The sequence below is a fragment of the Echeneis naucrates genome, chromosome 23 (genome assembly GCF_900963305.1).
Source record: "Echeneis naucrates chromosome 23, fEcheNa1.1, whole genome shotgun sequence".
Taxonomy (NCBI): Eukaryota; Metazoa; Chordata; class Actinopteri; order Carangiformes; family Echeneidae; genus Echeneis; species Echeneis naucrates.
Window position 1 is genome coordinate 5,687,055 of NC_042533.1, and position 288,358 is coordinate 5,975,412.

The 288,358-nt window shown below is 40.6% G+C and overlaps 8 protein-coding genes across 10 annotated transcripts; 4 read left to right on the forward strand and 4 right to left on the reverse strand.

Annotated features, from left to right (window-relative positions):
• Nucleotides 1-470: 470 nt before the first annotated feature.
• Nucleotides 471-48,626, forward strand: tmtc2a (transmembrane O-mannosyltransferase targeting cadherins 2a). Of its 2 annotated transcripts, XM_029495588.1 has the most exons (13): nucleotides 471-890; nucleotides 23,156-23,556; nucleotides 23,599-23,771; nucleotides 32,938-33,772; nucleotides 34,197-34,311; nucleotides 35,052-35,137; nucleotides 35,559-35,743; nucleotides 35,994-36,072; nucleotides 37,119-37,240; nucleotides 39,214-39,295; nucleotides 41,096-41,210; nucleotides 43,333-43,396; nucleotides 46,598-48,626. In XM_029495588.1, the coding sequence occupies exons 1-13, from the start codon at nucleotides 808-810 to the stop codon at nucleotides 46,799-46,801; spliced, it is 2,544 nt and encodes an 847-aa protein (XP_029351448.1). In that variant the 5' UTR covers nucleotides 471-807; the 3' UTR covers nucleotides 46,802-48,626. The 2 variants fall into 2 exon arrangements, with proteins under 2 accessions (XP_029351448.1, XP_029351447.1); XM_029495587.1 differs by having other exon boundaries at nucleotides 23,156-23,771.
• Nucleotides 48,627-50,397: 1,771 nt separating this feature from the next.
• On the forward strand, nucleotides 50,398-70,648 carry LOC115036571 (sodium- and chloride-dependent GABA transporter 2-like). 2 transcript variants are annotated; one of them, XM_029494783.1, is made up of 19 exons: nucleotides 50,398-50,500; nucleotides 51,494-51,544; nucleotides 53,401-53,475; nucleotides 58,655-58,843; nucleotides 59,024-59,215; nucleotides 59,397-59,531; nucleotides 60,118-60,258; nucleotides 60,397-60,514; nucleotides 61,382-61,435; nucleotides 62,056-62,185; nucleotides 62,561-62,695; nucleotides 64,527-64,630; nucleotides 64,727-64,851; nucleotides 65,389-65,501; nucleotides 65,582-65,719; nucleotides 66,245-66,347; nucleotides 68,434-68,534; nucleotides 69,187-69,333; nucleotides 69,803-70,648. In XM_029494783.1, the coding sequence occupies exons 5-19, from the start codon at nucleotides 59,032-59,034 to the stop codon at nucleotides 69,935-69,937; spliced, it is 1,863 nt and encodes a 620-aa protein (XP_029350643.1). In that variant the 5' UTR covers nucleotides 50,398-50,500; nucleotides 51,494-51,544; nucleotides 53,401-53,475; nucleotides 58,655-58,843; nucleotides 59,024-59,031; the 3' UTR covers nucleotides 69,938-70,648. The 2 variants fall into 2 exon arrangements, with proteins under 2 accessions (XP_029350643.1, XP_029350644.1); XM_029494784.1 differs by lacking the exons at nucleotides 50,398-50,500; nucleotides 51,494-51,544; nucleotides 53,401-53,475 and adding an exon at nucleotides 57,835-58,023.
• On the reverse strand, nucleotides 51,926-53,961 carry parp11 (poly(ADP-ribose) polymerase family member 11). Its single transcript, XM_029494786.1, has 7 exons — nucleotides 53,741-53,961; nucleotides 53,535-53,649; nucleotides 53,383-53,452; nucleotides 53,160-53,223; nucleotides 52,754-52,887; nucleotides 52,509-52,660; nucleotides 51,926-52,390 (listed from the first exon to the last, which is right to left on the reverse strand). Exons 1-7 carry the CDS (start codon nucleotides 53,834-53,836, stop codon nucleotides 52,095-52,097), a joined length of 927 nt encoding a protein of 308 aa, XP_029350646.1. The 5' UTR covers nucleotides 53,837-53,961; the 3' UTR covers nucleotides 51,926-52,094.
• Nucleotides 54,096-58,449, reverse strand: LOC115036576 (protein mono-ADP-ribosyltransferase PARP11-like). The gene is made up of 8 exons (XM_029494788.1): nucleotides 58,139-58,449; nucleotides 57,886-58,010; nucleotides 57,203-57,323; nucleotides 56,963-57,038; nucleotides 56,573-56,645; nucleotides 56,221-56,348; nucleotides 55,656-55,807; nucleotides 54,096-55,561 (listed from the first exon to the last, which is right to left on the reverse strand). Exons 1-8 carry the CDS (start codon nucleotides 58,179-58,181, stop codon nucleotides 55,245-55,247), a joined length of 1,035 nt encoding a protein of 344 aa, XP_029350648.1. The 5' UTR covers nucleotides 58,182-58,449; the 3' UTR covers nucleotides 54,096-55,244.
• A 7,228-nt stretch (nucleotides 70,649-77,876) lies between the features above and the next one.
• LOC115036573 (sodium- and chloride-dependent GABA transporter 1-like) lies at nucleotides 77,877-85,882 on the forward strand. The gene is made up of 14 exons (XM_029494785.1): nucleotides 77,877-78,114; nucleotides 78,746-78,877; nucleotides 79,749-79,849; nucleotides 80,898-81,007; nucleotides 81,108-81,240; nucleotides 82,735-82,869; nucleotides 82,963-83,066; nucleotides 83,142-83,266; nucleotides 83,658-83,770; nucleotides 83,989-84,120; nucleotides 84,245-84,347; nucleotides 84,657-84,757; nucleotides 85,477-85,644; nucleotides 85,787-85,882. The coding sequence occupies exons 1-14, from the start codon at nucleotides 77,877-77,879 to the stop codon at nucleotides 85,880-85,882; spliced, it is 1,791 nt and encodes a 596-aa protein (XP_029350645.1).
• Nucleotides 85,883-90,386: 4,504 nt separating this feature from the next.
• iqsec3a (IQ motif and Sec7 domain ArfGEF 3a) lies at nucleotides 90,387-123,143 on the reverse strand. Its single transcript, XM_029494787.1, has 11 exons — nucleotides 121,867-123,143; nucleotides 113,257-113,418; nucleotides 109,529-109,651; nucleotides 106,034-106,200; nucleotides 103,091-103,230; nucleotides 100,012-100,137; nucleotides 98,482-98,581; nucleotides 98,153-98,311; nucleotides 96,283-96,375; nucleotides 95,799-95,842; nucleotides 90,387-90,514 (listed from the first exon to the last, which is right to left on the reverse strand). Exons 1-11 carry the CDS (start codon nucleotides 123,135-123,137, stop codon nucleotides 90,455-90,457), a joined length of 2,445 nt encoding a protein of 814 aa, XP_029350647.1. The 5' UTR covers nucleotides 123,138-123,143; the 3' UTR covers nucleotides 90,387-90,454.
• A 58,650-nt stretch (nucleotides 123,144-181,793) lies between these two features.
• Nucleotides 181,794-185,084, reverse strand: LOC115036665 (troponin I, slow skeletal muscle-like). The gene is made up of 8 exons (XM_029494938.1): nucleotides 185,001-185,084; nucleotides 184,426-184,429; nucleotides 184,204-184,244; nucleotides 183,772-183,813; nucleotides 182,959-183,090; nucleotides 182,754-182,843; nucleotides 182,324-182,506; nucleotides 181,794-182,161 (listed from the first exon to the last, which is right to left on the reverse strand). The coding sequence occupies exons 3-8, from the start codon at nucleotides 184,222-184,224 to the stop codon at nucleotides 182,060-182,062; spliced, it is 570 nt and encodes a 189-aa protein (XP_029350798.1). The 5' UTR covers nucleotides 184,225-184,244; nucleotides 184,426-184,429; nucleotides 185,001-185,084; the 3' UTR covers nucleotides 181,794-182,059.
• Nucleotides 185,085-191,691: 6,607 nt separating this feature from the next.
• st8sia1 (ST8 alpha-N-acetyl-neuraminide alpha-2,8-sialyltransferase 1) lies at nucleotides 191,692-199,045 on the forward strand. The gene is made up of 5 exons (XM_029495398.1): nucleotides 191,692-191,894; nucleotides 192,719-192,863; nucleotides 195,972-196,081; nucleotides 197,834-197,926; nucleotides 198,265-199,045. Exons 1-5 carry the CDS (start codon nucleotides 191,716-191,718, stop codon nucleotides 198,743-198,745), a joined length of 1,008 nt encoding a protein of 335 aa, XP_029351258.1. The 5' UTR covers nucleotides 191,692-191,715; the 3' UTR covers nucleotides 198,746-199,045.
• Nucleotides 199,046-288,358: the final 89,313 nt, after the last annotated feature.

Genomic DNA, 288,358 nt, shown 5'->3' on the forward strand with positions numbered 1-288,358 from the left:
GTGATGTAGCTCTCTGTAAATGTCAGAGAAAAGCTTCTATACAGAGAATGATGTCTTTCAGTTGGTGTTAACATATAAACACAAACTCTTCAATGTTACAGAACAGTTTCTTAGAATTTGTTGCATTTAAACGTAAAAAATTTAAACGTAAAACGTAAAGACTAAGACTTGAAATCTAAAATAGAAATTTGATACACACATATATATTTTAATCACAAAAGAAAAATCACCGCTGTGCACAGATAGTGTTTTTTGTTTGTTTGTTTGTTTATTTATTTCTCATTAGGCAAACCAATTCTGCGGCGTTTTTCTACAAAATGATAAGAGCGTTGCCATGGTTACGGTTATAATACTACAGCTCTGGCTCCATTAATAAGCCTGACAGCAGGAGCCCAGATTACTTCTCTCCATCCCTCCCCACCTTGCGCTCAGGCGCGGAGCCCAGTGCGCATGCTCCGCCTCCCTGAAAAACCACACGCGTCTCCCCGCTCCGCTCTCTCCGGCGTTCAGGCAGAGAGATGCCCACGCCGAGGACACCGCAGTCCGCCAATGCCCACAGCTCCGAGCCAGAGCCGGCCATAGCTCCGCGTCCCGACGGCCAGCGGCGCCATGGGTTAGAGGGAACATGGCAAACTTTGACGCACTTTGCGTGAGACGGGAGATGCGTGGCGTTGCGCTGCCGAGCGGCTGAACCGAGCGCACCATAACACAAGAGACTTGTCAGAGAGAGAGAGAGAGAGAGAGAGAGGAAGGCAGCTGATTCCAGTCATTTCTATCCCGCTCCTTCTCCCACTTTGCTTTGGAGAGATGATCACGGAGCTGCTGTGCACCGCCGCGGCTGTGGGTCTCTATCTCAACACACTGGACGCAGATTTCTGCTACGATGACAGGTAGGCTTCCCCCACAGAGCTGCTGCTGCTGCCAACACCACCCGCTCCTCCACTTGTCATCTCCTTGTTACCTCCACACGGAAGTGGGGAGAGAAAAGGCAGGAGGGGGGCGTTGAGCCTGCCCGCTTGTTTGCATGTGCTTTTGTCCGGAGCCTGTAATAAATCACTGCTTATTTGTAGGCTGCATTCAAAGGCACAAAGACAAGAGAGGGGGAAGAGAAGGCCACTGAAAGCTGGAGGGTGAAAGTGTGGTGAAATGACCCAAATATGCCAACTGTCTAACTTCCTCATCTGCAGCACCTACTTAATACAATATCTGAGATTTTAAGTCTTCTTCTTCTTTATTTTTTTGTAACGGCACAGTTAAAGCATGTCCACACCAACATGTGGCTCATTTCCACGGTCACTGGCAGCAAAAAGAGGTGAAGTTGAACATGTTGTGGGCTGAGAGCAGCCTGGTTCCCTTCACCGCCTGCTGCGCACATCATGCGTCTCAGATGCTCTTTGTGTTGATCAAGCACGCCTGCCTGGTCTAACAGCGCCCTGGCCTGAGCGGAATCCAGCAAATTAAAATAGGGAGTTTGATTTTACAAACTGCTGAATAAACATGTGAACACACCATTGTGCTGTGGAGGGGTATTTAGAGAAAAATCCTCTCCTGCCCTGAAGCACAGTGATGTACTGTAGGAAACACTCATTGTCACAAGAGAGTAGAAAGAAAAAAAACACAGCAAAAATCTCCTTCAGATTTTTATTAATCGTTTCTTTTCAAAGATGTAGTTGAATGGCTAACAGTGGAGCGTCTGACAACCAATTTGAGGCAATCACAAAATGGTAAGATAAGAATGTCCAATCAAAATACTTTTTGGCTTCCATTTCTCTATCTGATGATATTTATCGCCTAATAAAAAACAAACAAACAAACAAACAAACTTAATCTGATGCCAGAAAACAAAACAAAACAAACAAAAAAAGAAAAATCCACTCTGGTCTCTACAAACGTGTTCCTTAGAAATGATTCCTTAGAGAGAAGCAGAAAATCCTCGCATTTGAGAATATATATTAATGCAATTTCATTAGAAGTCTTTCCACACTCTTGGAGATTGGACTGTTTTACTGTGCTGTGAATCACAGGTTTAGGAAAATAGGCTATGCCCCACAGCGGTTCCCCTTTTGAAAAGAGGAACTACTCAGGTAGTTCTTTATTGGCTCTATAGTGCTGTATATTGGCATACGGGGCTTCTTCTCTGTCAAAACTGATATTCATTGGTCTTCTGTTACCAAGTATTGATTCAGAACGTGAAAACTACTGATATGCGAGGTATGTGGTAAGTTTTTCTGTGGATTCATAAAAAAAAAAATCAACAGAGTGAGCAGGCGGTCTCCCTTTTGTCCACCCCTCAGTCTGGTAAGCATCTCCAGACACTTATAGGTCAAGGAGCAGCCCCCCCCCCCCCTTCCCCACCCTTTTTACTTTTCAGCACGGTCAGTGATCCCCCCTGTTGTGCGTGAGCAAGACAGAGTGTGTGTCGGGGTGAAGGAGGAGGAGAAACATGGAGTGGTTGGAGAAATGAGCTTCGCATGCTGTCTCCAGTTACATCACACCTCACCACGTATCCCCCATAAAGCATCCAGCACTTATTCAACCATCCGCCCCATCCGGACATGTGACCGTGACACTGCCAGGCTGTGATGGATTACCTGCTGGATAGCCGTGCCCGCTCCAGCCCATGCTCGCACTTCATCCCCTCAGTGAAAGTTCAGTATCTGCCAACGCCATGTATCTGTCAACGTCACGCCGATAATTTACACTGTGGGGGGACAGAAACTGGGGTTTTGGTTCAGCGCTCTCAGATGGAGGAGGTTGAATACCAATCAGAGGTCTGACCTTTCATGGTCGTTCATCAAATGGTGTCCTCGCTGGGGGTCAAGAATTGTGTGCTCTCGGTCTCTTCCTGTGGGGATTAGAGGAGAGTTATGAGCGAAAGGTTAACGCAGGAGAAAGATTTGCACCGGAGAGCTCTGGTGTTGCCTTAAAAAACCATCACAGCTTTAGACAGATTTGTTTTTCGACATGTATTCAGTCCTGTGAACTGAGAGTTTCTTGACCTTTAACCCTGTAATCAAATTCTTGTTATGCGTCACATGCAGTTCTTAACATGCTACACATGATAGTAAAGCTGATAATATCCTCTATATCTGTGCACTCCGTCTTGTGGAGATGTTCTGGCTGCTCTCTGCTTTTTCAATCATGTCAAGTGTTTTTTCTGGGCACTGCTCAGGGCCTGGCTAAGCACTGTCTTGGCCAGTGGTAATCCCAATGAAAAGCCGATGACTAAGTTTTACGGGAGCTGGGAAAGAAATTGAGCCAGGGCAGTTTTTTAATTATTTTTTTTTTGATGGGGTGTGGGGATCAAACTGTGATCTCTTGGTTTTTCTGAAGTCAGTCCCTTCCTGGGTTTAGTCAAATGTAAAGGCTCTTTTTTTTTTTTTTTTCCCCTTTTCTGGTTCTTATGATTGATTAGTCTGGCAGTGTGGTTATATTTCGGAAAATATATTCATCGTTAACCTCTGAACTTGCCTTTGATTGCACATCATTGAGGCTTCTGGCAGGTTAACAAATGACACTTTACATGATGCAGACATTTGAGCATATTGGTTTTTAACGCCAAGTTTTGACAAATGGACTCGATAATGGATGTCTTTACGAGGAAGACTAGGGCATTATTCAAAAGACACCAAAAGTCAAACCAGGAGAAGCAATTTTTATATATATATATATATATATATATATATGCAGCATTGTGAAATGAAATGCATCCTAAGTGGTTTTCAGCATTTGGAGTCATGTATTCTGAGACATCTGTGACACCAATCACGTCACAGTCACTCTGCACAACTCAGAGATGCATTATGGTCCCTCAGGGGATTGAAGCGAAAACATCTTCCCTCTTTGTTTCAGAAGAGCAAACCCATTTAATCACTGTGCGAAGGTCTGGGCGCAGAAGACTCTAGAGCTTCATTTGTTCTGGCTGGCACTTTCCCCTTTATAAGCACCATGAAATTTCTACTCACTCTGCATCTGAAATATCCTCATTGTCAAAACTGAAAAATCCAAACTTGGGTTTAAACAATTAAATGTGCCACAAAGTAGCGACTGAGGAGAAGTGCCCCAATGAAGCAGAAGATCACAGAATCTCTTGGTGGAAACATCTGTTCCTTCTCTGGCTCGATTTCTGAGGTTAACCGATAAATGCATCAATATGGGATTGTCTTAAATAAGTGCCCTTTCATCGTAGTTCAAACCCCAGCGCCTTGAATTTAAGTGCTAATCAACTGCCTCTGTGAATGTTAACAGGGCACACATTGTTTAAACCTTTGGAAAACATACATGCCAACATATACCAATAACTAGAAGCAATATCTCAATGAAACCCCTCTGAGAGTGTAAAAATCCTGTTCTCATGAATGCAACCTCCATTTGTCCCACAGGTAGATGTGTGTGTGACATGTATGGACTTGCGCTCTATTAATCAGGAGCATTGTTGTGTTGTGAATGATTGGATCAAAGAAAGAAGCGGTAACCTTTAGGACTGGAACTTTACTGTTCTGGTTTATTTTCACTGCTTCCATCTGTGTTTTCACATAAAAGGTCCGATAAAACCACTGGAGGCTACCCAGCATCCAACTGTTCTAATCTATGTGGAAAAATTAGGTTCAACAAATGAGGAATAAAAATGATAAATACTACTGTCGCTCTGTTTCTGCTGAATTCGGAAACAAAAGTGATTTGAGGTGTTAATCAACCATCAACAGCTGGTTTAAATGCATCCACTTCCATCACAATTATTAGCGCAACCGTAAATTTAAATTCCACTACTGCTCAGCACTTACTTTGACATCCAATGGGACATTTTTATTGAACAGTATAATATTAAAATCAGTTATATATCATTTCTAAAATCCCCTACTTTTGCTATGAGGTTTTCATTACTGGACAGAATAATTTGAAAAAAAAAAAACAAACGGCGATTTAAGCGATGCTGATCCAGTGTTGCTGGATTTGTGATCATCACTTACTACATTCGATGCTCGTGTTTGTTCACGTCCCACCAAAAGCACCTTTTGTAATGTCTGAAGCATCTCTGTTGTTGACTTCAGCTCATGTTATCATTAACGGGCTCCAAAGTTCACGGTGATGCACTTTGCGATTTTGGCCCGCTCCTGTAAATATTTCCAATTCAATTTTTATTTTCATCAATCATAACATACACTGTCTGAAAGCACCTTACAGAGGGAGGTCAGGACCTCCTGATCCAGCACTTGGGGACAATGGAACAGGAGTCATGGTGGACGGCCATCTGCCTCCACCGTTTGGTTTGAGAGAGCTGGAGATTTTTCTGCTCCTCCTGTGAAATAATTATCTAAAACATGTGCCCTAGTTATGCTGAGGCTGTTTAAATTTCACTATGTGCTTGGAGCAGATAAATATTGGGGGGGGAAGTAGGCGAATGAAATGGGTGAGCAAAATGTCTTTGACTGAGTTGAGTGTGCAGTTGAGGTGAAAAAGGCTTTTGCCTGTCAGGAGGAATTTTCGCTGTGAGTGTAAATGGGTAACATTGCCTGAAGAAAATCATACGTTAAAATGAACAAAGAGGCGAAGATAACTGATGAATAGTGTTTGTGAATAGTAATTTGCAATGGTTTTGTGGCACCAGGCTTTTAATAAGATTTGCGTATATAAATGATTCTGTTTTTAAGAGGAGGAATGGTCAAACTTTAGGAAAAATATGGTTAAAAGCATACATATAACACATGTTTTTATTCAGCAGCCATTAAATGAATGTTACTATTGATGTCTTGTTTTTTTTTTTTTTTTTAAATCTGTAGCCTCCTCCGATTTGGGGCTGGAAGGCTTGGACTGTCATTTAGACAAGAAGAAGGCAGAAGGAAAGAGTCTTGTCTTGATTACTAGCAGATCCAATTCATGTAAGCTCTTAGTGGTCAATTCTGCAAATGTGGCTTTGAACTGCTATGAAAGCCACAAACGAAGTCTCGAGGAACCAGTATGCTGAATAGGGTGAATTAGAAGCTCCTTTTTGGTTTATAATGGTGTCCAGTTCAATGCTTGAGGAAAGGAATGGAAGTCGAGCTGAAGAGAGGATGAAAATTTAAAGGCTATCTTCTTGCGCTGGGATGTGCTCCAGCTTCTGCAGACCTTAAAGGGGCAGGAAAAACAGTCCTCTGGCAGAGAGCCGCCTTCTTGCTCTCAGTAATGAAAGGGCGACGAGGCGTGCACGAGGCCGTTTTCTTTATCAGAAACATTCTATGAAAGGTTTTGTCATCATGAGTTGAATCTCTTTCATTCGTAAGATGAATCCCGTTCATGGACATTTCAAAGTTTTGCCACTTTGAACTTTTGACTTAAGGACATGCTGAAGATTTGGGGTTTCCTCCCACTCAGTATTCCTGCTTTAGCAATGTAGCCTGATGGGGCTAGGGACTGATTTAGAGGCATCTTTTTCTCTTCTTTTTAGTTTTTTCCTTGCCGGCAACAGCTACTTTTAGGGAGGTTTGAATGTTTTGTCAGATTATCTGAAAAGCTTCCAGGCAAGGGTTATAGTCATAAGGTTACTCTGAACAAAAACAAAGCTCACTTAAACCCCTGACCGTGTGTGCCTTCCATATCTGTATATATGTCCAAACGAATGGAAACATAATGTTGATTTTTAGTGGTTATTCAGCACTATTATGCTGGTGTGTGAAAGGCAGAATGTTAAAAGAAAGACTTACACAGATATTAAAAAAAATGTGGTAATTTAAGATTGTTAGAAATTAATACGCACAGTGATAGTTTTAACGTTTTGATGAATTCCTCATCCTCCAACAGACATAATAAATGTAATACTTCATGAAACTTTGGCTCGGGGCTCTCTTTACAAGCATGGAGGAAAGATGGGATTGTTTATTTTTAGATTGTCCCTCCTTGTCCCACATGGTCCCAGTCGTGCACGAGGCTGTTGTAACCTTTGGCTGGCCCTTGCGCCGTGCAGGCCACAGTCGAGCCGCCCGTCTGCCAAGACATGACCGCCAAACCTCAGTCCCACGACCCTCCCTGTGCACACACCATATGTAGATCCCCAAACACTGGTATCCACATATAGCTGTGCCAGCATCCTGCACGGTACGGTAGGCCAAAGCCCTACATTTGTCATGTGACACCCATGCTGGATTTGGGAGCATGAAATCCTCATGACCACATATAAAGTGGTGAAAACATACTCTTGCAGGGATCTTATCTGGACCGACCGCATGTGTGTTGATCATGTTCCTCTCTAAAGGAGACCCTTCATAACTGTGTTCAGCAGCAAGGGCTTGAATTTCTACCACAGCGCACTAAACTTACTCTGTAAGCAAAGCCTCCTTTTTGTGGTGTTAGATTACACTTAGAAGTTGGCATCCACTTTCCCTCTTCAAACTACAAGGATGACTAAAACAACTCAGAGCAGTTGGGGCGTAAAATAAAACCAAGTCCAAACTGGTGATCACACGAATCTCAGGCAGTTACTCTTTCTGCCTTTTTGTAATCAATATCCACTGAGAGTCACCTTTCAGTGCCTATGAAGGTTTTTTTTTTTTTTCTGTCTGTAGCCAAGAACAGCTGTCAGACTCGAGTTTTTAATTTTTTTTTTTTTTTTTTTTAAATTTTGCTCATATTTCAAGACACCTGGCATCAGTTGTAACCGAAAAGCGTAGTGAGTGCTTGTGTTCATCAGCCACTCAGGATCTGAATCTGGACTGTCTGTATGTAGGAGGTTTGTGAGCGGGATCAGGCTGATGAAGCGACTCGCCTCTTGTGTCTGTGGTTTGTATGATCTGTGACCTTTGGTGCTGTGTTGTATGTGGTGAAGCTGAGAGTGTTTGAGGTGGTTTAGGCAACAATAAGGCGACCGCTCATTATCACCTGAAACAGTTTTTTTTTTTTTTTTTAATTTTGGGGCAGCACAGGGGCATAGTGGTTGGCAATGTTGCCCCTCATGGGTTCAGTTCCCAGCCTGGGGCCTTTCTGTGCAGAGTTTGCATGTTCTCCCTGTGCTCACATTGGTTTCCTCCCACCGTCAAAAGACGACATGTTTAGGTTAACTGGTGACTCTAAATTGTCTGTAGGTGTGTGTGTGAGTGGTTGTTTGTCTCTAAATAAATAAATAAATGAATGAATGAAGCGGAACAATTGTTTTTGCTCTATGGTTATATACGACAAAGTGAAAACCATTTTGCTGTGTTAGCTGTAATGAAACTCCCATTCATCTCAGCATGGGTTAGTGAGACTGTGCTGTGCCTTAATTATAATTGTAAGAGGCAGGTGCTTTACAAAACCAATACAGATTCATTAGCTCAGCAGCCCTGGCATGGAGCACCTGAGCTGAACTAAGCTGAGCACTACACATACTGCTTCCTTCGTCATGCGTGGCTACTCATGCTAACTCTTGTAAAATATACTAATATGCATAAAGCTTTCTGGGTCAGAACTGGGCGAACTATAGAGGGCTGCATGTGTGTGGGGGAAATTCAGTTTGTGCTTCTCACCTCATAAAAACCTGAGAGGGGGAGATTGTGAGAGTTGGTGTGAGGACTTTAGGGATTTAAGGTTCAGTTGGGATCAGATGACAGCCCTGTAAGCTTTACTCAAGTTTACTGTTATAGTATTTGCTATTGTGATGTAGGAAGAGTGAAGTGATTATACTGGAAGCTTTGTGGTTTGAGTGTGCTACAGTTGGTATTTGTTTGCCTTCAGTGTCTTTGTAGCCTATTAGATAGTATCTTTTAAAGGCGTTTGCTGAAACTGAATTTGCAGCTCAATTGACATCAGTCAAAATCTTAATTTGTAAATCTGTAAAAGATTCAAAAACATATTTACATTTTTTTTATCTGTTTCACTGATTCTGCATTTATACTGTGTTCATATTTCGTTCCCATGAAACATGAACCCAGTTGATTTGCTCTGCGCAGAGAGATAGCCTTTCTCTCTTTACTGTTTCCTCCTGATAAGGGTCTAAAAAAATGAACCAGATAGAGAAAGTATGAACGTCTCAGTACAGCTGTGTTGTTATGCCTTCGCGCCAGCAAGAGCCGCACCCATGATGTGTTTGGGTTGTCCATTTGTGTGTCCCATTCTCCATAAAGAAATATGTCAGTTACACTGTGAGGGAACTGAACACATTTATTTGGACACAAGGGGGAAATTATTAAATTGTCATGATCGGGGGTCAAGTTGATATCACAAAGTTAGTTGGATGGTTTGTATTCCGATTAGTCAATTTATTTACTAATGGCGAAACGGATAGAAAAGCAGCCAATTAGAATAAAGCTACAAAGTGACCAATCAGAAAATAACTACAAAACCAACCAGTCAGAGCACGGCTACTAATCAATCAATAAGAGTTGGCCACAAATCAACCGTACAGAATAAAGTCTCAAATCCGTCTGCCCAGCCAACCATCAAATGCTCATCAGCAAGATAGTTCAGTAAACTCTTGAGGCAATTTCTTGAAATTTGGCAGAAATTAAAAAAAAAACTAAACCCCTCAACTCTGGCTCAGTGCAAACTGTTTGGCGTTTGGTGGTTTAAGGTCAAAGTCACCTCAGTGGCCTTGATAAAGAAAGGACTCTCGCACCTTCCATGGGAATCATCTGAAATTTTGTACAAACAATTGTGTCAGAGTCACCTGGCAAATGAAACACATGCCAATAGGGACTAATCTTTGTGTAGGAGGCTGATAACTCCATGGCAATAATTCTGGGTAGCTTTGTTCAGTGAGAGGGAATCTGCATGACTTGATTCTAATGTGTATTGAGTTGGAAATTGGATTATAATTTCCTGTTTAACCGTATAGCCGCAGCTTTTTGTTTTTTGCGGTGTATAATTTCCTGCCCAATCAACACATCGTTTCATTTTCATTTTGGCTCAGTTCGACAGTCATTATTCTGCCTTTAGAACCATAAAGCACACCATCCTTCAAGTTAACTATCCTACTTGATTATCTAGGCAGGATCAGGAAACGTTTGAGTCTTTTCTCCCATTTTGATGCACTACCCTTCCAAGCAATGCTCAATAGTGCAAACTGTTCTTTTCTGCTCGGCTCGGCTCACCTTTGATTTGAGGGTCCGGTGTTGTAGGTGCCTCGAGTTGAAACACACTTTAAGTAAAGCAAAGCTGGCTTTATAAATGAGAGAAATCTGCATTTGATAATAGCCCTTCTCCCACCTCCATCTTATTTATCTCTCTCCAGAATGTAATTTGTTTCTCGCCATCATATTGAAACTCATGGATCAATGGCCATGGAAATAGGATGGTTACACTGTTTTTATGAAGCACTGTGACATCACCGTCATTTATTTTTGATGCAATTTTCTCTGGAAACTGCCATGGACTTTTATCTTCTTCAGAGTTTGCCCTTTCTCTTTATCGTTTTCATCTTGCTGCTAGCATGCACTTGAAGGTCACTGAATTATATATCCTCTGCTTTTGATAAGAACATGACTAGTTTGTGTTAGCTCTGTGGTGAATTTTCACTTTCATTTTGATGAGAAACATACAGCAGGCGGCTCTGACTGTTGATACTTTGATTTGTTGCCCTCTGCTGAAAAGACATTCAGTAGTCGAGGAAATAAATCATTCCTTTTCATGTGAAACTGAACTAAGGAAACATCCAAAGGCTCTGCCCTGTTGTAGATTTGTATCTATGCTTTGTAGACGGGGGCTAGCACGAAGATTAGAGGTCACCGCTGAGTGTCACGTTGCCAGCTCATCCACCACGCTGGCTTCATCTCATCAAAAAATCCACACAGACAGACATTTTCCCTCAAGGCTGGCCCATTACTGTGATACCACAGCCAGTTCATCCATTACTGAGCAGACTGAGAACGATGACAATTTAATCTACGCCCTCTGTTTTTGTTTTTTTTTTCCCCACTGCTATAACCAGCAGCGTCTTCTTCGTGATAGTGTTATCAGCGGGACAAGCATATACTGTGTGACATCCCTGTTGCAGACAGGAAGAGATGTTTGTCTGGGAAATTAAGACTCATCCTCTCTTGTCACGCACAGATGTGAGGATGCATGCTATTAATTGTATGGCCTCCTAGAGCGGTTGCTACTATTTATTTTACAGCTGTGGGGAAGTAAAAGAAAAATGCTGATGCTTACTTTCTTGCAGGGAAGCAGATGAGGAGATTGATGCCAATCTCATGTCTGTGTCATAAATATGAAGCCGACACCATCTTGTAAGCAAAACCTCATGTCCATCCCTTTTAATTGTGGAAGTGTTCAGTTTCTTTCCATCGGTGCCTTCAGCGACCGTGATTCATATGTATGCATTGAAAAACAAGAACAAGTTGGCCACAAACACTTGTAACCCGGTCCTACATGCAAATGTCATGATGTTGTAGCATGACATCATGTCTGCTTGTCCCTCCAGTCCACCTCAGATGGGAATAGCGTACTTTTATGATGTTATACGATGCGTTTTATGGTTTCATAATGGAGTTTCCTGCTGCATTTTAAACAGAGCCATATATTTTGGAACCCAGGCCGATAGTTTGACAAACTTGGATTATATTAAATCTCCTGTGGGGAAGTGTATTTCACATATTTCGTTATTGTACCGGGTTCTGTTTGTCTCATAAATCATAGGTAATAATTATTCATGTCTGCCTTTTGTTCTGTCAGTACAGCTTGCATTGCTGCGCTGTTTTAAAAGTTGCATGAAGTTAAACTACCTTTGAGTCACTTAAGCTTTGTCCTAATATAAAGGTCAAATTGATGGGGTTTGAACTTTTGGGATGACTTCATTCGTTCCAATGTGGAAGTTGAGTTGAGGCAATTAGTTTCGTTGTACCAGCCGTGTTCAACAGATCACAGAAAAGATCTTAGATAATTAGCACAGATCACTGAAAAGAAGACAGATTTGGTCTGGGTTGGCCCCGTGGTACCACTCTATAGCTGCAGTTTCTCTCTGGCTAATGCTGGAATGCGACGACTGGTCACGGCAGAAGAAAGGAAGGCCTATTCTAGATTGGATACAGTCCTGTTCGCTCTGTTAGTGTGGCGTACTGGGCCATAAGAAATGCAGTGTGTGAATCTGGCCACTGAAGACTTCCTAAGCAGAAAGAAGCCCAACTTCTCCAGAGAGTGACATTGCAAGGTGATGTGCTTCATGTACCACTTGCAGACAGTTTTCACGTACAGCGTAAAGGCACAAATCTTTTACATTCTCAAAAAAGCTGCACTTTTTAATTTGTGATCGGATTTCAGATCAATTCTGGTGGAGCATTAAAGTGATTTTTTTTTTTTTTTTTTTTTAAATCGGAGACAGAAGGCTTTTGAGCAGAAACAGAATGCTGCTTTGTTTCTCCAGCTGCTCCCTTGGCAGCATTGCGCAACTCTGATCCTCCACTGGCTCCGTGATTTGTCATTAGCAATTAAAGTTGTGCTCATTATATACTCCAACGCAGATCAAAAATGATCCAGCTTCTCGAAGGAGCTTCGAAGTTCAAGCAGTTGTTCACTCTCCACAGAGAAGACCTGTACCCCATCCAGATTTGTTTGATCTTCAGCAAGAGCATTTTTTTACTTTTTTTTTATTCCTGCGTGTAAGAAGAGCATCAAGAGTTTTAAGTGCAAGTTTGATTTGTTGTCAGACTTTGGGTTAAGACCACAAAAGGGGACAACCAGTCCGGCTGGATGTGGTCAGCGTCCTCAGTGGTGATGATTCCCGTTGCCCTCTGGAGTGGGTACTGGGGGGTATTGTTGATCCTTTGTCTCCACACCAAACATGTGCTCATGCAAATCTTATTCCTGGACTGTGGTGAAAAGGGGAGCAGAGAACATTGGCAATCCTCTCTGAGCCGTGACTCTTCACGACCCAGTGACATTCAGCTATTCCCAGTAGAGAAAAATCAATGTTCAGCACCGAGCTTGCACCCAACGTTGGAGTCCCCTCATTTTAATTCAGCTAAGGAAAGAGCAGGTTTCCATAATCACCACTTCAAGCGTGCTTTTTTTTATAGGTCAGTGTGCCAACACCTGCAGCTTTTCTGGATCTAGGCCAGCTGAATTGATTGTAGGGGCAGAAGGTAGACTGAACTAAAGAAGAGACGGAGAGGGAATTGTACCTGATGATATGGAGAGACACGATCACCAGCTTAAAATTCTGCCAGATGACTAACTGCGTGTGACACTTTTTCCAAAAATTAGGTTTGAAACAATTTAAAGCAGCAGAATTAATTCAGATTCAGTTCATGCGACCCACATGGCCTAAACTAAACAGCTCTGTCCAAAACGACTCCCTCTTTACTGCACATAAATTTATCTGAGCGTCTTTTATTTCAAGATGCACCCATACACAGTAGATAAATCTATTGTACTGATTAGCTAGCCAAATAGACAATTATAGATTGAATATTTTTAACTGTCTTCAGATAATAATTTGAATTTCAAATTAGTTCTGTTTGCACATTATGAATAAATAATGAAACAGGGAAGCAGCAGATTCAGAGAACACTTAAATAGAATAATTCTAGATAAATTCCAGCATAAGCATCAATGTTTTATCTGCAGAGAGCTGAGACGCAGCAGCACCTACCCGGCTTGTAACAGCTGTGGGTCTTGTATTGTTTGGCTCAGTCATAGAGCAGCACTCAGTCCGCTTTTAATCAAGAATCACATTTATCACTGTGGATGCAGACGACTCGGAGAGGCCACCCTAATTATCCGTCCGTAGTCACAGACTGTAATTAACTCCTGAGACCATACTAGATGCAGCATTTGGACCGACTGACTGGCTGCTCATTTGTTTTCCTGTAACGTGCCAGAGGTGGTTTTCTGGCTGCATTCCGCTGCTGGGATTCATGGATGGATGACTGGGTGTGAAAGTTGGCTGCCGTTTCACTGATAACAGCTGGATGTGTGAAAGCCACACAGATTTAGGGAACCTTATGAAACTCAGCATCCAGTGCTCCTGGTTATTGGCTCATGTCAATACGTTTCGCACCATGAATCCGGTCGGACGGACCATATTGTAGGCACAAGGCATATTTACTGGGTGAGATGCTTTTAAAATATCTATATCCCCCTGCACAGCATTTCCTGGTGGTCTTTGGGGTATTCACGGAGGTGTGAAACTGTAATTTTCAGTTGAATCAAACTTTCTCCAAACCCCAGTTTCTAATGTTTTGTTGTTGTTGTTTTGTTTTTTTTTTTATTTGCCTGCATTCACAGATTTATTTTTTGCTACTCTGCTCTTATATATTAAAGTTGCATGTTCAATAATAGGCTTAGAATTAACTCCAAGACATTTTTATTATAGATTTTTTCACTTCATTCCCTTAATTTTTTGGCTTAGTTTTTCCTACACTTTTATATTGGCGCCCTGGGGTAGCATAAAGCATTAGTTTTATTAGCCATTGATTTCCGCCCCAGTGCAGCTCTGATTCATCATAGCCTTTTTATTGACACCATCGGTCGGGGAATGCTTTGGAGGGCTCGGTCATCTTTTTAGCTGAGGTGGCAGTGGCCAGTCGTCAGATCAGTGCAAACAGCTAATTGGAAGTGATCAATCAATCACTTAGATGGAGATAAAGACTCAGCGATCAATATGCTGAAAAATAGATGAAGGAGTTGCACTCTCAATGATTGGGCTCATAATATTTTAACCGCTAGAATTGCAGAGTACTGAAACTGTCTTTGAAACAAAATATTCCAGCTAAACAGGCAAACGTCAGAGCGGTGTGAATCTCATTAATCTGATTTTCATAAAGTTTATTGCCAAAATAGATAGATACATCCTCGACATATTGATGCATAGATAAATAAGCATGTTTTGAAGAGTGATGTTAGCTTTGGTGCATGATGTCATCAGCGGGATAAGACCATCCTTCTCTTGTAGAAACCAAAGTGTATCTGTTATTAAACATGCTAACAGAATAGAAATGGAAATATGGCCATTTTTAAGAAACCAGTTTAACTGAGTCGGGTCTAATTTTTGAGACCTCCTGATATTTGGAAGTCTATATGTGAGTCAGGGGCCATTAAAAATTCTCAATGCACTGTACTGCACATCTTTTAAACTACTCTACATTCATCGATTGTTCCTGCTTCCAGCTGCTAAACTCCAGGCTCTCAGTCAATGTTTCAGGCTAATGAAAGTGAGACCATTTTTGATTCTCTCTTCAAGGACATAAAATGGGCATAAATTTATTTTTCTGGCTGCATTTTTGGACTCTCTGGCCACTATGGAGTAAGCTGTCTGGCTAATCAGGAAACCTGCTTCACGGGGGACATGAAAGCAAGTCTGGCCTGACAAAAGAGAGACAGCCAACTTCCTGACACTTAGCTCAGACTGTTTCAGCTTCTTTGAAGGCCAGAGCCCATGGAATAAATCTGTTTGTTCCGATTCCGACTGATGGTGTAGAGGAGACTTTATCTTAATCAGCTTGGAGTTGTTAGTTCCATCAACGATGACGCTGAAGCAGCTGGATTTCAGTGATGAGGAGGAACTATCCCGAAGTGTGCCCCTTTGATCAGAGCAATTCAATGGATGGATACCTTCAGTACTTAGTTGGACTTGGGCCAAGTAATGCTGTGTGTGGAGTATAAAAATGTTTGTAATTGTAACTGATGCGTGTGCGTTGCTGCTGCCTGCAGGCGCCTCCCCACACACTCTGGGACTCTGTTGTTTCTCATGTGTGAGCGATGGGGTTTTGTGCAAAAGAAAAAAGATTCTGGACTCCGGGGTTCTAGATTGTGGACGGGACGCTGGCCGGCCTTTTATTAGCCGAAAATAAAACTCATCTGGTGCTGCTGTGACTCCAAAACGTTATGGGGCAGTAAAATAGACACCACATCCCATTGCTAAAGGAAATAAAATGAAACTGAAAATAACAGGCACACTTAAAAGAAAGATTACTGTGATCTATGTGACATGAGTTGTTATCTGAACAGCAGTGACCAAATGGACAAATACAAACTAATACTTCACCGCTATTTCCACTGTACAAATGCTTGACGAGCACACAGCTAACTAGCCAACACAACACTTCAAACACAGTGCAACACAGCAGATAAACAGATAAGCTGGACTCGCACCTCTGTGCACGTTTTGTATATTCACAACAATAGGAAAGTCAGCCACATTCATATAGTAAATATTCCCATAGTAAAACACTTGATCAACAAGCATTTCCTCAGAGGAAGCATACATCCATTGTATAGATTTCTGAGCGACAAAACGTACAATCTTTGCTGTATTAGCTGCAGCTGTTTAGCAGAAAATAAACAGTTTAAAATAGATATTTTTGTGCGTGTCATTTGCCGTGCTGCACTCTAATCTCTGCATGAGGATTGAAAGTAAGTCATTTAACTGGTCTATTCATTTGCACATGAATCTTGCTGGTTATTCTGGACCTTTGGGAGAACTGCTGGGAGCTGCAGGATGAGCTATTTTTAATCAATGAAAAGATGGATCCAGTGAACTGAGTAGGAGAAGAAAAAAAAATGTAGGTTGGTGCTATGAATACAAAGCAACTTTCCTCCTTTGTGTCACAGGTTTATTTTTATTAATATATATTAGATAAAAATCTTTCCCTTTTTTCCCCTGTTTGCACATCATTAGTGCCCAACTATGTTGAACACCATACAGCAGTAGTTTATCACTCCGCACGCATGAAATGATGTGGAAAGAAACAAATATCTGTCATTGAGCTGGGCACCAAATCTGCCAAATTAATGTCAAATTTGATCTTACACTCCAGGAAAGGGAAAAGCACAGCTAAGCACAATTCTTTCACAACTGGACCACTGGCAGCAAGACAGGGTTTTATGAATGCTATCTGGACATTTATGTATTTTTCCTCTCCTCCCATTTCGTGCCAGTTTAGCGTGGGACGGGGTGTGGGAAAGCCGCAGTGCCACTTCGGGTATTGTTCTGCCTGCGGTACTGTTGATGTATGACGTTTGAATACACCCTTAATGCTCACTTCCTGACCTTTCAGCTTACAGATATACAAACTCAACAGCTACAAGGAAATTATAAAAAAAAAAGTAAATAAATAAATAAATATGTAATTAGTTTCTTTATGGGTCATCTGTGTCTGTGTGTAATATCACAACTGAGGACGAAGACATAAAATTGTAAAACTAGAGCTCTGGTTCTTTTCAACATCTCACTCTTTCATCATCTCTATCTCCTCATTGCTTGCCATTGTGCTGCGGCCACATACTGGCAGGATTATCGAAGCTGATAATGAGCCAGTGAATGAATCACTAAGGCCCAGCCAGCAAGTGTAATGGCTTTACGCCTGACTATTCAACCGTGCACTGTGATGGATGGGTAGGTACCTCGAAGATTGGGGTAAAAAGGACCAGATCTCCACGTGCTCACTTGCCTCATGTGGTGCAGTACAATCTGCTCTCAGCTAAAGTGAACACCGGGGTGAAATTTATTCCGTTTTTTTTTTTTTTTTTTTTTTTTTATCCTCAACCAGCTGTGGAGTGCTCTGGGCACACAGCCCCGAACAGTGTTTTCCTGCCAACTGCAACAACACGTGGAATTAGGACGTGGCATCGTATAGATTACATACTGTATCATTCCACATGTGCAGTGTGAGTGTGGAGGCCTGAGCGCGCACACATACGCACACGCACTTCACCCCAAACGTTAAATCTGATTACTCTTTGACCCCCTGACCTCCATGCATGTCTCAGAAACTCCATGCACTCTATGATCACTTTCTAATCCTGTTAGCGTTGGATTAACACAGAGGTGATCGGGACGTTGACACCCACCCACCCACTCATACACTCCCTCTCTCACTGCCCTTTGTCTCGCTGTTAGTGCTCGTGAGACTGAATCTTAGAGAAGGTGAAATCAATAATTGGTGACAGGCCTCCCTCCACATGGAGATCAGTTAGAGAAAACATTTTCTGTTTTGTGATCTGTAGTTGGGTTGTGGGGGCTCTCTCCAGATTCTGGGGCATCATATCAGCTTGATGTCTCCTCCAGTGGAAGCTGCCCAGAAGGCCCATGAAATTACAGATCCACCTGAACTGGTCCCTTTTGAAACAAAGGAGCAGCGGCTCTTCTCCCAGCTCTGGATGTATCAGCAACTTAGCTGTCTGGTTGAGCCCAGCCAGCCTCGGGAGGAAACACATTTTGGCTTGTATGCATGATCTCCTGCCAGAGCACACAACCATAGGTGAGTGTCCCTCCTCACCGTTTCTGCTGATGCTCCTGCAGTCTGAGATACTTCTTTCTACCTCAGATCAAGCTGGAGTGCAAGCATGGAAAATTCATGCGGATCTGATTTATTTCTTGAAAAAAAAAAAAAAAAAAGAAGGTGGCAGCTTTGTTGATCTTTATTGCCTCCACCTCAACATATTTTCCTCTATGCTGCTGTTATGGATTTGTTTTGTCCTTGCAGTACAGATTATTTTTTTCCTCTTGGAGCCTTATTCATCTTCGTTCCAGCCGCATCAGTGGTGTGTTTACTTCAGTTGTGCGCCAACCCAAGATTAGCACTGTGTGACTATGCTTGTCTGCCACAGCTCTGTACTATGCTAATTAAGCACTCAGATGGCTGAGTAAGGAGATAGAAATGTAATAGGTCTTGGCAGTATGAGGTGAATAGCTTGGTGCTGGAGCAGATGTGGCTAGTACGGGATATAATAAAGACCAAAGATGAAATGGGAACAGAAGAGTAGTAGAAATGTGAGAGGAGATGAGAAAGCATTAAGAAAAAATTGAACGGAATGAGGCGGGAAAGTAGGTGACTAGCACCTGAACAGGCGAGAACAAAAAAAGCAAATTGAACAAAACACTGAAGAAATCCAGGAAACAGGGTCCAGGCCAGTTTTCCTTAATAGTGATGTCTTTATGATGTTTGGCTAATCCATCTCATTACAGCTGTCAAGGAGCAGGAAGAAGCACAAGAAAGGGTTAGCAATTCAGCCAGTCCTGATTATGTGAAGTGAGGCAGTTTATCCTGCAGATGTTTACGAGAGCAGTCGATGCACATGCTGCAGAAAGACCGGCTAGTCCAAAACCCAGATATTTAAAACAGACCAAGTAAGCTCAAAAACATTTAAACTAGAGGTCGATTAACTCAGCAGACCACAGGGAGTGGGAGAGTGTAATGTGGTGCCCTGTTTGTCATCTGAAAACTGTAAACTGAACTTTATGAGGATGCAATTCAGGAAACAGTTCTTTTTATAGCATGTAGTTTTCGACTCTGGCAATTGAAGCTGTTAGCTGAGATAGAGTTAAGATGTCTCCCTGGCTTCGGTGCCTCATGAGAGTTGATTAGAGGAATAATCAGCGGAGTCTGAGTAATTGAAACTTCAGCTGGGGTATTGCATAAACAACCTAATGCATTTGATTAAGAGGCCAGATTTCATAAAGAGTACAATAATATATTGCACTAATGTCCTTAGACTAACATGTACATTTAAATATGGAAACATACAAAGCAACTTCATCTAATGCAAGATTTAGATTTATGAGAAAAATAAAATCATCGTGTTATTTTGTGTATAAGTTTAGGGAAAAAATACAAAATTTGCAAAATGTTGATCCCTGAAAGTCTGAAATAACAACAAATTATCGACTTGAATATTTCTTGAAATATGTAAATGGAGGGTTGTTGTTCGGTTTTTATATATAAAACATAGTTTCATTCATTTATTCTAAGTCCCAAACAATCAAAAGTTCACATTTTGAAAAACAAACACGTCCTTGGTTGTTATTTCTTAACTTTTTTTTAACAAGCCAGTGTTGTGCGTCAGGACTGTGTGGGTTTGGTTTGATCAGATGTGACTCATAGTGGCCTGGCAACGTAAACAAACAACCACACAGCCATCCTCGGCGTTGGATTCAGATGATGCTAAAACCTGATTGGTGGCATCAGCCTTTTCTGACTGAGCCCAGCCCCCTGCCAGTCAGTGGAGAAGCAGAGAAAATGGTGTTGTTATGCAGGACCCCAACACTCAAAGTAAAACTGATGGGTGAGTTAGGATGTGGCCTTATGGGAGTTTTAGTCAGGCAGCTCTTTGACTATTTTTTCCCGAGATGACAACCTAACTTAGAGACACCCTCTGATAATGAACAAATTTGCATAACTTGGATGTTGGAAATGTTTAATTGTGCATTAACTAGAAGGAATTCTCTTCTACTCAAGATTGAAATGTAGAAATTACAATCTGCATCTGTTGAGAACAAAATACTCATTGAAAAAAATTCTAATGAAATGAATGAATGATTGAATACAGTGATTGATAAGTTTAGAGAAAATGCCAACCTGTTCCTTACATCATGTTCTGTGCACGAATATTGGCCCACTGCCCCTTAAAGAGGCCCAGTCAGCTTCTGTAGGAAGCCACAGCACAGGATAAAAACAAACCACTGGGGGTGAGATCACTGCTGCTGAGGATGGTGGTGGAGTGCTGCATTTGCATATTGTAAAGACACATACCCAAACACTGAAAGCAGTGGACAGGTGAAAGAAGACCTCACCCTTCTTACAAATGGATTTCAAAAAGAGGAAAGAAATCTCTGAGCTAATGTCTCTTTTCAGCCTTTAGTGGAAATCCCTCCGGTTTTACCCCCTCTACCCCACCCCCCCAAAAAAAAAAAAAAAAAAAAATTGAAAAGCCCAAACCAATCCTGTACTTTGAGGATAGTGAATGGAGTGCCCCACAGCCTGCCTGCCCGCCTGCCCCATATACGATGGCTGAATACAAAAGACCCCCTTCTGTAAGCGCGATCACTCCGGGAGACCGCTCTATCTGCACTGCTGCAGCGACGGGCCTCAATGGAGCCATCAGTGCGGCCTGTGCTGTCACACACTCTTGCACATGTGCCTGCTTTTGCAAACACAAAGACGGGACACCTTACATGTAACAATTTATTCGCACACATGCACGAAGCCCAGTATTTTCAATCCATTCCCACACACCCTCATGGCTAATGAATTCTTTTTATCCTCCGTTTGCCGGGCAGGAACGGGCAGGAAGATGCCTGGCTGGCATTGGATTTGAATATTTAAATTATTAATCACAAGAGCATGCCGAGAACCAACACATGCCACGGGAGACATGGGAGCAGGTTTATCAAGGCGTGTTTTAGATCTGACAATGTTATCTATCATTGACAGCGGTGGCAGGGGAGGGGGACACTGCAAATTTTGATGGACATAAGATTTACCGCTTTTACTAAAGGGTCAAAAACTTTATGTGAATTCTGAGGCTGATTAAACAGCCTGTGTAGTAAAGTGAAGCTGGCCTAGATTATATGCGCTCTAGACATTACACTTAATACAGCATTAATAAAACCTTTAGTGTTGGTAATCATTAGATTTCAGTTTGTGTTTATTGCTCCCATATTCCAAGTCCTCCCACTCTCATATCATACTCATTTGCTGTGTTGGGACTTTAAACCATTTTATAAATAACAGCTCACTGTGGAACCACAGTTAAAAAAAAAAAAAAAAAGGTTTGTAAAGGGATGATGTAATGCTTCGTGTCCTTAGAAATATCAGACAAGGGAGAGTTCTACTGTGGCTTCAGGGCTTGAGAAACACACTTGCCTTTCTCCAACGGAGAACAATCCTGGGAAATGGAGGAATTTACTATCGCTCATGCAACGACAGTGCTGCAGGCTTGAAGGGGAAAACATTTAAATTAAATTAGGAGTAATTCATTGAGCAATTATCACCGTGACAGGGGATTTGCACCTGCAGGCTCGCTGGCTGTGCCATTTTCTCTGCTTTCTCATTTGGGTCTTTTTTACTTTAACCTTGCCAGTGCCATTCTGTGCAGGCTGTGGCTCCGTCTTCCTCTCTCTCTCTCTCCCTCTTAGCTTGAGTTGCAATCTCTAAACAAAGGAAGTCCTCAGCTGGCTCCCATGTTGCTGTGCTTTTCCTTCTCTGGTGTGACTTGCACGATGTTAATCACTCCGCTTGTTTAATAAACCACTTCTACAGTCACTATAATGTGATTTAAAATATGGCTGCGGGTGAAAGTTTTATTCAGAATTCTTTTATTGAATTTCTTATGATTCCTGTTGTTCAAATGAGTTGAATTAATCTGTTGATTGGAGCGTTTAAAATGAACTCAGTGGTTCTTTGAAAAAGCTGAAATACATTGTGACCAGATTTTTTTTAATTAAGAAATTAAAAGAATAATATTTACATGGACTTTAGAACTCATGTCAAATAATTTGATTTCAGTGCTGAAGCCGGGCATCCATTCTTCTAGCCGGGTGTATTTTTTTAGATGCCTGAGGCTGTTTTCCATCCTCGACAGCTCAGAGACATGCTGCTCTTTTTCAGGCATTTAAATCTCTCAGGCTCATCAAATTCATCATCACTTTATGACTCAAAGTGTCAAACAGTCCCCACCCAGTTTTTTTTTTCCCAAATGAGTTTGAATAAAGAAAAAACATATGGTTTATTAATCAGAATGTTAAAAAATTACCTCGACATATGAATGATGTATGAAAAACACTTCCCTTCTGCTTTTTTTTTCTTTCTCGCTGTCAACACCTTGAACAGGCAACCAAGAGTCAGAAAGAATTCATTTACAAAGATGTTTTGTACTGTAATGTCTGCCAGTTTAATGGCTGTCAGTTTTATCACTAATCAAATCCCAGATAGCTTTTTATTTTTTTTTATTTTGTGTGTGTGTGTGTGTGTGTGTGTGTGTGTGTGTGCGTGTTGTGGGGGTTTCTCCTCTCTCTCAGCTATTGTAGCCGCCATCCCATTCATCACTCTCGATCCCTGTGGTGAACTCTTTTTTTTTTTCCTCAGTGTTTGAGTATACACGAATGCAGCCTGTGTCCCCGGTAATGATTGGCTAATTATGAGAATCCACAGCAGCCTCAGGGCTGTGAAACCTCCTGCCCATTAGTGTGTGCACAGGTACCGCTGACATATGTGCATGCTGTGCGAGTGTGCATGAGTGAGAGCACGTTTGTGGATTCATTCGAATACTGCGCCCTGTTTATTACATTTGGCGTGCTCATCACATTTCTCTATTGAACTCTTGATTCTGCGTTGGGGGATGGCAGTCACTGTTCTATAGGAGGCCTTAATATACATCCAGCATGTTTGAAGCAAGCGGATGAATCTTTTTTCTTTTTCTTTTTTTCCCAAGTAGATTTGTTCATATTCAGATTATAAAACAGTCACTAAATATAATATTGCTTCTCTTCCAGTCGAGCCATCAAGACCAACCAGGACCTTCTTCCTGAGACTCCATGGACCAACATCCTGTACGATGACTTCTGGGGCACCCTGCTCACTCACAGCGGCAGCCATAAGTCCTTTCGTCCACTCTGCACCCTCTCCTTCCGCCTCAACTACACCCTGCACGGCCTGCATCCCTGGGGCTACCACCTGCTGAACGTGGTGCTGCACGGCCTGGTCACCGCCCTCTTCACGGCCTTTAGTCGCTCGCTGCTGGGCGGAGGATTGTGGAGCCTGCTGGCCGGCCTTCTCTTTGCTTCTCACCCTGTTCACACCGAAGCGGTGGCCGGCGTGGTGGGGAGGGCAGACGTCGGTGCAGCTCTGTTTTTCTTGCTGTCTCTGCTCTGCTACGTGAGACACTGTGGACTTCGTAGAGACCTGCGTGGGGCCTTTGAGATGAGGACATGTGGAGGCAGATCAGTCGCCCGGTGCTGGGGCTGGATGCTGGGAAGCCTGTGGTGTGCAGCAGCCAGCATGCTGTGGAAGGAGCAGGGGGTGACGGTGCTGGCTGTGTCGGCTGTTTACGATCTCTTCGTGTTCCAGAGACTCCGATTTCGCCAGGCACTTCTCCTCCTGCTGGGAAAGGTAAATTAATGCATGCTGCCGGGGCTGATGTGTGTTCATTGACTTTTGTCTTGGCGTCGCTTCATAACCAGTTTCCTTTTCCTTTCCTCAGAGGCAAACCACATTCAGCCACCTTTTAATGGTTCCTGTGTGGGGGTTTTTTGTGTGTGTGTGTGTGCGCGCCCATATGGTTTTGTTTATTTGGAAATGGCTTGTGTTTGCTTTTCATTAGGAGTGTAATTAGAAAAGCTGTTTGCCCATGCAAAACCACACAGTCCGTGCATGAAAAGTAAGCCGTCTCCTTTGTCATCTGCAAGCAAGGAGAAGCGATATGCAGAGGGGGAAACTTTTCCACTTCGTCACAACACGGCCACCAACTCCAGTTTGCTGGAGTAAACAGATGCACATGAATGCAATGAAATCTAGATGAGGATCTCAGCCTCATTATGTGCATTCATACTGACAGAGGCTGAGCAGGAAAAGCTATTTTCAGGGTGACTTGTTTTCTGGTGACAAAAAGGTATGCACGGAAAAGCACTAACACAGGCTAGTCTGGTAAATGACTTGGTGTATGTAAGCTGTCAAAACATGCACAAATGTACACTCACACATGCACAGACATTATGCTTCCTCTGCAGGAGGACTCTGCAGGACTCCATTTTCTCCTCCAAGCTAAAGTTATTTGAGGAGGACAACCTTGGCGCAGTGACTCATCTGATTATGGGAATCAGTATTTGACTGGAAGTCCTCCTCGCACAGACACTGTGCATTTGATTAGAGAAACAGCTCCTTAGCCAACGTGATGGCCCTTGTAAAATGCATATCTAGTGTAATAAAAAGTCTCCTTGTAGTTACGGTCCAAGGACAGTCGGGCTCAATGTCTGTCTGCGTGAAAGGATCTTTTTATAGTGGTTTGTGGAAACATCTATAAATACCTCTGCTTGCAGTATAACCTCATATCCTACATCACCAATTTCCTATAGATGTTTGTGGTGTATACAAATTCCAGTCCATTTCAAAGCTGTGTGTATGACGGCCGTGCTCACGCTGCCACCATCCAAATAAAAACGCGCTCTCTCTTCAAATGTTCAAGGCTTTACCGTACCTGTGGGGCAGCTTCTCCAGTAGTTGTTTCTGGCAGAATGATAACCCACTGCAGATATTAAAGGGCTTGCAGTGAACTGCCCAGAGAGATCAGAGAGAGGAGAAAGGTGGAGTTATGTTTTCTCCTCTCAGCGCTTGGCAAGAATGGCTCACACGTGTGCTTTCACAACTGCTAGACCTTAGCAGATGCAAAACAACACCTGTCTTTCAAATAGTACTCAGTTGTCTAGTAAAGCTGCTAAATCATTCCTAGAGCAGCTACGCAGCAGGAGAGAGGATTGTAACTCATTTGATGATGGGGAGGCAGACAGATATATAATACATGTAAACCACAGATATTAGAGTTATAACTATGAAAAATCATTACAAACTAGGACAGGTGGCCGCCACTGACCTTATATATATACCTCTATTGGCTTAAAGGTAGTATATTTATAATGACTTCAGATGCAGTTGCCTTATTTTGTTGAGGCACTGCCATTATAAAAAGCAAACAAGAGGAGCACCAACTTGTTAAAAAAAGAATTAAAAAGAATCAAATTAACATTTGATGTCGGCAATGACAATTATTGTTATTCATCTCCACATCCAAAAACATAATGATTTTCTTGCACTACTTGATGAAAAAACATTGACTTTCTAAAATCTCTGCACAGGAGTCAGTAATATATGAAACATATTATTTATCAAATGTAACACTTGAACTAGAAGTAAAGCTTTGGTTGAGATTTCTCTTCATATTTTCAACAAAGAAAAAAAAATCTCAAAAACTAAATTCTAGCCTTCTCAAACAAAAGTATTTGTTGCTTGTCCCTGTGATTTTTGTCACCATAAGTGGAGACAAAGCCTTGAAAGAGCTCCACATGCCCTGTTTGTTGCATCGTGGTCTGAAAGATTTCATCACCTTCACTGCTTGTTTGAATAAAAAAAAACCCTCACATTTCCCTTTGTATTTATTCTGCAGTACAGTGAGGATGTCATCGACAACCTCCCTGCTCAGATACAATAGTCCCTGGCCAGAATCCCTTTGCCAGCCCAGTGCCAACACCTCCAGCCACCACCAGCACATCTGGCTCATGTATCACTCGGGCAATGTCCTCCTTTGTTTCCCCAGTCATGGTTATCTTGGCAGGGAGCTCGTTATGTGCCGGGGCCAGCCATAAGGGCAATCATCCCCTCGATTATGAGCCAGACATCTCGGGACGCATGGGAACACAAAAAGGGAGAGTGATATCGAAAGGGAATGAGCGAGAGAGAGGGAAAGTATTCTCTCACTTCCTCTCTTTTATCTTCCCATTTTCTTTCTCACCCACTATTTTTTTTTTTCCCTTTTTCAGTCACAAATGTTTCTTTTCATTACCATACCAAACAAAAGAATAAATAAATTCTCCACTTCACATGACCTGTCCACTGCCGCGCAGCCAATCGCAAACAAGGAAATGCAGCAAGCTCCAGTGTAGCAGAGGGACAGCTGCGCCGCGACCAGCAATCCATTTCTCATCCTATTAAGGCCGTAATCAGACCAAAATGAGATTTCAAATGAGAATAGGTAAGAGAGTTAGCAACTGATAGATGAAGACAAAGGCAGGTGTGGTGTGTGTGTGTTGCAGTATATTGAGAAAACATAATGCGCCTTTTATCCCAGGATTATGAGAGTAATGTCTTTGTTCTTCCCGCTTTTAGTCAGCAGCAAAAATAAACGGCAAGGCTCCATGCTTTTGACAGGGTCCAGGGAGATCGCTTGCTTTTGTCAGTATGAGGAAAAATCAAAGAGCTCTCTCCTGAGGTGAAACCTTGGCAGGAGCGATTGGTTTTCATTAGAGGGCCTTTGTTTAAATGTAGAGCTGGGATTTTAAGTATTTATATGATCGAAAACAAAGATGTCAGTGATTTCCACTGTAAGTCCGACATGAAAGCTCAAAAACAAAGGTGAGGAATTAAATCTAGACTGAATTAAATTGCTCTTCCTAATCCTTCACAGTCTACACCTTTTGATCCTTGTCACTTCATTAGCAGACCTGCAGCCCAATGAAGTTTTACCAGGGGCACACAGACAATGGACGGATTTGATGGTGTCCTATCCAGTTTGCAATTAAAGTGTTACAGACTGCTCGTCCTCGTTTATCTCAATGAGTGCTGCAGGCACAGAGATTAAGTTCAGGGTAACCAGCTGACAGCTTGATGAATGTTGTGCCAATTATCCTGGAGCAGAAGCATTTGGATGTGAAATGATGCGCTCTGTCGCTGAAAGTTCTGCAGGATGTGCTTTAGTTAGCTTGTATTCGTGTGCACGTTGGTGAGTCCAAGACACAGAGCGCATCTTCATGTTTTACTGGCACACCGAAACATGCCAAAACATCTTTTTGCATTTTTACCTCAAAACTTTTCTGTGTGAGAGATGGTTGAATGTTCCAAGTCATCGTTAATGTTTGTGAGATTTGGGCTTAGGTGTAGTCCGCTCTCGAATAATTAATATGTGGCAAAAATATGACAATATAGTCCCACACGTTCTATCACTCAGTCAAATTCTGAGATTCAATCAAACAGGAAAAACGTCTTACCCAATAAAAGCTGATGAATGTAATAAGGTCTCATGTATGTTGGACAGACCAGAAAGATACTGACCGACAAAAAGTGGGAAACTTTGGACGATCATTGAAGTCTTACTGCTCACATAGTTGTTGAAAGATGTAAATGCATCAGCTTTCTCCAAGATTAATAATAAGAAAAGAGGCACAGAGCTGATTAATGAATAATCTAAATGAGAACACACACAAAAAAAAAAAAAAATCTTCTTGGAGTCGACATTGGAGCTGTTCATACTTAAATATGAGCAATAAATTGATGCAATCTTCACAGTAAGCAAAAACTGGGCCAGCTAAGCTAAATCAGAAGCATCACATCCCACCAAGATCATCAGGGTTGTTGTATTTTTGTGCCTCTGTAAAACACTTTGAACCGCTGTGTATATTCATGCTATGCAAATAAATTTATCTTGCATAAGCCCCCTCCCCTCCCCACATTACTCAAACAGGATGCTCTTTAAATGTCAAGTAAACGCCAGACCTGTAACCCGTCTCATTACAAACGCCCGGGCTGCAGAGCTTCCATGGACAGAAGAATGGGGTAATTAGGTCAGTCTATCAAAGTTAGTGCCGGCCATGCTGCTGTTTGACGGCCTGGGTGAAGTTTCGCTAAGTCAGCAAGAATCCAGAGCACATTAGAAAGCTGGGGAAAAAAAAGAACTGCCTGAATGCCTCATTGTAACTTTCATCACAGTTTAGCATGCTGCTGGTAATGCATCAAATGTGAGCATTGCTGGATGTGTGTTGTGCAAACACACCGTATCCAAGATGCTGAACTGCAACTGAGAGAATCTTTTAGGGATAGACATAATCAGTTATCATCAGGTTTTGGAGGATAAAAAGATTTAAATAAAAATTTCTCAAACAAGCAGTCAGAAAAATGCCTCGCATTATTGGATGCGTACGTCGGAAAGAGTTATGACCACTTTAAATTGGACAAGACTTTAACAAGAGAGGCCCGGAAGACTGTTCCCTTGCTGTCTTGCATCAGTCTACAACAGCTTTAAACAGTGCACACAAGAAGTCAGCCGTGCCTTCAGACCTGCTTTAAACACTTCACAAGCTAGTGTCAACAGGCAGACCACACACTTCTGGGATTAATAAAATACGAGCTAATGATGAATAGCACGGTTAAAAGACGGAGGTTTCGGAGCTCAGGGCTGTGTGTTTAAGTGTGGAAAGAGACGGGGAGAATATGGGAAGGGGTTAAATTCAAAAATTAAAGTGGATAATAAACTAAAGAGAGAAAAAGCAGTTGTTGAGGGAAAGCCACAGAAATTGATGCTGAATTTCCAAATGAGGATCCAAAGTGGAGGATATGTGGAAGAGAGTTCAAAGGCTTGGAGCAAACGGGATGTTGCATTGGACAGCTGGCTGGAGATTATGCCAGCCATCCTCCATGGATACACTGTGATTTCATGAAGGTCAATCAATCAGAGCTGGCTCAAGTTCCCAGAAATTTAAGTCAGACATCAGTAAAGCTTAAAATGGTGAAATCTTCCCTGTCTCCCCCAATTTCATTTTTTAATGGTGCGTTCTTAATTTTCCCACTGGTGACAAGGAAAAACTTGGACATAAATGCGATACAATCCAAGACTCTCCAAACTAGGATTGCACATATTGTGTCATTTTATATTAGCATAGTTTAAGTATATTTTTCACAGCATACTCTAAAGAATTACTACGAGTTTGGCTTTTGAGTCAGTCTAACTTCCTTTGCATAGTCAAACCATTTAACCAACAAAAATGATGTTACTCCTTTGGCACAGAGACCATTTTGTCCAAAGTGAGTCAGTGATTTCACTGACAGCAGACTGAGTCTTACAAAAGTTTCCAGATAAAGTTAAATGACTTCAAACACCTCTCTTTGAGCCCAACTGGAAGTAAAACAAAATTCTCAGCTCCTTGAATTAGCCGTTGTTACTAATGACATAAGGATTGAGTTTGAATTAGGCCAAATGTGGCCTGAAGGGTCTGAAGTCTGAAAGGGTGTAAAGGGCCAAAAAATAGGAAGCTTTTCCGCAGTTGAAGCTCTGTGGTGAAAGCAAAGAATTAGGAAAATAGTTTTTATTTCTCTTTACTCACATGAAGAAACAAAAACACGTACCTCAAAACCTTAATTAGGTTAGTCCTGATGCTTTGACTGCTAGCTTGGTGTTTAGTTCAGTTCCTCGAGCAGATTCATGAATATCTGAGGCTTTTATGGGGAAGGATATTTTTCTAAGTCACTTTACTGTATCAAAGCATGACCAGTTGGAAAATGGTACAGTTTAAACTCACCAGAAAAGAATGAAACCGCTAATGTTCTGCAGCGTATTGGTCACTATCTCGCCCTGCCAATATTCCCTTTACAGTAGAATTACAATGGAATTGGAATTGGCTGGAAATTCAATAAATCAACAGCTAAGTAAAGAAGTTGATGGACTTTTTTTTAGAGAAATTAGACGCTGCAGTTAAGTCAGGAACATGAAGGTAATGCTGGATCATTGAACACGTATTTTCACAGACCACAGAAGACTCGAGCATATACAAAAGAAAGGACACGACATCAGACGTCAGCAGAGCTGGTTTCCACTACAGAAATCTTTCCATTTCATGTCGGCTACAAGCAACCAACCTCAAACCTGCGGCCTCCAAAAACAAACTTATAAACTTTATGTCATGCTGGCTGGAAAACTTGCCCGTGATTTACTGCTGAGCTCGTGAATTTGTGGATGTACATCATCAAAAAGCTGGGCAAGCCTTTGCACTGCACTTTGAATTGTTTGGGTGCGTGTTTGTGCGTTTTGCGTGTGATTGATTGGGAAGTCAATTAAGGAACGATTTAGAAATAGACAAGGCAGTGAGGGGTAAAATGAAGCTCATTCACCTAAATACCACAAATGGCTGTTTTGTTGGAATTGGCTTATCTTCTGATACCAAGCAAAATTGGATTTCTCAGACAGTTTCCACCCATGACTATATGGACTCATCCATCAAGGAGCACATCCCCCTCTTTCTGTAAAAGACACTCTCTTATCCTTTGTTTTCCACCTTTAAGCTTTCAAATCAATATCCATTTTTTCCCCCACTCACTGCTCCTCACTGGTTCTCAGGGTGGTCCTTGAACTGGTCTTTTTCCATCTTATCACCAACATGTTGTGTTCTGCAACTAGCACACCCCCCATCCTCCCATAACCTGGTCAAGGAACGTGCTGTTTCATGTCAGAACTGGAGAAATCAGTAACTTAATTGGAGCCAGGGGGTCAGGCGAGTCGATGCTAAACCTCTTACTGTAATCCTAACATGGCTTTGTTATGGATAACTTGTGTTTTCCTGAAAGTGCACACATGAGCTTATTCATGCATTATAAAAGAGAGAATATTCCAGTCAGGGGTTTATTAATGAGACAAACAAAAGTGTGTTCTTTGTGCTCTTAAGAGATTTTATCTGCCTGTTGTGTAATTCATTTAAAGTGAATTATAAAGAGTCTAAATTATAACCATAGTAGAATAAACACACTTGAGCGATAAAAGCTCTGATGGTACTTATCAGCTACATCAAACCCAAAACTGGTAACACAACTACTAGACCACCAATATAAACTTCTCTTGTTCCGCACAATGATACTACGATATAAACAGCACTCTCAGTACACACACATGTACACATAGCTGTAATTCCCCCAGGACAGGTTCAAATAGAGTTCATATTACACTGGCGGTTGGAAAGAATAAATGAGCCCAAACAATAGGAAGCGAACAGCATCTCTGTGATCATCTCTCATGATGTTGGGCTGTATTTACTCCACTGCTAACCTCTGTGAGGAACATACTGAACAGACACTTTTTTTTGGACAGCCTGTCTCCGTCCACGTCTTATGTGGGCATTCCTAGCTGATCCACGTTAAATGAAAGAAATTAAATCAAATGTATTAAATATGGGCTAAAAGCACATCACTCAATCCAATTTAAGGTGTATTTGATTTCAGAAAGTATCATATCAGAATGTGGTATTGATGAAGTCTGACATCGAAGCGCTTGACAAACAGGAAACCACACTCAAAGATACATCGATCCCTTGCCAGGGAGATGCCCCTCCATACCTCCCCCTGCTGACACTGACAAATGCAATGTAACAAGTAAGGGTTAACAGGTGTAAGATGTCTTCTGAAAACCTTGTCATGTCCGTAAAAACAACTTGCAGACATCTACACAGCTCACGGCAAAGCGTCTGAACTGAATAATGCTTTTGGCCCTTCACATAATTCCTGAATTTCATTTTTACATTCAAGGAGGTTTTCTCCATTTTTCAACAGTCACTAACCAAACGTTCAAATTTGCTTCCAAGTATTCACCTATACAGCCATTAGGAGTTCAACATAATCCTCAACTTGAGCACCTTAGCCTTGTGAGTTTATAAAGAGACCATTCAGTTTCGGTTGAAGCGAGGTCCCAATTGGCTTGTTACAGTTTGGTGAAAGATGTTGCGTGACAAAGGACCTAATGGTGATGGTGCTGCAGAATTAATGCTCTTATGAGGTGTAAACAGCATCTACATACCAACACAATGAGGCCTAAGCTGATTACAGGTCACACTCCCTGTAACCCTGACAGGCAACGAGAAAAGACTTAGGAGGAAAGCCTCTCACGCTTCAAATTCACCTCAAAGTTGACCCCAGCGAGGTCAGAAGTGGAGGGAGAGGATCACTTATATATGGAAAATCAAAGAAATAATCTGAACTTCACATTCATATGGAAATGTGTTGATCTTGCTCTGTTATTATCTTTCATTTTAGACTCAAGGATTTTCCCTTGTTATCCTCTATAAAATGTCTTTGACGTCCAAAGCTTTGCTGGCAAACCAAAAGTCAAATTCAAAATATTGCATCTTTCAACACTTTAAATATGACATTTTCCATTAAAAATAATTAGCTCTAGATGTAAACAGTCGTATTGTTGCTGACATCCCTTACAGTACACAGCTGTCCAAATCCCAATGTGTCTCTCACCAATCTGAACATGTCACATTTTACTATTTTCACGTAAACAGAGCTGTGTTTTCTTTGGCTGAGGTGCATTTTCATTTTGCGAACTATGCCAGTGTTTCGGAGAACTGTATAATTGTACATGAGTGTGGTTTAAGCCCCAGACAGCTTTTAAAAACATTCCAGAGATTTCTAGTTTCCTTTTCTACATATTGTAGTGGTGAAATGATAGATCAGGGAGTGCAATATTTATTTTTTTATTTTTTTATTTTTTATTCTTTTGCAGAGATGGAATATAAATCAGACCCAAAATGCTCATACTGCTGCACGTTATCACAAAGAAAGGAATGTGTGAGTTAATATCATGCAGCCTACAGAGATTTAAAAAAAAAAACATTAATCACCGTTGCTCTAACTTGACAGAAATTAGAAATAAAACGAAAAAACATCAGGTGCTTTGGATCAAGGGCAACGATTACATTATCTCATGAAAATATTGTGTAAGTTTTCCTCTTTCTCTTGCCACTTCCAGAAAAAGAACACCAGTGTTTTGCTGAGTCTTGCCGTGCTGGCCTCCTGGGGAGCGATTCTGCTGTCGGCTCGTCTCTACTGGATGGGCAACAAGCCTCCCAACTTCTCCAACTCTGACAACCCAGCCGCTGACTCGCCACACTTCCTTACCCGAACGCTGACGTTCCTTCACTTGCCCGCTGCCAACACCTGGCTCATGCTCTGCCCCGACAAGCTCAGTTTCGATTGGTCCATGGACGCTGTGCCCTTGATCAAATCCTTGGCTGACTGGAGGAACCTTCACACCGTTGCCTTCTATGGTGGATTTTTCCTTCTGGTCTTGTTTGGCCTCCGTGGTCACAGCTCCAAAGCCAAGGAGACCAATGGGAAAGCCCATGTTGCCAATGGAAAGTCAGTCACCAATGGGAATGGTTTCCATGCTCCTGACACAAACCATAACACATATCATGGGCCACCAAAGACGACCCTGAATGGGTCGACTGGACTTCACCACTGTCCTCCATGGACATCACTGCCCCCTACAGAAAACTTAGTACTATTTTCACTGAGCACCCTGTCATTGCCTTTCATCCCAGCCACCAACCTATTATTTTACGTAGGTTTTGTGATAGCCGAGAGGGTACTATACATTCCCAGTATAGGTTTTTGTTTACTTGTTGCTGCTGGTGCAAGAAGCTTATATGTCAGACTGAGGACTAGAGGCTGCAAGGCCTCACTGTTCTGTCTCTGTATGGGACTAGTGCTGCTGAATGGACTCCGAACTGTTCAAAGAAACAGGGACTGGAGCAACGAGGAGAATCTCTACAAGTCTGGAATCAGTGCAAATCCTGCTAAGGGTAAGAGAAGTGCGGCCACAAATTCAGCTTTATTATTATTTTACTGGCTCATAATTATTATTCTATAATGTTTGCTTCAAATTTTGAAGAACATTCAGTCCAACTCATTACATAAGGGAATGTGGTCTCAGACTTTTTGATCCCACTGAATATATGTTTGAGGTGTCTGTTGAGACTTAATATAGCTACGCGTGTTGAAAAACAGGAACCGCCATCTCTGCTTGGAGAACTGTAACATAGTAAAACCCACAGCAATATTATACTCTCATTCAGTCATGTAAGACTGACTTTGAAATGGTTATTTGAATACAGGAATAAATAAGAATATATTGAAACGTAGTATGACCATGTTCACAAGAAGACATTATTTTTTATTTAGTTTTTCCCCTGAAAGTGTAACTTTTGTCTGATGTGTCTCCTGTAGCCTGGGGAAACTTGGGGAATGTGCTGAAGAACCAAGGCAAGATAGCGGAGGCAGAAAAGGCGTACAGAAATGCTCTGCACTACCGGGGGAACATGGCTGACATGCTGTATAACCTGTAAGTGCTGAAGACGTCGTTCCTCCTCCTGCGCCTGTTTGCCAAGTCTTGACACGAGCCAGTTCTGATTCCACCCATCCGCTGCTTGGGATGGCAGCGGCAGAACAAGAAAGGCAGAGAGAAAGAAGCGAGAGAGGAGAGTGACAGAAGGCAAAAACAAAAATAGATCTGACAGAGGATGAGAGGTGCAAGTCAGGAACAGAGCAAGGCACGATGCAAGAGTATGTCAAAGAGGAAATAACTTTGTCTGTCCCAGGTGGCTCTTCTTCTACCTTCTGCTACTGATTCTATTAGTTGTGGTTTGTAGGAGAAAGCAAAGCCTTTCCCAGTGCTACAACACAAGGTGTCAAAAAGTGCTAAAACCTCACGGCAGACCCCTTGTCCTTTGGTCTCATGCTGACGCTGTTTTTCTCCAGAGCGCTCAGTCTCAAGTTACAAGCACCAGGAAGCTGGCGGAAACAGGATTCTTTAAAACGGAGACTCCATTTGAACATGATGGATGTTTGGGTATATTGGGGTAATGCATTGGTTGTTTTTGGTAAGGATACAGAACCTGCTGTTTTTTTTATTACTCAGCATTGACGCAAACTCCCCTCATCAATTTTGACGTGCTGTAATTTGGGTAAAATTACTTCTTGCCTTCAAAAATGCAAAACAAGTCATCCACTCTGCAGCCGCTTGTGTTTTAAAATGTCTCAGCATTTATTTATTTGTTTATTTTGTGTGTCTGTGTGGACCAGAGGTTTGCTGCTGCAGGAGAACGAGCGTCCTGCTGAAGCGCTGCATTATTACAAATTGGCCATTGGGAGTCGGCCAACGCTGGCATGTAAGTAAACTGTTGCTGACGCATGAAGTGGTGGGGAAGAGTCAGCAGCAGTTGCATGTTCTCCCATGTTACTCTGGTTTGGCAGTGTTTGTTTGGGTTAATTGGATATGATCTTTCACAGGATCAGCACCATGCTGCAGTTTTAATGCTGAATTACATGATCTTTTCACGCCATGCGGACATTTGGGTGGATGTATTCAGGCTGTTTCATTTTGAAGGGGAAATGAAGGGATTCAGTGTAACGATTGATTGCTGGCATGTGTGAGGACAATTTTCTGAGAGAGGTCAAGCTTCTACTCCTCTTGATAATCTTTCTTTACTCTTAGCTTCCCAAGCTTAATTTCTTTTTGGCCTAATTTATTTGTACTTGTCCTTCTTCTTCTTCTTTAACGCCACTTTTTCCCTCGTGTCCGTTCCACAGCCGCCTACCTGAACACAGGAATCATCCTGATGAACCAGGGCAACCTGGAAGAGGCCAAACGCACCTTCCTTACTTGCGCAGAGATTCCTGATGAGAACTTGAAGGACCCCCACGCCCACCAGAGCTCCGTCACCAGCTGCCTCTACAACCTGGGGAAACTACTCCACGAACAGGGTCAGCAGGAGGTTAGTGTTTTCAGTTTGTGCTAAATAGACCAGCATCGGACAACCTGGATCAAAGACTTGATGATTTAACTGTCAATCCCTAACGGTGAACCGAAAGCTCAGCTGTGGAACTGTGTACACAGTACATGTTTTACACAAAATAGTAGTCCCTTTTGTATTACAATGCCTGCATCATGCTGACGCCAAAAAAAAAAAAAGAAAAGAAAAAACTGGCCATGCCACGCTCACTGTTTTCTTTTCTCAACTGCAGGAGGCCCTTTCGGTTTATAAGGAAGCGGTGCAGAAAATGCCCAGACAGTTTGCACCACACAGCCTTTTCAACATGATGGGTAAGTCTGTTGGAGCCTGTTTGACCCTGTGTCTTTCTTCAAACACCCCCCAACTGTGATAACAACATTAAAAATTCACCACTTTTGTTGATACCTGCTTTGAAATGTAAATTTGGTGTATTTCGATGAGGTAACAAAACCATATGGTGCATGTAATTTAATTAGCATCGGCTGTTAGTGCTCCGCTTTTATGAAGTGAGTAAGAACAGCGTGGTCTGGGGTCAAGCTTGGCTTGAGCTCTGGTGACAAATGTTACATTTTAGTTTCCAGTTAAAAGTTGCTCTTGCACTTTATCTTAGCTTTGTATTGAGTTAAATTGACACGAACTGGCTGCCAAAAAAAATCTCCACAGGACTTGAACCACCTGTTGGATTTCAGCTCCATGGCTCATAAATGTGTGGACAGATTTTGTGTCCTCTTGAAGAGAAATTAAGATAATCCATGTAATAAATCACATCCTTCTCTTTGTTATTATAAAGCTAATTACATTTTTAGAACTACATCCTTGCAGAATATTTGGGATTACTGGGAGACGTCTGTATGGACCCTTTAAACGGACAAGCAGAATGAGAATAGGAAGTGTGTTTTGTCAGATGGAGGGAGGGCCGTGTTTTATTAGTGCGATGTCCAGGGGATACTTTGCTAAAGCTCGTGTCGTTTTACCCCGACAACCAACAGCGTGTCTTTAGATCAAATAAAATCTCACAGGGCTTCAAGCACAACAATTGTTCCTTTAGAGAAAACTGTGTTTTCACATGGATCTGTGTTGGTTACATTAGGGTCAGCATGTAACGATTTCAGAGATCACGGCTCTTTGTTCAGCACACACTGTTAATATCAGCTCTTTATCCATGTAACAAGGAAGATTCAAACTATAAAAATCTACAATTTTAGGATAACATTTTTTTTACTGACTGAATTGAATTGTTAGTGATCAGCCATAGTTAACATTTTTAAAGAAAATTAAATCATGTCCTCGGCATGCATTATGTACAGTACTGTCTTTTTCAATCATTATTATGTAAAAGCGGTGTGTTCTGTTTCAGGAGAGGCTTACATGAGGCTGAACAGGCTGGAGGAAGCGGGCCACTGGTACAGAGAATCCCTCAGGGCCAAGCCAGACCACATTCCTGCTCACCTCACTTATGGCAAACTCCTGTCCATCATTGTAAGTCTAATTTTACACACACCGAGAAAGGCCCATCAAGCAAGATAAAGCATTGTCTTAATAACGACTGCAGTGGTTAACTGCCTGGCAGAGTTTAATTAAATGGAGCCTGAAGTGGCAGAGTGGCATGATGAATAATGCATATTGAGTAACTTATGGGACGCTGCAGCAAGGCGAAGCCATCCCATCGATTTCTCTGCAGAGCCTGAAGAACTGTGATAATTGTTAAGAGGCATGAGCTCCTGACTCTGAGAGGTGCATGCTAAACAAACACCTTTCCTCTGGTCAGGCGTCAAGCAGGAATCGTGCTTCATTCGTGAATTGGGTGTTTGACCTCGATGACTTCTCGCTGAGTAGATGAAAAAATGATCACTTTGATAGAGAAAATCTGAGGTGTTGCATAAAACACTTTTTGGGTGACTTCAGATTGACCCCAATCCAGGACAGATGCCAAACTGCGATGAAAGAACTTCATATATTCATGCGTGAGATTGAAGGTCACGGTTATGGGGAGTTTGTCTGATGTAGATGAAAGCGATCTATCTGCAGCTGGATGAGTTCCAGATCATCTGTGCGTTATATGTGTGTGTGAGTGAGTGTCAGAGGACATCAAGGGCACACAAGTTTGTCTGACTTCTCCCAAATGTTGCCTTACACTTCTAATGTTTTTTTACCGCTGCAAAACTCACACTTCCTGTCCACCCACCTCCTTTCCCACTCCATAAAAACAAAAAACACATTCATGTGACAGCAGATGTGTTCACAGCTGAGTCAAGTTTAGATTTGGGAGCTGAACTGTGTGCCCCTTTTGCAACCTCTCCAGAGATGTTTGACCTCTTCGCTTCCAGAGCCTCAGGTACCGAGTGAAGACACGACCGTCCTGCTGTGCCTTTATGTGACAGACTCACAGCTGCAACCCTCACAGGCTTTAAACCTCAGTTCTGATTATTTCCTCTTTGTTGAAAGATTTGAAGATATACATACACACACGCACGTGCCTCAAGCCCAGGTTCAGCTTCGAGTCACCCAGCTTGGTTGGACATCTGCTGTGCTCCCTGAGGCTCAGGGGGCTCTAGATCCACTCAGGACCCTGACTCACAGAGACCCCCTACACCACTACAGGGCTTAAGGAACAGGAGATTGGATGGACCCTGGACAATGGGCTGGTGGACAGGCTTATAATGCAATTACTCTGCTTCCTTATTGAATCACTCCATCAGCTTCATATTTGGGCTGTCCTGCTGAGGTCAATCAACAGCACAGGCACGAGGAGGAAAGGTCAAACTCTGGTTCACCCCCATGTGTGCTGAAGCGCTGTTTGGTCAGTCAACAATAAACTGATTTATGCATTCAATCTCCGCTCTGTATGTAGATACACTCAGCACTAATGCTCACCCCTTCCTCTCATCGTGGAGCAGTACTTACTAAAGTGAAAACAGAAGACTACAAATGCCATCCAGGCCCAATACTCCCTCAGTCATTTAGAGCTATTGTTAGAATGGGGAAAAAAGATAATCAAGCAAACATAATAAAGGCTTACCATTCTTCAGCTAATGCATGTCAGTGCACAATTCATAACCGACTGAACTGAAATATCAGGACTTTTTGAAGCCAAATGTGTCGTATTATTATTTTAAAATCGCACTATTTTCTACAATTAATAATAAATTAGGTAATGTGGAAAATAACCAAGCATTCTAACTTTTAGGCTTTTAGGTTCTGAGACCTAAGAAGCTCTTAAATGATTGAGAATGATTATTATTATTCTTATTATTATTATGGAGCGTTGGCTGCAAAATGATTCACTGTGAATCCACAGCCTTTCTCGTCTAAGGTCGCACTGCCTGCTGCAAGAAGAGATGTGTTTAACTCTCTTCAGTGATGGCCTTTCCCTCCTTGTCATCCCACCACCTTTGGTTGGTTCTGAGCTGAATATTGAGTGTAAACACTGATTTCCATCCTTTTTCTTTCAGGGGCAGAAGACAGAAGCAGAGAAGTACTTTCAGAGAGCCATTCAACTAGACCCGACAAAAGGAACCTGCTACATGCACTATGGTGAGCAGAAATTGCAGACATTGTGAGACCCCTTTGCAGAAAGCTCATTTAAAAAATTGATGCTTGAGTCAGAAAAATATGCATGTCTTAATCCATGAAATTATCTCCTGTGGTTGACAGAGCCATGAAAATATCATTTAAAATTCACCAGGTTGGCTTATAATTCATGTAAACCGCCCTGGATCGGAGCTCGGAGCTAATGTAACATGAATCAAAGTGTTGCTAATCTTTCGGAAGTGTCATATCTGTTTTTATCATGTTTCCTTGCGACTTGCTTTGTCATTTTCGTTCACAGTTAGTATCAGTGCTTGGAGTGCCGGAGCTGTGTTTGAGGCTTTGCAGATGGTGCATGCAAACAGGGGTGTGCTATGTTTATCCGAATGAGGAGTCAGGATCATAATACTGTTTACCATTCGTAACACATGATACCATGTTTCTGCTGCACTGTTGTTAATGCTGCGTTTCATTTCGCTGAGGAGGAACAGGCTTCTTGCTGCTTAATGTCTCTGTCTGCAGGATATTCATAGGAAATGAAGTCCGTCCTGTTTCGCTGAAAGCACCATTGTGTGTTGTCCCTTTCTCTTCTTTCTTATCTCTCTCCATTCCTCCTGGTGCTTTCTCTGTGGTGGATATCTCGGGGTTTCAGTTTAGTTTTCTCCCCGGTGAGGGATGTGTTGCTGTTTTTGGAACAAGCTGTTTCCCCTTCTTACAGTCCTTCCCTCTTGCTTCCTATCAAGCTTTTTTTTGTGTGTGTTATCTTGTAAGTTCTTGCTATAGGTGATGTTTATTTGGTCTGGTCTCCTCCTTTTATCGCAAATCTTGCTGCTTTCACTACACTGGGTTCACTGGATGAGCTCCAGGTGCAAGTGTGTAAAGAGTGATGATATCTGTCCATATTATGACACAGCGGATGCACAAACAAAACGTGCAAGTAAGTGAGGACACTGAGGGTGAGAGCTGAGACGAGGCCCTCCCTTCCCTTCCATTGTTCACGGCAGCACATTTTAATGTAAACTGTTCCTCATAGGACCCGATTCGACTCACTCTGCTTCGGCTTGTTTTTAAAGCTGCTCTCAGTCAAATGCTTTCAGTAAAGCCAGTGGACACACACCTCAGTGGAGCCCCCCGCCATACTCCCCTCATCCTACATTCAGCAACATCTGTGGCCCAGCTCGGCTCTTAATTTATAGCCACTGCAGCAGGCACTTGTGGGTGCTGCACCAGGTGGCCAGACTCCCAGAGGAAAACGCACGAAAAATGCCTCCGTCCCAGCGGCGTTCTCAGCCACCGTCGAGCAAAACAACAATCCTTCACTCTCTTGTCCTCCCTCACTTTCTCTGCCTCCTTGTTTCGTTTCACGAGGCATTCGTCCCTTTCACCACCTCTATTCATCTTCCTTTGCCTCCCCATCAGTCTCCATTTTTGCTTGTGGTTGCTTTTGTTTCCCGTCCCCTCAGTACCCCTTCTACAAGCCTGCTCCAGCAGTCCTGAAGTCCAGAATAATGCCGATGTAACCTATAATTTTCTTAGCAAGCAAATAAAATTACATGAGCTGGGAGTTTATGGGATATGTTTTTTTGCTTTGAACTAAACCCTAATATACCCACAGTGACAATGATGACTTTCACAAGGCTTGTACCATTTTCACCATCTCAGTTAAGTGCATGCCTGTATGTTGCGAATGCTAATTTCGGCCCAACAAAACAATAGAGCAGCAGGCCAGCATTGCCGTCCCTGGGACTGTGAAACTAAAATTACTCCAGTAATAAACACACCTCCTCTGCCTTCCTCTCTTTCCAGGTCAGTTTCTGCTGGAGCAGTCTCGTCTCAGCGAGGCTGCCAAGATGGCAGAGAGAGCCGCGGAGTTGGACAGCTCGGAATTTGACGTGGTCTTCAGCGCTGCTCACATGCTAAGGTTGGCAAAGCATCTGATGCACGACAACATGGCTTAAAAATGGAGTTCGCGTACTTACAGAAGCACGCACTGCAGAATGATAGCTGAGCTTTTTGAAATCTAAAGTTTGCTGCTGTGCCGCGTTGCAGTTTGTGGGTTTACTCTGTCCCACTGCCATTTCACAAACCCTTTGAAATATAAATGATACCAGCATTGTAGAATACAGCATATGTCATTTCTTTGAAAATAGCTGCCATAAAAGCTATTATGTCTTGCATTTATAAACAGGATTACCATTCAAGTCCATCACGAAGATGTTTCAATGTGGGGATTGTAGAGAAATCTTGGGAGAATTTCCCCTCAAAGTTTGGCAAACATGTGCACATGCAGCTTGTAAGTCTTAAAAGGTGTCAAAAGAGACTGGAAACGTCCTCTACTCCTCGCAACTAAGGGGAATATTGGAGCAATGTGCCTTAATTCCTTCTTGCTCTACATATCTGGAAAAGTCATTACTGCTCTCAAGCATCCACCATAAAAGCAACACCACAGAGGATTTGTAAAAAGTTGAAAGTCACAGGGTTTGGCTCAGGATTTCGGATTGGAAATGTAATAGTAAATCGAAATGACAGATCATTCCTCTGTGTTTTGGTCTGACTGCTCAGACTCTGTGTGACATGAATCCAAACAGATTAGGGTTAGGATTTAATAATTGCGACACACACCTGTCATTAGCAGGATTTAGAGCTAGAACAGCTGTACTAATAGTAAAGCAGGCTGCATCTCTTGGCTACTTTGAGGGAGATTTTGTACACTGACTGAGCTGAAACAGGATGGTAATATACTGGGCCTTCATGTGGGTCATGCAGATGCAGTGAGGGTGATGTATAAATCTGTTTACTTCTTTATTACATGTTGGAGATTAATCCTGGTTTATTTTTCGTTCTGCTCTCCATGGTTAATGATGTTTTCCGCTAAATCTGACATCCTGAATCTTTGTCAGTCTGGTTGTTTTATAAGCTGTGAACTTCAGTGAACCCTGTCTATCGAAGACATATTCGAGGTTCATTTCAATCTCATAAATATTAATTGCAGTGTCAGCAAAGACTGATTTCTTTGACTCTATCGACTTGGAACAGCAGAATCTGTTTCATACATTCTGTGGAGGAAATCGTATGCACAGAGAAGATTAACTGTTGCCTACTGTGGTGACATGATGCCCCAAAATAACCTGTAAGCTTTATCATTACTTCACAGCTTCTTGCCAAGGAAATGAATCACTTGATGCTGTTTCCAAATGGCGCTGTTAGAAAATAAAATTTTTAACAAGCTCATATCAAAATATTGCTGCAGGAAAAGAATGTGCAGTTCCACCTACTGGCTACCACATGCCAGTGTGTACTCATTAGTGTATTCTGAGTCTGTGCTCGGTGAAATAAGTCCATGTCTTTATCTTGGCAAGAGAAAAGAGAGTAAGATACCACTGTCCTGAAATGTTGTTATTCAATATAGAATCAGCCAATAATTGTCCAAAAGGATATGAAATCTCAGTGCAGAGTGAAATGGTTTCGTATGGAAAAATGATATGTATATTAAAATAATAAAATGTAATCATGCATTATTTAATTGTAATGCTTTATATGTATATGAATTAACATTTACGTGTACATTTTTTTTATCTATCATAGTCAATTATTAAAAGTCAGTCCAATTGAAACTGGAATTTATTTATTTATTTATTTTCAAGCAAAATTTGAACTACAATATGCAATTTACAAGCACAATGCAGATGTTTAAGATTGAAGACAATGTGGCAGTGTGAAGACGTTTTTTTTTTTTTTTTTCCTCAAGAGCTTACTGGATTGATAATGAAAAGTACAACTCTCCCACCTTAACAGAGACTTTAAAGGGGCTTCAATTGAAAACAGTATGCTTTATATAACTTTGCTGAACAATCTGTAAAGTAACAACATTAATTACCATAATCAGTGAATGGCAAAGTCTAATCATCCAGGTGATAAGTTGTTCTGTGCAAAATGAGTGAGTGTAATTACTCATTTCTATTTGTCTGCTATTAACATATCAAATGAGTTATTGTGTACACATTTTTTACTTTCTCTGCCCCTGCTCTGTTCTTTCTCCTCAGACAAGCCAGTCTAAATGAGGCAGCAGAGAAGCAGTATGAGAGAGCAGCCAGTCTCAGACCAGATGTAAGTAACTGGATTGGCGAGCCTGTTAACACTTATCATGGAAATGTACAAACACACACCCACCCACCCGCGCCTGCACTGTAAATTCCATTTACAACATACTATGTGCTACTCATCATCCTGCTGTTAGGTTATGGGGCTGTTGCTCCTGGCAAACAGTGATAGAGCTGGATATTAAATGGAAACAGTGAATAGCTGTACGGTTGTGAAGTGGGGCCTCGATGTCCTTATGCAAACCACAACATCCTCGAGAGAAATGCTCCTATCACAGGATCAGCTTCAGAGCACATACTTGATCATCGCAGTGCAGTTAAACAGACAGAGCTTTTTGCAACATCATGCCAAAACATGTGGTTGAGGAAGTTGTCAGCTAATATGTCCTGTGTCTGGCTGTGTGAATCTGTCGCCTGAAAGGAGACGGGTATGTGCACCGGTGGGGGGTGCTAATTTAGAGTCAGAGACACCCCGGTGTTTTAAGACAGGCCTGAGCAGGAGCTTCCTGCACTCGTTTATCATGTTAGGCTCCTTAGTTGCAGTCTGCTCTCTGATTTATGTTGCCATTTCAGTTCAGGAGGGCGAATTGGACTTTCATCTTCTTGCCCTCCTCTGGGTTAACTAGCCTTATATTGCCAGACACTATACATCAGCATTTCCAAACTTTTTTTTTTGTTGTTGTGAAACCCACCAGCCTTGTCAGATGAAGTGAAGCACCTCTTCATGCTACTCAATGTATTCTTTTACATTACAGTACATTACATTTTGAACTGGATATTATTTAACATGATTGCACTAATGAATGTATGAGGAAATAATGCTTTCATAATGTTTACGTTGGTCTTAGCCATTTATATTTACCTCATTTTTTGGGTATAATTCTTGTAACTATCTATTTCCTTCATTTTTCACATTTACTTTGCTTTAACTGTTTCGCCTTCATTGTCTACTTCAAATTACCTTTCAAAAACTTTCAGTGACTACGTATAGTGGTCTGGCGTTTTCCCAGAATTAGCAGGGCTACTCTACAATTTGTCCACATACGCCGAACTGCACTACAGGGATGACCCTGGGGATAAATGCTGAGATCACTGCTTTATAACATAGGGCTCATTTTAGATAAGGTCTCTGTTCGTCTGTTTATATTCCATTAAAACTTTAAAAACAGAATAAAGCACAGATGGGAAGAATACTGGTCGTCCAGTTTAATTTGAAAAACCTTGTCTTCATATTAAAAAAGGTCAAAGTCACAATCATTATAATTCAGTCTAGAAGGCTTCAAGTGCACATTCAGACACCCTGACAGCATTAGTCACAAGCAAAGCGCCTCTTGTCTTTGGCATTTTCCCTGCACACATGTGCTTAGTGAATGACAGTCTCTCAAATATCAACTTCATCCAGCAGCTCTCAGGTTCATGAAAGATTCAGCATCGGCTCTACGTGCTGAGAAAGTTAAAATCATGCTTCTCCAGAGAAAGGTGGCAACTTTTCATTTCACATGCGCAGATTGAAACACCTCATTGCCAGAGGTTCACTGATTGACGAACATTAGTCCTGATGAGATCACATAGCAATAGCATCTCTTTTGTGTGTGTGTGTGTGTGTGGAAAAAACTGTTTAATTTTAAATTTTACCTGTGGTTGCCATGGTAACACAAGGTGCGGTTGAATACATCAACAAAACAACAGAAGACCAACAGGTATCTATTTACGGAGCAGACAGACAGACTCACTTTGCCTTAATAAAGAGGTCAGTCAACAATTATAGCAACTGCGATCTGATGTCATGCAGCACATGATGAGATTTTCTGCACACAAACAGGGTGCCGAGAAGTTGCTGCCCGCAGTGACTGTCTCCTGAAGCTCTGTCGACTCTTTCCATTAGCTCCAATAATTAAAACTGATCCGCTGTCAAAAGTGTTTAAATGACAGCCAGTTGGATGCTTTTAATTTGAATCAATGGCACCAATTTAGTAGTATTAACTAGAGTTAATTTGTAACATGGGGAGGTAATTGCAGTTTAGAAATCTAGGTTATGGGCATTGATGAAAAAATTCTGGAAATAATTATTTTCAATATTTTTACTCTACCTTGAGACAATAATTATGGCTGACAGTAACTTGTAGGCAGGGTTTCTTGCAAAAGCTGAAGATCAGAGGCAGATGTTATAAGAAAAAAAAAAACATAAAATAACATACAATGATACTGTCTATTCAACATGCTGAAGGTCAAGAGCTTACATGTGTTTCATCCCTCTGATGAAGACCAACCCAACATCAGAAGTCGTTCCAGTCAAAAGAGAGACAAAGACAAGGAATCACTGACTTATTTCTGGCAGCCTTCTCATATACACAGAGCACATGTAAACACAGCCCCATTTCCAAAGTCCCCTGATCCCTTCTGGTGTTATTTAGCCCAGATTGTATATTACGTCTCGCCCAGTTGTTTAGAATGACAGAGGGACCCTCATTTATCTGGCTTAGTATGTCTCTACTATTTACAAAAGCTCTGCAGTGGTTAAAAAAAATCAGAGCAAGTTATCAAAGCACCTTCATTCATTTAGTGAAAAATAAAAAGGAGGGAGAGTACTATGGCTTCTGTTAAAACTGTATTAATTCATGAATTTGCAGGCCACCGCTGGAAATCATCCAGCTATATAATCATTCTGAAGTTACAGAAGTAAACAACCTCCCACTCCCATGGCTTGTCTTTTATCACTGCTTAAGAAGTGGAATGTGCACAAGTCAAATACCAGACTTAAGAAGAGATGAACAGTTGTGAAGAAAAATCTGTGAGCTCTCTGCCAATTTGTGAAGCATATGTCATGCAGTGAGGATGGAGGCCTGGGAAAAGGGCCAGCTCTGGGAGATGAGGTGCAGATGACTTTAAGGATGACTTTTGGGTGTGTTTGTTAGTTATGTCGTGCTGAGAGTCATGTCTATGACCTGGATTTGATGGCTGGTAAAATATTCAGGGCCAGAAGGTGTTTTATTGAATAGACCTCAAATTGGTTCATTCATTCATATACACAACCTGTAGCCACCTCTTTCCGCTTTACCTGTCTTTGGCCATGCCTGTATGTTTAAAAAAACTGATGAATTCAAGGTCGGCACGGTTGCCACAGATGCAGTCATCCTGCAACTCACCACCTGTACGCCTCACAGCTCTATAATTATAATTACGAACCGCTCTGTCTCGATTCTCCTAGTACCCGGCTGCTCTGATGAACCTTGGTGCCATCCTCCACTTGAATGGGAAACTTCCAGAAGCGGAGGCCAACTACCTGCGTGCACTCCAGCTCAAACCTGATGATGCCATTACCCAGTCCAACCTGCGCAAGCTGTGGAACATCATGGAGAGGCAAGGGCTCAGGACTAAGCATGGGCAAGGGATGCACAAGAGTGACCTTTGAACAGAGCGACTTGCTGCACTGTTCCCTCGCTGATGATGCAGCACCCTGCAGAGAATGAAGCAGGAAAGAGCTGGAAGCTAAAAGCTCGGACAGACCGTCCCTTTAGAGTTGTGGCCTGTGATGCTTGTTGGGGACACTTTGATGTTCGGCATGTTTCCGATTCAAGGGGCTGGTTCTGCGAAATGAATGCATCACCATCGGTACTGTATGGTGGCTCAGATTACCAGAAGACTGGTGTCATCTTTTGTATAGCATTTAATAATGCAATGTTCAGTTGATAAAAGATGGTGTGAAGTCAAAGGCAAATAACTGCAATGTCCAAAAAATACTTTGATACTGAACACCTGAAATATCAGCTGTAATTTAAAATCTGGGTTACAGCATTTCATACTAATGAGGATGTAGCAAAAGTATTTCAATTATATCTGCTGAATGGATTTTGAAGTTGTCAACACTGACAGGTGAATAACCATCATTTGCTGGTTTGTCTTAGAGGGGAACTCCTTCCATTTTACACACAAAAGGGAGGTTACAGCCGCATATGTGGAAAAACACTGCGCAGTTATCTCACCTGGATCATCAGTCGGGTCTATAGATGGCACAAAAGGTTCGAAAGAGCTTACCAGACCTCTGTCATCCATTCCTCATCTTTTCAAGGAAAGAAAAGAAACTTCTTTTTCTAAAATGATTGGGACAGACAATTACAGGAATGCAAAAAATTGGTTGAATACTATTTTTAAAAAATCACAATCTATTCACTGATTTATTTGTTTCAGGGCAATCTAGCCTTGAACCTTTACTCTTAACACAGTAAGTACATAGCATTAAAAGTATCCTGGTGCTGAGACATCTTTAAGTACTACCCTTAAACACAGCGCCCTGTACTACATTGCACCCACCAAGTAAAAGGGTTAGTGAAAAACATTTTGCTTAGCCTGTCACATTCTGTTGTAGTCAATGAAGACGGTCTGCATCAGGTGCATTTAAAAGCTTGTGACAGTAAAAACAAAAACGGAAAGAAGAAAACTCCTCAGCGGTGCCAAAGCTTGTACTGAGTCTTCACACCTCTTGTGCCAAGCAAGAACTGTTGTCACTTATGTGTTGTGTTCCTCGTGTCAAATGAAGATGTTTCATTTCATGTGATCAAATGATCGAATTTAATTTATTAACATTTTTTTTAAGTGTTATTTTATGCGAAAAAGCCAACACTGTGCCGTTTCACTGTCACATTAGCCCAAACACTCTCATCCCTCGAAATAGATAGGCTTTCATAAGCAACGTGAAAATGACAAAAAAAAATTATTATTATTTCACATGCTTTTTCTCTCTGCTCAGGGACATCACATTGTTTCCTGTCACAGAATGGGTTTGTGACACAGAGAGAGCTTTGTAAAATTACATTAGATGTTTTTGATGATTGTGTTGTTTCATTAAATTATAGAAAATGTGTAGCTGATGTTTTGTTGTTTGTTTTTTGTAAAGAAAAGAAAAAAAAAAACTTTTCCAAAATAAAAATGCAATATTTGCTCTCAGCAATGCAGAATGACATGAGTGTACATCATATATATATATATATATATATGACACACACATATGTGTGATGAAGGAAACAAAGACTGTGTTCAAGACTAATAGTTTACAGTTAAAAGCGAACAAAGAACTTGAACCCAAAAATGGAATTTACAATATCAATGTGAGTGGTGAGTTTGCCAGTGAACTGAGAGCTGGTTTTCAGGAGCTTTAATGTGCTTGATATCCCAAACTGTCCACAACAGAATTGTGCAGATGTGATATGACAAATAATAAACTGTTGGATGGAACAGTGCAATGTCCAAGTACCATTTATAATAGTTAGCTAGCAATGTGGCATGAAAAACACCATAGAGACAAGAGCAGTGAGAAGTTAAATTTAGCATGAAAAGAATTAAAAGAAAAATGGAAAATGCTCCAGAGCAGGCAGAGGATTGATGACAGCTAAAAAAAACCTGCCTTGCTTTGGATGTGTACGATGATGGAGTGAGAAGCGCTTCAGTGTAGTAATTTGCGGCGCCATTTCAAAATACATTTTTCAGAGTTTGAAATCTTAGAATTTGAAGTAAGGACCTAATGTCACCTAGTCCTGGTTTCATTTGAGGGAAACATTCAGGTAACAGCGTAGCATATCTTTTTCTCCCACTCGATGTAATACACACTCGTACAGCCTTCTGAAAAGATCTACTCACTTCACAAACTCAACATCAACTGATCAAGCAGACATGAAAGAGTTTTTTTAATCATGTGCCAGACTTTGAGCACACCAAGATGGGAATATTTCATATTTTAAATTTTGACTCTCTTATTGACTTGCAAAAAGTTGAAGTCCCAGTTTCATTTCAATCATTCCAGAGTTTGCATGTCAGCAAAGACATCATTTGTTATATAACAGTTAAAAGCCTGAGTCAATAAAATGTTTGTCGGCCTTGATGTGACAGCATCAAGTGTACATGCATGTTTATCCAATTTCTTGAGTTTTATACTTATTTCCTTTTATCTGATTTTTTATTTACTTTGAAGTTTTTTTCTGTGTACCATCCTACCTGGGTTGCTGTGATTTGAATTGTTTTTAAAGCAACAACCCCACCTAGGGACTGCAAGAGAATAGGACTCTCAAAAGGCGTCAAGTTCTCCAAAAGCAGGGTGAGCAGAGTTACAATAGAATTTATTACCATCATAAGGGGTGGCAAAAAAGACGACTACTTAATTGCTGTAACAATAAAAATATTATCAGGCCTGAATAATAAATAAAGATTTTTAATTAGAAACTCAATATATACAAAAAAAAAAAAAAATGGAAACAAACAAACAAATCCAGTGCTGAAGCCATTCCCCACCTCACCCATGCTAACCTGTGGGGCGCTCTGAGGCCAAAGGAAGGTCTCCCTAGGCCACAGCTGTCTGTCTGCCAACCCAGGCCCCGAAAACAGGGCTTCTGCTGCTCATCTTCTCACTACAACTCTGGAGAGCCAGACTGCTTCATCCAGCTCCATCCACCATCCTCCTTATTCCAGTTAAATGGACCTCCCTATTAAACTGTTCACAGAAAATTAAAAGTTATTGTAAACCGGAATCATTTCTAACTGCCAAATACTAAGTGTGAAATGCTTGACTCGTTTTTTGAACATAACATACAAGGATGATTAATTCTTTTTTTTTTTGTCAAAGCAAACTCTAAAATAGATTATTAAGAGTAAAATAAAATATTAGGTGAATTTTACTTCAATTCTAATACAATTAGTAAATGTATGTGGAATTTTTTTTAATATGGGTTCATATCGTATAAACTAGTTCAGGCCTCTGGGGCACTTTTTATTCGATTGATTATTATCGATTTTTTCTGATTTATTATAATCCTGATTTTGAATGTTATTGTTATTATTATTATTATTATGAAGAGCAGTAGTAATGTTCTGCCGTCGTGTTTGTAACACTTAACACATTTATAACTGAGGTTATCTGCACCATAACTGCGGATTAAAATGCAGAAACGGAAAAAAAAAAAAAGCGTTGTGTTTTCCGCCCGGACCGCTTTAAGACTCGGCACCGTCCGTCTCCGTTAGTCTTCCGTCTCCAAATGGCGGAGTATTTGAACATGGCTCGAAGGGCTTCGGGGCAGTTAGGAGGCCACGGCGGAGCCCGAAGGTTTCTCCTGCAGTTAATCCGGTCAGTTCAATATAATATGTCTGTTTGATTTGTGCCAAACCATTAAAAAAAAAAAAAAGTCTAAATGAAAAATTAGACACGAAAAGAGCGAGAGCTAACTTAGCATGTTGATGCTAATCCATCTTGATCTCTATCAGGTTTATTTATTTTATTTTCATTTAAAGCTGTAAACATTTACTATGTTTGAACACCTTCGTTGGTTTATCGTCGTGGTACCGTTTCACCAAACTGCGTTGAAAAATCCTCACATTTAAAGTTTATGGTGATTTTTGCAGAGCGGTGCCTATTGAATGTAGACCTGTAGTTTGTTATATCAAAAATAAACTCTGTAAATAATAATAATAAAAATCGTTTGAACTTGCTGTCTAGTATTTATATATATTTCTACAGTTTTGTATTTAAAATATGTAATGGTTATTGTCTGTGACATCAGAAGTAGGTGCCCTACTCCACAAGTGGTTAATATATATACGATGTAAATTATGGTTTTCCCAAAAAGTCATCTCTAAGGTAACACATGTGGTTGAATTTTAGGGACTACAATATTTCCATTTTGCAAACGACATTTTTCTGATTTCAGACTGACTGAAGGAGAAGTAATCTCCTTCTTCCCATACGATTGAATCACTCTTGCTTTATTAAAGAAACAAAAATTCAAGTAAAAATCTGTATAGGAAACACTGAACGGGGTAAAATTAAAGTTCTTACCTGATAACAGACACACAATCACCATTTAGAATCAGAACTACTTAATTCATTTTCAGGTTAAATTTGGTAGCAGAAATGAAATCGTCTTTTGGTGTTTGCTTCCCACGGGTGCTGGTTCTCCACTGACACCTGCTGGATAATCATGGAAGCAGAAACCTGCAGCGCCACATTTCCAATAGTGAATCAAATTAAAAGGAGACAGAGGCTTCTGCAAACTAGAAGAACAAAGAATTTAACAGAATTTAACGTCTAAAATGCATCTTTGAAAATCTTTTCTGTTTTCAGGTGATCTGAAGAACTTTCCAGAGGACTCAGAGGATTATAAAGACACACAAGGTGAGACCAAAAACTCTTGTTAGTGACCTGGAGAACGATTTGTGCTGATAAAACTCACATAGCACAAACCTACTATCTCTGCCTCGGCTCTCCCTGCAGCTGCACTCAGTATAGTGAAGGAAGTGGTCAAACACGCAAATGATATTATGAAACAAGGGGTGAGACCACATCCGTTTCAAACCTGAGGTCTTCGTTAATTGTAATGATTAGCCCTTTTACTCAAACTCCCCTTCCATCATTGCACATTATGTGCTCTTGTAATTTTAGGCCCTTTTGCCTCCGTACAATAACAAAAAAGAAATAAATAAGAAAATGAGCAGACATAAACACGTGTAGACTGCAGTTTGCTTAGTTTTAAAAGATTTATTGAGCTATTCTATTTCAAGATAAAAAAATATATAAATCATTGAAATGTGGTTGCAAAGGTTAACTTACTGTAAAAAAATATGATGAAAAGCCCCATATTTGCTGGCCATAAAGGATTCCAGGGTAGCCAACTGGAAGCATTCGTTTGGAGATGTAATGTCCTCCATACAGACCTATCCTGTCTTCATCTGTATTGAATCAAATATTCTGGGTATATTTGGTTTGAATCAAAAACAACAAAACATTTTGGTGTCTTGATATCATCCACACAGCTCTCGTGATTGTTTTCCAAGCTGCCATGATCAGGTTTTTTGAAAATCCTTTGTCCAAGGGTTGATCTCCCAATCATTACCCGAGCCAAAAATATCACTCTCGTGCTTCCATGGGCACTTTGTGTTCCTCCGCCATAAAATGGCAATGGGTCCGTGCTGTCTTTGCTGTAGTTGTCTGCATATGTTGCATGTCTTGCAAAATATACTCCTAAACAACGACAACAAAGAAAGAAGTCAGAGCAAATCTTCAGGCATATTCATAATTATTTGTGATGTATATATTCTGAAAATTGTTGCAGAGGCAGTTATTGAGTAATGCAATTTACCTTTGCCGTATACACTGCCATGCTTTCCAGCTAACCGCACATCAAAGTTATACTTGCAAATGCTGTCGACATTTTTGGGATCAGTCCCGTGAAAGAGCCTTCTCTCTGCAATTCCTTTAACACCCTGAATCCTCATTAACTGTTTCTTTTTGCTGGGAAACACATGAATAAAACAGACCATTTCAGTAACACAGAAGTGGAAAGATGATGAGAATAGAAACAGCAAAAGTTAAAACCCTTCTTACCAACAATACATTTCCCAAAGGTCCAGATTCTGTATCCTGCTGATTGATAGAATGTGCTTATCCAGCAGCCCGTCTTTCTTTACGTAGCCTGCCACAGTGTTATACTCTGGGGTGAGTTCACTCAGAGGGATTAACTGTGAGATACATTAAAAACAGACATTAAACCCTTTTAATTTAAATAGAACTGCTGTTGTTTAAAGTTTTATTAATATAAACTGGCTTAGCTGACTTAACTATAATGCCACTACAGAGAGGTCCAATCTGGGGCTAATAAGAATTTAGAAATGGAAAAAGCTTACACCTTTCAACAATTACAAATATGAAACCTGACCTCTCTTCTCAGAGAATGAAACTTGTAATTCACTGGTCATGACTTATCCTGTTAAACAGTTTCTATCATTGTCACCTGATACGGAATTGTAGGATCCTCCTTCTCCCAGAAAACCGGAGGAGCAGTGTAACAGGAACAGCTGTAGCGAAAGAGAGTTTCTGTTGTGCTGACAGTTTCACTTTCGTTTTTCAAGAATGAATACTCAAGGCTGACGGCGCCCTTACTCAGTATTGTAAATAAGTCAAAAGAAAGTATAAATGAAACAGATTATGCTTATGGGCTTCAAGACTCATTTTACCTTCTCGCAATGTTGTAGCTCCTTAGGATTCGTCTTTGCTGTCCTGTGGTAACGTCTGTCATTAACATCGCTACACAGGATAAATCAAATCAGGTGAGTTGTTTATAGTTTAAACAAGGACTTAACATGAAATAGAAAATTTACCCAAATACCTGAGAAATCGAGCTTGCTGCTGCAGGCAGATGAAAATCTATTTAAAACTCCTTTTGAATTTTTTAGGTAGAAGTTTTCAATAGCCTCACTCTGAATGGGGTCTGTGGGCTCATCCTGCAGGATAGACAGACCATCCTCAGACATTCATACACATTTTGTAAAGTGACATCAATGTGATATAGAGAAGAGTACAAAAACCATTTACCTCAAATTTGTGCCATCTTCCACAGTCTGCCAGGTAATACCAGGACCATGGGGTGTCTGATGTGTCCATGTATTCCACGTCCTCATTGTGCCACATAATCTTGAGAGACAGAAATAAAAAAATGATTATATCACAGTATAATGATATCTAAAAAAGGTAAAACTGACCTCACTCTCTCTGACTTGAACAGCTGGCTACTCAAATCCACACCGATGTGTGTTGCTCATCTGAGTTGTGCTTTTTATAGCCACATCCTCTGATGTAGGTGGGGTTTCATGAATGGAGGAGACTGATGTTACCTACACACCTTTACTCCACAATCAAGAGAAAAAAATGCTTGTGTTTAAAATTTTATTAGTTCAAATATGTGCAAATTACAGACACACATTTAGCCTCATACACCCGTCGTCACACATTCTCACCCACACACACTCACAGCCACAGCTAAGGTGTAATGACTGAAGACATCAGGTTGTTTCTTCATTTGTCTGCATTTAACAAGGAGGAAAGGCTTGAGTTGCTCAAAATCCACTCTTGCACCGTTACAACACCTTGTATTAGACTCAATTATGCAACAAAACACACAAAAACACAATCATACAATGAATTCAACAACTGCACACAGTAAAGCAGTATTACATTATGTTTCAATTTCAATACAGTACTATACATGTGCTGGCTACATTTATTTTTTTTTTTATATACATTTACAGAAGGTGCAAACATTTCCTGCTTTTTCTTTATAGAAAGATGTTAGCAGGTGAAAGTGCTGTCACACTCAGATGATTTAAACTACATGTGATGCTGAAACTTATGTCATTGTGACACAATCACAAAACCTTTCATGGAAAGGGGGGAAAAGTGCACTGATGCATGGTTTAAAAAAAAAAAAAAAAAATCAGAGGTAGAAGTGTTTTTATGCATAAAAAAAAAAAATAAATCCATGCCTACATAATACATTGTACTAGGTATACATAGATGCTGATGTCACTAAAAGACCACAGTGTTAAATGAGTGAGTAGGAACGCGTGGTTTTCGTTTTGTTATTTGGAATTATGTCTACATGACTTGTAAATAAGCTCATGCGTGGCACTGTGGATGTAAAGGAGGGGCTGTGGCAAATGGCTGGACATCACCTATAACCTACAGGCTGCAAGTGCTGCTCTTAGTTTAAACAACAGATATTGGACAAGCAAGCACAGACTCTGCATTTAATACAAAATTGCCACACAGACTAATCTTCGGTCAGTGTTGTCATACTTGTTACTTCACAGAATGATTCCAACAACAATGTCCTGTCTCAGAATAGTGTGTACAGTATACAAACTGCACACAGTCTTATTGTCTTCTCGATTATCCAATATTCCCAAAGGCACTTTAGATGACCCATGCTCCATTTACGTCTTTTTCAATTTGATCCTGGCATTTGATTCTGTAGCCTAAATATTTCCATGTTTTAGTTCCAGCCCCTATGAAAAAAAATTACATATCTTCTAATTAGGCATCAGTAGAACTCAATCAAATACTCTGGGTAAATCTGATTACTGTCGAAAATTACATAAATCTTTGGATTGGCCATATCGTCCACACAACTGTCGTAAAAGTTGGTGAAGCTGGTATCCTTGGAGGGTGGTCTGCAGTACATAGGATGACCAACTGTGTATTCTCCAACAAGCACTCTGGCCAGGAACATGGTCTTATATGGCGGCTCACTTGCAAATATTGGTGGGGCGAGTCCATGTCTTTGCAGGGTGGTGTTGTGCTTCCCTGTGGTGTGGCAGAACTTACTGGAGTATTTGGCGTCACGAGCAAAATAGCTCCCTGTCAGAGAAAAGAGTGAGGAGAACATTAGATTTGGACAAAAGGAAGTATGGTGAATTGTTTCATGATGTTACATTACAACAAAGCGGTCTACCTTTGCCATAGACATCGCCATGGCTTCCTGTCAGCCGCCAGTCAAAGTTAAATGTACATATAGCTTGTATGTTGCTGTGTCCTGTGCCATGAAACAGCATTCGCTCCTCAATATCCAATGTGCGCTTGACTTTTCGCAACTGTGTTTTCTTCCTTAGGGGAGAACCAAATAATGACAACACAACACAGAGCACTGATCAACACTTGGTGTGTTTTCAAGCGACAAAGAGCTGGAGGGATGTGCTCAAATCGACGGCAAACTGACAACCTTGTGATTTGAGTTGCTGTTGCAAAATAAATTAAATCCACAGACAGGAATGTCCGAACTTATTGTTTCATTCTTTGTTTATTTATCTGTTCATTTATAAGAAGAGAAAAAATCTTTCTCGGTGGAGCTGCTGGAAAAATTCAGAATTTTATTTCCACCAGGAAGTGTCAGTGGAATGACAGTGACGCAAACTGGAATCAAACCAGGTTGCCACTACCATGTCTATAAAACCAGAATCCCGATAGCGAAAAAAGCTCTGTGGACACTGAGCAGTTCACTCACAACAGTACGACAGTACCTGCAGAAGAATTCCCATAGGTCAAGGTTCTGAATCCTCTGGATGGATTTGATTGGATGGTCCATAGTCCTTTCATACAGTCTGGCTACTTCTTTAAACTCATATGTGTCTCTGCCAAGCTGAATGAGCTGCAAAACCACAAGTACACCTAACTAGAACAGTTACACTGAAAATATCAAGTTAATTTAGATCACCTAACAGACTGGATGGCTTTACATGTGTAGATACACATTTTATTAATCAAATTTCAATCACACTCTAAATGAATTGCACAATTAATGAAATCTGTGTAAATATGTTATATGTGCAAAATCATGCCCAAAAGCTACAACCAACAAGTTGACGTACTCACCTGATAGGGCTCATCTGTATTGATTCTCTCCCAATGACAAGGAACAGGCAAGGCAAGATTATCACAAATAAATCTGACCGAAAAAAAACAGACATTGTTACAACATTATAACAAAAATTACGTTTCTGATATCCAATTTAGGAGAAGCATAAAAAAAAAAAAAAAAAAAAAAACATTGTTCTATATGTGTTTCTGATGGACAGTCAAGTCAGCAGAAATTTAGGGCTTGCATGAAAGATTTCTGAGGTTGGCAAGATTTTCAATCCAAAACTTTCATTTAAGGCATGGGGGCTCTTTACTTCCAATCTGAACCTGCTGTGTAACTTTATCTCCTACATTTATTTTTCAATATATGAATGAAGTGAAAACTTCTGAAAACTCAAATCTTACCTGAAGCCAGTTGCAGAGTGGAGGGAGCGTTTGATCGGCCGCTGCTTCCCTGTTGTGACATTGATCTGTCGCATAACTGGCAAGGAATTTAATGAAGATAAGGCCTACACAAACTTAAATTCATGTACAACTTCAAGATGCATTCAAAATAGAATTACAGTACAGACTGTCCTAACTAGAATTTCACTACTTCCCTTTAGGACAATAGTCATGCAAAATGTTTCTCTTTTGCCATCATACCTGAGAAGTCCAGTCTGTATGTATACTTGGCTGTGTAGAACTCCATTACGCCACGTTGGTTTCTGTTGTAGCACTGCTCAATCTGAGCACTGGTCACAGAGCAGGCTGCACTGGGATCAATCTGATGAGAAAAATTGGGAAAATTAAGAGACCATAAGAAATCAGAAACGATTATTCAATTCACCAGTTAGTGAATGGACATTTTGTGGGACCTATTTGAACACAGTTTCTTTGTTTTATTGATACTAAAACTTACTTTTCACTTTGGGTCAATTAATTGATATCATCAATCAGAAGTCAGGAAACTTTATTTTTCCCAAAATGAGCAATTTAGTTTGACAGTTACCAATTAGAAAAAAGTGGTGTGTAACTAAAGCTTATTTTGAATCTGCCAAATTTCTTTTATTTATTCACTGCGTCCATAAAATGTTCGAAAACGTCTTCACAACATCCTCAGGCAGATGGTGGCATCGCCAAGAGTTTTGTTCGACCGGCAATTCAAAAATACACGTGAAGGTAAAACAATCTGGCAAACCATGATAAGTTTGACTTTTTTCCTCCACTGATGTTAACCCTTCGACAGTTAATTGGTTAATTGGAAGACAGGAGACTCACAATGGATGAAGTGTTACTGAGGGGCGGGGCAATACACATGATAAAGACCGGTATGTCCGGTGAACTACCTCAAACATATGCCACACTCCACACTCGGCCAAGTAGAACCAGCACCAGTTAGGCTCTGAGGTGTCCATCTCCTCAATCTCAGCGGACTCCTCCTCCGACGATCTGATGGCTAACATTGCTAAATCTGCAAGCGATAAGTGAGAAGACGCCGACACACTTAGGCAAATCGAAACAAATAATGAAAACATATGCATAAAGACATGGAGGTGCGTGCGTTGAGGGCAAGATTTGTGTTTTATTCGTCAGACAAACCTAACGTCAAGGAGATGTTTTTAAGCCGTGGTCTTGAGTGCATTTCATCCTGTAAACAAATTCAAATAACACAGAAACTTGCCATGTCGAGCTAGCTACCATTAGCGGCTGCCGCACCCGATTCCTCTAAACTCCACGGGTGTCTTACCAGTTTTCAGCCTGTCTCTACCTGCCTCCCTGTCCTCAATGGGAAATAAATCATTCGTGCATAACTAATAAAGCGCCAGGGAAAGCATCGCAAAGTCGGAGCCAGATTAGATGACTGACGCTGCATAACATTTTTCGTCTTCCTGTGGGTTGTTTACTTTTGTTTCCTGGTTCCTCGCGCACCGTGCGTCCGTACGTCAGTGTGACGTCACGCCTTTATAATCCTGAGAAATCAGAGACAGATTATATCGGATTAGTTTGAGTCATTCTGCAGATTCAGACTTGCTGTAATATCATGTCCAGACAGAAAAATCAAGTTCCTTTTTTTTTTACCTGTCTTTCTTTTCTTTTTTCCTGTTGATACTGAAGGTGGATGACAAAAAGGGTTTAGTGAGAAAGGTCATTGAAACAGATATTCCTGTAAATGGGAGGATGGGTGTTTGTGGGAGTCAATGTTTAAGACACGCCCCTCTCCTCTCCTCCTCCTCCTCCACTCCACTCACTTCATCCTCCACTCAGTCTCCTCACTTCATTGTCTGCTCCCACTGAAGCTCTTGGGTGAGTAACATGCACACGCAAACACAATAATTTGAATTGATGTTATAATGAATATGAGAGCTATGAATGAAATTGCACATCCTCCTGTTCCATTCATACAGAAGTGGAAGAGAGCTGTGGAGAACACACGAGACATGGTTTGCTTTCCACTTAACTGTTTATTGTGTGTGCATACCCCAGACTAGACCATGAGTGGGGACACAGCGGAGGGAGATCCTGTCAGAAATGCGGGGCCAAAAAAAGGGGAAGAAGGTATTCAGCCAAGGCAGCGATGGGCCAACAACAGAGAGTTCATACTCGCCCTGGTTGGAGAAGTCTTTTCTCTAGAAGCGGTTTGGCGTTTTCCCTATCTGTGCTCCATAAATGGAGGAGGTGAGGGAAAAGGTTTTTCTGGCTGAGACATTAAACATGTGGCTTCTGAGAGTGAATAGTTATTTAGACAGCCTGAAAATAAGGGTGTCGTTTCATATGTAATTATTCAGGATGTGAGATTCACATGCACAAAAAATGGCCAAATCTAAAATTAAACTTTCTCTGATGTGTCTCTTTCCAGTTGTTTTTTTCATCCCTTATTTTATCTTACTCTTCTGCTTCGGCATCCCTGTGTTCTTCCTGGAGACGGCATTGGGCCAGTACACCAGTGAGGGTGGGATCACCGCGTGGAGGAAGATATGCCCCATGTTGGAAGGTACAAAAACAAAAAACAAAGATCTCAGACAGGTTTTTGTGGAAGTACGAGGGAATTAGTCAGCTGCTCTCGTTTCTCTTTTTTCCCTTCACAGTTATTGGAAACAGATATAGCTGTTTGCAGCCTGGACACTCTTAATCTGTAGGATAGGATAGGACACGTCAACATTTTTTTTCCGCAAACCAGCAATATGGTGATCACAGTAACATTTCAAGTATCATAAACAAGTAAAGATACTTCTGAGGGAGTTTTTAAATTTGATGCAGGGGTTCACGTTTACACTACAAAGTGGTTGACCCTGCCTTGTCAGGCTTGTCGTTTGTTGTGATCTAAAAAGAGGCCAAAGGGAAAAAAGTTGTAATAAATAAAAGGGGATATTTTGTTCATTGTGGGCAGTTCAGTTGGTTGACTGCACGTGAAATGCTTGAAATGTTAAACCAATGTGATCTACGAGAAGTTGAGCTTTTAGAATGCAAAACACATGTGTGCATACAGTGTTGGAGAATGGAAACATGCAAGCATAACACAGAAGAATGCAGCAGCAAGAAACGTGCAACGATGATGTGAAAACCATTACTTCCTGCAGGGCTGGGCATCGCATCCCAAGTGCTTGTCACCTTTCATAACATCTACTACATTGTGATGTTGGCCTGGGCTATTCTCTACCTGATTTTCTCCTTTCAAACTCCTCTGCCGTGGTCCACATGTGACAACGTGTGGAACACTGGTAAGATACATCTGCATTTCATTAGCAGTATGGAGTACAAGAGATGTACCCGAAACACAAGGCAAATTCTCTTACACAATATGGCATTTTGAAATGTATCTAATCTCATTTTTTTCTTTTTTTTCCTCCACCTGGCAGTACTTTGCTACAATCACATTAGTGCCTTTGCCAACCCTCATATGTTTCGCCCCGGCTCTAACTGGTCATTCCTTAACAACGTCACCACAATTGACTTCACGGCCAGCGTTGGTTATGAGTAAGCTGCATTTTATTTTTTAGCTGTAGCTGGTGAATTAAATTTGTAAATGAATTGAATTTACATTCCAAATGCATAGCAGGGATTCATTGTGTGGAGAGGAGCCTTCTACTAAATCTGTTTCTGTAATGGGAAACCTTACAGTATTAATTGCTCCTGTGGGACAGTTTAGGGGTGAGAAGTGTGGCCAATAAATCTAGAAACACAAGTGGGCTGTGAAATTGTGGAAAATGTCATGTTTAAATATGAAGCTATAACCAACAGCTTAGTTTAACATAAAGACAAGAAACTAGCAACTCTAAAGCTTATTAATTAACATGTATGATCAGTTAATTCAAATAAATTACAATTAATCAACAAAATAATTTATGGTTGATTAATTAAATAAAGATGACTTAACAGATATAATTTTTTTTTTTTTTTTTTTTGGATCCACATATATAGAAACCAGAAGAAGATTTTTGTATTGGGATCCCACCAATCAAGATGTCTCTAACATGTTGACATTACTGCTTTCTTAACTCAAGAAAGTGATTTCAACTGGAGTAAATATAAATTATAATTGGTTTTTCTGAATTGAACAGTGGATTGACTGTAGTGACAGAGATAGTAAAACCACCCAGAACCATTAAAGTTTAAAACACAGTAGGTTTATCTCATAAGACCCTGTTGAGGTTTTTCTGAATGCCAGAAGGGGGTGACAAAAATGTTGGACTACAAGTTGAACAGAATTGTTTGTATTATCTATTTGATACTATTCAGAAAACTGCATTGAGTACTTTAATGATAATAGTTCACTGTTTGTTGTCGATATTATTTAAATTTACGATGATGCCAACTGACTTTACTTGTATTTAATTTTTCCAGAAATTCAACGGCCCTATTTTCAATGGAGAAATCATCAGAGATGGAGTTTTGGTTGTAAGACACACAGCCTCTTATCGTCTTTAAATATGCAAAGTAAAAAAAAAAAAAAAGGTGTGATGCTTCCAACGACATCTCTTTGGATGCTTGATCTGTGTGAATAAATAAAAGGTGACCTGGAGCAACACGAACAGCAGGGAAAACAAGCGAGTCACATTCCTCAGAAGCCAAAAAGCACCACGCACCAGCCCTTAATTCAACTTCCAACTTTCAATACAAAGAATTTTGTCTTCACTGGTCATTTTTTATCGTGAATGTTTCTTTTCACATGATAATCCCCCTGATTTGGTGTGAGAGCAGATGCTGAGGAATTTGTATTGCATCATGAGAAGAGTATGTACAACAGCTCAACAGCTTTCACAATGTTAACTGAACCCATCCACATTTTAACATCTGTGTTTAAGATGCAGCTCTTCCGTAATTTTTTGCTGTATAGGCTTTGCCTGTCACATTGCACAAGAATGTGGATTTTTAAACATTCATGTTAGGAGGATTTTTTTTTATTTTTTCCAAATGTAGTTCCAAGCATTTCATTCTGTATGTCCATCATTCTACTTGTTATTTGCAGACCACGCGTTGGCATATGTGAGCTTAAGTGTCCCATCTCTTCCTCACAGTAACCGTGTGTTAAGAATTTCTGATGACATGACCCTATATCATGTGAGCTGGGAACTGGCTTCGTCTCTCCTGCTTGCCTGGGTTTTATGCTATTTCTGCATCTGGAAGGGGATTAAATGGATGGGAAAGGTGAGTGACCTTCAACATACATGCTTTTAGGTTGCACTGATATCTATATGCTGTATCTGAATACACTTCAGTGCATTATTATTATTGCCTCTCTGCAAAGGATTTTACTGCCACAGGTGGTGTTCAACAGGGATTCCCATATTAAAGATTCAAAGGAAATGATGATCAATTTAATGTGGCAAAAAGGAAAGAGTCTGGAATCATATGCAACTGTTTGCTAACATGTTAGCTACATAAACAAACTGTGTTAACAGTGTTAACACATATCAGTTTAAAGAAATAGAACAGTAGAGTTTATATATGGTGTGTATATCATCAAGACATATGTGATTTAAATACTTTTGACACCAAACCCATGCATTTCTGTGTTTATAGATTGTGTACTTCACAGCTACGTTCCCTTACCTGATACTGATCATCCTTTTCATCAGCGGAGTGACACTTCCAGGAGCTGCAGAGGGCATTAAATTTTACCTCTACCCTGAATTTCGAAAACTGGTTTACCCCACTGTGAGAACTTCATTTCATAATTAACAGTTCATGTAACAATGTTTGCTTTGTTTAGCATTCACAATGCACAGTGCAGCCACTGTCCGGCTCTCTAAAAGTCTGTATGTGAGTCTCTAATCAATGGAGAAAGCTCTTTCACCGCTGGTTTGGGGCATTGGCCTCACAATCAACAAAAACATCCTGTCTATTTCTCAACGTCCTGTTAAACCCCATCTCCCTGCCTCATGCTCCCAACTCACATTTGTCTTAGCCTGCACTCTTATTTCTGATCCCAGGACAGAGACTCCAAAAGAAAAACAAACTAGGATCAGCGAGAAGTGTTTTCATTTATTTTTTTTAAAGGTCAGTAACATCATCCAAGAGGAGAAAAAACAGTCATCTCCACTGGTAATTGATAAAACATTTTGAGTGTACACTGACCTTTTAAAAAAAAAAAAAAAAGAATATAACTGAAACCCAATAAACTTTTAGCTAAATTCAAAGTCACGCATTTCAAGGCATTCTTACACTAAATCTGCCATTCATTCAGCATAATGATGTCATTTCTAGACTGAATATGAAGTTGAAAAAAACAAAAAACAGGGGGATCTACACAACTTGAAAAAGAGTCTTTCTCCAACAGGGTGGCCCACTGACCACATCCCCAGATCACTGGAAGACTCTTAGCTTCAGGGGTCAATCTCTGGAAGGTTCAGCCTCAATGATTGCCTTTTTACCACGTGGAGTCACTTCCTCTTACAGTGGTAATGTGTGTGCACATCTGCTTGTCAAGAATTTCCTGCAATAAGTCTCAAGGACTTGCTGTTTTGCAAAGCTCCTACGAGCCTGCTGGATATTCATTGCCATTATTTTTGTGTGTGCTTCTCCAGTCTTTTTTAATCTATCTGGATTCCTGTTACTTTCTGATCTAGATCCCCCATGCCCCTTGTTTTTAGAATTTGATTATTAGAACACAAACCGTGGTTGATTTTATCAGACACAGATGTGTTGTTTTCTTTGTAAAACAACTATGCAGCACGTTTTAGGGAGGTAAAAAAAAAACTGGGAATAGTTTTTGTATTAATGTTGCAACAAGGTGAAAGTACATATGGGTCAGGGAGCAAGCAGACTTATGCAATTCCAGATGCTCTTAAAAGTAGATGTTCTCACTGAGTCTTGCTTCAGCATTTCAAATGCTGCTTCTGATCCAAAGTCGGAGGAAATTGATGTGTAATTCTGGCTTCCATCTGTAGCCTGTTTAATGTGTCACTGTACCGGCTTTTGACTGTCTCAGTTTGTGTGTGTGTGTGCATTCATATTCAGAGCAACAGGACAAGACCGTTTCCTCTTTGTCCAGTCCCAGATATAAAGTCCCTGAACCCGAGGCTTCCATTCCTCCCTGAGTCAGACCTATCATAGGGCCTAAGTGGGGGGCTTTATATTGCTTTGGACACTTGCCAGCTGTATTTTCTGGTGGGCCAGCACTCAGAGCATTGCGGTGCCTCTAATGTTAAACAGATGCTTTCAGGATGAGGGCCTGCAGACACACAATCATGTGAACAAACCCGCCCACACCTTCCCATGGCTGAAGCTGCCTGAACTCAAACACACATGGTGATATAACGACCCAAAACAAACAACCAATTAAACAAAGGTATCAAAAACACATGCAGGCGTAGTATGTCGGACACTGCAGTGTAATTATGTTGACGTAACAAATGACTTTTCTGTTCCTAAGGCATATTCTCAAGCTTATCTCAACAATGTGACTCTTCAAGGTATTATTATTGTCATATGTAGCTTTTTTTTTTTTTTTTTACTATTTTAAAAGTCTATGTCTTCCCCTCTCTAGGTCTGGTTTCATGCTGCATCTCAGGTGTTAATATCCTGTGTACTGTGTAAGGGAGTACTGACTACTCTGGGAAGCTACAACAAATACAACAGCAACTGCTACAGGTCAGCGTCATCACTCACTGATGTGTCAGTCACATGTAAAGTCTTCCATTTGTGTATTCTTTGACAGTACAGGCTCATCTTCTTGTGATGTTGCAGGGATTGCTGGCTACTATGTGCTGTCAACAGTGCCACCACTATCTTCACTGCTTTTGTTGTGTTCTCGGTGCTGGGATTCATGGCTCATGAGCTTGGTGAAGCAGAAACAAATCTTATTGCCAGTGGTGAGTTATTTTTACCCCCCTTGCATTGTTTTTCTGCTTTCACCGTGAAGCTTGTTTAATAAATTTAGGTATGACAATGTCTTCAACGTGTTGCTGTATTTGATTTTATGAATTTTGACGTCACTTGAAAACAACCACCAATGCCCACAAGATGGCATCTTGTGTTTAGGCAACAGTTGACTCCCTACAACTCAGTTTTGTTTAGTTTTTTTAATCATTACTTTGCAGAACATCTTTGTGTAAAAGTGACGTACTGTTATTAGCTGTAAAATATGGCATTCATTTATTGTCAAAAGAAAAATCTGCTGGGTCGGCAACCCCCAAGTAGAAGAGGAGCATTTCTATCATTTTTGCCTTTGTCTTCTGAAATTCAAGATTAATTTGCCTTTTTTCTGTCTCTCCTTCAAATTAAAGAATCAGATCAGGAAATACAGTGTAGCGCCACCCCAGAGCCTATAAATTTGAAAAGTTAAGAGTAGACAATCAGTGTAATATAAATAAAGGATGTTAAAGGATGCTTTCACTTGCCTTCTACAGGTCCAAATCTGGTCTTCATAATCTTTGTTGGTGCCGTGTCATTGTTGCCCGTCCCAAAGTTTTGGGCTGTATTGGTCTTCCTCTTGTTCCTTTTTGTGAGCCTGGACAATCAGGTACTGCATGATACAGCACACAGTACGTCATCGTAATGCTCTACTTACATGAAAAATAATTTCCAAGTCTGTGTCCACAGTTTGTGTGTGTGGACAGCCTGGCTACAACTATCACAGACTTATTCCCACATCACCTGAGGAGGCGTGGACACAGAGAGATACTTGTCCTGGTCATTGCTGTCATTTGCTTCCTCCTTGGGCTGCCATTCCTCACTGAGGTAGGGTGCAGGAATATCGAGGACGTGCTGGACAGAATAAAGCTAACAGCGTCTATGAAAGTAGATACTATGAAAGCAAGTTATGTAATGATAAAAAGTGTTGTTTCAGCAGTGAGGTCATACTTAACTGTTAGAAAATAAACATGGGACCTAATTTTAAATTTAAAAAATGGACTGCATTCTGGGTCTTTCAGTCAGTCCACTAGTGGTTTTCGATAAAATGTTTTAGTGACATTCATGGCTCCCAGAGGAGTCACACTCATTTACGTGATCATTGACCTTTTCCTTAAAATTGCTAATTCTCTGCATTGGGTTGAGACCAAATGGAAACTGATTTTAAAGGTCAAATGGTCTGTGATGTGTCCCAATGATATTTGATTGTATCTTTCAAAGTGAATTTGATAAACTGAAAATTATTGTGTTGTTATTGTATGTTCTCTAAAAAAAAAAAAGAATTGTGACGTTGGCACCTCGCCCATTACCTAATGTATTCTGTTTTGTTTTTCTTATCTGCTCATGTGTCAGGGCGGGCTGCTACTTTTCCATGTGATTGACACCTTTGCTCTCAGTGAAATCAGCTTCTTCACAATTGCCCTTCTGGAGACTATTGCCATTGGCTGGGTGTACGGTAAATAATATCATTGGCTAGTGCATTACATGACCCACATCCAAGTGATTCACAGACATCATTTCTAAATGGTTTGTGAAATTTAGTTCCTATTACATTTCAAAGGTTTACACAATGATTACACTACTTCAGCTTTTTGTGCATGTGTTTTTTGTTATCCTCACAATCTTAACACCATCACTGGTGCTCTAAATTCACAGCAGCTGCTGGAATGAGATTCGTTATATTTCATTATTCTGAGTCTTCGTTTCATCAGATTGATGAACTGATCTCTGTTTGTGTAATCTGTAGAAAAGATTTAGATTAAAAAAAAAAAAAAGTTTTTGGAATAATTTTGTTTTTTCTTGTGTAAAACTAAAACAGCTGCGTCTACTTTTTAAATTCTGTGATCTTCTAAAGCTCAGTTATAAACTAACTCTTCAGTGGATATGATATATTGTGCAACCTTTTTTCAATATTGATTTCGATATTTGTTACAAACCCTTTAAATTCAGAAGAGATCATGAAATCAGCTCATGAAATTCAGCGAACAAGAAATGATCAGTATGTAACATCATGATCCATTCTGCGCTTCAGATGAGGGATTTTCTTTTGACTGAAAGTAGTTGTTTAATAGAGTTTATCGCAAAGCAGAAGCATTGCTCCACCTATTGGCACAAAACCGGCACCTACAGCTGTAGGCCAGACATCTGGAGCCCCATTAAAGCACAAACCTTGTTCATGCCATTTTCTCTCTCTCTCTGTATAGAGAATGCAATATAATTTTCATTGGACATTTCTTCTTCATCGGTGTCACACTATTTATCCATCACCTAACCCACAAACAACAATGTGTCACATCGCAGATCAGTCTTCGTCTGACATCCAACAGGATACATTTTGTTGGCTTCCTACACCTTCATTAGGAGCTGCATTACTGTGTGTACTGTATGTGGGTGGAGAGTTTCTCTATTCTTATATCAGCCTTCATATCTGCACTCTCAGCTCTCAGAGGATTTCTAGTATATTGATATTTTTGTCCATACAAGTCATTTTCTTCAATGGAAGTGACAGTGAAATGTAAATTCCTTAGACACGCTCTCACAAACATCCTGGCCATTTGCATATATTCATTTCCTGTGACTTTGTGAAGTCCTTTCACAATCCCAGTGCAATGATCAAACTACATGTTCTCTTCACAGCAAAGTTATGCAGAAAGAGGCATTATTCAGTTCCAGCAGCTGCTTCCTGCACCCAATTTGAGTTGCTCAGACATTCACTTGACCTTTCTGCCTCTTCAAACTGAGTCTGTGTTCGGTGTGAAGTACCAAATTTACGCGAGGCTGCTCACTTACTTCCCCCTGCAAACATGCAGGTCATTCTCAGAGTAAATTTCTGTATCCTTTATGGAGCTACGTCTGCTTTTCTACCTACTTGAACTGTGGAAGTTGTTTTGTCAGACATTTTTGCCAGTTTCACGTCAGTTTCTTTCTGTACAGTAGTTCTTCTCTTCTTCTGCTCCTCTTTGGCAGCTGAAGATGAGCAGCTTTCTCATCTTCATCCCCTATTTCCACTTTTTCTCCACATTTGAACCACATGATCCTTTCTGGGATTAAATTAAAATTTTATTTCCCTCTATGTCTATGATTTATTCTCATTTGCAACTTGTTCTTCTTCCTTTCTCTCCCCTGCTCCTCATTAACTCCAACTGCTGAGGTATTCTGCATTGTGGATTAAAACATAGCAAAGAGGCTTTTCCCCACAATAAATCAGTTTACAGTGGTGTGGATCATTAGAGTCACTAAACAGAATTTACCAAATGATGCATGCACACAAAACAAATGTAAATAAGTGCCATCAGGCCAAAATAGCCGTCTCTAGGCATTTAGAAAAACGGAACGGAAGTAAAACCAAATTACTCAAAATTTTATCTGTATGTACGTTGTGTAAATAATGTTTAAATGTTGGTTGCACAGTACTGGTAGTTTTGTATATAGTATATAGTATGTATATACTTGGGCAGAATAAATGTTGTGCCAAAAAGCATCAAGTTCTAAAAGTGAAAACTGAAGTGGAAATGAACGCCAGCTGTTCTGACTCCGTTCAGGTGCAGACAGATTCTACGACAACATAGAGGACATGATCGGGTACCGACCGTTCCCTGTGCTGAAGTACTGCTGGATGTTCATCACGCCGCTCATCTGCGGGGTGAGTCCTCACACTCAGGTCACATCTCCCTCACTTCAGTCGTCCGCTGTGTGTGTCTGTCTTTCTTTCCTTCTGGCTCTCTGCGTTAATGCCTATGTCATATTTTCATTATTTTCTTTATATTACCTCTGAGCACAGATCTTTTGCTGCCCTTCATTTCCCCTTATCTTTACTTTACCCCGTTCCATCTCTCAGGCTTTTCATCTTTGCTGAGTGTTTAACATATTTCATTTTGCCATATCAGTAATTATTTCTCAGCTCACACATTAGAATATAGAGGAGCGAGAAACTGCCTTCACCTGAAAATGTGGACACACATCTTTTAATGTCACTTCACTGCAGACCTGATCAGTAAAAGAACTGAAAGTGCAGTTTGTCCAGGGTGACTCGAAGTCAGCTTTTTTTTTTTTTTTTTTTGGGGGGGGGTTCAGGCTTATTGATTGTGCCATCAGAATCCTTTTGAGCTCTCTCTATTGACTGTTGGTTTTAAATTTTGTTTTCACATCTCACAACACATAATTTTCTCCAGATTTGTTTGTGCAATATACAAAATCATTTGTATTTGTAAATTAGTTAGTTTGCAGTTTTGCAGTTGAGCAATGAGAAATGGTGGTTCTTTTTTTTTCTAACTGGAACATTTCCTGTCCCTTAGTTGAAATTACTGGAGAACATAACAGAAATGGAAACTATTTACCTGAATGGTTACGTCCCCGGCTACTGGTGCAAACTGCTTTCCACTCTCCTCATGGCAGCTCCCCTGTTATGCATCCCAATATCCGTTTTGGTCGCAGTGGTCAGGGTGAGTAGATTGAAGCCGATTTTTTATATATATATATATATATATATATATATATATGCACGCACGCAACCCCAGTCCAAAAAAAGTTGGGACACTGTGTGAAATGTAAATAAAAATGATTTCCCATAAACTCATATTTTATTTCCATTAGAACATAAACAACATATCAGATGTTGAAACTGAGACATTTTACCATCTCATGAAAAATATTAGCTCATTTTGAATTTAATGGCAGCAACACATCTCACATTGCTTTGAGTTTACCATTGTGTTACATTGTGTGCAAATCAATGTATCCTATTTTTATTTACATTTTACACAGTGTCCCAACTTTTTTTGGAATTGGGGTCAATATAATTTATATCATTTAACAAGAAAAAGCTAAATTCCAACTTTTTTTTACCTCAATTCACGCTTTTAGTCTGTGATGTGTGTGTAATTATGTTTACATTTCCCTTCAACCAATCAGGATTCTCAGGACATGGCCTTGCCGTCGAAGGAACTGCGTCAGGCTCGCCCCCACAAGCCACGGCTCACACTGTGCAAACGAGTTATCATCAGGGCACAGGGGTCAGTTAGCAGCAACAACACTTATGCACTGTAGCAATGAGATAAAACAGAGATGGCATCAATGAATTTTTCACAAAGATGTACAGAGTTTAAATTGTTTTACAGACTTGAAGGAGTTTTTCTGATTGTTTGTATGCTATTCTTTACCTTACTTATTTTTATAAAAAAAAAAAAAAAATCATTTACTTATGGTATATACTCATGTAAGCCCATAACCCTACATAAGTACTTTAAAGGGGTTTGGCACGGCTGTAACATTGTTGAATGGTTTCATGGTCAAACTTATGAACCAGAACTAAAAGTATTGCCTTCATTACTCCACATTTCTTTTTACTTGTCAAAGCAGAGTGTCTTTAGTACCCATAATGCAACTCCACTGCCAACGGTTTGGTCAGAGATTTGGCTAGCCAAGCCTAATGTAGCCTTCAGCTGCTAGGCTCAAAAAGAGATGAGGAAGGGAAAATCTAAAGTGTGTTCACAGTTTGTTATCAAATGGAAACAGCCAAAATTACAATGTAAACCTCAGCTAGTGCAACATATCAATACGGGTTGTTGAATTATGTTATTTCGCAGGGCTGTTCCAAAAAGTTGTGCAGTGTGTACACTGCACAGCTTGCTTGTGTGCTTCCTAATAATAATCGTTGTATATCTGTATGTTTTTGTTCGATCTGACCAATAATTTCAACTAAGTATATGCCTATGCTGCATGCAGATGGTGCCAAACCTTAAAAATCAATATGCTAAATATCCGGATGCAATGTGCCTTTTTTGATTTTTGTCCAGAGAAGATCAACATTCAATAAAAGTCCATCTAAAAAAATTCATGCATAAACAAACACACAGAAAGATGTCACAGGATGGATGTGGCTGGTGAACATGGACTTACACCATTTTAATGCCAAATTCAGTCATCTGTGTAATCCAAACCGGCATTCAATTAACAGGCAATTCCGCCCAGTAGCCTGCCGCCTCCCTTCACCCCCCCAACTCCCCCTTTAGCTCCCCCCACTGTGCCCTCAGTTACACACAATGACCCTCAGCTCTGAAAGAATGTGGTCTAAAAGCTGGAAATCCCGCCGGTGGGTCAAAGGGCAATAGAATTAACACTGTTGTATGTTTTACCATGATGGAAAAAATTACAAAACAACACTAAGAAGCTGTTGGCAGTTTAATGCTCCTCCACTTGCTGGAGAACAGCAGGAGGAATAGTAAGGCCATGCCCCCCATTTTGTATATTGATGTTTCTGTGCTTACACGAGAAGCTGCAGGTTTCCCGACCTATAGGTTTATAAGTGGTGCAACATTTCTATTGTTTATAATTAGACTGATCTATCCATCAGCTTTTACATAACCAGGCACATCAAGAGTTACTGGAATGGAAAGCCCTGGCAGTTGGCCTGTGTGCAAACAACAGGGCGGCTCAATGTGTCAATTAAATATAGAACAGGATGAAGGAAATAGGGGCAGTGGCACATTAATAATTGTTGAGGAAATGGCAATCAGAGGAGACTGTGAAATATTGTGGGTTTTTAAATGTTAAAAAAGGGCGGGTTAAAAATAACACAAAAGAACTATACATGTAAACAGCCTTAAAGTTACGGGGCTCGCACATCACTGGGTAACAGAGAAATCGTGATTTGTCGTCCCCACAACTAAAGCATTCATTTCCCTTAGACCCACTTGTTGGTATGAAAATATGGCAGAACATTATCAAGTTTAATGAAAGACCAGATTTATCAGGTGAACGTATTTAGAGCTGGTCCGCCAGCTAAGCTTGGGGATATGAAACCACTCGGCATATCAGAGCATGCTGGGATATTACACTTAGTTCACTTCACTAATGAACTTGGATCCCCCTGAATGCTACTTTGCCTCTGTATAATATGCATTACTACCCTAATTCTGTCTCGTAAAAATGAAAAGTTAAAGGAGTGGGAGCGATCCAAACACAACTGGAGACTGTATGAACGTTTGAAAAATGGGCCTGAATAAGAACTGAAAGGATATCTTCAGCGTGAAACAACATTTCGGTGATCGTAAATGTGAGAGGAAGACGACTGAGAGTGAATTTAAATTTAAAATATGTTTTCTAGACAAATTTCAGTTCAGGGTTGTAGCTTCGTGGTGTTTCCGGGAACATATTGTTTTACAGGTTTGCATGTTGTAATCTGTAATTTAAGTCGCACTAACTCTCTTAACAAGGCTGATGTACTGTATTCCATTTCATTCGTGTGGCTGAGCTCAGATGGACTCACTGCTTCAATCTTTGTTTCAGCTGGGCAGGCGACATTATCACCGCTCATTATCGTGACCGGCTGATTAATCTTTATCTGCCCATTTTAAATGTGTATACAGAAGGCAGTCTGATATCAGGGAACTAAATGTTGATATGCCCGTGCGTTAAAACGTTCAGGAAACAAGTAGAGACAATCCCACAGGGTAAGAGTTAAGAAAGAAAAGTGTCTGCCCTTATCGTTGCAGCTGACCATTTGATTAAAATCACTCGGATGAAGCCGCTGAACACATCACAGGAACAGATTGCAGAAAGTTGCACATTAAACATTTAGTATTTCTGCCTGATTGCCTCTTTAGTGCATTTATGGTGACAATGACTTGGCATCATTTATTTTGGGACACATAAAGAGCCGTGGCTTTGCTTATGAGAAGGTCACGAGCATTTGTGGTGATAAAACGTGGCTCAGTGGTAACAGAAGGGGAGACTGAGACTGTGACGAACTCTGCAGTGGTGTCAGTGGATTTCGTATCAGCCAAATTATCCTCTTGAACTTGTGTGATCTGGTGATATTTGCTCTCTCATCTACCCAGGCACAACTCTGATTTATCAACATTTCCCATTTATTTTTATCTGACATTAAACATTACCTATGCCCACCCTTTTTCATTAACACAACCATACTCTGACCACTTGCCCTCAACCTGTGAAAATGTATGCAGCATGCTTTGTCCTTCTGCATTACTAATTGAAAACGTTGGTGGCATTATCCTCCTATCTATGCGTTCCTCTCGCCTGTGGGTGTTATTTGCTTTAAAATAACTACTGCATCGACTCACAGGTGTGCTAGGAATTTAAGAAAGCGTACAAGGAGATCTCAAAGGCAACTAATTTATGATTTATTTGTTTTAAACACTGTTGTTCTCTTCCTGTCTATTACGGATCTTATTGATGAGGCGAGCAGTTTCATAGCTGCTGTAGTATATTTGGGAACCAGTTTTCTGATATAAATGCTGATGTCACGGTGCCAGTGTGACATTGCACGAAATGGAAAGATGTTCATGACCATTTTTCATGCTTCTAGAAAAAAGGAAAAAAAAAATTGATTAGCCATAAAAGGCTTAATGGTTACTGCATAACTTATTTGTTCGCTGGTTAACTGAAGATTGAAGTTTAATGTTGAAAATGTTCTCTGTTAAGGCTGACTGTGAGGAAGAGGGGAGAGGTGGTGGCTGATTATTCATAAATGGCATGAAAAAGATTACCAATCCAACCCTAACCCTAACCCTAACCCAACATTTGATGATTAGCACAGAACATAAAGTCAAGCTGAGGCTGACAAAAATGAAACACGTGTTGTACTGATTGTTCATAATCCAAAATACCGGACAAAGTACCATTTTAACCAACTCCAGCCACTGGAGCAAATGTCAGAATTACTATCCTGCCACAACAGATTTCTGTACCAATCCATCCAGCCCATGCTGAGATATTTCATCGTTGATGCTTTATGAAATGTCAGAGGTCAAGATTCATCATTCTAGGAAACATGAAAGTCCGCACAAAGTTTCACAGCGATCTATCTGAAAATTATAACGCAATAAAGGGAGTAAAACTCCTTCCAGGCTTTAATTTAAAAACGCTACAGCATATATTCCGTATGCCACGTTTGAGCTATTACTCAGCTTGCATGCTATGGCCTTTAGTTTATCTGCACCAAATCATTCATATCGTAATTATTAATATCATAACATAGTTAAACTCCTGAAATAATGTAATCCATCAAATACAGCTTTCCTCAGTGGAACCGGCTTGTCCACAGTGCATCATGACGACAAACACTGACAAACAGACTCACCCCAAAAAATTTAACACAAACTGGACATTAGTCCAAAGATATATTGATAATTCACAAAACGTAACATTTTCAAAACTGTATTGATGATTGATTTACTTTAAATATGAGTCATGACTGTGCTTTTGGGGAAATAATTTTGTCGTCGCCATTACGTGGTGACGGGACCAGACCTCATGCATACAAATGACTGTGCTGCTTAAGTTAATCTCTGAGCATGCCAACTCAGCGTATTTCAGAAGTATCCGTACTGAGTAAAGATTAAAGCAAAGTACAGCGTAAAGCAAACACGGATCTCACAGTGGATTTAAGGCATATACAGCTTAATTATGATTAAAAAAAGCATAACAATCTGCATTTGTGAAGAAATCTGAGGGAGATGATATTCATTTCAACCATTAATTTCGGACAGACACCTTCCATTTCTGTTGGATAATTCTCTTTATTCATTATATTTCATGATTTTAATATATTTTCCATCACTAGGACCAACCAGCCAAATTCTCACTTGACCTTCATATCTTTGGCAAAGTTAACTTTTGCTTCTGTTACATTCTACCTTTGTCATTCTGCCGCTGTCGTCTACATTATTGCTTCCCATTATTCCTGGCTGTGGATGCTGTGGAATCATAATTAGGCACTGATTGGTGGAGACGTTCTGAGCAGATTGATGAAAACTAGCTTTGACAACTCCAATCCAGGCACATATAAACTACTGGGCCCACATGGACAATAAACCTCAGAGGAGATTATACCCAATCTGCTCTTGATATGAAGGACTCACTGCGAGTGTAATTAGACTCCTAATATGATTTAATCTCTCACTTTCCCTCGTATCTACCAAGTGTCCGGCCTATCAGAAAACCAAACTGAGGATGATGCTGGCAGGCCATTGTGGGAATCTTCACTGGTCTCTTAACTGGCTGATGATACATTATCTAGGCTAGATATTAATGTCATTTCAAAGGTTCTATCCCATAAATCCAAGTCAAAACGTAATGATGAATCTTATGTGTGATTTTATAATGTTGGAGAAATAAATTTTGAAGGCAGAAATGTGAGTAGAGCTTAAAATAAATAACAAACAACAACAAAAAAAACGTAAAATGTTTGAGTATTTAAGAAATCGCTTGATATACTGTTTGGTTTAATTTAGCACAAAGACAGCAAAAGGCTCTCCCATTTACATGTTGTAGTTTTATTACTACATCTGTGTGAAAGTAAGTGTAACAGCAACAACAAGTTGTGGTTTTGTAACAGACAATTTCTTGCCCAGAGATACAATTTGAAGAAAATAAATGAAGGGAAATTTAAAGGCAATAAGCCACCAGCTGGGAAAGCTTGGCAGTTTTCTGCTTAAAGACAAAGCTCAGATTAACTGAAATTTAAACGGTGTTTCAGGAGAAAGATAGATAGCAAAGATATGGTGTGTGTGTGTTTGTTTGTGTGTATAAATACAGATACTACAGCATCAGACAGAAAATTTTGGTACAGATCAAATCACTTCAATGGGGAGATAGAGGATGCACAATAGATCATTCGATGTGTTGATTTTCTCAGTCTGATCCTGGAACAATCCCATTTGTGGGCCAACATTTCCAGAGTCTTCGCCAGCAGCAGTCACTGCTGGTTTTTATTTTCCAAAACTCCACGAGCCTTTTCAGCAATCAGGCTCCTCTCTGCTGAGAAATACCATGGGAACGGCGTTGGCAAGTGCTGGCTTAAGTTTTCGCAACAAACACGTACTGTATGCACAACGCACAAACACACACACTGCTGCCAAGTTCCCCGCCAGAAGTTGATGATTGACATACATGTACTGTGCCCCTCATGGCCTTAGGGCCTCAGTAGTCAGAAGTGAGCAGTAATCGAAGCAGACACACAGGTCGAACTTTATTATCAGCCATTCGATAGCAGCTACAGGCCCCCAAGATTCAGTGTACAGGAAAGAGCTGCAAAATCAAAAACAGCTTTTCAAACAGCAGGACCTCTGTGGCTTCCTGCGGGCCTGGGGAGGCAGGCTTTACGCTTTTCGCACTTCAGACAGGAGGATTTTTTTGTTTCAGTTTGTTTTTATTCAAAGACTTTTTTTTTTTTTTTTTTTAATGCTGAGGTGGTGAATTGCAGCTGATGAAGTTTGTCAGGTAGGATCCCTCCTCTTTCCTTTGCTTTCAACAATTAAAAATTTAAAAGTTATATTTCATGATCTGACTTGAAAATTGGTCCAAGAGAAAACTTTTCCAAAAAGTCTGTATTGGTAAAAACACCATGATTTACTTTGAATCTTGTTAGATGACATGTTCAAAGAGAATCTTGGATATGGTTCAGATTCTCAGTTTACTACCGATGCATGTCGTCACCTAGCTAGCAGTTTGTGTGTATTCTTGATAATTTCACAGTATTCTTCCCAATTTTAAAATGATTGCTTTTTTTACACAAGGTGAAACATAATTTGTTTTAAAACAGAAGAAATTTTGTTTGATCGGCATGATTGTAGTAAATATCACACCCCCCCCCCCCCCCCTTTTTTTTACACGATCAGTCTGCCTCCTGTAACTTGTTAAAAACACGCCCCTTTGGAGGGTTAGGGTTATGCATAAATGATGCATCTATTTTCATTGTGAGAATCTGCAATTAAATATTAATATACACTTAAATAAGTAAAAAAAAAAAAACAGTGTGCAACAAATCACACAGTTGACTGTTAAGGATGCAGTGGGAAACGTGTGCGTCTGCTCTTTCAAACCACATTTGTGTGAAAAAGCAAACAGGGATTCCTCCTTCTGAGTGGTTTGAGCTGTCCTCTTGGGAACTGTATCTGTAGAAATCTCTTCTTGACCCCAGGCAATGTGCATGAAGTGATTTCCAGGTCAATCAATGCAAACACGGACAACGTCCTGTTGCTCGGACCTCCTCCCTGTGATGCCACTCAGGCATAAAATATGAGCTCATCCAACAGACACTCGTGCAAATATGCATTTTCTTCATCATAAATAACCATTCTGTTTCCTATTTCTCATGCTCTTTCGGTGAGTCACAGTGAACTCGACTGTGGAGGACTGCAGAGGAAGATGCAGTTGGAGGTGTGTCAGTAGTGATTAGGGCGTCGTGCTCTGAAGGCTGACCTGGATTGCACCACCTGCCTGCTCACATCAGGAGCAGGCAGGTGGTGCCAGCGGGACGTGCTCTGTGCTTTTTGACCGCTTTAAATCACAGAACCATCACTGGATATCATTCTTGTCTGCTTTATTTTACACGCGCGGACTCTGCACATCAAAAATATGCTCTAAAGTTTCTCCCATTGCATTTAAAGAAAACATGCAATCAGTCCAAATCTGTATCTGAATCAGCAGAGGAAGTTTGTCAGTCATTTTTCAGATGACTGATTAATAATCAAGCAAACACTTTCTCTGGTTCCAGCTTCTTAACAGCAAAGATGTGCTTTTTTGAGTTTTATAGCTGAGCTGAATATATTTGCAGTTTGCTGCCTGGGTTAAGGTACAGAAAATGTTTTTTCCTTTGGGAAAACTGGTTTCTTCCTTGCTAATGTCAGCCTGCGCAGAAACTCTTGATACTGATATTTTCTCACTGATGTACGAGCCAGTTGTTAACTTTAGTTTTGGGAGTAGATACCTGAGTCTATAAAGGGGCTGTAAAAAACTATAAAAATGTCTCAACAGCAATAAATTGCAGTGTGAATAGTGTTTTGCTACAAAATACTGTCAAACAAACACAAGACTTTGAACATCATCCATATATAACAACCGTGTGCTGTTTTCCTCCACAGCTTATCACCCTGAGTCACTGCGACTGAGATCCAAAGCCAGGGGGAGAGACTCATCTGGACTAGAAGGACGATCAATCACAGACAGTAGCGTTCCCACCATGGGTAAGACTGGGCAGAGTACAGTGGAGTTAAACTCCCCATCAGAGGTCAAACAGGCCATTCCCTTTGAGGAACTGGATGCTGTAGCGCCCCCTGCAGACGAGAGGAAAAGCGAGGAGCCCCCTGACAGGGGCAGCTGGAAGGGCAAGTTTGATTTCCTGCTGTCATGTGTGGGATACGCCATCGGCTTAGGAAATGTCTGGAGGTTCCCGTATCTGTGTGGCAAGAATGGAGGAGGTAAGTGTATCAGTGAAAGAACCAAAAGTTCTTATTGTCTGCACAAAATAGTTCAGTAAGACAGGATGTAGATAAACAACAGAAAATAAAAGGTCCACCCGGAAACCTCCAAATGAACAATACAGCTGAGAATCTCTTTTCCTTTTACTTGTAGCAGTGGCAGTGATTTGTTTGGTAGCTTATTTGACTGAAATTGCCCTTTAAGAATACATTCTGTATAAATGAAGTATTTGTGGAAGGTTTTGAAATCAGTGTGTGTCCCCTGCATGTCAAGTGTACAATATATGTAATCAGACTGTCCTTTAGAGTTTTTCATGAAGTGCTAATAATAAAGTGGATTTTCAGATTTAAGGAGGGACTTGGAGAAAAGGATATGTCATTCTTACAAAAAAATATTATGGCTGTTTCCATAGCTTTATTCTCTTTTCAGTCGAAATTGAAGAAAAGGAAACATCGTTTCTCAAATCAAACATTAGATTTCATCAAGTTGGGAAATGGAAATTCAGTGAAATGATATTCTGAGCTGTCAGCTGTCGCAGGAATAATGATTGAAAGTCATTCTTTGAAATGAAATGTGCATATACATCATTCTAACATCGTTTGTGTTATCTGCTGTGTGCTGGGGAATCAGGAGCCTTTCTGATCCCGTACTTTATGACCCTGGTGTTTGCGGGGATACCACTCTTTTTCCTGGAGACATCTCTGGGACAGTTCACCTCGGTGGGAGGACTCGGGGTGTGGAGACTCATTCCCATGATGAAAGGTAGAATATGCATGTTAGTTTTGTTTTGTTTTTGATTTTGAAACACATTTTCTTTTTTTTTTCTTTTGAGTAGAGATGTAATTTCTTTTTCCTTTCGCTTTAACCACTAATGTGTTGGATCTGATACACGCACAGCAAAACATCTACTTTTATATTGCCTTGATACTCAAAGACTGAATTCAGCTATGTAGCACAGGCCCAATGGTCCAAAAAAAAAAAACAACCCTTAGGTTCTGCATTTGTGTGTCAGAAACATAACGAAACACACACAAAACAACTACAAAGAGACACATGATGACTCAAGAGACGCAATCAACCACAAATATGCATAAATCAATCAGAAAGGAAAACGAAATGACTTCTAAGAGATGAAAAATAATTACAAAGCAACATAAACTGACTAAAAACAAACCAGACAAAGAAACATAAACGATGAGTCATTCTGGAACTATTACAACTTAAACGTCGATATTTTGAGTTTTTGATAAAGAAGTAAGAGAGAAAAATTGTTTTGCTGACAGCTTTTCCATTCAAGGATCTTTTCCTCCTGGTGGTACTAATTGTGCAACTCGATAGCGAAGTGCATTTCCTCTGCTGCCGGCACAGACAGCCGTTGTGATGGTAACAATGATAGTAAATGTGCTTCTGACTCTCAAGGACACGCAAACGTGGATGATGGATGATGAGGATGATGAAGATTACGGCAGACATGCTGAGTAACAGCATGTTGTTGTTCGTTCTTAAATCAGCTCTGTGTCACCTCTTAGCTGCCGCATTTGTTCTCTGACCTTTACATGTCGTATCACATTTCAGTGAGCACGTTATCTGACCTGCGAGACGCTGAGTTGTAAATTGTTTGTGTCTCCATCAGGCGTTGGTCTGGCTGCGGTGGTGCTGTCCTTCTGGCTCAATATCTACTACATTATCATCATTGCTTGGGCGCTCTACTACTTATTCAACTCCTTTGGCTCAGTACGTTGCATCATCAATAATTAGAATCTGCATGAAACGTGTTCGACATCTTTGTACAGTTCTAGTCAGTGTGTGTTGTGTAACTTTTGTCCCTTTTAAAGGAAATGTAAACGCTTCAGCAAACGCACACAGTTATTTTTATTATTATAAAATTGATTGAATTGATTTTATTTTATATAGAATTTTATTCCTGTCTGCATTCAGAGCTTTACTTTAGCTAAATAAATTGCTAATAACTGCTTTTTTTGCTGGGTTCTTTCTCCAGTAGTTTCGGAAAACGCACCTGGCAGAGAATCTAATTGCTCACACGCTTTCTTTTTACTGCTGCTTTGTGTAAGTCACCGAAAAATCTGGCAAAGTTTGCACATTTCGACACGACCATTACAACTGCTGAGAAAGAAGTATTCACATCTTGTTTTTTCACAGTTCCTGGTGATTATGTATCAGTAATAGAGAAAACATGCAGTCCCCATTTACAATCCTTTTCTTTGTGCATCTCAGCCTTTTCACACGCTGCCTTTGTATTAAGCTACTCTGTGTGACCAGTCGCCTGGTGACGAAAATGTAAAGGCTTTTGCAGAGATTGTGCAAGAGGCTCTTGTGGGTGGGAAATTGAGGATTGAGAAGCTGCCATCAAAAGACTTGAAAAAAGGGTCTAGTGTTCATTGTTGTTCGATGTTTTTCTCTCAGTGCCAAAAACATTTAATGTCATTTTCACTGCTGGATGGGCTGCCTCTGTATCTTTTCTTCTGAAGTGTGTTTGTGGCCTTTGAAGCTGCTGTGTCACATGAAACAGTCGACTGAGGAGAGTCAAGACAACACACAATTTTTTTTTTTTTTTTTTTTGGTGCATGTGTAGCTACAAAAGGACATTTTCTTCCTTGTTAATGTTGTTGGTGTCTTTTTAAGAAAACGGTGATAGATCTGAAATACATTTCAGAATGTAATTGTGCTAAAAGGAATGAAGGAAGATTTCATCATGTTTTTTCTGCAGCCAGTTTTTTTATTCAGTGTGTGTGTGTGTGCGTGTGTGTGCGTGTGCGTGCAGGAGCTGCCTTGGCAAAGCTGTGACAACCCCTGGAACACAGAGAAATGTTTCTCCAACTACAGTTTGACAGATACCACCAATTTGACCAGCGCTGTCACTGAGTTCTGGGAGTAAGTCAGCAATACATAACAATGTTTTAAAAGATGTGGAAACGATTTCTGGACGTTATTTGTGACCTTATCTGAATTCACTCCACATGTTTTCCTGCAGACGTAACATGCACCAGTTGTCCGGCGGTCTGGAGGAGCCAGGACAGCTACGGTGGCCCTTAGTGGGCACCCTGGCGCTGGCTTGGGTCCTCGTCTATTTCTCAATCTGGAAGGGAGTCGAGTGGACGGGGAAGGTCAGACTGTGCTCAAGTTTTCCTGAATTTAACAGTTAAATTTAGCCTTACTGGCCTCAGACTGCATAATTACACAGTCTGATTCATATCAGCCTCCATCTCAACTTCCTGCATGTCAACTTTTTAATCAAGCGAACATTACGAGAGAAACAAAGCTGGCGAGCAGAGGACTGATGTTTGAGACAAACGGAGACCGTAGTAAACTTTGAGCTTGTTGCCGTACGAGAATTGGGACTAAGCTCAAAGCATCTAGAGTTTCAATCACAAGTAGTTGCCAGGGATCTATCTGTCAGGTCCATCATCAACCCATTAGTCCATTCGGCCCAAACGTTGACAAGAATAATGAGTTTCCACTGGGTGTCTTTTGTCAAGAAGCCTCTCTTCAGGCAAAAAAAGGGAAACAGCATGATAACACATATGTATTCACTAACTAATACATTTAAACTCTTTTCTTTCACATTTTTTGATTGGAAAGATATTTATGGATCACTTAGGCCTCTAAGAATCCTCCTCTTAACTTGGTGGAAGGGTTTGTTTGTCTCCGAGACCTTTTGAATGGTGATCAAAATAGACAGTTGAACCCCAAAATGGGTTTCCTCTCTTGTGTGGCTGGACTCCCAAATGTGGAGGAGCTGAGACAAAAGGAAGCAGTTGTGGTGGTTTGGGCATCTGATCACGATGCTTCCTGGCTGCGTGCCCTCTCTTGGAGACTTAACCAGCACAGCCAATTGTTAGCAGGCCTCAGGATAGTCCCAGAAAATACTGAAGACACTGAGAGTGTCTCAGGAAGAGAGTGGATGCAGAGAGAGAGGGATGTCTGGACTACCTCGCTCAACCCGGATAAATGGATGGAAAGGGTTAGGTTGGATTACTAATCTTATTATTTGGTCATTTTTAATAGATATCTCCTAATGAAGCATAGTTCTATCTTTTGTAATTGGCAGTGAGTGAAATTATTGAATGGCTCCAAACCATTCCCAAAATTTGACAATTTTTTGTTGTTGTTGTTGTTTGTTTGTTTGAGACATGTTTTTCGTATTGATTTATTTTTCATATCATGACTTTGTTCTTATCTGTTTTCATTTTCCAACCCACACTCAATTTCACTCTCGACATTTCATTTAGGAGGAGAAATAGTCAGAAGTCTTATTTTCATCCCAAACTGGCATTGTGTACTGCCAGGGATTTTTAAATTACTGCAAGGCTACGCGATTTATGTGAGCAGCAGCACATTCACTGTCTGGGATAATTGGATTTTAATGTGTAGTATTTTAGTGCAGTGGTAAAAATGAATATCCCCAAGGCCCCGGTCTTGATGGATGTTACCAGCATAATCCTCATGTTACAGAACTTTTAAAAAAGTCTCTGATAAAGAGAGGTGATAGAAATAAAGTAGCAGCTGAGGAGTTTTTTTTTTCCATGTAGTATATGTTGATTTTCTTGATTTGTTTAACAAAACAATTTGTAATTCTGTCCTTTTTGCCTTTCACGCAGGTGGTGTACTTCTCTGCCACCTATCCCTATTTCATGCTGTTCATCCTCTTCTTTCGAGGCGTCACTCTGCCTGGAGCTATCGACGGCATCCTCTTCTACATCACTCCGGACTTCAACAAACTCATGCGATCTGAGGTAGACAGTTTGGAAACACGCAATCACCCGAGCATGTTCGCACACTGAGGAACAGACACAAACACGGCAACACGCCTATCTGTCGTCTCACAGGTGTGGCTGGATGCGGCGACTCAGATTTTCTTTTCCTACGGCCTGGGCCTCGGCTCCCTCATCGCACTGGGGAGCTACAACACTTACAACAACGACGTCTACAAGTAGGGACGCAAAATCCCAGCCTTGTTTTGTCTTTAGGATCTTTTTTAAATAACTCCATGTTCCTTTCCCTTTAGGGATTCCATCATAGTGTGCTGCATCAACTCCTGCACAAGCATGTTTGCTGGCTTTGTCATCTTTTCCATCGTAGGGTTCATGTCCTACATCACTAAGAAACCTGTGCAGGAATTAGCAGCGTCAGGTATGAGCCTGTTTGTTTAATGGGAAAGTGAGAATTGTGTGCCAGAATTGTGTGTGCAGTCAGATATAAGGCTTCAGTGAGCACGGACGTAAGACGCAAAGTTTCAAATTCATTTCTGAGTTTATAATTTGGATGGTTTATTTATCATTTTTTGCTGGAGACACACTGCTGTGAGTAAATTTCTTTTGTTCTTGGCCAAGTTGTGCATTTGACCTTTACATTTCCAATTAACCTTCTTTCAGTCCTTCACTGCTCATTTAAGTGAATTTATCTGGCAGCAACGGGAAAGATTTCAAATAGGAGGCTTAAAAATTCATTTCAGCTCAGCTGAATTTCAGCAAGTGAAATTATTCTAAATTCATTTGAAATGTGTGTTGTTTGTGATGTTTAGGTCCAGGTCTGGCCTTCTTGGCCTACCCTCAGGCCGTCACCCAGCTGCCGCTGTCCTCACTCTGGGCCATCCTCTTCTTCTCCATGCTTATGATGCTGGGCCTGGACAGCCAGGTAAGAACACACAGTTGCTGGGCAGATGGCATTATTGATTTTATTTCTTGTCCTCACATTGTTTTTAATAGATGATGCAGACAGTGATTACACATTTTAGTGTTCAACTGATGCAAAAACTGATTTTGATCCTGTTTTTAGTGTTGTAGGTCAATAATTTATTTCCCAGGAGAACCAGATGAACTCCTATGATTGAACCTCGGCTCTCTTTGTATTAGTTCTGCACAGTAGAGGGCTTCATCACAGCTCTGATGGATGAATACCCCCTGGTGCTGAGGAAGAGGAAGAAGCTCTTCATCCTCATCGTCTGCTTCATCTCCTTCATCATCGGCTTCTCCAATATCACACAGGTGCGGCACACACCTCGATGCCCTTAGACCTGATTGATCATCACAATGCAGAGAATATTTAGACTGTTTTCATAAAAAAAGCAGGTAAAGCAGGTGTGTGTGTGTGTGTGTGTGTGTCTCCTAGGGTGGTCTGTACGTGTTCAAGCTCTTTGATTACTACTCCGCCAGCGGGATGTGTCTTCTCTTCCTTGTCTTCTTTGAAACTGTTTCCATATCTTGGTTTTATGGTAGGAAATCTTTTTTTTTTTTTTCCCCCTCTTTCTTTACTGTCAACGCTGGTTGAATGAAGCCAAGTGGTACAGACTGAAGTGAAACAAAAGCTGAAATCTAGATCTGGATGCAGAAGAAACTATTCTCTATTGTGCTGAATCAGTAATAGAATCGTGCAGGTGGATTTCTTATATACCTGTTCAGCAGGAAATTACATCTATGGGCTCTCTGTGATAACGCTCTGTCCCATTGACTTTCCCTCCCTTACAGCTTTCTTCTTGCAGTTTTAATCTCAGCCTTTTTGTCCTCCTCTCTTTATCCCACAGGAGCCGAAAGGTTTTACAAGAACATTGAAGACATGATTGGCTATCGGCCGTGTGCCTGGTGGAAGCTCTGCTGGATGTTTTTCACGCCGCTGATCTGCCTGGTAGGCAATGAATGAATATCGATTTGACCTCCACGTGAGTCATGTGCTTCCCTCTCCCTCAGAGATCTATTAACCCATCAGGCTGCAGCAGGTGCCAATAGGTAGAGGACTGATGGCACCACTAAAATGGTTTCCTCTGCCACATAGTAATTTGTACCTAATCTCATGGACTGTCAGGTCCTTTGGGAAATCATGGTGATGTCTGTATTCCCCACAAATGTGGCGATGAAAGAGATGAAACTATGTAAATGGAAAATTAAAGTATTCTGCCTAAAGGATAGTTCACACCGTTGAAGCACTGATTACATCCACTTCAAAAGGTGCGTCTGTGGTGAATATTTTTAGTCTTTAGTCAGTCTGTCCACTGTTTTAATCCAGATTAAACTGAATTTCTGCATGCGTGACATTTAAATTTTGGATTTTAACGGCTCCGAGAGGATTAATCCAAGCAACTGTTGAGATCGGACTTTTTAACTCGCAAATCCATGACGTTAACATTCGCGGTTTGAAGTTAAATGTCACAATGCCGGAAGATTTGATAAAATTCATCAGGTCCAGTAAGGATTAAAAGCAAATACCTGAAAAATCAAAGGCCTTCAGTGCAGATGAAAAATATGTGTGCTACACCAAGATGTGAACATGACAAAATAACTTAAGCTGCGACGTTTCTGTGTTCTTCAGATCGAATGCACTCTTCATGACGTGATTTTGTGTTGTAGGGAGTGTTTACCTTCAGTGCCATCGAGATGACCCCGCTGACCTTGGGGAAGTACATCTACCCAATGTGGGGGCAAGTGATTGGCTGGTTCATGGCTTTGTCATCTATGGTGCTAATCCCAGGCTATGTCATCTTCATGTTCTGCACCACCAAGGGCAGCATCAAAGAGGTACCCTTTTAATCTGTAGCCATCCAACGTAAAAATCTACCAAAGATCTTTGTACTGTCCCGTTCCAGACTCTTTCCTTCAAATATAACAAATGTTAAATACGTAAGACAAATCTGACACGTGACTCTCCTTACTTGACCAGCGTTGGCGGAGGATGACAACTGCCCAGGAGGTTGAAAAGCCATCAGGGCATGAAGAATTTACTCACACAGGGAACGAGGGTGAGGCTCTGGTCTAGCCAGGATCGTTCAGGTTGAAATAACCTGACTGCCATTTCTGTCTGTCTGCCAGGATTTACTGTGGACAACACAGAGATATGATAATTGAGCAAAGGGAGTTGTACTGTGACATTTTCCCTCCATCTTAAATTCTGCCAAAAGAATCTGGCAAATAAAGAAGGAAACGGCAGGAGGAGGCACTTTTGATAAATTTTGATCCAATAATTTTAATCTCTCTAACTACAAATTTTATGTTATACATCAACCTTTGTCCATCTATCATAACTGCAATATACCATTATGAATGTAACTCTTCCACCTACTTTTAAATTCTCTTTAGGATCAACAAAATGTGATGAAAATTGTACAGGCTATTTACATTGTTTCTTAACTAACACGGCTTTGAAAACTTTAGAATTTATGTGAAATAATCTTAAGTAGTCTTCATGGTGGCATGTTGAAATTTGTAAATATAAAATGCGTTTTATTTCAGTATATTATATCTTTTTTAAAAATTAAATTAAATGCAAGTTTTTCAAATAGTGGATGCTAAGATGTAAAAGTTGGTTTGGGGAATAAGTAAAAATATGTGGATGTAAGATTTTCCAGTTTTCCTCAGATCAATAAACACAAATGTAATATATACCCTGTTTGATGAAACTTTTTTTCTTGTCCACTTGGGGCATAAGAAACTATTTTACTTTTTTTTTTTTTGGCGCCATCACATTGAAAACGGTTGTCTACCTGATGCAACTGAACCAAACTGGTCTGACCTTTTTTATATGAATCCATGACGCAAAACACCTTTACTGCTAACAGGTGTCACAACTCATGTTGGTGATCCTAAAAAAAAAAGAAAAAAAGAAAAATTGTATCATGTAAAATGCAATGTTGTTCAAACTTCACATATAAAATCTTGATCACATTTTCTATTACAAAATCAAAATGTTGACCGATGTGATTCAGGGCTAATGCTGTAATGAATAAACAGCCAGGACTATGTCATTTAAAATTTAACATAATTTTCACTGAACTAAAAATGTCAACTGCTGGCAGCTTTGAGCCTCACAGAACAAATTAAATCCAAAGCAAGTTGCGGTGAATAGACTGAAATCATCTTTAATAGCATGTTGATATACTGCAAAGACAGGTAGAGAGGGATTCAAAGTCAACTGAGGAAGTGATGGATCATATCGGTTACACTCAGTTTCCACTTGTCCATCCCTAAATATGTCACTGTTTATTTTTTAAACTAGTATGAGCAAACACAGTGTTGAAGCCAGAGAAGATCCACGTCATTCATGAAGCAGTGCACTGGTATGGCAGAGCCCTTTTGTCAGTTTCTTTGTGAAAGTTAGCCACCACGCTTCCATCATACGCTGCACTCCAGAAATGCTACATTGGTTTCCTTTTAAGCACAAACCTGCACAAACCTTGTGTGCCTCGCACGTTCGTTCACTGCACACACACGTCTAGCTACCAAAAACACACAGGAAAACTGTGCAATCATCCAAAGGGCGATGAAAGACAGGCGAGGAACAATGGCCACATTTCGGCAAAAAAACAGCTGAATTTTCCACGATGAGGCACAGACATATCCACTTCCTGTTCCTGAAGGGGCGGGGCTGTTTGCTATTAGAAATTAATATATATGTTTAATTCTTTTGAATCATTCTTTATCACTTCATCATCTCTGACTAATGTGCTCAAAACAAAATCAGTCATGCACAAACAAATTCAAGACTTTTGGCAGTCAGAGTTCAATCAGCCTGTGAGCTGACGTCATGCATGAGGAGAACAACTTCTTAATTGAAAGTCAATTCAAAGAATAAATAAGCAATCGCACAATCATCATCCATCACTGTAGAATCCACAATTGCCATGATGATGTTGTGCACTAAAACTGATCGTTAAAACTTCTAAAGCTTGCTCGTCACCAGGACAAATATGAAAAATAATACTAGCAGCTTCATTCAGTTTGAAAGCACTAATTCTTCTTCTCGTGTTATGTAAAACTAAGGGAAGCCGGGGTTAAGAAGAAGAGAGGGATTTGCAAAGAAAATTAAGATGGTACAGGCCACACACCCGCACACACACACATCATCTCTGCCTTTCAAGAACAATTGATGATTTTTTTTTTTTTTTTTTCGTGCCACCACTCTCTGCCCATTGGGTGAAATCAGGAGTGGAAAAGGACAGAGCGATGAGATAGAGACCTCCCAACAGCGACTCTGATTATAAATCAACAAATCAGACAGATGGGGGTCAGATGGGAGCAGAGTTAACAGGACATCCATTCCACAGTGCGCGTTGGGGCTCATGTTTAAAAGATGGACGCATTCATGGCGGGGGCAGTCGCTGACCTATTACAGAATGAAGGACGCATGATGTGGCAATAGCATTTTGAAGGGGCTAAAGGTAGCTTGCTTGTCCTTTCCGACATTGCTTGAATGTGATATTTACAATCTAGGCTTGGCTGAAAGAGAAAGATCAGATAATGAATTCTTTTTTGCCTCGTTCTTATTCCAAAGCAGGCCAGCCAACAGCACAAACAATACCATTTATGCCAGCGTACACAACACAAGCCGCTCTGTGTGTCCTCTGTAGTTTTTTACCTTTCTGAAAATGTCAAACTGAAAGGTTAGGAGTGAAGCAACGGCCGTGCAACAGAACCTGGGAGTTGTAGTGACATATAGAGACAGCGTCTGCGGGTCCTGTTGGTTGACTCAGTCCTGCATTTATCCACTGATGACAAACACGTGAAGGTGAAATATGCTTCACACAAATGAAAGCAAACACAGATCTCGACTTTAAACGTTTAAAGCAGGAGCATCATTGCGGAAATTCATGATTTCCTGGAAAAATGAAGAAGCGTTTCATAAACAACAGATGAACACACGCGGTGCGCTGCACACATACTACAGCTAAACGTTGATATGTGGTGGTTTTAGAAAAGTCCGACAGCAGTTTCAGCAGCTCAGAACATGGACAACTTTCCCTCCATCAGCAGATTAATGAAGCAAGAATTCCCAGGAAGTGTTAACAATATTAAATATGAAGAGTAAAAGGCAAACAACAATAAACAGAAGCATCCAGGGTGGATTTTCTTTTGGTCTGGCAGCAATCTGTGTGATTGGTTGCCTTTGTTTCCTGTCATCCTTCACTGTAACGTGATCTATGGAGTGTGACAACGGAGTGAGAATGTTTTCTGATGATAGAGAGCCACAACACAACAGAAGGGCAGATGACAAAAACAGCTTATCAGAGGATGTTGTTTTTTTCTCCATTATCCAGGGGTGCAGAGAAGAAGAGAGATGGCTCTTCATCACTTAAACCAGCGACAGCACAAATGTGGAGTTTTTTTTTTTTTTTTTCTTTCTTTTTAAATGAATTATCAGTTTTGTTAATTTTTTTGTGCTGGGGGGGGGCATGAAATTACTATTTTCTCAATGGAAAGGAGTAGTTTGTTTTTTCTTGCTCTCTATTTTCTTCTAGCCCTAGCATTTATTCAAGTGCAAAGAAGTCAGTGTGTGAAGGAGGCGTATGTATTTTGGCACTTTTTTTTTTTCTCCCCCCCCTCAGTAAGTGTCAGCTATGCACACACGCTCACACACAGCACAGTAGGCAGGAGCTTTGGGATGATAAAAGCGAACACAAGCGGAAAGTCCTTGGATCATGTCCATCCATAACTGGACGAAAAAACAAAAAAGGAAAAGGTTTTCAGGATTCACGTATTTCTGATGTTGTTGTAGTTGGTCAATATTGGAACTACAAGGAATCCATCCAGAAACTGAACATCTGTGATTTTCCTCTAGCAAGAGTTAAAACTGACAAAAAGTTATAGAAATTTGTTAAAACTACATAATATTTCAAAATACATGTGGAATCAAGTAAAACCTTATATATGCATTTGATTTTTCCTTTCTCTTTTAAAATCTTTTGTTTAGTTTTTTTCTTTAAATATATGCATATAAGTGTGATTTTTTTTTTCCTTATAGCTCTTTTTCAGTATGTATATATGTACATTATGTACTGTTAAATAGGTAGAGAAGGACTGGGCTTTGATTTGGGTCGGCGTTTTTTTTTAGGGAAATAATACTAATTTATCTATTTACACCATGCTCCGAGAGCCACTTGGGGTCCGGTGTAGACTGAGGCGTGGGTCTGGGGGTATATACTGATGCGGGTGGTTATACGGTGGAGGTGGGGGAGGCAGCGGGGGCTGGTGGCCGTCACCGCCATGGGAGCTGTCTGGGGAGCGAACCGGAGTGGACATGGCCGACTGGCTGAGCTGGTGGTGGCTGTGGTGGTGATGCTGGTAGTGGTGGTGCGTGGGCGTTTGGCTGAGGAAGGCCTCCATGCGTCCGTGGCCGCTGTTGTCGAGCATGATGACCTTTACGATCTGTTGACACTGGATGAGTGTCTCGGGCCGCAGATCGGCCATGCTGACGGCGGGCTGGTGGTGCTGCTGGAGGTGGAGGTGGTGGGCGGGGGTGCTCGCCGCTGACTGCAGCTGCGGATGCTGAGGTGGAGGTGCCGGTCCCTGGATTAGCCCCTGGGGCCCCTGCTGGAAAAGCAGCTCCCCCCGGTGGTTAAGAAGGGCCACGCTCTCGGGACTCCGAGCCGAGCTGCTGAGCTGGTACGTCTGAAGCCTGTTGTGAATTGACACCTAGTTTAGAAAACAGCCAAGAGAACAGCATCAAATGTTATAAAACTGGTTCCTCCTCTACAATCCGTCAAGCCCTCTTTTTCTTTTTTTGGGGGGAGGGGGTGGTGGTGAACACACAGCACACACACACACATACACACACGCGCACACACACACACAGGGCATGCGTGGGGGCTTAGGAGTCAGTGGGGTCAGTGGAGGTACAAAATCATTGTGACTACTCTACACTCCCCTCCCTCCACCCCCACAGGAAGTGGGAACAGTGCAGATTGGATGCTGGGAACACTTGTGTTAGACCGGGGTCAGGAGGACAGTGGTGGGGAAAGGGGATCAGAGATTTGGTGCGACGCTACAGAAGGGGCCCGGTGGTTCCAAAGGGGACACTGAGGGCCCCTGTGTCTCCCTTCCAAACCACTGTGTGGCGCTATGGTGACAGCAGACACGAGGAGGCTCGGGAGTCGGGATAACCAGAACATAGACGGTCATACGAAGAAGAGGGAGAAGTGGAAGAAGAGGAGGAGTGGAGGTGAGCAGACCGACAACCACAGACGTCCACAAGCAACACTCATCAGAATGCAAACCTCCAGATGTCCCAATTGTTTCATCTCTTTTCTTTTTTCCTTCTCTTCCTTTATTTTATCCTTCCTTGACATCTTTTTAAGCCTACTCTGCCTTACCTTCCACTGTGTTTCTCAGCATATGTCTAAACAAATATATCGAGAGTAAATCACGTGATGTGTATGTGTGCCGCTGAAAAATTGTAAAAGTTTAGAGAAACACACCACATGCAGGTATAGTACATATAATGAATGTTGACAGCTAGCTATGGTTAGCATTTCTGTCATTTTAAACAAGGTAAATTTGGGTTAAGTTGCTGATAAAAAGTACTAAATAGAGTTAAATTTAAATTTATACAGCACACTCTAATTGCTGTAGATTATTACCAGCCAAGGGAAACATTTATCTGCCATTTTGCACCCAACAGCTGCTTCCATTTTAACACCAGATTGTACAAACATTTTTTCTCCTGATAGGAAACATTAAAGTGCTTTTTTGTTACACTCAATGCAAGATGTTTTGTATCTGCATTTGGACACATTGTGAGCTTACGTTTTCCATTAACATTCACACGGCAGCCATGTCTAATAATCTGATTGTCAAAAGAACTGAAACAAATTAAGTTTATTAAAAGTAATTTTCTTGTGATTTTAATGCTGTGTTGAGAAACATTTAGGGAATAGCAAACTGGCACATTACGATGCAAGCGAGCTACAGTAAGCTTGTTATCTGCTGGAAAGTTGGGAGTAGACATTTTAGTTTTAAAATCAACTTAATCTGATGCATGTTAAATTTCAGTAAGAATATATCTTCCCATCAAAATCTGTAAGAATCGGGTCAATGCTAATACTCTTGCTATATAATCGACCTCTAATGTAAAGTATCAGCGGTACAAAGGGACTGACAGCAGTGTTGTCTTATTTTCCTCCAGCAGCTGATGAGAATCTTGAGTCAAAGGTCTCCATTAACATAGTTTCTCCTTGAAAATTTAGCACCAAAACTGATTAAAAGTATTGCAAAGTTCACATAGAGGATGAAGGACTTTTTAGTGTCTTTCAAAAGTTTGATTGCGAAATAGAAAAACTAAGTTTGTTCCAGAGATGACCAAAAGAATTTCACTTCTGGTAACAACGTACCCTTCAAAGGAAAACGGTTGCCAGACTTCATTACTTGGTTACGTAAATTCATCCAAAACACAAAAGCTATTTAATCCATTCTGAATAAAGCCATTTCTTGGATACCTATAAGCTGACTGTCAGAGAAAACCATACTATACCAATGGCATTACTTAGGGAGCCTGAAAATTACCCTTTTGGATAACCACGATTATGAAACCAACAGAATATTAAGACTACATCAGCACAAGTAGGCCTTATAAAGGGGCTGCAGCTAACCCTCATTTTCCTTACTGATTAATCTGTTATTCTCAATAAATGACTTTGTAAATAAAATATCAGGTCAAATATATTTCATCAGTCTGAAGGTGACATGTCCAAGTATCTTGTCTTTTGTGAGCCAACAGTTGCAGTTTCTCAAAATGTGACGCTGTTCTTTGATTATTGATCAAATAAAGATGACCAGCATCATCTTGTGCACTGGAAATGTTTTATTTAAATTTTTGTCATGTCATTTTTCACTTCTTCATTATGGTTTTATTGTCATTTAGTGTGTGTGATTTGTACTGGGATGGCAGCTGACATTAGTTTGCTCTGATGAGAGCCCCCCCCCCCTTTGTGGACAGACTGGACGGATCATTAGCTTGACGTCTCACACCTGCAGAGAAACTGTCAGAGCGTTAAAGGACTGCAGCTCACAGAAGCCTCTGTTTGCCTGCTTTCTTTTTCCTGTGGAGCTTTTGTCATGTTTGTGTTAAGCTTTTTTTTTTCCCTCTCCCCTTTTCCAAAACCAACAGATAATCGCACACGTCACTCTGTCCCACCGCCAAGTCTATTTCCAACGCCTGTTCTTGTCAAGTCAGAGATGGATATGATCTATTTAGAGGTTCTTCAGCCTAAATTGTTCATACTAATCTCCTTAAATATCACGTCACTTAGTTATTGTTGATAGACACTTCATGATAGATAAAAACCACATGCTCTTATCCTAATTAATTAATTGTTGCTGGCTTCTTGGAGATGACTAAATGTTTTTATTTGTACTTTTTTTTCAGTCTTTGGCACAGAATAGTTATTTCCAACCTCAATTAAAGGCTGCTGGCACTACTTTGGGAGATAAAATGTAAGGCAAACAAAGCCTCCAAATCACTGCTGTCCATGAATCTTAATTTCTGTGAACTCAGACGGCTCAGATGAATCACAAGTGAAATGCTAAACGAATTATGAATAAAAATAGAGCTGCGAGCATCAAATTGCATGTTTGATCCTGGTTGTGCTGAACAGAGGGGAAATATAATGAATAAGGAAAATCAACTTCATTTCTGTTTATTAATATTTTCCACCAAAAAGCATTAGCCAAAGTAAACACTTTGACTGGCATCAATGACTGGCTTATGGGAAAAGAACAAGGGGAATGTAATGGAAAGCGCCTTTATGATCCCCATTTTAGTTACAAGGGAGTTGAATGGCACGTTTGATTTAGTATTTTCAGAGGTGAATTTAAGCAAAAGCATTTTGGTGCTTATGTTCAGCACACAGTGCCAGAACGTCCCCACTGATTGCTCAGGCGGCTTTAGTTCTAGCCAAGTTCCTGCTAAAATATTGGCGCCAAATTTTCAGACATGTGGCCACCGAGTTGTCGGCTTTTTTTTTTATGTTTATATACATGGCACCACTATCATGCTTTTTGTATGTCAATGGAAGTTATGGTGCCAGGTTTCACGTCTCTAGCTCACTCCAGCGTACTGGGCACTCCAGATTGTGAAGATACTTGTCCCCAGACTAAACCTGCTGATTTTCTGCTCACCAGGATTTGAGGTCCACATTTTTTAGGTCTGGCTGAATATGCTTGGTTTGACCTGTTCCCACACACAACCTAAAAACTAACAAATCATTGGTGGGCTATTTCCCTGCATGCCCTGCCCTTGGTGATGTTATTTTCTTTGTTGTTTTTGAACCAATCATTTACAAAAGAACTGTGTTAGAACCACCACTAAACCATTTTCTGAAAAGTGAAAAGCTGAGAGGGGGCCATGTAAATGACACCTCTGACTGTTTTTAATCTTTTTCAATAATTGCAGTGATCCAACAAATCTGAAACTTCAGCACAGACTATCAATTTATTAATTTTACTGTTCTGAGCCAGAATCTAGCATCAGCTACTTTCTTATGAACTCTTCTAGGACTGAATACATTGCTGTGATTCAAATATCCCAATAATCAAGCCTCTACTATGAGTAGGCATTTGTTGTGTGACCCTCCTGTTTTTTAAGACATGTAAGTTGTGACAGCTAATGGCTCCCCACCAACCACTGACATTTACTCTTGGCCACATGCTGAAGGTAACTCAGACAACCTTGAAGTCTGACCTGAGGTGCCAACATGAGTTAAAAAATAGAGGGAGTGCCCCCAAGTCATTCCCATGTAAGTGAAATGTCCCCATTTGATTTGGGAAGTCATTACACTGCAGCCAAATATATAGTTTTTGTTTCATTCCTTAGCATTTTTTCCTCTCACTGGTGTAGAGAGTGACTTTTATATGAAGAAGTGATACTGAGATATCACAAAACATCTGTTCTCGTTGTGCAGTATAAGAGACGATCAAGCTCCTTCAAACAAAAGTTGATCGTAGCTCCTCATAGCTCAGAAAGAGAGAGCTCCCGTGAGCATAAAACAAGCAAAATATTCCACTGCATGATAAAGACCCCTTTTACTTTTATGTCTTTAAATGTCACTTGGCTTGTTTGCCCTGTTGTAATTGTCGTTCTGTTAGCATTTACGGCTATGAAGATGAAATTGCTGAGAAACATTTCAGTTTTAAGTATATGTAGTTACTTCTGCTCTAAGCAGCAATAAAGATTTACAGCCTAACATATTAAGAGTGAGCTGTGTGAAATTTAAAAGCCATTTAATGTCAAATTGACCCTCTGTATTTGGCTTTTCACTCGAGCCCCCAACTCCTCTGCCACAGAAAAGACTAGGAAAGGTCATTTGGTGCCTCTGGGTAACTACAAAGCCCCATGGGTACTGTAGTTCAACCTGCTCTCTTGCTTGCACAAAATGTTTGCACAAGAAGTCCCCGCCCTCCCAGAGGTCTGGCAATTGGTGGGGAGGTGACGACTCCGAGTCAAAGGAGCGTTAAATTTATCTGCCTGCATGTCACTGTGTTAATTAAGATTTCAATGCTGAATGTGGGCACACGTACACACACTTCTTGTTAGACTCACAGATTTTAATTAAGCCTCGAGTCTGCTACGTTTTCAGTTGTTGAATATGTTCAGATTATGATTTTATTAATTTCCCCAAACCAGCATCTTTCTTTTTTTGTGCAACAAAGGAGCCACTTTATCTAAAATTTAGTTTGGTCGGGTTATGTTACATGCCCACAAGCATTTTAACCGGCAGCACTCGTTCTCTCATACACTCTTCACCCATTCCTGCTTGACGCCTCTAGTGCTAGATATACAGTATGACACTAGTCCTGGGTAGTCCTGCTGTATCTCATCCCACCTGGATAACCATGGCTGCTGCACTGACTCTGAAGGCTCTGACTTACCTGTGGTTTGGGACATGGCCCTATCAATAAGCACTTACCTCTACTGCATTGTGTCCACTTCTGTCATCTACCTCCTGGTTTCCTGAAGACGGGAAAAACAAACGAAAAGGGGGTAAAAAGTGGCAGCAAAATGTCCATGTTAAACAGTAATTTCCTCCTGTTTAGTGCAAGTTAAAATGTAATGAATAAATACTTTCGTCATCATTCTCTAGAGTCTGTCTTCATTTTTAAAATCCCCTTCTACTTGGTTCTCATTTGGTGATTAAATGGGCCAGGTTTGGCAAATAGTGGATTTACAATATTTACACAGGTCTTCAGTAATCTGGTATTTCTGTTAAAAAGGTAGAGGTCTCCCCCTCCATTAAAAATAGAACATGTCCTCTTGTTTTTATTGATTGATTCATAAAAGACAGCAGAAGTGGAAATGTTTTCAACAGCAGGAGCGTTAATACAGCTGTGGACATGGTCTCTGCAGTCGGTGTTGAAATTAATAACCAAACGCGCACACAGACTCACACATACCTGATGGGGAGCCCTGTTTGCCACGCAGCTCTAGCTGTGTGCTGTTGTTCTTCACTGAGTGCGTCTTGGCCCCCTGCTGCTTTTCCAGCTCCCCTGCAGAGAGGAGAAGACAGAAATGATGCATCATAAACACGGTGACAGGGAGCAAAGGAAGTAGTTAGATAGATGTGGATGGCAAGAGTGAACAAATTAACCAGTGTAGTTCTTGGTGCTCCTCCCCATCCACTCTCTTCTCTAGACTGACTAATTAAACTCCACTCCTGATGGTAATTGCATGTCATTTCCAGTGCTGATGACTAAACGTTTTTTTGTCATCATGATGGCTAAATTACAGTATACTGTGGTCTAATTTTGGTAGTTCATTAATTCATTCAACCTCTACCACTTATCCTTCTGGGTCACAGGGTGCTGGAGCCGATCCCAGCTCACAGTGGGTGAGGACAGGGTACACCCTGGACAGATCGAGTTTTCAGTCAGCACACAACTCAGCTGAACATAATAAAAAGTAATGAAGAATAAAGTTTCCAAACACTTTGGTGGAAAGATTCACTTTGAACATCTCAAACTCTTCATATCCAAAACTCTATTATAAACAAATTCTTTGCAGTTGAGGACATAGAAACGAGGTGTTTGAAGATGTACTGCTTGCTGCTTGTGGTAAAGAGTTGAATTTGAATTAAAATGATTAATTCCATCATGACGTTTTCTCACCATGAACAGAAAGATGAAGGGGAGGGGGGGCAACAAACTGTAATTTCTCCTCCTAACCTCTACAGAGGGGAAGCCCAAACATAAGAGATTGCTGTAGGCATGTTTACTACAGTAACAACGAAAGGGCCACAGAGGAAAAGGAAAGATGTGCTGTTTGTCTGAGACCGTGTCAGGACTCATTCTCGTTCCCAATTTTGTTCCTGTATTGTGTCTTGAGAACAAGTATGAGCTGTGTTGGTTCCTGTGTGTGTTTTTTGTGCATTGTTGCTGTCTGCTGTCAAGAGAAAGGAATAACTTCCCTCTCTCAACTCCTCCCTGTCTCCATATGTTGTTGGCTGCCCTCGCCGAGCTGCTGGCCCTCTCCCTCTCTTTCTCTGTGAAGGGGAGTGCAGTTGCATCAAATCCCAGCAGGGAAGCTCTCTTTGATGCCCACTGGCAGGAGCCTGAAGCCTGGATACTCACGGTTTTCCATGTGTGTCTGAGTATGCGCATGTCTTATTGTCTGGAGGACTTCATATGTGCATGGACCAGAAATAACACGTTTCAACCTCAAATCCACTGCCCTCCTGCAGTCTGTCTGAGCTGCACTGCACCAAAGCAAAACTCAAAAGCAGGTCTGCGCCGGCAGAAAGGCGATACTGACTGCAAGTTAGCAAATTATACAAAGGATAAGTCCAAACTCGTGTAGTATCTGAGTGATCTATTGATTCTCACAACTGTCTGTAAGAGTCCGACGTAGTCTCCTACTTCCCAAGAAATGAGATTATTGATTTTCTGAAAAACGCAAAAGAATGTTGACCCAACTTCTGTCACAGGAGGGTGCAAATATTTCACTTGGTTGAGACAACAATACATGTAAAAAGACACGCATTCACACAGGAAACATACAGCTTGATGTTGAGTTAATAATTAAACCCGAGGATTAACAGAAAATATTAAAAATCATTAGCAAAGCCAAGTTTGGATCAGATACACGAATGACCGACAACTGAGAATAGTATCATCTGGTTGATTTCAGCCTACTTTGGGTCACCGAATCGAATTGTGTGTGTGCGTTTTATTTTTTCTCATTTATTTTTTATACAAAGACTATATGGAAGGTCCTAGGGGACATGAGCAAAGAGTTTATTTTTGTCTAGCCTCAAGAGCCAATACTTACATTCAATGCGTATCTGCTCCATCTCTGACACTTCTGCGATTGATTCCTTCAGGTCTTCTACAAATTTCAGCAGCTCCTCTGCACTTTGGGCACAGAAGTTAAGTACCTGCTTCTTGTCTGAGCCAAAAGGCGAGAGGATGGTGATGCCATGAGGGTAGTCTGAGAGGCACAGGGGACAGTGAGTTATTGAGACAAACGTTAGAGAGATATTTCAGATATTCCTGAAAGTTTTTCAGCTTGATCCTTTATTCAGTCCACAGTATGGGGTGTTAACTTGGTGTATTATCCTTTCCATGCCAGCTGTCTGCAGTTAAGACATTGTGACTTACATTCATTTTCAAACAGGTGGAACTGCATGCCAAGCAGGCCCATAGCTTTGCAGAAAGTGTAGGCTGCAGAGCTCTTCTTCTTTGGACAAAGCTTCAAGATCTACAAACAATGTGAGAGCAATTAGAATTACACTAACAACTCTGAATGACAGCAAGCTCATTAAATTATTTTGGTCGACGTCCTTGAGACTTTTCTTTCTGGTTGTCACTCACTGATTTCCATTTCACAGAAGAACCTCAAAGGAAGCTTTAAGAGGGCAACTCCTTGAATTTAAAATTCATTCAAAAAGCCAATGGAGTCAACACTGATGTACGCTACACTCTTCAAAGTGTTTTGGGTTGTGCGTAGTGCTATAATTTGTATGAAAAACACCAGCTAGGTAGTATATCAGGGTGGATTAGAAATGTTCTGGAGCTGTTTTTATTGAATGACCTTCCAGATGGAGAACAATGAGGCAAGTCTCCAGCACTACCGTGGGGTATAATTTACCAGGCAAGGCATATTAAACCAGCACATCACGTGGCCACTTTAAACACCCGTTGACACGTTTGAGCTGCTCGAACAGGGCAGCTCAAATTCAAAGAAAAGTCTCACTTTAATTCCATAGTGAAATTTTTCAAAGACAATTTCTGCCCCACTTTCAAAGCTGTCAGGAGAGAACGTATCGCACCGCTGACTTTAAGAGCCCAACGAACAGAATTCTGCTGTGATGTTGGAAGATATCTTCTATTGCCTCCTCCTTCAAAATCAGCCTTTTTACCTCCTTTTCCTGCAGCTACCAATTACTTTTACACTTCCGCACAAAAGGGAGGGGGGCGATGGCCGCGTTGCTTTGCTGTGTTTCGCTGGCATGAGACCAACATTTGACATAATTATGACTTCATAAATAATTTGGATCGATGACCCCTAAGCGGCTCCTAATGAGCACATTTATTATGTCCAACGTTAAACCTTTGATAATTCCCCAAACTACAAGACTTCAGGCCAAGTGAACAACTTATCTGTGCTGCGGCCCAAGTGAAAACACACACTTTATCACTGTCCCTTCAAGTTGCCCTGTAGAGGACAGATCTTGCTTATGACTGCACTGCAACACCCTGTTTGCTAGTATCTATTATTAAAAGAAATGGCTGGATAGGTCTGAGTTATGAAACGACATAAAAAAGGAGAGGGAGCCTTGAGAAGTGGCTCACAGTTGAAGTATGTGATGGCGCATTGCAGCTGTCACAACAACATAAGCAGCTTTAAAAGCTCCAACGAGTGCAGTGGAAGTAGCACTTAAAGGGCACTTTAACCTTTTAATGTCCTCACTAAGAAAAAAGCAATGAAAATCAATGTTTTTTTTAATTTTTAAAATGGAGGCCTCTACCAAATGGTTGAGACGCTTCATGGTAAATGTATCAAAATACATACAAATACCAAAATGTGCTCGACCAAACAGTTTAGCAGGACATTAAAAGCTGTAAAAAGTACAAATTATTACATTGACTCTCTTGTGAAGATTCTTAAGTGACATTTCGCTAACTCACCACAATGAGATCATTGAAGAGGAAGACTTCTCTCTGGTGTGCTGCCTGTTTTTGGGCCTTGTTGACATCTGTCACCTCAAAAAGTCGACTGCAGCACACCAATCTTCTGTGAGGGACGGAGAGAACCTGACAGAAACACACGTGTGAAAGGTAAGAGAAGAACTTGAGTCGTTCCTGCTGAATGACTGGATGGCTTCAAAATCATTCAAGACCTGATATAGACACAAAGTGCCTTTTTTTTCTCCTGGAAAAACAACAGGGAACGGTAAGGAAGCAAATAAGAATACACATTATTCTTGATTGACAGTAAAGGCCTGGAGGTGCTCATTAGATTCAGTGGGCTGAGAAAAAGAGAGACATGAATTGTGATCTAAGGGATCACAGCAGGTCTTAAAATTTTGATCACATGATTCTGCTTTTGGGTTTCTCAGCACATAAATTGTACTTTCTCATCTTGTATTCTTTTGACAAGGTCATCCCAAATAAGTAAAATTGTCGGTCACAAATTATTATTCAAATGAAAGTATATGTCTTACATCATGACTCAAGGGACGCCATTGTTAATAGGCCTGTTCACATCTATAATAAAGACGAGGACGACCAAGCATGGATAAAATATAATGATGATTTAAAGGAGAGGCATGGTCTTTCTCCTTTAGGACTTAAGTGCTTTTCCAAGTTTAAGCAGATTACACTGCAGAAACTGTCTCATGCCTCCAGAGAGTGATCTAATCATGTCCTCGCCCCTTCACACTCATGTCCCTCTGCCTCATATCATTGAGTTTTTCCGTGTTCAATTGCTGCAGAAATCCAAGCCGCAGCTCAAGAGTGTCATTAGATGTGGTTCTGAATCCATAAACACATGATATAATGCAAATATATACACAGCGTGTTTTTGGTTATAACTAAGATTTAGTTTTATTCTTTCTGCTCCCTGTGGTCAATTTACAAAGCAGTGAGTATACACGTAAATGTCTCTTTTTTCTCTCTTTCGTTCTGTCGCTCATCACTGCAGGGCACGTAGGCTCCCGCCCAGTTTGCCAGAGCCAGCCTGCCTCCTCATTACACTAATGTCAGAAACATGTAAAGACATCATTAGCCTGAAATGCCTTCTGCTCTTTCCACAGAAAAAAGAAGCAACAGTCCTTTCCTAACAGGCCTGTTAAGGAATAGTTTGACAGGAGGGACTTTGCCAACATATTCATTAACAAATTAACTGCAGAAATAAGGAAAAACTGATTCTACAAATGCAATCAATATCAAACATTTAAGAGACTTTGAAAAGGGGGAAACATTTGTATATAAATCTACTTCATCCCATGTAGCAAAGAGTGTTATTTAGCTTTCATCAAATCATCAAATATTTACACCAATCAAAGCCCTGTTTTGGAGAAGCCCACTACAGAAAAATCATTCTCATGCACACAACCTCCTCCTCCATAATAGATAAGATGGATAAGAAGAACGGATAAGAATTTTTATAATCCACAATATAGTGACTTCTGCCACGGCACCTGTTCCTGCTATGATAGATAAAAGTTCTTCCTGAGAAATACTAAGTCTTTATTTTTACGAAGGAGAGCTCCCATGGGCTGTATAGTCACTTCCTGTCACAACAATCCATCATTGTTTTGGCTATGACAACGCTCCTTCTGTCATCCTATGACAACTCATCCATCTCTGAGAGACCCTTAAAGGCACAGAACAAAAAAATCATCATAAAAAGAAAGACATGGGCAGCATTTTCAATGTCATTCATTCAAGATTACATTTAAGAAGTGCATTTATATTGAAATTCAATCAAAGGGTCTTTCTTATTGAGGTTGGACAGCTACCAGCATGGGAAATTTCATAAAGTAGACAAGTAGACGGTTTCAGTGGAACGTAACTAACTAAAAATTCACTCAGTAGCTCTTGTGTTTTGTTATTATGCCTCTAAATCAGCCCTGAATCAGTATCAAGAAAACAGATAATCCGGACATTTGAGAAATGCAAATATCTCAAATGATTATTGAGAACAAATAAAATACAAATTGTGAGCTAAATCACTTGGAAGGGGGGATTTCACAACAATGAGATCCATTGGGTGTCAAAAAATCTATAGGCTTTGTTCAAATTCAAGGGTCACAGAAATGAGCAGGATTCATATTCTGGGGACCAAAACTCTCTGCACAAAACGGGTGAACTGCCAATTTGACCAGCATATTGATAACACTGTGCCGATAGCAAAACTGCAAGCGTGATTAAACATCTGAAAGCACCATTGATGCTAACTGTACAATTCAGTTTCAAGAAATCTTCCCAGACCTAAGCACTAAGGGATGTAATATGTTTTAGTGTTGCGTATCGAGTCTATGGGAAGAAACGCTGCAACCTTGATCCATATTTTATAAATAAAGGATTGCAGGGATGTGGTGCACTGAGAAGATTCAAGAAGAATTCCCCCAACTGTTTAAAATATTTTAAAAAGCCTTCTAGTGCTGTGAGTGGGCACAGGCGGCGCATTCCCACATGAATCAGTGTAATCAGTCAATTACAATGCGAAAGACTGTGTGTCTGACAGACTGAAAGACTGAACTACATAAAACTTTGGACAGAGATATTACATATATATATACACACACAAGTTTATTTCTCACGTTGAGTTCAACCATTTACATTACACTACACTCATATGCATTAAGTCTCTTAAGCTGTAAAAGTAAAAAAAAAAAACAACCCAAAAACCCAGGGTGTAATGATTGCAGTGGTTAATGACGTATCGAGCCAGAGTAATGACCTGATGTAATGATTGAGCTGCCGATGAGACATTTAATGGCTAATAAATGTCTTCTGATTACACTGCTAAGGCTAGGTGATAGTGATGAGGCCTTGAAAAATGAGCGAAGGACTTGGTAAGGTATTAGCAAAAACGAGCTATGGGTGCGTGAGTGTAATCATGATCCTGTTTTTGTGTGACAAATTCTTAGTGTCTACAAAGCCGATCAAATACATTATGCGATACTGCTGGAAACCTACTTGTCTCTCGTCATGTGTGTCTACGATCTAGAATAAGTGTCCCCCACAGGTGTGTGCTTACCGTTTTCATGCCTACAATGGACTGCTCAACCTTGGAGACGTAGGTGACGTGGTCTTCATTGGAGCGTAACTCCCTCTGTTGTATTCTTTCATAGATTCCCACCACCATGTCTCTCGGGATATCCGCTCCGTCATCCACACCTAAGATGAGAAAAGGCTTGTTATGCAGAACACACATGTCACAGGGTGGTTGATTTTAATTTTACCAGACAGTTCTGTCCATCTGGAAGAATATGGAGCCACTGCTGTTATAACATGTGGCATAGCAGGCAAAGTGCATCTACTCTGACTTTATTACAGCAGGAGATGGGTCACTAACACGGGAGACACACAAATGCGCATTCTCAAAATATTCAAATGCCTCCTACTGTGCGCAGGCCTGTGCTACACACACTTGTTTTGGATTATTTGGCATGCAAAGAGTGGGGGGGGGAGGGCAAACAAACAAACAAAAAAATCAAATAGTCAGAGCAAATGAGAGATCTTTCTTTCAGCCTCCTCCTCTTCAGCCTGAGACTTTGTCTTTCATGGTTGCTATTAAGTATTGACAGAACAATATGAAGGGAGATTAATTGGGAAGCGAAAGGTTAACGCCCCGCCTCGCTTTCAGAAGATTCCTCGTCTGCAGCGCGGTGCTGTTCAAGGCCGTGGCATTTCGACACAGGTAGAGCTGCATGTCATAAGGCGGAAAGGTTGCCCTAGAGATGCTCCCCATTATGTCTGCACAGCTGTACTGGGTGGCGTTGGTACATTGAGTTTTCAATGGGGCACGGTTAGTTTGGAGAAAATGAAGCTGTCACAAGTGATGGCGGAGACAGTGAGGCACCCAGGGACACTGCTGAGACATCGTTACACATTAAGTAGTTACAGGGTGTAAAAGTGAGTTACATAACACTGAAATTATCCTTACATAAATGTTCTTTTCCTATGATCTGTCCATGACTAGGCAGTAAGATACCACCAAGGAAGTACTGTGTAACATAACGTATCCATGAGTTATTATTTTTTTTATCCATGAATCTGAATGAATACATTTTTCTTTATTATGAGCTAGTAAGCTCTGTTCTTCTTTTTGATTTTGTATTTATATTTCCATGTATGTCCAAGTACTATGGCTCCCCTTATATGCATGAGGCTAAGGACGATGGTCATGTCTGTCATGGGTTACTATTAGGACATGAATTGCTTTGTTCCATGAAATGGTACAGATAGAATATCACAGTTGTTCATCAGATTAATAAATTCCCTGCTTGCAGCATGACAATGTAATTTGGTTGGGCCACCACTTTAATTCAGACTGAAATATTTCAACAACTCTGAGATGGATTGCTGTGACATTTTGTGCAGACATTAATGTTCCCATGAAATTATGTTTTTATGTCACGCCTTTATCAAGTCAAAATTACATTGTATTTACATTTTTATTACATTTATTAACTAAAATAGTGAACACGGTGAATGTTGCGCCCGCATGACATCAATGTGCTTACATGTTATTGTCAGTATGCTGATGTTTTGGCATTTAGCTCAAAACGTGGCCTAGAAGCAGCTTTGCACAGACATGGATGTTGTATATTCCTGTCTACAGTTTTGTTTTACCCTGTAGGTTGAGTCACTTTCTGTCCCCTTTCATTTTCATCATCTCTGAGTGTAAAGTTGGCTCGTCGCACATCCTATTGATGAATGTCCACCCACAAAGACGCCTTAAAAAAGGACAGGGAACTCGCTGTGCAACTCTGACATCATCCTCTCTAAACACAAATAAGGGATCCAGCAGCGAAGGCTGACGATTTTTCAGCAAGCCAGCATCCTTGATGATTTTATGGCAGAAGCTGGTTTATACTATGTTGGCACATTGTGAAATAGCTCAGACTCAGCCAGTCTGTTTAAATTGTAATAATGAATGCTGTATACTTCTTCATTACCATTGGTTTCTGGTGCATAATTGCATTTCACCTCAGCCAATTAGTGGAGTGAACTATCATTCTGTCAGTGTGAGAGAGAGACAAGAGTGAGAAGAAAAGAGGAGAGAGAAACAGAGAGAACAGAAACAAGGACAGGCTGATGAATTAACATATTCTGATTGAGACAAAGCATAAGAAAATGGATATGGAGACTGGGGAAACACAGTAAATTGAGCACAAGACAAACACAAAGGCCAAGAGAGAGTGGCACATTTTAATTTATGTAGGGGCCAAAATTGATTTTCCTACTTAATCTAATTGTGGGTGAACAGTCTGGATGAATCTATTAAAGTTGTTCTGCATCGACCTCATTGTTCCCTGAACAATTCCTCAGAGGGAGAGCAAAAACTACAGCTCTCCTGTCTCTCCCCCGGTGCTCAGCAAATGAGCATCTGTTTGACAGTGGGAGACAAGAGTTACAGCAGCTTTCTGTTGGTGCCGCTATGAGCCGTGAATGTGTAAAAGCACGACGGCCCGGAATGAAAGCAAGATAGAAATGCAACCTCATCTTTATCACCTGAATTTATGCAGGGTGGGTTTGACTTGAATACACATTGAAACGCTGTTCAACACTGACTCACTTCAACTGATTCATGTGAGTATGTGCTGGCAAAACAGCAGATATTCACGAGGGAGCGGAGGCTCTCATTGTGCATTTCTTCATCACATAAAGTAAAAAGTACTGGAAAATATGAACAACCCTTCTCACTAGCAGTCATTTGAATATTAGTCTTGAGTGAGCAAAGGGGAAATTATAACTGTTGGATGTTTCTTGTGCTTCTGGATTTTCTTCTTCTTAGTGGCGCTTTATTTGATTTTTGCTATTACTTACTTTGATTTAGTATAAATAAATAAATCCCTCAGAGGCCTCTCAGGGGATTCATGTACTTATGCACCAAAAAGAAACTAAAGTACCTGCTTGAGTTGATCATATCAAGTCATTAATGTCACACAGGAAAGCAGAGCGGCATGTCCCTTACCTCGCAGATTGCGTATGAAGTCCTCCAACAACATCTTGCGGTCAGGCTTGATGTTTGGACTGTACATGTCGGTGTTGAGCAGAATGATGGCGAAGGCCAGGATGAAGATGGTGTCTGGGTTGTGAAACTGCTGCACCACGTCGGGGTTACACATGCAGTAGCGCTGGCTGTCAGTTTAAAGGAGGCGAAGAAAGAAGATCAGGAGGAAAAAATTCCAGTAGAGTGGAGTAAAGGTGGAGGGTAAAGAAGGGAATATATTCAAGTAGTAATAGATGTAGGTCGCAACACATGACACAAACAAGGAGGAACAACAAAAGGGGAGGAAAAGGAAAGATTGCAGATACAGGGAAAAAGATTTAAAGGACAAGAAGAGGAGGAAAGACGGGAAGGGAAAACAGATTGGAAAAAAAGACAGGTAATATGTTATCCTCAGCCAATCAAGGCACCCTTCAATACACAACATGCTTGTAAATGCCTCGATACAAGCCGAGCATGGGAGTGTGACGTCAAAACAAGAGTTATGGCTTTAATTTTGCCCACAGCTTCATCAGAAGCAGTTGGCTGCCCCTCAGCAACGCTGAACCTCACAGCAGGTGCTGCACTGAAACACTGTCTCTCTGTATGGACACATTTGTCCACATTTGAATTACACAGGAAATGAAGGCAGCGTTGGTGGGAGAAGCAAAACCCTTCTGTGTTTTCTGTCTTCTGCGGTTTGCCATCATTTTCTAATTGTTTTGTTTATGAAATAATCTATCAAGTCCAACCTCCTCGGCTGCTTATTTACAGACGCAACAGCCTACTGGGTCTTTAGCCATAATCAAATATTCTGCAACATTTATGGGCCTGCTTTCTGGATTTATGGAGTTGTTATCACACCAGTGAGCAGAAATATTAACTTAGAAATCGGAAATCTCTTACTTAGGCACGTTTTGTGTAAAAGAACGTAATAGAGGCCAGACTCACGTTAATCAGTCATCTCCAGATCAGGGCTGTAGCATCATTGACTCACTGAGCTGCATGATTGGCACCTAATGTCCTTGGGGGCACGAGAAAAGCTACCTTCTCACAAACAGGCACATTCTTTTATGCGATTTCACTAAGCTGTGTCCTTCTGCTGCCACCACCACAAATATCCCGTTGGCTGACACAAACTGTAGTAAGTCATTTGCAGACCCTATTTATTTTACCTCTAATGGACCTGAAAAACCTCACTATTATCTTGGTGGATGCTGTTTGGTCTGTACGCAGCCACCGCGTCAATATTATCATTTAAGTTAAAGCGTCTGAACTTCTTCTCAGTCAAGGTAATTATTAGTCCATAATAATGTGGAAAATGATGTGGCTTTATGTATGCTAACACTGTTACGATGAGCTTGATAACCGATTCAAAATACTTTATTACTTCTTACATTATCTATGATCAAAAGAGAAAAGTATTTATTTTGTGTTTGTAACATCTTCACATACTGTTTGGTTTTTGCATGATAATCACAGGACTCCATGCGGATGCTGATTCGCATTTTAATGTATAAAAACCAGCAACCAGTAATTATACCCTTGTCTGTGAATCCTAATGCAGCACCATGCAGTGAAAAACCTTAATTTAAGCTGCTCTTACTCTGCACAGAAAGACATGGAAAAAATTACTAACCACAAAAATAGAAGGTAAAAATGGCACATTTTGCTTCTCACTGAATGAATTTGGCTGTCTTAAAATTTCGCATTTGCTGCTTTCTTCCAAACCCATTTAGCATTTCTGTTACAGATTGCCAAAGATGGTGTAATCCATCAGTAATTAAGCACTCTTGGAGGATTTAGGTGCAAGGAACAAATGTCACGATCTTTATCTGTAATAACTAATATATAGGGCAAATTCTGAGAAACCATCAATTGTCTGTGCCTGCGTGATGAGTAAATAAGGATATATCTGGTTGCTAAAGTGTAGTGAGGAAACGAAAACATGAACTGAGCGTATCTGCTGCGTTGGGAGTTGGATCATTTTCGCATATTCTCTGGCTCATTCATTAGTACACTGACGCAGCAGATACTGAGGCTTCTGGCTGCTTTTCACTTTTTCCCCCTCGCTCTTTCTCACCGCTGCTTCAAATCCCCTTCACTTACTTTGGAGATTTCTCTCTCTCTCCCCGCTTGTGTGTGTGTATGTTTGGAGCCATATCAAAGCCCAAGAGCAGAGGAGGCAGGCACATAGAGGCAGTGGCAGTTATGCAACACTGGTTATTTATAAACCTGCCTCCCTCTTTCCTTTTTCTCCTTTTCTATCCTTCCCTCTTTCCTACCCAGTTCCTGCCTCCTCACCCCCCCACTCCTCCCTTCTCTTGCTCCTGATAACACGCAGAGTCAGCCTGATGTCCAAACATTAGCGGCGCCAACCTTTCTGCCCACGGACTATGACAATGTTACTGTTTTTCTGCTCATTGGGTACCTCAATTGCTGTGACAGGTGGTTGTTACTTCACAGGGGCTACAGCAAACATTTTGCATTAACAGACTTTGCCACAGCTGCACCGCAAATTGCCTTCCTGTCACAAATTGTGGACTGAAATTACATGCTGCTTGGCTATTCACATGAGGGGCTTCATTGTCAACATTTTACTGTAGCCAAGCAGAGAGGAAAGAGGGAAGTGTTTGGTGAGGTGAGGCAGAATGATTCAGCTGCCGATACACAGAAGTACAAGAACGCTCATGCAGCCATCCTTATCTATGTTTATATTTAACATTTAGTTCATATAGTTTTCCATTACTTCTCTGATTGCTTGTTTTAATGTTCAAACCTGGGGCAAAAAAAAACCAAAAAAAAAAAAAAACCCAGAGGACTGCTCTCCCAACTCATGAAAAAATATCAGAGATCACATCTGTATCTCTCAGCACGCCTTCAAAAGCTGACGTTGGTATATTTAATGATCAAAAAGGTCTGTGAATCTCAAAGCAATGCGAGACAAGTTTGGCCCCAAGCTGATGTGGCAGTATTTCATTTCTTCTTCTTTTCTTTTTTTCAACACCCACTCAAATATCAACACAACCAGATTACATTACTGTAGAAAATAAACAGCGACAGAAAGACAAATGTGGATTATTCCACATAACCAACAACATGACAAAAGGTCCTTTCTATTGTATTCTTTCATTGAACATATGTACTTTTGTGTAATAATACCAGCGCTTGCTGAGACTTATGCCTGTGTGTAATATGATAATGATTATGAACGCTTCATGTTCCTGTTAAAAGGAACCACCAATAAAATAAGATACTGGTGTTCTTGTTGCAATGTAGTGTAGAGCTATTTGGTCCTAAATTTCACATTCAGGACAAATCAAGAAGATCAAACTGTTATTATTCAGCATAACCCATTTTAGCTGCTGAGGTCACAACAAGCAACAAGAGAAGTTTTTGGAAATCTGTAGAAACTTCAGTTAAAGTGCTCCCTAAGTGAGAATACTGCAAGATAAACGCAGACTCTTCTTTTCTAATTACCTGAAGGCCTCGATAAGACGTTCCACCTTCTGGGCTTCTCCCTGGACACGAATGTGGGCCTGAAACTTTCTCAGCGCTTCGTCCAGCTCCATTCCGGAGAAGTCCATCTCATCCACCACACAGCTGTGGTTCACAGAGGAGAGAGAGAGCGATGAGATATGGGAAGAGCAGGAGCAGTGGAAAAGGAGGAGACAAGAAGAAAAAGTGAAAATCTATAGCAATATGTTCACTGCAATATATCAAGATGATTGTAGCGGCTGCCCCTTCAGTGGTGGGACAGGTGGACCTGTGGACGGACACCCAAAGAGAAAAGATGAAGCTGGCTCATTTGCTTCCCAGTCACAGCACCACTGCGCTCACTGCAGGTATTAGCCACGAACAGACACAGGGATAAGACTGGGCCAGCTATCTCCTCTCTGCCACAGCTGCCAAGACGTACACACACACACACACACACACACACGCTGCTGCAATCCCTCCGAGCAGAAAATCCCTCTATTACCTGACACCCTCAGCTTAATCACTTTAATTAAAAAAGCAAAATATCCCGTCCGGTGAGTTCATGGGCGATAAATACAACACTGGCAATTTAGAGGTGAAATTAGGTTTTGAAGTGAAAGGTGACTTTGGAAACAAGGTGGGAGGTTTTAAAGTTCCCTTCACTTTCATTTGAGGCACTGTGTGGAGGTACAAAGCAGAATGATAATCAAACTATAAAGACTCTTGAAGATGGATGTAATCTTTCATCTGTTACTGAGTCTATTGCTTATCACTGGTTATGGGAGGCTTGTAAAATGTGTTTGATATGTGGAGTATGTCATATTGTTCACATATCGCCTTTTGTAATAGTGTGTTGTACGGAAAACCCAAGTATAAACGCGCGCGCACACACTCACACACACACTTACTACATTAAGATGGATTACTGTGAACAATGCAAGTTAATGAGGTGAGTACTTGACTGTGACATCTGCTGCTCCAGCATAAAAGAGTCAGATCGCTGAGTCTACACTACTGCCTGACGAACTCTGCACCATAACATGAAATCACAGCAAAACCTGCTCACACCAACACCAGCATGAACTATGTACAAGTAGAATTACTAAACTGGCCCTAAGTACAATTAAACTGCTGTGATACCTTACTCATGTCTTCTACTTTAACAACTTCACGCCACTGCTTAGACTGCAAGCAGTTCTACATCTAATATTACGGCTCCTTCACACTGTATTATTATTAATTATGTGTCTGCAGCCATACTGCTACCACTACAGTTACTAGCATTGACTGTACTGCCATGCCTGCTATCGCTATTGAAACAGTTACTTACTGCTACCACAAGTTCACAAGAAGTGCTTTACATATACTTTTACTACTGCTACAACTAATACTAATACATGTAGTTCATTGTTCCTACTCATTTTGTATGCATTACGGCTATGACAACTACTTTAGTGGCATGTCTACTCTTTTAGTAGTAGTAGTAGGCGCTACCTTTTGCTTTTATTATTTCTACCTTCTTATTTTTATATTTCTGTATTAGAGGCTGCTACCAATAAAGCATTTAATTAATATGACTTCATCCAAGCCCTCACTTTTCATCAACTGTTACTTGGGCTATAATTATTATTTGTGCTCCTTCCTCTTTTGCTTCAGGCTCAATAATTTTACTATTTCTGCTCCTGCCACTTATAACATTACTGCAGTACAACTATCCGTCCTTATTGTTTGTCCTCACAGTCATTCTGCAGGGTCTCAATCACCAGTGGATTACGCATTTCAGACAATACAACTGCTACAATTAATAGTGTTTGTATCACTGGCAGTTTAGAAACGGCTTAGAGAGTTGTGTTGTGTGCTATTTTTCTACAAGTGATTAGATTTAGACGTAATAAAGCATGAGCCTATACTATGAAATGAGCCTTACTTGATCCCCATTTTGATCAACTCTCTTGACTGTCGAGCCTCTCTGATTGCCCTCTTCATGACTCACTTCCTCGCTCCACCACCTCTCTCTCTCTTTTTCCCCGGCTGTCACTCCTTGTTTATGTAACGTCAGACGAGATGCTCTCTAGCCCTGAGTACACGAGCTCCTTCCTTCTCTCATCTCTTTCCTATACACACTCAAAACAACAACACGCGCATGACCAAGCACACATTTGCACACATATACCATTATCATGCATTCACTTGTTATTGATCTGTGTGCATAGTCCTGCTTAAATTGTACATTTACAATGCTCTGTTGGCACAGACACACTCCACTCCGACGAACACAGATGCAAATAAAAATAAAAAACAGGCCAGACGGAACCATATTTTGAGCAGCCAATAAGAAGATGACAAACCGAAAACAGATCCCATTTTTCTTGCTTAACAAGTGCACTATATTATCAGTAAATGAGTCCTCTGGGTACGACGTTTCTTGGAACCCAAATCTATAACCACAATTTGGCTTAATTGAGATGAGGACATTTTAACTATTGTTATTTATGCTTAAACAATTGTAAAGAGAATGAGGCACCATTAGCTTGAGAAGGGAAGCAGAAAGATTCAGGAATACGGGAAAACCTAAATACAGCATAAACAACAAAATAAACTGTAAGCATTTCTCCATTGACACAGACAAGGCACCTAAATGCAGTTTGGTAAATCACCATGTGTGATTTTCATATTGGACTGCAATCTCTCACCCCGGCTCTCCCCTGACTACACTTCATCCAAAGTGCTCTCACACACACTCCTCTTCACTATCACTTCCCCCCAAACGCTGCTCCATGACTGCTCTTAAGGAAAATAGAGGAAACTATACATATACATTGGACTCTGGAGCCTCAAAAGACTCTGTTTATAAAATGTATCTGGAACCATGACAGTGTCTGTTTAGGCTGATATGGACATTAAATGGGATGGCCTGCTGTGAACAACTTGGTAAAGTGCTGTGTTGTGTTTTCGTGAGCTTGCAAAGTTTGAAAAGTGTGTTTTTTGCTTTGACAACTTGGACAAAAACAAGCAGGATAAGAATGCTCTCTGGTATATCTCCGGTTGATATGCAAATTTAGAGTTAATTGGCAAATAAGGGATTGTAAAAGAATAAATAAAGAAAGTTATTGAGATAAAGTAAAGACGATACCAGCCAAATCCCAAAGCCACAAGCACTACAGAAACTCCTGCAGCAGCTGCTTCTCTTCTCAGATGAGATTCATTATTGAAGCTCAAAATTACTATCTAGATTATTAGATGACAATTATATTGCTTAATAAGGTCAATACTACAGCAGCCGTGGTTTTGATAATAATGTGATGAAGGAAGAAAAAGAAAACCTCAACTTACAATCAGATGAAGATGTTTTATTTGAATAGTGACGCTTTAGTTTCAGTTTTTGTTTGCTTTATTTTTTCCTGTTTGTTTACTTGTAGACCAAAATATGAGTGTGTACAAAAACATAGCTGAAAGCACGAGATGAGAGCACGTAGTGAAGTTATTATTGTATTCTCATATTTAGATTTCAGGGAATCATCTTCATCAAAGCCAAAGTGGAAAAGTGTGTCAACTACAATCAGCAAAACTTACAACCAATATTTAATTTCCTAAGTAATTAGGAAGAGGCTTGACTTTGCGCTTATGTTCCAGTCCTTTAGTTTAATGTAACACCTGATCTCTTACCAGAAGCAATGAGGAGCATTATATAGCCTCTAAACAGCTGCGAAATAAAGTGCGCTACTCACTCTAATACGTCTCTGTTGAAGGGCTTCTTGCTATTGCCAAGGAACTCTCCGATCATCTGTCGACTCAGGCCCTTCCTCTGGAGCAGGAAGTGGGCCACGCCGATTGGTGTGTCTGGGATGAAGCCTCGTGAGATCAGGAACTGAAGGCCCTTGTCAGGGTTTCTGAGACAAACAAGAACAAAAGAAATAACAGAAATTAATACATTAAAATAAGTCTTGTCAAGTCTTGACCAAGTAGGACTATTAAGCTGCAGATATCTCAGGAAGGAGTATGACTGTGACAGTTAAAAGACAGTTGTCTTTTATTTGTTGAAGGAATGGTATTTCTTATTATACTTCTAAAAAAGCATGCATAACCCAAAAATCTAAATGAATACATCGTTATGATGAGGCAATAAGCAGTTTGGACGTTTACTGTGCATCCATGCACAGCGTGGGCAGAGACGCAGGGCAGAACCTCATCTCTATTCATTTACATGCTGAATTACAACATTAATTAAGGACTACTAAAGAGCTCTAGCGCTATGCTAAATTCAGAGGATACAGTTGGAATCATAGCGGCCGATTAGCAGCTCTAAATCCCTACTTGTGTGCACACACACCTCAAAAAGACTTATTTGGACTGGACCAAGTCTGGCCTTGGTAAGGGCAATTCTCTCTGGTATATTTGACAAATATACCAAAGTGAATCAAAGTCGGTGCCTGAAGACTAGAAATCAACCTAAATGTGTGAGATATGGATATGAAGACTGTAATCTCAGCAGTGTCAATTGGATAAATCTGATCCAATTTGACACTGAAATGACATTATCTATTATCTATCTGACCTGCCTATCAGATGGTAGTTTTCATGTCCACGCATGGCAGAAGTTACTTAGGTATGAGTATGGCCGTAATGTCTATTACTATAACTATTTATAACCCTATTAGACACAGAAGATAGTCACTGTAGGGAGGCTGCTGCATTATTGTCATAGCTCTCCCTCTCTTGTCTCTATAGAGTATTTAAACCACAACACTTATGTAATGGAGCAGTGTGTGTGTGTGTGTGTCTGTGTGCAGCACAGCTAATGGGTTTACTAGGGTGAGGGTGGGACAGGGGAGGGGAGGATAAAGGGCTAGGTAGAGGCAGGAGGCTGGAGGAGGACCAGACAGAGCAGATGTGCAGAAATGAGAATGTAAGGACAGCGAGGGAGGACGATGAGCGCATCTGCTGTGACAGCCTCGGCAGACTCGCAGCTTCTAGCTCGCCCTCATGGCTGAAGGCAATGTGTCTCGCCAAGAAAATTTGGCAGATATCACTCATTTCATGTTTTCCCAAAAACAGATGGACCACACATGGAGATCATTATTTGTAATTAGAAGTGAACAGAGAAGTGAAAATCAGGGCAGAAAGGGAGGAAATGCTGCAGTTGCAAGATGGACAGATTCAGATGAGTGATGCAGAACGAGAGGAGAGTCCTCATCAGGTAATAACAAGCATGGATGGTTTATAATGACTGTTTACATTGTCCATGACCTGGATGGCTTGTAACCATACAGAAAATGGCTGTTGTGTTTTTAATGACACAACCCTCCAAAATTGAGTTTGCATCCCACTAAGAATGGATATAAAAAAAAAAAACCTGTATAATCATTTTATACATTGGTAGATATTTTCATTAACTACAGTTACTACTGTTTTCTGTCTCAAATGTAAATAATGGGTTAAGAATGATCTTTTTTTCATATAAATCATATTTGCTGTTTTTTACAATATACAGAGTAAATCTTAATTCTGAGAGACAACGTGACTTAGAGTCAGTGCTGGTGCATACATCTATTTTGTTGTTCATTTTCAGTATTTATGCTGGATGAATGGGGCATATGACTCAAAATGGAGCTGCTGCAAAGTTGAAGTGTGAAAAGAGAACTAGGGCGCCACATGATGACAAACCCGCATGCACGCACACAAAAACAGGGAAGGGATGGGAGGGAGCAGTGCTAGACAGGACCCAGATGTCACTTTAAAAATCACAGCTTCAAAATACGCTGTGCCTCCAAATACACAATTTTACATGCCTCAATATCTTTTTCTCTCTCTTGCTCTCTCGCTCGCACGCACACACACCTATTTTCCTTGTCATATATTAGACACTCATTCCATCATAAATGCATCCCTGTTCCTCTGTCCTACACTTTCATTGGCCTACCATTTTATTGTAAATGAACAGATGTGCGCAGTGCCCCCCCCACCTCAGAACTATGTTTTATGGCCCTTACAAGTGCTTTACAGTTAGAGTTGCGTGTTGCCTATTTCTCCATTTGTACAAATTTCTGTTTCCATTACCAACCAGTGATAGATTGACGGCCAGGTTGTGCCCCTGTGCAATATTCTGAGCGGAAACACGGTGATGTGGTCGAACTGTGACCGCTTCAAAAATGGAAATCATTACACTGATGCGGAGTTGCTGTTGCAAAGCATTCCTTGCGTCTGTCAAGTGTGCTTTTGCTGATAAGGCACCTGAGGGGGAGAATTTACAGATACGGCCAGTGGGGCCACTTTCTTTACTGTAGCTTTTTCTTTTTAGAGCAGTGCTTCCTAAACTTTTTAGACTTGTAATCCATGTCAACTATACATTACACATGATCACAAAAAAATTTTTGAAACACTTCCTACTTTTAAGCTAGTCACAAGGAGTAATATTCTGATATTACAGCTTCAGCTTGCCTCTAAAATTGGCAAAAGCATGTTTGGGATACATACACTTTCTTATTACCCAGGACTGGAAATATTACTTGCATTTAGATACATTTTCATACATTTTCAAATGCAGATTATTGTATATTTAAAGAGAATTCACAGCAGGAGGACAGTGCCATCTAATCAGGCAGTGACCATTGTGGCCATATTCAACATAATGAAAGAGTACATCACAGAAATGCTGGAGTATGGCTCTCTGATGTGATTTTAATAAGCCCAATAAGTGGAAGCTGCTCAAGCAGCGTAGACAGCACTTGTTTAAATAATCAGTTTATTTGTGGTTGAGCTCTTTTTTCTGGTTAGAAATGGTTCATAATATGAATATTTAACAATATGGTCAGATTCAGCCTTTGCATAATAAGAGCAGGTGAGGATAAAAGGGTGTTGTGCACTGTGAGAAATGCTTCCTCTGTTTGCCATCTGGATTTCAAAGTTTGTAATTATGTACTGGGTCATTCAGCACCGAGGGCAGAATGTTAATAGAGGGAAGGAGGTGTGTGTGTGTGTGTGTGTGTAAGTACACAAACATACAAATACAGACACACATTTTAATTTTTTTTTTTAAAGCGCTATGGCGTCCTGGTGACAGACTGATTTACTGTGTTAATTAGCCTCCACGTTGTATTCAGATTTCTTGCACAATCACATATAGATACGTCTTATGCCTCCTTTTCTTTAATTCATAAAGTGATGATCATGCCCCATTTTACGCGTGACAGGGAGTCTGCAAGTCTCTGATGTCTAATCAATGCTTTTACCACAGTGCAAAGAGAGAGGGAAGAAAGAGAAATAGGGTCTGTCTTATGAGATGGAAAAGCTATGCATTCAGGAAGAGAAATCCACTCAGGAATCTGTCATTAATGTCCCACCTCCCTCAAGTCCTCCCCCTTCTCTCTCTCTCTCTCGCTCTTTTTCGCACATTTCCTGTTAAAGGTTGGGTTCCAGCTCCCCCTGTGTGACGGAAAGCTTTTTGCTTTTTCTGTCTTTCAATTCATCTTTCTTGCTGTTCTAACTTGTTTGTGAAGGCAAGTGTATACACACACGCAGATTGAAAACTTTCCTCTCTTTAATTCCCCCCCGCTCCTTTTCCACTCACCCTCTAGAGGTGCTGCATAGACCACCTGCTGCAACCATCACACACACTGGCACATTGCGTTGCCGAGCTGAGTGTGTGTGAGGCTTTCTGATCGCATGATCAAGCAATATCCAAGTTTTAGCTCAAAGCAAACTGCCCTGTTTAAGATGCAAAGGATACAACCACATAGGTATTAGAGGGAGGATATGAACTGGTGGAACTAATGAGCCTCAAGCTCGATTGCCCCCCCCCCCCCCCCCCCCCCTCTCTCTCTCTTTATTTATTTATATAATTGTTCCCCTTTCCTCATTCTGGATCCCCCTTTGGTTGAAGCCAATTTATTAAAAGTCAGCTTATCTTTCAAGGCGCTTGAGGGGAATGAAAAGAAGGGATGGAAATTAAACAGAAATGGCAATGAAACCTGTCGTTTTATAAACACTAAAACTTTGTAATCAAACCAAGAACTTCCATTAAACCAGGGGTTGGCAACCCGCAGCTCCAGAGCTGGATGTGGCTCTTTCATCTCTCTGTCGTGGCTCTCTGTGGCTTCGATAAATAACGTGAGTACCTCATGGATATTTGATTTTTAATAAATGTTTTTTCTATTTACCAAAATGTTTCTATGTAAAAGTTATGATTCTGGAGATTTACATTGGCATAAAACCTTTTTTTTTTTAAATATATATTTTCTCTATCAGAATATGCGTCACACCGTGTTTGTGTCACCTGTTGCCGACAGGGCTGTGACTTATTTTGAGCCAACCACAGACACACAAAATAAATAAATACATAAAAGTTTCTGAGAAAGATAGAATGTAGTATTTTTATTTAGCTCTTATATACACAGCATAGGTGTAATGAAACTATCTTCATTATAGCGGTCAAATAGGTTTTGTGGCTCCAGGGTGGGTTTTATTTGGTGGGAATCGTGCCCAAATGGCTCTTTTAGCATTGAAGGTTGCTGACTCCTGCATTAAACAGTCATTACTTTATATATGGACTGCTGACTGTTTTAAACACATTTGAATCAGATCAATGCCACATTCAAATTTATCTCCCTTTTCTTTTTCTGCCACTCATAGACACTATCAAAGTGGGCTAATTCATAATTAAATGTACAGGTGACACGATAAAAAATCTTTTTTTTACGATTTATTCCTTCATCTGGCTATATTTGATGTAAAGCTTTTTGTTGTTATATTCACCTCATTATCCCTGACTCTGTGGTAATGTCATGTAGGAGTGGACAGACCAGCGCGGTGCTCGGATATCCAAATACCCTGGTGTGACTTTGTGGAATGAAAAAATGAAGAATATTTGATTGCGATGCCTTTTTGTCCATGGCTTACACTCTTATTCAAAGTCGGGAAATAGATTGGTCTTAGATAGATTTGCAGTTATCCAAGTTCCAACTTTCCTGGTTAACAATAACCCCAAATCTCAACACTCCACAAAAACATCAATTTCATAAATTTTTCCAACCACTTTTCATGAGCACTTTTTTTTTTTAAAGCTTTGCAACAGACGACTTTTTCAAATAATTTAATGGATTGGATGTTTTATTTATCTTTAGAAAGTAGGAAATTGTTCTTAACCCATGAAATTAAAAGAAGTAATGTTTTCTTTATCTGAAATTTTTAAATTAATTAAAATTGAAGATGCATCCTTATCACTCAACAGCCACAGTAAAAAGTAAAAGGAGGGTGAAAACAGAGTTGGATGGGATAAATGAGAGTTGGCATGAGGCTTCTGGTGGGATTAAAACATCCAGCTGACCTGACGTTGGGTTCAAGTCTCGAGTTTTTCTGCATGTCTTGGTTTTAACTTTTTAAAATTCCTTTTTTAAGTATGCTTAAAACTTTGGCAAGAACTTTAACTATTTGACTGAACATATTGCTATACCACAGGCAACATGTATTTCTTTCAGTGGTGAAGAAACATGCAGTAAAGTCTCTGTCTAGTCCAGGAGAGAGCATGCTGTAATGACTAAAACAGTGTAGTTAAAACATTTAAATAGTTTAAATATAGATCTTATACTCACAACTTTAAGACTGACTTAAAAAAGTAGTAAGGATTAATAATATATATTGCACTTTAGCTTCCTACAATGTTACAGTAAAAATGAAGAATATTCAACTTTACTATGTTCGTTTTGGCCTAAAAATCTTTCATTTTCTCTACTTTGAAGTTTTCCCTTTTTCCTGTATTCCCTAAGCACCTTCCCTCCACTATATTGTTCCTGCTTCTCTTGTTTGCAATGTCACGCTCCAGCAATGAGCCAAAGTTAATCGGCTTTATTGTGCACTTTTGTGGCGCTGCAGCGCATGGAAGTAAAGAAAAAAATAATATGTCTGTTTGTGGGCTTCAGTCATCTGAATGTGTGTGAGATATCTTGCTTGGGGTGACACCTTGAACTAGATTTGGTAATGTTTTTTCACTTAAGGGAATACATAGTGTGTTTCCCTTCACTCAAAGATATTAAGAGAGAAGCAAGGAGGACTTCCTTCGAAAAAGGTTGAGGTGGAAAGGGCAAAGAAAAAAATTATTTGTTTTTTAAAATCTTAACCAATTTTTCAACTCAGTTCCCAAGGTGCCTGTTCACCCTGTTCTGAAAGAACTCTTAATTACATCCACAGCTCACATCAGTATGACGGACGACAATTTTAGGCCTTTTGGAATTGCTGCCATTTTTTGGAGATTCACCCTTCATTAATTCCAACTAATTGTCAATCAGATGTTGATCAGAACCGATCTGAGTTGAGGTCATTTAACTGAATATGTGGGGTGTTTAGGTCCCTTAGGGTATGCTCTGTGTGAAAAGCTGATAGAGCATATGGTAAATATTACTATTTACTCATTCCTTCCAAGTGTCCTGTGGGTTATTAAGCACATCTTCAGGAGTTATGTTGTTACAAACGTTTCTACAAATGATGAACAAATGCAATTATGTTTTTTTTCTGTGTCACCCAAGCTTTGTCAGTTCTTTTGACTGCATACCTGATTATTTGAATGAAGAACTTAATTGAAACAAAGTTTCTGCTCATCTCCAGGACTCAAGTGTTTGTCTCTCGGAAAATCAACAGATTCGTTCGGGCCTGGCCCCGTTCACTGCTGTCACCAAGGCAACACTTTTTTCCTTATCGCATCCTGCCATGTAGCCACCGTGCACCTGTCTGGAGTGCGCCTTGTGAAGTTCTTATCTGGTTTTGACTTTGTCACTCTTCACTAGGTGGTGAGGGGAACTGAATTCACAATGACTGAAAAGTTGCAACCACAAACAAACAAGCCCCTCAAAACAGGGGGAGTTTTTCTCCTTCTGACTTTTTGTGGGGCCACTGAGGAAATTGCAATGATAATTGAATTGTGTTACGAATATTAGAGTTCTTTGTATAGGTTTCATATCAATATCTTGGTTCCTTGACTACCTCAAGGAATATTATACTGATTCAAGTAACAAACAAATGGTATAATAAAGTATGCCATTGTCTTAGTGATTCAGCAAACTTAGTAAAACCAAGAATTGGATTTCTCAATATGCTGATGAGCCTCTGATGAGAACACCCCATGTGTACAAGCTACAACAGAGACAAGCATGATATCTATAACCACCAGCATCATTTTTTCAGAATGGATCATTACAATTTGTAACATTTCAAGTTGTAAATAGTCAGCTAGAGCCGATAAAATGAATGAAATAATAATTACTGCTGGTGACCTTAAACAATAGAACAAGGCCGATTTATTTATGTATTTATTTTTCAGTCTCTTGTCTGAACCAGAGACCTATTGTTTTTCCTTTGAGTGATAAATCAGTTGCTTCATAAACTGCGTAAGTACACAATGAAAAGATTGACAGGCATATCAACAGCACAAGCCATGAAGCTGTGCCAACTGACATTTCCATCACGTCTGGGTGTGTAACCAGCCATAATAAGTCATTTCTTACAATTTTTTTTTTTTTTCATTTCAGCTTGGTACTCGCATTTTCTTCATTTGATTTGTCTTACGAATCAATCTTCAATCTCTAGCCTCAATAATTTAGCTCCTCCCGCTTGCCCTTCCTTATTTGTCTTTCTGAGAGGAAATAAGGAAACTCAAATCCAGCTTTGGTCTCGGGCTTCACGCTGTTTGTTCTTTTGGCACAATGGGGACATATGAGGAAAGTGCTTTTTTTCTACTCTTTTTCACCCACTGGGTCACATCAAACTTAAGGTGCACCTTGAGGAGGGCTTGAGTCGCAGATTGTGTCATAAATCTCACAGTACAGTATTCTTTCCGATATACCCTTTTGCTTTTACCCTTCCCAACAATACTATTCCTCAGAATATACTGCATTTCCAATGTCTATTTACAAGATTTGAATGTCAAAACTCTAATGAATTTGAAATCTTACACGTACAACAATGACATTACTGGACCCTAATTAGCAGACAGCACTGTCATCTCTAATTGTTTGTGGTTATCGCTAAAATGACAGCACATTAATTATACCCAAATGTCAAGAGACGATTAGTTTTTTAAATTATACTCAGGGGTGCTGTGCTACCTTTACAGTTTTGTAAAGAAGGAATGCAGAAGTAGCACTTTTCACTCTTCTAAAACGTAATTAAGAAAAACAAATTGCCAGACCAAAAACCACAGCTCTGTCATGCCGAGATCGCTTTGGGAGGATTCATGTGTCTTTCCGTGCAGCTAATCGTGGTTTAACAGTCACAAATGATTCAGAACTGATAACAAAACACTATTCAATTCAATGTAGACACATAGGAACGAAAACGCAGTGTGTACTCACACGTTGAAGAGGTTGAGGCCGATGCGGTAGAGGCGTTTGCGCATGACGTCAGTGGACAATGTGGGTGATTTACAGCTGGCAGGGTTCTCACAGTGGTAGCGTGGCAAGCTGAGGATCATGGCCTGTAGTGCCTCTTTGGACGAGGCCTCAGATGTGGATCGTGCCTCTGTGGACGTGCTGCTGCTGCTCATCTGCTCCGAGCTGTTATCTGCCATCTCAGAGCCACATCTCTTCACTCCCAGAGGCTCTACCACGGGAGAGCTCTCTAACAGCATCGCTTCCTGTGGTGGAGGGGCTTGAAGAGGCTCTGTGGGTGGTGGGGCCACTACCACAATTTTTTCTGGGCTTTGAGGAGGAGGTATCTTTTCCAGAGGAGTTAGCGGAGGTTGCTCCTCATCCCCTAGTTCTTCCTCACTCGGAGGAGGAGCAGGGAATTCCATATCCTGCTCGTCTCCAAAATCAGCTTCTAGGGGTGGTGGGGGTTCTTGTGGGGGCGGTGGGGGATCTATAGGTTCAGCTGGGACCTCTGCAGGAGAAGGAGGGGGCTGTTGAGAGGGTGCAGGTGGGACAGAAAGTGGGGTGGAGGTTGTTGCTGTGGAAGTGGTCGGTACAGTGGTGGAGGCCCTGTCTTGCTGGACGCAGCTGCCAAGCGTGACAGAAGTAGATTCCATGACTGAGGATGAAACACAGAAGTTCTGGCTGTCGATCTGCACCGTCACATCTCGAAACGCCATCATCAGCTTGCTCGCGCTTCTCGACAGGTCACTTGGGTCCACCACGCCTGGATGAATTGTTGACTGTCCCACGCCTCCTCCTTCTCCCACACTTCCTACTCCTGCAGCTGCTGCTGCCGCGCTGAAGGAGTCAGCACTGAACTGGTAGGTGCCACCTTCTTGAAGTGAACACATAGTCTTCAGGCTCCAGTTGCTGAGAGCATCATCTATAGACTTTGCCAGCGACTGGACCTGTTCAGTGAATGAGTCTTCCAGGTCGGTCAAGCTGCCACCAACTGTGGCAGGCAGAGATGGTGAGCGCACCAATGGGATTCCTGCCAAGTTACAGCCTTCTGCCAGGGCCCGTTCAGCAGAGAAACCCTCCGTGTTTTGCACACGGACTTTTCGCAGGGAGATTCGTCGAGGCAGGCGACTCTCTAGCAATGAATTGCGGATCTTTTCGAAGTTCTTGCTGAGCTGGTACTGGCGGAAGGCAGTCTGGATCTTACAGGCAGCACGGCGGGAGATGAGGTGTCCACCGTATTTGTGCTCTAGCATTTCGATCTAGAAGGTACAAGAAAAAAGGACATGAAAGGAAGAAAAATAATCAATCAGTGGTGAAATTCTGTTGCACTTCTACATTTACAAGACAGATAACAGCCTTTAAGCACTCTGCAGCTAACTACAAAAACGCAGCCATCTGGACAGAAGTTAATATGGCAGTTCTTGCTGCATATTTATAACTAACTTAAAAACAAACGTGACCTATATAGAAATGGAAACCGTTAGGAAAAACACTTCATTGATCACTCAAACAATACCCTCATGCCGTATATATTATCTTCTGTTTCTGTGGTGCATGAAAGATGAGATGAACACAGATGGAGTATGGGTAGAATGAACGAGCTTCACATCATTTTGTTCCAAAATAAGAGAATGTAACTGCAGTTCCTAGGAGAAGAAAGACAAGAGGTTGTAAAGTCCAAACACAAATTTCAGCTATTAAAATCCTCTCAAATTAAATAATATTGAAATATTTTCAAATGGCTCTGTGATGTGTGTAGTGAAACTAAATAATGTCCAGTCAAAGCTACAGTTTTGAAAGAGAGAACCCAGGAAAAGGCTGACTCATGGTATTTGGACAAACTGTTCATTTCCTCAGCAAATAGAACTCATAATCTCTGCGTACTCCAGAGAGAGGTCTTCCACACAACTTTAAATTGTCTCAAACTGAACAAGCCATTAATCTTTCCTGTGAAAAATTGCTCAAATGCTATGGGAAATAGATAGAGATGTAATATAGCCATTCTCATCTGGCAGCAGCTCGAACACAAGATGAAACTGCATTGAGTTTCCCAGAACAATCAGGGTGTGTGTATCTTTGGAAGAGCCAAGAAAGAGTGCTTATCTTTTTGAGTCACTCTGAAATCCTTTTCATGCACACTAAATCAATGAATATAATTCTGTTTCTGTTTCAACTTCATCAAGGGCACGAGTGTGGATCAGGTTTGCACTTGGAAAGAATCGCAGAGTTGCATTCTGTCATTTAATATGTATGAAAAAAAAGGTACTGTGTAGGTATGCAAATCAAAAATAGCACAGCTTTTATTTCTACAAAGCAGAACTCTTTGCAGCCCCCTCCCTCAGAGCCCTTTTGAGGATTTGAGCTTCTTGTTTCAGGGTGATGTGTACATGAGGATTAATTTGGTCCAAGTAAAATATCCTTCCTATAAGTTTGAATGCAATTGAGCAAGTGGTTCCTGTGGCCACGAAGGATCAAAAAGTGACTTTCAGCCACTAATCTCTTTTTGCTTTCGTCCAGGACAAAGTCACTCAGCCACCGCAGACGGTCTCCTGCAAAGAGGCACTGATAGGCTGTAATGCCTCGAGGGTTTGCAATTTGTGATAAGTGGTTAGTTCAACAAGATGCAGCCTCTCTGGCTGTCATTGGAGGAATGGAATCACATACAAAGCTCTTTAGAAAAGTGGAATGACACTGAAAATCCATCTTATCTACTCCATTTACATTTCACTGCAGAGCCTCTGCAAGCAAAGTGAAACGCACTAAGAATACTAAGATTGTTCCTGTATAGGACGCTGGACTGGAGTAGTACTGTAGCTGCGGATGGCGACTTCTCAGTAGCCGACGTCTCTTGCAGAGTGGGTGAGCTCAATCTGAAAAGTCATTACTCTCTTCTGTGGCATGGGCTCTGATGACAAGGTTAGCCTCATCACCATGATTGCGCACCAAAATAGCCCTTGTTGAGGAGCTTTGTTTTTTAAAAGACGGGCACAGTGGTAATACTGTATGTTTGAGATCATCGCTCTGAAAAGTGTCCATCATTGAATTCAGCTCCAGAGGTGCCCTTGAATGTACGAAAGGGCCGTCAGTCTGGCTGTGTTTGATTAAATGTGGCAGTCGAGCTTGTTTGTTTTGACTTCTCTATAAGCTGGGTCTGAAATGATGAATAAAGCATTTGGGTCACGCTTTTTTCTTCATCAGAGCGTGTTTTTGACACACTTTGCAATTCAGATGGAATTACCTCCTCCATTAGGAGCTGGGACATGATGAATGTGGAAGGAAGAATGACAGAGAAGAATAAAGCAAAGTGAACAGGATTTGATGCTAAGCTAGCAATGATTGTGCTGGGGCAAGGCAATAAACCAAATTTAGCAGATACTCTTTTAAGCATTCCTTTTGTTACAATGCAGACAACTTCTATTACTATCATTACTGTGACTGTCAACGTTTTGAGCGACCCATGAACACAGAACCCTCTCTTTGTTAATGTTTCATTCGAATTAGTCACAAAGGAGAGTCTATTTACCAGTTTGACAGAAGGGCCCAGAGACCAGAGAATGAGGGATCCCTGACCGGTAGCCTGTCCATGACTTTCTACACTAACATTAGCAAAGGACTCAATGAAGCTTGACAGGTTTATGGTCACTGAATTGTAAAGTTCAGAGAGAGAGAGTATTCATCATTCAGGTGCCACAGAAAAAGGAAATTCTGTTCATTCTTCGTCAGCTCTGGCTGTGGTTTCATGGTTTAATGCAGAGATGTTGCAGTTAGTTTTTTTTTTTTCTTTTATAGATTCTGCTTGCTGGGTTTGAAGACCAGCAAGCCTGAACCAACCAGAACAATGAACTCTTACTACAAAGTTCAATATAGCGAAGGAGCGCCGCAAATTCATCATTTCAAGTCACTTTCAAGCAATGCGAACATTTGTTATGATACAAAAATATTTATAACTGCTCTAAAAGAAACACACGCACACAAAAATTTGATTTGTAGTCTGATAAAGTGAATGTAAACTATGGATTTTTTATATTTTATATAGAAAGACAGAAACTGAATCAGAAAATCGATACACAAATTGCTCACTTAAATTTACAATTAATTCCTTATCTAGTGTTGACCAGTCTAGCATCTGAAGGACAAAAGTAAAGTGAGAATATGGATTAGCAGAGCAACGCAGATACAAGAAAGCAAGCCAGGCTGCTGTGGAGAAGGTAAGGCAACGCAAGAGGTGGTGAGACGGATGACTGCGCCAAGAGCGGCCCCGCTGCTGAAAATTCCCCACCCCCCGATTAGCTGACTGTCAGCTCTACCTCTGATCACTTCACTAAGCGCTGATGGAGAGACTATTGTGGAGACGCAGTGGTTTGAGAGAACGGTGATGGCACTGCTCTTTTGCTAAATTTATTTCGACAGGCAGATCAGCACCATGCTGACCTCACGTTCCCCTATGAATGAATGAGAAAAAAAGATACAAGACAAACCAGTGCAAAGTGGTACGACACTGCAGTATGTGCAAGTGTGAGTCTAGAGAGGACACAGAAATAGACTATACATCTACAGCGTGAGTAGAGACCGTTAAGCAAATGATCACAGAAATAGAAACTTGAGCTCAAATTAGGGTCATTTCTAGCATATTTGATTTGCAGGAACTCTGGCTGCATCAGATATGACAGGCCTACACCTTTCAGTCAAACAGGGGTCCGTGTCCGTAGTTGTAATACTGAATAGTTTGTCCTTCAAATGGAAATCTGTCTCATACTGCATTGAAAGGTGAACCAAAAGAAAAATAGTATTATGTGTTTTGTTTATTTCAATGGGCAATATTGCTATTTGTGTTATGATTTTATGTGTAGTCGATCACGGAGATGATATAAATCTAAATCTGTAACTCTACGACAGATATGAGTATTTATGAACTTATAGTACCATTTAAAATTCCAATGTATGAGTTCAAACAGTAACATATCATTTAAATCCATTTGATCACTGCCACAGAAACTGGTTCTAGATGTGTGTATCTTGAAAATGCCCTGTTAAACTGTTAAACACCAGCCATATTGAGATTAAATGTTGTCTTTATTAATTTGTTCAATTCCCTATAAATACATTGAGATCTAAGTACTGATTCATGGGGTTTCACTCTTACATGCTCAGAAAAAAAGGACTGGTGTGCGTGAGTAAAACAGCAGATTAGAAGATTTCACATGCTGCAGAAAAATAAGGGGCAAGATGCAAAGCTGTGATTATTAGCTTTCATGCTCATGCACACTGTCTCACAGCACAGAAACATCTGCATGATTAATGAGATGATTATATAACGGCAAAACTGGGACGCTAATGCTGAGTGTATCACTGAATGAGGATGACAGTAAAGGGCTTGATGTCATCAGAGGATGGAGGTCAGTTTCACTGATACATTGTTGACCAAAGTCAGTGACTGAGAAGAGGCCAGCGGTTAACTTGAAAACAAATTCTGACACAGAATGAAGTTAGAATCTATATAAATATATTATTACCTTTACTGGTCTCAGGCAAACAAAAAAAAGATTGCAGTCTCATCAGGAGGATTTTTGTGTGTGCACGTGTGTGTCAACACTTTTGCTAATCCATGCCCCCCCCCCCCTTTTTTTTTTTGCATCAGCAGTTTTAAGACAAGCCTCTCAACATGTGACAGAAAAGAAGCTCTAAACACTAAATTGCACCTTGTTTGATATTGCTTCCACCTTATGTGCACATTTCAGCTAATTCTCATTGAATACAGGCTGCCAGATTTAACTTTTCACTTCTGAATGTTCCACCTTGAGGAGATAAACGCCTTTTGATTTCTGTGCACTTAAATTACTGAAGCAGACGTTAGCAGCAATTACAGAGTTGGAGCAGTTGTTCAAAGTCAGGTCTCATCCCCTATAACTTTGTCATGCTAAAAAAAAGAAAAGGTTTTGCAATCTGCATCAATTACTCACTTTTTCAACGTGGTTCGAGCTGATTGAAGAACTTTTTAAGAAAACGGTCAACATTATATAAACAAAGAAAAGCACACAGTGCTCCTTAAGAGAAAGAGTTTCAATAGACTCAGAGCAAATCGAAGCGTAGATGGCAAATTAGACACACTAATACACTGAGGCACAGTTTCAAGGAAGCCTCTTTTGCACTGATATGCCATTAGTCAGTGACGTACTGTGTTGTAAACTGGCGTGCTGAATTGGAATGATTAGCTCAAGAATATCACTATTTTGCTTCAAAAAATATACAAATCAAACCTTAAAAATGCTGTTTTACCTCCCATTTTCAGTATAATGATTAAAAATGTGAGTTTTTAATCACTATAATACCAAAAATACACAGCTGTTCGGCTTTACTGTGCCAACGTAATGAAAAAAAAAAAAAAAAGGAAAAAGGTTGTGGATCTGTCCTATATGCTCACAGACAGATATGCATATTCATGTAATGTTCAACAAGGATAAAATGTTAATGCAGTGATTTATCATCATAAATAAAGAGGGTGGTTTAAAATTGAACTGACTATCTAAATTTAAACCTGTTTAGAACAAAAGTAATGGGTTTAGGGAATTGAACACTCAAGTTGAAGTCAAAGCTGAAATACTTCATCATGAGGTTCCTCCCTGACAATCCAGGTATCGCCCCACAGACACAATTACTCTGACATTGATCTGGAGATCCATCAAGTTCATGCATCTGCAGCTGCACAGACACAAGATCAATCCAGCTGATCGCGTATCTCCACCATCATTTACAGGGAGATAGTAAAGGAGGAGAAACTTTCAGGTGTGAGATTAAATGGGGGAAAATGGAGGCGAGAGGGAGACACGTGTTAGATGCTGAGGTTAAAAGAACCTTGAGTTTCAGATGGGGAACTGATGTGTGAGGAAAGCTGAGTGAAACTGGTGCTGACAGAGCGAAATAAACCAACCGTCTCACTCAAATGCATAAATTTCAATGGTCTGTGCTCAGAATTTGGAGCCTAGTAAGCATCCAGCACAATGCTCCTGCAGATAATCGTTCAGTTTTGTATGCTTTCTTCTCATTCACCGACTTTTAACAAGTATAGACGCAGAAGAATAAAATCCCAACAACACCGACCGCATCACCTCTGAATAACCTCACACTCTGTGGCTGGTGCCCTGAGGCTGAGAAACACTTAACAGTAGGATGACTATGTTTACTGATGGCTCTGGGTTATTGATCCAGGGTGGTCAAGTGAGCCACACCACACTTGCAATGATGGTTATGAAAGTGGAAATGTAAGAGAGGGAGGTCAGCAAAATTTGTGCCTTTATATAGAAAGCAATTTCTTCCCTGAGCATGAAGTATCTAAGAAAAAATATCTGCATGATGTGGAATGAATACATTTAGAGTTGCAACTAATGATCATTTTTATTTAAAATTAAAATTGACATGACAGCAATTGTTTGGTGTATTAACTGTCATAGACTAGTCATCTGTTTCCCGGAGCTCAAGGTGATGTTTTCCAATATCTTTTTCTGTCCCCACAAAATATAACGATCAGCAAAAAATTGGCATTCCTGCTTGAAAAATTACTATTTCATAAAGTTAGGGGGAACCCATGAAGAAAGAGAACTTAAAAACCAAACTGTCAAAACTGAAGCAGCAGACAAAGATACTATCACAATTCCCATCATGCAACAGAATATCTGTAATATCTCTCCTTCGCTGTTCCTTGCCTCCTAAAAAGCACTTCTTTCAGGATTCACATCCCCTAATTTTGTAATTCAAACTTTTTTAGAGATAACCCTGATGACATCACTTTAACATCATTAGGGTTCTATTATTTTCCATGATAGGAAAGCTCTCCCAAGAAGAACAAAATAATTTTATAGACTGCATCGTCCTGTTTGTTGATGAGTAAACTGTGTCCCTGAGTGCTCCTCTAAACCAATAATCCATTTGCAATTGCAGAAAACTAACCAATAGTTGTTCCCAAGTTGGACCCAATTGCTGCCTTACCTGGTTGATGATCCAGGAACTGAAGAATGTTGGTTAAATGGATGGCAATGGATATGGATGGCAAATGTTTGGTGGCTCTCGAAATGGAGATGATAATGTAATGCAGATGATTTCGGAGCCCCTGATGAACAGTACAGTGAGAGCACAGACATGAGAATATGGAGACACAGGTACAGATACAGTCACAGTTCATGAACACACCAGTTGTGGACAAAGCCAGTTAATGGCTATTACAAGATGAGATAGAGGTCACATGCTTTTATTCTCCACAGAAATGGGAGCTTATCACCATTCGGTGGGTTTCATATTGCTGCAACGGAAAGAAATTATTTTCATTCTTGCAGATACAGATGTATATTGTGTTTATCCTGAGTGTGCGTCATTCCCAAAAAAGTGCCTTGAATCTAATGTACATGAGTTACAGCACAGCAGTAAAAACAACTGGGAGATAGTTCTGTAGAGTTTCAGAAAATAGACTTTCACAATCCAAATTTGGTATAAGACAAAACCAAGTGAGGATGCTGATGAATTAATGGCATGGCAATGGTGATGGTGGTTTGTGATAATGAAAAAAAAGGAATTAGATACAGTTTGAGGTAATCCAAAAGAGCCAAAAGAGATCAATACAACAAAGAAACAAAAATAAAATTCTCATCGAACACACCAGCTTTTCTGACAAACCAAACGTCATAGTCCTGAGACAGAAATCTGAACATCGCAAACATGTCTGACCACAAGACGTACAATACACACAAACCAACTGACTGCACTTGCCGCCCACCCCCTCCCCTCATCCAGACAACACACCAACCACCCCCCGTCCCCCATCCCCAACACAACCCTACCTGCTTATTTTTGAGGTCAAGCGAGAGCTCATAGTCGGAGGTGGCCGAGTGCGAGCCGGCCCCGTTGCGCTGCACCCTCAAGGGCGAGGCCGTGTGGTGCAGACTGGCTCTCCTCCCCGCACCACCTCCCTTAGCTCCTCCCCCTTCCTCTTCCTCCTCCTCCTCTTCCTCTTCCGCCTGTGCTGCCTCGCCCTCATGCCGCTTGGCCTCCTCTCCCTCTTCCTTTCTCTTTGCCTCCACAACTTCCTCCGACTTTTGATTCACTTGCTCCCCCAATGTCTGCTCCTCTCTGCAAGGCGAAGGGGCTTTAGGAGCGTCCTGTGCTGTTTCCTCACGCGAAGCCTCGACCTGGGGCTGAGGCTCAGGCACAGCCTCAGGTTTGGCCTCTGGATGAGGCTCCGGCTCTGCCACTGGCTGGGCTTTAGGTTCAGGTTCAGGTTCTGGCTGAGGTTTGCTTTCAGGCTGGGGTTGGGGTTGAGGTTGAGTCTGTGGTTGGGGCTCAGACTGGGGCTGTGGCTGTGGCGGTTGAGTCTGTGGCTGAGTCTCTTCCTGCTGTTGCTGCGGCTGTTGTTCTGGCCGTGGCTGTGACTGGGCCTCACTCTGCAGCTCCCCCTCTCCTCCCTTCCCTTCCTCCCCCATAGACGAGTCTGGAGAAAGGTCATCGCTGCAGAAAGGAGGAGAAAATGCAGAGTGAGGTGGCTGCTGCATCCGTGGTGAGCTCTGACCTCTTCTCCAGGCTGCCTGGGTTAGTGGTAAGAAGTTGAGCCTTTTATTTATTTATTTATTTATTTTTAGGATCTCAATCACTCGGCTACCAGCTGGGTGCAGGGCCAGTTCACCTGTCTACCTGCTCTGTCTGCTCCTCGTCTGTCTAGACACTGACAGAAGATGAAAACGAGGGAAATATACAGTACAGAGCAGCTAACGAAACCAGAGTGTAACGAAACAGCCAAAAAAAAAACAAAAAAAAAAAACTTTACATTAAGATTTATAATAATAATGATCAAAAAGTTTTCATTTATTTCAGCAAAATCTTCAGAAGAAAAATGTGAAAAAACGTGAGTTGACAGCCCATGGTGACACACGCCTACACACGCGCGCACATACACACACACACACGAAGACACGGAGGAGACATGCATTAATACAAACGTCAATATGTCTTTTAGACTATATCAGTGCTTGTGTGTGAATGGTTGCGAGTTTAGGTGTTAGTATGGGAGCTGGCAGATGGAAGAGGATATCTTTCTTTCAGTGCTTTGATTTGATCTACTTTCAAAGAGCCTCTCAAAGGCTCACTTCTTTCCTCCATAAGCCCTTCTTTTCCTTTATTGTTTTTCAGTCCCATCAATCTCTTTCCCCCTTTTATTTTTCTCCTATTAGAACATGGCAGTGACAAATGAGAGCATGTACATCTTTCAAATAAAACATGTTTGTTCAATTACCTATAGATCTTACACTGAAGGGATATAAAGTGTGACTCTGGCAAGGCAAGCCTGTCACAGGAGAAGTGTGAAATCACCAAATCACTCTCCTCTAGCCCTGAGCTTTTGAGACAACGATCTGTTAGGGAGCATCTTGTTTAGCCGTCATTTTTCTTCTACAATTTGCCAGAATCTTGGAAACCATTTGCAATATTGCGCTTTCTGGCTTGTCAGCTGACAGCTATGAGAACAAGATTAAGAGTCAGCAGCCATGTTGGTACAGGTGTAAGGTTGCGCTTAAGCTGCTGGTACGCTCCATTAAAAAGTATCTGCCAGGTGGTTGAGGAGCACCTGGCTCCCTCCACAGCTTTACCTCACTGTAATTTTCTAAAAGACCCTCACCATAATTGGCCAGCTGTGCAGATACGATATATCAAGCCGGGGCTTTGACTTCTCACTCAAGCTTCCTATTTCTGTCCATTTAGTCGTTTAAAAATGAGAACAAGAGTCGTCCTGCTGGGAAGGGACTGTTTGCACATGTGCAGCGTTTTTCTTGTGTTTGAACTTTATCAAAGAGTTTGACAAGCAGAATGGAACGTTTATGAAGGCTATACAGTCTAAGTATTAAATCCCTCTCAATTCCACATAGACTGCCAAGTCCTTTTTCTGTTTCTGTGCCAGTGCTGTCACACTTGCTCTGTTTTGCAAATACACGTATTGCAAGGGTGAGCATTGGGCGATTAAGAGTATGAGCAGATTTTCCTTAACGATCCCTTGAATCTGAGCCAGGTTTCTACACTAGTTGACAGGGGTTGTGATAACAGCTGGGCATGTTATTACCCGGATTAAGATAAGACCCCCCGCCTCACCCCCCCTTTATTGGATACAGTGATAAAACTGGAGTCAGTGAGCATAAAATCAGGACATTCAGTCTACCATATGCAGGAACCGTAGAAGAAAGCCAGTGTGTTTCTCCCCAGAGGACAAAGACACTTCACAGCAGCGATAAACTTTTACATTAAACAACATAATTAAGTGTACTTGCAAAGTTGCAGAGACAAATAGGAAGAACCAAAGCCGGGCAAGAAATATGAACTCTATATAGCAGCCTGATACCTGTGTGTAGTTGTTAGTTTTAGATGTCGTAAATTAAAGTGAGTGCACCAGTCCATATGTCTGCTTATTTCTCCTCCAACCCCAAAGAGTGCATGTGCACAGACATACATCTGCAAATAAAGATTCAAACTGATTTGTGCACGGCAAAAAACCAGTCTGCTCCGCCTTCCTGCACAAGAGGCTCAGTTCTCGTTTTCATCACACATGGCAGCACATAAGCTTGAGAGAGTATCTTTAGCAGGGAGATAGCAGGGTCTGCTACTTTTCTTGTGTGAGTAATGAATAATGAACAGAGAAATAAAATCTGCCGCTTCTAACACTCAACTGCAGGTGAGCTTTTCCTTGCGCAGAAAATAGACCTGCCTGGAAAAACAGAAGACTTCTTTTAGGAAAGGAGTTGTTCTTCAGCCAGCTATCTGTGCTCGCAACGCTTCCGCCCATTGTTGGGGATCTAAATGTAGTCTCTCGTATTTGGATTTTGCTTGGGCACTTGTTATAGTGAGAGATAATCTGACACCCAATAGGCTGTGTGCAGCTGGATTTAAGTCAAATTCTGATGAGTGGACACAAACAGAAGATGTTCCACACACTGTGGATAAGGTGCATGAAAGAGATAATTTCCAAGAGGACACATAAATATATCACCATGTAAAATGAATGCAATGACTGCCAATTTACAGATACGTATATTCATGTGCGTGTATCTGCTTAGCATGATTCACTTTCCTGAAACCTCAAAGTCAGTAACTCTCTCTTTAAATTTCTCTTTTGTCATCCTCATTCCTTTCATCCATTTTAACAATTTTTCTGTCCAACCATCTCTCTCTCACACACACACACACACACACACACACACATATATATATATATATATATACACACACACACAGACATACACAATCTTCACTGACACACTGTCCTCCACCAGGTAAGGAGATTGAGCGGTTCCAGGTGTCATTGTGACTGACGAGGCAGAGACGAGCCCTGGACGCTGCCTCTCTCCCCCCTCATTTTTCCATATGTCAGTTTTGAAGATGGATGAGCACAGTGGCCTCTGTGTGTTCCATCCAGAATATAATTACAATGTCCCCCGCTGCCGCTGCTGTGATTGCTAACAAGCTGGAACTACCACAGGACATGAGTCCAGGTCGTTGTGTGTCATTCATATTGTCTATCACCTGGGCAACACAACTCACAATACCTGCAAACCAAATGTCTGCCGGTATGACATTCATCCAGTTCTGGGTAAATTGAATTTTGAAAAATTTTTAGCACACTTCACACTACAATTACAAAGTCAGGGAAAAGTACATAAATACTGAATTTAATCTGGATGAATGAGAGGATATGATTCATAATGCTTGCGGCAGCACATGATTTTCACATGTGCAGTCTTTGAATCTGTTAGAAACATGTGAGGGATGTAATACATTTGTGCTGACTACTGTGTGTATGAACAAAGTGAGAGCTCATCAACTCTGCTTTTCGATCTATACTTCAGTAGATACACAATCCAATACAAGTTCCAATGCAGTGATGTAAGAATACTTAATTAGGTGAAAGTCCTGATCAGCAAAACGTACTTAAAAGTACTACTTCTGCAGAAAAATGGTCCCTGTGTGACTTTTATTTATGACATTGTTCGAGTCTTAACACCAATGCATCAATGTGTCAGCAGCATTTTATTCCTCTGCAGCTGCTTTTTGAGGTGAAGCTGGTTTCAATTACTTTAGATTCAGCTGAGTATTTTCAGTCCAGTGATGCTCAGCCTTGAGGGTGGGACCCCCTCCAAGGAGTCACAAGATAAATCTGAGGGGTTATGAAGTGATAAATATGGTACAAAAGAAGTAAAAACAAAGTTATGCTCTTTAAATCTGATTTTGCATTGTTGTTTTTTTCCACTTTTCTCTAATCTGTGCTTCATCTGTGCTTAAGAAAAAGGATCTTGTGTAGATGCTGTTAAGGGTCGCAAGCCAAACAAGGTTGGAGACCACCGGTTTTATCTTCAACGATACGCTGTATTTTATAAGATTAATGTATGTTTTTAATGAGAATTTTATTTCTGGCATGTAATTTTTTATGATAGCTGCCCAATAAATGTGGCAAAAGTATGAAATGGGGGGAGGCAGCCTTCACAATCACTTCCAACAGCAGCCAGCAGAAAAGGTAAAATATAAGATAAGATAATAATCGTCACAATAAATCCTGCTTCTCGGAGAGTCTGTCCTCAGATCTTTTAGCCTTTCGGCAATTTCAAGCTTTCCGAGTGAAGCAGATGTGCTCCGATTTTTTATTTTTGCATCCCAGCAAAAGAACATCAAGGAGAAACGTTTTAGAGATGTCAAACTCTCTTCATTCACATCTAATGACCTCTGATGCTGAAAGGGCACAGTGTGGCAGCGGTGGAAACATCTGACGAAAACGTCTTTCAGTTTGTCTGACACAACATGGATGGAGCATTTCTGCTGTCACTCCACAGCTTTCTAAATGGGTATTTTGGAGCCTGAGTTAACATTTGCAAACATTTTGATTAGGATTACACTCGTAATAATTTATCCTGGTAATCAGATCAATTAGGGTAAATTAGGTGCGAGTTACTGATGTGCAGTATGTGTGGTTAGGAAATCAGACATGAAGACCACTTTCTTCATACAGGAGGTCCACTCATCAGGCATAGAGGCTTCGACTTTTGTTCACCTTGATCACGCTGCTTTTACTGCATCATCACCTTGGGGGTGTGCAGGAGCAGTGATGAGATATTGGGCTGTGTGACCGCGGGGGATCAGAGGGTCATTCCTCTTGTGGACTACAGCCAAGCAGTTGCTGAAGAGGGCATTACGTGAGGGGAACTGCATCAGCAAAAGTCATAGCCAATGAGATGCCAAAGGGGCCGACTGCAAATGTTATTTCTTACTTGGGAAATATTTTTTCCGGTAAGACACATTTTTCCCCATATAGAAATGCAGTATATGAAATATTTATTCCTAAGAAGCACTTATTTTACTTTCTTTTCTATTTTGCTGCTATCCAATTCATTCCTCTTACAATGAGCAGGAGCCAGCCGCCTCACCACTTACACTAAATCCGTTTTCCTTTCCCACCTCCCCTATATCTGTTTCTCATGGCCCTCATAGAGAATTTATCAGTTCATCAGGCAAAACACAAGGGCAGACAGAAGAGCAGAGGCTTCTGCATAAATAAGCATATTTCCTTCTTGCAATGCATGGAGAGGGCAAAATAGGGGGGTAGGTCTGCTGGATACAACACCAAAATGTATTTGAAATTCATCTCTGTCCATCCAAGTGGGAAAAACATGGCTTACAGCCACATGCATGGCAAAGGAAACAGACATGGAGAAAAATTCCAGTTTATTTAAAAACTCCTCACCCCTGATAAAGATACACGGGTTTTTAAAATACATAATGTCATGCTTGAGCAAATTAACATCAAAAACACCAGCTCAATCGCCTCACCTTGTCAATTTGAGTCATTTTTCTTCATTGTTGGCTTTCATAAAAGAGCATGTGCTGTAATAGCCCCTGTCTGTATAATCTACAACCTTGCCCTTCGTTAACCTCATGGTGAGTATTTATTGCAGTTCAGGAGGAGACGCTCTGTGACTTCCAGTTATTTTCTGTCACTTTTAAAGTACAGTATGATTAGTGTAAGTGGTCAGGGGCACAGTCAGAGACATCAGAGTATGAGTGCAGAGACTGAACTGCCTGCTGGGAGATTTGGTGCGACTGTGTGTGGTTGGCAGATGCGCGCCACAGTAGGGATGACGAGCAAATGATGAATGGAGGTGCCTGAGCCAGTTAGTCTCTCTCCTCCCTTGGTTTGGTTGGACTTGGGTTGATTCATTGTTGGTCTTCTCATGCCTGCACATGTTCACACATCCACACTTATGAACATTGTTGATGAACTGACTGCATACTTAATTTATCAGTCTATCATACATTTATTTGACTTTAAAGTCCCATGTGGTTTTCACATGATGTCGTTCCTTGTGTTGTGAAAGTAGAGAACGATAGAGAACAGAAAAATAATTACCCATAAATGAGAGATACAGGACTAAAATATATATTAAATAGAACATGATCTCCCTCAAATCAAACGTATCCATCTGGGCCTCCTTTCATCAACACATGAAAAGCCATATGTCCTGTCTTTGAGTCTGTTTTCCATAATGAAGGTCAAACTGAAACATACTTCAGTCTCACGCATGCATGCAGTACAATCATTCCCAAATGAGCCATTCTTTTGTTTGAAAGCAGACAATGGTGTCCAGAGAGGGACTGAGAAACCATTTCTCATGCTGGCTGCATATTGCATAATTTCAAGAGAGCCACAGAGCACCACACACTTGGCCACATCAACAAAAGCTTGCCTGGGCAGTTGGTTAACTATTATAACTGTGGCATGTTTAAATCATGAGAGGCGCCGGAGGAGTCACGTGGTTAATCGTACACAGAACGAGCACCCGCTTCCTCATGGAAAGGTTAAAGTTTCTGCACTAAGCTTGACTGAAAACTTACAAGGGGAAAGGTCAGTCATAAAAGTGAGGTGTCCACAAATTATTAATTGGAAATGTCCCAAAATTTGATTAATCCCTTCTCTTGTCAGAAAGTGAAAGCCTGAAGATATTAAAAATGGCTACCCGTATCCTATGAAATCACTTTCAGTAGATATGCAGTGATGCATGGTGGGTGGCATCCTCTCTGAGCTTTCTGCTCGACTCGCTTGATCAATCCTGAGATGATGGATTGGTCCTGGAGATGCCAATCAATAGTGCGCTCACTTGGGCGGGACGACATAGCTCATAAATAACACCATTTAACAGAACTCTGACAGAGTGAGAAGAAGAATCTGGGATGAAATAGAAGCAGTTTGGAATACTTTATTTTTTTATGTAATCTATATATTCTGAGCACCAAAAATCGACTGAGAAAGAGTCAGCTCAATGTCAACCGGTTTACATGTGAAAAGCAGAGAATAAGCCCTTGGTTCTTTAAATCCCATGCAGGCACTTGGTTCTTTTATGGAAGGCCTTTGACTGCTATCACAGAGGGTGAGAGGGTTCAGTGTGAGGTCAGACTTTATCACTTAAGACACAACGTCTTGCCTCCTGCTGTAAAAGTAGCAGGCTTTTATTTATCGTGTTGAATTGTGAGGTTGAGCAAGAATTTTCACCCAAAACAGAGTTCATGGACAAAACTGCTTGAATAGATTACAGCAAGTATATCCACACAGATATGCACAACCACAGGCATTCTCATGCAATGTCAATGAAACATTTTTAAAGCAACAACAGAGCGCAGAGTAGAAAAACAGGTTGGGCTCGTGAAATATGCAAGACAGGATTTCAAATTGAATCTCTACAAAAGCTGTGGCCCCAGGATGTAGGTAAAATGGGAGCGGGAGAGCGAGACACATAAAGAGAGAGAGAGACAGACAGTAGCAGGCGAAATTGCACCGTTGATATATGGTTGATGCACTGCAAGTATACGGACAGATACGAGGGGCCTGGGCTCAGAGGTAGCCCTTCTGGAATGGAAAATGACAGCCACAACATCACTCAGTGTCACATCTAGAAACCCAAAACTGTTAAGTGTAAACTCTTGCTTGTATAAAAATGTAAGTTTGTATAAAACAGTTTAGTCTCACCAGATGTATTTTGCAGAGAAATCAACCACTTTCTGGATTTCACAAAATTTTGGATGTGCCGAACATTTGCTGTCAGGAAAACTTGAGGAAAGATTGCCTGCTATTGAAACCGCGATCAAAGGCCAAAGAGCGGTTGCACATGGTTAGCTGGCCATGAAAAGGATATTATGACAGCTCATCTGTCACATCTGCAGCACTAAGACATTAACAGGAACTTCATATGAAATCCTGAATTGAAAGCAGACTCAGCTGTGGTTGTTTGTTAATTCCTGCTGAGATCAACCTCACATTGCAACGTATGACCTGAAACCTACACGAAATTCTCAATGTCCTTTCATGCTTACGTCCCTGCTTCTTATTCCCATCTTTTAACACACAAGCATCACAATGCTATTTATATGCATAATTGAAAAAAAGCAGCTTTTTATGGGTGTCTGAAAGAGAGGGAAAAAAGAAAGGGTGTGTTCAAGAACAACAATGCCTGGAGTAAGCATTCAGCTGCTGCTTTGCCTCATTGTGAGTGGAACAAACAATTGAACCGTCCCCCTACCCCGATGATTTCACAAGCTAATTGCCTATTATGTGGCCCGTCAGGAGGAAATAACTGTGTTTCTTCCTTACTTGACTCTCTTCCTTTTTCATATATTTGAAAATATCCTGAGGCAGTTTCTCGAAGCACAAATCCCATTTGAATCAGGATCTTTCAAGTAAAGCAGAGCACATATCTGGAGAAAGGCTCCCTATTTTTAAATATACAGAAGGCATTAAACACAAATCTGAAGCTAATCATGCTACTATGCACACTAAGGAAAGTAATTCAACTGCTTGCTATTTGCTACAGATATGAAAGTATTGCTTAAACTACATAATAAAACAAAGAGCATTCACAATACAAATCAACTCATTGGCATTTAAGACATGTTTTAAATTTAATGGTGAGTTTTTTTTTTACTGAAGGATTAGAAGAAATAGCCCACTGCCCCCTCCAAGAGGAGATGAGATAAATTTGATTCAACCAGTGGAGTATTGGATTCATTCTCATTCAGTGTACAGTGGTTGTGATCAAAGTGCAAGTTGTCAACCCCACTTCGACTTTGACCGCATCCTGTCCATGTTGCCTGCACAGTCAGGAACATTAGAACTGAAATGTTTAAGTGAAACAAAAGAGGTGAATCGCTGCAGGGGTGAAAAGTTAACAGAAAATTTAAACAATTATGAAAGTTCAAGGGACTAAATTACACCTGTGCTCCTGCAGCATGTCAGTTGACTCTAAATACATTTTATGTGATTAGTCACCATTGTGTGGAAAATTTGACTTTAAAAAAGTCCAGTCTTTTGTGCGCTGTCACATGCCCAACAGTCAGTCTTGACGAAGATTGAATACATAACTATGAATGTTTCGGTGCTTTGATACCGAAATAACTCTCCTCTTACTCATTACTCATTAAATGGAAGATGACGAGCTACCCACGGCACAATGAACCAGAAGCTCCCCAGAGCTACTTTAAGTCATGTGGGCGAGCATGAACAGATAGATATTACACTTTTAAATGGAATGAAATTTCTCTCCGAGTTATCAAGTTTATTCTGATGAAGTGCTTTTGCAAGCTTTATTACTTCTGTTCAATTCCACGTGAAATATGTATAAAATTTGTAGCCCTTAAATTGTTGGATTGGATTGGAGTTTGTGGAGTAGTCTTTATCATTTTATTTTAGTCTTTTCTTACATTTTTAAAACAAAAAAGAGCAAGATAGTTAGAAACTGATTAGCCTGCGTGTTTGTGTTCTCTAATACAAGCTTCAAAGCTTATGATTATTTAGATTGATTATTTATTTATTTATTCCTGTGGGAATTCATGGACTCAGTATCATAAGCTTACACTTTCTGGTTCAATAGCTGGTTGTTGGCTTGAAATTCACTGCCTCTGATTGAAATTGAAGCAGCATTACATATCACTACATTACTATAATTTCAAGCAGTAATTATTTGTGAACTGCATATGCACCATCCCAGAGCAGATATCTTGACAGTTGTAGTAACAGTATGTGATGGTTGTTTGCAAAGGGTCAGTTTAATTTACATCCATTGAGATAATTAAAGATAAAGACCGGCAAATGTATGTGTAGTGGAAAACAGACTGCAGATATAGAGATACCGAAGTGGTAAACCATTACCAGGATCAAAAGATGGATGGAGGACAAAAAGAAGAACTGGGTAGAGAACATGACCTTCAACTGACGAATGGAAGACGAGGACTTGTCACACAATTCAGGGAATTCAGGGCCAGCTCCTGACATGGAGATAAATCCAGACTTTCATTACATCCAGCAGCAGAGAGGAAATGAGTGTCAAAATGAATGTTGGACGCTGGGAGTTACTTAACAATATCCATGGACTTAGTGTAATATTTCAGAGAGGGAGCATGAGAGGATGAAGGCTTCTCTGGAGCAGAAAAGACAGATTCACTAATAGAACAGAAAGCCTCACAGACACGTCACGGAAAATGAAATGAAAATGATACTGCTCTGTGTGGTCGCGGGACAGCCGAAATATTAACACCAAACACGATGCTGCAGAGAGAAATTTCCACGGTGGTGGGGAACGACTGTGCTTTGTGGAGGATAGAGCTGAGTTTTGAGAGGATTACCCGTATGGTACTGAAAGTGTGAAGAGACATTATCCAAAACAAGAGGACAGGCAAGAGCTGGCAATTCAAATACACACTTTTCCTGAATGACTTAGAAATTATGTAAGATCTGAAACATTCGACGAAATATCAACTGTAGTGATAGAATTCTGGATAGGAACAGATTCTAGTTGTGAGTTGATTACAGCAATAACTTTAAAAGTAGCCCTAGAAGCCACAAAGCAACATTCAAAGCTCCAAGTCCAATATTTGCTCTGGCCCAAGCTCTGCTATAAAGTTCATATTCATATCTGCTAAATATGCCAGTATGTTCACCATGTAGTTGCAATCTTTGTCTATTAACTGACCAGGTACATTATACAACAATTGATGACTGCAGCTTTAATTCTGTCCCTCCCAAGGTTTCGTTGTTCTGGTAATATGGGCTATAATTACACTTTATTATTATTCCACTTTTTATTATTCCACTTTTGCGCCAGTGCTTCATTTCACAGAGGGATCTGCTGTCCTTGCTAGACTTCACAAAGTCGGTGTAAGAATATGGATGTACAGAGAGATACAGTGATAAAAAGTAAAGGTGCGATACTGAAAGTCCTTCGTGTAAAATTATGTAGGGTGGTATTCAGGCTAAAATCTGATACTTTTAGACATTTATACTGCGCTCTGCAGTACAGGACATCAATCCACCATCCTGCACTGCAATTCACCTTCAACAACCTTTAAAGTCTGCTGATCACCCTTCTCTCTCTCTCACACACACACACACACATACACACTCTCTGTCTCCGTCTTGCCAGTGAAGGAAGTATACATAACACTGTCAGGATGAAAACTATCCTGTACAGGATGATCTGTTTGATCCGTATTTGAAGAGGAGATAAAGGGACAAGACAGCACATTTGGCAGCTGATAAAAACACGTTGTAAGCTCTTTAGTGTATCATTCATAAACACACACATACACACACAGCACAGCAGGATACTTAATGCTGCCAAACACTGCAGGGGCTCAAGACTTGTCAAACAATAATACAAGGAGATCATGAGACAAACACACACACACATATTTGATAAATAAACGACAAGTTGTTCCCTGTGTTACAACAAACTCACAGCTTCTATACAAACTGCATGAAACCAAATATGATATATAGGAATACCCCTGGGTTATGATATGATGCATCATCTTTACGACACTAGTCAAAGTTAAAAATGCAAGTTTGGTTATTATGGCCCTTAACTGTGAAAATTGCCTTAAGTTCTCAGATGAAATTTAGATAAATATCATCCTGCGGAAGTGCAGACTGCTGTGGATTTTGTTTATGCTTTGTCTTTTGCACCACATTCTGACCAAACATATATGGACTAATACAAGGTAGTCCATAAACATTTGCATGCTCTTTTCATCCCCCTCAACCTGACTTGAGGCCACCTGGTGAAAGAAAATCTAATTCAACAGCTGATAATACCTGGATGCAAATTTAAGTCTTGAGTAATGCTCAATCAGACTTCCACTTGCTCATTATAAGAAAATCAAACAACTACCAGCTGCGGTGATTAATGAAAAAACAAGCTTTTTCAAACTTTTTGAACAAATAAACAGCACTGTCAGTTTTACTGGAGAAGACAGTCTCTAGATTATGTGCACAGATGTTATTTATTCTGCTTCCTACAGAGTTTGTTACCAGCAGTCAATGCTACAGAGAGAAGGCTGTTTATTGTAATAATGGATCCTAGGCTGGAAGACACACTATTTACTCTGGTACATTCTCCATTATCTGTCACACACACACACACACACACACACACACATCACTCTCCCTTCACTGGTGAAATTGCTGTCAGTGTAAAGGTTAAAATAGTTTAACTGTGTTCATTCTATGGAAGAAAATAAAGTTCAGCTGGGTGGTGACCAACACGTTTTCACTGACTCTCAGAAAATGAGAGATGTTATCCCACCACAAGGTTTTGATAAGAGAAGGTGGGAAATTCAATTAGACATCAGCAAAATGGGAAAGGTTTTTCTTTCAGAGGGAGAGCCTGCACTTCTTTGCAGATCACTCCATGTCATTTTTTTCCTCTGACATTGGCCCTCTTTGAAGGTGGACTCTCTGATGATGACGAGGCTGGGTGGCAGCGTCAACACAGCTTTATCCCAGAATGGGCTGAGCAGGCCACCATAGAAGCAAACTAATTGTGCATTTTATGGCTACCAAATGGGGTGAAAGAGTAGAGAAGGACACCCAGGCCGCAACGAAAGCGCAATTACCAATCTAACTTCACTTACGAGCAATCTCCTTCACATTAAAAGGTCAGATTTAATCTCTGAGAGAAGCCACATTAACTTTAAATGATCATGAGGCACTGTCACAACTCGGGCTTGCTTTTATCTTTCTTTTTGTCCGAGTATTCACACGGTATCTTTATCTGGAAGGTTTCCTGGCGGTTCTGTTCAACACACAAATGTCAGCCTGGCTCTGCTGACCTGCTATAAGTGGCAACTCATTCTCACCACCTTTCAACTTTTCAAAACAAAACTAGAACTGACAAGGGATGACACAGCTTGACATACACTGCAACAATGAATCATCGCAAAAAAAAAAAAAAAAAAAAATCTGTTTTCTCACACAGATGAAGTCATGGTAACGGGTGCACACTGTGCAAAAGCATGAGAGTGAAAAGGTATGAAACCTTTCCTTTCGCCACCATTTAAGTCTGTAGGTGTGCCATTTATTTCAGTTTAATGAAGCCAGAAAAAAGCAGACTCTTGGAAGATATATATTCCTCATGCAAGTCTGTCATCATGAATATACATATTTCTAATACAGAAACATATATACATTGCTTACAGAAAATATATATTTTCAGATGGAAATAAGCACCAATATCATTAAATCACTCCATTCCATTCTTTCCTCATCGTCCAATCCACACCTCGACCTTGTTCCTCCTCACTCCCCCTCACTCTTCCCACCATCAACCCCATCTCTCATTATAGTAAGCAGGGCGACAGCAGAGCAGATCGCCTTGTCAGCAGTTTTCACATCTTCTCTTCCTCCTCCACCACCACCTCCTCCTCCTCCTCTCTGCTCATTTCCTTGTTGATCTACCGTCGAGAGACTGTCGGCGAGCTGTCATGGCAAGGTCTCTCTACCCAGAGATGTACACTGAACCCGACAGCGTCGTCCCACGCCCAGGACACCTGATGTCGCTAAGGCACAACCTGTACTAGTTAGATCCCAACCTGGCTCGGTGTTTGCATGAGTAGAAGGTAAGGCAGGTGTGCCGGATAAGTGCAACACATTTTCCCATTTTTCCTGGAACACCTGTCTCTGTATGTCAATCATTCACGCTTCCGCAGTTATTTAAATGTTGATGTGGCACCACCAGCAAACCCAGATGTATGATATGGCGCCAAGCTGCGCACAGACAACACACAACCACAGGTTTGTTGGAGCTCAAGCTTTAATCATGAAAGATTTAATGTACCAGCTGGAAAACTGTCTATATAAAAGTGTCTATATTTTTGTGTGTGTAACCCCAGGGATTTTTTTTTTTTTTTTTAAATAATGGAGGAACCCTGCATTGGTTGAAATAACATCAAAGGAAACTTTTTTTTGTGAAAAGAATATTATTTATAAAACCTCAGGGGGAACAAGCAGCAGCAGCAGCAAACTGGTATAGTCATATAATTACTGAATGGGGTGATTTTACCCAAGCTTAGTGGATTAGTTTATCGCACAAAGATAGAAAACGGGGACACAGCTAGCATGACTCTGTCCAAATGTAACACAATTAATTAATTATGTCTTGTTCTAGCCCAGATAAAAAACAAAGTGAGAAAAAAAAAAAAAAAAAAAAAAACACTCAAGTGTAACTACATATTTCGCATAAAGACATTATTTCCCAAAATGTTACTGATATTTATATTTAATCTATTAAATTACATTTGAAAAAAAAAAATAAACGTGTCAGGAAATTTCTGAGAAAATGTGAGAAAAAATAAAATATATAAACCTCAGCATCAGCATAAAATAGATAATTCCCACATGATAGAGATCCAGATTATTTGGATTTTAATAGGTCAAACTTAATTTTTCCAGGCTCTCACACTCTGTTACCTGCTGTGCCCTGCAGACTTAATTCTTCTCTCCTCTGAACCCACCAGAGATTTTAAGTGCACACCGTGCCCTCTCTGCTACCTCAGGAGCTAATGGCTTGGGCAGCTTCAGAGGGTTAGACGTCTGCTTATATGGTATTCTGCCTTTTTTTTTTTTTTTTTGCACAATCAAGCATGCTGTCACATTTTGGCGGGAACTGATGTGTCTTTATTGAATGTGTGAAAGGTAAGGTCATTGGGCTTGAATTGTAAAACTTTCCCTCTTTCACAGCAGCAGCAAAGATGACGAGTTGGAGGTTGAAAATAATGGTTGAGCGCCAAAGCAAAAAAGGTCAGGACAAAATGTGCAGCCAGCATGTGAACAGACAGATGTCCCCTGCTGTCAGTGCTCCTCATTAGCTCCCCCTGCTGCCTACAGAGAATCATTTTGTCTATTTTTGGAGCTGCAGGTTATTTTGACTGAAGGGCAGCAAGACACAAAGAAGAGAAACATAAATAGACACCAATCTCTCAACCTAACAGTCTTTTTTTTCCTTGGCCCACACTCACAAACACTCATCACCACATGGCTGACATTTTATTGCAATATAGTCAGGCAGGAGTAGAGCAATTGATCAGCCTCCAGAAAGGGTCTATGTGTATTCTGGTAACACTGACATGATGGAGACTAATAATATGGCAGATCATTAAAGACAGCCTGAGAAAGAAGCAAAGTGCTACACTGTGTGTAAGTGTGCTTGCAGGTGTGTGTGTGTGTGTGTGTGTGTGTGTGTGTGTGTGTGTGTGTGTGTGTGTGTGTGTAAGGGAATGGGTGAAACGGTAAAAGGGAGAAGGATGCTTAGGCCAATGAGCCTATATATCATAACGCTCTGCCCCTGTACTCGAGATCTTTATTATTTGAAATCATCATCGCAGCAGGCTGTTGCCAGAGTACAGCATTCGTATCAACTGTTAGCAAATCAAAAGATATGTATTCAGGCTGAGAACAAAGTGTCACATACAGAATGGAGCTCCAACCTGTAATGATCCCTTCATGGTTCTCAAAAAGCATTACAGAAAATATAGATTTTTCTTAGCTTTATTTCTTGTAGTAACTCTGCCAGTGGATAAATGATTATTACTGCGCAATTGGCCTCCCTGTAACATATAGGATAGCAGTGGATATTATGGCAGGAGCTGCGCCTCCAGGGGCAAGTGAGCTGGTTACTGGAAATGGCCAAAACCATTGTTTGACATGGTGCAGTAAAAAAAAAAAAAAATCATCATCATCAAATAACATGCATTGGTCCTTGTATATGTTTTTTTCCCCATCTTTGCAGAAAATCAAGGATCACTGTGAAGTATTTATGATGTTCCTAAAAAATACAAAGCAGCATAGTTATGAACTCGTACCTCTGTAGTGCGGCATATTCCACTCGATATTCAGGCTTTAATTATCCTTCAAGGGACAAGTGACTCAGCAAAATGACCAAAAACATTTAACATGGTGTAGTCAGGAATTTAAAAAAATAAATAAATAAATCTGATCAGAACTCTCAATAAGAAAAACTGAATTCATTAGATATGTTTTCACTTTGCACTGAATGAAACTTATTGACCTCATCTTGAATCTACCTAAAATCATAATATGTATAGCAGCTGCAAATCCACAAATAGAATGAGATATAATGGAGGGAGACTGGTACTGTCCTGTCTTTTTATAGGGTTTAAGAGTCCTGTGGTGGAAGCATACTGAGAGCTTTTGGCTGCTGACTGCAGTAAAATGAGACCAAGATATCCTGGCTTCAGTCCCTTATGTGGATTGAGGTTCAAAAAACACTAGAACCTACATTTCCCCATTATGCAACTTGCCAGTGCTATCCCCTCACTTTGTTAAGGATCCTGTGGAGCCACAATGGCAATCATACAAAAGTTGTCATGCGACAAGTAAACTGACTGACAGTCCTTTAAACATTTTAATCTAATATATCGTTGCAGCTTTCATTTGGTCTTTCACAGCAGTTTGTATGTGTCTAAGAAGATCTAAAGACCAGTTCTATAGGAGAAACTGAAAAGACTGCTGACACATGCACACACACGCACACACTTCGTTTCAAAAACACACAACAGATCTTGTACACACAGGTGATGCTGCAGCAAAGTCATCAAAACGTTGTGCTTTTATTAAATCTCCTCTGTAATAAAACCTCCTGCTTGCTTCACAATGCCGAGATAAGCTGTGGGATGGAGAGAGAAGGAGGAGGAGAAACTCTCAGATCTGAACATATGACAACACTGAAACACTAAAAAGAGCGGGACGAGATACTGTGCAGCAATGCAGCAGAGCATTGTATGAAGTGTGACAGTTTTTTTGTCTTCTTATGTCGTACACATATAGTATGTCATGTTTCATGAAGGACTACAAGCTTTAAAACAGACAACAATGAATGACATCTATGATCATGCAACTGAACACGAGCAGATCTACAATCACTGTTCTGTTGTAGCCACCTCGCACGAAGAAGGCCTTAGGGTGAAAATAAATTAGTCGGAGCATCACTTTAATTAGAAACTACTCTGAGCACTTGCACTCTTTAAAAGTGGCTTACAGTGGTTCAATGCTGCTGAGTGCTGATCTCAACTTCGAATGAATTTAGGCTACTCAAATCCCAGAGGATGTGTTTAAAGAGGAATAAGCAAGAACAAAAACTAATAGCTGAATGGATGGACCCCTGAGGAGGACGACGGAGTTCATCTCTGATTGGCTGCAAGGCAGAGCCCTTTGAGCTGACAGCAATGAGTGCGCGATTGGTAGGATAAGAGAAACTGGGTGTGAGTAGGGCGGGGGAGGGGGCAGGGGGGCGTATTCACTCCCTCAGACACTCCTAACTCCTAACAGTCAGTCTCTGGGTGTTATGGCGCATTTGCCTTTGTTCCCATGACAACAGAACAGCAAGCAAACAAGGTCACTTTCTCCAGCTGAGGCAGCATCATGGTACAACCCCAGCATTCCACCCAGAGAGACAAAGACAGACAGGGAGATGAGGACAAATATTAAATTACAGGGTGAAGAAGTGAAAGACGTTTCCACAAACTCTGATTGAGGATCCTACGGGGAAGAAATTTAATTTGCCGCTGGACAGAAGTTAGGCTAAAACTGGGTGTTTGCTGGTGAAGTGAGGACAAAGCAGTGGTGATTCTGCACTTAAGCAAGTTCAGCACTGTGCAGTGTGTGTGTTTCTGTATGTGTGCTACTGTCACACAAACAAAAGGCAAGTCCTGAATGCCTAAATAAAGCACTACCTTCCTAACATGCCACTGAACGTCCTCCAACAAAACAGATCAATCATTCCATCAGCCCCTCCATCTGCTACAATGCATCATGGCCCCCCTACACCCCCCCAAAGAGACAGAGTATTTCCAGCTGTGTCCTTACTCATCCCATGTCACCTTCCCATTTGGCAGACAGCATGACTCTGCTAATTAATGCACTTTATTATTGATTCCAGTGATTAATTAGAGAAAAAGGTGTCTCGACGGGATGACACGGCTCACCACAACCTGAGGTAAATTAATCTCCGGAAGAAACACTGTAATTCTCTCCGATGCAATCTCTTAAGGTGTCAGCTTCATTTTAACCACTCGTGGCATTTATTGACATTTTATTCCTGTTTATGATCAAGGACGTTTTTGAGGTGTGGATAAAAAATGATGGAACAAGCCACCTAAATGGGGTCTGGCAGCAAACCAAAGGAGCTGTCCTCCTTTTTATACTTCTCAAAAGTCATATGCTGTGCACGGCACAGTATGTAATCCTTCATCTTGTCTACTTCAGCATACTTTACAGCCTATCATAAAAGATAAGCTTCAAGACTTTAATTACTCCAGGAGTTCAAAAGTGCAGATCTCTGCTAATTTCACCTGATTAGAGGAGCCTAAGTTTGCATACAAATTTCAATTTCTGATGCCCAGCAACAATCCATTACGTCAAAAAGAATATATGTTCATTTATACCAAACTGAAAAGAAGTAGACACTCATGAGTTTGATAACTAATTACATCTCTGACAAGGTAAATCATTTTGGCACTCTGTGTGAGGGTACCTCATTAAGGTGCTGGTTTGAGCATGTGTGTGTAAGTCATTTGTCAAGAGCACAACAGGAGGACTAATTTAAAGTGGGTTTAGATGCTGAGCAAGATGTTAGTCTTTCTGTGCCCACTGCGAGCTACTGAGGGAAAGCAGTCAGTTTGGCAGCTGAATTGCCAACAGGCTCAAGTATCATGCCAAAAATGTGTGCCGTCACCTGCCAAAGGTTTATATTTAAAGTGTGGGACAAAAGGAGCGAGCGTTTACTATCCCATCGGCTCCCTCATTGTGTGTCCAGGATGACTCAGCCATGGGAAGCTGTTTTGACTGAGCCGTGTCATTTCTTCGTAAAGACGTACTTTAAAAGCGTTCAGACTGAGCCAGACTGTCTGTATTTGTGTTAAAAAGTTTCAGCTAAATTTAAACTTCAAGTATGAGGACTCAGCACCAAGTTCGGTTTTTTTTTTAATGCAAATCGCAAAGTACAGCAATACATACAGCTTGACTTGAGACAGAAAAGTCTTTGATTAAAGACATTGTGTCCGCTGTTGGTGCCGTTAGCGGCATTTCTTTGACGATATGTAAAGCATCTCATTAAACTCCTCTCACATTCTTCTACATTTAGCAGGCTGGAGATTTTCTATAAGGCAAGCCGTTTCATCATTACTTACTTATACTTGCCAACTTCCATCAGTCAAAATTTAAAAATTTGCAGCAGCAAAGGCCAATGTGACAATTTCCTGCAAGTGACAAATTCTGCTGTAGAGTATCCCTGTATGAACCTGATCCGAGTCCAATGCAGTTAATGTGAGCTGAAGCACTGACTTTGTGTTCCCCTCTCACACAGCTGTTGTTGCCATGGCCAAAGCTGGTCTCTTTACACTGATTACACATGTGTGGGCACCTCTTAAATGACCGTCAAAAGGCAGACATGACTGAAGCCATACCATAAACGCCACATCCTCCCTCTAATCTGCATGTCTAAACTGCTGCTGCTGTTGCATTTCATGTCTGGTTTGACCACAAAATGTGCACATCTTTATCAAATTTCAAAGATTTGTTTTTGTTTTTTTTTTGTTTTTTTTGTTTCTTTTTTATCTAATCACATTTATCAGGCTTCATCTTAGCATACTTCATAAAGAAAAAGTGTATTCAATTTTGTTTATTGAGTCTAGATAGTGGATATGTTCCCTATGTGCTCCTGCAGCATCAGTGCCAAATATTGCAGTAGTGACCCTGTAAATATTAGGTGATAACTCCAACTATCTTTGGCCAACAATTTATTGACTATTTTGCTGGACAAAATAGCTGAGAAAGTAGATGTCTCCTGTGTTGTACTTGCACTTGTTTACACATATTGTACACATCAGGATTTGTTGATAGAACAACACTGCCGTTATGACCATCTGGGAAGTACAAAGAATGTTTTTGGTGAACAAAAGCAAGAGCGCAAAGGCTACTGTTTCCCAGTAGCACTTGAGAAACTACTTGGGCGTTATCCCAAACACTCAGGCAAACTTCGCACAGTGGCATCAAGATGTGAACAGAAAATCGTGCACCACTTCAAATCATGCCAGTTGAGTCTGCACAATTTGTTGCTTGGAAACTCTGGCAGTCACATTCACAGGTTTCATGAATGAGTGTATATGAAGAAGTGCATCTATGCAAATCTGATAAGATTTTGCTAGTCATGTGTCGTTACCCATCATACACCATTTGGCCCACAAGGCTGGAGAGGCTTGATTTTTCCCTAAGAAGAGGACTTAAGCACTTGCTATCTCAGTCATTGTTTATAGATCTCTTGTGCCATTCTCCACACTAGAATATTCTAGTAATGTTTTCACTCTGTTTATTGGGTTTCTGGGGCCCTGTGTGATGACCGCAGCACTTCTCATTTTGCTGCAAAGCAGAAAGTTACAACTAAGGTCCTCTATGGAACGGAAAAAGTAGCAACAAAACTCCTGAGTGCAATTTCAGCACACTGCAGCAGAAGATGGCTCTCTCTGCTAATTGAAAGGCTGTGGCCATCCTGCACAATCAGCCGCTTCCATGAGTGATTATAGATCTGACTTTCTGACCCCAAATAAAAATCCCAGGTACATTCTTAAACCTCTGGCACCTCCTTAAATCCAGGCAAGGGTGACCAGACTGTCAGGGTGAGTTTCCTGCCTCCGTAGGGTCCTCATTATACGTGACGGTAAAATCCTAACTTCCTTGGCAGTTCAAAATCTTCCTACTTTCTGCTCACAGCCTAAATGATCCCACATGCAGTGTTATTACCTGAATGTTTTCTGCTGCACAGCTGATCAGATAAAGCACCTCAGGTGCAGACGGATACAAACCAAGAGTGTGTATAGCTTCAAATTAGTACAATGACGCCACTGCCCTTTTCTGAGCTGACCCCTTTGTCATCAAAGCTCAAAGTATTCTCGGTGAAAAGAGCAGCGCAAGGGAAATATCAATGATTGCTCTTTGTCTGGCATGGTGTGTGAAATAAGGCATTATTACATCCTGAAGCAGAGACGGTGAACAGAAGCAATAAATTGGCCTTTTCATATGTTAATCACACCTTGTTTGGTAGCAAGTGCAACCCCTGAGTCACTCAAAATAACAGAAGTCACGTCACTCACTTATCTTTATCCAAGGCTTTAGTGGATTATTATTTATTTTTTTTTTTTATGAATTTGTGCCATTTGCTTCACAAAGATATGGTACATATTTATAAATTCACTGACTTTCACAGATTTTCTGAAGATATTATATAACATCCATCATGAATGAATATTTGTAAATCCACCTCAAAATCAAAAATAATAAATAAAATAAGACAATTCTGCAAAAAACAGAACTTTCTTAAGAGTTTTGCTGCTTTTTCGGTATAAAAGTAGTTTCTTTGTATATCCATGGGTGCACTGCAAACAGCAACCTCTATTAGATAATTCAGGATACTTAAAATAGTGCTGTGTAACAGTATAAAAATAAAGGATAAACAATTTTACTTAAGTTGTATCTGACAGCGTACGAACATTATGCTTCCTGTATTTACATCCTCCAAAGCATTATGTGGACACGAGTTACAGAACTTTGGGCATTACAGAAGAGAATAAAAGGCAAATAGCGTTGTACCATCCTATTTATCAGAAATTTCTCGGGCTGCATGGTTCTTGCATTATTGCAGCACTGATACGCTCTTCAATCCATTCATATACAAATACTTGAAAAATAGCAAAATTTCGCAAGTCTGGCTAAGACACACAATGATTGTACTAAAAGCTTGTAAATAAAAAGAGAAATAAAAGCAAGCACAACAGTGTTGGATTCAAAGGGTTTAGTAGCGAGTCTATCATCATGGATTTCTCTGCTGACCTGTTGTGCGATTTCCTGGTGTCTGTAAATCATCTGCTGTACATCGTGTGTACCGTTGGGACACACTGGCACATACACGTACATTGACAAACACACACACAGATAGACAGGGAGCTATGTTCTGATCACTGCCAAGCCAAAGCATGCAACATGATAAGAACTTTTTTTTTTCTTCCACATGAACACAGATGCATTACATGTGTCAACAAGGAGGCTCACCAGTTTCCAGCATGGGAAAGACCCTACAGTACACAGATCAATGCATTATGGCAGTTGTACATTGCAAAATTACACTTTCGTTACATGGTAATATTCATACATGACTCTTTCAAACTTAACGTGACCACAGTGGAGAGACAAGCCCGAAATGAAGTGAATATGAATGACGATGTGGCTGCTGTGTGGAGTTTTGTCGCTGTGATGTGATGAGATGTGATATGATGAGGAGATGTGATGTGGTAATGCCACGTGAGTAAATGATCAACAAATCACTGACAACAATGCGGAAATACAAAAATCAACAACAGAATACAGCTCTCAAAAAGAGATAAGACGCAACAAGAAAAAAGAAAAAGAAAGAACGGGGGGGGACAAAACCACAAGCTGCTTTCTGTCTTAGCCCCAGAGAGTCCTGTGTTGAAGTGGTTTGCTTCAGAGGTTGGAAAGGGGCTTGTTTTCAAGGAGTTGGATGAGTTAGCGAGGACCGTCTGTTGTTCACTTTGTTTGTACCTTCAGCTAATGATCCCTCAGCACAGAGCAATCACAAACTACAATAGTGCCAAATGGTTCCCCTCAAGTTCAAGCTGCTGAACTGCATTAGATTATTGTCTTTTGTTCCTGTGTTTTCTGTTTGGATTTCAAATTTTCCCCTCTAGTCACTCCTGGCCAGTTTTAGCTACTGGTACTGCAACACACACCTGCGTATCAAAAAGGTGTGAGGTAAGTTTTGTGGCAGCAGATATTGTAAAAGACTTGGCATTTGATTTTCTCATTTGGCAATGTGATTGGGGGAGGAAAAAAAAAAAAAAAATAGTGAGACATGTCCACCCCTCAGTGTATCTACATGGCTGATTTTACACCACATATGCCAGCCTCTGAGTTGTTTAAAGTGTTATTGTTGGTGCTTGTTGGTCTGCAGCCTTCTTCCATTTACCCTGTGCAACACTGTGGGGGGCTAAAAATCAATAAATGTTTGTTTATCTGCTATTTGCTGCCAAGCTCAGAAAACTCAGCTAAAAAAATACTTTTAAAAGTGTAGTCGACAACAAACAGGCCATTTAGGGATGAAGACTTAATTGCTATTGATATACTTTGGTCAGATGAATGCCATTATTTTCTGTGAAATGCTGGTTGTAGAGCACATTCTACTAAATAAAAGCAGGAGGCAATTGTCTTCGCAAGGACCAAGACAATACTTTGTCAAAGCCATTTATTATTTCTATTTGTACTCAGTTAATTATATACTTAAACACCTATTCAACACTAAATATTAATTATTGCAGTCCCTTAAAAATATCTTGCAAGCGGATTGTCATCCCAGACTGTAGGTGCAAATTATCACATCAGACACCTACATTAGAGGTTTTATGTATAAAACGTGTAAACTTATAATTGAATACAAATAACTTTTTGTAATTCATATACCAGTATGTGTACACAGTTTCACAGTTCTACTTGGCAGGATCAGCTATATTGCTGTCACATGCTAATCTGACATAAAAAGATAAAAACATCATCATCATCCTGCCTTGCCTGATAAAAAGTGCATTTTTTCTACATTCACACAGTCAGGCCAAGGATGTCGCTGCCCTGTCCAGGAAATGGGATCTTGATGCGAACAATTTGAACATTACTACTGTGTTCCAAGTGGATTTATCTTGATAGTCCAGCAAACACAACACTAACACTCTGCAAATCACCTCCTGTGTGTTTTAGAGTGAGTGAGGAAACAATATTGCTGCTTCAACAAGACAAACGCCAAGCTGGTGACATTTAAAACCGTCTAGAGTGACGACGACTCGACCACTGAGGTGGTTATTTCAAATATGAGTCCAATTTCAGCAGCTCATTGTTAATATATGGTGGGATGAATTGAGGTTGTCTTATAAAAGAACTTGAAGCATTTAAACCACTTAAACTTAGATAACTCTGCTGGGGTCATTGTGTTGCCTTAAGTAGCTACTGCCGCACCGCTACTAACAGGATGCATGATAAGTGGCTGCAATTAAAACTTACAAAACTAAAATAAATAAATCAAACTGTTTAAAGTAAATCAAAAAATATTCAAAATAAATATTTGTGCAGATGTTACAAGGATGCAGTCATCTTACCTGGGGACACAGGCAGTCGATGTCTCCCCCTCTGGGGCCTCCGGGGCCGGGCAGCAGAACTGGTGCAGCACTGTCTGGTTTCTGTGTGAAGCAAGAAGAACAATGGCGTAAATAGAGGGTCCTTATATTAGAAGATGAGGCCTGTGTACTAGTTGTTAGTTAAGCATAATGTGGTTATGCTGAATTCTCCAATTATGCCTGTACCTAAAATGTGTCTAGTCACACTATTGCAAGGTCAGGCAAGGCACAGGATGCATTAGGCTGTGTTTGCTCACTTTAATAGATCCCTTTGCCCTTTCCTTATTAAATTGGAGGAGAATTTACCCTCTACATGCTCAGGACCCCTTTCACAGGGCTCCTAGTTTAAACTTAGTCCTCTTAGAAACTTTAAAAGGTCAGCCAGAGACTAACAGTCATAAATTGTACAAGCCACAGTTGTCGCCCATGGAAAAATCAGGAGTTTTACGTGGGAAGTCTGTATCTACCTCTCCCTGATATCAAGGGCCCATTTTAATGCGGTAGCTCTCCCCCCTTTATAGTTGTAAAGTTTAAGTGGCAAGCTAAAACACAAAGTTTGACAGTTGTCTTACAACTGCAGCCTGCAGTGTCCTCTGGTCTTGAATTCATGTTTGAGCGCATCCTTAAGACAACCTTACTCAACCCCAACACAACGCTGCGACAGTGTTTATTTATAGGAAGACTTTCAGGATTACCATAGTAGCATGAAATTGCTGGGCCATTGTTGGTTATGTTGGCAAAAAACAAGACAACTGCAGCCTGGATTTGAGCCACTGACAGTGGTGCAGAATCCCCAGCAGCCCAGGCACCCTGGACCTCGGTTAATCCAGATGTCTTAACAATCAGGCTAAAGTTCAGCCAAAAGGGTTCTGATGTTGGCAGGTGTGCTCATTTACATTTTCCTGCTGTCACAGCTTAAAAGGATGATGCCAGATTTTGTCAGCACCTCAAAGCACTCCACACTATCAACATAAGATAAAAATAAGATGGTTTGTATTTCCTTTCTTTTGGCATGCGTCAATATTAGTTGAACACTCATTTCCTCTCACCCATTCCATTGCAATCCATTACGTACTTGATAAAAATGTAGCACTTGTCCTTCTAATGCTGGAGGGAAAGACGAAGACGGTTTAAGAGAAGCCTCGCCTCAGTGATACCACTGGTCAAAAATTTCAGAGGAGGAATTCAAGGCCACAACACAGAGGTACTAAGTAAGTAGGAAAGAAGCAAAATTTGACAGCAATAAGCACCAACTATGTGGCAAGTACGATATTCATATTTGATCTAACAAATTTCATCATTTCTTAGGTCTTTGACAAAAGAGAATCAAATATCAACCTTTTCCTACTCCTCCTGTTGTAAAGGGGATGGGATGAACTGTCCATGATAGAAAGCAGTTTGCTTTCAAACATCTCCACATTCTGACCATTGATAGTCGTGTTTTTATGAACAACATTATTGCTACAGCAGACTGCTTAAAGATCTCCAACGTCTTGCTGCATAAACTGGAAGATCTGAGCTTCCTCTGAGAAACCAGACTGCCGAAAGAGACACAGGGCTGTTTCAGCACCACGGACAGAGACAGAGGAAGCGACTAGGGCTGATCGAAGCCTTTCCCCTTTTTTTTTTTTATTTTAAATAAACAATTCGGTTTTTATGTGCCATCTCATGGATGTAATGTAAAAGGGCTCAATTTGTAAGATGAGAAATGAGCAAAATTGACAAAACTGATCAAGTGGCTGCAGCAGGTCTTCTAATAGTGCACATTCTCTATTCTACTGGAAGATACTGTAGCTATACAGTCACATGTGAAGATGATAGCAAAATGGAGCAAGGAAAGAGCAAGGATGTAAAATTTTAATGTGCATGTGAGAAATCCATGAAGTGCTTTAGCTCTTCTCTCTCCATCAGTATTCCCCCTTTCTCCTGGACATCACCTGACATCCCTGCTAACATATTGTCCTTCAATATCCTACCTGCCTCCCCCACTCCTCTCCTCTCCTCTGTTCCCTTTTACACTAATTTTTCCAATCACTCTCTACGACTCCCCCATCCCCCTACAGGCACGTTGTTGTGCAAGAGGAATTTGCTCAATTATTCTTGCTGTCAGAAGATGTAGCCAGTAAAAGAGACTGGCTGCTTCCCATATGCCGTTTCCTATCCCTGGCCAAGGGGACAAAGCATAGAACAGAGTGAAGAGAGGTGGGATATAAAGAAACCAAAACTAGTATTCCTCACTGTAACCACCTCTCCATCTTTTATCACCCCTCCATTGCTTCTTGAGCCTCCTGCTCTTATTTCTGTGTCCACTGGGAGAGCAAAGAGAAATCAAGTGGACCTGTATTTCTTATTGTAAATGTCAAGAACATTTTAAGTTTGTTCTTTGCAACCTTGTTGCTACTGTGCAGCGCAATAGCTCTTTCATTAGTACACATGGTCTTAAGAAAGTAAGAAGTCAGATTTGTTTGACTCCTATTAAACTTCCCAAACTTTTTTGGGGCGGTGGGGGTTGAAAGCAGCAAGAGGAGAAAGTGGAGGGAGGGTGTGACAGCAAATCAATTTCCATTGTTAATTGATCCTCTAATTGTGTTCGCATTAACAACCACGGGATCACTCTGGCCATTTCTTTTACTTAGCCAAGAATATGGATGATCTGAGGAGACTCGCTTGTTCTCCGAAAAACAGGTGTATATCATGCAGGTCAGTTATAAAAATAGAAGCCACTCAGCTTCACACTGGAAGTCCTTCCTTGTTACTTATCTAATGTTATCAAATGTGTAAAAGCTGCCATCACTGCAATCCTCCTTCACTTCAGCATATAGTACTGAAGCAGCCAACTTATTCTGCGCTTAATCAAATCCTCTGTTATTGTGCATGTGTACGTATGACCTCTGCCACTGCAAACCTGCCCAGTTCTATTTTTCTTCACAGCATATGGAGGAGAAAAAAAAAGCAAAGCTCAGTTGAATTTAATCAGTGAGTTTATTGGTGAGGCTGAGTCACCTTTGATGATATAAAAAAAAAAAAAAAAATTGCAGAAAATACACACAGACAACTGACATACGTTCACATTTGAATAATTTCCTTCAGCACATTTGATGAAAAACAGCTCTCAGGAAACTAATATGGGATGGAACAAGAATGAACCCTCTAAAGCACTGTCCTGTGGAGTCATTCCAACCATCCATCTTTGTCTCCTTTCATCTCTGACTCTTGGCAATTCTCCCCCCATTATTTTTGCCATCTCTCCACACAGGTTTATTATCACTTCTATCTCAGTACTCAAAAACAGCTTCCAAGCACTTCATAACAATTTGTGTTTCAGCAGGGACACACTTAAAAGGAAAACAGACACAGCTGTGCTGATAGCTGTCAGGTTGTATATCATGTCATACGAGTGTACTGATTGGAGAACACTAGCAGCATTAATTTTCAAATTAATCTCATTCTCATCTCTTGCCAACACACATGCTTAGTGTGACAACCTGTGTTCGGAATTGCGTTAACGTTTCCTCTACAAGACATTAGCATGAACTCTACTTTTAAAGACGAACACCTGAACAGTGCTGCTGTTTGATCAGGCTGGGCACTGAAGATTCAACTGAACTCACATGCCCCATTTCCTGATCTTCCACATCAGTGACTCGGTTCCCTTTGTGACCTAACTGCGCTAATACCTCCTATTTAAAAAAAATAAAAAATAAAAAAATATCGATAAGCTTTTATAAGCCCTTCCACACACTGGGTCTGTTTGAGGGGAGAGCATAATCTGCACACCATTATTTCATTGCATTTTGTTTCAACTTCTCGTGTCTAATGTGTTTGTCGTTGCACTTCCTCGTGTTGAATTCCACTTTACTGTGTCAATAGCTGTCTGACTGATTCAACCCTGCTCAAGGCGGATAAAAAGATCTGTGCACCATGAAGTGATACACTCTGAAGCATGGGACAGACAGAGAGCAAAAAAAGAAGGGAATCAGGGGGATTAAAGCTCACAATAATTGATGGATTAGTTTTCACAGACCATTTGCTTTGCAAACAGGGGGGGAAAAAAAAAAACAGCCGTGAACATGTTTACTCAGTGAAATAAAATAATGTGCTGTCTTAGAGTCTGCCCCTGAAGGACAAACATGGTAAATACAATTGACCTTGGAGGAGGCAAACAGACAAACACTAGTGGCAAAAGCAGACATTTTAAGCTGCTTGGCTGCTGACTTAAAGGAGTATTTTAATGTTTCTTACCATTATTTCCATTGTAAATTTGCATTTTGGCCTAAGTACATTTTAGAGGTCAAGGTCAAAACCAAACACACACAAAAAAAAAAAAAAAAAAAAAGAAAGAAAATGTTAACCCTAGGTAGAAAAATCCTTCCTCTGATAAAGTGTCATACCTAGCAACGTATTTCACACTGAGGTAGAGGGGGAAAAATGAGAGGGAAAAGATGCTCTTCATCAGAATCACGATCCTTCAGATTAATTTGTGCTGGCTAATATATGCCTTCCACAATTCAACCCATCTCATGGCAGTATTACTAGAAGCACTTTGATCATGTTAAATAAAAAAATAAAAAAAAGACTCAAAATGTTTCTGTAATACTTCAAATCCATTTGGCAAATTGGCAGTCACTGTAAGTCCTAGTTTATCACTATGTTTTACAGGCTAAAAGTGTGTAAGTCATTCTGAGGGAAATAAATCCAACACACACACATATATATATACACAGTGTTTTGGGAGTATGCATGCATTTTGGGGATGTTTTAAACATTATAGTGTAAGGGATTGTTGGCCTTAAAATATCCTTGAACAAAATCAGACCGCTCGAATAAACGCGCCAGCAATCCTCCAAACAAACAACACACCTCATTTTTCTGTTCTTTAAAACTTACGATGTGAATACCTTCATATAGACATTCTGAAAAACACAACAAAAAAGGAAATGTCAGTATGGACTATTGGGCAACATCCCAAACAACTTAGCTTGTCTAATACAGAGGCTGACAGTCTGAGATGCACAAGCAAGCAAGACCAGTTGTCCAAAGAGAAAACTAACCAAGAAAGCAAAAAAGAAAAACATTTGCTGTTCTATTAAATCCCTTAAAAATACATCTGATTGCGCCAGTCTCAGGAAAGCTGCAACATTTGAGGGTTATTCTCACTTGCTCAGTTACTCTATTTGACGCCACAATGCCAATGTGAAACCATTTCGCCATCAAGCTCTACATTTAGACCCCGTTTACAAGTACATGGTTATTTTAAAAAACAGAAACATTTTCCTTCGTTTGTGCCCAAACGAAGAGTTCATCTCTGAAAACAATTCATTCTAAAAACTCGGGCCAGAGTGGAGATTTTGGAAAACTTGGAACACAGAGGAAGTGATTTGTTGTTTTCGGGATAGTAATTGGCTAACGTGGACTATCCACCATATAACCATTTATAGTTTGGAATGTTTTGATGGCATGCATAAAAAGGTTAGTGTAAACAAAATTTTCTGAATGGGGGTACGTGTGGACGATGTTATCTTTGAATACAGACAGGGTGAAATGTCCGTTTGTGAAAATAGCCAGCCAAGCGTAAACAGCCTTAGACTGCACCAAGTCTGTCAGGACAAGAAAAGCCTCACCTCTTAAGATGTCTGTTATATATGATGGGTAATAATGTTTGTAAGAGTGTTGGGCCTATTTGAAGATTTAGTTTGAATGCATAAAAGGGAAAATATCAGTAAAATGTCAACAATTTGGGGATATTTCAGTGCTTACATGAGTTCTGAGAAAGAAGCATTTATTTGAACTATCAATGGTAAATGTCAGGTTTTGATGTCATCCTCTAAAAATCAAAGAAATTCTTTCTCAGCTCTCGACATTCTTCATTTGAGTTTATTTAAGTCAACTCCCAACTGTTAGTCCCCCACCAATGAAACTTAAAAGTGAAGTCTTTTGGTAGAGGAAGAAAAACAGGCAGAGAAGGAGCGAGCTAAGCCCAGAGGGGGAAGAACCATAGTGAAGCGTTTCCTGGTGTTCGCTTGTCAGTGATCCGTCAGCTGAGGGGGTTTCAGTCTGACATCAAGCTGCCGTTTTTATTTTTGAAAGAAAATATTTTGTGCTTCAGCCAAATTTCGTGCAAAAAGGGAGCATATCTCAGGTTTTCCAGTCCCCACACACAGCATCAACCAGCCAGCGAAAGGGCATTTTCTCTAGCCATCAAAAACACAAGTTGGCTTTCCATCATTTAGCAAACTACTCCTGGATTTTGTTAGTTTAGTATAACCAAGCTTGCAAACTACTATGCCCTGGCTTTCATGTTATAATTTAATATTATCGTGTGAGTTGGCAGAAATCTTTTTTTATTATTGTCAACAAATAACCCTGTGAGGCAGCAGATGAGATTTCTGAAAAGAAAGAATCACTGTTGTCTCTGAGCTGTTTCTCTTGCGGCTTAAACAAATGTTTGTGAACAACATCGGCAGCTTATAAAGAGGTAGAGATGCTGCTGTACTGTAGCATCACTTACAACAAATCGGGAGAGAGTTTCTCTATTGAAAGAAGGGTTGCAAAGAATTGAAGTTTTTCGCTCTCCTGATTGGCTTTGACAAGAGTTTGCTCCACCATCTGACTCCACTGAGGGTGAAAGAATAAATTTGAATTGTTGACATCAGCCTTGATAGACAGCGGGACTAAAAAAAAAAAAAAAAAAGGCTTATCCAATCATGTGCCACGTAGTTTTCAAAAGTGTATTCCGTTTTCCAAAATCTATTGAATTATTTTTTTATTTTTTTCCCCCCCAGTTACAACCTATAGTACAGAACTTAAATTATGTGCAATCAGCTTACAAAAAATATATATATATGCTTGCACTAAACATTTTCTCTTAACTTTCTTCATACTACTCCTTCCTCGCAGCCCCTCTGCTTTTTGAAAGCTATCTACTCTTAAGTGTTCAGCCTGAGATAATTATTAAGGCTACATTTTTACAATTACTTCGGCGTGGAAGCAGTGGAAATAATTGCCATATGGTATAATGGCACAAGCATCACTTAGGATGAAAAGGTAAAATTGCTGAATTTCATGTGATCGTTTCCAAAAAAAAAAAAAAAAAAAAAAAAAAAGAGAAATAAAGAAAAACACAGTTACTCATTTAGCCATGAAAGCATCAGTTTATCCTCCTGTTTTCATCTGATCTCCATCTGGTGCCTCCACTGTTGAGCAGTTTTTGCAGCTCATATCGAGCATCAAGCTACACAGTGTTGCTGTAGGGCCATCTGCTGAAGACTTGGCAGTGGGTCAAATCTCAGATATTTTCCATGCTTCACGCTGATACACAACAGCGATCAAAGTGGCATGGTTGCCATATATCAGCTAGATTTCAACCTGATGAGGAGAACCAAACCTCCACATCAGGAAGAGTTTTTAATTTTCATTTATACATTAAGTGAAGCAAAGGACCAGCTGCACTTCACTGTCCTTTTCAGTTGGTTAGTTTTTTTTTGCATGTAAAGGGAAAAAAAAAAAAAAAAAAAAAAAATAGTTTTTTTTTGTGCATAAAAAGTGAAACAAGTGGGGCAGGGTATGTAGGAAGACGTTAAAAAAAGGAAAAGAGACATTTTCACCACATCATCCTCATATAATAAGTGCTTCGCTCCAGTTCCCACACAAGTGAGTCACTCAGACCTCATGTCCTGCTTATGTCATTTGTTTCTTTTAGGATTTGAGTTCAAACCTCCAATGTCACAGCTGATTGAGTCATTGGCTCCTCCCCCATGGCAGTGCATACCTGCTGATGTAATCCTGCCATCTAGGAGTTGACAGACGGGGCATTGATGATATAACCACAGTGCAGGGGAAGGGCAAGATGCTTTTACGCTCGTCTGAATTTGGGCAAACATGAATGCTTTTTAAATGTCACAAGTAACACATCAACTGCACACACAAAGTTTACAGCATGTGCACACACACATGCTGTTAAGTCATTTCTATCTGTGGCCTCCAGGAAGAGATGAATTCTGTGCTCAACCAAGCATTTAATGCAACGTAACAAACCCCTCTGTAATATTATGCAAAAAAGAAACTGCTGGGAAGGACAAATAAGTATTTTTTTTAATCACATATTAGAAACAAAGTAAAACCAACTAATTGAATGTCTGCAGGTGTTAGGATCGCAAATGAGTGACTAAATAAATATATATGAGTGCACGTAGCTCCTATTTCCTATCTTGCACAGGACAATAAAGCATGGTTGAGCCTTGGCTGAGGATTTGTGTGATTGTTGAGAAGACCAGGAAAGCCAATTGGACATGCTGTGCCTGTTCCGATCAGCTCTGCGATGCCTGGAAGCTTTAGGTGGATGGCTTTGAACATTACTGTGGGTCAAGTTAACCATACCTGACGTTTCCCCCAGCAAGTTAGTTCCTGTGCATGTATTCGCATAAGCATGTGTGCTTGCCTGAGTAGACTACAATAGACAAGGCAATTATTTTGGATTAAAAAAAAAAAAAAAAAACTAAAGCCAAAAAATTAAGTCTAATAATATGCTCTGTATATAAAAACACATTATGAAAAGCAGTAGCCTGTAAGCTATAAATACACAAACGCCCCTAAGACTCACAACTCTAACCTTGCATGAAAGAAACTTTCCTGACGCTACATAAGCTTTGAAAAAATAAATAATAAATCTGTTTGTCATATGTATATTTCAATCTTACAAAATGTATCAGCCCAGTGAAACAATAGCTGAATAAATGTGGGAATTTCACCCTTCTCTAATTAAACCTCACAACACTTTAGAAATTTGCATTATTTTTATCTGACTGATAAAAATTAAATATATTGTGTTAAACTGTATACTAATCAGACCACAAATGCAGGGAAAATATTGGAAATCTGATTCGCAATGTTATTCATATTTTCCTGAAAAATGTCCATGCTCTAAGCACACACACACACACACACACACACACACACACACACACACACACACACACACACACACACACACACACACAATTGTCTGCTGAGGGATTTTCAATCCTAAGCTCTCAGGAGGGGAAATCTCTGTGACAGATGGGTGGACATTTTTTTCCCCACAACTGTACACCCTGTTTTCTTTCAAAGAATATTATTTCATAAGCTGACTGACCACTGACATTCATGGCATGGCACAGTATTATGTGTGCTTGATTAATTCCACAATCTTAGCATGGTCGCTGAAGGACAAACACTGAAATAACACACCTTCATGTTGTGCATAATTTGTAAATAGATGGATAAATAAATGTTAGACAATGGCCAACAAATCTGTTTCGACACTGCGGACATTAGCAGCTGCTAATTGCCAGCCAATAGCTAATAACGCTGTGTGGAAGACAGAACAGGTTGTAATGGAGTACATGGCCATTAACAGCAACATATGATGAGTGTATCCTGAAGAGCTCCACTTAACACATCTGCGTATGGTACCACTCTTTACTTACATGTACAATAGAAACTTATGCAGTTGTTAAAATATTATGGTTAAACATCTGTTTAAGTCGCCTCACTTAAAAACGTGCTGCCATCTTTTTTCATTAGACCTGCTCTCTTATGCAGTAAATATTTTTTGACATTTGGAAAATGGGATGGAAAGGGAAGAAAGCTTTGATTACTTCATCATGTTATCTGCTTACATTATACAATCAGGCTGAATTGGCAACCTTAGTGTCGCACCCATTTACCATCATATCTTTGGAATATGTAGATTTCACAAGTAGCACGCACACTGTTGATTGCTCATTATACGCAGGGCTCATTTGTATCAAGAAGAAATGAAATCCAACTATTGGATGAGTGAATACTTTAGCTCCAAACCAGGAGCGGAGATGGCACAGTTTCTATCTCACCGCAAAAACATTAAAATTCAATGCAGGGTTGTAATGAGGGACAAGGGTATTTACACATAACAGATGAGGCATCTGGATTCGTCAAGGACGAGGACGACATGTCAGGCTTTCAGTGACAGAGGACTGCTAGTTGGGAGCCATGTTTGGAAGAAAATGGCAACCGGGCCAAACTTGATTGGTGATCAGAGAGAGAGAGAGGACAGTGGAAAGGAAGTGCTTATATTTCAGCCAAGATGGGAGTAAAGTAGGGCAACATGTGGACTCCTCAGCTTTGTGAGGCTTCTCTTGAGTCTGTTTTGGGCAATCATTATGTCCCTGCCTTATATACACAACACAACACACACACACACACACACAACTACAACCTCCTCTCTGTAGACTCAAACAAAACATCTGCCAAGGTAGACAAATCATCCCATCAATCAAAGCTGCTGAGAACTGACCCATAAGTACAAAACAGACAGAGTCGCAGTTTCTTTGTATTTCACTTTCAGACCTAAAAACTACACACTCACCCGCAGACACTGAGCGTTAGCTACAGGTGAGCTAAAACGGCTAATTAAACGGCTCGTCTCGGTTTCATGCTAGCTAATGCTAAGCAGCTAATAGAAAGCATTTCAGGTTCCCGTCGGTCCGGCTAAAATAGCGGTGTTTGGACTGTAATCATCGGTACTCACAGTTGGAGGAGGACATCCACAACCCCCCCAAAAAAAGGGCCGGCTGAGTGAAAGCTTTATCTCCGTTGCTGTGGCCCGGTGGCCCGTCCGCCCTCCTCCCAGGTGTGTCACCTGGCTCCGGCCTCGGCAGCCGCTCTTCACCGGCTTCACAACCGTCCGGGTCATCCTGGGATGAGGTGCTTCATCCGGACCGAGGGCGACGTTATCCCACCGGCTCCGCCAACTCTTTCAGACCGCTCCATAACCCTGATGGAGGAACCCGGCTCAACCCGACCAGGCGGACGCCCAGGCCAAACCATCCAGCTCCTGCCCACCCTCGGAGACCCCTCATCCAGAGCCATCTGCTGCACAGACCAGGTAACTGTCCCTCCTCCTGTCCCCACCAGGTTAATGATCCCAGCTCCCAATGCATGCACTTCACTGACAACTTTAACCAGGAGGTCTGCATCACGAAGCTGGATTTCAGTTCAGCGAGCTAACTTCAGGTTTAATCCCGCATTTTCAGTCTCACGAAGCTGTTTTACTTTGTTCAGGGTTCGTTGAAAGGGTAACTTAAACCTAACCTGCCCCAGAGCAGGTTAAAAGCTCAGCAGGTATATTAGACCAGCTGCTGACCAATCAGTTATTAAGGGAAAAGGCCTGCTCATTCCCAGGCCAGCCCATTGGTGATTGAGAGAGAGCGAAAAGTTTGTGACCTTGTTAGATTAAAAACAAACAGGTGGAAGCTCTTTTAACAAATAAATAGAAATAGATGATATTTTATTTCTTTACATGACTTAGAGTTTATTTTGCTGGTAGAAACCCCTGTGGCTGATTGTTTTCTGGACTGCCACAAAAATCTTAAAACCACCTTCATTTTAGGGTTGCCAAATGTCACTTGAAAAACTGAATCGTCAAAAAAAAAATATATAGGCATCCAGTGTGGAGCTTAAAAGGGATGCACTTTGTCCTGTATTTCCGTGAGGATCAAAAATAGTCTGTAAAACATGACTTGACCGCTCACATGCCGGGAGGCGTCAAGGGTAGGCCGACTCTGCCAACTAGGTGTCCCTTATTTATTTTTCATGGAGTTGGCAACCCTACTTAAACTTGTACTAACCACTGCAGCTAGTGTCCTCACTAGAACCTGTAAATACGATCATATCACCCCTATTCTATTTCACACTCATACCTTGGCTAAGGCCTAACACAGAATATACAGAAATGCAAGAGACCCAATGATCCTATAAATTTCCTGATAATAGTAGTTTAACACCACAACACATAATCAAATACAATCTTGAAAACACACACAAACATACACACGGCTGCATTACAGATAACTGGGACTGTCGTTCTCAACTTGCATGTGGAAACAGCTAATATTCTACCAAAGAGGCAGGAATCACCCGGCAGCTACATCCTCTGAGAAATGAAGCAATTTAAAAAGCACTACGCGCCAAATGTGATATTCATGATTTGGACTCCAGCAGCAGCAGACCCAAACCACCCTGTCATAACTGCATAGACGTGATTCCCATTCAGACAGACAGGAAGGGATGCAGAGGACAGAGCAGAGGCTTGAGAAAAGAAAGGAGATTCCACCTCTCAAGTAATGCTGATGGCAGGGAGAGAAAAGGGAAGGCAAAGAGAAAAGTATTGCACTTTTGAACTTTTCACATCCATTACTACCTATCTCTCGAAATCCCCACACTGTTGTTTTTGGGGTGGAAAACATCTAAAGAAACAGTGGGTGCAGTTTTCCTTCAGGGTGCAAAGACAGGAAATAAGGTTGGTTCAGTCAACTCACAGATATGTTTGGTAGCTGTCACTTTTTCAAAATGTCAAATTCAAACAAAATTGAGCCCTGTTCCAGCTCATTTGAGCATTTAGCCCAGCAAAAAAGCTCTTATAACTAGTTTTTCATGCTAGTGCTATAAAAAGAAATGGTTTAGCAACTTGAAAGCCAAATATTTCTCCAGAGAGTTGATGGAGACCAAAAAAGAGCTACAAAATGTATCAATATTGGACTTTGGCAATTTCAATCATCTTCTAACACTGTGCTGTCTTCTGGATGTTTAAATAAGTAACTGTGTGCTTAGGTGGTAGGTGTTATATTGTACTAATTAATACTATTTGGGGTTCAGAGAATCACTGTGAACAAGAACTGCTGTCATCATTATAGTTAGTGAAAGAGCGTCATTGTTGGTTAAAAGAAACAACAGGTTTGAGTACGAAATGAAGGACAGGTTGATTTTTGCTATGAGGGAGATCTTGTTCTTTGTTTATTTACATACCAGGGCAAAATCAAAGCAGAAGAGAGGCGGTGAAGGTAGCTGGTAAATGTGGTATATGTTTTCCTGGTTGTGGAGTTGAACTCTTTTGAGGTCCTTTGTCTCAACATGGCATGTTGTCTTTCGGGAAAGACGGCAATGTCGTGTGAACCGAAGGGGAAATTGGTATTGATAACTGTTGCTATGACGACCACGCCAACACCAAGCCTGAGGCCTGTCTGCTGTCAAGTGTAAATGCAAGGTTTACATGGTACTAACATGGTACTAACAGGTTTTTCAGTTGACTGTTGAGTCATACTGTTAAAAGATTTGTATACCCAACCATCCACCTTTATCTCATTCCTAAAGCTTTTTTTTTTTTTTTTAGTTGGGATACTTCTATCTGTGAATTTCTGATGAGGGCAGTGTTACCCAGCTTGAGATATTGAGTTGAAAGACAGCCTTTCTTTAGGGTTAGCATAGCTCAACAGAGTTAGATAAGCTGCTGGAGCATCCGCTGGCAAATCTCTAGATTCATTGACCCGAGAGCATCAGTACAAGGGGACAATGCAGCGTCCAGCAGGCACTCAGCAGGGCTACTTTGTAATGTATGTTGGGTGTGAATGTATGTGTACTGAGCATCTCCACATCTTTAAATATGATTACATTTGTAGAAGCGACAAACATAGGCAAGAGATGAGACACGAGATGGCATACATCCTGCGGTCTGGTTGGTACAGGCCAGAAGGAGGAAAACGAGGCCATGGCGGGCACAGAGGGAGTCATGGCCAATGTGGAAAATCATGCGGGCTGCCAGGTGGCATGTGGCGTGTTAAAGTTTGTGTGTGTTAGTGAGTGCTTTGAGTTTAAAAAGCAAAAGCTTGATTCATATGTGAGGGAGCACCTGTAGGAGAACCCTAGGATTTCTACCTCAGGCAATGGGTATGCTTCCTATCCAACAGACACAAGGCAGCACACACGAACACAGCACCTCGCCTACGCTTATTGCCATTCTTCTTGACTCCCTCCTGAGCACACGTACCACCCTTTACATGCTCTCATTTTAACACGTACATACACTTTGCAACCCACAAGCATATACAGAGAAGCAAAGGACAGGGTGACTGAAGGCTGCAGTCCAACCAGGAGATGGGCTAAGTGGTGGAGAGCCTGATGGATCAAGGATGGAACTGAATACTGATCCAGACTGCAGAGGTGGCTCCTGTAGCATCAGCTGCTGATTATAGGAGAAAAGAAAAGAGGGTGATAGATAGGAGGACAAAAAAACAAGAGGAAGGACAGTAGAAGAAGGGTAAGGAGTAATGACACAGACAAAGGTATCATTTGTAGGCAGTAAACAAAGAGGCAATGATTGGGGGAGGGGACACAAAAGCAGCAATAATGGAAGCTGAAAGAGTGGGAGGCAGAGAGAAGAAAGAAAGAGGAGAAGACAAGCTCGCTGAGGGTTTCCCTCAGATCATGCAGCCCCCTGAAGAATCTTCCTCAGACTCGGTAACGCAACTGCAACACTTTAGTCAGAGAAGTTACAAGGAACAACTTTTCGCATCGCATCCACTGTTCAGAGCTGAAGGCAGCCCTGATTTGCATTCCTCAAATTACGCCAGTGGACGAGATGAGGAATGCATGATGTGAGCAGGCATTTAATTTTAAATTTCTGAGCTTTGCAATGGATTTTCTGCTCCCTTTTTTAATCAAGTAAAACACACAGATGAGTTGGAAAATGGTGGTTTAACTTGGAAATCCAGTACATTCCAGCAATGAGGGATTATATTATACTCACTTGCTTCCTTGTTCCTTTGCTTCACTGATTAACACATCAACCTATCCAGTCACAGATACAAAGGTATCGGGAGCTTGAAAGAATGTGGACACAAAAACCCACACACTCCTTATTAGTAATTTTGTCCTGCCATCCTCCTGTTAATAGAAGTGCATCACTTCTCCTGCTGCACTGACAGTACAACAATACACCATCTTGTCTGACCAAGATCGATGCTCTAAGTGGAAATTACAATGCTGCGTCATGTCTCCACTCTTTCATGTATCACTGCTTTTACATTAAGAATAAGATTGTGTACAGTATGTGCTCGAGAGAGAGAGAGAACAAGAGAGTGTTCTACCCCTTCCTCCTTTCATTGTTCATCATTCTGCAGAACTGTCAGGGGTATGCTTGGTAAAGCCCAAATGAACCTTCTCATTGAACCCCTGCCCATGACATTTATTTTGTACAGCATGCATCTTAGGGTTTGTTTGTCCACCTCTGGGTAGTTTAGTTTGACAGAACTTGTGTTGGGTTGTGTTTTTTTTAATTTCCAGTATGCTAATGTATGTTATTCCTGACCCACGCTCTTTAGGAATTATGTCTTAATGGCATGGTAAATCAATCTGGATTAATAGAAACAATGCAAACGCAGCCGAGTGGAACAGATGGGGCTCAGCACTGTCTTGTGTGTGTGTCTGTGTGTGTGCATGCATGCACGCGCATTTTGTGTGGGGGTATTTCCAGCAGAGGAAATTCATGTGACCTTGATAGTGGTGAGCAAAGAGCATTCAACACTAGGGACAGCTCCAAAGCACATAGTGTGTTTAAAAAAAAAAAAAAAGTGCAAATTCTTATGTGTTATTCTTTCACAGCAATGGTTCAAAAGGGATTTAATACTTTTTTCTCTTTTTTTTTTTTTTTTTTCATCAAGAATAGCTGCTATGGTGCAGCCCGCCATGGACGGCTTGTGAGGGAAAACCAATGCAGCAAAAATAAGAGGGGAGGGAGTCCTGGGGGACAAAGGTCTGCATGGAAACCTGCAATTTCAGTTGAGAGTTACAGAGGAATGGTTAAAACTGTTCTTTTCAATGATCTCAGGGTGGCTGTACTTTCAGTTTGGGGTAAGAAAATTGAGGAAAAATGAAGTGTGGTGGGTTTGTCTGTTTCCACTTTGACATTTAATCACGTGAGATGAAAAGAAGCAGTGAATCCTTACTGAATCTTTTCTGACTTTATTTCTTCTGGAATTGATTGATTGTCAAAAAAATCTTTTCGATTGTGAAGTCTTCTGTTTGATGCAACAAGGTTTGTCATCACCTCAGAGTGGTTGTCTTTGCCCAGATGTGTTCCTCACAGTGCAACATCTTTCAGTTCCACGATTGTAGGTGTTTTTGAGCATGTGTCTCACAGTCACCGATATGCCCTTGGAATCTAATGCCTTGCTTGTTTTGTTTTGTGTGTGTGTGTGTGTGTGTTTGTTTTAAGGTGTGTGTTTACGTGCTCTGTACAAGCACCTGCAGAATCGCTACCTCTGCTGAGCCTAAAAACATACGCATTTACCAAAATAATTCAAACAATTAAAGTGCAGAAAGTGTAGAGCTTGTGGGCACTCCCCCAAACCTTCACTTTTTCACCCAAAAGACACTTGATCTCCCGTGTCTCATCCCACCAAAGAGTCTCAGCCGCCCTCAGTGCAGAATGAAGAAACTGTCACAGTTAAAATACCAACCAGGGTCTTCGAAATCAATATTCATTAAGTATTCAATTGATCTCTGAGGGCAACAACTGGATGAATAATGTGAAAATGCAGGAGGAACTTGAAATTGCCCATCAGAAAATTAAGCCTTAGCCTGTCAGGCTATATGAAGTTAATCAAAGGTAAATCATGCACGGGGCTCATACCACGTTTGTCTTGGATTTTGACAGTGGATCTGAAGGGTCAGTTTTGCTGCACAGTCCTCCAGATGTGAACCTGACATTATATCAGAAGGCCCTCTAGAATATATAATCCTTTTTTTTGTGGGGGGGGGGCAAAGATATTTACTATGCAATTTAAATGAGAACTCCAGTCCACTGAAAAAAACCATAAATTTTAAGTAATATCGCGTTTTTTTCTGTCGGTATAAGAAGCCTGATTGGAAGGTGGAATAATAATAACACAGTGCTGCTCTGCTCTTTTCATGGGAGGCATTTTGGGAAAAGGCAGATGACCCCACTGTTGTGAGATAGAGATCCACGTTTGTATCTGTTAGTGGAAGATTTTCATAGTTAATCAGAAAAATGGGATCCTCATATTTCACAGTTTGAGTGAGATGGAGGGTGTTTTGTTTTTTTTGTTTTTTTCAGTGCACACAGCATGAAAGCTACTTACTCCGCTTTCCTGGCCAGTCCGACTGAGCGGCAGAGCGCGGTGGGGGTCTGAGGAACCAGAGACTTGCAGCAGGGGCTCCTCTTGTCCTCCTCGGCGGAGTCCGGGCTGGCTTGGCTCGTTTTGGGCGACTGCGGTGAGGTGGGGACGAGCTGCAGCTGCTGTGGGTGGTGGGAGGACGGAGCGGGAGTCTGGTGCTGCTGAGGCTGTGCCGATAGACCGGGAATCTTCTGCTGCTGCTGCTGCTGCTGCGGCGGCGGCGGCTGATGCTGCTGCTGCTGCGCCTGCTGGCCGAGATGAGCCGCCGCTTTGTTGCTCCCCGGGTGCGGATGGAGGTGGGCCGGCGCCTGGGGGCTGGCGCTGCGGTGAGTCGGGTGGTGGTGGTGGTGGTGGTGGTGGTGCTGCTGCTGCTGCTGCTGAGGAGGGGGCTGCTGGACGTAGTGATGGGGGTCCCGCAAGAGCCGATTCTCTCCGATCAGGTCCTCCACCTTCCGCTCGAGTTCGTCGATGCGTTGGCGCTGCGTCTGGATCAGGCTCTGCTGGTTCTGGACGATAGTGGTGAGCTCCTTCAGGTAAAGAACGGCTTTCATTGGATTATCCAGCAGGCTCTCCATTACTGACTGTAGCTGTGGCCGTGTGTCCGGCTGTGTGGATTCCTTCTTCAGCTGGTGATCTGACGGTGGGGCCTCTGAACGGTGCGTAACCGGGATGCTCTGGCGGCCGTCTGACGCCTCTACGCTCCGGAGGGGTTGGGTAGTCTCTCTCTCTCTCTCTCTCTCTCTCTCTCTCTCTCTCTCTCTCTCTCCCTCTCCCTCCCTCTCTCTCGCTTTCTTTCTCTCTCTCTCTCTCTCTCTCTCTCTCTCTCTCTCCCTCTCCTTCCCTCTCTCTCGCTTTCTTTCTCTCTCTCTCTCTCTCTCTCTCTCTCTCTCTCTCTCTCTCGCTTTCTCTCTCTCTCTCTCTCTCTCTCTCTCTCTGGGAGGATACCAGAAATGGTGCTGATGCAAGGAGGTGGATTAGCATCATCGGAGTGCGGAGGCGGGGCTGTAGTGGACGGGTGATGTCAACACGCAGGGGAAACCGTCTCACATGGAGAGGCATCATGGTCCCATGTCAGTTCCTTCTGAACATTTTCACTGCACAGGATCAATATGAGGCAAATGAATCCCAGGGGATTTTTATTTGCCACTAAAACAGTTCTCACTTCACAGAACTAAACTGACCTGCGGTCACTTGATTACCACATTATCCTACTTTCACAGAATACTTTAGCACAATAAAATCAAGCTCAAATGATGGGATTTGGATTTGTGAATTAGAGGAGTTAGACCTCAAGAAGATCTTGTTCTCTGTGTAAATGAGTGATGTGATGAGTATCGCTCTCTGTGATCTTTTTGTCACTTACAGTGTTGGATGGTAGCTCATTTCTCTAGATGTTGGCAACCGCAGGGTGGAAATTGATTGGCGTAGTGCAGAATGTAATAGCTTCCTCCTAATGCTCCTCAGTTAGCCGCTTAGTATGGAAATGATTTGATAACTTCTTTTTCTGTAGGCGTCTGTAGGCAACTGCCTTTTTCTTTTCTTTTTCTTTTGGGGTCGGTTGAAGGTTTCAACATGAGTTTTTGCAAATTGGATCAGCATAGGAGGCTGTGCCTTGATATCTCTTGATTCAACCAAAGGGGAAATAAAAAAACAAGTCAACCAGACAGATAGCACGCAGCCATAGCCTGGGAAGGAAATGGGTTTTTGGTTTTCAGAGATGATCCCTCCTGATAAGCACTAAAGTGATATCTCACTGAGGGAGTACTCGGCTGCTTCAGTTGCTGTCGTGAGGTTCAGTTTTTTCACTGAAATGTGCAGGTCTAATTAATTGTGTTTTGTTTGACAGGGCTTTTTACACCGATAAGACAAAAACTGATGTTTATTCATGATGGTCCTTTTTGGAAACCAAAGGGTGCCTACATTCAACACGAGTAAATTAATGTTAATTAGTGACAGAGTCTAATGAAGCAAATGACAGTCTGCCAAAGCCATCCAGAACAGAAATAACATTAATGATATGCTGTGATGAATGCTGTTTGTTAGGAGAAAAGAGAAAGCCGAAGTGGATTTTTTTTTTTTTTTAATCAACATTAATCTATTATTCTTATTTTTCTTGACAAAGACATTGTTAAAAGTTCCATCAAACTTCTTTAAAGCAGCTCAGAGAAAAAATAAATATCATATGACCTTGAGCCAGTGAAATACCAGGACCACAGCGGTGAGCCAGAGCAGGTGCAGCCAAGTCCTTCCCTCCATATGGCTGCTTTACAAGCTGCATGAAGTGAAAAAAGGCGAGCGCACCCACCTAGCGACACATGCCAAAAATGAGTTTTGCAGTGAGATTGTTAAAATGGAAATGGTGCCAGCGGTGACTTTGGCGTTAAGGTGACATCTGGAAGGTTCAGCCTTACTTATTATGGACTCTCTGCTGGAAGACATGCAACCCACCTTTAACACCAATTACCTCACGGAGGACTCTGAAGTCCTGAGAGGGTCACACAACCTTGATCTGAAACGACAAAGACAGGCTTCCAAGTGTGATATGAATGTTCAAGTTGTTGTGCATCTGAAGATGAGGAAACTTAGGGTGCCCTTTTAGGAAAATACACACTCTCATACTTTGAATTAGAATTTTATTGCATTTAAAACTTGTACAACTCCAAAGAGACCGCTGACATTCAGATTCCAATTTCTAATTTGTTATTCCTGAGAGAGAAAAAAAAGTTTTAAAGTTGGCTTGCTGTGTTGAAGTTTTGCCCGATCTTCGGATCCTTCTCTCCGAACTTTTAATTTCAAAACTGTGTTATATCAATATAGGCTTACTCCCCAGAGTGCAGTTGTATCTCAGGTGTGTTGCTAAGTTGAAAGTAGACCAGCTGCTTTCTCTCTCATTATTCGCTGGCTTTTGATGCAGAGTCTAACAGACTGAGTGCACTGTTGTGAACCCCAAGCAACATTCGGAGAAACAGACAGCAGTATTGCGAAACAAAGAGCGTCTGGAACAAATGTTTCCATCTTTTGTTTTTTTGAAAAGCTGTGACACTCCGTACCTACATACTCATTTGAAAATATTGCATTTGAAGCAATGGCTCTTATTCATTCCGTCACCTCAGCAGCTAGAGGGACTCCTCATTTTCTCCCAATCTTAAAGAAGAGCTGTATTCTAGCTCTTTCGGGGGGCAGTGATACTCATTAATACTGATAAATGACTTTTTTAATGGACCCGACTTGACTCATAATAAATGAGGGTTTATGTCCTGAGATGATTCATTTGTTAAAGACGTTTTATGTGTCATTACCGTCCTTTTGGCACAAAAAACTTTTGGAAAACATAAAGCACAATAAAACAAATATTTCTCAAAAACGAAGCTGTCATCGTCTTCTTTTGCTCATAAATGATGCCAAAGGAGTCGGCAAGTTCACACAGTAAAAGCATGATGCAGAGGGGAAATGGATTAAATGCTTTTTCCAGGGACTTCCAAGTATTAATGGCTTTAAGACCGATAAGAGCAGATGACAAGCTAAAGCAATTAATGTCAGGTAGAGATTAATTACTTGCAATGCTACACTTAATTAGTGACAGATGAGCAAGTCACCAAGTTAGTGTTACCACGAGCATATGGTAAGAACAGCAATTTAAATGATTCAGCCACGTGGTAAATGCTTATTTAGTATTTACACAGCATCCAGCTGTCTGCAGATAGCAATTCAAGGTTTTCTAACAGAAGCATAATTATGGGTACATTCAGGTTCTGAAGGTTGTCTTTGAATACAAAGAAGAATAAGAATGCAATCAGTCTAATTGCAAAATACAAACTTTATTCAGAATCAAAGCACTGGTGTTGCTGGATGAAAAGTCACCAACACCAAGGTTACCATCCTCTGCAGTCTGGTCCATACAGCACAATGGGGTTCAGTGATTAGCACCTCACAGCTTCCTCCCCTAGTCCGAAGGCATGCACACTAGGTTAATTGGCCAGTGTCCATAGGTGTGTGTGCTCCGTGATGGACTGGTGACCTCTAGGGCGCACCTGACCCCCGCCCATTGTCAGTTCTGATTGTCTCCCCCCGTCCTGCGATATCATAGATATGGCTAATGGATGGATGTAGTTAGGGAGGCCCACACTGAAAGGAGAAAACACTGCTGACTCTTCTCATGAAGCACAGCGCTGAAGTGAGTTCAGGTAAAACCCATTATTCTTTATTGATTTAGCCTAATGTTTCTGCACAGAGCAGGAAATGGAGATAAAGGAGAAGGCCACAAGTAGCAGGAACAGTTTTGACTAAGATGGGTGGTATTTCAAGGGAACTGCAACTCAGGGTCTCCCTAATAATTTGTACTTTCTTTTTATTTACAATGAGTAATTTGGTGGCTGCGATGTGAGAAGTAGCACTTTCCTGGGAGAGGGACCCACACATGAACTCTTTAAAGATTTTGCCAGCATAGTTTACATAATATTTAATGCTGCAGCTAAATAGTAACTGTTTTTGCAAACTTGTACCTCCATGTTTGTTGGATGAAACACCATCTTCCAAGGTGGCAAGACTCCAGCATCACTATAAATAATTTAGTGAGACACAGTCACTCCAGGGAGACCTGAGGCAATGATGGATGCCTGAGCAAGTTTCTCCCCGTTTGGGGGGAGGACTTTGATACCTGTGACAGTGTCAGTACTTAGGTTACGTTAAGTCACTAGTAGTTGCAAACTTTAAATAAAATATCTCATTCGACACAAATGAATTACAATGAAATTGATAAATGACGTAACAGTTGTAAATTTTAACTTCTTCTGAAGATCTGAATTAAATTCTATTCTGCTGAAGTTTTTTTTTGTTTTGTTTTGGGGTTTTTTTTTTGTCCTTTTTGAAAACTTCAGCCTGATTAAAACAAGGGGAATCTTTAATGGATGGATCTTGTTGACCCCTGGCCAGCTCTTTTATCCAATTTCAATACCCATCACCCTCGTCTGTTACCCTGTTGGCTCAGAGGAGATCAATAATAAGAGCAGAGCAAGGCCACAGGCATCTATTGTGGATTGACTTAAAATATGAGATGCAATGGGTGAAGAGGGGTGGACGGTGCAGTTCTGGGATCATGCACATTGGCTGCCTATCTGGAAGTGATTGATTTCAGTTCTGTGCTAAGCTTTTTCTGAAGTCAGGAATAATTCTCTGCAAATGCTTTGACTGAGTATTTAATTATTTTTCTTCCCTTTTTGTTATTTGTCAGTAGCAGAACACCTATTGAAGGAATTGCATGCAGTAGAGTAGCTGCAATGATGGTAACAAATGGTCGTTGGGAATTGTTTTTACTTTATTAAGGAGCAATTCAGACAGTCCCGTAAAAGGTGTGTGAATACTTTCTGCTGCAACAGAGGAAAATTAGCTCATGTACTGCATCTCATTCCCATATTGACTCACTTTCCTTTGTGGTTTGTAGGCTCCCTCTAGTATGTTGAGCCATACGGATGTATAAAGGAATAAAGATAAGTCAAAGCCCATCACAGGTAGGTGGGATGAGGCCTGACCTGCTGTGAACCGCTACTGAAGCTGATGAAACAGCCCTGAAACCGCTTTGATGCAGGAGAAGCTCACAAAAACACAGAAAATACTCTGAGAGACCCTTCTATTTAATGTACCCTCCCTGAAAACAATCAATACTCGAACAATGTTTTGAATGACTGTGCACAGGGAAAGGAGTTAAGAGTCATAACTTGATTTTATTTACAATATTGATATTTAAATATGAGATGGAATACAAAAACACTTTTGCCACAGTCTGCCTCCTTTGGCAACTTTCTGTCTCAGTTTAAGTAAGGTGACATGGGCTGTCAACCTTTTCCTGGGTCAAATGGATTAGCAAATGTATGTCATTTCTATCTGCTGCCATTGAGGTGGAAAAGAGATTCACTGCTTACACTGAATCCAATTAACACTTTTTGACTGAGGAGGCCCTTTTGCATATACTCTGTGTGTGTGTGTGTGTTTAAACTCTTGAATCTAGCAGTCTAATTCTTTTTTTTTTTTTTTTTTTTTTTAAAGCTTCTTTTTGGTGTCATGACCTCCAAATATAGACAGAAAAGAAACAGGATTTGCCTCAAGCTGCTTATTTGTCACATCACCACAGAAAGCTGTGAAAGCATACAGTAGCTAGTTTAGTACAAACGTGAGTGCAGAGGTTTAAAAAAAAAAAAATAAATGAAAACAACAACAGGCTTTTCACAGTTTGTTGCCCCAAACCAATAGAGGGAAATTAAAATGGGAAGCAAAATGAATAAATCCTAACTTGCTTTCTCAGAAAACAATTTATTAGTTGCCACACTTACTGTGACATAATAGGTATTCAGGTGTGTATCTGGCTAGCTTTGGCAGACACATTCTCTTGGTAAACATTAAGTAACGTAGGCATGCATACATACATATATTGCTGTATATTATGTGATAGATTGACAGCTGCACCTTTTCCTTCCTCATCATGGACTTTCCTAAAACTTTCCACTAATCAGTTGCTGGTCATCTGACTATGTAGCTCGCAGCACACCTGCTCCTCATTCCCTTATTGGGCTAAATGCATGCAGACTCAATAGATACTGTACCAGACCGGTTTCCCACACTTGCTCTTGCCTGCTTTTCTTTGAGTTGTTTATCAGAAATGGTGTCTCCACATTGTCTACTGCAGGCCTGTTTATTGAGCAGCTTCTACAACAGAGCCTTTAATTCATCCTCCCTTTCCTTGTTGCCAAGCATCTGAACTGCAGCATCCAGATAATGGTGGAAGCTGAGCTGCAGTTTCAATTTATGAGAAAATGGTTTGCCAGTGCAGGTTTGGCTTCACTTGTCAGCCAAAAAACCTTATCGCTGTAGCAAAATATTTACATTTTGTTTCCAAGGCTGTATAGAAAAAAATTTGAGTTTTTGAATCAGGTTCAGCATGATTTATCATTGTATCTATTAGTTTTGATACTTTGATCTTGCACTCAGAGTTACTTCAGAAGAAAACATGAGTGAGATCATGAAGAGTCAATGATCAGGACATGTGTTATTTTTTATTTTGAAAGTTTGCTCTTGTTGCCCATTTCCCTTGTGAGGTTGCATCATGGTTTCAGAAGAAAAATGGAGAGAAAACTACAGGTTTACGAACCAAAAATACATCAAATTTCAGATGCGAGATGCTCCTAGAATTCTTTTCTGGGGATTTATACTCGTGGGCTCAGTGTGCACCATCCTGCTGGAGGACATTTTGGCGCGTGACTATTTGCATACACACCATTGAGAATTAAGCCTGCAGCTTCCAGTCAGGGGGCAGTCTGTGTAATCACCAGACCACCCTCTGTTACTGTCATCTCAATATTGCCCCCTCCCTCAGGTCCATGCAGCAACAAATACACCACTCATGCTGTATGCCATCAGTCCCACTTCCTCATCAGGCCGTGCACATAAATACTGCAAACACAGTAATCTGCTTCACTGTTTTCTTTCCAAACTAACACTTTTTCCTTTTGGGTTATTTCATGAGTGAAATGAGCTGGGACCAGTTAGAGCCACAGTGGTAATTATTTATCGTCAGGCTCCACTTGTTCTTCCATCTCACAATTTGTGCAAATACATTTTTTTCTCCTCTGAAAGACTCTGAAGATCAAGAGTTGTAAAACATGAGCACATTGTTCACCGGCATTTCTCTATGTGTTGTCTGTCTGTTTTATTTACATGCCCCAATATTACAAATCATTGATACAAGATGGTGGTACTGATGATCTAACCAAAAAAGGATCTTCTTCATCTTTATGCCTGGGAAATAGATAAATGGTGTTGTAATAACTATAATTTATTTTGATAAACTTGCGCGGTGTGTGCTGGTGTCGACTTTTCCCGCTATTCTTCAACAACTGAAGAACTTTTTTCTAATCCAAGATAAGCAATTATCTGCCAAACTTAAAATTACCAGACACGTTTGTTTTCATTTCAGACTTTTTTGTTTTGGAAAAATAATAGTGGACAATCACTTATTGCATATGTCATAAAACGCTCAAATTTTTTAAGAACCAGAGAGAAATTGTGAGATGAATTTGTGTTGTTTTTGTTAAAAGTCCAAAGATGAATTCATCCTATTGTGGACTGCCACCAAGTGGCGCTAACTGTGCAGCACAAGAATGACCATTGTGATTCTCCCTGATAAACAGCAGTGCTGACAGTGACTGCCATATCAAGACACACTTGAATGTGTCTTACATGTTACTCAGAGGTTTCTGACCTTTGCATTGTATTTAACAGCCACCATCATGCACTGTTGACATGAACTCACTCTGGATATCACATCTGGAACGCTTGTTCTACATGACAACCTCATCAGTGCATGTTTATTAATAGATGCACAGAGCCTGTATCCAGAGTTTTCATTACCATCCTATCAAGACAAGTACAAGGACATAAAGGGGAAAGATATCAGCCTTTCAATAGGAACAGCCTGAGCCACGGGTATTTAACACTACACATTTAAATTGATTGGATAACCTGAGATAAGAAGGATGTGACTTTTCATCATTCATACAATATGTTACACAATTGTGAGACTACTGTGTGTGTGTGTGTTGGAAATGAAATGGAATATGTACGTTAAACACTTGTGTCTTCTTAAACAGCCCATAAAGGCAAACATTAAACTGACTGAAGTGAACTTTTGGGAATCTTTGGGCTATTGTTGGAGTAACTGTCATACTTTAAATAGCAATGGCTGGGTAACAACCCCGAGTCAACCCACTGACACATACAGGACAAGTGCATGTATGCAGTGCGTGATAACAACATGCCCCAGGTGTTTGAAGATTCCCGTCACCTTTAAATTCACATTTCTATCAAACTAATTTTAATGCAAATAATGAAGAAGTTCTCTTAAACTCCAAAGTCGATTTGTTTTTGTGTCAAGCTCCTGAAATTAAACTCAAATTAACATGGGCAAAATAAACTATTCTGATAATGGCCAAACTGCAGCCATGGCAGTTCTTATAAGGTAGACTCTTGAATTTAATGAGCTCATTGCTTATTGAAAATTCCCAAAGCTTCATTTTTATTTTATCAACAAACTCTATTACTTCCAATTATGACTAAATGAGTTTACTTTGAAAGCATTATTCTGATCCTCTTTTTATGGCTGTGTCTGCATGATCTATTTAAATGCTATGAAGTTGAATTTAGGTAGGTAACACCTGTTGTTCCCCCTCCCTCTTCCTTTTTTAATCCGCCGTCAGCTAAGCTGCTTTCCATCCTCTTGCATGCCACGCATAAACAAATGTGTGCCAATAAAATGAAACATGATAAAGTCAAGTTCAGATATGGAACGCCAAAGACTGAAACAATAGATGTTTATTCAGATCCATTTTAAATTCCTATGGATGTCATAACAAAACAAAAATGGCAATAAAAAAAAAATGCAACTTTTCTTGCAATTGCTTAGAAAAAGGTCTCCAAGCAAATGGAGGCACTGCTGATGAACTGGGGATTATACATGCTTTTGAAATTATGCTTTCTTTCTCAGTCAATTAATGTTGAGATAAATATTCTATCTTTCTGTCTAGATGGCTTCCTTTTTCAGATTTGAACTGATCGGTGTCTCACTGTCCACCGCCACCTGTGTCGAACATCTTCTTGCGGCCTTCCATGCCTGACATGGCCTCCACATTCTTACGCCAGTCACCCACTTCAGTAGTAAGCACCTGTGATTGAAGATTAAAATGGAAAATCTAAATTAAAGTGCAATTTATTCCTGAGAAAGTTATTGTTCCTGAGTAGCCAATATCAGTGCATGCAAGGAATCAGACAACTTTAAGAGCTTTCACGCTGACAGATTGAAGGTCCAAGAATCTGGAGTTCATTACCTTGTCCTGCTTGACATCCTCCTTCTTCACGGATTTGAGGTTGGCTCTGAGGTCCATTGAGCCCTTATGTTTGGAGCCCAGAAGAGCTCTCATCATCTCATCTGCTGACACTCTCACCTTCCTCAAAGCCGGCTTTTTGAACTTGCCCCCCAGGTCCTGCACCTTTAGCTTCAGCTCATGGATCTTTAAAAATATATAGATATTAAATACAGCAGCTGTAGCAAATTCTTTTTTCTTTTTTTTTTTCATCCATTCTACTGGGATTACCTGACTTTTACTGACCAGGTCATCTTATAAAAGATTAAATTTGTCAGAAGGGCAGCCGCAAAGAATTTGGAGTAGATTTAGTAGATGAATACAGAAGAAAATGTTGAACAATTCAAAGCGTTTCTCAAGGCTCTGTCTGGCAGGAGGCTGTTTAGAGACTTACATCTTTGTTGTGCTTGCCCACTTTGTATTCACAGTCATACCTCTCTTCATCCACAACATCAATTTTGGCATGAAGCTGCTTGCATAGATTCTGAGGAAGACAAATTAGACTTATTTCACTTCACTTATATCAAATACGCTAATATGCTAATATGCTCAATGAGATAGCAGGAAAAAGCTGATGTTTTGTGGTCCATAAGTCTGACCTGTAGCTCGTCTAGTGACATTCCAGACAGCTGCAAAGGAGGCAACTTCTCTCCTAGATAGCGTACTTTCTCTTCCTCTCTATCCTGCTTCTCCTTCTCCAAATCATCACAGGCTCTTTGGAGGAGAAGCATCTGATTGAACAAAACAGATGTGAAAGCCTCTTATGTTGGGTCAGTCAAGTGCTCAATGGACTCAGAGTTGCTCCAAATGTATTAATCTGTGGCAAAATGTGTCACAGCTCAGTTTCCAGTATTTGGTACAACATATGTGCAGCAATTATATTGTATTATATACAGTAATTCCAATCCAGGACATCACAGAGTTTGTGCTGAAGAAATGTTTCAAATTGAGTTGTAACACTGTGTGCTGTGACTACATGAATATCAGTTAGCAAGCAGGCAGAGGAGTCTAAAATTAGGTTACCTAGAAATAATGGGAGCTATAGTTAACTAAAAATAGTGGATGTAAACTGTTATGTAAGCCAGTTTTTTGGCCAGCGGTTGGTAATAGCCAAGATAAACGGTTGAAATATATAAAAAATTAAGAGTAAAGAACGAATCATGAAATAGCTAAATGGGTTATTTGAAAAATCCAATTTCTCTGTTATGTGACAATGATAGTGGTAGAATGATAAAAGACCTTCATGATTAGTTTTATGAAAACATTGCTTTCTGAAATTGATAGTGTCACATGCTATCCCAGTTCAATCATTTAAAATGAATATAAAAAAAAAAAAATGCTGCCACTGATATATCATCCTATATCCTATATATCATCATATATGTATGTATGTATACTTATATTCTACTCACCTTAAGGGAGAGCTTGCGGGAAGCCGAAATCTTCGACTTCGGCTGCAGAGAAAAAAAAAAACTTTATAGACAATAGACAATTGAATTTCAATTAAAATTAGATAGGAATTGGCATTATTGAGGTTTGTAATGGGGAACATTTCTAGCTTTTGTATCGAGAGCATAAACACAATTATAAGTAAAAAAGTATGTGAAACATGTACAGTAAAGTATATCTGGGAAGACGTGAATATCAAACTCAACAGCACATACTGCAGAAACATGTGAAAAGATAAAGCTTTATTATTAGGATGCAGTCAAGGGGAAAGCTCTCAGGGAGGCCGATAACAACTCTGACAGATAACCACTGCCAGTTCTTTGCCATGTGCATAAGGACAATGTGTCCCCTCTCTGTGCATGGAGGATTAACACTGTGGAATATAACCGGCTCACCTTATCCCCTTTGGGATTCATGGCTCTAGTCTGTGAGGCTCCTGAAACGGCAAAAAGTGTCAAATGAGGGTGATGCTGCTGTACATTATCATAATGAGAAGATGGAAAGGTTGTGTTTGTTTCATATTTAGGAGGAAAATATTTGTAGTTTTTCATTCAATCAGCCACGAGTTACACAAATATGAGCCATTTGGTGAGAAAGAATAACAGAAATGTTCTTACCTCACTGCATGTTTTAGTTTCCCAACAACAAACAACACAAGAGACAACAGGGAGGGTATTAGAACAATTTTAGGGGTAATGCGTCACTCTGCTGAACCACACAGTAATTTGACCCATTGAGGCAGCACACAAAGTCTTCAGCATCCTCTGACATGGGGATTAAAGCAAGGATATGTTGAGAGGAATGCCTTTGCCTGTAGTCATCGTCTCTTTTTTTTGCAGTATGACCAATTACAGTTCAAAAGCTTCGTATCTGTATCTGACAACTGACACACAGCAGAAACAGACAAAGAGATTGCAGAACAATTCCACAAATTTTTCTTTTTTTAGCTTCTTTAAGCTTCGTCTTTTTTCTTTCCTTTTTTTTTTTTTGAAACAAAAACGCTTTTACTTCTGTATGATGTGTAAAACTATCATGTGGTCTATTTTACATTTTGTCAGCAGTTGTAGAATTGAAAAAGCTCAGGAAATACTGCTCATCTATTCAAAAAAACTCAACACACACTATCAGAGTAAATATAGTTTTTGAAAGCATAAAGGTTTATCACAAAATGCAAAACAATCATTTTCCTTACCTGTGAATTGGTGTCGGCAGAGGGCTGGAGAGTCAAAGAGCGGCTCCTGAGCACAATGGGCAGCTTTTTATGTGAGCCCTTGTGCCGAGTGGACAGCAGATATAACGTCTGGTCCCAAGAATGTGCTGGCAAGTGACCAAGCATGAAATATCACCTCCCCTGACGCTGTGACAACACCACTGTAGTGTAATAATAAATAATGGGGATTACCTTAATGGTATTGTCTAGAAATAATCCAATCGTTCCTCCTTGGAATGATGGCAAAATTGTAACAGCCACAAATATTGATATCACTTCTTGGACTTAAAAGGCTTATTTGCTTTATTTAGTTAATATGCAGCTGTTGCTAACAGGCAGTTAGCTTAGCTTAGCAGCAAAATGGGAACAAGGAGACACAGCCAGCTTTGCTATCTCCAATATGTAAGAAAATCCACCTAATAGCACCTTCAAAGCATATAAATATATTTTCAGTTTGTTTAGCTCCAATTATAAAACCGAATGTGAAAAGCCTTTATTTTCCAACATTATGTCTTGTTTTCCACCTACAGTACACCTGGCGAGTGTGCTGTCACCCCTCATTCCATTTTCCAAGCAACATAAGAAAAACACACACACACATTTGTAAAATGCAAACTAAACATGTGGAATGAGCATTTATATTAATGCTTTACAGTTTCAGTAAGAAGGCCTGTGACTGAGGAAAAGGTCCTTTTAAAACAGCTGATGAGTATTATACACATCCAAAGCCCTCATGCATAGCAAAAGCACTGAATCACATTTCAAGAATAGGTCCAGCTCCTTTTCCATTAAAGGCTGCTTTTAAATATGGGAGCATGAATTCAGCATCATTACCGCAACACAAGACAAGATTTAGGAAAAGTATTCACTATTTAATAAAACGCGTCAACAAGTCCAAAGGTTAATGATATGCCAGCCATAAGTGTGTTTGTATATCTGGGTGGGAGAAATCCTAAGGCTGTGAGATTGTGCCTTCAGCATCTGTCATAGGAGGAAGTGCAGAGTGACATTACAAGGCTAAATAACAGGCATTAGCTCCTATGACTTTTGAACGGCCCTAATCACAGTTATTATGATTTAAAAAAAAATAAATAAATCTTGGTGTGATTATGTGGTGCCCAAGAATAACGAGACGCTGCTCCATATCTGACATTGGCTCGAGTTCAATGGAACAGGAGGAGGAAGAATAATAGGTTTCAATAGCTGCAACAGTGAAGATATACTGTACAGTATCATTTAGGCCAAATATACGCTGTCAGACAAAGAGTGGGCCGGGGAGGAGGAAAAAAATCTGCAAGGAGAAGAAAGAAGTTCCGATGAAAAAGAGACTAGACCACAGAGAGAAATATGGCCAGATCAAATCCAAATGTGGACAGGAAAATGGTGTTTGGCACATGTTAGAGACTCAATGTTGATCTTTTTATGAAACTTCTGAAGTATTAGATGTGCAGGAAGCCTAATTTTCAATAAACTTTGATTGCAGTGAATAATTGGAGAGACCACTGTTCTACAATCGCCCAGAGTATTTGTATGTGAAACCCTTTTACACAGGGAGAGCCTACGGCATTCAGCTCAGCAAATTCATGAATTTCTTAGCTCATTAACGAATGAATGAATGAACTTTACTGTTGTTATAGCAACAGAACAATGATATTTGCTGCGACTGAAAAGTGGTGCGCTCCCTCTGACTTCAACACTTTGATCCTGTTTGTGCCTTTTTGTATTTACCTCCAACAATTCCTTGGCCTGGCTTTATCAAGATTTAAGAGCATGAGTGCTAATCTTGGTGCTCAAGTGCTGACACTTCTTGCAAATCACTTAACCCCTGTAAGCATCACGTTTCCCTTCTTTCCACATGGCTCACATTGGAATAAAGCTGATGCAAGTGCGAAGATGTTTTTAGTAAACCGAGTATTAGCTGCAAGGACATCTTGGGGAGAGCCACACAGAACATGGAGGAGTCTATGTTGAACCTGTGACCTTGGTGAGCTGTGAGGGCTTCTCAGTGATTACAAACCACAGCGAAAATAAATGAGAATATGTCTGACAGCTGGTTACAACTTACTTAAGTGATTTTCTTTTGTTTGGCCCTCTCCATCTCTGATTTACATGTGATTTTTCACATGATGATATATCATAAAAATTGTCTAATTTAATGTACATTACAGATTCTGTGAAAATGATTCAGTTTGGAGGGAGGATCATAAAGATAAGGGTTTGAGAAAGGAAATTTTTTTTTGGAAGAGAGCAGATAAGGGTCTAATTTCTAACCCCAGATATATTTTTAAATATATATTTTTTTTTTTTCTTAATCATCCCATTCAGATTTTTTTCAAGGACCAAATATATAAATAATGGCTTCATGGGCAATGACCCATGCAGCAGCACTCTGTTCAACAGCTGTGTCTCTTCATGCACAGACTGTTCATGAGTCTTACAAGTGAATGCTTGTTATTTCTGCCAGCACTTGTTCCTGCATTTACACTCACGATAAATGTCCAGTGCCATTCATCAGACAACGTAATTCATCTGTTTGGTGCCAATGATTACTGTTTGCGTAGCAGCTCTCAATTTGAGAATACCATAACTAGAATATTTATAATTTTCTTACAAATCTGAGAACTAACTAAATGGAAACTTACTTTTAAATGCTCAGTTGGTGAATGTGCGTAAAGCTTTGTTCAGAACACATGGTGTTTATTTATTTGAATACATTTTCCACATTGTTTCAACATACCCCGGAAACATTCCTGCTATATTACTGCCCCAATGTCAAACACCATCCTGTGTTGCTTTTTTGCCATAAATACAACAGAAGGGCAACAGGAGCTACAGAGACAATCCTTCAATGAGCAATGAAAGGCAATAAAAGGAGGAAGACAAGGGCGACGGCAAATGTTCTGTCATCCTTTTTTTATTTTTTTCAGTGATCCTCAGCAGGTGGGAGAGCTATTTCTGATGCAACCCAACTCCATTCTGCCTCCACTCAGGCACATATACCCACACAAAAAATCCTGAGGCCTTGTTATGCTTCTGATGCACTTTCTGCCGTTGCTGCTTTCATAAATAGGTAGGTGACGGCTCACTGCGTTGCCCCGTAGCTCTCCTCACTAAATCTTATCATTTGGTGGAGGTGAAGAAGAAAGGACATCAACTACAGCCACAGTAGCCTCAAACAGCTTGATAGAACTTGATCCTTCAGGGTTTCAGTCTGCTCTCACCTGCTCTTTGAAGTGGTATTTCTTTTGTTGGTCGTCGTCCCATGGTCATGACCCAAGCAGCCATGCAACTGGGTGACTAGGTCATCTGAAACCACTCTGCACTGTACATCGTGACCTCAGTAATGATCACGGCTGGATCCAATGGCCGGTACACTAAATGTAGAATGTATTAGAAGTATTCAGTGACTCAGGGGTACAGTAAGAAACCCAATTTAATTTTAGAGTATTTCTGTTTAAATGGGCTCTCTACCTGCACACAAACAAATATTCGATTTTCTAACTCAGGACTTTCATAATTTTTTATTTAATAATAATAATAATGATAATAAAGGAGGATATTTTCCTCAGTGTACACGTAAAGCAATGGTTTGAAGTTTTGTAATGTCTTTTTCTTTTTTCCTCAAAGTAGGCTGTGAAGAGTGATATCACTTATGTCTGTTATGAAATAAAAGGCTAGCACCTGCAGAATGTTATCTTAGCTTAGCATAAGGGCTAGGAACAGGTGGAAACAGTCATAAAATCATAGAGGATCAGAGGATTACAAAGATAATCTATGGGATATTATTAAGATTTGCCACGTCTGCGAATAGATAATGGTTATTTGGTTTTGTTTTTGTTTTTAATATTTATTTCAAGATAAGTGTAGAATGGAGAGATTTTTTTTTTCTTTTATCTTTCTTTCTGGTCCTCCATTGCTAGACTCTCTCCTCATTCTTTTAGATCTTGCAGAGCTCCATAGTGCACCTTTGTTTGGACACGAGACACAGCGAGCAGCTGACGCAGGACTTGAGCCAAGTGGTCTGCCATGGCATCCCTCTGTCCACTGATCTAACCTTGACGCTGCCCTCCAAGATTCCTAATAGGGTGCAGTGGATGCCCTGAGTAGCCCACATTGCTAAGCTTCCTTCCCTTTTATCAACCCGTATATCCAGACAAAGGGACAGGGGGGCTGTCAGATAACTGTAGGGGGCTGCAGGTCCAATATAATATTCCTGACTTATCTGTTTTATAGTGGCGACTATTTGATTTAATCATGTGTTTAGGAGAGGTGTTTATGTGCAATGTTTAGCTCCCTCCCTTCTTTGTTTCCTTTGTATATGTAGGTGGGTTAGGGTTAGGGTTAGGGTTCACAATGTTGTCTTCATTGTGTAATATTTACAAGTCCACTCAAACATACACAAACAGGAAATCTGTTCATGTGTGGCCCTGACCTTGTCCTGTAGATTCATACAAAGTTTCATTGTTACAATTGCTGTAGATCCTGAACAGAAAACACTTTCTGCAAATATTTGGCCTCAACAATGAAAGCATCGTCTTTTCACACAGCTGAGTGATGAAAATATCATTCAATCAACAATCAATCTCCTATAAAGTCTGAAGACTGATGTTGTTCAAATGGCACCAGAAGCTGAAAAAAAAAATAAAAAATCAGGATTAAAACTAGAAATTGCTTCAGTCTTACAGGGCAGAATTTGAATATGCAGCTTTAATGTGCAGACAAAAATTGGCAGAAATGTGTGGATTAAAAAGTGATAAGATATATGTGAAAATAAGATGGTTACCTGGCATCAGTGTGGTGTTAGGGTGTGGTCCGGGGGTTTGACAGCACCCACAGCGTCTCAGTCACAATGAGGCCTTTTTTCACTCGCTGCAGACAAAGTCCAGCAGGGGGAGGCAGCTCCTCATAATACTGATCTTAGTGAGAGACCACACATTTTCTGCAGCAGAAACAAAAACAGGACACAACTGAAACTTTTAAAAGTTCAAAATAAGAATGAATGATGTTAACCGCAAATAAATTTATCATTTATCAAATATATCAAAGGTGTCCAAATCCTGTCCTGCACCTGATTCAAATGAGTGGCTCCTCATCAGACCTCAGCAGAGCTCGATGACAAGCTGATCATTTGAGTCAGCTGTGTTGGAGCAGGAAACATCTAAAACATGCAGGACAGTGGCCCTCCAGGGCTGTAGCTTTGCAAGGCAAATTTTGATTGTGGAGCCAGTAAGTACAGTACATACTGATGTGCAAGCAGTATGTGCAGAAAATGATCTTCCTCTTGCCACAGACTTGGGTAGATGCCCACTGGACCCTGAGGCCTGTGGCCAAATCCAGCTGTGGCTTTTGCTCATAAGAAAGGAGATTCGACCCCATGTATTGGTATGTTTCCTGCTTAATATGATCAATGGATGTCTGCTAATAAATGAGGAAAGATTATTATTATTATTATTATTATTATTATTATTATTATTATTATTATTATTATTATCATCTAAACCCACAAAGCTGGTCAACATGGCTGGCATGTGGCAGCTCCTGTTTCACAGCAAACGGTGCATTTATTTATTTTATTAACAATAACTGTTGGCCTATTCTCAGTCAGTGTGCCAAATAGTTTGATTTAATATACTAAAGCTGACTGATTCAAATGTGTATAATACTTGACAAAGAAAGGCCTCTCTGTGTGATTGTTTTCCTTTAAAGTAGTATTTGGATATCATGTTTCGTCATGGCTTCATCAACTAATGAAATAACTGACAAAATATGACTTTAGCATAATTAAACTATCAGTCCAGAGCCTGTTATATGTAGCTAGACGTCCTGCAATGAGATCAGTGTTTTAGTGGAAGAAAGATTTTAAATCCCCTTCTGTGTAAATTGCTGTGCTGTACCATCACAGTTCATTAGAGGTGTTGCAGTCATTATTTCTATCAGGTTTTGGATGGAGATTGTATTTTATGTAAGCTTGCTGTTGCTGGCCAAAACCATCGACAGTAATAAAGGCCAGCTCAAGACTCGTGTGTGTGGTTTTACTTTGAAAGCCAACTTCCGCTCTCGCCCGGCCAATTTCGGCCGGCTGGTCGCTCATCTCTGCACAAGCAGCACTTTGTCTCTGCAGAGGGGGTGTTGACAGGAGGAGGAGGAGGAGGAGGAGGAGGAGGAGGGCTCCAGCGGACTGGCCCGGTTCACTTGCAGCGGATCCTACGGAGGCCCCGGAGGCGCCGGGCCATGCGGGACAAAGCCGGCCATTAGTGGACCGGATCGGGCACGTTTCCACACGAACAAGGATTTTCGGTGACCGGGGGAGGCAGCGGGACGCCCGGCGGGGAGGGGACCTGCTTTATTCCTCCCAAACTGCAGCAGGCTGCAACGATGGTGGTGATGCTTGGAGAGCAGAGCGGCGGAATCCTGCAGAGCCCGACACACCGCACCGAAAACCCGCAACCGAGCGCCGCACGCTGCCGCAGGGCCAGACGCTCCCGCACGTCTCCGTTCAACCCTCCCCAGCAGAAAACCGGGTTTCTGAGCCGATGCATGAGCCAAACAGGCGGATAGACTGCCTCTCAGCTCCGCTCATCACCCCCTCCTCCTCCACCCCTTCTGCGGAATGAGACCAGCCTGGAAACCAAGCCTGCTTTTTCCCGCACCGGTTGTTTTGAGCCGTGCATAAGGATAAAGACCGGGGTGGGGGAAGATGTTGGTGCGATGCTACCGGGGGAAGCTGTCGGTTTGGGCCGCCCTGTGCGTGTTGGTGCTCTGCTGGTTTTACATTTTCCCCGTCTACAGACTCCCACGAGATAAAGAGATAGTGGAGGAGGTGCTGAGGCAGGGGGAGGACTGGCAGAGGAACCAGACCGGCATCGATCTGTACAGGTTCGTCTCAGGGCTCACACTCCATGGATTTAAGGAAGTGTTTCCCAAAGTGTGGCCCGGGGCCCCTCAATTGTCCTGAAGTAATGCAAATAAAAGTGCAGATTTTGCCTTTTTTTATGACTATTTCTTTTAAAAGTAAACCTTTACTACTATTCGGGGATAATTGAAATAAAGATTAGAAAAAAATCTGGCAAACTAACTCTCAAAAGACTATTTTAAAGTTTGAATCAGTGAAGCTCTGCAGCATCTTCCTCCAAAACATCACCGGTCATATTACACTTCATATTAATTCATTTCATCTCATCCTTTCATCATTTCATTCATTTCCATATGGGGATGGTGTTATTTATAATGAGCGGATCTGCAGAGCAGGTTAGTTACACAGTTAAAGATTATCCAGCAGGGAATATGTTCAGATGATTCGTCTGCGCCTTGCCTATTGGGATAACCAGAGAAGGTGATAAATTGCAGAGCAGCGGGCAGGGCCCCCTGAGGGGGGTGGGATGAGGAATTAACAGTGAAAGAGATGAGGACAAGCTCAGTTTCCAAGGAGCCTGGAACTGAATGCTCAAATCCTTTCATCTCCAGTTTGGTATTATTAAATCGAGGCAGAAAACCTAAAATACTTGATGATTTCATGTACAGCAGCTGACTTCACACTCTGGTCTTTGGTCCTGCCATATTAGCACAAGCCTCTGGGCAATTATAATAATTAAAATGTTACTATTACCAGTTTCTGACTGGAATCCCAGATGTCCTGATGAATGCACTTTGTGTTGAGGCGTTTCAGTTTATAGTAATTTCCCCACATTCTGTCTGCGCAGGAAGTTGTTGACGGACTGCTGCGATCCACAGAGGATGTTCGCTGTAACCAAGGAGAACTCGCCAATGGGCAAAGTCCTGTGGTACGACGGCGAGTTTTACCATTCGCACACCGTCAACAATGAGACCTACTCGCTCTTTGTGCAGGTAGGAAGGCGAGTTTAATAACCATCCGTGCAATGCAAGCGGCTGAGTCACATTATCATCTGCAGTAACAATCTAAAGGGCAGCGAATTTGCTTGGGTGACTTTGAGAGAAGCAGCTGTCCTCTGGAAAAGTAAGTGAGACCAGATGTTGGAAACTGATTTTCCACCACTCAGCGAAATATGACATGGTGGATGGCACAGTGGGTTTGAGCATAGATCCTTATTGATCCACAATGGAGACGGGGGAGGAGGCAGTGGAGAGGATTATTGCTATAGCCTCTTCAGTGTGGTGGGGGGGGGGGGGGGGGCAACAAGGCAACTTAAAGATGCTGGAGGCATCAATAAAAAATACAAGAGCAAAATTTAGGTCATGTTCTTCTTTTTCCCCTATTTAATTTCATTATATTCACTTTTTTCCATGTCAAATCAAGTTCCTGCTCTGTGATTATGACACTAAAGGATTAATCCTGCCATTTCTCTCCACTTTAATCTAATCTTAGATGGGGGATTTGAACCATGGGTGAAAATTGTCTCTTGGATTGCTCCCTCCTTCTTTTCCACATTCGGACCACAGCACAGTGCAAAAATGGAGAGTGTGTATCTCTGCCCTCTGTGTATGTGTGTCCATATCCAGATAAAGGCCACTGGGCTATTTTTACATGGTTCCATGGGTTTGTGTGTGTGTGTGTGGATGAGGGTGTTTATGTGTTTTTGTGCCTGGAAATGGGACAAAATAAGAACCTCAGGGGTAAGTGCTGTTGCCGTGGTTTCTGTTTGGGCAGCCCCTCTCACTCACAATAACCACATTTGGGTCCTTTTAACTGAGGCCACACAACTGTAGTCTGATATGCCGGTTGGTAATGATTATCTGACCCTAATTTGCAGGCGTGAGCTGTGCATGTTCATTCATGATGGATGGGGGAGGAGAGGGTGAATAAATAAAGAGATGAGAATATGAAGTGAGAGTGGCTGAGCGTGACCGGTTTAAGACTTTAATGTGTGTGTGTGTGTGTGTGTTTTGATAACAAAGTGCTTGTCTTATAATTTTGGGCTTGATTCATCCATCTAATGTAGATGTGGCATGATAAATTTGTCCCATGATTAGTCAGCTAAAGAAATTATTCTGCTATTTATTCAGATTGTTTATTTATGAGTTGTTTTTCAAGCAGCGCACAGCAAAGATTTTCTGGTTTCTGATTCAGTAATGAAGAATCACTGCCTTTATTTGTTTCACGTGATAGTTAACTAAATATTTTAGTGTATTCCAAGATATTGTCTTTTTCTTTCTCTATTTTATCGGCAAAAGCAGTTTCATCAAGTTAAAACTGTAAATTGGTTGATAGTGCAATTTAAATATATGAAGCAGAAATAATAAATAGTGATAATAGAAATGACAATCCACTGCTGATAAAGCCAAGAATGTTGGAATGGTTATTTTGGAAGATGTGTGTGATTTGAGTGGGCTGGAGCTTGCTAAACATTAAAGCTACCCATTTTAGTTCCTAAACAGCATTTCCAGAACTCTGACTGTGACTTTGTCTGAGTAATCTGGTGGTTCAACAATGATTCCACTGTTAGATGTGTTTTTGTCCCTGTGATGGTTGCAGGTTGGTATTTTTCTTTGTCTCTTACTCCAGTGCATCACCCTGCCCAAGGTTGTGGTGAAGCGCCGCTGTATTGTACGACTTTGTCCTTTTATGAGTCTCCATCTAAAGCTTGTGAGCAGTATTTTTAGTCGCATTGGTTACACTTACTGTACAGGCCAATATTGTGGCCAGTTGTGTGTTTCCCAGAAGGAAGGTAACAGGTATTTAGGTGGGATGGACCATGTTCAAAGTGACACGCATAAACACTCTGTCTTCTCAACTACCAGTGCTGTGATTGCAGGTCTGAACACAACCAGCCACACTACACTAAGCTGGCAGCAGCTCCAGTATCTGGGCATCTGCCAGGGAATGTGCCAATTAGGGTTTTGACAGTTAATTGCTGGTTAGATCAGCAGCTCAAACAGAGCAGCCCTACGCACAGTTTACTGGACTGTACGTGCAGTCCCATCATCCTCTCTTGTTCTCATGTTCCCTTCATCTATGTCTCCTTTCACTGAGCCTTGACAGTATATGCAGACATAAGTGAAATACAGGTTGTGCTTTTCAGGAAATAATCTAATTTCAGCACCATGGAAATGTTTGGCAGTCCGACATAAGAGTCTGTCAATTACAATAAAATATTGTTCATTCTTAAATCTCATAACACGGTCACTGAAGGTTTCTCTCTATTATGAATCCAAGGCAGGAAACCAATGAATAGACAAAATAGAGCTATTGTGCTTTTCGCTCTTTTTATACAACGATAAACTTTTGGTTGGACAAAACGATGATGATAGACGAACTGAGTTTTCCAGAAACAGCTGTGCTTTGTGCGATTGTAATAACTGGCTTCATTGCAAGTTTTCGCTCAGCTCACCGGTCGCCTTCCCCTGCTTGATGTCCTGTTACCAGGCCATTGTCCTCTGACTTACCCCCTTTGTCACGGTCTGAAGGAGACCCCGAGGCAGTGAAATGTGTGTGTATGTATGTGTGTACTCTTAAGTGTTTGCACTCCGAAGGGAATAATGAGTGCAATTGTTTCCACAGTCTTGCTTAATCCATGCCAGCGACTTAAATGCAGCGGAGGCAAAGAGTAAGGACATTTTTGGTCCTTGTCTCATTGAAGTGTGACATGTCAGTGTCCTCTGAAGCAGACTTGACGCTGTCCTATACAAGGCTTTCATTTAGACGATGATAAGGCAGTGTTTCACAACCAGGATATCTCTCCAATGCTTTGGGTTCGTGGAATGTGGATCATATATCTTCATGACTGTGATAAGAAACATTAGGAAGCAGAATTTTATTCAAAGGATGAAGGACGTCAAGCTTATATTTTGTTCAGCTCCTCAGTTGTCCTGTTTGTCAGTCAGCATATGTTAGACTGTGAAAGGTAATGACTCCAACAGTAGACAATTCCAGTGACTCGTGCACATGCCTGACCTTTAGAAGTTAAGTTCATGTATGTAACTTCTTTTTAATGTCCCAACACATTCTAACAGAGCCGCATGATATCCTCTGCCTAGGACAACCCTCTCCAGCTCCCCCTGAAGAAGTGTGCGGTGGTGGGAAACGGTGGCATCCTCCGACACAGCAAATGTGGACAGCACATTGACCGGGCTGACTTCATCATGCGGTGAGACATAACCAGCTGTGTGTGAATGTGTTTGCTCCGCAGCTTTTTCCCCAATATGAATCAGCCATGCCCAAGAGAGCAGCCAAACACCATCAGCCATCAGTGATAATTTTTGCAGAGAGAGATAGAAAAATCAGGCCACAGTGAGAGAAAGAGAGAAAAAAGAGGTTGCTGAGAGTGAGCAAGCAAAATAGGAACAGCAAGAGTCATAAAGCAGAAAAAATGCACCCAGTAGGGCATAAAAGATATTTGTCTACAAGAAAACTCTGTCTGGATTCAGAAAATAAGAGTATTTTCATCCTATTGTTAAATAATGGTTCCCTTTGGAGAGTAATCTAAGCTGTCTTTTAAACCAGTTCTCATCTACAGACTTACTGTCCATGTGTTCTGCAGTTCTGTTTTATTTGATGAGCTCCAAAAACGCTGTTGGGTGTGCTCATTAGGGTTTATGCCACTTTGATACCACTGTTCCTCAGTAGTTTTATTCATGTAAAAGAATGGATCGTGGATATTAAATAAATATGCCAGACTGTAGGTCAAGGCTAATTTCTGTCCGTAGTCCCTCGGTAGGTTGTTGTTGCATAACAGGACAGAAATACCTCGACAAAAAAGAAGAGACTGTCAGCAGTGTTGGCAGTCTGTTTTTTTATCTGGTCTGTTCCCGTATGGACAGTGTTAGTTAAATGTAATCAAAACTCAAAACTCTGCTTATACACCTGTATTTGTGCACATTCTGTTCTATTGCTTGGTATTTAACGTCTCCTTTGCTTTTTTGTGTGTGTGATTGCTGGGGAAGCCCTTTTTTAATGTTTCTTTACTGATAAATAACTTCCTCTGCTGTTGTACTGTCGACATTTGCTTTGAAAATGGATGGACTGTTTAAACAAGATAATTTTCCCGGTCTGTCTTTCTGATGTACTTGTATTCAGTCTTCACTTTTGTCAAACTGTGCCAAATTATTTTAACCACCTCTTTGATCCACAGTCATCCAACTTCCTAATAGCAGCCAGACTTGAATGAGTCACCCAACAAATATAACTGTTAGAGAAGTAAAGTCGAACTGTGGCTAGTCAACAATCAGGAGGCAATACAGAAAACAGAACTGCAGAGACAGCTGAATCTAAACTAAAGTAGGAATGTTTGGAAAAACCTGGAGAGATAAACTGAAAAGGAGGAAAACATATCAACATACAACAAGCATACAATGACATTTCTCTGCATTGACAATGAAAGGAGCGCTTCTCGTCTGGCCTTAATTTCCTGCATCTGCTGAGCATAAACTGCACTGATGTGGTCAGAAGCTACAGACCAGGCATGTGGGAGACAAATTCTCCACGATTACTGTAATTCATGCTATTGAACAGTCACAGTAGTAACAGTAACTGTATCTTGAAAATATGGAATTACACGAAATGTCGCGGTCCACAATGGTCTATTTTTGTGTTTGGCAGACAAGAAAAAGTGAACATAACAGTAACATTGTGGAAAACATCATGGGAAATTGGATACACTTTTGACAATCTATGGCTGTAAACAGGCTGGAATTACACAGACAAGATAAGAATGATTTAAAAAAAAAAAAAAAAAAAACCTATTCCGGATAAGCAGGAGCAATACTAATGTCAGTTTACTATCATTATCTGATCCTGTATTCCATAAGGATTCAAATAAATCCAATAATTGTTTATGATTTGTGTGTGTGTGTGTCTTTTAAGAGCCTACAGCAATCAGAATTCTGTCTTCCTCATTCAGGTGCAACCTTCCACCACTCTCAAAGGAATATGTGGATGATGTTGGAACCAGGACACATCTGGTCACAGCCAACCCCAGCATCATCGAGAAAAGGTAACAGAATTTTTACCATCACACTGAATCAGAAACAAGCTGACATCTCGCTACACACAGGATGTTTGACCGTCTGAGCACAGGTCACTGGAGAAGATTAATGGGGTTCAGAGTGAAACTGAAAGATATTGGTTTCTGAGAAACAAATTAAAAGCAAAGTTCTCAGTGTTCTCTGGTCGCCAGGTAAAATCAGGTAAAAGCAATTTCTGCAGTGTGATGTGGCAGCACAGGAAAATGCATTTCCTCAATGCATTGGGTGCAAAACACTCGGGACGGGATTGTGATGTGGTCTACGTCACATGCACGCTGTCCTCCAAATGACTGCCTCTCTTTATCAGATTTCAGAACCTCCTCTGGTCCAGAAAAGAGTTTGTGGACAGTATGAAAGTGTACGGCTCCAGCTATATCTACATGCCGGCGTTCTCCATGAAGCCTGGCACCGACCCGTCGCTGCGGGCTTATTACGCCCTGGCAGATTCATCCTCCAACCTCACCATGCTGTTCGCTAACCCCGAATTTCTACGCACAGTGGGCAAATTCTGGAAAGCCCGCGGCGTGCATGCCAAGCGCCTCTCCACGGGGCTCTTCCTGGTCAGCTTGGCCCTCGGGCTGTGCGAAGAAGTGACGGCCTACGGTTTCTGGCCCTTCTCTGTCGGCCTAGACGAGCAGCCCATCAGCCACCACTACTACGACAACATCCTGCCGTACAAGTGGTTCCACGCGATGCCGGAGGAGTTTGTCCAGCTATGGCACCTGCACAAAAGCGGCACGTTGCGCATGAAAGTTGGGAGTTGCCCCCCTCAGGAAGGAAAGAGTTAGGACACCTTCGGGAGGTGGCGTTTTTGCGATCAGGTGACTCTTGATGGCTTTCATGTGAGATGTCAATAAGCAGTCCTGACATAAATGGGTGCATATATTTCCCCTGAGGAACCTCTGCACTACGTTTGTGTCCAGACACACTCCTGCTAATCGCTCATAATCATGAGAATGTCTTCCCCCCGAGATCAGCAGCAACACACACACAATGTGAAATAATGAAACATTCCCACAACCTGCCATTTCTCTACCCCTTGTTTGGTGTGCGTGTGCATGGTTGTGTCTTTTTTATAGAAAGCCTCAGCTGGGACTAATGAAGGCGAAAGTGTGTGTGGTTGGGTGTGTGGGGGGGATGGGGTTTTTTTTGCTTTGTTTTGTTTTGGTTTTTTTTGTATGCTGATTACTGTATCTGACTGACATATGGGGCAGCTGGAGCAAACCCCCCTCGGGGTCTTTGTTAAGCAGACACAGAAGGAGTGGAGGACCAGGAGGAATAATAAAACCCACTGAAAGACTGGTGAAACGCGAGGGACAAGGGAGAGATAATGGTGTCTAGTGGTAGCCTGAAAGGGGCTGAAATTTAATAGAAGAGAAAAAAGAGAATCGGGGGAGGGGGGGGGTGAAAGCTGGCTGTCATGTCTATGAAAGGATTTCTCAGCTTTTCTTCAACAAAGCACTTGATTGGCATTCTCTGGTGCCAGCTGAAGCATTAGTTCAAAGCAGGAGCCATTACAAACCGAGTCTTAACTACTATATCCACTAGAATGTTAGCCAAGCTGCATTTTAATAACCCCCCCCCCACCACCACCACCACCACCACCGCCATGTTGTTTTTGTTTGCCAAATGTGATTTTTTTTTTTTTTCAGGATTAATGTGAATTATTTTCTCAGTGGCTATGAAGACAGGTAAGGAGGCATTCTGAACATATGTAACGAGATTTGCTGTGGGGGGGAAAAAAAAAATCCCGAACATCACACATAGGTACCTCACTTCTCATTGTACTAGTACGACCAATCACAGGCAGGCTCCTAAGGTTAAAAAACAGCCTATCCTGCATCTTTGGGCGGGTTGCTTGGAAGTTGACTCTTGGGGACTGGGCAATAGTTGCCAAGTGCCAAGCCAACTGAACAGAGGTCTCTTTGATACATGTTGCCACACTGTACTTGGGCTCTCCAATGCTGAGATACTTAAGTAAGCAGTGACAAAGACACACTGCATGTCACCAAGTGGCATTTTATTTTATTTCTTGAAACATCTTCAAGATTGAGTTGATTTGTTTACTTATTTAATGTTTGATTGTTTTTGTTGTTGTTTTTCTTTTTTTTTTTTTTGCATTTGAGCACAGGAAGAACTGAGCCTCTATCCTCTGCTCCTTTTTATCATTGTGCATAAAGGAAAAAAAAAAGGTTGCTCACGAAGTCACCACGACAGGTTTTTTTATGTGTGTACTTGCAGGGCTTGCAGATGAACAACAGTTTAAAATAGCTTTTTATTTAAAAAAAAAAAAGACTTTATTTCGGATTAATAAATATCGTGACTGTGCCATATCGTCAAAATCGCTACAAAGGATGTATGACAACCCTTGAGAATTTTCCTCAGACTCGATGTGCACATGTTGATTGCTTTTATTCACTCGTAGTTTGTTTTAAACTGAATGAGGTCCAGTGCCTTTTGACATGCATGGAAACTCAGAGTGATTCAAAGGAAGGACGTTTTTAATGCCGATCATGTTCTGATGTCTGACCCATGACTTCATGTAAATTTGACTTTAAGTGAGCTACATTCAGCTGGACCAAGGTGATCAAGTAAAATGAAATCAAATATTTTCCAGTCCAAAAAGCACACGTGGCACAAGAAGACTGAGAAGCGATTGCGATGAATACTCAGACCAATTGTGATGTTTTCTTATTTGCACCTTTCTTATTTTGTGTGTTCATTCCTGTCCAGTATTGTGAATGAATGAATGAGTTGTGACATAGTGTGATGAGTTTTCAATGTGTATGTGCTTTTGGTACACAGATTTTATGTACTTCCATTACATTTAGATTTGCAACCTCACTTTATCCTATCTGATGGAGGAGCTGCAGAGCTGAGATTTCTTTTGGAAAGGGAGATGAATCTGTGATGTAAACGTTGGTTTTAGCGGGACGAGCAATTAGTTTCTCAATCTCCAATCATTCTTGAAAAATAAGCTTTTTTTTAAAAAACAAAAAAAGCTCCTTCACTGGGGTGGAAGTAAACTGCAGCTGTCACTAACAGAAAGCGTCAGTCATTGCTGCCTCACTCTTTCTGATTCACCCAGTTCACATTCAGGGGACGTGAGTTTAAAACGCCAACAAGACTTTCCATCAAAATCTATGTGGAAGAACATGTAAGAGCAATATCATCGCCATCAGCAACAGGGGAAGCGAATCATCACGTCTCGTCTACATTCCAGTCACAAGCTTCATGTCGAGCATTAGAAAGAGCCGACAGGCTCTACAGATTCATGATCACAGTTGTTCCACAGTGTCATATGAAGACATTTCAGACGTTTGTTTTCCTGCTAATAATCACAACAACCTACTCAAATTTAATCTTATCATTGCTCATCTTACTCTTTTAGTGAAAAAGATAATAAATCTGTTTTCCCAAAATATCAAAGTAGTCCTTTAATGCTGCCAGTATTACTGACAGAACAGTCAGTTGATGGTTTTGTCGTCCATTTAACACCTTTTTCTGTCTCACGCCAACAGGTAACATTTATGAAGTCATGGTGTCTGTGGCTGCAGGGTGACTGCTTGGTTTTGTCCCCTCAGCAGCCGTATGAATCACTGTACTGTTCTTGAGCAAGACAGTCTTTTCCAAAACGATTACAGTGTGAAAGCTGTCGCTGTCTGTGTGTTAATGCAGCTGTGTGATGATGATGATGAGAACCTCCTTTACTGTTTGGTCTTGGCCTTTCCTGATAATGCCACTTGGGGCGCCAAACTGGATTCAAATCCAAAACAAGTGATAGCTATCTTTCATTTTATAGTATAATAACCAGATTTATTAATTGATGATACAGTAAGTTAAGAATAACACAAATCCAAACATTAATCTAAAAGGCAGTTCTTTGATTAATAACAGCCAACAAAGAACAATATTTCCACAATATTTAAATATCTGATCTTATATTCAGCTTGGTTATTTGAAACAGAGGTAAATGTGCTCCATTTGGCTGGACTGAGTTATTTTGATACATAAAGACGAAGAAAAAAACTTGTTTGTGTTAAAGCGAGCATCATGTGCTCCTCATTCTAATCATCTGATGTGGCTGATCCTGCCTGAGCATGTTAAAAATACATCAGTACAATTCAACCAATTGTATGTGCAACCTGGGATAAACTGTGACAGATGAGTTTAAAAAAAAAAAGGAAAAATTTAAGGAACTGGTCAAAACAGCCGTATCCTTCTAGACAAACACTGGTGTCCAATAAAAGATGGAAAATGTCAAAATACTTGGGGCTTTGTGGTTTTTTGTGCTGTTGGATTGATGCCAAGTACGCATACTCATGCGTCCGCTCTTTCTGAGTGAAAGACATCCTGCTTCGTAGCCACATGTTAGCGTGAAACAAAGGACAAAAATTTTGAGTAGCTGAGTTGCAAAGAAATGTTTTGTTTTTTTCTTGGCCTCTCGTAGTATTCTCTGTGCTTCCCCTTTGTATGTGTGTGCAGGAACTTTACTACCCGTGCAGTTTGTTCAGAGGTTATGAATGCTTCTGATCCCACAGAACAGCAATTATGGCATCAGCGAAGCCCTCGGCTCACCGCAGCCCCGTCTGCATGGCCTGTTTTCTGGGCCATGAATTTTTTAAGATGTGTCAGCAGAAGCTGCACAGCTGTCTCCTAGTTCCCAGTTTTCTGCTGGACCTCATGATCAAGGCCCTGCCCTGTCTATCTGGCACGTAGCGATAACTAAGAGGAGAAAGCACATTAAGGGTTGAAAGAAATGGATGAGTGCTCTTGGCTGTTTAAACGTGCATTTCCTTGCCCTAGAGCCTGCATTACTTAGAAGGGGGCAAATCCGCCTTTAGGGAGTCAGCCTATATTTAGCACTGCGGCTCTTTCAATTGCAATGTCACAGTGGGCCACAACTGCGGTCAGCTATGATTAAGGAAACTGTTGTGTGATTTTGAACATCCCAAGGGAGAAATGAAGGGGGGGGGTGATGATGTCTGTAACAATCAGGCATTCATGGTGCCCAGAAAATGTATCTTGAGTGTTGGATGTGTACAGTACTTTGATTTTGTGAAAAGATGATGATCTGTAGAACTAATGGCCTTCACTTTAGCATCACTCCAGCTTGAGCTGAACTGCTGTCAGTTTCTCTTATTTCTCACTTTTATTTTAAGCGCAGCCGTTCCAGAGTCTCGCTTCTCCCTCCAGTTACGAGGCTTTCTGTCTTTCTATTTATGGTCCTCAAAGTAATCCAGCCGTACAAAGTAGGAAATGTTAAAAGTTGAGGGAGATCTGAGAAAATCTCCACACACACACACAGACAGAGAGAGAGAGAGATGCGGAGTGTTAAAGCTTAGAATGGCACTTTTTGCACATTCATGAGTGCTGTGTCTTTTTCCATCCCAAACCTTTGGCCTTCAAGTTTCACTTCCAAACGTCCTTCCACTCACCAACGCATACCAAACTAATATGTGTTCAAAAACCTCCTACAGCAGACTTGTGCTTTGCTGTGAGCAGTGACTGGACAGTGAACCAAGTATAAACACTATTTTGAACAGGCAGATGACCTCCTTTAAGTCTATAATGAAGGACTAAGGGGCACTGAGTGACTGTCTGGTGTGTCTCGTTTTTATTTGCTCACAACACCGCTGATTCTCTGAGCAAGTGACGCTGTGTGTCTGTAGAGGCATCTTTTATCTCAATATACGTCAGGATTCCTTTGGGCTTGCATTGGGAAGTCAAGATAGTATCAAGAAGAATGCACTCACTGACAACTCAGACCTGCCAGAGATGCAGCTTTTAAACTTTAAATAGGATTTCCTCGTTCCGTTTATTGAGGAGAATCCAGGTTGTATCGTTGAAGAAAAATGATTTTATGGTATAAACTTCATAGAAAATTCATCATTAACAAAGTACTGATTTCCATTTTTTTTTATTTTATTTGTATACTCTGATATTTTTGGCCTGAGGTGGAACAGCTGCTCGTGAAGTGGAAGGGGGGTTGTTCCATGGAGACAGACTCACTGAATGACTCATTACATTAAGTTCATGAGGCATTTGACTGCTGCTTTGTTTCCCATTGAGGAGTGCTGAAGGCGAGAGAACTAGCACCACCAACTGTTATCTAGAAGCAACCAACACTGCCTTCATCTGCCTTCACTCTGTATAAATTTGCATGTAAACTCAGCTATTAACTTTACTTTAACTGACAAACCATCTACAGATCTGCAGTTGTGTTGTATGAACATTGTGTCACAGCAGCAGCACTGTAATTACAGGCAGGAATAGATGTGCTGCCTTTGAATAAACGGAATTCGTGGTCAAATTTGTTGTTTACATTAATGATGTAACTTGTATTTTGAAATACAGTGGAGGAAAAGTTGTGAATTTTCAAAGTGTAAATATTCATTGACAGTTAAGACACTTTGAGACACATTACACAAAAAGGCCTTTTCATTTGGTGGGCAGTGTGTTGTGATGTTTTTATGAATTAATACTGTAATTCAATTTTATGATGACCGCTAATATAATGCTGGAAGCATACAGGAAGCATCTGCTTTGCTAAAAAAGCAATATCAGAAGACAATCAAGCTCAGTCATGTGGTAAAAACCACCCTCGAAATCAAGTAGTTAAAAGGATCGTCAAGGCTGGTTAACATCTGTTTTCATGAGCTTCCATTTCACAGTGCTGCTGGTGGAATATACAAAAAGGGGAATACCAAAATGAAAACATCATCCCAGAAGTGATGTAGAGGAAGGGATCCAACTTCCCGAACAGAACTCTGGCCACTGAAACAATGGACGTTTGGTTTTGAGTCTTTACTTCTTCAAAACTCCCAGCAGGACCGGTCAGATGTGTTAAACATGTGGTTGTGATGTATATGACCATGTTGTTCGTCACACTTTGTCAGAAGGGAAGACAAATTGATCTTTATGAAGAATTCACTGAACTCACAGACTGCAGCAACATTTGAATGGAGAAATACATTCAAAAGAAACTGACATGAGATGTGAGGGTTGTTTTTTTTTTTTTTTACTTGGATTTTAGCAGTCAGAAATTCAAATTTTGTGATTTTCTTAAAATTAGATATATGTCAGATAATATCACACTTTTTATATCTAAAAATGTCAATGTCAAAAAAGAATTTGTGGAAATGTGGAAATCTTTGGCTCATATTATCTTGATGAGAAAAATGAAAATGCGTCGATTGCTGTTGAATTGCTTTAATGAGTTTCGATTCCCTGCAGACAGAGATGTACAGTGTACAGTGCAGAGCATGACAGAGCATAACAGAGCAGTTCTGAACATCGCTGTGTGACCAGCCGCTTGCTGCTGGGCAGAGAGCTCTTCGGTAAACGTCAGCAACTGCTACAAAACAGGTCCTCTTCTTGTTTATGTGCTCTTCTGAAGGACATTTTGTCCAGTTTACGATCAGAGTTCAGTTCGTGTTCAAGGTTGCTTCTGAGCAGGTAACTTCACCAGTGCAGAGCACAATCATTGAGCGTGCGATGGCACACCAGGCGAAAGATCTCCTTTGATCTGTTGTAAATATGAGTTTGTGGTGCAGGTGTACAGTTGGTGCACACCTGAAGGCAACAGCTATTCAACCCATCACAAAGTGGCAAATATTACTTTCATAAATAAAACCCTCTTTTGAATAACTTTTGTTCCTATTTTCATGGACTTTAATCTCAGTTTGAGTCACTGTTGATATCCCAGGGCGGGATCCACCCTCTTTTAATGCACACACACACACACACACACATATATACTCACTAGTGGGCCTGAATTATCTGGCAGCTTGTAAATTCTCGGAGGAGAGGCCGTTGGGACATGCGAATGTAAACATGTTTCCCCACCGGTGCCCATTGTCAGTTCTCATTTCATGCAGCAGCAGGCCCACTGGGCCAATTAGGGCACGGGGCTGCACTTCCAAAAGCGACGGGATTGGTTCGTCTCTACAATCCCCCTCCCTGGTGTTGACATTATGGAGGAATAATAAGGGAGACTCGTGGGAGAGGAACGATGCACAGGAATGTTTTAATTAGAGAATGGAGCCAGTTAAAGCGTTGAAACACACTGTACTCCTGCAGCTGCTGAGTTAACGTATTTAAATAAATCAAGCATCACAGAAGTGAGAAACTCCTGGTTTTTCCCTGGTAAAAAAAACAAAAAACAAACACCTGTTAACATCTTTAACAGCCACAATCTCACGCTGTCTCATGTCAGCTGTCTGCATCTGTCTCACACAGTCTACTGTGAATCATATCAACAAAACTCATATTTTCATGCAGGAAGTGGGATGAGAGGGAGAGAGTTTGGTAAGAAAAATAATTAAAAATAAGTCTTATACAAATATTATTGTTTATGCTTGAATCACATTGAGACTGGAAACTCATAAAAAAGGTTCCATATGTTTTTAGTACAGGCAGCTTACTATGATCCTTGTTATGTTTTGTTAAGTTGGCAAAAGCCCCAAAATAACATTTTTACATTTAAATCACAACAGGAGAAGTCAAGTGATGTTGTAGAGACAAATCTGCAGACAGGAGCCTTGATTTCAGGTCCAGATCATCTCATTCCCTTCACCTGAGTTTTGCCCGCCCTCGTCCACAGCTGCCCCTCATCACCGTCATTAGTCTTCCCTTTAAACACAGCCCTGTTTCAGCCACCCCATGGCAGCTTGTACGCCCCCATGCCTGGTTCTACTGCTGCCTGCTGAGACACACTCTGCTTGTTGAAAGAGGGTTTTTTTTTTGTTGTTTTTGTTTTTGTTTTTTTTTTTTTGGTGGTGGGGCTGCCCCCTTTCAGTTAAGCCATTTTATGTGTGCAGTCCTGTTTTTGGTAGTCCTGCATTAAATCAGGCAGTTTGGGGTGAAACAGACGTGTACACATTTATTAGAGGCAAAGAAAAAAATCTGTCATCTGTTTCTCTCTATCATCTATTTGTTGCCCTGGTGGTGTGCCATTTTTCCTTCCACCCAATCCATAATGTATTATATAGCCAATGGAGGGGGGGCAGAAAGCCTCTGGGATGGTTTCCAAAGGACTATTGCAATCCATTGAAACGAACCAGAAGAAAACAAGATTCATCGGCTGCAGTGAAACTTTAGCCACGTTGGAAATGAACTTATCTCTAATTGTCTGACTACTACTCAGCCCAGCATTGCTGAGAGAGTTGTAAATTTGCTTTTACAACACTCGGCGTCCAGTGTGACTGCTCTCATTGGGTTGTTTCCTGTTGCCGCAAGCAGCTTTTAAGGAAGATCCTCCAAAGATACAGAAAAGTAAAATGTCCAGCACCAAACAGCAGGGGAGGGTTATTAGCAAGAAGCAGATGTTCATATCAGAGAATGTGGCAGCAAACATAAGTTTTTGCTGGATCTTTAGCTTGTTTACTGATTAAATTCAACTTATCATCTGAAATGAAAGGTCCTCACTCGAGGTCAGTGCAAATCCAGGTGTTGGCTGGGTTACAGGGACTTCCTGAGGAATGCCCTCAATGTGTCCTAAAATCTCAGTCCCATGTAATTTCCATCTCTCCAAGCTTTTTATTTTTTTTCAGTCTCTTTACTGTGCTTATTCAGTCAATGCGTACAAGCTTGATCATCCTGAAACAATTTGGCACATCAATGTCCATAATTGGATATTTCAGTGAACATTTCAGGCAGTAAAGGTGCTATGTGTGTTTTACTTCCTAATACTGCCCAATGTAGTTGAATTGCTTTGAGCAATAAGCACATACTCTTCACCACCTGACTACTGGCCATGCATCTAACTTTTAGTTTGTTATAGAAGCAGGTGGGAAATTTAATAAGTGGCTTTGAGGGAAGTTATGAGAAGATTATCAATGTGTTGGTGGAAGATACAACCAGATGCCAATTAGCTTAGTCTTATAATAGGACTTGAAGCAGGAAAACCACCAGCAGCAGTTTTCACCTGCTGCTGGAGTTGATCTGAAAAATTATAAATTTGTACACAAAGAGATAAATGTTTCTTTTTTTTCCCATAAATGAATAAAGTCTGGTGAGAGCTGTTTATTTATAACCACACAGCTCAACATCAACCACCCGCTGGGAGCAAAGACCGTTAATCATAATTAGACAGACCCGCTGTGCACCATGTGTCTACATGACATAGATGTGGGATCATATGATCATCCTAGGTGCAATTTGCATCAATGATTCAGTCTTCACAGCCATATTTTATTTCTTTCCTGCTCCTCTCTGCCTACCGGGCCTTCTCCTCTAAATTGCTTTTGTTGATAATGCAATCAGAGGAACCTTTAACTCCCACACAAGCTGCTGTGACTCATTATGTTGCTAGAAGGCATGCAGGCAGATTTTGGAGAATAATGGCAAGTGGGCTGATAGACGAGTAGGTGGGAGAGCAGGCTGGGGGTCCGCATCTAATGGTGCTGTCAAGTTTTGCTCATAATTTATTTGTTTCTTTCACACACACTGTTTCTTGTTGTCGTCTGTGGGAGGAGTGTTGGGAATGAGTGCATGAATTGTGTGTGTGTGTGTGCGCAGAGGTTGTGGTCTTGTGAGCACCAGTTCCAGGATATTTATAACTCTCATTAGACACATCCCGCTAGAGCCGGGGTCACAGCACAGTGAGGTGAAAACTGAGAAACTCATTTGTACCACACTAGTAAAACACTAAGACTTCAACACACTGCCTGATTTCAGCCTGTACCCGTCTAAGCACAGGAACACGGTGTGCAATAAGACTGAGTTAGCATCCACCTCAGACATACAAATCTCTCTTCCCTCTTCCTCAGAATTAGAGAGCATATTTTAAGCCCAATAGATGCACACATAAACACACTATCTGAGCATCTGTTCACGACATCCCAGCCTGCATTTGGTGCAGCAGGTGGTCAGCTGTCATAGGGCGTGAGGGGAACCTGCTACGGTTAAAAAGGCATGATGGAGAGAATAGTGGCAAGCACACACACACACCCCCTCCTACACCAGAGGTGGTGCAGTTAATCCTCTACGAGACTGGCACAAAAGGTGTTGATGATGTGTGTCTGTTTGCAGACTGAGGATGGAGATATTTTCCTTTTTATGATCATTCAGTTGTCATGGAAACAAGCACCAAACCCCAGAGATATAGGTCTTTTTTCATTGGATGCATTATTTCTGGCACAATAAAGCAGCAGAAAATGAAGGAAAAAAATATCACAGAACAGAAGAAACAAGATCAACAGGACAAACATTATCTGTCATAATCAAGCATTTGGATGTTGCTTTTGTCCCAGTCTGTAATGCAAAGGCAGAAAATTCCCACACCTACTATCGAACTGGAAACTAGAAAATGATTAACATTTTGCTTGTGAAACTATTAAACAATCAACATTTTCTCAAACAGTTACTAAAAGCAACTAATTGTGTCCAATAGAAAAGAGGAGACATTAAATTAGGTTTATAAAGGCATTAACAATTACAGAAAAAAATGTCTAATGTACTTTATTGTGCCCGGAAACTAAAACAAGCATATATTTTCAAAAACATTCAGTCACATAAAGATGATCAACAGTAACCCTGAGCTTGTATGCCTCACAAATACATGAACTGTTAGTCATCAAAAGGGCTCATAGAAATCATAAAACAAAAAACCATGGAAATAGTGGTGTAGAAAAAACAATTGAGCCCCTGCTCTGACAGTATTTAGGAACGTAGGAAGCCACAGGTAAGTCTAAACTGCAATTACCTTGTGTGCATCAATTCAAGGAGATGAGTGCAAGACCGATAAAACACTCAAGGCAAGCAAGTTTGGCTTAAATTTGATTTAGTGGCCAAAGCCAGCAGAAAGCTGATTAAATATCGGACATGCTGCTGCATTTGGACCATCTGTAGGGGTTTTATGTATTTCATCTGAAGGCCGCAGCTTCAGATGATTCTGTTTCAATGGTTTTCCAAATGCTATCCAATGTTTGTTTGTTTGTTTGTTTTTTCTGAAAATGGAGGGTATTTAATTACCCTTCAATCGAAATCATCAGTTTATCTTATGATGAAAATGCTTGATGTAATTCATCCTCTCCATAACACACAGAATGACTGGTCCAGACATTCTGACCCGAACAGCATATCGGATAAATCATTCATTGTTATGTTAAATAATCGTAACCTCTTTGCTGTCAATAGAGAGGATAGCTGTAGGTTATCTGAGGCTTGTGAGCCAGATAGATGCTATAGAGATGAAAAATAGATGTGTGGACATGATGGAGGTTTCAGGACAGAATGAAATGAAAGAGAGAACAAAGTTGCTTGTAAATGAGGAAGCCAGGAAATCTTTATTTGGTGGCCTTTTTATCACTTGGGACTTCCTCAAAGTCACTGAGCATCATAGTTTGTGCATCCCGCTCAATTTAGGCTATCAGCAAGGAACAGCTACAAACTTATCATGGACACACACATGCATATCAAGTCATAACAATGAATATCAATGTGCACTTGATAAAGTCCCTAATGGTTTGTGTGGGTGAGTGTGTGTCATTGAGTGATTTGCTCTCAGGGTGCATGGTTGGGCTATTCAGCAACATCTCTCTCTCTCTCTTTAAATCTGTCTCTGCCTCTGCCTCTCTCTCTCCATGGAGCCACTGCACTGCGGAGGAAATTTGAACTGTGCCCAGCTCCCGTGAATATCACTCATACTGAACTCATCGTGCTTGCCTCGAACACAAACCAGCCCACGCAAACACGCAGACCTATGCACTTCCCACAAACAATGTCCAAAAACAAAAAATTTATAAAAAATACAGTAGGATCATTTTCAAGTTAAATATAAAATTGTGGAGAAACTGACACATAAGATATGTCTGGAAAATGAGCTGGATATGTAATACATGTAATATCTCAGAACAAATTCTTATTGGAAGGATTTTTAATTTCCCCTATGTTTCTGTCTTATATCCATTGTTTTATTTCAATGTCTGTGTTAACTTATCTTCAAAAAAAAAAAAAGAAAAAGTCTTGGTGAATGGAAAGGATTATTTTTCTTACCAATGATGTATACTTTATACTCAGCTGTGGTATTTCCAAATCTGTCTGGATTATTTGCCGAGAGATTTAGTAGAAAAAATGATGCTGTTTTTCTCCAGATGTCTGTGTCTATTCTGCATTTCAATCCCAGTAATGAACTCAAAAAAAAAAAAAAAAGCCTGAGGTCTGCTTGTTGAATGAGCAGTTTGGATATAAAATTCTGCTGGGGGGTGGGGAGAGACCCTTTTAGGTTGTAAAGCAAATCAGCAAGATCAGGTTTCTTGTGTTAAAGTATCCTGCAATGAAAGTTCCATTTTTATTTCCCAATAGATTTATAGATGAAATTGAATATCCTGACTGCTAATTAGTATTTTTTATCAGTGATAAAAGGGAACAGTCATTGTACACTTTGAAATGAAAGGCTTCAAAGGAACATGAGACAACAATCGTGGTTAAAATAATTTCTGTTCTTGTTGCAGGTGCACATTTCAATCATAATGAAATGTGTAAACATGTAAATTAGATCAGCTTAGCTAAACTAGCTGATGAAGCTGCTTAAAACCACAAAAAAACTTATTTGTCTCTGTAATATCCCAGCTTTTTATGACCAAAAGTGTGCATTAATTTTGCTTTTTGTGTGTGAAATCTGTATGTTTTATTGGGGGCCCTAACCCGAAACCAGGGAATTACTGTTAAACCTGTGTGGCGGTGACGCCCCGACAGGGACAATACCCCTGGGCCCTGTCACTCCGCCACAATGGTTGCATTTCTCCACAACTTAAAAAGACACAAAATTATGGGAATTTGGAGTGATACATCTGCTGTGATTGTCAATTTTAAAGGATCGTTGACGACTAGAGGGACAGTCATCTGCCTTGTTCCTTAAAATAGCTTTTTGAATCCAACTGTATGTCCCCTACATTCCCTGAGACATTTTCTAATTAGACTGAGAACATCACTTGTTCAACATACCCAGGACATTTCAGAGGCCATGAGGGAAACAGATGTCCTCAAGTGAGCTTCTGTGCTCACAACACAATGAACAGTCTGTCACTTATTCATGCCCTCTGGTGGTAGATTTCCTGAAATCTGTATTTGGCTACAAGGGACTCTTTATGTCAGTATCTACCATCCAAAGGAGCATTTGAAAAATTATTTCCCCTGAGATGTTGAAAAATCATTTAGATAGTTTTTTAAAATGTAATTGTATTCCATCTTTTTTCCTACAATATTTCTGTAGTTTGATTGTTGATTGATAGACATTGTCCATTCTGTGATTTATTCACTGAATTGTATTCTAATTGCATTATCTTATCTGCAGTTACAGATAAGTCAGATGAAATACATGATGTTATACTCAAAGTTAAAAATACTCAATACTTCAAAAAAATGGGTGACTATGTTTTCATTTTGATTTAAATATTTACCACAAAATGCTTGTTCTTCATATTGATAGAACCAGCATTCTTTAACGAGGCAGTTTTAAATGAGCAAAGTAAGATTTATAAAAACACCCAAACAACCGAGGAGTGTTGTAGGACATTGATGGAAAAAAGGTCCAAATCAAGCATTCCCTAACTCAAAATATCATTCCATACCAATGATAATAAAATGCATTAAGATAATTGATTGGTCATTTGTACAGTCATTAACTAATAGTGTCTCTCTGTGTATGGTATTGGTTCATTGGGTATGTGATAGCAACAATATTCTAGTATGAGGAGTGTGTCAAAGTGTTTAAAATAAACAATTTAACTAAACAAATAAATATGACACAATGCAATTTAAAAATGTGCATATATGTATACAGAGAATTGTCGTGAAATTCAACAAAACTGAGGTCAATTTTGGATTTTCCACGCCGAACAGCAGAGTGACTGTAGTCGTAGATAAAGGGTGTACAGCTGGTGTTGTGGTTGTCACTCCGCACCGGCAGGTGGCAGCACCGCCAGGAGGCCTGTCGTCTGGTTCGAAAACCAGGAGGATTGTGGGTAATGCCCCCCTCTACAAAGCAGCGTGCCTCCGACGTTTTAACGGACTTTCGCTCGGAGGGAACTTTGTGGGAGGCTCGTTGTTAAACTCCGGGAATCTAGAAAGTAATCGCTAATAATTGGTATTTTATAGCATTTTTTTTAAACAAAGACTACATCGCGGTGTTAGTTGTTTTTTTATTATTATTATTACTTCTTTAGAAAAGTTACTGTTGGGAGAGCAAAATCCGCCAAGTCACTCATCCGGAAACGACATTTTTGTTTTTCTCTTCTCGGTTATTTATTTCGTTATTTTTGGATATGTGTGTAGAAACGATGGATGTTAACTCCAAACACACCAAAGCCAACTGCCTGCTGCGTAAAGCCCAGAAACCTGGATCTAACCTCAGGTGGAAGATAATCCGGGAGTCTGCCGGACTGAACCGGAGCGCCAAGCTGTGCCACTCCACCGCACGGAAGTATCTCCACCGGCAGCAGAAGCTGGCCAAGCTGGTCAAAGTCCTGGGAGAAGCGGGCAGGAAGGACAGGAGGGAGTCCGTGTACGAGGAGAGCCCCTCTGCGGCCTGCAACACTCCTCATCCATCAGGGGCAATGGCGCCGGAAAACACCACGCAGTACCTGATGAGTAAAGTGTATGAGGACCTGGGGGAGGCCGCCGTCCCGGCAGCTGCTGCTGCTTCAAGCACATCGGCTCAGCTGTACAGCGGATCCCTGTCTCCTCGGAGTGTGTATGCCGCCCTGGACTCTGGCTACGAAAGCTGCCTCGCCTTTCAGCAGAGGGACTTTGAGGAAATGTTTGGCCTGTGTTGAGAACCGGGACCAACCGGTCTGCGCGGCCTTGTAGAACTGGTCTGACTTCCAGCACTGACTTTCCAATAAGGTCAAACCCAAAGGTGTGAGGTGTTATGTAAATACTTGACATATGTGCTCGTACCTTGTTTCTTGTGTAGCCCAAGTCATGTGATGTGATTTTTGTGTCGCACGATTCATGGTTGGGCTTTATTTGTCTCACAGCGGCGCACTGGACGCTGCCCGCCCGCTAGGGAGCGCTCCTGAGCCTTACCGTAGCGCCGCCCAGAGGAACGAACCAAACGCACCCCGGCTCTGGCCGGGCCAAGGCCACGGATTGTGAAATCCAGGTAAACCCGGGCAGGTATCATGTTGTACTGCATTGTCACTGGGGGCAATAGTGGTAAATTGTGATGCGATGACGGAAAGTGCTTTCCACAGTCACTGTTGTCTGAGAGTTTTCCAGGTCTCCCCTGCCAGGACACGTGGCTCGCTGTGAGAGGAGCAGGAGACCCAGGAGGTCGGTGATCACGTGACTGACGTGAGGTGACAATCAATGAACATACTCTGTGATCAGAGTCCAAATAAGTGTGTAGTAATCCTGGTGAAATGTGTGTGAAGCTTGACTTTAAAATGGATGTGAAATGGCATTTTCTGTAAAAAAAAATTTTTAATATGCTTATTAAATGACCATTATAACATACATTTGTGACTTTTCTTTTTCCTTGGAATGCCCCCACCACTGTTACAAGAGTAAAAATTGAAGTGTTCTTGAAAGTTAGCTCTCCAGGAATTTACAATTTTCAACTTCCTGACTCTCCAGATCACAGCAAGGTAGATATAATTTATTTAGGGTGTTCAAATTTCACTGGATCAGATGTATTCCCTCTGGCTGCTAAATTCATGGGTCTTATAGTTTAAACACGCATGCTTCTCACAGACAGCTGGTGTTGACGTGAATGATTTCAAAAGTATAAATGTATTTGACCTTTTTGGAGAACTGATAGTTGTGTAACAGCAAAAGTGAACAGATGTACGATTGTGTCGTATCAGTAAATATTTCATACCCCCACGTGGTGGCAGTGGTGTCCAACAAATGAACAGGACAGAAGGGCAAAACTGCTGGTCACTGAGCTGATGCCAGGGAGAGTGGGGGTGTTTCTGGGTGGTCCAGTTTTAGATCTTGTCACTTGACATTTGCTTCATTGAGGGGCATGCTGTGGCACTTCCATAGATGATGGTATGATGATATAGCAGCAAACTGTCAGCCACCAACAACCCCATTCAACTACACAGGAACTGAATGATCAAAACATTCCACGGTTCAAAGACAGCCACTTGGAATTATTGTGGTTTAGTTCATGGCGCTAACTTAATCTACATCTGATACGGGAGGTTGGAAACTATTGCAGCTCCTTTTTTGGGTTCCTAAAACAAAAGTTCCATGTCTTTTTATGGGAGAAAGAGCTGCAATGCAGTTATCTGGGTTCCCTTTAAATCTTTCCCTGTCTGATTCAGAGGCTGATATCTGAGAAATGGCCATGGTTGTTGTTGTGGAGTGACGCACTGGTTTCTATCTGCCTTACTCGGCTGTCTGCCTGTTATGGTTCAGTACCTGTCTGTCTCAAGGAGCTCACCCTGTGGTCCAGCTGCCTGGTGTGACCATCAGTTACACCTGAAGGCGCTGTGAGTGTGTACAGGGCTTCTGTTGGTTGACCCATGGATACTTCTGTGGGTGGCCACAGCATCAATCCACATAAGATTGGTGCAGTGACAGGTTTGGGTTTTGGCTCATCCCGCTTACGTTTGTCTGGGCAGTTGAAACAATAGCTGTAGCTGTTTGAGGATTCCATTGTTTTCTGCTATATATGACCTGACTGCTGATGATAACCTTTTTATATGTAATTTTTTTTTAATCAGCAGAGAGTGACAGAAAGGGGGCTGCAGTGACATTTCTGGAGAGGACAGTTATCTGTTATGATTTACACGATAAACTAAGTCTTTAGCTTTAAATGAATTCTTGCTCAAATAGCACAGACACTTTTAGCCAGTGCAGAGCAGGTCAGCTGAAATTTGTCTACGGGCAAGCACGTGTCAAGTTTGGCAAGAACAGTTTCTAATGACTGCATGTTCTGGGTTTCAAAAAAAAAAAAAAAACTCTTGAAGGAAATTCTCAGGAAAGAACTGTTCACAACAGTTTATTAAGCTCCAGCTATATAAGCGTCCGTATTTCCGTGCTATCGCCACAAAATTCTACTTACATTTCTCAAAAGCATGACTTAAACTAAAGATGGCTCAAAATTAGTCTAGACTTTCACTTGGTGTCCAGTCAAGATTCTCTAAGGGGGCCCTTGGATTATGTTTGGAAATATTAAAAAAAAAAAATCATGGTCCATCTGTGGTGATGAGATTATGAAGAGCTTCAGCTCTCCTCAAGGAGTGTGCTGCTGCTGGATGACCTCCAGAATGAGCTGATATCTGACCTCTCTGTGCAGACGATGAGCGAAAAAGGACATCTGTCATGCGTACTATTAACATCAGCTCAGATAGAGGCATTTTCAGCTCAACCCAGATGTACTCACTGTAGGGAGGAAATAAGTCCTTGTCTCCACATGAAGAGATGGGGCAAACAGCACCTTGGACACGGACGTCTTTTAATTGAAGCTGTTATAAGAATCTGGAGTGTGACTGAATATTTGTGTGTGCACATGTTTTTAAGCCTTACTTAGTGTGAAAACACATCAGGGATAAATGTCAGACTGCAGTGTGTGTGGAGGGAATTAAACAGTAATCTTCACTCTCAAGTCCCCCCCATGTCAAAAAATACCCAGCTGGCAGCTGGTGATTAATATCTGTCTGCGCTGAAATGTGTTTTGGTGTGAACTTCAGGATGCACCACTTAGAAATCAGATCAGGAAATTTCTTCACATGAATAAAAACAAAGGAAACGGCAGCAATTTGAGTTCCCATGAGAAGGAACACGACTCCCAAGATCCAGTGAGTAAATGTTTCTAACTGAGGGGTAAATATTTTAGCTTTTTTCCACTTGTGCGTGAAGTTTCAAAGTGATTTCTAACTGGAATTTGGGGTGGAAGGGGGGTGGGTGTTGGTGAGCGCTGATTAGCATTAAAAGCACACCCTTTCCATGTAAACAAATGGGCGTCAATAGGCTTAGCACCCTAGTTTAAACACCCTGATTTAAATACCTTTGGTTGTGGGACACATCAATGAGATAATGGTTTTACTGCTATTTGTGACTTTTTAAGAATTTATTTAGAGGGTTGTATCTTTTGAACAATTTTACATCCAGTGAAAAGCTCCCCAAGGAGGAACTAAAATTCATCTGAGTTTAAGAGTTTGTCACTGTACAGTAGGTGGCAGCAGAAAGACTGAAATAGCAGCCATTTTGCAGTTGAGATTCATGTTAACTGAATAAAGCGGGGGATGAAAGTCTGCATATTACTGCTTTTGATATTCAGTTTCATTCTTATGCATTTGGGTATCGAGTCTGACTCAAACCTTTCATGTCTTGCGAGCCCACGTCGGTCAGGCCTTGAAGTCACAGCGAAACAGCACTGGACAGAAGGTGACTCAAAAATTGTTTTAAAAAAATAAAGCATATAATTTCTGGGTGGTTTTTATGTGACATTAAAAATGAAAAAGAAGTTACATGTGCAAACAAAACAAATTTTTACTTTAGAGCAATTTGATGTTTTTTGTGTTTTAATTGTCCGGTATTGTATCGCACAATTGTTGTAAATGTATAATTATACTTACTGCCTCTTAACGGTAAAATTATGATTTAGTACTTTCACATTATCACTGATTCAAAAGTTACACAAGTTGGAATTATATCCAGTCCAATGAGAATGGGGAGGGCTGGAGAATGTCACTGTACAATGACAGCAGACGTGCCAGGGGACACTCAGGTGGTCGCGTTAACATGCTGACGCAGTTCAGCAGACTTTGACGTACAGCACACATCTACATGGAAAACAATCACATACAAAAAGCTTTTCAGTGCACGTACACGAAGGGCACGGTGTGCTTATGTACTCCTCTTCAAAAGCTTGAGGATAGTCTTGCATGTGCCTCATTATCCCCTTCTCCTTCCTACTGGAGTTTTTGTTTGTTTTGTTTTTTTTTTTTCATTTCTTTGTCAAGGACAAGTGTTCACTTGACATAAAAGCTCTTTTTCGGGAACACACACTTGGTAAATGAATATCCATTTTCCTGAGAAGCACCAGCAGGGTAGCAGGGGGGTTAAAGGTCATTCTCAAATTAATGGGGGCAGGAGAAGGTGCAGTTTGTGATTAGAAGTAGTTCTCAGGGCTTTAAATAAACAAATCCTTTCAAAAGTGCAAAGAACCATTTTTGACCAATTTATTGTGCCACCGTGTTCCTCTGCATCTCCTTGTGGTTTTCAGAGTTATTAATGTAAGACCGTGTTGGTGTGAGACCCACTTTAGAGTCCATTAGAGGTTTTATTGTGACCTAAATTCTACTCGTGCCCAGCCCAGGGTGAACACTTCTCCTCAGACCCACACATTAAAACACACACAGACTCATGCAAATAGGAAAATTAGGGCAAGGAGAAGGGGAGACTGGCGGTAGCCTGTGCCCTCCTTCGAGAGTTAACCCCTCTGCAATACTGGCTCATTAGTCAAAACAAGTGAGGAACTGAGGGATGTTTGTGCCACATCTATTTCCGTCCTCATCTCCCCATGTCCCTTTGCTTCATTGTAGAGACAGAGCAGAGGACGTTAATGGCTGTTGACCTAGCAGTTTCAGGGAAATGGGCAGGTAGAGCAGCGTGTGTATGTGCGTGTGAAATAGTTACTGACACTCTGTCCAGGTCTGGGATTTGCCGCATGTGGCGACAGTCCTCTAACTGTGTCAAGGACACGGAGAGACAAACATGCCATATCCAGAGAGTGAGAGAAGACCTGATTCAATCATACAAGCACAAACATTCTCAAATGAAGCGCAAACATCACTTTCAGGGTTCTGACCTCCTTTGTCCTTCTTTCATCACAGTTTTACACCGAGCTGCTTTGTGGAGAGTGCAGAAAAAAAGGGAGGAAAAAGGAATCGGGATTCACACCATTTTGCTGTTCCCCTTCAAAGCAGGATTTCATCTCGCCTGTTCACGTGTGAGCATGCGCACACGCACATACACACACACTGAACTGTCAATCTTGATATTTCTTTGACTGTGTTAGTAGCCTGCATGTTGGTTTCTCCTATCAGACCTCATTTCCTAACAGGCTGACAGGTCAGAGGTGCAGACAGTCGCTCACGGCTGCTGTTGCTTTATGATTGGTGGATACATGTGAGGAGGTGTGGTGACATACTGTATCTTGATATAGTTCAGACATGCCTTTGTCTGTGGCAGCTGCTGTCATCCTCTGACTGCGTGGTGCGCAGACTCTGACATGGATTTATAGCTTCCTTTGCTGATATTTAAATTGTGCACGAGGCTCTGTATTGATTTATAGCGACAATTTTGTGCCATTTGGACGTGAATAAGTCATAACATTCGATTCAGTTTTGATCTTCAGTTTGTACTGATGTAAAATCCCACACTCTTTCCAATCTCTGTCTCCTATAAATTGCTTTTAGTTGTTTGTTAAAGCTGGACATTGACATTTTAAGGTCTATAATGGTTTCATTCTTTGGGCTTTCCACATCTGAGCATAGAAATGAATCTAACATGGGAATTCACCCTTGTCAACACACACAATGAAATGTAACAACAGGTGTCTGAATAAGCCATGATGTTCTCTAACTGAAATTAACACTTCTCCAATTTTTAAAATGCAAATGTTAGGTACGAGTTTAATGGTAATAAAGTAGTTTGATATGACCTTTGGCCTTGGGATCATTAATGTCTTGCTGCTTTCTTGATTCGCTTGTTAAGATCATCCTCAGAGAGAGAGAGAGAATACATCTTCGACAGAAACAGTTTGTGTGTTGGGACAGCTGGATTTCAGTGCACTACAGTGCACTTTTTAACCCGTGTTGGCTTTGTGTGACCACGGCAGCTGAGAGGAAGTGCAGAGGAGATCAGCGGCAGTATCTCAGTGTTTCTTTCACATCAGAGGCCCTGACAGCTGTGTCATTGTCAGATATTGCTGAGGGCAGCAGTGTGTAAACAACAGATGGTTGAGTTGGCACCTGAGCAGCATGTCAACGTCTGCCATTCAGCGTTAAGCTCAGTTAGGAACGCTGATAAAACAACCTCTGCTTCTCAGCAGGCTCAGGTGCTCCCCATGTGCTGTTGATTTTATGGGCGTCTTGGTTATGGCTTTGTGTATCATGTTGTGCCTCCGACCTCTGAGCTCTTTCAGTGTTCACCATGTTGTCCAGTAAGGAGAAATGTTCTTGAAACCAGCTTCAATAAGATGCAACCTCCTTTCCCAGAGGAGAAGAGCAGTAATATCGTACACGTCTGTATCGAGCAGCACTGATCTCCTAGTGTGTCTGTGAAGCTCAATAGTTAGAGGGCGTGAGTGTCATTCCCACTAGAGCCACCAATTTGCAAAAAATGACACCCTCACAATGCTGTAAGGCTCTAAGTGTCTATTGAGTTACAGCACATATGACGGTTATATGTGAACATAACCTTGGAGGCAGTCCAAATAACCTTTTACCACAGACTGCTGGGGTGGGGTAAGATTTATTTTTAACGAATTATAGCACAGCGTTTGAAAAATTACTATTACCACTATTTGTCTATAGAAAAGAGCCAATGGCGTGGCTATATAAGTAAAAAAAAATTGTATTACTTCATGAAATAAGCTAGTATATAAGAATATAATATCATACCATATTTTGCAAAATGAAGCATGTTTTCATACGAGTTTCCATACAAAAGTATGTACATCCTCATAGATGTAACATCTCAGTAATGTCTTCACAGAACTGATTAGTTTGGTGGTTTAAGGTCAAAGCTGAAGGTCACACCGACCACAAAAATCATGGCTTTGGCCTTGGATGAGTGGTAATCTGTTGAGGCAGAAATTTGACACCGATGTCCACTTGAATTCAAGGATGTACTGATTACATTTAGAGGTCAAAGGTCAAGCTACTTGTTACCTTTGGAAGCGTTGGCCTTGTTCATTAAGGCTCAAAAATAAACTGATTAGGTCTTGGTCCAAAGTCAAAGTTTAAAGTGTAACTTCTCAAAAAACGTTTTAGTCATACAAAATGTTTTTCACGTAAGTGGTTAATATTTTATATGACTCAATAGAAAGGGACAATGAGAAAGTTCTCTAAGCTGTGGAGTCAGAAATAACAGAATTAAGTTAGTTACTGCTTTATATTTTCAGTTTTTCTGAGCAAATGAAGCAAGAAAGGAAAGTTTCTGCTCCAGGATGATGAAAAACAAATATTCAAATTCAGATATCACTCAGCCTTACCATGCAGACAGCGGTCGCCAAGGCCTTCATACCTTGCAGACTATAATCAGAGATAAGTGCTGAAAACGCTTATTTCAGATGCTCCAAGTGACAGCAGCTGCTTTGGCGTTTTGCGGCTGGGTAAAGACAAAGTGTAATAAGCTTGAATCAATACAGAGCTGTGAGTTTTGGCAGGAGCTAAATAAGACAGAGGGAGATCAATATGATGAGAGAGCCAAGGACAATATGAGCCCCCCCCATCCTCATCACCTGCTGCTGGACACTATAGCTGTCAGCTATTTGTCACCCAGTGTGCAGGTGCAATCATAAAGACACAGCATCTCAAACACACACTTCCAAGAAGAGGCATCAATTGGTCCGTTGCGGTCCCTTTAGACAGCTTTGTTTTGCAGCGTTGAGATGTGCACATGCATACAGTACATGGAAAATATCTCGATGTACACATGCATCTGCACCGGAAAATTACACTGCTCACGTGTGGACAGTAAAAGCAGCCCACATCAAATGCAATCAATATGCGCACGTAAGCTTGCAAGTGCAAAAATAAACGTCCAAACTGTTCAAACAAATTGAAAAACACTGCACACACACTAGAAGAAAGAACGAGCCTTGAAGACAAAAGCTGCACAAATCGATCATACTTATCCTTCGTCACAAGAGTCAGGAATAAATGAAGAAAATTGATTTTTGCTAAATTCTCTGTTGGGAAGAATGACTCACAGTGTCTCACCACCATAAGGTGATGTGTGAGAAAAAATAGGAAACTGACAAAACAGCAGCACACAAACAATCTTCCTGCACTTTGTGGGTGAAGATGGACTTTTATCACCGCTTAGACTTTGTTCCATTAAATGAAATGTGTTCATTCGGTGTCCCTCAGCAGGCCTCCAGGAGTTTATGACACAGCATATGTATTACCACTCAGTGGTGTTCTCGCTTTCGGTGTCATTCCTGTCAGAATCCGTCCACACTTTCTCCCACTGACTGGATCTAAATTTGTTCTGTTTTATCCTGAGACTTTTGTGGTTCTTTGAGTTCTCCCAGAAGAAATGTGTCAACTTGTCATTCTGAATTTGTATCAAAGTCAGTCACAGCCTAGATAATGTGTCACCACAAATGCAGTGTTAAAGTATCTATATCTCACAGATTGTAAGTACACTCTGAGCAGAAGAATAATATTGGAAAATTGCTTAGCACAGAAACAGCAACGGGACAACAATCATTTACATACATATTTAACCTCCAGTATGTCGCCAAGCAGCAAACGTGTTTTGAGTTCAAAAAGTAATTCCAGTCAAATCCACTTTACGACTTTAACCTTTACGTCCTCAGAAGTGTGTCTCACACTGCTGTTCACTGAGATGGAAGCATGTTTTTTAGGAGACATGTGGCAAAGAAGTGAACTTAAATATACATCTTAGTAAACTGCCAAGTAATGTAGAAAAGTGGATTTGGATTATACAATAGATTGCTGGTTTTTGAACTCCAAGTGAGGACAAGCAACCTTTAATTAATCACATTCTGAGGTATTTTTCTTATAACATCGTGCCAGGTTAAACCGCTGCATGTTAAAAACCCTTGCTAACATTTTCCACTTTGCACCTGGCAGTTAAGGTAGTAAATGGAAAAATTCAGTGTTTGACATGAAAGGGTAGGAAATGAGTTGATAGTGGATGGGACCAATTTATTGACACAAAATGAAAGATCATTAGATCATCAATTTCAGGAGGAGATGTTACTATGACTCGCTGTTTGTTGACGTTCACCCATTGAATATCTAAAACAAAATGGTGGACACTATCACTTTACAAGCAAAATTAATTGATCGATTTTCTGCCTCCACAATTCAGATTTCTTTCACATTTTGTCCCTATTTATTCATAAAAAATATTAACTATTTGTGTAAACGTTAATCGCTTAAAAGTGATCAAAAGTTCCACTGATCTTGGATTTTGACTTTTGACCAACGACTAATCAGTTCATCTTTGAGTTTAAATGAATAAGGCCAGAACCTTACTGATAGATGTTCATGGTTGAATATGCCATGCTGAGGTTTTAATACATTCTGTAAGAAGACCAAATTGGCTGTGTAGGCCTTCACACTACACTTGCCCCCAATTAATGACATAACAACTCCGTTTAAAGTGTTAGACCTGGGAAGCGTTTGTGTCTCTTTAGTTTTGCTGCCCTTTTGTTCACATGTGGGTTGCTTTGGTCTGACCAGTAATTAATTTTTCAACAGCCATTTGAAACAGAGTCACTGGAGGACACCATGGTTTTGTTTTGGGAAATAACAGTTAAACACGAAAGCCTCACACTTCTTAATTTGCATAATTTGCAAGACAAATAATTACTAAATCCATTGAAGAGATGTATAAATATTAGATAAGTTAAAAATAGCTTTCTGTAAGGTTGTTAGCATGTCCTGTCATTTGTGCTGCCCTAACTCAATAACTCACACTCACTCACATCTTGTACAGTGAAGTCATAAAATTTGGGGCCAGGCTTTAGTGCTTACATTGGTGCAGGTTTATGATGTGGTGCATTGTCTGTTGTAATCAGGCGTTGTTTTTCTGGCATTGGGGTAGACTAAGTGGATTTCAGTTGTTTACATTTTGTATTTCTTCTGCCATTCGGTCAGATTAGGTTCAGACAGTTAATATTCGCCATTGTTTATGCCAAATTGTGAGCATTGGCATGTCGTGTGTAAGAGATTGTGGATTTATTGACTCACTTACCCCACACACTCAAAAGAATGCAGCTTTAATCAGCTGCACAACCTGTGTTTTTTGCTGTGTCTAGAAAAGGTGATGATATTTAACAAATTCTCAACTTCCAGTTTGGGTTTCGTTTGCAACTTATTTTGAAGAGATTAAAGGTTTCCCCCACCAATGCTTAAATAAACTGTCACAGCTGATATTGCATATCAGCAGTGCAGCATCCTCTCTCTCACACACACATCCCACCAGTCTGTTTCCCTTGACAACCATATCTACTGTTCATAAATATGCAAATGATATGGATCTCTGAACCAAATAGATGCTCATAAACAACCAAGTCCTTCAACCATCCCCATGTTGTCTGTCTATATTGCCAATGATTGCAGTTGGAGGTGTGAGATAATTGAATTTTTGACAGCTTATTTCTTTTTACATATTTTCAAAAGGCCAGTTTTAAAAGAACATTACTGTAAACAAGGGTGTGTGGGTGTGATGTTTCTGTTTCAGATTTAAGCTTCCTGGTCATCAGGAAATGGACACACTTGCACACAGAGAGACTTTTTGTTTCCTTTCTTTTCCCTCTCCCACTTTGGGAGAAAGGTCTATTTCTGTAGATGATATACAGTAGTCAGTGAAATAATTTCTGGTCAGCTGGTGGTAATACTTTATATCAAACAACCACCTAAACCCTTCTTTTTTACCACTTTAACTTCCATTTCCAGGCAGAACAAACAGTCCTTTCTTTCCTTCCATTTTTCCCTCATTCGTCCATCAGAGTAATTGCACTCTTTCCAGGAATAGAAAGGAGCTGCTACAATCTGTCAAGGACCCGGTGGTTAAAACGTCCTTCAGGAGACCATTCAAACACTAAGGAGTTTAGCTTGTTTCTGAACAGTTTGTGAAGTTGTTCACACCACCACCTTTGTGTGTTACCCAAAATTTTATCTCTCCTTGAACTCACTCCAAGTGGCCATTTTTGAATCAACAGCTTAGTTATTTATATCAAAGTATATTTTGCTGTATACATGATATTTTCATGACAGTTTGGTTTCGACACACCTACATAGTTTATGACATGACATGAATGTTTCCATTTAATTTCATGGCAATAATGATAATCTTTTCAAAACTACACAAGCAAACCTCAGCGTGACGCTCAAACGAATATGTTCGTCCTGATGGTGGCACTACAAGGAAAGAGAAAGAGGATTATTTCATTTGGCTAGCATGTCTGCACAAAGTTTCATGGCAATCCATCCATTAGCAACAGATGTATTTCAAAGTGATCATGATGTCATGGTTAAAAATAAAACTGTAATGAATTAACTCCAATTTAGTTGAACTTACCTATAATCTGCTGCCCCACCCGTGTAGCAGTGCAAATCGGTCAAAACAACTTTGATATCCTTGTTTGGTATATAAAGCAGTACAATAAACTTAAACAACATTTTCATGTGGGAGAATAAGTGGCTGTTTTGTCCACTCTGCCGTGCAGACAGCTGTGACTCATTCATAATTACGTCCAGCAGTATGTTCTTTCATCTCTTTCAGCTTTGGTTCAGAAATTCAGTCAATTTAATTTGGTCATCGAAAAATAATTTTTAAGCTGCTGCAAGAACATCTTATTCAATGCAGGCAAGAGCAGCCTTGAAAGTGTTGTTCTCCCCTCAACTGTCTCCCCTTGCTTTGTCCACACTTACGCTCATGTTTTTGCTGCTTTAATATCAACCCAGCCCGCCGTGGACAACACTTTATTTCTCAGTGCAAAATCTATTAATACTGATAATATGGTCTAATGTGGTTTCCATCAGGATTCGATGTGTACAATTTGTACTAATTACCCTGGTTTGACATTTACTTGCTGTGCCACCTTTGAATTTCAGTGGGCAGTGTGTGTGTTTGGAGGGCAGGCAGTAGTAACATGGTGAACACACACATTGCATAAGCCCATGTTGGTGAAGGAAAGAAGCCTTCACTCTCACCCTCTCTGTAAATTATCTCATCTCTGTCATTAGTCAATCTTGTGAATCTGCCTTCCCGCCAGACTTGCTGCTAAAATGCTAATGAGGCTCGTGCACTGCAACAAAACACACAAAAAGGCTGAAGCACACACTTCTCTCCCTCTTCACGTGTCAGGCATTAGGGGGATATAACAGCCCCTGTGCTGGACTTCACTTTGAACTAAATTAATCTGAGGCATTATATTACCACAATTAAAATCTAATTAAGAGCATTTGGTTTGACTGGTTGAGAGGGGCGAGGAGAGCAGATGGAGAGAAATGGGAAGGGACCAAGAGGTGAAAGCAATGTGTGATTTTGGGTTTGTATCATTTGGTTAGTTGATCCACCACTTACTGGAGTTACTGGGGAGAAATTCTGCACTAACTCACTTGGAACTGGATGACTATTGAATTTAGTTAAGACCTCAATATGGCTGTGAGGATGAATAAGCAGGTTGTATATTTCAGTTATTCAGTGGGGTATCTCATAATATACTGGATTTGCCAATGGTCATGGATGCCAGATGATAAGTCCCATTAGCTTTGGTGAAACCCTGACTTGTCCTTTGGCACAAACATGACATTTATGTATTTATGTAATGTAATTTAATAATCACCACGAGGGAGAAAGATTATGAACTATGACTGAGAAAAAAGAAAAGACCCACACTGTCGCCTAGTCATGTTCACATTATGAAAGATGTTTCAGAGAGTGGACCCTCAGGTAAAATGAATGAGATCTATATTTTTTTGGCTCAGGCTGAGTGAATTGAATGAATTGACATGAAATGTTGGACTGGTATTCATGTTCCCCTAAGGATTAATTCATTAATTGTTAACTCTCATAGCTTGAATCGGGAGATGAAAGACTACATCTCATAAGGATCCAATCATCTTAATGCTAACATTATTGCTCTCTTTCTCTTACTTGTTGCTGCTTTGTGCCCAGCAAACACACAAATACACTGATTGATCTTAAATTGCTAAGCAATACTCTCTCTAAACTGTGTGCCTGATCACCGGCAGATTGTTGCTGCATTTATGTACAATTCTGATTTTACTTCCTATACAACCTGAAGGCTATGATTACAGGTGAGGTAACGTTAATGAGTCATACCCCTGACTGTTTCCTTTTTTGAAATTGTAGCATTTTTTGGCAGCTTAAAGACAGAGAGAGAAAGGAAAATTACATGTGACAAAGGTTGTAGTCTGAAATCAAACTGAGGACGTCACAGCCACATGATAGGGGCCTTTAGTCGATCCAGACGCCCACATGGGGATTAGTGGTGCAAAAAAAAAAAAAAAAAAAAAAAGAAGTTCAATGTGGAGACTCTAAAAAAAAAAAAAAAAAAGTAGTTTGAAATAGCCGAGGTTGGTGGCTGACTGGATTTGTGCTGATTAATCTGTAAGGCTCATAAAAGACTCCTGCTTTGGTAGACAACAGGATGATTTTTGTTAATAGTAAATTATGTATTACATTTTTTGGTACTTGTGTCTTCCTTTTTCATTGTGCACATGCAGGTATAAATAGATGCACAGCCATTCAGGGTTTGACTTTGAAATAGATGTTGTTCTGTGCGAGACAATGGGGGGAAAAAAATCCTATTTCTGTGCTGTTGCCAGATAGAGCTCTGTGGGGATTTGATTGTGAGTGTGTGACCATGAATGCATGTATGTATTTTGAAGAAATTACTATGGGTGACTGTATTTACCCTGCATGGCAAAATCATTCTGTTGACTGTGTAGAAAATCAATGACATGTCTCTTTCTCAGCCCATGAGCCCAAGGGCGGTCCACGTGGCCCACATGGTGGCGCTCTGACTCAACATCAAATAGCTTTTGAGTGTCCCTGGCACTTGCTTCTGTTCTCACCTGATTCCCTCCTCTCTGTCACTTCTCCCTCCTCCATCACTATCTCTCATGTCCTCTTGTGCTCCTCTCTGTTTTCTCTCTTCTGTTGACAGAGGCTGAATGTCACACCATCTGCCATGGCATGTTGCTGTGTCGGAGTTGACAAGAGGGGAATGTTTTATCAGTGCTGCTTGTGGCCTGGCCAGGTTTGGGTGCTCTGTCCCCTTAAAAAAAAAAAAGAAAAAGTGAGTGTATATAAGCATATGAATTGATATGGTGTATTTTCCCATTTGAACTCGCAGCAGAATAAATTACATTTCAGTTTAGGCAAACTGATGGAGGGAAGTGGACGGGGGTGGAGAGAGAAGAAGAAGCAGTAGCCAGAGTTGGTTAATTCTGTCTGAGCTGGAAGCCTCAGCCCCCAGTTAGAACATGGGGGCTTGTCTCTTCTGGTTCCAGAGAGCACAGTGAAATGCCCCGTGGAGGAAATGCACAGGCAGCAACCAAAGGAAAGTCTGTGTGATCAGCGCTCACATGCGTGAGATATTTTGATAAGGGTATTTAAATGTATTTGGTTGTGTTTGTGTATGTGATTTGTATGTGTGTAACTGCAGTTAGAAAAGAAAGACTGGCTCTGATTAGACGCTGCATCACAAACACACATACATAGCCTACACACAGGGTTATTTTTAGCCACTGTCGCACTCTTTGCCCAACCCCTGTGCTCTGTCTCTCTCTCAGACCCCTCTTCCACAGTGATGGAGAAGGACACCGATTCATCCGTCTCTTCTCAGGATTTTGGGGGACAAATGTCTTCTTTCCACTTTCAAATTCTTACCAGATGGAGATTGTAGAAGGAGAAAACGGGGATCAGAGATCCAAATTCATAAGGAAAAGGAATGTGCGGTGGAAACGACAAAGGACAAAAATCAATCTATTACCTCCCCTTTCCTATATTTTCCCGTTCTTCTCTTGGTTTCATTTACTCCCTCTACATTGTCTCTTCCACACATTCAATGCATATACAGTTTGTGAGTCTTCCGAAGTGCCTCTCATCATTGTGAACATGAATATTGAACCATTGACCATTAAGTCCCAGTATAATCAATCACAGACCTCTGACAGATACCGAAGCACAGACACCAGATGCGGGAGATTTTTCTGTTAGTTTAACAGATTTTAGACTTCAGTTGGTATTCTGTGCAGTCACACATCTCTGCGTATTGATCAACCAGTTTCAAAAGTAGAACCCATAACTGCTGAAAATCCCGAGGGGAGTGATCCTGTCTGCACAGGGAATGAGGCAATTTCTATTTTGGTCATAATGCCACTTTTCCCATGTAATATGATGTAGATGGTAGATAAGAAATTGTATCTGAACATGACTCTTAGCTCCATATATTCTTGTGCTCCAATTGATTTTTGTTTAAGTATGACTAAATATAACTGGTACCATAGCTTCATCGACAACTCATCTCACATGTCACATGGTGAGATACACATATATTCAGGATAAGTATGTGTTGTGCCAATGACAGGTTCCCTGAGGCACAAAACACCCCACCGTCACCCGTGCTGCTTTCAAACAGCTTTCTTTCAATACAAACATAGGTGTAAAATAATTAATTATAAACCAGTTTTAACAATAGTTACTAATCCCATACAGGGAAATTAAGAGTCTCAGCAGTGAAAGAAAGTCCACAAACAGATGCAAATAAGTAGATATGAGGATTATAAATAACATACTTTTGCAATTTACTTCACAGCTATATTACTCTGATAAACTTAGAAATGTCAGACAACAACAAACTTAAACTTTATTCCACAAAAGAACAACAAACATCCTTCATCTAGTGATTTTTGTGTTGGAGAGGGACCACATGGCAAAATACAGTTTTAAGATAAAAATAATAAATAAATTAATGCTATATAGGGAATTTGCCTGTTAATTACTGAAATGTGCGGTTATTCATTATTTACTGAAGCCAAATTGAACACCTGAACAACATTCAGAAATCCTGTTTGCTGAGCTCACCGTCATAAAAACAACCAGGAGCCGAATGAACTGCAGAGGTCTACAGAAACAGATCGTGTGATTCAAATCGACGAAACACGGACTGAACTAGTTTAATCTTTAAAATCTGTGTTTTTACCGCACAGTTTGGTCGAAACGGAACTTCCTGCAGACGACATGGAGCTGCCGCTAACAACTGCCGAACTTATGTCGCTAATATCCAATAAACTAAACAAATTATTTAAATCTAGTTGAAGTTACAATTTCATAAAAACCGGACAAAGCATAAACTTCAACGAAACTTTCTGTTTAAACAGCTTAGATTTTTTTTTTCAACAAAATCTAGTCAGCCGTTGCTAGCCAGCTAGCTACGTTAGCTGCTGGATATGTTCGGATATTTCGATGTTTTCGTCAAGTCGAGTCTTCTTTTTGATAACCACATCAAAATCAGAAAACGATGTGGTGAAAACGGGTTGTCCGCAGAGAAAGGGACAGAGAGCAGGAGGAAAGCAGGAGGAAGACGCAGCAAAGTCAACGGTGAGCTAACGGCGATGCTAACGCTAGCTTGTTGTTTGATTAGCATATTAAAACAGACAGACGAGACTTTTAAGTCTTTATTTATTTTTCTCCCAACGCCTCTACTGATTATCTTCCATGATGCAGTCCCGTTGAATTGCACATTTTCAACACAAAAACCTAAAAAGTTTTGTATTAAGGTTGATCAGTCTTAAAAAACAAACAAACAACAATTATTGGCTTTGACCTTTCCCAGTGATCAATTTTAACATGCAGGTAAATATACCAGGAAATAAAATGCATGAATACTTTCTAAACTCATTTTGCTGTCTGATTTATTTATTTATTTATTTTTGCTCTGTGAATTCATCAGGTGCAGAAAACCAGAGGCAGATGAGAGCGCATCAGGGTCTGATGTGAGTCCTTCAGCTCCTGTGAGTGTGCTATATTTAAGCTGATTTGTTTTTAACATCTTCTCATGGACCACCACATCACTTCGAAGAGTGGCTTTTATCACAGAAGTGCCACTTTACCTGCAGGGCGGCAGTAAGCTGTGAAATGTGTATTATAGGGTATAATGTTTTAGAGTCATCGTTTCTTCAGCTCACCAGCTGACAGGGGTATACTCTTTAAATACTGCCTTGTTTTTGCAGATTTTATTTTACCCCAAGGACCTGGCTGTTGTTCACCTTAGGGAACATATTTACATTGGAGTTAGTTTGAAAATTGCACATTTTTATACAGTAAAGAAAAGTCAGTTGTGGCAGCCATAGAATTAGATCCATTCTATTATGTGATCTGTGACTTTGCTTTTTCTTTTGTAGCAGTTTGTTTTTTGTCATCATGGGTTTTTATTTTTATTTTTTATGTATGAGGCATTTTAGGTTTCCAGTAATTAAGTGGCAGGTCACTCATGTTGTCAGTAATGTTGACCTGTATCTGCCTTGAAAGTTTTGGTGTAGCGCATCCGGTGTCCTCTTGGCTGTGTTTGAGTTTGCATACATGCATCATGTTTTAGAAAGGAAGCCACTTGACCTCACATTAGCCCCTTCACTCACTGTTGTGTTACTGTGTTGCATGCTTTAAGCATCTTCACTCAACTAGAAAATACACACAGAAACATCATTACACTACTCTCAACCACTCATGCGGTCATCATTTGTAGTATCATCATTGAAGTGAACATGATCATATAACACCCACTGATTTAAGTGTGAATCGAAAGCATTTGGTGCGATGTACCAGAATCAAAATGGGGAAAAAAAAGAAGTAAATCTCATCAGTCCAAGTTTAATTTAAGGTAAAGTTTACATTTCTTCATGTGTTCTATACATATACATGCTACCATCTCTCAATTGCTACTTATGATTTTGTTGCTTTAATGGGGTTCATGGTGTTACAAAAACATGTCAACCTTAGTAGATGGACTCTGACTGAAACTGTCCATTGTTTTCCCCACTCTGCTGCATGCCTCTATTTTATTAAAACTATATTTTGGAAGTTAAGGTTGATATGATTGATAGCACCACAACACTGGCTGTTATCATTTCCTTCCATAGGTCATTAGTGCCAGCGTGGACACCAGGGACTTCAATGAGATGAGATAGCATCTCCTCAGGCATTTGGTAAAGATAATTGAAGCCTTGTGGAGTGTTTTACAGGTTTCTAGTTCTAAGCTTTTGGTCACTCCGTTGAGCCCTTGAGTCCCTATTGTCACTACATAGGCCTGTTTTGATTTTAACATTTGAACGTGTTTGAATTTCTTTCTAAATGCTTCTTTAAGGTGGTTGCAGCTTGCTAGCATTGCGAACCCAAATGAGTCCCCACTTATAGTAATTTTTGTCTGCCATTCCTCCTACTTAATTATGTTTTTTACTTGAAAAAGGATTGAATTGATAATACATTTTTAGATTATCAAATGGTCAGTGGTCAACTAATTATTTCAGATCTACCTATTGCCATACTGCCCTTAAAATATGTATCTGCTGTAGTGTAATTGTGCTGGTTAGGAAAAACATAGGCCAGAATGAGGAAGAGAGAGCACAACCATCAAGAACTTGGAGAGTTCTCCTAAAACGAAATTAGTCAGTGGAGGAGACGAAAGGACTGCCGTTCACTCATTGTGAAGATAATTCACTGAAGCAACATCTGACAAAGGACTAGATGAAGTATAATCCATGTGTGCTGGTCTTACCTCCATAACACATAAAGAATATTACTGGAACATACTGTCAAAGGTTGTTGGCAAGAAGCTAATTTTACTGTTTGGTGTATATCTATCTCCTATCAACCACCACATACACACAAGCACAAATACCAACATCCTTAGGGAGTCAGTTCTAAGTTTGGGTGCTGCTAAGTCTTGCCAGGAAATCCTATACCCCTCATTGTCCCTTCGACGCAAGCACTTCACATATGACATTTGAAGATGGTGCTACACGGGGGTGGGTGATGTCAGTCAAGATACCTATTTACACGAGCGACATTAGTTGGTGGCTGTATGTGTGCGCTCATTTGTTGTATATTGCTGGTTATATAGAGGAATGTTGACAGGGTCAACTGTGTCCTGCACGCGTGTTAATTGAAAGGTTACTGTATTTAGCGAGTGTGAAGCTAGGTGTGAGGTGTTTGATGCTTCTGGGCTCAGGAAGAGAATCAGGAGAATGGCAGTACCTCATGGTAAACTCACACTTCCTGGTTGCTTGGAGGAAGGTTGACATGCGTGGCTGTAGGGAGCGTGATATGTGTCCCAGATAGCCAATAATTGCACTACATCCTGTGAGGTGGTGGGATAGTCAGGTGACTCTGGTTTAGATTTTCCCTCGCCATCCAAAAGCTCATAGGTTACGCCAACTGAGGTTAAAACCTGAATGTTTGAGGTAGCACAAGGTTGTTTGAGTGTTTAAACAATGGATGTAACCCAAGCCGTTCAGCTGGGCAAACACAGTATTTCGAAAGGCGCTGCAAATATTTGGATGATATACTTTTAATTCTAATTAGGCTATAAGACTAAGATGTGAAAGGGCTGGAACTTGGCTGCCTCCTTGTGTTATGATGCTGACTGTGGCCTGCATACCATTATGTGAATTGAAACATTTTTGTAAACACACCTTTGATGACCCCTTGGCCATGATGCCAAAATTAATAAATATGAGCGATCTGTTACAACAAAGGGTGATGTTGTACACTGTATCAGCTCTCTGTCACAGCCAGCTGAATCTGTCCCACTCATATTATTCCAGCCCTGACTCTTTCCCATCACTGCCTCTTCTGACTTCTCGCATTTTACACAGAAATGCTTCTCCGTTGTCTCAGTAGTGGCATAAACACGGCCAGGCTCTGTTGACTTCACATAATCTTACCTCATACTGTTTTATTGTCACTAAATGTCAAAAATAGATTCATAACTAGCAGGCATTGTGTATCTGTAATTAAGCTGGCAGGTGAAAAAATATCACTAGGGAGTCACCTTACAAGCTCATGATACAGTTGAAATTTGTTATTTTGTAGTATGCTCACATAATTCATAAGTCTATGCAAGACTTGTTGACAGAAGATTTGCTGGCATTAAATGTTTAATAATAGAGGTGAAAAGCATCGCATTAGTCTATAAGATCAGTCTAAATAATTGCCAATAGCAATTTAATTGGTAACACCACAACAAAGTCAACAAAGTTTTAAAATCTGGAGTAATAAGACGAAATCAGCAAAAAAGTTATTACCATGTTTCATAGTACATTTACGTGTGATGACATTTGGAAAATGTTTTTACTCAAAGCAAGTTACAGTGAGGGACATTAGAAAAGCTTAGTTGTAATGGTAGTAAGCGTTGTTGATAATATATTCAGACCCAATTAAAAAGAATAGAGAAATCTGTGTCTTGGTTGAAAAAAGCATCTCAAGTTCCTGAGCTGTGTGCCACCTCCCTGTGGTTATGAAGAAAATGTTGCAGCTCACAGTAATCCTGGCAGTAATTACATTGCCTACCAAACATAATTATCAAAACAAATTGATTGCATATACAATTTATTAATAGGAAACAGTTGCTATATTACCTGTACACTCTTTATCATTTTTGTTTTTCCTCAGTTTAGGAGGATACAACTCATGAAGTTTTTTGGTGTTTATTTAGTATAATATTATTTAATTAATGTCACAAGTTAAAGTCAATATTCAAAAGGTATTTGTGTTTAGAGCATATTTATATGAATATACATCTCTATATGATATTATTCCCTAGCAACCTACAAAAGAAACTTGCCAGATTTTTATTTCAGCATTCACAAATGCTGTTTTTTCATGCATTTTGTTCCAATTACTTTCATCTCTAGCAGATTCATAGTTTGTATTTTACCTTTCCAATAATGAGCCAGGCGTAGCCACTAACAATCTGATAACAGCTTTCATTAAAATATACTGAGAACAAAGCAAAAACAGATGCGTGGCATTGTAATGGTAAAATAACACCGCTGCTACTTGTTGCAGCTTAATTTTTGCCATGAAAACAAGCTTCCTCTGCTGGGATTCCAAAATGGTATCACAAAAAAAAACAGACTTGACTTGAAATTCTGCAAACATGAAATCTTGATACCAGCCAATGTGGCCTTTTGTTTAAGCCTGCATTCAGAGGTGATATGTATCAGGACAACAAAGCAGCTGATGTTTTGGTTGCAAGCCTTCCTCACCATCTGAAGTCTCTATTTGTCCATCTTTACGGGACTGGTGGTCCATCAGAGCACTCAGTGTGAGGTGAAGTCTCCCATCGCTGAGGACTGAGAGTTCAAATTATAGTTTAGAGTTGGAGGCATGGTACACTTTGCTATTGATAGCACCACCAGTACACCTAAATGCACACTGAGTAACAGACTGTTGCATGAGCCTCTTATGCGTGTTCCCATGTGAATCATTGTTTGCTTCTTGGCAGGTAACAATGCCAGCCTGTAATCACTGACCAACTTGTGTTTACTAGAAAGTAGGAGACAGGCAAAAAATACATCTTCTTAAATGTCTTTGTCACATACCAATCGTCTGCAGCTGTCAGTCAACAGATGCTGCTGAAAGTAGTACTGTTACCATGGAAACAGTACACTTAGTTGGTTGGACTGTTCCAGCAATTTCTTGTAATGCAATATTTCTATTTTTATTTTGTTGCTTGGTAGCTGCAATTTTACAAATGCGTCAGAGTTTTGATGTAACCAAATTGGTCTTCAGTCAGTTTTTCCATCATAGTTGCAGATAGTTCAGTAAGTAAAAAATTGCAAAAACCAAATGTATGACTTTGAACCAGTTGAGAAGGAAATTTATCTAAAAAGTGAAGTGTGACTGATATTTTTTTATCAGGACTTTTGAGGTATGTATGACTTTTGTACATTTCAAACAATTCAATCATGCCTATGTAAAAACCTTACATAAGTACATAATTGCATGAACCAATGTGTTTACTGTGTGTTCATCTGCAAGTAAGCAAACCAATATATCAATATAAAGCATCAGAGAAAATAGATTACGCAACACAACAACAACTGAATATTGACTCAAAGCTGTAGACTCTTTTCTAAACTGTCATATTTGCAGAGAATTTCATGGCCATTAACATATCCACTTATGAATTTCCAATGCTAAGGACAGCTACTTTGAAAAATAGCAACATAGGTGAATTAAGGCCCTTGGAAAAGAAAGAAGTGCTGCTTTGTTTTCATTTAAAGGATATCCAACTTAGTTCACCCTGAAAGATTCTTATAAAGAAAAAAGCTGCAAACAAAAAAATTACAGCATTCCATTGAAAGCAAAGGAAGATAAAAATGATGCATTAGGACTGAAGCTTTAGAAAGACTGTATTGAAAAACCAGTACATAATCGAGTGACGGCAGCAGCATCTAAAAAAAAAAAACAACAACAACAACAAAAAAACTCACTTTGTTATTTGCCAAGGTAACAGCTTTCATCAAAGCAGAAAAGCTGCAAGCCCTCCAGAGAGTCAGGAATAATGTGCTGCTCTGTCTTTATATGGGAGATGGCTTTCATTCAGTCTGAATGCCAGGGTCAAGATGAAGCTCACTGAATAAGTGCAACAAGCTTGATTTGCTGTCCCATATCACTTCTTAAAAGGCTCAAAATGCGTTATGTCCACCGGCCTGGTATGGCCTGATTTATTTATTTTTTCCCCTGCAGGACAGCTTTGGCCTCTCTGAGGAATGCAATTTTGAACTCATCCAACCCTGCTGAAGGCCTTTCACAAAAAAGCCTTTCACTTAATCTGTGTATTTTCTTTCTGCATGCTGATATATGGTGCAACTGTGACATGAAAGGGAAAAATCAATGGACTTTGTGGTTGATGGCATAAAACCAAATGCAGCTAAAACAAAACCTGCGTGCTGTTCATCAGCCAGCTCTCAAATCAATTTAATACTGTTTGTGATTCAGCATTGGCCTCGTTGGATATTCCATGCTGTCTGTAGGACACAGAGTGCTTCTCTGAGGAACCATCTCACTTTGTCTCTGAAGGCATTATCTCTTGTGTGGATACAAATACAGTACATGCACAATCACACAAATACATGAATCTTTTGAGATAGAATGTGTAGTCTAGAGGCTCACTTCTCCAGGGACATCCGCTTATTAACTTATTAAAGAGCACAAAAGAGAACAGTTTTACCTCTGAGGGAGAAGACAAAATTTCACTTTGGCACAAACATTCAGGCAGCAACAAGCCCTTACCCCTTATTTCACTTTTTAATCATCTTCCTTATTACCATATGCAAATGAGGAGCATGCATGCTAATACATCTGGGGTGTGTTAACATCTGGGGTGGCTAATGAATCGGCTGTTTGGGAAGATTGGATTGGACTGAGTTCAGTGCTCAATTTGCTCATTGGTTCTCTGGGACACAGTCAGCCCTGTCCAGGAAGAGAATTGCTGGAAAAGATGGATTATAGTCCTGAGTAAGCATGATCATTTTCTTGCACTACTTCGAGAGATCCAACACAGTGGAGGTGCAGTGAATGACTTCACCATATTGCACTTGTCCTCAGTAAAAGCCAGTCAGGATTTGATCAGCTTAAACAGATTTGTGTATCAGAATTAGTTGTGGGTGTGAAGGAGCATGCCACTCTATTTCAGCAGGTTTATTGTGAAATATGATCAAGACTTTTTAAAATGGGAAAGTGGAGACCATTAGTATCTAAAAAAACATTCAGTTTATTATGCAGGCATTTCTTTCTTTGCAATGGTACAGAACTACCAATAAACCTCTGTTATTTGTTTGGGTATGAAAGTTTGGAAAAATTGTAAAATTGCTCATCAAAATTTTGTATGGCGAACCTGTGAAGAATGAAGTGAGAGCCTGAGCATGAAATGAGGAGCTCCTGGCTTTGTGCTTGACTCATGCTGGTGGTTCCATTTTCTTTTTGTAAAGATATTACCAACGGTAAAAAAATATGTTGCCTGACAAGGGCAAATGCCAAATTATATTTAAGCCCTGCCGTTAATTGAGCCTCCCTTTTGTCCTTGTCACCTTTTTCATCCCTGACAAGCTTGCACCTCTGTTAAACATCCGTATTAACAAAGCTGTAACTCAGGGCAGGAAGGTTAGGACAGGGCAACCAATTTTATTGAAATTCTTTCATAAAATTCCCCATTATAACACATTTCAAAACTCCTGTTAGCAATATACCTTGGATTTCTGCTGGATCGTTGAAAGCAGCTTAGGGCTCTATAGAGTTAGCTGCTCATTCTTGTGAATCTTTGAAATGAAATTTGTATGAACTCAGCCAAAAGGATGAGTCTTTTCAGCCCAGTGGATGCTGCACTGTACAGGAAAAAAGTCTTTGCTACTTTTCATCCACTTCTTTCTCTGTGACTTAATTGAGATTTCTCATACCAACAGTTTGGTCATATAAATTTAGAGCTGATATTACCAAGAGAAGTGCATCTTAGACTGCAGAGCAGTGGCCAATGTAACCCTGTCAGAGTCACACTCTGTTGAATGTCACTGTCTATGTTCATATGCTCCATTTTCTACACCGACCATTCTACCAAGGGAGTTGCTCCACATTTTATTCTTAGCATTTATTCTCTTCAGGCCCCACTGATCTTCTTGATGTGAGAATATCAAAGGTTCACAGTTCATCTGTAACACACATTGACCTCACACCACCCACCATCTATCAGTTGGTCCCTTAACCCCCTTTTAATGTTGGTGGACTCCAAATTCCTCAATGAACAACACGTGGAAGTTGTATATCTTCTACAGACACCTTCCACAGTCTACAGTATACACAGTAACTGTGCACATGCTCCATCTTTGAAATACAAAAACACAACTAGACACACTTAAGCTGCCCCATGGTTATTGCTGCAGGTCTGTGAAGTGAGTCCATGCTAAGAAAAGCTGCTGCATCCATTGATTTCTGCAGTCCGTTTCCCTTTCTAGCTCATCCCCACCACTGAGTGCACCGTTATTTCCCTCACAGTGTCATGGTGACATGTGAAGACACATGTGGCGCAGATGACATTGTGTGTTCTAGACAGATTAGCAGTCCTGAAATAGATCAAGCTTTTTCGTATTTCTCTCCCCAATAACCTCTTCATTCACATTTATCTACTGTATCCACAGTGCATTCAGAAAGTGGCAAATTTTACTCATTTTGTTACTTTGCAACACAATGCTAATACCAAATAAGTGAATTTGTTTCCCTACATTCATATCCTGTGATGATAATAGAATTTTATGCACATTTATTAATCAGGAAAATGTAAAAATATCACATTGACACAAACATTCACACCCATTGATACATTTCAAAATTTGTACTGATATGTACCATTTTGTTGATAAGCTTTGAAATGCTGTGTAGTGGTCGAATGGCTTTTTTTTTTTGGTCTGATATGCAGATCTTTCCAAATGATGTCCAATCAGCTAAATTTATTGTTGGTGGACTCCAATCAAGGAGGAGAAACATTTCAAAGATCAGAAGAAATGTGAGACACCTGAGCTAAATGTCAAGTGTCATAGCAAAAGGCTTGAATACTTATGTTGATGTAGTGTTTAGTGTTTTACAGTTAATTAGCTAGTATTCTGTTTCCAACCATCTACTAATGAATGAGTATGTATTGACAAGGGATTCTGACATAAGGCTGCAACCCAACAAAATATGAACTTTTGTGAACGCTTTCTGAATGCATGTCTGTGTCTTACTGTCTCCCACTCAGTGTTTTGCTGTTAAATAAGATTAAACCAGTGCTGGTGTAATTGAGATTGTGTGGAATCGAGGATTTGTAGTAAAGGTCACAACCATCTTATGTGTTCTACGGATTAAGCACAGTATTCCAAGTCTGTAGAGACAACACAAGTGGTATGAAAGCAACAGTGCTGCAAATTCAACCCAAATACATATTTGTGAGATGTTTTTTTTTTTTTTTCCCCACCAGGAAATTAATTCATAGAGTTTTGAGATGGATTTGCATTTATTGGTGTGAATGAATGACATGGTGACAAACGCACACAAATGCCCTGAAGAATTTGGTTTCCTGCATTCTTCTGGAAGAAGGCATGCATGGTATGTGTCCACTGGTCCTATCAGGATGCCTCTATAGCTGACCCATCTGAAGTTGTGAAATTTGTTTATCACCTCATCATCTGCTTCAAGGAGAAGGGGAAAGAAAGGAGGATAGAGGAGAGAGTGAAAAGGGGAAGTTTCTCATCAGAGAGGCATAAAAACAGAGAGGACAGGGACAGAACTGAAGCAGAAGTGCTTGGCACTCCGACAGCTGGTATTGTTAACTTGGAGACACCTCTCCCCACCTGCCTCCACTGTGCCAAGGAAAACTAATTACCAGCATGTCAGATCTCTTGCTAGCAGCAGCTACAGCCTTAGCTAATGTGACACCCTGCCTCTGTTGCAGAACAATGCAGGAGACATGTCACGTCCTGGCAGAGCACATGTGTGAGAGGCAAGCATTTCTTATCACACTCATTCAGACAGAGCTTGGAGAGGAATCCAGTTTTGCGGTGTGACAATTAATTGAGTCAAAACTCGTGCTCTCAGCCTTTTGTTCATCACAATTCCTGATTGACATCCTGAACATTAAGAGTGAAGAGATTGTTTTATTATGTAATACTGCAATGGGTGTTTGTGAAGAGAAACTCTCTCTCTCTCTCGCTCCTGTGAGATGAAATGCCAAGGTAAAAGGGGTTGCTGGCTCATGTTGCTGCTTTGAGGTTAAATTTACCATTTCACCACCCATGATTATGAAATGCAATTTAATCAAGTAAAACAGGGAACACTCAAAATGTTGCGTTCATGCACCAAATTGTTTTAATCCGCTGCAAAGGCCGTTGCATGCATTTCTTCATCTGGCAAAAAAAAAAAAAAAAATCTATTGATAAACCTGAAACTGTTTAGATTCACTTGAATTGTAGCTTTTCATCTTCATTTTGTTGATGTTTTTAGCTTGACTGTGTTAAGAGTTGAATTTTTAAACATCCATAAAGGTTTTTACCTGGCAGGATAAGCTGTTGAATGTTTTCTATATTCTGTATTAATAACACCATATTAATAACAACATAGACAGCTCCATTGCTTGTGTCAAACAAATAGCAACCCTCAACTTATTCAGTTTCCGTATCCGTATGAGATGAGGGAAGCTGTTTTCCGTTTCGGAAACTGAGATCACTGTAACTTTTCATCAGTTGCCAAAGTAACTTACTCAGTGAACCTAACTTGCTTGATGTCATGTTTTGTTGACTTTGTCAATAAATAATAAACTTCAACTTCTGATTCTATACATCATTTTCTCATTCATACTGTATATATATCAAAGAACATAGTGGGGCTGATTCATTTAAAAAATGTTTGCGCTTCTACAAGATTGCACACAAGCGGGTCTATGCTCTTTCTGGCTAGAAGAGTGAATTGGTGGACTAATTTAGTGTGCGGTAATATGATATTTCATCAATATGCAAAGTGTAGCTCCGAAGCAAAGGGTTATTTAATGGAAAGACAATGCTGTGTAAGTACAGAGTGCTTTTAAATGTATTTGTTTTGCTTGCTTTTGGGGCTGGTGTGATCCTCAGCAACACATCACTTTGCCTCTGAGCGGTGCTGCTGGGTGATCTGAAGCTCCTGCAGGTACACACTGACTCTGGCTTAGTACCTCACGTAACCCCATGCTAAATAACCTAAACTATCACTTTAATCTCTCTGGCTTCATCGGATTAAAATGGAATCTCTGCTCCTTATTTATTTGTTGCCATGGCGAATCACTGAATCGGAGTGCCATTTGTGATGGCTTTTTCAATATTTCTCACACGTGATTAATTTGGAGTGAGTATGCTTAGGTTTGGTAGAGTAAATTCAGATCTGCTCCTTTGGAACCATCTCAGGGTTTATCAACTCAGAGGTTTGGGTTACAGTCAGATGTGTGTGGGTTGATTTACATTCTGTAGTTGGCCAGAGTCCTATTGTAGCACATGCACATGGCATGCATTGCGCACAATCATACAGAGCACCAGTCAAGGAGAGTAAACCACTGAACCACTGCATTTTGTGGTAGTGTACAGAACAACATAAGTCTTACTTATTTACATGACTGGGAAAAAATCTTTTTCCATTCTAGATGCTGTTCTGTAGCTAACTGTGTGAAAAGGTAACCATGACAAATTGTTTTGTTCCCAATCTACTGTGTACCATCTAAGTTCACAAAGGTCTGGGCTTTGTGATGAAACCTGCTGTCACTGGGAGAGTGTGGGTGGTGTCAGTTTTAAGCATATCATCTGTCAACACACACACACTGCTTCCCTATACTCAAGGCCGGAGGATAATAGTGTCACTGTGTGTAAGGTTTGCATGTGTGTGCATGATTTTGTGTGTGCTCTAAACCTGCCTGCAGGCTGCATGAGTGTGTGCTTTTGTGCTTGGTGTGTGTATATGTTGTTGGCATAGGAGACAACTAGACACATGGCACATGGCAAGTGTGTAAGCAAGTCCCAAAACCACCTGAGCCCCATTGGTTTCATGTGCATGTGAGTGTGCGTCAGTGGGCTCCATGTTGGTTTAGATTCTTTCCCTTTCAGTGTGTGTTGATGGCTAATCCTCCTGTTTCTACCTGTTTGACCACAATTGGTCATTGTCTGCACAAATCTGTTTGTCTGCTTTTGCTCAAATGTTTTGCCAGTCTCTACAAATTGATCTGTAAATCGATCACTCCTGCTCATGTCATGTCAACACTAATTAACATTGATATGTGTTGTTATGGATACGCGTGCTCATAGATAGGTAAACAGTAGAAACGTGAAAGAAACAGATTGAACACATGAATGAGAATAAAACAAGTTTCTGGTTAGGAATTGAAACAAGGATGATGCAGTGTATAATGTATGGGTGTGCTTTTCCAGCAAAAAAAATCAATTTGACTTTGAATAGATGATTGCCTGCTCCACACACACCATGACATACAGAGAAAGCGGGATGTCATGTGCTAGTATGTTATTTCAGCACTAAAATGTCAAAATGGAATTACACTAATGTCAGATATATTGTTGTTCTAGTCCATGTGATTTGGTTGCCTTTTGATTGATACATGTCTGTTTTGTGATGTTGGTGGCATCCCCATAGGAATGTAGGCTTCAGTTTTTGAAGAATACCATTTTATTTTGTTATGCATAAAGTTCTACTTGACTGGGGTCATTCACATCCCCCCTGTTGATGAGAATGTAGCCAGTGTATATGATACCCTGAGGTATTTCTTCAGTGCAATCTCACCAAAGCCAATACCAATCAAGGATGTATTGAGATTCAGTCCGTTATCCTATGATCCAGTGATTCTGAATTTCTCACTTTTTTGCTTAACAATTAGCAGTTGCAATATTTCATGCCAACCCTCATTCATTCTTTTCCATTCATGTTTCATTGTATAATACGAATTTGATCTGCTTCAGAAATATGACTGACATATTGAGTTTTATTTATCAATAGTAAGAGTGAATATTGAAACTGTCTTGTGAAACAGTTTTTAGATTTATGCTGCATATTTTCTTTTTGTGCATCTTATTTTTAAAAGGAAAGTGTTACCCATCCTTATTGTGATTTCCTGAATGTCATCATCTGCTTTGATACAGGGGGCAGCTGGCATGCTGCTGTGCATAAACCAGCTCTAAATTCTAAGAATAGACCTTAAAACCCTCCTCTGCTAAACCGGAAGCCTCTATATTTAACTCATCTAAGTCTGGTTACCATGACAAATGAGGGACATGCATCCCATATTGCATTATGAGGGCACTGTTATAGAGTCCTATCTGGCCTGAAATTGGTTTGAAGATCAGATCAATAGATTTTAGACCTGGGAAGGTCATCAGTGTCATTACAGTCAAACAATGATGATGCTATAAAGACCTGCTGCATTAGTCATGCTTGGATGTTTGCTGTAGCTTCACTGTCCAACAGGATTTATCTGCCTCATGGTGATGCAATTTCTCTTCGTCTTATAAGTCACTGTGAGTCTGTTTACTATATGAGAAAGGCACCGCACCTCTAAAATATCATAGGTTATTTAAAAATGTTGAATACAGGCTCTCCACTCCTCTCACCATATTTAGGTCATTGCTTAAAGACCCTCCCAAAGTGTGAAACATTATTTTTACTTTTATGAAGGCTGTGAATATTTTAAGACTCCTCTTCACCCTCAGGCTAGTGAACAAATACAGCCCCAGCCAAATGTTTTGTGTTCTTAAGTTTAGAGAACTTCTGCAACTTCTTAGTGTGTCTTGCGATTTGAACTGAGTTGCTACTTACTCATTACTAAGTGTCGAATTATTCTATTCATATGAAAAAAATAATTTCAAGTATTAGAAAATATATTTTCAATGTTCTCACTTTAGGTTCTTATACCTGCTAATAGTTTTTATCATCAGCATAAAATAGTATAAAATCCTTGTGATTGTTGGATTAAAAATACCCTTTGCAGTGATTACTGTATTTTAGCAGGTGGATACATAACAGACATGGACATAAAACTTTAATTCTGAAAAATGACCTTCTTAATGATAGCTCTGTATATCTTAAATTAAACGACTGTATGACCTGTTGGCACCCAAAGCTGGAGGATAATAGTGTCAGTGCTACAGGTGATGACTGAACAAACACATGACTTTTTGTAAACCTGGGAAAATAGACTACGTAGTTTCTGACTGAGCATCTCTCTGCCAATCTGAAAATGTTTGTGAGCTTTGACCCTTGTTTGTGTCACCATCTGTTTCACAGCAATAATTGCACCACATCTTGAATTTGCAACTCAGGAATCCACCATAAAACTAGCCTTGCTTAAAACTGGTTTGTCATACAATTCCCATTCATAGTCAGGATCGTTCCTGTAAGGATTGCACAGCTGTCATAATTCATTTTCCTTTAGGTGAAGTTTGGTGGCACAGACAGAAGAAACAAGAGCTGTTTCCCCCAGGCTTATGATAATATAAAATGGACTTGATTTTTTTTTTTTTTAAACATCATCATCTGTGTGAGTCTGCTGATGTAAAAATGACTTGAGACACAGAGTAGAAGATTTACCATTGGTCTTTAAATAGTCTGGTATATATTCAGAGAAAGAAATCAGCCTTCACTTATTTGATGACTTTCCCAGATAAGAACAAATGACATTTACTGCCTTGTAAAGCTTTGGAAAAATCTTTAATGCCCTTGAGTTTCATATGTCTCTCCAAAGTGATCATGATAAGATTAGAAGTGCTCTGTCTTCTTCTGATTCAGTGCAAACCTGGGGAGGTAAACAGCAGCAATTTAGATCATCAGGCTGTCAGAAAGGAGCCACTGTGGAGAACAAATTCAAGACAACTCCTAGTGTGCAGAGGGACGATAAAAATGTCACTGCAGGGGAGAGACAGTAGGAGGCTGTGATGTGAGCATATCTGTGTGTGTGTGTGTGTGTGTATCTGAGCATGTCTGTATGTGTGTGTGCGTGTGCACGAAGGTATGATGAATAACACAAAACATGTACTAGGATTACAGTAATCTGAGTATATTAAATTGGTCACTTTAATATGTTGGTGTTTGTGTGAAAAAGTAAAAAAAAAATAAAATAAAAAATATATGTATATTGGATCAAAGAGACACATTTGACTGGGAGATGGTAATCATGCTTTATCTTGCAGCTGTTAGTCTTTGCACACAGTTTGCAATAATTAGAGACGATAACTATTCAGATGAGTCTATAGCCGGGGTACATTGTTCATTTAGCATCGTTTCCATGTATTTTGGAGACAAAGTAATTGAGAGAAATCAGATTATGTTAGATCAACACAAAGGATTATATTGCTGGGTCAAATCTGGAGCGGGTGCTCAGTAATCCGTAACAGATTACATTTTAAAAGGAGCCTGTACCATGCGGGTGGGTGTGTGATGGAGATTTGAAACAGTTTGGAAATGAGAGCCCTGTCAGCGGGGCTGCAGGAAGAGATGATTGAAACAGTTTCTGACTGTGCTTACTTCTCACATCCACCTCCTGCCTGGCGTCTGCGACTGCTTGACCATTATAGCGGTACAGGCAGGACGCAGTGAGAACAGGACTGAATGAGCTGCAAGAAAAAAAATCAAGAGATGAGGAAAAAGATAGACAACACGTGCACATGACAATTTCTTTTAGATATAAATCCTTTTCTTTTTATCTTTTTATCTACAGTTGTTGTCCCGAGAATAAGTTGGTGGACGTTTAACAGAAAGACTCAAAGTTGATAACCCAAACAGCTGTCACCAAAAGAATATCAGCTCAATTGTTAGGGTGTTGTTATTCCCAGACCCCATTTCTTCTGTTTTTCATAGCCGGCATTTTTTTTTTTTTTTTTTTGTTAGATCAATTAATAATGTAGTCTGTGATGTACATTTAAGAGTCTGTTTGTTTAATCTGACAAGCAGTCAAAAATCCACATATAGTCATTGATATTTTAGTGCTAACATTAAGCAAATGACAGACTAGATTTTTAAAATACAGATGGCTAATTTTCTTAGTATGCTACCAACTGTATTTTATTTTATTTTTTTCCTTCTGAGATAAATGAAGAAATGAGACCAAATTTCTTTCCAGTCTCAGTTCTGTTGTGACTGTACATTGATGGTAATCAAAGAGGAAACCTCTGGCTAGAATTAGGGCATCATAACCTTTAGGAAAAAAAAAAAAGTATCTTCTGTTCTATCATTTTGTCTGCCATGATCTGCCACTTGTCTCATTTCACTTCTGAAGTATAGCAGGGGAATGTAAAGTGGGCTCTGTGTCTGAAGACATTTGTATGCATACCATGTTTGCCCATGCATGCATGTCTGAGTTTCAATGGTCTTCTCTTGTGATGCTAATTAAAAAATTGCAAAGATTGTAGCTTTGCGATTTCATGTGCTTTTCACATTTGATTATTATCACATCACACTGCCCTGTTTCTCAGTGACAGTCTATTATTAATTTACATTACTTTGGCTAAATGGGCCTGTTGTTGAATATCTCGGCAACCAGACTGAGTGAATCTCATGAGTTTTGTTTGCTAATCAGATGTGCCTTATGATGGTGTTCATTCAGCATTATGCAACTTCCATTCTATATGTGTGCTAATAATGCACATTTAGACATCGGAAGTGATTTGCTTAAAAGCAGGAAGTTTGGCAGTTTGGCAAGTTTTGCAGGTATAAAATCAGTCTTAATGTCGACTTTGCACTGTCTGATAGATAAATAGTTGCCTTTGTGTTTTTTTGACATGTTCGTTGCAATTAAATTTTACCTGCCTGTTGCAGCTTCGGTGGTTATTCAAATAAAGCTGCACAAGCACATTGACATGCCTCGTTGTTGTGTGTAACAATGTGCATATCACTAAGCACATACCACATTGCACAAGTGATCAATGTGTAGCCTGTGTGCAAATATGATTTAGTGTCTGCATGGTTTGCATTTGCATATTACATATTTATTCAGTGGCCTGGAAATCAGAGGTGCCGCATCCATCACCTTCCATCACATGCATCATAGTTTGAGCAAGAGACCCGCAGGGAGTTATCCTCACTTCCATTTAGGACCCCTATTGCAGTCTCTCCCCTGCAGAGCTGCTTTTACATTGAACATGCGCATGCGTGCTCCCCTCACTGCACAAATTGATGGTCTGCTTGAGTAGGATTTCATTTTATCCCTACCATTACCACGAATCTTCCACAGCAATGTAATGGAACTATCTATCATGATAAGTTACATGAAACCTGTGAGGTCACCCTGTTCAGGGAGCACAACTAAAAGTGATGTCATGCTTAAGGTCAACAGGCCATTTGCTCCCTCATGAGTGTGTTATCATTTTCTGCGTCATGATTGCCAAATCTGCTGCCGAATAAACTACGGTTCAGAGAGAGTATGAGGTGAATGGAGAAAGCAGTGTCAGTAAATGATAAACAGTAGTCTACATTTCATTATGAAAGGAGTCATGGGGCTTATGATGCAAGAATGTTTTTACTACTCACTGTGCACGGTTTATGAGTGATCATTTAACATTATCACTTTACGCAAAGATGATAGTGAAATCACGTCCTAAAACATCCAAATAACTCACAATGTTGCACTTTCAAGTTACTCAGCTTTTGTGCTTATGCAGCATGACATAACTCATTAAAATATAATTTTATTATTAGGACTGAGATCATCTGTTGTGGTCACTTGAAAGAAATGCTTTGCGTATTATTAAGTAGCATGTGATCCCTGAGATTTAGCTCATTGACAGAAAATACAATTTGTCAGCATTGCTAGCAGCTAATTTTATCATGTTCACAGTGACATGTGCAATGTATTTTGAGTCAATTTAAAATTGTATGTCTTCGAGTATCTGTTGTTGTGAAATGAATCACGTGGCAACACGCAGATCTGACTACATCACCCTGGCTGCTTCTCTTCCTCTGTAACATACAAAGTAATTACATCTCTTTCCACTACACGCCCCTTCCTCACTCACACCACACCCTTGTCTCTAGACTCCAAATGTCAGTCTCATCAGCTCAATTATCCAATGACTTTAACAACATCCTTACAGACGGGTTGTCTGAGAACTGGGAGATGACAAACTCCCCAGTACCATCCTCTCACCAAAATTATTGCTTTTACCTTCTCTCACCTGCAAGCTAGTGTTACATTAAATACATAAGTTTTACTTGGACTTGTGTTGTGTGTCATAACATCCTCTTCAAAATGATTTAGAGGATATTTGTTAATGGAGCCTGTTGATTCTGTATTTGCTTGCGTAGCTTCTCTGCCTCATTGTCAAGCCAAAGGTCACTAAATAACTGAATCATTCCTTTGAATACATAACTGGCTTATTCATGAACTTTCCCTAATGGATCCTTCCAGGTTCTGCAACTCGTGTTTTCATTCGCATTTCCCTCCACTCCATCTATTTCCAGTTCCCCACTGAGCATAGCATTTTATTTATGGAGAAAAGATTCACTTTGATGAGGCAAAATTCCACTGGAGAAGACTTACGGTCTATTTTTGTTCAACAGCAAATGGGAGTCACGTGCTCGGTAATAAAATGCCCTTGATGTGTGCCCTTTGTCTCACAGAGGGAGAAAAAGCCACACATGCATACATAATGGAAGGGGGGGGGGGGGGGTATTTTGAGATTACTTTTTTTTTTTTCTTCTTTTGACTCTATGATTCACTTTGTCTGGTAGTGGAAAATAGATGTGAATCACTCACCATGGCCACTCTGCAACATCCATTCATTCACTATACTCTCCATTTTCCTGTTCTAATTTACCCTGTCACTCTGTTTTCCTGTCCCTCTAATTCTCATTCTTTACTCCCCGTTTTCATCTCCCTACTTTACATTTCTTCCAAATATTGCCCATATTCTTTTCTGCTCCAATGACAAATATACTAATATATCTGCCTGGTTGTATGGCGTACAAGTAGTTTGGTTTCTGGTTATTATTCAACAACTTTTCATGCTTTCAGATGTACACCGTCTCTCACCCATGGCCTCACCCTCCTATCCTGTTTGTCGGCACCCCTGTGTTATGTAATTGTGTATGAGAGTCATGTCACCAGGGCTGAGAAGGAGATTATAGATAGACACGGAGCTCGGTGCTGACAGGATAGTGAGGGACAGGCAAAGGGTTTGCACCCAACGCCTGTGATGTTTTTGGGATCTCATGCCATCTTCTGCTGTCATCTTTCAAATCACTCTGTTGTTACTGGTGTTATTCTAAAAGAAATAACCCGTTTTCATGGACATACATGTGTTTATTGTCACCAGGCTAGTGCGGGATTGCAAAAGGTCTCTTGATAGAAGATTACAGGGGTATTGATACTTAGAGAGCTGGGGAGTTATTCATAGCATCAACGTAAACTATTGGCTAATGTACGCATAAATGTCATGCACAAGTGGGTGAAATATTAGAAACTGGTTTTTAATACATTGAAATTTATTACTGTTAGAAAAAAATGGTTTCAAAGAGACCAGTTACTTGCTGATTTACAATTAACCATATTGAGGATAAATTAGTAATCATGGAACATTTGTGTCTGACTCTCTTACTAATCCATCCCCTGCGATTTCTAAACTGTTGCCTTTTGTGTTAGCTACTGCAGCGCATGCTTCAGACGGAGCATCTTCAGCTGTGACACTTTCCAGCTTCTGTTGCGTTCTGCTAATGAAACCAGTTAGTTTAAGGAGCTTTAGCTAATCGCTGTATTTTTCCGGATTTAGGTTTTTCTCTCTCCTCCGTTTTGAACCTCCCTCTGCCTCGCTCTCTCTCTGTTTCCCTTGCTCAGTTTATTGCCCATTCAAGCTAAATCCATGCAACCCTCTGCGCTATTGTAGATAACACAGCCTTGGCCTGGAGTCTGGGTGATCTTTCAGTACAGCATTATAGAATATATAATGTGCTGGCATGACACGAGCCTTGACATCTACTGTAGGCCTGTTAAACGTGGGGTGTGAGTTGCACAGTCATTTCAAGCAGGACAAATATTAGACGGTTTGTTAGCTGAATCTGGCTAAAGGGAGCTAATGGCTTGGGTTCATTACTGCAGTAAGCTTTGTGATGTTTGAAGCCTGAGCAGACTTTCATGTGTATCAACACTGCCTGATCCATCCTCCCAATTTACTCTTCAGCGATTTTTTTTTTTTTTTTTTTTGTGTGTGTGTGTCTATGTCTGTGTGTGTGTGTGTGTGTGTGTGTTTTAGCTTTTTAGGAAAATGGAATGCATAGCAACAGATAACATGAAATTATTATTATTTTTTTTTAGCACTTTTATGCCTTATCACTCAGGGGAAATTTGTTTTCAGTGTAATTTTATACAAATTATCTGTCTGCAATTTATTGATGCTAAAATGTAATTCTAAAATGGTAAAATAATAATCAGTCCTTGAAATAAAGATATTCCATAAGCCAGAAGTATTTCAGTGGAGATCTTGTTATTCCTCAGACTTCACTATCCATACTGGAGTGATGTAAGGGATTATCACTGTGGAGGCTGTGAAATGCCGCACAAACTGAAGACTGAGGGTGCTGCCAGCTAGAAGCCTCTTTAACCTTTATCAGAAAACAGATAGCATCTCAGATAACCTCAAATGACTGAGGGAGGGAAGGAGTAAGAGTGAGTGGGAAGGATGAAAAGAAGAGTCGGAAAGGAAATAGTAGTAAGGAATTTTTTGCTGACTTTTCTCCAGAAGGGGAAGGGAAGCTTACACAGCTCAGTTCAAGGTCAATGAATGTCATACAGTGTATACACACAGAGCCAGACAATGCCCTCTACAGCCCGTCCATTATGTTGAAATGTTATTTGTGTCTTTCTTTTTAAATCCTTGCACGCTATCTTTATTTTCTCTTACTTCTGCCCTTTCAGTCTGGCTGTCAATCTAACTGTCTGCTGTCAGTCTGTCCCTGTCCGCCTCTGTTACTGCCTCATCTGTCTCTGTGCTGCACTGATAAGAAAGTGCCCGCCCTGTCTTGGAGGAGAAACCATGGAAACGTACCAGCCACGTGTTGACATCACAGCATGTTAAATATAACCGCCTCCCGTGCCACACAACTAGTTGTTCTGCCGTTGATCCTCGCCTGGCTATAAATACATGGTTTCTTTCCCATAATTGCAGCTCTGACAGGCTTGTTTGGATGGAGGGAGGAATAGGAAATGCCAGACAGAAAGAAAGTGTGCCTTCTTCTCTCTAGCTATGCCTCACCACTGTGTATGTGTGTATGTTTGTGTTTGTGTGCATGTTTATGCCCTCATTTGACTCTTTCTCATTATGCCCAAATCAAGGAGATTGGTAGAAATGATAAAACTTGTTGAGACAATCTAATTTAGGACAAACACACCTTACATAAATAAACAGAATATTGTAACACTGTTTCGAAATTATGGTTGAAGAGAAATGAGTGTCCTTTTTATGAAAGCAAATACAAGATGTGATTCATACATTTTGTCCCTGTCAACACACTTTGTTGTTTTGGTTTTGTGCTCTAATTACTTTTATTGTAACATGACCATGAGATTGTGCCTTAGTTTGTATCCTGGGTAACTGTTTATCTGAGACTCTACCGATCTAGAGGCTTATAAGTGAAAATGCGTGCTATAATTTAGAGAAGTATTTTGATATTTTTGAAAAGCTTTCATTTGTTTTGATGGGACTTTAGCTTTGGTTCCATACTTACTTACACTACCAGTGAAAAGTTTGGACACCCTTTCCTATTCATTTGAATGAGACTGTGTGTCCAAACTTTTGACTGATGGTACATACTTGTCTGTTAGATATAAGCATATTTAAAAAAAATCTGCCAACCAGAACAACTTTAGATCAGTAATGAACACATTAACACCAAAAACTGAAGTGTAAAAATAAGTGCAAGTTACAAGTTAAACAATTGAAACATGTTGATAAGTAAACAGTAGGCAGATTTAGCTTGCTATTATTGTAGTCCAAGTTAAACTATTTCTGGGAGTTATTGGATTTACTGTATAGATATGAGAATGAGTCGGAGCCAGGCATATTCTTTAGAAAGCTTGAAATTAAAGCTTAGAATGGTCTTTTTCTAAATAACTCCTTTGAAAGCCAAGAAATTAAAATGTCTGTTCTACTACTTTTATGGACGATATAGTCAGATGGAGCTATACAGTCTATAGTTAATATATTACTGTAAGAGTGAAACATGCATAATGTCAAGCATGCATAATTCATGCAAAATATTACATAGTGAAACTGAACTTACTTTGTAGGCCACTGTTACCAAGGCCAACATTTTTTTTTCAATCACGGCTTTAGTTTAAGTGATAATTGATTAATACTTCAGGGTTATAAGTTAGACACAGGCGTTAATTAATAACCATGATAATAATTATATAACAATTAATTATTAGGCAAATCTCAACAAGTTGCTGAAAGGCTTTGCTCCTACGCTGAAGGAGAAGCATGGGATTGAGAATGAGAGCGAAGTGTTTTTGTTGAGTCTGTCCGCCTGTCTTCATGCAACTGTAACTGGTGTGCAGGGTGATGTTGTGAGCACAGAGCATTTTATGTTGTGACTAAGTCTCTGAGCAGCCACCTCATCTTCACAACCCCACTGGTCCCTTGAGGCCATTGCACGACTGGCCAATCAGATGCAGATGCCACATGACCAAGAGCCTGGTGCTGGGCTGCTGCCAGATGACAAATGCTTTCAGTCTGGGAAATGGGCATGCTTGTTTATGTACGTGTGTACTCTGTGTGACTTTAATAGTCTCACACAGAGTACAAAGAAACAATTTAACTAGTTAGCTCACTGTGTGTGTGTGTGTGGGGGGGGGCATGTACACGCTTATTCAGTCATTGTCTTCTAATGTAGTTTGATCTCTTAAACACAAATGATTAGTTATTTTCCCCTCTCACATGTATTTCCATACACACACACACACACACAAAATCCTCAACAACAAAAGCTTTTGTGAAGGATAGTTATCTAAATAATTCATGTATAGAAATGGAAGAAAAAAAAAGGCTATGACATCGAATTATAAGTGTATTGAGACCTAATCTGCATCCTACATAGTGGGCGCATTCACAAGAACACAATAAATTTGATTGAAAAAAGATTTTGAACTCGATTTCCTCACAGCTGAATTAATGAGTTAAAGGTAATGTCTCTGGTATGTCTCTGCCATGCTGCTAGTTTTGATGAACCACTGTAATAATGACTCAAACGTATTTTGTAAAGGCAACTGCTAAACCCAAGTAAAACATGGCTACTGTGTCATTCATAAATTCGTACTCCGTACTGAACACTGAAGCACCTCTTTGATATACTGTAATTAGTCTTAGAGCTGGCAGACATGGCGGTGCACTCTCCCAAAAACAAAAAAAAAAGTGCTGATTCTCAGTCCATATGAAAAGACTGGTATGATGCTTTGTCATTTTTCCCTGCATGCTTTTTTTTCTTTTATTCACTGTCCTGTGAAAAGATGACTAATATGCAGGTGGAATACAAGTCAGCTGCACTTGTTGTGTCCCTCCAGCTGAGAATAGAATAGACTGCTGCCAGAGTTAGATTGTACTCTGCACACAATAAAAACATAAACTGGGATGTTGTCCTTTTGATTTCTTCTGACCTGTGTTATCATTTTCTAAAACCTGTAGTCTGAGGACCTGCACATACTCAAGCATCACTATGGTGGCAAACATTTCAGGGTGACAATAGACTTTAGAGTCTTAATATGTAGGTAAAAAGAGAGCAACAACAATGTAAGGGTCAAAGGTGAGGAGCAGGTTTATCTCCTGTGTGAGTTTCTGGAATTCCTCCCTGCTGAATACACCCTTGTCTTCGGGAGGAGACTTTGAGAAAAAGTTGCACAGTGCTTTATTTAGCAGCCTTGACCTGTTTGAGTGATGGCCGAGGACACAGGGAAAAGGAGCGAGGGAGGAATTAGGCTAAAGGAGATAGATAGATGTTAACCCCTCAGCTGTAGGCATGCACACACTCCATTAGTTTTACGAAACACGAGCCATTAGGTCCAGCCATCACAACTCATTAAGCAAACACACCTTGGTACACCCACGCAGACAGCCCTCCACCTTCACTGCATCTAAATCCGGACAGGAAGCAGCATCCTGTGCGCGTCTTATTCTCCAAGCCTATACAATCATACCTTATAGCCTGGAAGATAGTTGCTTGGGGCATAATACCAGCTAGGCATTAAACCAGCCAGCTTTCACTTGAGCTTTTGTGAGCTACAAATTGAAAGATGAAATTGCCTTTTGGGGAATCACCCATACCCACCAAGCTAGAACCTGCTTCTTTCACTTTAGATTATATGGGCATTGTGCCTAATGTAGGTTCACTATGATCCCATGAATAAATAGAAAGTATTCTTATGGCTGGGTGCATTCTGCATATTAATTTGTTGCTTTCGCTTTGATCCAGCGTGTTGCTATTTATAGCATTTCATATTTGCAAATGTGTGGAGGCTGTGTTTATCAAGTTTCTTTTTACCAGCACAGAACAGGAATTTATTTTGGTGCAGACAACACAGTCAAAGCAAGGTGCGTGTGCGTCTGACTATGACAGTGTGTTTTGTACGAACTGATCTTGAGTTTTAGGGGACCTATGACCTCTCTCGTCATTCACACTCCTGGTCACTTACTCCCACAAGCTCTTATCTCTTTACAGAACCATCTTCTCTGAAGTATTAATTCAAAGTCTTCTACACTCCTGCCACCAAGGTATTCACCAGATTTTATGCTGGAGTACATTGTTTGACCCAGTTCAAGCTCCTCTTCACATCTTACATGACTGTGAAAATGCAGGACAGGGTATATTAAGAGTGAAGAGACCAGAAAATTATGGTTTTAGCTTGTGCTGTATTTCTGGGATAGACTATATTTTAACCCTAATAACATATCTTAGTACAGTAGTTTTGGCCAGGACAGCTCCTTTAACCACTAATGGCAGTACCATATATTTGCTCGGCCCGTTCGGTTCTGTCCTTGGGCCCTTTATATCATGTAATTCCCATATTCCCACTTGCTCAAAGATTTATGGAAGTGCGACTCCTGTGTAAGATCAAGATAAAAAGGCACTCAAAGGATCTGTGATATAAAATGACAGCTGTGATTCTAGATGAAGGCTTTTCAATAAACAATTCAATGATGCGGGTGTATTTGATAAGTTCCTTAATCCAGGAAACAATAAAGGAATTTAATAAAATTTTGGGTTTGATTGAAGTTAAATTGTGCCACAAATGAGAAATATACAAATATAAACCTAAAATGATGCTTGAAGTCAGGAATATGTTGTATGTAGCCTCACACTGACTACATTTCAGGGTACTACAGAGCACTCAGACTCTCAGTACAAGTATAAAAAAGAACACACAAATCACAGCACGCAAAAAATCCATGGAAATTTAGCTTTTTTATTTTATTATTATGAGTGACATGGAGTGGGGAGAATATGGAAGCAGTCAACAGCAGAGTGAGCCCAGTGCTATAATTGATAGTTTGAAAATTTAGTTGTTTACCATAATGTCAGATATATTTATCAACATCTCTGTAGTGAAGAAATGAATACGTCTGAGTGTGTATCTGCCTGAAACCACGTGAATAAAGAGTCTGGGTTTTTGACCCAAAAGGTGAAAATGTTAAACAACTCAGACATGTGATTTGTGTTTTTTGTGAAGGGGTTACCCACACAAGTTGAAAATATCCTTCATTTATGGATGAAGGTAGGAATGTGAGTGTTCGTGTTTGGTGGGTGGGGGGGCAGTCAAAAGGCATTTGTAGCCTAGGGTTTCCCCTCAGCTCACCCTATCCACTAACCTTTCATCTACTGGAATTCCCCACGCTCATTCAACTTGTTCCATTCCCCCCCAACCCATCTGCTCTTAGAAATTTCCACCACAAGGGGGCTGGTGGAGATTCACCCCCTTTGCTGCAGGTTTTCCTCAGCTATTGAACAGCCAAAAGTCCATTTAAAAGACACATAGCGTTTGCTTATGCAGTTTTTGGATAAAATGCTGTTTTTGCACATTGAACGTATGACGATTAATCCAACATGGCCACCATCTGTCCACCCCAAAGACATTGGTGAAGCGCTGTGATTACCTTCCCTTCCAGATTAAAGGTGGGGTCAATAAAGCTCCAGGACTCATTGTTAGTACATTTTGTACAGGATGGCAAAGCAGAATAATAAATAAAACATTCCTGCTTTAGACAGGCCGTACGGGGGGTAGTTTATTCAGGCAGCCAGTGACCTTAAACTGCAGGAATCTCTTTTCACTTAATAATCATAAAAGAGGGTTTGCAGGTTAATGTATTTGATGGATTTAACCGCTATTGGTAATGTCTAAACCTAAATGGGTTTGACAAAGTTGTTGATCTGGGGCAAAACAGTGGAGGACCTGTTGTATCGTTTAAGGGGAAAGATGGGTTCCATTTTGGCTTGTCCATAACAGAATATATCCAGTTGAAAGCCCCCGCTGGCTTAATGACATAATGACTTCAGCCCAATTACAAAGGGCATGTTTATATTTCCGTGTGAGTGATAGTGGCGTGCAGAGACTAAAACAGAGAAAGCCCGCTCATTTTGCCTCTCTGAAGGGATTTTCCTTCTTGTTCCTTCCAGCATCTGCCTTTCTGACTGAGTGACCCTTTCTGCTTGGCCCCTTCAGCTCCTGCTCCCCTTCATGTCCCCAAGGTCACCAGATTCTCTTAAGATCTGACCCCTAACCTCTAACAACCTGCCGTCTCGGGTCTCTATGGAGACTTACCAATGTGGAGTCTTGGAGGGTTATTTTTATCTCCCCGGCCACAGTCAGTGCCAGCTTAGTATACTGGAATGGGAGCTAAAGTCATGCTGCTGGGGGAAGTTCTGGGTACGTTTAGGGGCTTCCAGAGTGGGGGCTTCCCACTGTAATGATACCATGCCAAGGGTGTCCTAGGAAGAATGTGAATCATCCATCCACATGAGCTGTTATAATGCAACATTATGTCAGCCGCACTGCAGCCTGGAAAGTCCTTCAGCATGTACTCCTAACAGCTAGAGATGGGGATTTCAGCCAGCTAAAAAAGCCGCCTGTGTCCACTTGGTTCAGCTGGTGGGTGTGTTTCCATTTCTTTAGATGGAGCAGGTGTTAATGTTTAAGCTACAGTGTCAAAGGTTCTGTTGGCCGCAGCACCACAGGGTTAAAAAAAAATGAATATATGTTTCAGTGCGAGTCTGTGTATATATTTGTCTGCATGTGTGTGAGAGTGTGTTTGTGTTGTTTTCATTTTGGGTTTTTAGTACTTTGTAAGTGAAATAGTTTCCATCTGTTGTGGCTTTCCAGCATACACACTTTTTGGCAACCCACATGAAGACATTAGCATATAATACTCTCCACTGTGTGAGCGAAGGTTCTTGGATATTTATGATATGGTTTGTCACTGGTGTGACACTGTGCCTCTCCTGTGGAAACTTGGAGCCTCTTGTTTATTGGTTCCTATCAAGATATAAAAGGGAGTGAATTATCACTATCTGCTCAGTGGTGTTTCTATCTGCTCTTGTCTGCATACAAGTGAAGGACACTGACATTCATTGCGCTTATTTCACATCAAATTTCGACTGTTTGCCACTAGATGGTCAACTAGTGGTTGCAAATATTTTGTAAAACAGACACTGTGATGGATTTAATGGTAACTGAATAAACATTGACTCTCAAAACACATTGTTTCTCAACTATTCTCAACCTATCTGCTTTTCTTAGAAGTAAACCAAAAGGGGACATGGGTAGAGAGACGGAGAGATGTGAAAACAATTATTTTATTATGCTGAATATGCTGAAATGCAAAAGCACAAATACAGAAAGAGGGGAGGTTGAGGGGAAAAAAAAAAAAAGGTTCACTAAAAGCGTCAGTTATAAATTTTTTCATTTTGGTTGTGTAACTACTGTGTAACTACTATGTTGTGCTCTGTCAAACACAGGAAAGCTACTAGCACATAGTCATAGTGTTGAAGTCCATTTGAAGCAAGTGATGAAAATATTTGTCCCATACAGCTCAGGCTATTGTACGGTGGGTTCTTAAAATATCGCAGATGGCTTAAGAAACCTGAGTGGGGGGGGGGGTCATTTGTGAAATTGCTGCCCTATTAATGGAATCAAGGGATGCCTGTGTTACATCACAGTGAACAGCAGTCCAGGAGGTCACTGTGACACTTCAGTCCTGTGAGCAGCCGAACAAAGGATGGGCTTTTTAGAGCAGGTGGAAACTTCCACTTTCAACCAAACTAAAGTGTCATATAGCCAGACACTGGAGCTCAAAGGCCAAGACATTAACATGCTCTCTCACAGAGACATTGAGAGGTCAGTCAGTAATCGGCAGCGAGGCCAACAGAAAACAGGGAGAGGGAAGGGAATGACCTGGAGCTTGGGTCCTGGGATGGTGCAATCACATAGCACATGCACTAAACCACTCAACCAGCACTAGAGATAGACAGTTTCACTGGCTTGATTCTTGACTTCTTTCTTTGTCAGTTTCTTTTTTCTTTATCTCTTGTTCTTCGAGTTTGAATCAGCACAGATCTACAGGTCATGCCCTCTCACATCCACTTACAGTGAGTCTGAACAAAAATATTGTGCCATAGGGAGAATGGCAGCTTTACTTTGCTGTTGCAGAGACATTTTGTTGGCGTTCTGAGTGCACAAAGAATGGTAGTCTAGTTTTTGTTTCAAACTCCTAAACAGCCGATGATTTAACAAAGCTCCCCAAACTGTGAACTACCATTTTTCCATCCTCATGTGGGTTTCCAGAATCTCTTTTGTGCAAAGGCCAGACTAAAAGGCTGTGATTTCTGTGTAATCTCCCCCCTATTACACACCTAATGGTTTGTCCCATGCCCACTGATGATGATTCTAGTGATGTCAGAGCAAAGAACTCAAAGCGGCTTTGGTGGGGTGCAGAGTGCAAGGGGGTGGGGAGGCTAGAGGTTAAAGAGGTGGCATAGAAAACAATCCACAATAAAAGGAAAGACAAACAATAAAACCTGACCTCACACATATAACACTTACACTGACGTTTAACAAGCATTTACATACTTTCACATATCTATCATGCTATGCAGTCACTTTCTCCAACAAACAACCGACTGCACAGAGGGATTAAGACACACACACACACACACACACACACACACACACACACACACACACACACACACACACCCAGCAGGATGCCAGCGAGAAATCTCACTGCACAAGTCATCATCAGATCAGCATGGCGGTGCTCCTGAGATGCTGACAGGAGGTCACGTGATTGTGTGTGATGCAGACCGGTCAGGGACTAACCATGATGTAATGGTCACACGCAAGCCATGGTACAACCTTATGAAGCACAGCGTCGCCAACAAGCCTGCAGGCAGAAATTTGTCCTTGTGCATCTCTGAAGCGGCCCTTGCATTGGCTGAATAAACATTCCCAGAAGGATTTGGGTAATTTTCCTATTGGTCAGAAATTCATAGTTGTAGGGATTTAAAGAAGCTCTAGCTACATGATGAAGCGATTTCAGTGCTCTACTGTCCTGCAGTATTAGTGGAAGTCTTCTTCATGGACATGGTGAATGTTGACATTAAGTGTTTACCTTCAAGGAAAGAACTTAAACCAGATGTCAAAATAAGTGGTTCAGCTGTTCACCAACACAAAGTTTTGAGAAAGGCAGAAAATTATTTCAGTACAATTTCAACAATGGGAACTCGAGAATTCAAAAGACTGTCCACGTATGGTTACTTTTGGTGTTTGTTTAGCACCCATAGAAATTGCTGACTGAGAAGTACCAGCATTGTTCTCATGTATATTCATATCATCAGTTATTTCCAGCATTGGAGCAGCGTCAATAGACAAATGCCCTCTTTGCAATTGGCTAGAGTGGAGTTGGAGTTCTGTTCATTAGGGTAAACAAGCTGTGCTCCAGAGATAGTACTGAGACCATTCACCCCGTCCTGGCAGTAACTGATAGTAATACCAGCCTGTGCATGCACACCGACACACAAGCATCATTCAACTCCTCTGTTCCCTGTTTACTTCATTGCATCGCTGCACCACCAGTGTGGTAACACTGTTCAAAACAGAAACAATACAAATGTCACACAACATCCCCGCATAAGATCACCAGAGCTCCACACTCACCCCTGGCTGTCATTCTCATTCACACTCAGTGGGTTTTTACCAGTGTGTCCAACATTATGCTCTGTATCTGTGCTCGTGGCCCGCCCCGAGTAATGACCTCATCTAGGAGCACAGCTGCCAGTAGGCAGCACACTGCTTATGAAACCAGGCCATTCTATCCCTAAAATTCAGAGGTTGTGCAACTGGAGCACAGTGTGCCCATGTGTGTGTAAGTTTGTATTTGGTAAAAATGGTGTGATTATGCAACAGGGTTAATATTATAGCTGCAAATAAAATTCAGAGCACTTTTAAACCATGCTGTGCTGCTGAAAGACAATTCTCCAAGCACACTTAGATACCCACAAATACTCATACACACTCTCCAAAGTCTCAGACCACTTGTGAATAATGGATACAGAAGTGATGTGTCAAAGTCCTTGGAGTGGCCTGGAAAAAGAGAGCAGATTAAGTGTGCACCAACTCTGACCTCAGCCAGACCATGTTACACACAGACACACATACACACATGCTCATGGTTTTCTGTGATGAGAACACCCCCACTGACCAATGAGATCAGCGACAGACACCAGAGCTCAGAGGAGAAGCTTCATAACAGGCAATTGTCTGTTTTAAACCACTTCCCACAGAGCTATTCATGTGGATGGTGCAAAGAGACTGAAAATGCAAGCGCTTTTGAAGTCATTATTGAATTCACCATCCAAGCAGTTTATCATTAACTTTGGACATCTGGTTTTGGATGTCCAATTAGATATTGGTGGTTAAACCTGCAATATAAAGTGAGGGGTGTCAAAATATTTCATGGAAAGTTTTTACTATCCATGAAACGACATGAATCACTTGTTGGTTTGCTTTGTTTTCCTACAATAAGGCAGAACAGTTACAGTAGTGTTGTTTTGCACAGTGTCCAGTCTCTATACCCTTTCAGATTGAAGCATTTGCTTGTTAGACACAGTACAGAGTCATCACAGAGGCTTGGATATGTTACTGTGCTGCACTTTCTGCATTTTTCATATACCTATGCATTTTCTTTTCGCTAATAAGTCTGCTTGAAACAGGTGCAAAACAGAGCCAAAAAGACAACGGAACCAAACCAAAGTTAAATTAAAGTGATTTATTTTAAAGCTAATCTAAATAGAAATCTAGAAAAGGTGGGAAAGTATAGGACAAGGCGGATATTCAATAAAAAATTAACTATTCCTTCTGGACCTCTACCTCTAGAAACACAAAGACAAAACTTTATCATTTTGATTCAAAACAAAAACAGGTGGCACGGATTGATGGACCTCATGGGTCAACACAAGAAGTTCACTTCTGGATTAGGCCCAGAATAATGGTAGGCCGTCTTGAAGCCAGGGCACCAATGAGCAGGCATGACCGGACTGAATCATGTGAAAACCAGTCAGGTTTTTTAGCTCCTGGAGAGAACACAAAGCAGGAGGGAGACAAAGGGTAGAAAAAGAGAGGCAAGCCCTTTGCCTCTCTTTTCTCTTTGAATACACCTTTTTGGGGTACACCTCTGAAGATCTGAGTCCATTTTGCTGAGCTGTTGCAGCAGGACCAGCCATGTTCATGTTTCTGTTGCTTGCCACCTTTTTAGCAAATAACATCTATGATCTACTTGTAGATAATTGGACCCTTGAACATCGTCTGCTTTCCAATCCTGTCAAACTTCTCCCCCCCCCCCTTTAAACAATACATTAATAATAAAGCAAGCCTTGCGTCATCATTTGTACGGGTAACAATGTTGGCATGTCAAGCCAAGGCATCTGATCCTCTCTTCCATTGACATGATGGAATATGTTGGTTGGTGTAAGCTTTCACCAGGTAAAGCTGCAATATTGATGAAGAGGATGAGGCGGTTTTTCCACTGCCTCAACACCCAGCAGCATCATTTGATACAACGCTGTGCCGGGGCAGCGGCCTGGTCTGCCAGGTAGATAGTTGGGCATTCTGGATGAGGCAGAGTGAAGAGGAGAAGGAGGAGCGGTGCTCGGGCATGCTGCATATTTTCCATCTGTCTTGAAAGTGGAGCAGCTCATTATCACAGAGTGCTCTCTACTGAGCTGACCTGAAAAGACAAGGAGAGTCAGTGTGTAGGTTTGAGACAACATACATATAGTATTAATGCGTCCCACTCATCCCTGTCCAGCCCGATATGTCCAGAGTCTCGTACAAGACAATGTGCAAGCGTGAAAAACAAATGTTTCTCTACTTGAACTTCCGTGTGTGTCCAGTAGATCTGATCAAATAGCTTTATTTTTATGATGAAGAGCCTTTTTTGCAGCAGTTTAATCCTGGCACGTTACTTCATCCATCATCCATCGCCAAACTGAGGCATCAAAATGAAAGACTTTTTTCTGTTTCCCAGCTGTCCTCCTCCACTTGGATAAATCATCACTCTAAAACCATCAAAATAATGTACTGGAGGCAGTAGTAGTAAAACGGGAGGCAGGTGAGATGTGTTTATGGAGCACTGCTGTGATAACAGAGATAAAGCTGATGGTAAAATGTAAAATTTCATTTTCATATGCCCTCAGTTTGAAGTAGATCATTACACCTCTTGTTTGTATTTATCTTTGTCATTGCATCATAAGCAGCAGGAATAAGTGCATTGCTTTTCATTTAAGGTTTATCTGGATGTTGACATAATTGTAAATCCCAGTTGTCCTCATCTGTCGTTTTTTTCTTGCAGCTTGGTAGCTGATTTGAGTCAAGGGACACTGGGCCTTGGTGAGGAAATCTATCTAGTGTACCTTGTCAAGAACATAAACAATTTCTAAAGAGAGAGGATATAAAAGACCTTTCTTTGTATGCTTTTATCCCCAGGGTTTAATGTCCCAACTGAGTATTCAGCATGTCAATTTGCAACTGTGCTAGGAGGCACAACAGTAGCAGTAGCTCTGATATTGGAGGGCAGACAGAGTAAAATAATAGGAGGAGAGGGAGTATGGAAGCACAGCAGGGAGAGCAAGTGAGAGAAGCAAAATGAATGTAGAGGGACCATGCAGATTGGTAATAAAACCTCTGAGCCCAGATGTCCATCAGAATAAAACGTTATTTCCAGTTGTTGCTTTTTATTTCCTTTGACTAGCATCTGCAGCAACAGGCAGGTGGATCATTAACAAAAAAGAGCTATAGTCTGAACATGATGAGTGAAAAAAAGATAGCTACTGAGCATTTTGGACTCAATCTGAAATAGTCTTTATTGCAGCAAACTCCAAGGGCAGAACCCACAAAAGTCAATTCCAACTGCAGCTCACTGTGTGACCCCTTCAGCAGACTTTACCACTTTGTGCCACAACTGGAATCCTCGCTCAGCCATGAGGATTGATTTCAAGGTCTAGCTACAAACCTGTCCAAACTTAAGCTGGTGAAAGAAGCTGTTCCTAGTAGCCATTTGAAAATTTGTGCTCCCTTTGTGTGGCAGAAACAATACCATAGAGCGCACATTTGATTAGCTGCTGTCCTTTTTATGTCTACAACCTTGGAGCCGGCTTACTGCTGTACTGTAGCTGTAGTAAATGGCTGCCGGGGTCAGTCACAAAACTGGCCTTGACCTGTTTGATTTTTCAAGCTTCATCCTAAAATGGAAGCCATAAATGCATCAAGTATCAGAGGTGTTTTGTCAAATAATTTATTATTATTAACATGCTGTTAATTAGGTCAATCCTTTGTAATCTTTGCAGGAGATATCCAGTAGGAGAAAAGGAGGAAGTGGAGTGACATTGTTGTAAGAGTAACAACAGGACAGAGTGGAAGGTTGGATCAACACAACATCAGACATTAACACAGTGGGCTGCCGTTCAGTTCCTGCTTCTACAAACTGGTTGATGTCAATTTCTTCTAACCACAGTTGTTCCCTTGCTGTGGTTGAAAGTCAAAACAAACCATAACAATTCATTTTGGTAGCTATTTGGGGTGGTTAACACAGGGCTTGGGTGGGGAAGGGGGGCGTACTGGTAATATAGCATGTTTAAATTGATGCGCATGGAGAGGAGGGGCTACTGACAGATGAATCAGTTGCCAGTGTATTTTGTGAGAGTGACAGAGTACAACAAGGAAATGTGTTGCTTTTGAAATGGCAGGGGAAAAATTTCAACACAAACCCATTATGTAACAGTAAGTAATGTGGATATCAGACTTTTGAATGAAACACAGAAAAATTAAAATATGAGAACTTTAGTTGTTTTGTGTCTGACCCTAAACAAACCTTCATCATAGTGGTCTGCATTGTTGAAACAGTACTCTTAGGATTAATGCAGAAAACACCAGCAGCCCATTTATTCATTTAAATTGGATCACTTGCTTTTCACACTTTTGACCTGTAAACCAGTAAGAGGCACATCCTCTTTCAGTTCTTCAAGCCTGAGAGACTGGAGTCATAAATGCACATGCTCAGTTATATAAACAGCAGCAGAATTTCCTGGCCTCTCTCATCCCTTCCTAATCAATACTGACTCTACTTTATTGCTTCACAATGGCAAAATAATTAATTCTTGGACTCTGGCCAAGAGAGATATTGGCCCCTACTATCTCCAATCCCTTTCACTCACCATACATCCCACTTATTCAATCATTTCCTTCCCTTGCAATAAACAGGCATTACTTTTCCAAATTGCACCATCAACCCTTCATCAGGGAACAAGGAAATTGTCAACTAAGCATGACACAGTTCCAACCTCTTGTGCTTATAAGCCCTGAAAGACCAAAGGTGGCAATGCAGAGACTGTGGCTTAGGGCAAAGTATGTTCTCTTTCAGATAGGGACACATGGTTCATTTTTTCCTTACACCGAGTTTTTCCCTCTGCCTATGCTGTGGAATATTTCAGTGTTTTTCAGCTCTTATTGAAATGTCTTATATCAAATGCAATAGTATTTCTGTTTTCTCTGCTCTTATGTTTGGGAGAACTGAGTTGATGGAAAGTATTTGCTTCATGCTGGAAAAATGACTCTGAAGGGGAAGATGAGAAGTCTGACTGTGTGTGATCACTGACTTCACTGCAGATACTTGACCTTGTCCACTCAAACCAATGGTATGAGTGAAACATCCATCTGGAGCTGGGTTATTGAAGAGGCTCTATATAATGAGTCCTCTGAATCTTGATGAACCTTGCTGGGGATGGGATGGGAGTCCAGCCTAAGCTTAAGAGCTAAATAACCTTGTTGTGCTAATACACTATGTCGATAAGCCTTTAAAAGCTCAAGCTCTAATCTTCGTAACTTATAAAGCATTTAAAATCTACAATAAGCAAAAAAAAAAAAAAATTCTCCACAGCAGCAAGTTAGTGTTGGGTTTAGTTTTAATCTGCGAGTGGTTGTGTTTGAGTAAAAGGTTAACCCCAATCAGTATGGAAATAATTCTATGTTCAAATGACTAGACAGCTACAGTATGTCCTCAGCTGACCTAGTTAACCAAGTGCATAATATCCCTCTGCTCCAATTGCTGTTGACTCATAGCAGGATGACAATGCCTCCTGTATGTAAGGCAAAGGAGAGGCTGAGTCTTAATATGTGACCAAATACCATGAACTCATTTAACTTTGTGAACCTCATTTAACTTTGCAGGAGATTCATTTTTAGATCAGTAAAAGTTTAATTAAGCTTTCCCCTTTAACTCTGTGTTTATTAGGAGACATCAATGCAGAGCGTCTGTCTCAACTCTGCAGAGATTATTATGCAATTTATCTGAAGTTAAGCAGTACAGTACCTATATATGCATGATACATTGCGTAAGTAAAGCATTTCCCTTTCTTTTAATTTTAAATTTATTTCTTATCATTGTTTTAATAATTTTTGTTTAAACTGTGGGGTAATGAGATGCATTATCTACAGATGAATGGACTAGAAAGAATAGAAATTACATCTGTGACCACATAAATTTCTGTAGTGCTTATCTGAGATTCCATAATTCACCTTTGAGAAGGATAAAGTCATAAAATTAGAAGCCTGATATATAATATGTGCACGTGTATGTTCTGCTGAATTTATACATCCCGGACAAAACAAGACTAACAAGGCACACTGCTGACGTGCTGGTGTTTATCAGATATTTTATTTACCATGTTTTTCACCTTAGTTTTAGCGTGTTGCATGGTAACATTTTCTAAATCAAACAGATCATAAAGACATGGGAATTTCATTAGTTTTGCAGGTTTTTAGTCTTAGTGTCAAACAAAATTAATTTATTGCTTTCTCTGAATGTTGTGTCGGGTGTACAGTGTGTGTGGAGCGGGCGTACATCGATTAAAAGTTGAATATTTACACCTCTAATGGCATCTCTAGAAAACAAGGCGGGGTCGCCAGAGTTAGTTGGCTTCATCCTCTGGGGACCATGAATATCATGAACGGACGATTCATTGTACAGTCATTGTACCTGGCACACTTTAAAGGTTTTAAAATGCTGCTCTGTGGTAGGATGATTCACATGGTCTGGGATAATTGGTATGCCCAGCTTTGTCCTTAGGGACAGAATTAGTGTGCATGGGTGCTACTTGGTGTGGTAGTATGTGTGCGTGCCTGACTGTCTGTGCTGACATAATGCTATTGGAATATAATTGTTTTCTTTTCCTAGGTAGGCAGATGCACATGAACTTATTTGGTCACTTGAACTGCTGTTGAGTCTCTTATGGTTTCTAATGGTTTCTAATGGTTTCTTTCTACCTTACACACACAGTTCCTGTGCAGATTCTCCACTTCCTTCCCTAATTGCTTCAGGGCTCACTGGACCTTTACATTCCACTCACTCAGCACTTAGAGTTTAGCTGCTTCTCTGTGTGAGGGCATGACAGATTTGCCACCCCGTATGTCCCGACAGTGATACTGCTTCGAGGCAACACGTTAGCACTTGTGCTGCCCCTAAAAACACAGCAGGATGAACCATGGAACTGAGACAGATAATGATGTAAGCTTCCTTGCAGTCACTCCAGCCATAGCTTGTTGTTGTGATATCATTTTCCCTGTCATTATTTATGGATAGGTGGTGAGTATGTGTCAGGCTAGACCTAGGGGACGGTTTGAATATGGTGAGAGGGGGGGACTTTGAAAAAGGACTTTCTGTTTGTTAGATCATTTTTATATTTTAGAGGAACTGTATTAATCAGCTACAGTTCACTGGGTTTGTTGTACTTGTGCAAAGTTTCTGGCTACGCCCAAACACCACAGCTCTGTTTAAGTGCATTTTATTGCCCATAATGTTAAAATAAAGGTATAGAAACGTAGTCACATGCTTCACCTTGAAAAATGTAATTCTAATACAATCTACTGAATGTACAGCACAATCTGTGCAGTCACTCCAAAGCATAAACACCAAACAGATTTTGAAATTACTGTTTGTGCAGCTGAAGAACACTGCAAACATGAATTCTTTACATTCAACCATCAAGTTTCACTTAATTTTAAACAAGAATGTGCCATTTTGTTCTGGGTTGGAAATACGTGCACCCCCCCCCAAAAAAATAAAAAAATAAAATAAAATAAATAAAAAAAAAATATATATATATATTATAGCAAAGTACAACTGCTCCTCAAGAAAGTTATCTTCATGAGTTGAGTTTAATACCAACATTGTTCCAACATCCCAGCAGCTCCAGGGGAGTGGTTGTGCTTGGCGGCATCCAGGTGTGCGTGAAGTTGGAAAAAGAGCACACATGTTTGTGCAGCAAGCATTTGGCCCCTGATTTAATCAAACATTTCTTTCAGTGCTGTTTGTTTGTGTGGTTGCCTCTGTTTACTCATGGTGCTTAACCTGAAGCTTGGCATACATGCTACTGTTTAAGTAGCATGTATGCCAAACATAAGGCTTCTCTTTACATAAGAATATAAGTATACAGGATGTAACACAGGAGTCGGATGTGAACTGGAGTCCTGTAATGGCAGCATCTATGTTAATAATCCATCATTCAAAATTGTGGTAATAATTTATGATTCTCTATTTTTGAGAAATTATATGAACAGAATTTTTTTTTCATCAAAACTGAAGCTTCATTTTTTAATTTTTTTAGTTAGTTAGTTTTTTTTGTTTTTTTTTTTTTTTTCAATTTCATGAACAGGTTTTAATTCTTTATTGTTTTGGTTGGTAGGACTCATACATATTTATTAGAAGTATGCTAATTTAAATGAAGTAAAAAAAAAAAAAAACATAACTAAAGGTGTTTTATATGCTTTGACATTGTCATGTCCCAGTGTGCAGTGGAGTCAAAGATCAATGGTCTAGATCTGTGTTTTTTCCTTTCTTATCGTGCTGTACACATTTATATTCCATTTTCAGTATACACAGTTATTTCAGGGATAAGTGATTTGATGGTGAGTTATGTTATGACATTCTCCTCGATGAATTTGCCCTTGCTTTGAAATTACATTCTAGTTAGGTACGTGGAAATAGTATAGTTATATAGTTGAGATTTCCAAAAATTGTGGTTGATGGTTTTTAAGCAGAAATCTCATGTACGTCAGTGTTTACTCATTTCTCAGTGTGTGCTTGTGTGTATCTGTGTGCATGTATTGTTGCACCAAAAAAGATGACATCATGGTTTGATACTCTTGATTCTCATGATGCTTCAAAAACCATTGGAAGCTAGTCGAGCTGTGGTGGCATTGCTGTAATCTGCTGTGTGTTTCAGTGTGTGTAAAGTATGTGCGCGTGTGTGTGTGTGTGTGTGTGTGTGTGTGAGAGAGAGACAGAGGGAGAGAGAGATTGGAGTCAAATCCTGATGGTGATGGTGTCTGATTGTTCACGACTTATCTGTGTGTATGTTTGTGTCTGCCTGGTTTGTACTTGTACACAGTAGTATTCCATACCATGACTGAGCACTGTCCTGTGTGCACGCTCTCTCTCTGTCTCTTGAACACACACACACACGCACACACACACACAGGGATCTGACCAGCCAAATGCCTCTATCAAACCCCCTGCTGTCCACTATCATTCCATTCCCTGGCATTGTGCACATCTTAGTCAACAAGTCTACAGTGTGTATGTTTTTATGTGTGTGTTTCTGTCAGATTCTTTCCGTTTTTCTGCCCATCTGTGTTTCTCACATGTTCTTCCCCATCTCATCTTCTCTCCCATTCATCACCTTCCATTCTATTCCTCCATTTTTCTCACCTCCTCTCCTCATCTTCACTCCCTTTCCTCTCTGTCTCCTTTCTTCCAGGCTATGCATCCTTGAACAAATGGCACGTAGAGGAGGAAATGACCTTGCAAGAAAACCGAAGGTTTGTCAAGCTAAGAGCAACAGGGGTGACATGTTAGCTGGAATAACTTGATATAATCCTTTGGAAAATTGACCTAATCTTGTAGTGAATGAATGGACCAGCAGGATGCCCTGTCTCAGAGGCATGGACGTTATTGAGAGAGAAAGAACGACAAAGGGAAGACAGTGTGAAAGTGAAAACTCCATTATAAATTGATGTTATTTCTGTAATTCTTTGTATAAAATGTGTTCATTTTCTGAATTGCTAAAGATTCGCAGAGAACAAGGATGAAGCTCTGTGAATCTCCATTTGGATACATGAATTCTGCACTGCAAGTTATTTAGTGAAAGCAAAAGTCAATTTTCGTTGCTGAAACAAAGACCGTCTCACAAGCAGCATGCTTCAGATGCACTATCAGATCTAAATTTTACACGAGAGGCTGAGTGATAGCCTGTCAGCGAGTAATAAGGCAGGTTGCTGTAATCACATTTGTTTATGCAACAGATTTGTGCATATTTTCTCTGACCAGAATGTTTGCCAAGCCATTGGGAGTATATCTTTTTCCATTTGGTCATGTAATCATATTTAGAATAGACAAACCATAGACAAAATAGTTACTGTTTCTCCCATGTTGACAGTTAAAGCAGTATCTGTATGTTCATTCCACTGAAAAGATCACTATTTATACAGGAAGCTGGTCGGGCCTATACTACCTATACCAAACTACTAAAACAGAATTATTTAGAAATTATTCTATCAAAAATCTGTCAAAAGCTCTGAATAATAAAAGCCAAGCCAACATCAGAGAGCCATGCTCCTGCTAATTAGAGACAAGGGGTATGACGTACAGTGTGCCATAGTCTGCTCACTCTATTCTGGACTCATGCTACTTTATTGAAACTAATTGTATGTCTTCAAAAATACTAGTTTTCATACATTTAGAGGAAAACAAGTGGCCATTCAGATGTCAAAGCCACAGTTCTCTCTACCAAAAAAAGAGGCACTAGTACACCTTGGACTGAACAATGCAGCTAACCCTCACTGTTGATGGAAAATGATTGTTGTTTTATTTTGGAAAATTCCCGATACGAAATGCGTTGCAGACGTAGGATGCCTAAATGAAGAAAAGCTTTAGTTTTAAAATTTTTGACCCTTTTCCTTTTCCTAAAACAAAGAGTTTAGTTGGATACTTAAGTATTTTTTTTCTTCTCAGGATGTGTTTTGGTACAAGTACCTCACACAAAGATCTTGACATCTGGCCAGTGGTTTGCTGTGTTCTGGCGAACTTTGATGCAAGCTGTGTGGGTTAGTGAACAAGAGACAGAAAGCAGGATAGTGAGGGAGGAACATCACAAAAATAGGAGATGAAATAAAAAGAGATGAGGGGAGATTGGGTAAATATGCAGATCCTTACTGACAGGAGCAAGGGTAAACAAATTTGTATGCATGATAGAGAGACCGAGATAGGGAGCCAGATGGAGAGGGAGGCAAAGAGAGAAGCAAATTCAGTGACATCACTGGAGTTGCTTTGTGTCAGTGTGCATGTGTTGAAAGTAGATGTGAGTGTACTGGAGCGTGTGCTGGGCAGGAGGGAGGGCTGAGAGCGAAGTGGTGACGTATTGTAATCTGGAATACTGAGAAGCCCAGCTGTGCAGAATCTGGGCATAGCAAGGGCTTATGTTACGTCACACAAACACATGCACAAAAAACACACAAATGCAAATATAGCCTTTCGTGAATCCTGAAGGAACGCAACTGTCAATAGGGAGAAAGGTCAGGAGGGTTAAGGCACGTGTGTGTGTGTGTGTGCGCAGTGTGTGCAGTTTCTCGCCTTTGGTGTGATGCACATCCTCTTGGCCACCAAAGAAATCAGCAAATGCTGAGACTTCCATCCACCATGTCCTACTGACAATTTTCTCTGTGCCCCCGTCTTCTTCTGTGCTGTCATGCACCCTGGGAAAGAAACAGTAATGCCAGATGGAGACGTGGTCAGCCTCGTGTTGGGAGCCACAGTGCACGATGGGCGATTTGGACTCCACTCTCTGGCAACAATTTGCCGAGGCGAAAATAACACTATCTCGGACTGGAAATACAGTATGTTTCTAATGCACCTCTACCCAAACGACTGATGGCACAATCTCTGCAAAGAGCTGGAAAATACCTATTTGTGGCTCTGTGACCGTATTTGGCAATGACCCCAGGAAAAGGAAATAACTCTACGTGTCACCCTCCCTTCTTCCCTGGTTATTTTTGACCATCCCCCCACAGCTCCCTTAACCCCAAGCTCTTTTGTACTCATTTTGATAAACATCAAATAGCTTCTTCTTCTTCTTCTTTTTTAAACCTTTAACAAAATGACTTTTATGGTCTGAAGAGGCGAAGGCATCCCAGCTTCTGACATGAGTGTTAAGATGCAGTCATGCACAATGCATCTCCAGTGCTTAACCCATCCAGTAAGTTGAGACTAATAAAATGAATGTTTATTCACAACTTGCATGAGGGCATGTTTGCCCTCAGGGTTGTCATGAAATAAGGTCATCGAGCATGGTTGCATAATTATTTGTGCGCACCACACATTCAGCATGGGGGTCTTTTAATAGAACACATGTATTCTGTATTTCCTCTGTTGCATTATATGCCAACCTGATTTATTCATCCCATCCCTATAATCCTGGTGGTCATTTATAAATACTGAGAAAAAGGTGTGAGAAGAGCCCTGTGATGGATATCTCAGAGAGGCTACTAACAGTCACCTGCTCATTTTCTTTTTCTTTGCATAAAATGATGGGCACAGGGCCACTGTGTTGTGACAGATCACTTACATATTTCAGATAAGCACTGTTGTGTTCCCGACCACACTTTGAGCATGAATCTGAGGTTGGCAGTGCTGGTTGAAAATGAAATGTCTCGGACATCTAGTGGTTGTAAGTACTCTCACGGTCCCCTGAGGATGAACCTTCAGTGACTTTGTTGATCAACTGATTTTTTTTTTTATACTGCACCAGAAGCTAAATAATTTCCTGTTGTCCATCACTTCACTTCATACAAATACTAATAACTGAAGTCTGACATTTTAGAGTTGAACCTGATGAGAAGAGCGTTAATTTTCCTTTAAAAAAAAAAAATAAATAAAAAAATCTGGTGACAGACTTATTTGATTTTCGATTTGATTTTGGAAGCACCAGGGATTTCTACTGGCGCCATGATCTCACACATACGCACACACACACGCACGCACACACACACACACACACACACACACATATGCACACACATATGCACACACATCTGTTGACTCTTGTGATCTATGTGGGTTTCAGCAGAGGATGAAATTTGTGTGTCACAACTGTAAAGGAGCTTTTTTGGTTCAAACTTAATAAAATGTTCATGTCAAGCTTGACTTATTCCTTTTGTTTGATGTTTGCATGTACGTGTTAACTGCTGACCTCCCCTTCAAACAGTTCCAACCCACTTCAGAGGATGCAAGTGGGCACTGAGTGCCTGGCGGGGTGCCAGCCTCATGTCGCTGCCTCTCTGGCATTGCATCCTGCCTGTTTCCGCTGCCACCTCCTCCCTATGAGTGGGCACTGTGTTGGGATAGGCCAGATGAGTAGGTTGGTGTAGGAGATAAAGGGGCACTCTGCCATCTTCACTTCACACCTGACGCACCGCAGTGCCTTCATACAGTGTTATGCTACAGTGGCTGCTTTCACAGGACTTCCTTAGAAGAGCACACAGTATGTTTTATCAGTTGATACTTTTACATATAAAGAGTGTCTCCAAGTGAAACTGCAAAATCAGCAGAAAATCACGCTTTTGGCAAGAGTAAGGGTCACTCCAGTGGCTTTGTGATGCTGTACTAAAGCAGAGTGTTTATCTTGGATCATATTGACATTTGCTTAATGGCAGTTACCACAAAGTAGAGCAGAGGGTGATAGGAATTCACCCTGGTCATTATAGTATTTCAACCTGGTATTTTGCCATGACTAGAGTATTGAATGCAAAACTCAGTCTGGACCAATCTTTATAATAATATATCTAATAAAATGAGAAATGAGCTGAATTTTTAGAACAGATTTCTGTTTACAATTGACATCCACACAACTACAAAGTTTTTGAACCCCGAAATTAACACTTTTAGAGGTGCCTTTTGTCACATTTTGGTTTGGATGGGCAAAAACTGAGACTTTTGGAAACTGTCACAGGGACATATGTTCACCTCCTGAATATCCCTCCCTGTATCCCTCCCTGAATCACCAGGTTCCCTTCAAGTGAATCCTTTCCTGGACTGTTTGACAATGGGCTTCCTTGTTCATTGTATTTTCAGCAACTAAGCAACAAATTGTAGAGTAGACAATCTGTTTCCTGTCTAAACACCCACATGCATGTCCAAACTAAGAGAATGGACCATGTGATGTGTATTTTCTGGTTATTTTTTTTATGTTTAATAGGAGAACTTGTTGGTTTGGTCTTTTTGGGACACTGACTCTATGAACCAAATTCCCTGGCAGTCTATGCTTAAAGCTGGTGGGATATTTCAATTTGAATAAAACTGGTCGAAGAATTCAGAGATTCTGCTGCAAGAACCTTATATTTTCCCTTTTTGTAACTTTGCGTTTTTAAATGGGGACTGACGAATAAATAGTTGCGAGTGATTCTGAATTAGAGGCTGCATTAGTGGCAGATTATAACAGAGGGTCTCCAAGCTGGACCACTCTGGCCCCAGGAACTAACTGTCCTAAGAAGTTGTGTGTGTTTGTGTGTGAGCAGCACTTTTATTTCAATTGTGTACCAGCCATGTCCATCAAAAGTGGGCAGTTGACGTCATCGGGTTTACTGCAGCATCTCTCTTTGAGTCTTCAGCAGTCTGGTATTGAACATCTGAAGTTGGAAGTATTTTCCAAAATGCAGCCTTGACCATGTGGTGTGCGACTCTTTCCTGTGCATTATCAGCATTTCCTGTCATTAGCAGGAAGTCTGAATGTGATTGAAACAGGCTGGAGTGCTATTGACAGAGACAGAGACAGTAAGGTCATTATTACTTTGCCCAGAAGAGAGAGACCTCTCTTAGGTCTCTTAAGTACATCTCCCACTTTACCATCATTTGAATCATCTTGTCACTGCCGGCCGTCTGGAAGACAGGCCCCATCAAAAATGAGAGCTGTATTGAGATGTGTCAAAGTCACAGCTGGAGATGCCTGTCACGGTTAGAGAGTCTTGATAGGTCGATGTCAGGTGGAATCATGCTCAATGTCCATGTCAAGCATGAGAGGATCTGAACAGTTTATCTTTAGTAAACAATAATCTGCCACAAACCTAATCTAAACATAATCTTGAGCCCAGCTCGCAAGGGAACCAAGCATTTAGTTTCATAAAGTTGAAGTGAACATAAGTCCTCACTGCTGCGTTTTTGCACAACTAACAGCAGCGGCTGCTGAAGGAGGTTTGTAACTTGAACATTGCCACACCGACACCGTGTTTGAACCCACAGTAGTCATGGTTGGCTGTTTGCGCTCGCAGGCTAGCTCTGTGCTCACATACCATAATTAGCGTAATGAGTTATTTATAGCCAGCTGTGGAATTAGCTGTGGAATTGCCAGGCAGCCTCGGGACTGATTAAGCCATTTGCCAATCAATTATTTATGGCTTCCTGGAGAAGAGTAGCTTGTCCTCTTTTGTATGCAGCACCATGGCAACACAACAGGAAGCAGAAAGCCTGCGGAGAGGAAGTGCAACCTGTGATAGAATCAGCCGTACCGCCTCTGTCTGTACGATCTCCTTCTCCCACACCCACACACACACACACACACACACACACACACACACACACACACACACGCATTCACATAAAGCCCTAATCTAAACCATACTTTTATTAGGAGCCCTCTATGAACTCCTTAGACTCAGTAAAAGGTGTTTATGTTCTGTATTAGGGAGAAAATAAATAAACTGGAAGGATGAAATTAGATTATTTTCCATTGGCAAGATGGAGGAACCAGCTAATCAATGCATAGAAAATGTTCTCTTCATCCAGCAACTGAAATCAGATAAACCTCACCCAGTATATGAGGTTGTCAGGTGACAGGAACATCTATTTTAAATTCCTAATTGTTTCAGGAGTGCAGTGTATTCTGTTCGTTTGTGGTCAGGAAATGGTGGTTTTCTGTTCCAGCCTTCAAGAACAGTTGATCAAAATGGCCTATGTGTGAAACAATTTTCTGCCATGTTCTGTTATCACAGCCTTCCTGTGAGTAACAGCTACACTGGCCTCTGACGGCTTAATATATTTTTTCTTAGGTTGGAGTACAGGACATTCTGCAAAATCAGTCCTATTTGAGAAACGTCCTTTAAGATTGGTCAGCAAAAGTCTTTAAAGTTTTTTACTTGATGGTAACATTACTCTTCTGTGTATTTTTCTTTCGGTGTATGTCTCTCAAACCACAGACCAATGCAGATGCTGAATGCTGAATCCTGTCAGTAAAATAATAGCACATAATAATCCAGTGGGTGTGACCGCAGCCTGTTCTTCCCACCCTACTGAGTAATCGGACAGAATCTACCCTCTACATGTCAGGAAGAGCAGAGTGGGGCTTTGAGGCGAATTTCAATCAGTCTATATCACTCCTACACAGCTAGTTGGCTTCTGGCTATGTGGGAGGCTCACGGGACATTGCCATGGCCTGCATCTTCACAGATCTGTCATCCAAATTAAATCTAAAATCCTCTGCAGTTTTTCCTTATCCACTTTTCTCCACTCACGTAAACCTTGTCTTCGCAGAAATTGCTGAGCATAATGTTTCTAACTAAATCTGAGAAAAGTTCCCCAGACAGCAAGCACAAAAATCTGACATTTGGAGCGTTTATTAGGTCCAACACAGACACACGCTGATATCCTTACTTCCTGTTAAGAAGACAATACTACACGTATAGGATGTAAAGGTGTCAGAGCAGCATATGTGTTAGTTATATAGTTCTGAAAGTACCATTGTACAATTAATATCTTCCAACAGTTTGGAAGTTAATCAAAATGTTTGCAGCAAATTGATGATCAGTCATTTAAACCAACACATTATTCGATAATGAAAATAATAATTTTTGCAAAGTGAAAGTGATGGTTTGAAATGATGTCACGCGCTGACAAAACATCAAGCTACAGCTAGCAGCCAGTTAGCTTAGGTTTGCTCAGACACAGAGATGTAGAACCTGGCTGTGGCAGGACTGTCTGTAGCAAACAGAGAAAAGGAAATGCTCTTGCTGAAAGCTTCATTTTTCCATGCAGCCATGATAATGGCATCTTTCCTGGCAAGAAAGCAAATAAGCATATCTACTAATATCTGAAAATCTGAACTCTTAGAGGACAAAAAAATCTAAGCGGAATGAGCAAAGATGACCCATAACTATGTGTCCATTTGTCCTAACGTTCTTCACATGGGCATTGTGTACCCCTATGTGCATTTTTGCCAGTTTTACCACATCCTCCCTGCTTTTCTTCACTTCATTTGCACATGTTTTCCTCGCCAAGCAGTATATTCATCGCCACGGTTGCTCTGGAAGGACATCTGCTTGCCCAGAGACTCAACAATCCCATCATGCCCAGCTGTTGCCGAACTTGGGTATGTGTCTTTTTCCTACCTGCTGTCTGCTTGTTTGCGGACCAGTCACCGCCTTCTCATTTACAGCATTTATAGAGAGGATGTACACAGATGAGTTAATACACAGATGAACACATCCTTCCAGTGCGATGACACAAACCCACTCTTAAATACACACATACAGTTTGTTTGTATCAACAAATATTCACAATGCTACAAGTTGAACGTGAATGGAAAATACTGAACACATCGTTTGAACAGTTTAATGTGGTAGCTTTGAAAGACCTCTGTGTCTGTGTATACACACAGTACATGTACACAAAAGAACCGTAGCTCCAAGGGCACTGTCGCTCTGTCTCTCTGGGAAGCTGGAATATTTACTATTGTTAGATTGAAATAGCAATTTAACGTACTTGTATTTGTAAGGACGTCAGGCAAAAGAAACATCCTTAAGGCTAGCATTTCTCCATCTTTTGAGCTTTCAGCCAACATTATGTTTAAGGATGCTGATTATGACCTTTCCAAACCCACATTTCCATTATTCACTTTGAATTTTGCTCTAAAATCTTTGATATTTTTAATGTGGTCCTGGCGTGTGGCCTCTCGTGAGCCAACTGTGGCTCAGTCATCTGTCTAGTTCCTCCTCATGAGCCAACATACCCAAATTACTGTGGGCGTGCACCTGTTAATCTTGTTGCTGCTTTGCAGTTGCTCTGCCTTGAGCTTCTTCAACACAGGCATCTTATTATTTACTTTTTGTGTTGAGGACATTCTTAAGTCTTGTCTGCTCCCACTCTGATTCCCAAGCCCTGTATGCGATATTGACATCATCAAGCAAACAAACGGTGGAGGTTCAAATTTGCTGTATTTTACTGTATGAACTTCTTATTTTATTTAGTTTAGATTTGTATTTTCACCTTGTCCCTGTGATATGTACTCATACATTATATCTTATCTCCTATCAGTCTTTCCTATATATTGATTTTTGCTTTCATTTTCTTTGCAGTGGACACATAATATAGCCTTGTGTCCTTTGTTGCTGTCCATGGCCATGCACCCAAACACAAATGCCCACACACTTGGCATTTGCTCCCTACCTCATATTTCTTTTGCTCAGTGTTTATTAATGAGACAAACAAACTGTGTCTCCTGTTTTGAAAATGAATAAATCATGATTTTATTTTTGTGTAAATGAGTAGTTGTTTTGTCAATAAAATAATAGAAAATGAGCATCCAGAATAATTTTCCACAGCCCAAGGTGACATGTCTTTTTATTTTGTCGAGCAACAATCCAAAACCTAAAGGTCTTCACCTTACTATTATATGTGGCAAAGATAAGCACCAAAGTCTTCACGTTTTAGAAGCTGGAGCCAAAAACTTTCATTCATTCATTTCAAAGGCAAAAATAATATGAAGATTTTCAAAATCGTTGCCAATTGATTTTCTCTTGACTATTCAACTAATTGCTGTGGCTCTATTATTTCTATTTCTCTTCTGAAAACACTTAATTAATTCTGTGAATCGGCAGCAGTCAAGGGTTTGAATTCCACTTTAGCTCTTCACCTTATTTGTTAGATGTTAAATATATTTGCAAGCATTTAATTTGCGTCACCTTTGTTTTTCCCCCAACTGAACAAAAGTGTGCCTCACAGGGCTGCACAGGTCATTTCTTGAAATTTACCCTCAGTTAATTGCTGGTCAATAACCAACCAACCATCCCCGCCACACTGCTCCTGCTTGTTTTCTCCAATTAAATCTATCATAAAGATTCCAAGTGTAGAACAGGAACACAGTATTTCTGCAGTCATTACCCGAATTGGCCTGGTTCTCATTACTTGGAGACCTTGACGGAACTTCCAGCTGCCCCCCCTACCCACACTCAGATGTATATTTATGACTGGCTTCTCACTAATTTGAGACCTGGTTAAAAATGATTTTGAATGGAAAATGCTCAGTGTCAGCAGAGTGGCTGATAAAATGTCCTCTGAATTCCTGTATCAGCAGCTGACAGGCAAACACAGGGGGAGGATGGGGGTAAATTTGTATTATACTTTGTGTGTTGTGTGTTTCATAGACCCGCGTGTGTGTGCGCGTGTGTGTGTGTACACTTCTGTTAATCCGTGAATCAATTGGCTTCTGTAGATACACAGCTTTTCAGCACTCCTTTACATGGTCATACGCACATAAATGCACAAACACAAATAGATATTTACTGTTGCTGCAAAAAACAGAAAAGAATCTAAAAATGTGGAGTCATTAGTCATTTTGGTCATTTCAACATGAACAGCCCACCTGCTGCAGACACATGCTCACGCATATAAAGGCTAACACGTATACAAGCTACAGACAGATACTGCTTTTCACATGTACCGTATGGAAATGTGCAATGACCAAGACAGCACACGGCGCCCCCACACACACACACACACACACACACACACACATCTTGTAGTGTGTTTGAACTGCAATGTGAGTGGCTATGTTCATTGCCTTGGAAACGGCAGGCTGGCTGGTGGAAGTGGCGGTTCTGCAGAATAATGATGTTATCGCTTAACTGGGGTCAGTTCAGGACAGACCCCCAGAGATCTACTGTACACACACTCATGTTATCTGGTTACCTGCATTTTTTCTTAAATAGAAATTCTATTCAAATCAGAAATTTGAAAAATTCCCACAAAAAATGTGTGACAGGCTGAAGTCCCTAATGCAACAGGCTGCAACTGGTGGAATGAAGATGATTCAGGTTTGGGAGATTCGCTAATCTGATACCCCCTGATACTAAGGTGTATTTATAGTGTCTCTTCATATCACCAGCTATCAGTTCCCCCAAATGCTCTATATAGAAAAACTGTCTAGACTTTAAAACAGAAAAATTTCCTAATTTATTGCAAAAAAAAAAAAAAAAAAAAGCATTATTAGTAGTATTGAATTTGAAATTAAATCTTTAGAAGATCATGTTATTGCAAAAAATAGCACTTTTCCAGCAGAATATCTTGTGCAATTGTGGAGCATTAACATGCGGCTGTTCTGTAACCAATAGCACTGCTTACCTCATTGTAACCTTGACCACTGACCCAAACATGAGCTCTTTCCCAAATGATACAGCTTTTGTCCCCAATTAGGCAAGACACACTCACACACACACACAATCTCTCTCGCTCGCTCTCTCTCACACACACACACGCACTAATCAGGGCATCACCATACACATTCACTTCATAACTGAAAAGAAAAGAATGGCAAGTTTTTGTGACAGATCTTTGTATGTTTTAAATCTGATGACCTGTTTCCATTGAAGTGAAACAAAATTGTCTGTTTTGTGTCACCTACATGATTAGCATGGTGCCCCTCCACACCCGCACACTCCAATCAGCCTCCGAGTCCCCCAGGTGCCCCTCTGCGCTTGCCAGTTCCCATCTCTCGTTTCAACACGGGGGAGAGATACACATTGGTGGTTGCATTGGCTGTGGCCAATTCATGTTCGATTCACTCAATTCAGAATGTAAACCAAAGCTGGTGTTTATTTGCTATTCACAGGAGCATTAATTTCTGATTATACTGCAACAAACTGATCCCTGTCCCAGCCTTCATCCCCCCAATTTTACATTCCTACATCCCTTCTGCCTCCAAAGTAACATTCTTTCAGTCTTGTGTTGAGCTAGCCGAGTTCAGCTCAGCCAATTTCAACAATTTCTCTCACTCCCTCTTACTCATGCTGATACTTGTTTGCTCCCTCCCCTCACATCTTGGCCTTCCTTTTGTATAAAATATAGAGGACAGCGTTTTTATCGACAGAAATAGTAGAATGTTCAGTAGATTGGTCTCTAGACCTTTTGCTGCACTGACTCCTTTACTAAATATTAATGTTTATATATAAGAAGACTTATATTTGACATTGGAAAAAGCTCTCAATTTAGCTAAGTTAGATAAGAAAGTCAGAGCCTGGATCACCTGGAGTACGAACCAATTTCAACCCATCATTTTAAATATTCAAACTAAACCAGACCTTCGCACTAAAGCTTGGTATCAGAAAATACAGTTGACATTAACAGTGATTTCTCCAGACCATTGCAAGCTTCAGTGTCTGTAGATTGTTTGTGTGTTGGACTTGGGGCCAGTTGTGCGAAGAGTTTGAAGTCCAGCAAGCTTTGCCTGTGCTAACTGCTCCTGCTTAACACACATGTTGACAGTGACAGTTATTAATATCCACTGTGTGTGTGTGAGGACATACTCGTCTGTTGGAATGATAATGTTAATGCGTTGCGGGCATTTCTCTCTTAGTTATTTATATGGTGTTTTGTGCTCAAGGGTACATTCAACCCCCCAGTGTACCAGTGAGGACACAAACCTGTTGCTTTCCAGGGCTGTCCTATGTCTCCATGGGCCACTTGTCCAGATATATATAACTATGAGGAGACTGTTTTCCTCAGTGGTTAGCCGTATGTAGCAGTGTGCGTGTGTGTGTGTGTGCGTGTGTGGGTGTGACAAGGAGCTATCCTGAGACTTGTGAGCGAGCCGTGCCACCTTTGATTCTCTCACAAGTGTCACATCCTTTCGGCACGCTGCTTCCTGTTGTGTTGCCATGACGACGATGCCTACAATAAAAGGACACTACTTTCCTCCTTTCAGGTACAAGCTTTGTTTGTCGTACACATCACTAAATGGAAACGCACTTTCAGACAAATCCACACTCCTGTTTACATCCACTAGGAAAGAGCAGATACCCCCCCACCCACTCCCCACCCCCGACACACACACACACACACTCTGTCTCTCTCTCTTTGCCACCGTGTGGTTATAAATACTCATCTACCAAAACAGCAGCACAAATTACATTATTGCAACATAAGAGACCATGGAGTTACAGGTTTATATGATCAGTTAAGCCATGCTGGCATGCCAGCCGTGTTAACTTACTATAAAATAGGTCACTGTATTGAGATATTCACCAATCACATCACTGTGGATTACCAGATGCAGCCACAGACCATCAGGACATTAGATATTGAAAAATTAACCATAGCATTTGGTGACATTAAAAGTGTTTCTCCTGATTCTAATGTGACCAGATCGGAAGCTGCAGTGGTTCATGCCTCAGTGTGTAATTATATTCCATCCCAAAGCTCTGCTGTGTTTTTGGTCTTTTTGAACACAGAAAACCTGTGATTTGAATTCTGTTTTGCTCTGTTTTTCTCATTTCTCCAAACTTTCAGTTGTGTGGTGAATGCAAAAGACTACACTGAATAGCAAGTATTTTCAAACACAGTAGGGAAATAGATGTTTTTTTAAATTGTTTCTTTTCCCTGCATGACAACACAAACAGGGAATCATTTGAAACCCTTTATATTCTGCAAATATCAGTATTTATATTTTACATAGATTTGCTCCAGCATTGCTTACCAATGTCTGCTACAAAATGATTACCTATAATGAATTGTACCCATGAAAATTAGATACACACATACAACAAAACTTTTTCTGATTTGTAGGATTTATATTGTGGTTCACCGCTACTGTCTCAAACCCATGTGTGGGGGAGGGGAGATTTTGACTGGCTGTACTGACGTGGCTATGCATGGAGCAGTTAAGCTCTGGGACATTAAGCTGCCCCTTACTACTGAAATGAAATGACCTGTAGGGGTAAGCAGCAGTGTGTGTCTGTGTGTTCAGTGAAATGGGCACACACAGAGGTGGAGATATGCTCGTTTACAACAAGAGGGATGTCTGTCTTTTTCCATTATGATGTTTCAATGCAGATTTTGATTTAAACAAAACTGGCATGCTCCAATTTATTCCCACCGCTTATGTCCTATCCATGTCTACCCACAATTTCATCTGCTGCTGGTGGTGGGTGTTTCTGCTTATGATGACTCATCAATCACTGTCGGCAGTTAAACATCCAATCAGAGGGACCTTGCCACTGCCATGTCTTATCTGATTGATGGTGGAATTTTTCATCTTCCAGTTCTATCAGACTGAAGATGTCTACCATCTCTTGCTCAATGTATTTAATCTTTTCAGGGCCAAATAAGTTGTTTTACCACTTCTGGAATAGATTGCTGTAAGAAGCTCATTAACAACATCTAAGAAAAGTTTTCAGTTGAGTACTGATAATCCTCACGCTGCACACAAACTACAAATCCTCACTCTGAGGCAGTCTCTCTGAAAAAAGGAGGCAGCAGTCAAGTGTGCAACAAATCTGATGCACCAGTGCGCACAATGAGTTTTAAGTTTATCAGGCACTTGCTCTTAATATAGAAAACTGCCTTTGACGTCACTCCACAGCGGCAGGTCTTTCTCTAAGTTGTACTGCAATTATTGTATAAATTAGCAATTATTCCTTTGTCCTGATTTTTTTTTCCAAGCAGTGCTTCAATAATTCATTGGTTACTAATTAATCTGAACTTTTTGTGTAATTGCTCAAAGTAACAATGAATCAATCATTTTGTGGTTTCAAACCCTAAAATCACAAGCTCTGGTTGCTCTGCCATACATAGGGGTACATTTGCAAATTTGAGCTTTCAGACTGTTAGTGGAATAAAACAAAAACGGAATCTGAAAATGTTGCATTGATCTCTTTTCTTTTTTTTTTTTCTTTTTTTTTTGCCAAAGAAATCTTTTGCAGGCAGTCATCAAAGAAATAATTATTGCTTGCAGTTCTGCATTTAAATAAAATGACTACCTGGAGACTTTGGGTTTGATTGTGTAGAACAGCGATTGACTATTTTTGTTGCCATTTTCAGCAAGAAGTTAAAAGCAACTGCAAAATTAACATTTAGATTAACTGAAAATTCAAGACAAGCGATTATTCAAACATTCGAACATGCTTTCAACATTACAGATCAATAGATTGGTGTATTTCATGCTGTTTTGTGTCAGCCTTGCTGCAATGTGGAACAGTATTGCTTATGTTTATGATGCCGCTGGAGTGCCTTCCCAGAGGTATCCATCTACATAAATCACTTCCCTGAAGAGAAACTAAATATGCAATTTTAGGTTGTCAAGTAGAAGTGAGATTTCACTGCATGCTTGCATTTTGACTACTGCAGCAGGAAGTCATCATTAGATTAGATAGATTAGATAGTACTGTGCCCTGTTGCTGCCAGTACTGTTTAATATTTACATAGTTTTTTCACTGTCCCTTGACATTTAGAGCACCACGTGTGCAAACACCAAATATGGCCATTAAGCACTCGTGCATGATCACGTATGATTTGAGTCGATGACGTAGCTTTTCATCTGGATGGTGGAGACGTGTCCCTACAGCTATTTTGGAGAACAGAATTGTCCCAGCCAATATTTGAGTCAACTATATTTGGGATGAAACATCAAATTTGATGTGCCCTCCTAGAAGCTTTGTCTACAAGACATGCAGTCTTTTATGTCGACAAACCATTAGGTTGGCAGCTTTTTCAAGTGCTAAGAGCATGAAAAACTTTATAATAGTTATGCTATAGCACGCACACACACATCATGTGTGGTAACAACTGCAATCAGAACACTGCTGTAAACTGTGGTTTCTCAAGATGATTTCTGTTTTGATTGCCATTATATGGAAAACTACAGAACTCCCGGTCAGTAATTTCTCAAAACACAGACTCTCCCAACTGCTCTGCATTTTTTTTTTTAAATCAAGATTATCACTTAGAATCAACAGTAGCTGTGTGCAGTGCACCTTATTATACATGATAGTTGTGGTGGCATCATGACATGCATGAACTGATCAGAAATATATTGTTACAGTTGCCCAGTGCACCCATTTGACTGGACATTGTGAAAGTGTAGTACATTGAGGTCCAGGTGATATGGACCTCCTGTTAAGAGGTCTCCCAGCTACAGTGTGTTGTGAATGTATTAGTTTCAGTGGCAGCTATGTGCCCGGGATGCCATATTCCTCCTCCACAGCTTTCCCTGCTTAACATCAAAATGTTTTGGTGAATGACTATCCCATTGTTCTAGATTGCGTTTTATCTACTGAGCTGTCAATGCATCTGCCTGTTTTCCCTATCTTTTGCTCATTTTCCCTGATAGTCACTCTCACTCTCTACCAACACCTATTTCTGACTGACTCATGATTCATATGCTCACGTGGTATTCTGCAGCAAGGCCATGGTCGATTTCCTGGCAGAGTTTTGCCTTCACACCTACAGCCAAATGCTTTGCAATGTAATCACCCAAAGTATGTTGGAAATCCTTTTTTCTTTCACACCTAAAGGTTCATCAGCTCTTGGCCCACTCACCACTGACTTTGACTTTGCTTTTGTGTCCCTGCAGGAATCAATCGCCAGCCACTTAGAAATGAGGGGGTTTTAATTAAATAAATGGAGCACATCACTGGGAAGGGGACGTGGCACAACAAGAGAAAAACAAGCGGAAAGGGAATGAGTGCAGAGGGCTGTACGATCTCCTGTTTTGGGAGCCCATCCTCGGTGTAGCCGTGACTCAGATGCCCTCTGAAAAACCCTGACTCCTGCCTGCATGAAGACATGCACACACACACACACACACGCTCTTTACAGTCCATCAGGTGTGTGACTAACCATACCATTGTCAGTGTGACTGGGATGAGCCTCGCAAGTTGACTAGTCCCTGCCCATCCTCCCTCCTACACACGTACAAACACAGAGCCATCGCTGTTCCCCATCTGTCACCCTCCACTCAGCAGACAGCAGTGTTGCCTGTCAAAAGTGCTGGTCATTGATTGTTACTGTAAGGTGGGATGGGTCCTGTGGTGTTGAATTTCAAATGACTGCAGTAAAGTATGAGGCTGGTGTGGGCAGTGGCAGCTGTTTGGACACAGTGCTCCCTTTGGAGGGGCCAGCTGACTCAAAAGATCTCATCACGGACAGTTAATACTTAGCTGTTGGATCATCGGCTGATTCATTCCATCCACTTTAAGTTATCCGCGGTGCATTGGCCACATTGAAAGTTGCCTTTGAAGGGGGCACTCCAGTGATTTTTGTGTTTCGCTTTGATCAAGTGTGGGGACTCACAAGAGATAGATTTCAAAAAGAACAGTCAATTTGAAGCAGCAGAGGCCACTTTTTCTCTGTTTTATTCCCAAGTTTGGACCAAGCTCCACAGCACAGGCTCCCACAATTTCAGCAGTCTCCTACACAAACACATCCGCCTCCACTCCCCCAATTTGTAACATGGTCTTTCTGTTAAATATTTTAAGTATCAAGCAGTAGCCAAGATTACTCTGACGTCATTTGGCTTATTTTTTCAAAGTGTCACAGAATAAAGAAACTCAGATCAGAAACTGAATAGTTCACCTTGTGGTAAGTGAACTGAACTTACTGTGGCAGAGGTCGAGTACAGCTTTAATTCAGTTCAGTGTTTTCCTGTGGAAAGGACTTTACTGAAGATTGAGGTTTAAACTTATTTTAAGGGTGCAAGCAATGGATGTATGCTTAAACATAAGACAGTGAGTGAATAAATAAAGGCTGTGGCTACTACTTATGTTTTGGATTAGAAATTGAATCCAATTAGAAAGGGAGACAAAATCATGGACGCCTTTGTCATCAATGTATCACTGGCCAGGTTGTTTGCTGCAGTGCTAATATAGATTTATCTGAGTGCCCCCATGTTTGTTTGCAGTGTGGCCATGTCCGGGTAAGCATCATGTTCCGTGCTTTCTGAGAAATACTCGTTGGCTAACAGGAGGAGGAGATGGCGGAGGAGGCGGAGGAAAAGGAGGCTAAGGCCAAAGCAAGTCTCCATGTCCTACCACATCCTCAGGTTACTCACCAGCCTCATCCATTATTGCTGGCACTCATCCATAATGGATGAGCAGGTACAATGCCACACAGATCCGCAACCGAAACTCCCAGTGCTCTCCCTTTCCCCTTAACATCTCGGCTGCTATCCCACCAGATATCTCCACCACCGTGGAGCTTCTTTATCATGTCTCTGGGCTGTTACCTACATATAGGGAGCTGTGAGGAATTGGGAGGTAGAGGAACGGCAGACAAGTAGAAGAAAGACAGACGGATTGAAAAGATGCAGAGCAATGATCTAACAGGAGGGTGATGAGACAGAAAAAAGCAGAGAGAGCATAAGAAAGATGATCATGATGTGAAACTCCTGATTTATTTTGCCATGAATGGTGATCTGTTCCATTTCACATTAGTGCAGCATAGTTTGTACCTTAAGCAAACAGTCCATCCATGATAGCAATTAGCATCTACTAACACTGGCACTGCGCCTGCTTGCAGCACATCCAACATTAAGTTCCAGATAACCACATTAATGATGACTTGCAGCCTCTCACCAGGCTGTCCTCTCTGTCCTTTTTGCCCTTTTATAGAAAAGAGTTCCTTGATGCAACAGCTCTGGGGAATGTATCTAGTCACTGCTCCCCTGCATTTGACAGTCAAGAGGCACTTGTTTGACATTAGGAAGTAAACTGGAAAGAAGTCATGAATCGTTCCCACCTGGAGCACATCAACAGTGTAATGTTTGCCAACTGGATGTTGAAAACAGCGAGATGTGTCGTTATTAAAGGAGTGTTTTATCTTAAATGTTTTACATTAAATGGTAAAAGATGTAGCCCGCGGAAAATAACTTCTACAACTTGCTAAAGAGTTTCTTTTAGTTTAGCTGAGCCGTGGTATACGGCCGTCAATATATGAGGCCAGATTGAGAAGTTCAGGCGATGCTCCTTATCAGTCATGTGGCTTGTCAAAGTTCCTTTGAGCAAGATCCTGTAAGACACAGAAGAATTGTCTACAAGTTGTCAAATGGATGTCTGAAAAGTTGTGTCTCGATGAAACACTCTGCCCCGTTTTTCCTCTTTATTTTAGGGCAAGGGTGGCTGCAGCGTTAGCTCAGAGTTGCCATTACTTATTTGGACTCTGTTCTCACGGAGAGACTGACTCTTCTGGGTGTTTTGTAACTGGGCTATGGGAGCTGAAAGTAGGGTACCCCTTAACTAGGCTATATGCAGACTACTACAACTAGGCTCCATGCTGTCTGGTCACTCTCATGAGGCTAAAGTCCATTTCCCCAAAAATTCAATCTCACTCTTAACCTTTCTAACTTAGTGATAGTCAGACACTTCAAGAAACAGTTTGCCGTTTCAGTAAATATGCTTGTTTGGTTTTTTGCCAAGAATTCAAACACTGAATACTACTGTTTTGTTTTCAAAAGGTCCTAATGAGGACTTTGACATGAAGCTA

Excerpts from the sequence above, each read along its gene's own strand:
- tmtc2a (XM_029495587.1), top strand. The coding sequence starts at position 808 with ATGATCACGGAGCTGCTGTGCACCGCCGCGGCTGTGGGTCTCTATCTC. Across the intron at positions 33,773-34,196 it reads CAGTGCAAATCCTGCTAAGG|CCTGGGGAAACTTGGGGAAT; the intron begins GTAAGAGAAGTG and ends TGTCTCCTGTAG. Across the intron at positions 43,397-46,597 it reads CAGCCAGTCTCAGACCAGAT|TACCCGGCTGCTCTGATGAA; the intron begins GTAAGTAACTGG and ends CGATTCTCCTAG.
- parp11 (XM_029494786.1), bottom strand. The coding sequence starts at position 53,836 with ATGTGGCACAATGAGGACGTGGAATACATGGACACATCAGACACCCCA. Across the intron at positions 53,224-53,382 it reads AGCTACAACATTGCGAGAAG|CTGTTCCTGTTACACTGCTC; the intron begins GTAAAATGAGTC and ends CTTTCGCTACAG. Across the intron at positions 52,661-52,753 it reads CTTTGGGAAATGTATTGTTG|CAAAAAGAAACAGTTAATGA; the intron begins GTAAGAAGGGTT and ends TGTGTTTCCCAG.
- LOC115036576 (XM_029494788.1), bottom strand. The coding sequence starts at position 58,181 with ATGCACTCAAGACCACGGCTTAAAAACATCTCCTTGACGTTAG. Across the intron at positions 57,324-57,885 it reads GAGTGTGGCATATGTTTGAG|ATTGATCCCAGTGCAGCCTG; the intron begins GTAGTTCACCGG and ends TTTTCTCATCAG. Across the intron at positions 57,039-57,202 it reads ATACAGACTGGACTTCTCAG|TTATGCGACAGATCAATGTC; the intron begins GTATGATGGCAA and ends ATTCCTTGCCAG.
- LOC115036571 (XM_029494783.1), top strand. The coding sequence starts at position 59,032 with ATGAGTGGGGACACAGCGGAGGGAGATCCTGTCAGAAATGCGGGGCCA. Across the intron at positions 64,852-65,388 it reads AACAAATCTTATTGCCAGTG|GTCCAAATCTGGTCTTCATA; the intron begins GTGAGTTATTTT and ends TGCCTTCTACAG. Across the intron at positions 66,348-68,433 it reads TGCCATTGGCTGGGTGTACG|GTGCAGACAGATTCTACGAC; the intron begins GTAAATAATATC and ends GACTCCGTTCAG.
- LOC115036573 (XM_029494785.1), top strand. The coding sequence starts at position 77,877 with ATGGGTAAGACTGGGCAGAGTACAGTGGAGTTAAACTCCCCATCAGAG. Across the intron at positions 78,878-79,748 it reads ACTCATTCCCATGATGAAAG|GCGTTGGTCTGGCTGCGGTG; the intron begins GTAGAATATGCA and ends TGTCTCCATCAG. Across the intron at positions 84,758-85,476 it reads TCACGCCGCTGATCTGCCTG|GGAGTGTTTACCTTCAGTGC; the intron begins GTAGGCAATGAA and ends TTTGTGTTGTAG.
- iqsec3a (XM_029494787.1), bottom strand. The coding sequence starts at position 123,137 with ATGCTAGAGCACAAATACGGTGGACACCTCATCTCCCGCCGTGCTGCC. Across the intron at positions 106,201-109,528 it reads CGTCTTATCGAGGCCTTCAG|CCAGCGCTACTGCATGTGTA; the intron begins GTAATTAGAAAA and ends TTAAACTGACAG. Across the intron at positions 96,376-98,152 it reads GGAGCAGATACGCATTGAAT|GGGAGCTGGAAAAGCAGCAG; the intron begins GTAAGTATTGGC and ends TCCTCTCTGCAG.
- LOC115036665 (XM_029494938.1), bottom strand. The coding sequence starts at position 184,224 with ATGAATCCCAAAGGGGATAAG. Across the intron at positions 183,814-184,203 it reads TGAATCCCAAAGGGGATAAG|CCGAAGTCGAAGATTTCGGC; the intron begins GTGAGCCGGTTA and ends TTTTCTCTGCAG. Across the intron at positions 182,844-182,958 it reads TGTCACTAGACGAGCTACAG|AATCTATGCAAGCAGCTTCA; the intron begins GTCAGACTTATG and ends TGTCTTCCTCAG.
- st8sia1 (XM_029495398.1), top strand. The coding sequence starts at position 191,716 with ATGTTGGTGCGATGCTACCGGGGGAAGCTGTCGGTTTGGGCCGCCCTG. Across the intron at positions 196,082-197,833 it reads CGGGCTGACTTCATCATGCG|GTGCAACCTTCCACCACTCT; the intron begins GTGAGACATAAC and ends TTCCTCATTCAG. Across the intron at positions 197,927-198,264 it reads CCCAGCATCATCGAGAAAAG|ATTTCAGAACCTCCTCTGGT; the intron begins GTAACAGAATTT and ends TCTCTTTATCAG.